Raw genomic sequence first — 278,767 nt, forward strand, 5'->3', positions numbered from 1 at the left:
GAGACTTACTGAGGGCAGAAAGGAAAAAATACAGTAAAGTGTTTGAACGAATTCTGTCTCGGTAGGAACAATGTACTCATCTGTCACAGTAGGTACCATTATAATGCCTCTCCTTGGAGCCTCTTGTGTTTGCTTTTTATGTATAGTATTTTGCTATGTCTCTTGTTGTTTCTTCTTGGTTTTGATGATGAAGACACTGTGTTGTAAAGATGTTTTTTGAGGTTGTCACAGCCAACTGGTAGATTATAATTAAGGGACCCTGTGCTCCTGTTTTGTGTCTCTGAAAAACATTAATTAATTTCTTATTAGAAGATAATCAAGGATAAACCAGGTGTTTATCTTAAATTGAGCACTGATGGGGATAGATCTAACACTTTAATTATTACATAATTAATACAGTTAACATTAGACCTTTGGTGTGTCTTTGCTCTGTTTTATTTAAAATGAAGCAAACACATCACAGTTTAATCGTTACATTAAAAGCGATTATGAGAACAGAGGTAGTAATGCCTACAGCGTTTTTCAGAGTTGGATGATTTACATGGGATTTCATTTTAAAGTTTTAGAAACATTCGGTGGATTCTATCGCATTGCAGATCATGAGCATTTTTTGCTAAGGTGAGACATATTCATTATTAATGACTGGATTGCACAGCTATAATACATCACCCGCACCCTTAAAATGGCTAATCATAGGCCATAAGTAAACACGACAAATGAACCAACCAACCTATTGCTTCATACTAATTACCTCAGTATGTCAGATGCTAATTACCTTTATTAGCATCCAGATGATTAATTTTAATATATAAAACTGGCAAATCTATGACTTGGCATCATGATCTGACTTAATATAATCAGGATACACTATATTCTAAGTATTAGAATTTGTCTTCAGCAGCCTCTGTGGATACAGACATTTAGGCAATTCAATTAAGATGGGGTCACAACAGAGAGAGCTCTCCTGAGTAGTTCCTGAAAGTGCAACCAGACAGTCCCAGGCAGAAATCTCTAAGAGCACACAACCTGCGGAGGCAGAGGTCAGCCATGTTAACGGGATCCTTGGAGAGCAGAACAGATCTATACCCCACAAGCAAGCTGTGAGACCCCAGCTGAGACTGGACCTGAGTGTATCACAGCAGGCACCACAGGAGCGTACAAAACTACAGAGGTCAAGTGGTTTGACAAATTATTCTCGGCATATTTTCCGCAATAGAAGATGTTATCGAGTATATGTGTTGATGTGATTTTTATATTTGGAGGTGAGGAACCGCAGAGTCCAACAACAAGAAGGTGCACAGTGGGCACACACATGAATCTTGCACTGTGGCAATTCATTTTGAGATCATGTTTAATTTGGTCAGGGATGTTGATTGTTATTATTATGTTGATCTTTTGTATTTTGCTGGACTAGGAAAAGCATTTATCAGGAACATATCTTAAAATCAATCATTTGTCTAAGCATGATCATAACCATTAGAAACCATTTATCTAGAAAGATTTTAATAAAATAAATCACACTGGAAGTATTTTTTTCCTGTATTCATATTTATATTCACAGTTGCTCCTCTAGCGTCGGATGAACTACTGTTATACAAATGTTTGAGGTCATTCGGGTTAGCAAGCTGGCATTCATCATGAAAACATTTAGCAGCTAAGACAGACTCTTTCTGAACAACATCACAGCAATAAATAAAACACTTGCCAGGGTCCAGTCATGCAGATTTTAATTCCATACTTTAGTATGTGCACCAACACACTGTAAATAGAAATACTGAAATAAGAAGAAAATGGAAAGAAACACCAAAAAACTGCAGGACACTGGAGCCGAACTATGTAGAGGATCACAAAATTTGGTCCACAGCGTGGCGTTTGGTTCACTATACGATTTTAATATATATTATTAAGGTGGTTTATCTCTATTTTGCAAACTACCAAAATGACCAATATAGTTAAATATAAACCATTTTTATATGTACAGTGCCTCTAGAAAGAAGGTGTCCAATTCACCTTGCAAAGCCAAATTTAAGGGAGAGATTGGTGCAGTAATGTTAGGCCATTCTGGACTTCAGGGCTAAAGCTCAGCACCAAGTGAATAACGGCAAATTAGGCAGTAGATTGCAGAATCAGGATGGCTCTGAGGGCCCCTGGTCCTCTGCTCAGCTTCAATTCCCTGACGGAGTCTCAGCTCTGAACACCAGCACTCTAATTAAACATTATGCAGATTCTTCTATATGCCATGCAGAGAGCTGGGCAGGACAACAGGGATACAAAAGAGTCCCAGTAATTACTATTTTCCAGCATGTAGTCACGAGAAAAAGATAATATGAAAGACCATGTGTGCCAGCCTATATAAAAAAAGACATAAGAAGATTTGGTACTACTTTACTTTAAATGCACACATGCTCCCCAATAGCTGGTTGCTTGATGACAGGCATATTAGTACTCCTTATAATTTGTTATAAAGAAGTAATGGTTTTTTCAGCATAGTAATTTTCTACAGCTAAGAAAAGGAAGTTGTCCTGCAGTAATTATGATCTCAATATCCTTTGCCCAGTATGTACCTTCTAAGGAGGTAGTGCCATGTAACAGTCATATTAATGAAATATGTTGTACTTTCAGTATTGAGGTTTTGCTTATCACCTGTTCACTAGTAGTTTCAGACACATGTTTGTTAAGATAATTGAGATACAGATTCTTTTTACAAATATTCGGTGCCTTTTCATACCTGTACCTGTACTCTCAGTAGCACCATAGTTTTTTCAAGGTTTAACCCATCCTTCAAAAACGATTCTATCAGTTGCAGTAGAAGTATTGTCCCGAAATTGATTTGTTAAATGTGAAAAGACAAGTACAGAATAGCGCACCTGTGTGGAACATTAAATGTCAAAAATGAGTGAGGTAGCGATGAGATCTCTAGAGACAATATTCTTAACAGGAAAGATTAATTTACAGTTACTTGAATGGCATTACCAGTCATTTTGAGTTTTGTTAAATAAAACCATAGTTTTTATTGTGTCTTAGTAGGGGAGAATGACTCCAACCTTGTATGGCTTATGAGAGCAAAGCATGTTAAGATGACTATCCATCTACAGCAATTTGCTCCTTAATGAGGAGTTACTGAGTGAAAAACTAGTTATCAAACATGGCCATGCAGGACAAGGCATTTATAAGTAATAAGGTGATACATAGTTAAAATTACTGGCAGCTGGCAGTAGTTTCCCTCAGCCTCCTTGTAAAAGCACCTATGGTATAAATGTGAAAATTCTAGGGGATTTTTAGAAAAGTTGGCCACTGAAATTTGAACTCCTTCAAGATTTTTCATTTGAATTTCAAAATCCTGTGTCGCACCATTCTCAAGTTATCACACTTACAAACCTGGGTGTACCCTATCAGCCTATTCACAGGTGAAAAGCAACTACTAATTTACGAATCTGAGAACCTTAATTTTAAAAAAGTGTTGCCAGTTAAGTCAAGCTACTTGTAGCAGCTGTGTGGATAAATATATGCCAATAATACACTGTTGTCGTCTGCTGTAAATGTGGTGTAACTTGGAACCCTAGAGATTGACAGACTGGAGCTTTTTAGTATGTTTAATATTGTCATGGTACTGGGCTGTTGACCCACTCTTCTGTGTTTTGGACCATTTGAATCTTGTCAGATTCATTTTTATATTTTGAGAAGTGAACCTATTTTCTGGATTTTATTATGTTGGCTCTTCTTGTTTAGTCTGTGTGTTAGAAATGGTAGCGTTTGATAAAATTAACTTATTATGAAAACCCGTCTGGCACTCTGTAGGCTTGGATAGCTTTTAAAATAAATTATCATTTCAAAAATGCATTTTGTGTGTCCTCAGTTCACCTTTGTCTAATATTAAATTTTGTTTTTATTATCTGAAACATTCTTTTTTCACAAATATGCAAAACAATTAAGAAATCAGAAAGGGGGCATATGGTTTTTCACAGCACTGTACCTCTTCAAAAGTTGTTTGTCCTTTTAACTGTAAATATAGCTACAAGTTGCTGCAGAAACCTTTATATCGGTTGTTTCAGATGGGAGGAAAAATAGTTTCATGATCACCTCTACAGAAGGGTTACTTTCCACCTTTGCAGTTAGGGTAAGATACACCTGGGACCAGGTAAGGTAATTTTGTCATCAGAGGCTGATCTTAAAACTCCATGTGGACGTGTGCCCTCCAATTTGTGGTGACTCTGTAGACTTGTCTTTGAAGACACTAGACTACACTGTAACAACTACACATTCATCCTGCAGGCAGACACCAAGCTGACTTGAAAAACTATAAAATAAGAAAAACTTCCCAGCCGTGGTGGCCACAGCTGTCCATGCCCACAAGAGAATATAATCCCAGCCTTAGTTGGAAGACTTGTTTGAGTGAATGTCACCCACAGTCAAGACTTCTGAAAATCAGTTATCCCGTGAATCTTACTTAGCATAGAAGATACTCAATATGGAAGACTCAAAATCCTGCTGTGTCACCATGACTGTGTATTCATTTTTTTTTCTTCTGTGGCCATAGGAGTGTAAAAGTAGCTGCTTTTCCAGGGTTTACGGTGTCCGTTAATCCCCTGCCTGTGTGGTTATGGAGGTAAAACACATTTCCGTGCTCTTACTCTGTAGCAGGCAGCACTGGTGTGTGGCTTAAGCTCCGAGCAACAGGAAAGGGAAGATTCAGACATTTTTTTCCTTGGTAGAGACTTTTTTCCAGTGTCGTGCTGTTGGACGCGTGTATTTTGGGGATTAGTGGCTTAATCGACCTTGTAATGGGGAGATCAGAGTGCCATGCAGGCATGAAGAGAAGTGCGCACACACATGGTGATACACACGTATACTGTATTCTCTCATGCACACAGTCATATTTAGGCAAACACACTTAAGCACACAGATCTGTGAATCCTTACTTTATTAAAAAAAATACACACCCCCATCATCACAAGCTCTCCTTTATTTCATAGGCTACTGCACCAACTGAAACCAAGTACAACATTTTCCTTTTACAGAGGAATATGTGCCTCATACACACACACACATACACACAAACACACACACTAATAACCTCATACTTCTCCCCAGCAGCCAGAAAATGTACACTCACAACACATTGTATAGCAGAGTACATTGGACACCTTATCACTGCTTCCACCCACTGCTCCCTCTGTAATATGCTGTGGCTGTGCGGGTACATTGCACTGCATACCGAGGGCTCTCCGGGGGTCAGTGTATTGTCTCAGTGAACAATGAGCACTCTGGCTAATGCTTCCATGGACTTGAGAGGTCAGCCATGTGAGTCACCTAGTGTTACTATGAATTTCCTACAGCACATGTCCATCTTTTGCTCTATCTTTACCTGAGGGTTTGTGTGCCCCCTCAGCTGGGGTCACTCCGCTTTCCTACTGGTGTGGTGGTTAGAGTTAGGGGACTGGAGAGTCGGAGGGATGGAAGTAGTGTTATCTCGTATCAGCGGCAGTCGTGGAATCCAGTGCAGTGCAGCTGATAAGATGAACAAACAGTTGGGATCATTAGAGCGAAGACATTGTGTAATCACTGCTCTAATCTCTCTCTAATCCCAACATCTCCAACCAGCCAGAGGCTCCAAAGCACACGGGCCCATGCACCAGTCCAAAAGCCAGGCCTAAACACACAAATACTTTGTACACAAACACACACACAACTCATACACAAGTGCTGCCACTCAGGCAACGTGAACTCTCACACAGAAGAAATATATGCAAACAGCCAGGCACCAATAGCACACACACACACACACACACACACACACACACACACACACACACACACACACACACACACACACACACACACACACAATTCCATTTTTTGTTTCTAAACTAATAACAGGCTGTGCGCACATGGCCAACCCAGAGGAAAAAATCAATACTCTCTCAGACAAAATCAAGATTTCTTTTATCCTTCTATTTTTTTTCTCTTTTGCTTTCTCCCATTGCTTTGTTTCCCCACTCTCTCCCTCTCCCTTTTCTCAATCGACATCAGCAGCTTTTTGATCTTAGTGGAAGTCCTAGGAGCACAAGGCACAAAATACTCCACTGGAAGATGTTCGGTGGTACTCACCCTGTAAAGGCTGATCAATTCAAATAATAAGAGATTTTCCCAGGGTACTTATCTCACTTCTATGACCCACACTTCCGTCCTTGCCAGGTTCAATCCTAGTTCAGCTATGTAAAACAAGGCTGATCCTTGCAACAGCAAGTCAAGCCTCCCAATTTCCAGCCCCTACAAAGGTGACTCGCAGGTCAGCTACAGCTCTCTCGTTGCCTCTGGACAAAGAATCCAACAAGAAATGATGATGAAAAAAAAGAAAAAGAAATGATGAGCTGGGACTAAGGCGGTAAAGTACCTGCTACTGTGCACAAACACAGGCAAAAAACAATAGAGGGCAATTGAAAAAGTGGGGGGAAGAGGTTGAAAGGAAGAAACAAGGAGCGATGTAGAATCCATGGCCTCTGATCCATCCATCTATATTTATATCCATTTTATATTGGCATCTTTTTCATCTCAGGAAGAGCAACTGGAATATCTCTGTTAAGAGACTACTGAGATAGTTTTGTTTTCAACTGGCAGGAAAAGAGTTGGGATACACTAAGGCTGGGAAGTGAGAAAGACATGGAGAGGCACATAATTTTCTTTTTCTTTTTCTAAAGCTTTGGCACCATCACATTGCCTCAGTCATGCCAATAAAGTCTGTTTGAAATTAACTGAATTGACACAGGCAACCAGTGAGACAAAGAAAAGGAAGCAACAAAAGAGTGTCAGAAAGGTGTCAGAACATGGAAAGGGAAATTCATTACAAGTCAGTTTTTTTATAATATATATTTTCCTCATTTTGTCTCTGCTGTTTGTTTTATTTATTTGAAGTTAGTGGCTTAATGAGATCCCAGTGGTACTACAATAGCTAAGAATAAAGCAAATAGAGAGCGCGAAATGGGAGACAATTTCAGGAAAAGAGGAAGAGAAGGATGCAGGCAAGCAAAGAAACATAGAAAAAGAAGAAAAGTTACGGATCAATATATCACAGGAGGTGTAGCATTGAGGATGCACTGGCTCACTGTCTTATGCCTCTTCAGTACAGCTCAACAGTTGCCTTTTGTATTTGTTCTGCGTTCAATCTGACAGATATACATCCAAATTCCAGGCAGAAGACAAGCGCGTGTTGAGCCAGGCCACTGTGAGCTCAAATGAGATGAAGCCTAATGCAGATTGCATACCTCAACACTGGCGGCGAGAGATTGGCTGCAATGGTACGGCAGCCAGCCAACTCTCTGTGCCGAGCAAAGGAATGAAAAACAGATGCCACATAAAATGCCCTGGCATGAGGGCCGTATATTGATTCATTTGCTGTATTTTCTCTCTTTAAACAATGCTGTTTTATTACTTAGCTAAATATGCTGTATGGTTGAATGAGCACACTTTGGAGTGACAGCATGTGTGTATGTGTGCATTTATGCTATGATCTGTATCTAAGCTTCTTTGCGCACAAGCAATAGACCCATTCACTTTTTTTTCTGTAGAGTATATATTGACAAAGTTTTAAAACCAGTAATGTATAAAGTTTTATGCCTCTATTATCAAACTGCACACAGCTCCTTTTTTAAGATCTGCAGGTAGATATTTCCTAGTGTAATCTTATAATAGTGATAATGCTTTTCTGCTACTTGGCAACCTCTTGTTATCTGAAGTACAGGAAACAGGTGACATGCCCTCCAGAGAAATAAAATCAACACTCTCCTGAGCACTAAGTCAGAGTTGGAGTGACTCATCACACAATATGCTCTGTCAGTACTTTTTTTTTTTTTTTTTTTTTTTACTTTTAACACTAATACATACCCATTTTATCCCCAAGTTATTTTCTGGAACTCCTTGACTTTTTTGCTCTTTGTTGGGATCTTGATTGCCTTTCTTTTTTCGGGCATCCTCAATAACTTCCTCCCATTAGCTGTTTGCTGATGTCGCCTTCTATCATCAAGTGATTCTAGTCACAAACTCCAGTCCATCCAAACTGGAGGTTTGTGTTCCCTTCATAGCTGTGGTCAGAAATTGAGATACACTAATCACGGACATGAATGTCATAGTAATTTCAGATTTAATTATTTATTTGAACTGTTCTTGTTCCAGGGTGGAATATAGAAAGTAACCATTAACAATATATATTAAATACATGACAGACTGTAGAGCAAACAAGAATTGGGTGCACAATTTTGAATTTATTTTTGATATTTTTTAATTCACACATGGTCAAAAATATATGCATAAGGGCTAAAATATTTACATATAATAACTACTTTACTTTAATTGGTGCTGAAAGTTCTAGAATGTCTTTTAAGTAAGAACAAGGCCTATTAACATCCTGCTAGTTATTATGATTGAACTGCTCACTTCTCTAGCCAGTATTGAAAGGAAATATTTGGCAAAGCTCCTTAGCTTGACTAATGATCAAAACAATTGCAAAGTCCAAGCTCTAAGAGGTAGAATTGGAGATTAACACAAAAACAGGAAGGTTTCTTGGAGCCACTTCTAAACAAATGCAGATTCCAAGATCATCCTTTCAAACAACTCAACCAAACTACAAGTTTTTCAGATGTGTCACACCAACTGTTATCCCCAGATGAGAAGAAATGGGTTAGGATGTTCAGGAACAACCCAAGAATACCAAGGCTCAAGTTTGTCAAGAACTGGAAACTGCAGGAACACCAATGTTACTGTCCACAGTGAACCAGGTTTTATATAACCATGAAATGTGTGGACGCCAACCAAGAAAGTGTCTTGGAGCCCCTGCTCCAAAATCAATCCCTTCAAGATTGAGGAGAATTTGTAGCCCCCCACATGGACAAGCCAAATGCCTTCCAGAGAAATGTTTTAGCTATTTGGTCACAATGACAAGAGGTATGTTTGGAAGACTAAAGGCGAGACTTTCAAACCTAAAAACACTGCACAGTGGTCCCTCGCTATAACACGGTTCACCTTTCACGGCCCCGCTTTTTCGCAGATTTTTTTGTGCGGTTTGTCATGGGTTTTTGTTTGTTTGTTTGTTTCATTTTTTACAGCACATTGTGTTCTGCGTCGTGATTGGCTGTAGACTATTGTCAATCAATCTCATGCAGTGTCTCCTGTACAGTACAGAATGCGTCCAGCTCCTCAAATGTAGTCCCCGTCAAGTTTTCTCCCCAACAAACACAACACTGTTGACAAAACGTTTTGCACAATCAAAGGCAACCGTGGGTGCTTTTGGTTTCATTCTATAATACTGGATTCATTTTTCTATGAAGGTTTGAACTTTGAGAGAGTTTAAACAAGAGAGAAAAGTGTGAAAAAAGTGTTCATGCCTGTCTGAGAAAAGTGTATAAAGTGTATAGTGAGGGGTTTTGCAGCCTTCAAACATCTATAATAATTGTAAAAAAAAAAAAAAAAAAAAAAGAAAAGTTGGCTACTTGGCAGATTTCACGTATCGCGGGTTATTTTTAGAACGGAACTACCGCGATAAACGAGGGACCACTGGAAGCACGGTCAAGCATTGTGGTGGTAGCGTCATGCTCTGGGGCTGTGGAATAAAGAAGGAGGAGGACTACCTCCAAATTCTTCAACTTCATCTCAAATCAACAGCTAAATGGTTGAAATTTGGACACAACTGGGTGTTCTGACAGGGCAATTTTTAAAATCAGTTTTGGAATAGATAAAGCAGGCTAACATTAAGCTTCTGGAATGTTCTCCTAAAGCACTGACCTCAATGATATTAAAAATTTGTGGACTGTCCTTAAAAAGCAGGTCCGTGCCAGTAAAACAAGCATGTTAAATTAGTTCTACCAATGCTGCCAAGAAGAGTGGTCAAATATCCATGCATAATTTTGCCAGGAGCTTTGTGATGGCTACCAAAAGCATTGGGTTGAAGAGCAACTTGCTAAGAGATCTCTAACCAAATAGTAGTGGGGATATGTGTATGTAGATATTTGAGCCTTTATGTATACATGTTATTAAGTTAAGTTATTAAAGATGTATGCTGTAGAGTAATTTCACCCTGGAAAAAGAACATTCAAAGAAATCATTAAAAGCCTAAAATTACGATGACATTCATGCCCACGACGAGTGCATGTAAACTTTGGACCACAACTGTATCATCTCTGTGGTTCATGGCTGTTTTATTTTGTCAAGCTATTGTGTTTCCATTGAATATAGCTTGATGCCCTCTATCCTTGTTTAACTCCCTGTTATGGGTGGAAGTGGTAGAGGGCCTTTTTCTGTTTTTTGGCAAGGTACAAAGGGGCGGAAAGGGGTAATGAAAAGGTATGTGTGACGAATTGAGGCAAAGGGCAAGGAGGCAAGCTGTGTGTCGATGAAGAGAGGAGAGGAGATGAGGGCACAGCAGAGGAGGGAAAGTCTGTGAAAAAATGCAGAGTTGAAGGGTTTGGAAGAGCAGAATCAGCACTTATGCAAACACTCTGAGGAACTAGCCACACACACACACACGCACACATACATAAACACACACACACCTGTGCACAGCCATCCAGTGAGTTTTGCTGTAGTACTGTTACCTTCCATATCAGGATGTCATACTGGGCAGAGTTGGCTCTTGGAACAGCGACTCCCTGTTGCGCTATGAGGCTATTACATGGTCTAACAGAGCTCGACTAATAACATGGACCGGATCAGCCACTTCCCACTTCCTCCTCAGATCATCACGTATCACAAGAGTTGGGGCATTTTACCACCCACTCATGCCAAAGACATTTCCCAACCCTAATCCTACACTCAGACACACACAAAACTACCAGTCTTCTTTTTCTCCGGCAAAGCTCCCAACCTTCCATATGACGCATCATATAAAACATTAATCAGTTGTTGCCATCGGTCAGTTGGCGACCATCCACTGTCAGTGTTTTATAGTGCTTTGTTTGCCTGTTTGTTGCTGTTAATCTGTTTGAATAGCTGTGGGGGGCTTTCCAAAAGCACTTCCCGCTAAATTTACTGTCTTGGTGGCTGAGCACACATCTGTCTTTTCCTCAAACAGAATTCACACCCAATGCACAGTCCAAATCCTTCGTGCATAAACACCTTCAAACCCCAATCCCCAAGTCGTTGTTTAGTAATTGTGTGAGCATGCATGTCTGTGTGACAAGGAGATGTGAGATGTTTGCTACCATCAGCGTGAATTGTGTTTGCCACTGAATGGGCGATTTCCTTTTTTCAGTTGGTGCTTTTCTACTGTGCTGCTGATTGAATCAATTCTATTGACTGACCTATAGCGATAAAGAGAGATGACACGTAAAAATCATTGTATTAAACAGCAAGGTCTTATCGACTCTTATAATGCCGCAATTGTACCAAGTTGAAATGTCTCCCTGATTAGGTTTTAGATCATGTATCGCTACCATTGGTTTTCAACTGGATATTTAAAAGGTTTGCTTCAGTGCTTCCTGTGGTACAAAATGAACCTACAGCAACAGAGGTGTGCTACAAACACAGTTCTGGTCTTCTTCTAAAGTCAGATAGAGGCAGTGGCATGGCAGTTGTCGCCAAGATAAACATATGATGCAGTATTACTGTTTAATCGGTATGCAACCGTTTTCCATGTGTATACATTAGTGCCAGACTATGCACTTGGCTTCAGGTGACACAGAATTGCATAATAAGACAGTTGAAGCTTACGACAGTCTGTGTGTCTATATACAAAAAGGGGTCCTTTGGGAGATTGTAATGGAATACCATTAGGAGTCACAAGCACCAGACTGTATGGCTTTATTGCAAACAGTGGAGCACTAACTGCCAAACGTGTTTACACCGGAATTGAGCATTTCACACAAGACACCCCCTCTCCCCCCTCGCCCCCGGCACAATGTCGGTCAGTCTGCCTCTCTGTATGTCTTTCTCTCTTGCCCTGTCTTCCATACCAAGATGTCCATGCATGCACATACTCCTGTCAAGCCCCTCCCTAGCCTCACTCCTCCATTTTTTCCCTCCATCAATTCGGTGACACCCAGCAGTGGGCCGTGACATTACAGAAAAACAGAGCAAAGGAAGAAGGGCGGGAATGGGGAGGGGAGGAGAAGGTGGGTCGAATTAAATAGAAGTAGGAACATTGGAGAAAAAGGAATGGAGATTGTGAAAAGCAAAAGGGAAAGATTTAAAGACAGGGTTAGGGGGTGGGAGGCTGTAAAAAGATTGAGAGGGACCAAGTGGCTGAGTGAGTGAAAAGTAAGTGAGGGACATGTGAGTGATTTCCTCAATGTCATGAGGCAACATGGGGGCGGCTGCAGCCTCGGGTGAAGGAGCGGTGAAGCAAACTTGATGGCCTACACATCTGAGGAGAGGAAGTGGTCCCCTTGAAAGAAAGAGCTCAATAATTCAAATGGATGTGGAAAAAGAAAGAGAAGGGGGTGACAGAATGCAAACTGCTGGTTGAAAAGTGTTTAGAATATACTGTATATAGTGTGCTGAGGGCCAGCAGGTGAGAGTTGATTACCCACGAGTTAGAAATTATCAACACCACCAGAGCTTTTCATGTGCACATGGATGTCAGACATGCTAAAAAACACCTTTGGGTTGTCCTGATGCAAGTTTTTCAGAAGCAGAATTTCTGGCACTGTAACAGTGCTATGAAATCTATCGGGCTTTGTTCCCAGGTAAGCTCTTTGTGCAGGACATCACTTTGGAACAATTCATTCACACTGGCAGCGATGCAGTATGGCCACAATCAGAGCTGCCACCAGCCTGCAGTGCAGACACAACCAGAGGAATTATACTCTTACAAAAACCGTGGGGAGTCCATTCAGAGCCGCAATGCTCAGAGCACATCTCCATTCTGTACAGCAAACGGTGTGTCATTTGTCTTAGCCAGCACAGTGCTCAGAATTAAAGTGAAGAAAATTTGCTGCAGCTATAGCGTAGTGAACTTCCATTTGGTTTGTGAGAGGTTAAGACACCCGGCACTTACATAGCATGTAATGAAGGTGACACAGTTAGAAAAAGGAATGAAGGAGCATTAATTTAGAGATTTTGCTCTTAGCTAAATTAATGTTGAGCAGGATGAGAATTAAAAAGGGGTCACAGTGGGTGAGGCTGTGACAAGAGGACACAGATTAGAGTTGTTCATAATGCAGTAGGTTTAAATTTATTTCTGCAGGCCAAATTCTATTCTCACAATGTTGAAAAGTTTAAGAAATCTGGAATTGTTCCTAAGTTGGATGATAATAGCCAAGCTAATTAGAAGCTGGCTTCAATTAAGTATTAAGCAACAAGATAATCTCAGTCATTTCTCCAACCTCTAATTTGAGTGCAGATATTCATTTATGTGAAAAATGGTATTCATTTTCCCACATACATAAATATTCATCTCAGACTCACTGAAATGGTGCTTTTCAGCTTGATAGTTTTCCTGACATTAAAGTTGGTGCCTGATGTGGCTGCAGTGCATCCTGCTGGTTGAGAATAAGCACAACAAGCCTCACACCCTCCGTACCATATGTGGTCGCTTGACCAACTTCTGCTTTATCTACAGTTTTTCATTTACAGCAGGAGCTCTCTACAAACTCAGCCCTGATTGAAGCCAAACTGGAATGCACAGCCTGATTTTGAGCAGCACTGATAAAACTCTGAAGCTCTTTTACCATTTCCCATCTCACACACTGAATACAATCCATTATTTGTAGAGTTTACAGCCAAAACACATCAGCTTAAGTACCACTGCACCTTTTCTTTGCATAAAACACTGACAAGACTAAAAAATGTGCTATTGCTGTTACTGAGACAACTCCAAAAACAATTCTTCTAACAACTTTTGATGTCTAAAAAATGTTTTCGATCAATTGTACAAAAAGAGATATATGCAGTGTTTGCAGAGCATTTGGGGACAATAAAGAGAAATGTACAAAGCACAAGAACATCAACAAATCTTTATTTCTCAGATGTGACTTCAAAGGAATTTTAAAATGCTTACACATACAGCTTCCAAACTGAGGTCTGGGAATTGAGACTGCCACTAGTGTACCTGCAGTAATGTCTGCAAGCACTAATAGCCAAACCTTTGCTATACATTTTGATAATATGTCACGTTTTGTATTATAGCAGATAAGAAAAAGAGATCCACACATAACTTTAAAAGCCTAATGTCTTTTTGCTCGCAGTGATAAAAATAAATAACCTTATATATGGGTTATACATCGTCGGTATTAAGTTCTGGGCAATTCCAGTATTTTTATTTAGAGCTTCCATCTTAAGAGTGTTTCTAGTGTATTTTTTTTTTCCTTTTGTTTTTACAGCATAAACAGAATTTTTTAGTCAGAGCATTCTGGGGGAGCCAAACATTTTTTGCTCTCATGCCTCTTAAAATACCTGTGAGTGCAAATCTGACATTTCTCTTCACACTTGCACAGATGGATACGATGGCACGAAGTTATGAACTTGACTGAAGATAGAGAAATGCAATTACCCTGAGATTATGAAATTATTGCATTGTCCCTTAAGCAGTCCTGCAGCTTTTTGTTTATTCATTCTCATCAAAAAGTGAAAATGCATCACATTCGTATTGTTAACGCTTGCAATCAAATGATGGCATCAAATTCAAATGTGTTTCATGCAATATGAAGTACATCCATCTATGATTATTAACTTAGTGATGGTGAATTGGTCTTGCTGGATGCGCTTTAAAACAAATGGGGTTTCTTAGACTTGGTGCTGACAGCAGTAAATGCTTAAATCAACATTAGCCAAAGACATCAGTGCTCTGAAGTGAGCAACTGCTGAGCTGTTAGTGATGCAGCCTGGCTTTAAATACAGCACTTACTTAGATCCCCATAATAATATAATAATCACCTTAATGTGATTAAGTTTCAATGATTCACACACAGAATCTTGCAACTCGAAACAATAATTTCTTTAAAGGCTTTGCCCTCTGTCGAAAACCACAACTCCACACACACAGCAGTTCTTCAGTTGGCTCTGTAATAACATAAATATCCTTATTATTAACCATTAAAAAGCTTAAAATTACCAGCTCTCAACCATTGTGGATAAAATGGGCCTCATAATGCATGAATTTGTCCCAGCTAAGCTGGCTAATAGCCTCTTACACTTATACTTCAGTAAACAGTATATTTATTAAATTTTCTTAAAAATATAAAGCAATACTGTAAACTGTGCATAACAAACAACTCTGGGGAAGAAAAAAGTTTTGAGTGTTAATGAGGGTATAATTATGTATGAGTAGACTGCCATTATATTGTATTAATCATATAGTCAAACATAACATACAATTTGCATACTTAATGCATTGAGACTGAGGTAGGGGAGAAAAGGTAAAGAATTTTGGGAAAAAAAAATCCTTGTCCCTTACGTACTGTGTTACGAAATTTACGATCATCAAATTTATAATCCATCCATCCATTCGCTACCGCTTATCCTTTTCAGGGTCGCGGGGGGTGCTGGAGCCTATCCCAGCTGTCATAGGGCGAGAGGCGGGGTACACCCTGGACAGGTCGCCAGTCTGTCGCAGGGCTAACACATAGGGACAGACAACCATTCACACTCAGATTCACTCGCACATTCACACCTAGTGGCAATTTGAATTATCCAATTAACCTATCCCCATAAGCTGCATGTCTTTGGACGGTGGGAGGAAGCCAGAGTACCCGGAGAGAACCCACGCAAACACGGGGAGAACATGCAAACTCCACACAGAAAGACCCCGGCCTGATGGTGGAATTGAACTCAGGACCTTCTTGCTGTGCGGCAACAGTGCTAACCACCGTGCCACCGTGCTGCCAAATTTATAATCAACTGTGTATATTAACAAAAGATAAAATAAAAATAAATACAACTGAAGAATTAGTTGATAACTAAAAATGAAGACAACACTGACATATTCTTCCGAGTAAGTGTTGTTCTCATCCTCGGTATTAAGTATAAACCTGTAGTTAGCTGTCTAGTTTTACCAAAAGAATGAATACACTATGGTAAGACTTTCCACACTATCGATAAGTAGTTCCTACATGTCTTCACCTCTATCCAAGCACAGGTGTTTCACTAGAGCCCTAGGTAAACAAGAGTACAGAAAAACCTTTCTCTTTTTACCTACAGAAAGTCTGCGCACCTCAGAGACAGAACATGACCTCTGAGGCCTATGCAGCATGCCTATAATATGAAGTATTTCTCATGGATGAGGTTCACAAAGCTCTAAAGAGGTTGAAGCTCCAGCAACACTTGTAGTATGAAGAACAACTTTTTATGCTTGGCAGACACTTTTCAGCCTGTAGCTTTCACCGGGGTACAGGTGCTTTTGCTTTAGCCTTAACACTGTCAGACATTTGCTCTTCTCTATGCACTTCGAAAGAAGGCGAAGTTGAATCAGAAACCTTGACACTGAACTTTGCAGAGGCCAGGTAGATTTTGCAGCTAGGTGTTTGCACATCTAAATAAAGAACAGACTGTTGTTGGGTGATCAGTCCTGTACTCTCTTTAGTACCCAATTTGCAAATGATTCAGCAGACCTGACGGTTTTTGTGAGTGACAAAAGACAGCCTTCCTCGCCTGCCCTGATAATGACAGCACAGGGCAGAATAATATATGCACCCTGTCTCTAATTTCTGGTGGCACTGAACTGATTATTCAGGCCAGACTGCATTGTAAGATGATTCAAAATTCATCTACTATCCACTTCTGAGGCAGTGGTTCATGGGCCTTGGAGCAAATTAGAGGAGTCCAGTTCAGTCTGTCAGTGGGGAATTAAAAGGGCATCTGCCACTCTCGGCAGCTCTCTATTAGCAGTAAATGACAGTGTTCAATGGTGAATCTTGACATGCAGGAATTCAAGTGAAGAAGACAGCTTAAAAAGTCAAAGACCCTTTTCTAAGATGTATGTAGGTTGTAGAGGTTGTAAAAAGTTACTTCTGTCCTCAAATAAAATCAAAAGATAGTTCAGCTAGAACGTCCTTAAACCCACGTTACAGTGTAAATTTTTAATGTGGAGGTGAAGTCTAGCTCTTGTCAGTGCTCACTATACACTCGCTTAAAAACAGGAATATGCATTAAAGCAACAAAGAAGAAGAAGAAGAAGAAGAAGAAAAGATGCTGCGCAATTAAATGGAATTACATGCTTGGTTACTTGCAACGCAGTGGTTGTTGATGTTCTACTTATTAGGGTTATAACAATGTTTATGTACTCACCACTCTCTGGCGCATTCTTAAACTTGTGCATCACGAAATTCTCCATCTCCAAATTCGACCATCTAACTCTGCTCCTCAGACGTTATAAGTTACAAATGTGACAGAAATTGTAAAAAGACAGATCAAAAATACACGTAATCAGCACGTTGGAAGATTCACCATGGGTATTTTACTGTAACTGATACACCCAGCATGCACCTGTCGAGAGCCATCACATCATCGTGGGTGTGTTTGATGTGGTTAACGTGACAGTGGCTCACCAGGTGGTTCGCTCAATCAGGAACTCTGCCCTCTTGTGTCCGAAGACGCAAAACAACTCATTGATGAATGGCACGACAGAAAGTGAAATGCAGACAAACGCAAATTAAAAGACATTTAACCAAATGAACCATTCTGCATGTGAATGAGTGCATGGGTGAAGTAAATGGTGTATGCAGTTTTGTTTGGTGCAAAAACCCCAACCAAAGCACAACGAAAATCCAAAAAGCAACTGAGCTCCGAGGGCTTTCATAGAGCACTGGCACACTAGGCCCAAGTGTTGCCAGTGTCACTGATGGGAAACGATCCACACCAGTCCTCCAACGCCTGCAAATGAGACGTGCCACACAAACGGGCAGAGAGGAAGGCTGGGTGGAGCGGATCATTCCACAAGAAAGACTCTCAAAAAACAAACAAAAAAAAAAAAACATTACAGCAGCAAGAGTATATGTGATTCATTACCTTCAGTCCTGTTTGCTTTGTTGTTGATATTATAAAAATAAAGGACACGAAATTGCACAATTTCTCAAGATGATGTCAGAAATTGTGCTAAATTACTCCTGAAGATTTCTCCTGAAGGGATCGCACATCCACCCAGGAAAAGAAGAGCGGTAGACCATTTAACAGTTTAAATTGTTTGTTAGATGAATCATTTCCTGAATTTAACACTCAAAGAGTGCTACACCCTGTGCAAAATTAAGCGCTGTAAATATCTGAATATTATTAATATGCTTATCAGTGATCAGGGCCCCAGCCATGTGCTAATATTACTGCTGTGTGATAGATAATGTCATATCTGAAAAAAGAAACATGCTTAAAATGTAGACTTCACCCTGTCTGGTGCATGATTAGATAAATGTTTTGATGCAAGATTGTAAAGGAGGCTGTAAGGTTAGAGTTCTTGAATAGCAACCAGCTTGGGAAATGGTACTACACAATGACATGCAGGGGGAGAATTTCAGTGCACACTATCTAAAAATTCAGTGCAATATCCAAACAACTGTCTGAAAGATTCCCCTTCGGACCTGGTGGTTAGAGAATCTGTTGAGGGGGGTGTTAACATAAAACGTGGTTTTATCATTTGCCCGAAAGCAGCCCTCTGGCTTTACAGCTGCACACGTAAACGAGCACTGTTTTTAAAACACTTAAGTCAGCATATTTAGGAGTTTTCCTTAAACTTGCTGAATATGCTGAGTTAGTGGATCCACCTTAATTTTCAACCCAGTAGCACTAGTTAAATTGTTATTTTCCACATTGCACTTGATAAGACTAATTCTCAACACTGAAAATTATCTTTCGTCTAATACGGTCTCTACTGAGAAATTGACTGGCCTAATCTGCAGCACCAAGAAGAGTTTTTTAAAGCAATCAAACATCTAAATTTCCCCAGGCATAATAGATGCATTATTGCATAAAGCTGCATCCATATATTGTGAGAATAAAAATGCAAGGTGGCACAGAAGTCAGATTTGCACCAAATATTTAAATACAACAGCTGAAATGATGCATGCCACATGTCTCCAACGTTGGCAAGTTAATTTGCCAGCCTAGTGAATCTAGTGTGGGAGGGGGGGATACGAGAGTAAAAGTGTAGTACCTATATTTCTCCACTAGATTATGCAACATCACCATGACAAAATATTCACACCGAGTACGCCATTTTGATTTGGCACTAAGAAAATATTCACATAGTGGATTTGAAACATGTTTGAATAATAAAGTTATTTTCTGCCTGTAAAGTCAAGAGAAAATTTACTTTGATTTGTTCTACAAGTTAAAGTTTTAGATGTAGCTCCTAATTCACTGCCAAACAGTGAGCATTTGGATAAGTGTGCTTTATTAAATGAGTAATTACACGGCAGAGTTCAAATGACTAGGAGAACTAGGTAAATCATTTTACTTGTTTAGTTGCTTACACAACTACCATGCCGTTCGAAACTATTTTGTTCCTCTTTGGTGTTATTCCCTCTTTCATCTCTTTTTTTCATTTTAATCTTTTTTTTATTAGTTTTACCAAAAGGTCAACGAGCACAAAAAGAGAATATGCAACAAAGCGGAACACGAGCAGCAACAAAAATAAAAAAGGTTTCGCACACCCATGATCTCAGCACTTTGTAAAAGCTTAGCTCAGAGGTGTGAAAAGCTGGTGACAGCATGAACACACTTCCTCTACATGCAGGGGAGCTATTTTTTCACAGCTATAAAAGGGAAATGTCTCTTCGCACATATTGTCACAACGATCAGTACAGAGTGTTGAACACTACATTCAACAATGCGGGAATTTTTGAGTCTTTATGAATAGCAGTCAACATCTATTCATTTCAAATTCATCCACGTGTTCTAAGTCAACTGCATATTTGTAATCACTGCTGATACAGAGTAATGTGAGATAAAAGCTGAAAGAAAGCAGGATTAAACTTGTCAGTTAGCACTTCTAATTACTTCTACAGAACTTTCAAACTAGTAGCTTAAGAAATTAAATGAAAAAGCAAGGAAAGATCTTAATGTAAACTTTGACAACATTTTTTGCTATAACGTGTGAGATGAAAGGGGAGAGTCTTTTGGTGTTTCACTGGTTAGCAAGAGGTCTACATTCTCATCCGTTCCTCAGTTGTGGGATGTATTTAGTTGCTAACCTCAACCATATCCTGTATGTCACACTGCTAGGTCAAAAGTAACTGAAAAAAACAGTATCAACACATTAATTTTAGTATTGCTTTTGGGGGGAGGTGTGAATAGTTTTTGATGTTTTTCAGTTAAAATGAGTTTTGTTTTTGTTTTTAAATTCCTAAATGCCAAGAATTTAAAGAAAAACCATAAAACCAAAAAGAAAAAAACATTGCAAAGGACTGATGACAATTTAGATTTCTGAGAATCAAACAGGAGCGTATTTTTTGAGACACTAACACGGGTTATTTAACAAAATGTCCCAGTTTTGTCTCTCTTCTCTAATAGGTAATACATGTAGTCATGTTGCTTAAACAGAATTTTCTTGTAAAAGATGGAAAGCAGAAGAGAAAAGGAGAAGTGGGAATTTAGCAGTACCACTATTTTTTTGTGTTTTTTTCATGTTAACAGTTTCAGACAGTAAGTAGCAAAAAGCAAGAGTGTCCAAGCTAGAACTTCACACTGGCTCAGTGAAAACTGCTTTAAGAGCCGTACCATACCAGCAGTATCAGTTAAAACACACAGTTTGGCTAACTTCAATATTCACTGCTGTACCACAGATTTCTATGACACGAACATATTTTGGACTTACAGTCGTCAGTGTAAGACACAGACACAAACCAAAACATTCAGACTCCATTCTGACCTCTAGGTTCAGGGTATGTCAGGAAGTTGTTGAGACAACTGGGTCACATTCAGGTTCCTCCTCATTGTTTGGGAATCCAGAAAGAAACAAGAAAAACCAAACACAACTGACACAAAATACACAAAACTCTGAAAGTACACTATCTTGTTATAGGCAGGAAGAAGTTTGAAATATAACAGGATAAGCCTTGGACGCTTGCCATGATCATTATTGGTAAAAGTCACTCTGTGAAAAAGAAGTCAAAATGAAACAGTAGGAAGACAGTCGCCCAACTCAAGCGGAACACATGTATCATTTGAATACAGACTATGTGCAAAGGAGTGCCTGAGCTCTGGACTCACACACTGATTTATCATGCTAGGCACAGCTTTGACTGAGGTATGCATAACATCTTCACCCACAAAGCCTGACACTGACCATTATCTGTATTGTATGTGTTGGCCAGATACATCATGTTGCTACTCAGATGTATTCCCTTGTTGCACTGATATGCTTGCTTTTCTATGTAATATCCATCCATCCAGTTCAGCGGGGACGCTGGCGCATGTCTTGGCTGATATAGGGAGAGAGGCAGGGTACATCGTGGACAGGTCACCAGTTTGTTGCAAAGCTAACACAGAGAGAGACAGACAACCATTCACACTCACATTGAATCCTATGGGAAATTTAGAATTAACAACCTAACCCCACTAAATGCATGTCTTTGGACTGTGGGAGGAAGCCGGAATAACAGGAGAGAACCCACACAGACACTGGGAAAACATGCAAACTCCAAACAGAAAGGCCCCGGTGGATTTGAAGGCAGGATCTTATTGCTGTGAGACAACAGTGCTAACCACTGTGCCATTATGTAGCTTTTCTGTTTAATATTAGGTACTTTTTAGTGAAGTTACATTGTGATAGCTTTTATTCATAGATTTTATTTTATATTTATCAGGCAAAAACAGTGCTACCACTTTAGAACTATTTCATATACACCTATGAACACATCACTGTAGGCTACATATAATGACCAACAAAAAAAGCCAAACATTTGTGTCCAGGGCTCTGTAATTTAGAGATCTGAACATACTTGTTATTTGTGAGTTGGGTTATTGAAAAACTTCCAATAATGTAAAGCAAAAAAAAAGAGTAAGAAAAAAGCATTTTTCTGTATTTGTCTGTGACTTTGCATATAGATCGATACCAGTGATACAAGTAGTATCACTGGTCTGATCTGATAACAATACCAGCATTGATATCTATATCTGTTTCTCATGTAAACATGACAAAATGTTGCTCTTACACTTTATATTTTAGGCACTGAATCTTTGTCTACAATAATCATGATATGAAATTAAGACTGCAGCCTGCACAGGCCTGAAAATTACACCATGAATGTCAACTGGAAACAAAACAAGTCACTGAAAAAATTAGCAGTCTGTTTTATTTTATGACACTGCTCTTGCAACATGTTTCCATTCCTTCATATTTTCAGAGCAAAAATCAACCCTCACAGATCTTGATAGGTCATAAATGTATGAGTGTGTGTGTAGCCAAGCACGTCATAGTATAGTTTCAAAAGACTGTTTCCTGTTACACCGTGCAACAGGAAACCTTTAAAAGACGTAAAGTTTTTGGTTTGTAGAAGCATGTGGTGTATTTTTTCCAGTACTGTAGTGCTTAATCTGTCCTTTTATTGAATCAAAGTGCACTAGGCCTCCGCTCTGGGGAATTACATACAGACTATATACTATGTAGAGGAAACAAAATAGTAGAAGCCTTCTTTGTTTAATTCTTTCTAAATACAGCTCAATGCTGTTACCATTGTTACATTGTCTAAAAAACATAAGCAGCCAGAGGCTAAAACCATGAATATGTCATCATCATCATAATCAGCAGACTGTGTGCCTATGGGAGGGTATATCAGCTGGCAGGACACTGTAAAACAATGACTAGCCTCACAATCTAAACTTTTAACCCTCTGTCTGTTCCCACACTACGTCTAAAAGAGGAGAAAGTTCAAGTGACAAGTGAGCTATGGCAAAAAGAGACATAAATTATCAGGGTTGCATAATCTAGTAGCATATTGCTGCAGCTGTGCAGTCGTCAGAAATACTGGATTTCATCTGTCACCACACCGCACCCCTCAAAAAGTTAGTTCCTAAAAAGAAACTTCTGGTTGTACTCCCATAAAAACTTCTGCGTCAGAGGACTGATCTTATTACTGTGTGTGTTAGAGTGAGCGAGAGAGAGAGAGAGAGAGAGAGAGAGAGAGAGAGAGAGAGAGAGAGAGAGACTCCTCCCAACTAAAATTCACAGTCACCACACTATGTCACCCCAGTAGTCAGACAGGCAGAAAGAGAAAGGGGATAGTTCAGTCTGTGAAGGGATGTGTGTTGTTGGGGAGTGCTTCAGTCGCTGAGTTATTGGTTTGCTGCTGTCAGCATAAACATTAGCTACTTTTTCTATATCAGTTCATTTGACTGGTGGATTAATATTTATTATTTTTCAGTTTTTTAAATGACAGAAACAAGTTAAAGAACCTTTGAAAGAGTTGAGAAGAAGAGAAAAGGTTGGGACAACCTAAAAGTAGATAATTCTGCAGTTTTTGTCTGGGTTGGTTAAACTTTCTTGAAACGGGTAAGGACTCTTTTTGCTTCTTCACCATGACGTGCAGATGGAAGCTTCTTATACTGGGTGAGTCACATATGTGGGAGATGGAATGGAAAAAATTATCTTTTAAGATTTTTTTTGTAAGGATCTGAATTTAGGATGAAACTTAGACAAAAACATTTTCAACATTTTCATTGAACTGCTGTCTAGTAATACTTAAGCTGTCTAAAATAATGTCTATGTCTAAACAGCAGTTTTTGCTTTTCGGACATAGAAACTCTTGCTTTTTGTTGCATTTGTTTAGTCACTTTTCTTTGAGATAAAGTCAGCCAGCATATTGTCATTGACAAAATTATAGTAAATGAATAAAAGTTCTCAGAGATTTTCTCAATTTTTTGTCGAATATCTCATTTCATCTAAGCTATAATTCCAATTTTTCATGAGACATTACAACCATGTCACATTCGTGCAAAAGGGGGCAACTCACCCAACAAATTCCATGATATAAAAGCCCAGTTATTACTTTCTTGGCTGACTGCGCATCATGCTACACATTAATTCTCACTTCATTACTGTCATGTGGTAAATATTCTTTTTAAAAAGTGTTTCCTTCTTATTTCTGAATGACACAGTTCTGACGGCTGATAGTTTTTCTAAAAAGACACCAGGGACTGTCGTTTCAGTGCACAGCACTGCTGCCCTTTTGTGAAGAAGCTGAATGACCGCCTTGTACATGTGCAGGTTTCCTTTGAGAGCTTTACTAACCATACACTAAGTCAGGGTTCGAGACTTGTTTAGAAAAGAGATTCTTAAAGGTTTCACTGGTTAAAAAACTAATATTAAGTTGACCTTTATACTTAATGTTTCTTCTCTTCTCCCCATCCTCCACCATCCTGTCAGCTATACAGAAAGTTATATTAAGCAATTGAACAATTTAGCAATGTTTTAACTTCTTCAAATTAAGTCAGGAAACAAATGATTAAGTGTTGCTGCATCTAGCAACCAAACGTTTTAAACTGGCAACAGTTTTCTTTCATGGAAAAAAATAAACTGTAAATACAATGACAGGTGTTTCATTCTCCACCCCCACCCCAAAAACGAAAAAGATGCAGCATATTTCTGAGCCATAACAATAAATTAGTTATTTGTTTCAAAGATTACAGTAAATTTCTTTGTGTTTTTAAATAGCCAACTTTATACGGTGCAGTATAAAGTGCACATCAGGTGTCAGTTAGGAGTTCAAAGTAAATGGTCTGTGCAAACTCGCAGATGTAATAATGGTTTGTTTTTGTGCTCTGTCATGTAATGTTTTCTCACTCATAGGAAGCACAGTTCTCCAGACACCAATGTGCTGTTTATTTTGAATCATATTTCAGACGCAGGAATAATGTGAGGAAATTATGATAGAGAATGAGGGCCTTTGCTTCTTCTTCCCAGACTTTTTACTATCACAACCATTTTTGTGCAATTTATATGATAAACAAAATTCATAATCAGAATAAAACATCAGAATAGATTAATGTTCAAAAGTTACTGAACTATAGTATACAAAGCTGACAGTTCTCTGCTTGTTTTTTAGCTCTGTCTTTCTTCCTCATCATGGTGCTGTCAGTATCAGCAGGCTGCCCTAAAGGATTTTCAGCAAAGAAAAAAGAGTGCATTGGTATGACAAACTTTACAAAACAAAACATCTGACACTTAATCAGTAATGGAAAATGTGCAAGCTGAGCAATGTGTGCATTTTTTTTATTTAATAAATAATCTAATATTATCTATTAAATAATTTTATTAAAAAAGAAATAATTAAGATGTGTTTTAAACTTTTTCTATCAAAAGTTTGAGTTTTGATTTTTCAAGACATTTTTTTTAATCTGTAACAAAATCATATCAAAAAAAATATTTATGCAAATACATCTTTTCTAATGTTTGTGTCTTTACAAAGATATAAACGAATGCAATGATGATGTGAAGCGATGTGGACAACATACAAACTGCACAAACACAAATGGGAGCTACTACTGCCAATGTAAAGATGGTTTCAAAAGTAGGACAGGGGAGGTGAATTTTACAACTGGTGCATGCGAAGGTAAGTCATCTCAAATTTATGGTGATAACAACTCTGTGGTTGATTTGGAGAAAGTTTATGTCATACAGTCATAACTTATGTAAAGATTAAAGGTCTCTTCTTTTTTAAAAGATATCCAAGAATGTTTGGAAAACAAAGCCAAATGTGGATCTAACGCCAAATGTGTGAATACTATCCCCTATTACTCGTGCACCTGTGATGATGGATTCATTTCTACTACTGGGAATAAAAGCTTTCATCACGATCAAAATGCTACATGTGAAGGTAAAATGTTGTTCTCATTGGTGCTTCCATTTTAGAGTGAGCTCTTCAGTTTAAGGTGATGGCAGAGGATTTTTTTTCAGAGGTATTCTTACATGTCTTCTTCCTGCTGCTCTAGATATTAACGAATGTCAAAAAGGAAATCCCTGTGGTCAGAATGGATTATGTAACAACACACAAGGCAGTTATTACTGCATCTGCAACGCAGGGTTCACTAACTATGGCAACAAAACGGCACGGTGCACTGGTGAGAATACTGTCCATCATCCATTATTAAACTGGGGTTCTTCCCAGTAAATGCAACAGAAACAAACAGAACACTTATTGAATACCTCTGGTCATCCGTAAGCAAATTTGTTCATTAAACTTTCTTTCTTCAGAATCGAACTGTGATGTTTTCAAAGCTCTAAACGGGCTGGAAGAGGTAACTCCACATCACAAATACTATAAAGTATCAAAATTCAGCACATATTATGAATAGAGTTGTCTCACATTTTTGTTTTATCCACCACCAATCTCTCTTCTAGAAACTTCCCATTGTGAAGCAGCTCAATAAAAGCTGTCAGGAGCTCACAGGGGACAAAAGTCAGAATCCATCTGATCGGACAAACCAGACTGAAGAGGACTTATTGACGGTACTACTAAATTCAGAACATTTTAACCTTACTGCAAAAAAAAATCATCAAGTTTCTTGAAACCAGGCAGGAAAATAATGCTCTGCCTCTTTCAAACTGTCACATGATGCTCAGATGTCTCATAGACCGTTTACACTGAGGTAGCCTGAAAGTCTGCCTCAGTCTGCCTCTGTTTCTTGTTTCTCATGGTCTCCTCTCTCATTCCTCTCTTTGTCTTTAGAGATTGCAGTCAGAAATAGATCAGCTCTTGTCCAGTAAATTTCTCAAAGACAGAAGAAGAGTCTCCATCTTTCTGGATTTGGTGGAGAATGTTCTGAGGCTAATTGGAGCCATGACGAAGATGCCAGGGAGAAACACAACTTCCACTCACACAGGTTTAATAAAAATTTGCATTTGCAGCAGAATTTAAAAGAAAAACAAACCAACAAACAAATATGTCCAATTCAGGTAGATATGTTCAAATATGATAGGAGCTTTTGCCTAGAGATTGTACATTTATTATTAATTACATTTTCTTCAGCATTATTGAACAAGCAGTGTAAGATAAGAAAAAACAACAACATTTATCTGGTTTCAGAGCTGAAAATGCTGGTACATCATGGGCCTGTTATATCCAAAAGAAACACAACTTTATCAACTAAGCATGCTCAGTTGGACATCCAGATGGAAATGGCGGCTGGAGAACCTGCCTATTACCCTGGTAATGACAACGAATATCAAATTTGTAGCCAATTTTATCACGTTATGACACACTCCAATTATTTTCTCCTTTTATTGTTTCAGGCTTTACAACAGTGTCCTTGATGAGCTACTCAAACCTGGAAGACTCTACAGATACCTTCTTTGATGGGATCAAACCACAAAAGTACCAGAGCTTTAAAATAAACTCCAAAGTGGTGACTGTCACTGTTAGCAACAGAAATACAAGCCACCTCAAAACGCCAGTGAATCTGACTTTGGACCACTTGATACAGGTAAAGAGGAGAGCTTACTACTAATGTTTAGGGACTGTGTTAATCTACGTTGACAAACAGGAACAACAGAACAGTCAGTATCTCTGGTGTACATCTGTTTAACAGAAAAATCAAACGCACATCTGTGTGTTCTGGGATTCCTCGGTGAACGGAGGATCATGGTCTGATCGTGGCTGCGATGTGGTGAAGTCAAACCCGGAATATACTGTGTGTTCCTGTAATCACCTGAGCAGCTTTGCTGTACTGATGGCCCTCTATGAGATGGAGGTTAAAACTAATTATATATACCATAATGCTTTTAGTTCAGAATAAGTTTAAACTTCAACCCATTTTCATACAATAATGTTACCATTCTTTCTCTTCCACAATAGAATAAGTTCGAGTTGCAGCTGATCACCTGGGTGGGCCTGTCCATTTCACTGATTTTCTTATTCATCTCCATCCTGACATTCTCAATGATCCGCTCCATTAAAAGCACAAGAACCACCATCCACCTGCATCTCTGCATCAGCCTCTTCATTGCAAACCTTGTCTTTCTAGCGGGAATCTCTCAGACAGCGAACAAGGTAAACAGAAACTCCACTTGCCATCAGCATGTGTGCATTAGCAGAAGTTTCTGCCACCTTCAAATATAACAGAGAACTGTATACTAAGTTGCAGCAAAGCTACTGTTAAATACCCCAACTCTTTGATCTTTGGGCTGAAGGAATAACAACACTCAGTGTATAAATGCTCAATCAACAATCTCTTTAATCTATACAATTCTCTTTATTCCATACAACACTTTGAGCATTACAAATGTCCGAATGGGAGATGTGCACGGGAGGGTGTCCGGCAAAATCTCAAAGTGTCTGACTGTTTCTCACATTCTTATAGCTTCAGCCCTCCTCCAAACTAAGCATTCACATTCTTTCTCTCTCAGTGAGCCTAAGTTACAACCTTGGCTTCCTGTGCAATATGTTTTGTTCTTTCTACAATCAGAAAAGCAAAGCCACGATTCTCTGCAAACAGTATTCTCTTTATAAATCAACAGTACGAAGTACCATAGGATAGTGTAATTCATTCACAGTAAATCAGCAGTCAAATGTAATACAAACCAGCCTAATCAATCTAATAATTTCACCTTCTAACTATAGTATAATGCAACCGAAAACTATATAATGATTTCATAAGCTTAAATCAGAGGTATAATGTAACATAAGACAGTGTAATAATCTCACACTACTGAATTATTCATAAGAGATATTAATAAGAGATATATAATAGACACATAAACAATTGAGGAATTTCTAGACATTTCTCCCTCTTCATATTCATCCACATTATTCATGTCTGTTACCCTGATCCTCCTCTTTCCTTCACTTTCCCTATTAGGCTGGCTGTGCAGTGGTAGCAGGAATCTTGCATTTCTGCTACCTGGCAGCGTTTTGCTGGATGTGTCTGGAGGGCATTCAGCTGTTCAGGATGGTTGTCCTCGTCTTCAACACCACCTTTAAAACCCTCCACATGATGGCAGTTGGCTATGGTGTTCCAGCTGTTATCGTTACCATCTCTGTCTTAGCTAATTCTGGAGGATATGGCACTAAGAGATAGTAAGTTTTCCCAGTTCCAATTATATTGTTCTATCGTTAATTCAAGTTTGAATTACTTACTTACTTACTAAACTCTTGATGTGCATTTCAGTTGTTGGCTAAATCTGGAAATCATTTGGAGTTTCTTCGGCCCTGTCTGTGTCATCATCATTGTAAGTATTTAAATAATTATTGAGTTTAATGTGATCCAAAATGGTGACTTGTGTTATGTTTAAACCTCATCTCTTTGGTCTTTCAGATAAACATTTTCTTCTTTCTCATAACTGTGTGGAAGTTAGCACAGAAGTTCTCAAGTTTAAACCCTGATCTTGATAATCTGCACAAAATAAAGTAAGTCACAACTCAAGCTGCCCACACTAAACGCCCCATGCAATTGCTGTGTGGAAAGTATAACGTAATCTATTGCCTCACCAAAGTACCTCGCACATGACATGTATGCATCTTTGTTGCCTCCTGCAGGGCATTCACCATTACTGCAGTGGGACAGCTGTGCGTTTTGGGCATCATGTGGATCTTTGGTTGTTTCCAGTTTGAGGAAAGCACTGTAGCCATGTCTTACCTGTTCACCATTTTTGGCAGCCTTCAGGGTGTTATGCTCTTTATCATGCACTGTCTGTTTTCCAAACAGGTTAGTCACATTTGTCTCAAAAGTAAGGGACGAGTTCTGCTGTCTTTAGTGATGCCCATACTAAAGATTTTCTGAATTTAGGTGAGAGAAGAATATGAAAACATCCTGGCCAGATTCTGGCCTCAGAAGAAGAGCTACAAAGAGTTCAATTACTCCAGCAAAGCTCAAGTAAGCAGCTATTTATATTTTATTTTCCTTTTTTGACTTTCTCACTAAGCAATATTAAAGTGAAATGAAACATTTATTACAGAAAATTAATTTTGATTTGATTAATTTCATTTCATTTTGATTCATTTTGAACATTTGATCTGTTATGGAACTACTACTTAAATTTTAAACCCTAACGAAACTCAATTCTTTCCCATTGGTTAAAGAAGAAAATAAAATGTTATACTTAATACTTTTTCATACTTATGCAACTGTTCCTCAACTGTTCCCTATACTTAAGGAACAGTTGAGATGGTTTTCACAGCTGATTGAACTATGCCCCTTTGTCATCTTCAGGCATCCAAGAGCAGCCAGGACACAGGAGAGTCTCATTTTTGAGAAGCTAAAACCTGACTTGAGACAAACTCTGATTTGCTGGAGACTTTCAGTCATTGGGACATATTGACATCGCACTTATAACGCATCTGTTTGCACCTGTTTGCTTTGTTGCAAAATGTTGTAAATATTATCATTCTTTACTATGTGTGGGCCTTTTATTTTAAGTCACTGAGTTATCTATTCAAATCATTGCAACTTACAAAATCCTTACAAAAGAAGCATTTTGTTAAGTTTTTCAAACAGGAAATTATGTAAGTAGTTTTAGAAGCATAAATCTACAAGTATTAAAAATTTCAGATATGAAAAAATGTTTTCAGATTATCATAATTGTGTAAAGACCTGTTGTATCAGGTAAATCTAATAATGCAAATTCTTTAATTCAGGTACTGTATTTAATGAGCAATCTGAAACATATTTGCTGAAAAGCACCTTCTTCAACCACTTCCTCAAGCTTCTGAAAGACCCACAATAAGAGGACAATTATGAGACCGAAACATATATTTAAATGTTTTAAAAGTTTGTGTTTATATTGCTGAGCAATTTTCCTGTGTTTTCATTCTTGACTGCATCCATTCTCTGTGTTTTATCATGAAGCTATTTTAGAAGATTGTAAAAAAATTTTAATGCATTTACGGTTTGCAATTACTTCTTTATTTATGTTTATTGTTAAAAACCTTTTTTAAATTATTTTTTTAATGTTCTCCTAAAGGTTTTGGGGTAAATACATATTCTGATGTATATCATCTTTAGTGATTTTAAAATGTATCGCATTTGATATAGAGAATAAACTAGCAATGAACACCAGAAAGACAACTTTTTGGCCATTATTTCAGAACACAAAGCTTTAATTCAATGTTAAAGCATTTTCATAATACAGACTGCACCTTATGGTGTAATTTCCCCATATTTCGCATATGATTTCAATGTCATCTTTTTGAAATCAGGGTATAATTTTCATAAAGTAAGTCCTTAGTAGACAATAACTTTAAGTTTTATTATATATTATATAATATATTTATTATATTATATATTTTAGAGGAAAAGGACATTTGAAGACATCTTAAGTACTATATAATTTCAGTGTATTTTAGAAAAAAAGAGCAAATAATGTTTCCCCATTTTAGGTTGGAATTAGAAAGTGATTCTTGATGTTTATGCCATAGTTGTAGTAAATAGTCAGTTTTACTCTCATGCACAGTTGACTGTATCTGATGAAGCGTTGATCTGACTTTCCTGCATTATAATTATAAATGCAAAAAAGCACTATCAAATATTACAAGACTTAGGCCGTGTGACTTCCAAGCGATTTAACCAAAACATGTTTATATGTTTTATATATTTATTTATCTTTGTTTTCTGTCATAAACATTCAGGGTCCAACAAGATTTCTTTCAAAGGAAAAGAAAAATATAAAAATAAAATAGATCTTTTGGTGGAGAAGAAGAAATATTGCCACTTCGAGAGTGTTTCAGATTCCTTTTTTAAAAACTTCTTATATCTTGAAAGTTTCTGTAGTCAGGTGAACTATGGAGTTTTAGACTCTTTAAGATAATGTTTATGTTTTCATGTTAAATTAGTCCTGTCAATGTAGTTCCATTCATTTACACTGCACACATTAGGGGCTACTTAGCAGACCAGATGGCTGAGTTTTCTTTGACATCACCAGTTCATACAAGCAGTTCAGTTTCAGTAAACACCCAAGAGACAATCCACATCATTTAAAGTGTACACTGCATAAGTCCATCATGCAGTAGTCCCATTTTTGGTAGTCCAGGCAAGTTGATATGCTAAGAAATAATTTTAAAAAGTAAAATGCATATTTACTGGTGTTGGTTAAACAACACATCCCCCCCCCCCCCCTTTTTTTTTTTAAACTCATTCACTGCCATTGACGTCTATAGCCGTCAATTGCAGTGCATGAGTCAATGGGTTTAACCCATTCACTGCCAATGGCTGGCAGTGAATGAGTTAATATGACTGGTACAAATTTGTACGCTCAATGTTTAATGCCATCAGTTAGAGTGTTTTTGTTTTGTTTTGTACTTTTAGACTCATTTTTTGTCTTGTTTAAGAGTCACCAAGAGTAAATTATGATATAAAAATAATTAGCTTTGAATTATCATATTTGAAATAACGTATTTCCTCATAACATATTATATAACACATACTGAAGCTGAGATTTATTTTATTTTGTAATTTGACATGAAGATTATATTATATTTTTAATACAAATGTAAATTAGTACCAAATATCATTATTGGTTAGTACAGGTGCTGAAAAAGCATGTGACTCAACCGATCCATGCATTAGGTTTTCTTAACATTAAGAGACATTGAGGTCCATTAGCTGGTTATGAACTGTGAAATTGTTAGTGAACATATGTTTCAGTCATATCCAGCAGTCAAAGGGGGACTCAAACGGGGGCTCTGAAGTAAGGGTTCACAGGTTTATTTACAGCAAGTGAGTACAAAGATTCAGCACAATGACTTTCATGCAGTGAGCTCTGTGGCCAGGTCAAACATGGAAGACCACCGATTCCTTCTCTCCACATGACTATTTCTTCCCAATTTTCCACACCACAGTTTCTGCACAAAGAGAGATTGATGACTAAAGGGCACAGCAGGTAAGCACAAGAGTAACACTGTAAAACTTGAGGAGCCACGCTTTGCAGACACAGACCAACAACTCAAGTGAAGGAATCCCTCCATCTTAAGTAGCAGCTGGTGATGGGTGAGAATAGACAGTTGAGTTAATTGCCTTCAGGTGTGTGAAACCAGAGTGCTGGAGCTCAGGAACAGGTCTCACCCCTGAAACACAAGGCAAAGGTCTCTCTCTCACACACACTCTCAACTCGAGGGCCTGCTGGTTTTTCAGTGGGCTCTGTTGTCAGATAAAGGCAGTGTGCCACAGCTGGTCTGTGGGCCTCTCATGTTCATGCTGTGGTTGGTTCGTGAGCCAGCCGCAGAGGAGTGCGAAGTTATAACATATAAAGAGCTGAAGTGAAACCAAGTGTTAAAAATAACAAAAATAAAGTGTCACTGCAGCCCATAGGCAAGTTTAGTTTTGAGCACCTCTAAAAATAATTATATTAATAATAGTAATACTTATCCATTTTAGTAGTATTTTCTGACATTGTCTTCAAATGTTATATTTTCGATATGTTATATTATATAAATCAGTCACATAGATCATGTCCTCCAGCAACGTGCAGTCAACAACTTGGAGAATTGCACGGTACCGTCTCCTGTAGGTGACCCCTCACCCCTCTGCCCGACGGAAAAATGTACACAGACAAACACATCTGTAGCAGCATAAAACCCACTTGGTGGAGTGCTGGAGAGTTCTCCCTCCAGGGGCTCCATTGTTCTGCTGGGGGACTTCAATGCCCATGTGGGAAACAACAATGAGACCTAAAAGGGCATGACTGGGAGGAATGGCATGTCTGATCTTAACCCAACTGGTGTTCTGTTATTGGACTTTCGTGCTAATCACAGCTTTTTCATGATGGACACCACGTTCCAGCATATGGACACCCAAAGTCGCAGATCAGTGATCAACTTTGTTATTATATCTTCAGCCGCCATACTGGACATTTGGGTGAAGAGAGGTGGACAAATATAATGTACCCAAACATATAGTGAGTGTACACTGCTGGCACAGATCATCTCTGGCAGAGATTCAGGAGCATTCAGAAAAAGGGTGAGGAAATAGCCCCTCCATTGCTGAATCTGCTGCAAAGAGCTGCAGCTGCAAGGTTCAATTCAATTCCAATTTATTACAGCGGCAAATGAAAACAACAGTTGCCTCAAGGCGGTTTATACCTTAATGTAAAGACCGTAATACAGTAAAACTAAGAAAACAGACAAAATTCCAACAGTCATATGACCCATTACGAGCAAGAGCTCTGGTGACAGTGGGAAGAAAAAACTCCCTTTTAACAGGAAGAAACTTCCAACAGAACCAGGCACGAGTACATGTGCCTTAGTCTCACTGTTCTTGTCACTTGTTTTACTTTGACAGGCACCTGTCATGTATGCATCATGTTCAGTTTTGCTTCCCCTGTCTCTGCCCTGATTCCCTCTTGTGTATATATCATCTGTGTCTCCCTCCATCCAGTGTCGAGATCTCCCTCATTTCTCTGGCTGTGTCTACTGTCTGTTTGTATTTCCCAGTTTAGGTTCCCTGTTGTTTCCTAGTTTAATGTATTCTGTGAATCCAGGAATAAGGCTTCATTTTGAGTTCAGTTCTGTCTCTGAGAGCTGCATTTTGGGTGCAATCCTGCCTGCCAAACACAGTTTCATGACAGGGGTGTATTCTGAAGTGCTAGCAAATAAAGTGCTGCTATACTGTTCATGTAAAAAAAAAAAAAAGATACATAGTCTTGAAAAAATAGTAAAAAATAGAAGCAGGAAGTGATAAACACGGGGTCTTGTCACCACAGTGACACTTTATGATGATAAGCATCGAACACCCCTGGCGGCATGATGATATGGGCGGATAAGAATTTGACGCGACGAGAAAAGACAGCTAGCCAGAGAGAGAAAAAGACCTGGTCATTCTATGTAATGTTAAGATCTTGGCATTTTTAAATATATATATTTGTTTTACAATATTAGCCTAACTTGTAGCTATTTTTACATTTTCACTGATTTCATCCATAGAGATCTGCACACTGCTTCCAACATAACAGGCACGCGGATCCTGCTGATACTGGGTGAGTCACATCTATCATACATTTGCACAGGAGTAACAGGGGGAAAATACTTAATAAGAAGTTACATACAAACCTTTCATAACTTTTTTCATGCTTTTCATGTTAAATCTAATGTTGGATCACAATTTTCAAAATGTAATTTTATTTTTTGCAATTACTCAACTACAAGTGGACTGATGCCTTGTAATACAGTAATATACAGAATCTATATGCACAGATCTGCATGTTTGCATGTGCAGGAATTTATTTTATATATACTATAAATGAAAATAAAGATCACCTTCCACCATAACACCTTCTAAACCCTCTTTTTCCGCTTCCTTTCTCAACTGCTTCTCTCCATGTTCAAATATGGCAGTGGCTGAACTACGAGTCTCAATAAAGTATGCTTCATTTGTCTCCCTAAAGAAAAATAAACTGCTAAAACAGAGGGAAAAAAGATGCTAATGGATATGTTTTAATCCTGTGTCTTTCTGTTCTCCCACATCTTGGTGAATATAATAACAAAATAATCATGTTCATTATGTATGTTAGTCAATGATTTTCTGTTTTCTTTTGATAGTTTGTCTTCTGTGTCTTATAGCTATTTCCACTTCACCTGTCTTGTGGTCTTGAGTGTTTTGTGTCTTGCTACCTGTGTTTCCCATTTCCCTCATTATCCCTTAGTGTGTCTGTGTGTTCATAAATAGTGTTTTTTCCCCTCCGTCACAGTTTCTATCATGCTCACATTGTATTTCCGTGTGGCATTTCTTTTTCTGGGTTTGTGTTTATGGAGTTCTGGATTTTTATCCATAAACCCGTGTTTTATTTTTAGTGAGTCTTTCTTCATGTGTCTGCGTTTGGGTCCTCATTTTCCAAATCCTGACAGATCGTTTTGCTTCTGTCCAGAACGTAGGGTTAGTGGCTTGAAGCTAGGCTTAAGGACATGATGGATGATGACTTACCTCAAAAGGTTAACATGCAAAAAATAAAGTGAAAACATGAATTAATTCATTTAAGATGACATATTTCATTAACTGACTAACATAAAATATGTTTTTACTTTCTTTTTAAATGTTTTGTTTTACACATGGGAAGCTTTAGTTTATAAAAACAAAGTGGGATGAAGGCTTCACAGGAGAATGTGAGCATCTGCCTAACAAATCTGACACATGTATTCATTTCTGAGACAGGGGAAAATGGTGCTACAGGTGATTAATGTGAGCACTTTTATTTTTGCTTCATAAAACATACTCTTTACAGATACTCTTAGAAAAACCTTCTGATGAGCGGTGCTTTTTGTGTTTGCGTAACAAACTATTTATAAAATCATCTTTCCGTTATAAAAGATAAGCATCAGTTCAAACCTATAGCTCCACTCACTTTGTTATCAGGGCTGTTTCTACAGCCTGTTGCATGTTGTCTCCATGTTGTCCTTCAGGTCTCCCTTTTGTGAGTGCTACATTGTTTAATAGACTTTTTTTTGTGTCATACTGACCGTTTTCCTGTGTATGGCTATTGCTTTTTTTAACTGATTTGAACTGAGGGTTTTACCCTGTCTCTATGTGTTCTGTGTTTTTGACCTCCTCCTGTAGTAATGGTGAATTACAACTTCACCATAATAAAATTTACATAAATGAATAAATAGTGTTTTACCAACCAATCTTTGATTTTTAAATAATATCCAAGCATAATGGATTATTACTGCTATCATTTTGGTAACTTGGGAATCATTCAGTCTGATAGATGCAAATATATAAATGCTGTAATAGATTAAGAGCACTTGAACATGTTGTCCTACTCAAGGACCATTTAAACCTGCATACCAAGTTTGCAGCCGGTAAATAAGAAAATGTATGAGCTTTTGGTCATACATTGTCAGTATATATACTAAATGTAATGTTAGCATATATCAACATGGTTCTACAAAACAAATTACATTCTTTCATAGCAAATACAGTTCAGTTCTTAGAGGAAATACAGTTCACCTCACACCACACTGGTGATTACTGATGGTACTGTTGGCTAAATCTGAACTTTTATTTTTTCCTTTCTCTAGTATACTAGAGAAAGAAAACATAAAAGTTCAGTATCAAGTTTCTATTTGTTACATCCCCACGATGAGGTCGAGGGGTATGAGTGTGGGGACCGGTAGCAAATGGGTCCAGAGCTGAATGAAAGGAAACCAGACAGAGTGCTCAGTATATATTATAGCTTTATTACAAATAATCTTAACTTAAAGAGCCGGCAACACCGTTTTACCAATAATGCCAAAGAAACAAAGGAAGCAGTCGCAGCAACAAAGGAAAAAACTACCAAACAAATAAGGGAGACACTTCCGGAGCCCACAAGCCCATCTACTCACGACTCGAAGGAGCCTGTCCAAAACCTAGGGGGAAACCGTGTAGCGCCACAGGGGGAAGAAAACCAACTCACTCACAGTTCATCCCCAGCTTATATAGCCTCAGAGAGGTGATTGCTAACTGGGCCCAGGTGGTAAATGAGGCTAATCAAAAGCAGCTGTGTCCTGGGGAGAGAGAAGAGTGAGAGAGAGACAGAGGGGTGGAGCAAGAGAGGAGGAGGCGGAGAGAGAACACCACAACCACACAAGGGCAATTTCAAGAAGAGGCCCTGCTAGGCCCCTAACCAGCCATTTTGATTTTTAAATGCATATCAAATTCATTTTGAAGCATATATTTGTGCAACTACATTGTTTCACATTATTTTTTTATAGATAAAAATTACAAGCCATGTAGAGAAATCTCAAATTCATACTGAAGCACATATTTGTACAAATTCATCCCTCAAATTTCTGTTTCCTTAACAAAGATATAAATGAATGTGAAAATTACAAATGGTGTGAAGAAATTACAGTGTGCAACAACACAAATGTAAGTTTCCACTGCCAATGTTCTCTGCTTGTTTTTCAGCTCTGTCTTTCTTCCTCGTCATGGTGCTGTTGGTATCCGCAGGCTGCAATCCAGGATTCAGCATGAAGAAAAAACAATGCATGGGTATGAAAAAGAAAACATCTGACACTTATGTGTGCATTTTCATTTAAAAAATAAAAACATATAACATGTATAATCTGTTAAAATTATTTTTATGAAATATCAATAACAACTATGTATATCAAACTTTTTTGTAGCATCAAAATTCATTTTGAATTTAAAATCTATTTTAAATTCATATTGAAGCACATATTTATACAAACACATCCTTTTGCATTTCTGTGTCCTTAACAGTGAGTCTAACAGTGAGTTACAGTAAGTCAGCAAATAAATGATTAAGTATTGCTGCAGCTAGCAACCAAAAGTTTTAAACTGACAACAGTTTTCTTTCATGGAAAACAATAAACTGTAAACACAACGACAGGTGTTTCAGTCTCCACCCCCTCCAAAAAAAGAAAAATGTGTGGCATATTCCTGAGCATATTCAGCTGACTGGGTAACAATAAATTAGTTATTTGTTTCAAAGATTACACTAAATTTCTTTGTGTTTTTAAATGGCCAACTTTATACTGCACCCATCAGCTGTCAGTTAGGAGTTCAAAGTAAATGGACTGTGCAAACTCCCAGATGTAATAATGGTTTGTTTTTGTGCTCTGGCATGTAATGTTTTCTCACTCATAGGAAGCACAGTTCTCCAGACACCAATGTGCTGTTTATTTAGAATCATATTTAATGTGAGGAAATTAGGATAGAGAATGAGGGCCTTTGCTTCTTCTTCCCAGACCTTTTACTAATCATAAACTTTTTTTTGCAATTTATATGATAAACAAAATTCATAATCAGAATAAAACATCAGGATAGATTAATGTTCAAAAGGTACTGAACCATAGTATACTAGGCTGACAGTTCTCTGCTTGTTTTTTTTTTAGCTCTGTCTTTCTTCCTCATCATGGTGCTGTCAGTATCAGCAGGCTGCCCTCAAGGATTTCTCACAAAGAAAAAAAACTGCATTGGTATGAAAATCTTTACAAAACAAAACATCTGACACTTAATCAGTAATGGAAAACGTGCAAGCTGAGCAATGTGTGCATTTGTATTTAAAACAAAATTAAACATATAACATGTATAATCTCTGAAATTTATTTTAAATAAAAAACAACAAATATGAAATACGACTGCAGATCGCCACTCGACGGACTTTTAATAACTGTTCGTGCATGATTTTCACTGAAACCTGGCTGGACAGCGCCATTCCCGATGCGGCTATCGATCTAGCAGGCCGCACCGCCTATCGAGCCGACAGGTCTGCGGACTCGGGTAAGAAGACTGGCGGGGGGCTGTGCATCTATATTAACAACCTTTGGTGCACGAACGTCACGGTAACGGAAAAACTGTGCAGTACAGAGGTAGAACTGTTGGTGTTAAAGTGCCGTCCATTCTATCTCCCTCGGGAATTTTCTGCCGTTTACATCTGCGCTGTTTACATTCCACCAGATGCTAATGCTAAGCTAGCGTTAGCACAATTGAGCAGCAGCATCAATAACAGCCTGGTAGCACACCCGGACAGTGTCTTTATTGCGGCTGGGGATTTTAACCACGCGGACCTGAAATCTGTACTTCACAATTTCCACCGTAATGTGAAGTGTGCTACCAGAGGAGATAGAACGTTGGACCAGGTGTACACCAACATGGCGAATGCGTACAGAGCCCAGGCTTATCCCCACCTGGGTCTGTCAGACCATCTCTCCCTTCTGCTACACCCAATATACACACAAAAGATCAAGAGCACTGGGATTACAACCAAAACCGTGAGAACATGGCCGCAGGATGCTATTCCGATGCTTCAGGACTGTTTCCACTGCACAGACTGGGATGTATTCAAGGTGCAGGACACTGACAATCGTGTCGCATTGGACAGTTACACCTCCACTGTCTTGGACTACATCTGTTTCTGTGTGGACAATGTAACAACTTGGAAACGATTCCGTGTGTTCCCTAATAATCCACCCTGGATGACACACGGAGTTCAACAACTTATTCGAACAAGGAACAACGCTTTCAAATCCGGGGACCAGGAGGCATACAGTGCTGCCAGGGCCAACCTGAGAAGAGGCATCAAGACTGCCAAGCAGCAGCACAGGAGGCGTATCGAGGCCAGGTTTGAGAACAACACAAACCCAAGGCAGGTCTGGGAGGGCATCAGGGCTATCACGGACTACAAAAGAAGAACACCATCACCCTCAGCCGACAGTTCTACTCTGGCTGAGGATCTAAATCTCTTTTATGCCCGTTTTGACAGGGAGAACACCGACCCTGTCCTGTCCCCTCTCCCCTCAACCGACCCTGCTCCGGTCCTGAGCACTCATGAGCTGAGGCGTGTGTTCCGGAGCATTAACACCAGGAAGGCGGCCGGGCCGGATGGAGTGCTGGGCCGGGTGCTAAAAGACTGTGCTGCGGACCTGGCGGACGTCTTCACCTCTATATATAACACCTCGTTGTCCTGTTCACTGGTACCATCCTGTTTCAAAGCAGCAACCATCGTTCCCATCCCAAAACAGTCAAATGTCACATGTCTGAACGATTTCAGACCTGTGGCACTCACCCCCATTCCCGCCAAATGCCTGGAGAGACTGGTCATTAAACACATCAGAGCTGCTTTTCCACCATCCCTGGACTCGCACCAGTTTGCATACAGGGAGAACCGGTCAACCGAGGATGCGATCGCCACAGTGCTGCACACATTACTGAAGCACTTGGAACACAGGAACACCTATGCACGGCTCCTCTTTGTAGACTACAGCTCGGCTTTTAATACCATCCGGCCATACAAACTACGTCCCAAACTCCACCAACTGGGACTTAACTCCTCTCTGTGCAACTGGATTGTGGACTTCCTCACTAACCGTAGACAGAGTGTCAGAGTGGGTAAGAACACCTCTTCCACCCTTGTGGTCAACACCGGTGCCCCTCAGGGGTGTGTTCTGAGCCCTCTGCTATACACTCTCTTCACCCATGACTGTATTTCCTCCTGCGCGTCCAATCTCATTGTTAAGTTTGCAGATGACACTACAGTGCTCGGACTTATTTCCAACAATGATGAGACAAACTATAGGACAGAGGTGCAACAACTAGAGTCATGGTGCCACGACAATAACTTGGTCTTAAACACCAAAAAGACCAAGGAGATCATTGTAGATTTCCGGAAGAGGGGTCATAACAACCATCTGCCTCTCTTCATTGGCAGTGAGGCGGTGGAGAGGGTGAGCAGTTTTAAATTCTTGGGGGTAACTGTGACCGAGGACCTGTCCTGGGGCAACCATATCACCTCAGTTGTACGGAAGGCCCAACAGCGCCTCTACTACCTGAGGAGACTGCGGAGCGCACACATTCCCAGATCTCTGATGTTGAACTTCTACAACTGTGCCATCAGCAGCGTTCTGACGTATGGATTTCTAGTGTGGTTCCCCAGCTGCACCAAGGCCGATCAGCAAGCACTCCAGCGGGTGGTGAAGGAAGCTGGCAGAATTATTGGAACAAGTCTGCCAGAGATCAGTAATATCTTCCCCACTCGCTGTCTGAGGAGGGTGCACAGTATCCTGCAGGACCAACATCACCCTGCGCGCCACCTTTTCCATCTGCTGCCCTCAGGGAGAAGGTACAGGTCTATACAGGCCAGAACATCCAGACTGGCCAACAGCCTGTATCCACAGGCTGTGAGGCTCCTGAACTCTCTGCCCCCCTCTCACGGACAATAACCATATCCAACTTCTTAATAGCAATGAACTGGTCTGCATTGGTGCATCATATCTTTATTCTCTTCCCCCTCCTGCCCCCCCCTCTTTCTTAAATAGATAACTATCATATCTGATATCATATCTCACAGTACAATAATATTGAATGGGTTGCATTGTTGTATTTTGTCATGTTTCTCAGGTCTTTGTCTGAATTTCTACGAACATTATTGCTAAGGATTGTCTTATTGCATTGGAGTCACACTGGGTTAAATATGTACACTTGGGTTTTAAGGGGTATTTATTATTTTCTTCTTTTTTTTTGGGTTGTATGGAAGCCCCAAACGCAATTTCATTGTTCTTGACAATGACAATAAATAAATAAATACTAATACTAAATACTAAATACTAAATATGTGTTTTAAAAATTTTCTATCAAAAGTTTGAGTTTTTGGATTTTCAAGCTATTTTTATTTTTAAATCTGTAACAAATTCATATTGAAGCACATATTTATGCAAATACATCTTTTCACATTTCTGTGTCCTTACAAAGATATAAACGAATGTAATGATGATGTGAAGCCATGTGGACAAAATACAATCTGCACAAACACAATTGGGAGCTACTTCTGCCTATGTAAAGGTGGTTTCAAAAGGACAGGGGAGGTGATTTTTACAACTGGTGCATGCGAAGGTAAGTCATCTCAAATTTATTGCGACAACAACTCTGTGGTTGGTTTGGAGAAAGTTTATGTCATACAGTCATAATGTATGTAAAGATTAAAGGTCTCTTCTTCTTTTTTTTAAAGATATTAAAGAATGTTTGGAAATCAAAGACATCTGTGGATCTAACGCCAAATGTGTGAATACTATCCCCTATTACTCGTGCACCTGTGATGATGGATTCATTTCTACTACTGGGAATAAAATCTTTCGTCACGATCAAAAGGCTACATGTGAAGGTAAAATGTTGCTCTCATTGGTGCTGCCATTTTAGAGTGAGCTCTTCAGTTTAAGGTGATGGCAGAGGATTTTTTTTCAGAGGTATTCTTACATGTCTTCTTCCTGCTGCTCTAGATATTAACGAATGTCATAAAGGAAATCCCTGTGGTCAGAATGGATTATGTAACAACACACAAGGCAGTTATTACTGCATGTGCAACGCTGGGTTCACTAACTATGGCAACAAAACGGCACGGTGCACTGGTGAGAATACAATAAAAACTGAACTTTGCCAAGATCCATTTTAATCTGATTTTCTTCAAAGTAAATGCATGAACAGAACACTTCAAGAAAACTTTGGTCATCAGTAAAAACTTTTAATACTTTATTTCCTCAGAATTAAACTGTGATGTTTTCAAAGATATAAATGATGTGAAAGAGGTAACTCCACACAAGACACAGTTATATCACGAGTCAAAATATATTTGAAATGCGTATTATCTCATAGATTTATTTTATCATCCTCCAATCCCTCTTCTAGAGATTTCATATTGCAGATGGCTTAGTGAATTACATGGAAAAAACCTGTCAGGAACTCACAAACAACAAAAGACCGGTAGAGCTGAATGGAGAGGAGACTCTAAAGGTACAACTAAAGTAAACTGTAGTCTTTTTTTTTTTTGGGAGGGGGGTGGAAGGGGGGGATATGGTGTTCAGATTTCTTGTAGACTGTTGATGTTGACCCCAGTATCAAAGTCTGCCTCAGTCTAACTCTTTCTTGTTTCACCCTGCAGTTACGATTATGTCCAGAAACATTTGGACAGTAACAGATTTCTAAGAAATATTGTTCTGTACTGCAATAGATTTTAAATGAAACATTTAAATGCAATTAATGCAATTAAAATGTGTGCTTTCAGCTGTAATTCAAGCTAAAGAAAGTATTACATTAACTCCTAAAGAATGATTGCATTGTTCACACATAATCACAAATATCTCTTTTTTTGTCTTAAATGCTGAGTGAAGAGCATTCACAATCTGGCCTTTTCATGTAGTCTTTGTGTTTTTTTTTTTTTCATTGTGCTAGGCTTGGATAATTAATTTGTAAATATGATATGCCAACCTACTAGAGAGTTTTCTTCACTTGCTGGATGTTAAGGTGTTCTTTTACTGGGTGAAAAGTTTTCAGCAATCATCCAACGCTGTTGTCTTCTGCTGCCTTTTTGTGTTGCTTAGCTCATCATTTCATTCTTATTTTTTATTTATGTGAGATAGACTAAAGCCCCCTGTAACCCTGAATGTGTGTCTGCATGTCTGCCCGTGTGTAAATATTGCCTGACTTAAGTGTATTTTACTCCATCTTCCTCTCTTCTCCTGTGCCTGTAGAGATTCCTGAATATGACTGATGAGCTCTTGTCCAGTGCATTTCTTAATTATAAAAGGAAAGTTTCAGACTTTCTTGACTTGGTGGGAAATGCTCTGAGACTCATAGGACCCTTCACTAATTCTTCAAGGATTTATATCTCCTCAACTCAGACAGGTTAAATAGAAATTCGAAGAAAATAAATCAATTCACTTTTAGATGATTTTTTATTGATACAATTTTAGGAAACCAGCAATGCATGTTCAGAAAAGTCTGTCTGGTTTCAGAGCTGGACATGTTTGTACACAAGGGGCCTGTTATACCTAAAGGAAACATAACATTATCAACTAAGCATGCTAACTTGGACATCCAGATGGAGATAGCTACTGGAGATCCTGCCTATTACCCCGGTAATCATATGCCAACAAATACTATATTTCTAACCAATTTCATCAAATTATGAGCCCCTCTAATGATGCTCTCCTTTCATTCTTACAGGCTTTACAACAGTGTCCTTGATGAGTTATTCAAACCTGGAAAACTCTACAGATGGCTTCTTTAATGGAATGAAATCACAAAAGAACCAGAGCTTTAAGATAAACTCCAAAGTGGTGACTGTCACTGTCAGCAACAGAAATACAAGCCACCTCAAAACGCCAGTTAACCTAACTTTAAACCACCTAGAAGAACAGGTAGAGGTTATCTCTCATTTGTTGTTTCAGATTGTGGTGATCACTTTTGCCAAAAACCCCCCCACATATATTTGTTTTATAGGCAAATCAAACATTCCACATCTGTGTGTTCTGGGATTCCTCGGTGAATGGAGGATCATGGTCTGATCGTGGTTGCGGTGTGGCAGAGTCAAACCTGGAATATACTTCGTGTTCCTGTAACCACCTGGGAACCTTTGCTATACTCACGGCTTACAATGAAATTAAGGTTTAAACTAATTAACCGCAACATTTAAACTTCAGACTATTTAGTAGTTAAACCTTTAATCCACTTTCATGTACTTTCATTTACTTTCCCAACAGGAGAAGTTTGAATTTCATCTGATCATATGGGTGTTCCTGTCCATTTCACTGATTTTCTTATTCATCTCCATCTTGACATTCTCAATGATCCGCTCTATTAAAAGTCCAAGAACCACCATCCACCTGCATCTCTGCATCAGCCTCTTCATTGCAAACCTTGCCTTTCTAGCAGGAATCTCTCATTTTGAGAACCAGGTAAATACTAACTGTGTTTGAAGCTCAGATGAATGCAGATCCAGAATTTTTTACTTAACTTGAATTGTGATGTAAAGGGACAAAATGAGGAAAAGAACAGAAGTTTAGTAAGTCTAGTTCGGCAATATCTCATCTCTTCCCCATTAGGATGGCTGCACAGTGGTGACAGGGATCCTGCATTTTTCCTATCTGGCAACATTTTTATGGATGTGTCTGGACAGTGTACAACTGTTCAGGATGATAATGCTTGTTTCGAACACCAACTTTAAAACCCTCCACATGATGGCAGCTGCCTATGGAGTTCCAGCTGTTATTGTTGCCATCTCTGCCTTAGCTAATTCCAGGGGACATGGCACTGAGAGATAGTAAGTTCCCTCTATTCCTAAAATTTTATCATCAATTTATCCTTGAATCTCTATTTATCTTAACTCTTAATGTGCATTTCAGCTGTTGGGTAACCCAGGGATTTATTTGGAATTACTTTGGCCCTGCATGTGTAATCATCATTGTAAGTAAAGTTGAAATCAATTTAGGGAAATGATTATAGAGTAAAATGATGTGTAAAAAAAAAAAAAAAGCTGATGTAAACATAAATGTTGCTTTTGTTGTTCATTTGTTTTTGCTTTTTCAGGTAAACATTTTCTTCTTTTTCATAACTGTATGGAAGTTAGCACAGAAGTTCTCAAGTGTAAACCCTGACCTGGATGACCTGCACAAAATAGAGTAAGTTACCCATAAGCTGCGCATAGAAATCACTATCATGATCCTGTTGAGTTTTGGTTGTGCTGTTTAGATTATTTCTTACGTTGCTTTAGAATTTTTTATCTAGGTTTTGGATTTTTGTTTTGGGATTGGTCCGTAGCCAACAAAGGCTGATTTTTCAATCGGTCATTCATTTTCTTGCCTGCAACATGTTTTCTGCAGGGCATTCACCATTAGTGCAGTGGCTCAGCTATTTGTATTGGGCAACACCTGGATCTTTGGTTCTTTCCAGTTTCAGGAAAACCATACAGCCATGGCTTACCTCACCATCTTTGGCAGCCTGGAAGGAGTTACACTCTTTGCAGTGTATTGTCTGTTTTCCAGGCAGGTTAGTAATATTCATGCTTAACTAAATAAGAAGTTCTTGCCGGTTGGTAAAATTTCATTTATATCCTCATTTTAGGTGAGGGAAGAGTACAAACATGCCTTGACCAGAATGTGTGCTCCTCGGAAGAAGAGTGACAGAAAAGCTCGTGTAAGCAGTTATTTACAGAAATTGATGGCACAGATTAACATTTGATCGGCAGCGGTACTGCTGCAAACTATTCCTGAAGTTTCATTTTGAACACCTTCGAAATTTGACCATTTTGTTTGTTTGATAAGCTGTTCTGAAGGACATCAAGATGTGAAGTGAATAAGATCCTTTGGTTATAATGAAAGACATTTTTGATCATTTTTTGAATATGAATATTCTTCATTTTGTCATCATCAGGTTTCGAAGAGTGCCCAGGATACAAGAGAATGTCAACTTTGAGGAGCTAGAAAGTAATCACCTGCCGGATAAAAACTGCTGACATGTATATTTCAGTTTTTGTACTGGACAAATATCTCTTAAGCAATCTTATAAAAGTGGAGGGATGATGACTTTGTATACTTGCTGATATCTGTAGAATTCCCCTGGTCATTTCTGAAGCGGAAATTTCTGAAGATGTCAAAAGGGTTTTTGTACCAGGCTGTAAATATGCTTTTTAATGCTATAAAATTTGCCTTTTTAACATAGTCTATGCAGACTGACTCCCCTTTTGGAACCAACTTCTTGTGTCATCTAGAGAAACTGCAATAGTTGCAATTTCTGCTTTGACTTCATTTTCAAGCAGCCGAGGTTTACCCTAACCTCAGTCATATTTACCATCACCCTGTTGTTGGTTAAACTAATCATCTTTTTTTTTGCCTGAATTTATATTCAGTTAACTGTTGGTTCTGTAATGTTGTTGTGTTACCTACCACTAGTTGGGGCTCCCACTCCCTTCTCTGTACAGGGAAAATATAAAGGGTGCAGCACTTGAGAAGTTCTATGTATGCTTTCAGAGTAAATTGAAATATAACCACTCAGCAGAAACTACATGCAACATTCGGATGCTAGCTCACCAGAAAGGAAGGCTGATGGTGTTTGCAGATAAGACTACTAACAGTAACTTCACTCAGGACACACATCTGGCATCCTGTGTTTGAAATATTATGAACAGTGAAGGTTGAACAGGTTGACCAGGTTCATTTTTCTTTTGTGTAATACAGTTGCAAAGAGCATTTATAATGTACAAATTAAGAAATATGAATAATTAGGTATCCTTGTTTTGAATGAGAGCTTTTATGATTTGTTTATATTACATTTTGACACCAATATATAATTTATGTAATATCTATCTATATCTATAGATGCAGATATATAGACATGTATAATCTGCAACATGATTTTTTGAAATAACATTGAATAAATGAAATCTGTGTTTGCAACAAACTTTTTCTCTTCTGTGTTCAAGGTGATGGCTTAAGATTTTTTTTCTCAGCTCTTCTTAAATGTCTTCTTTCTGCTCATCTAGACATTAACAAATTTCAAAAAGGAAATCTCTGTGTTCACAATGCATCATGTATCAACACACAAGGCAGTTATTACTGTTTCTGCAATGCTGGCTTCAGACTAAAATCTGGCTGATTTAACTTGTCTGGGAATCTGGAACAATAAGGAGGTGAGGGCTGAGTATGACATAATGCAGCAAAATGTTTATCGTCTCTAGGCATTGTTATATAACAATATAATTAGATTTGTAATATTTAGAAAACTACTATAAGGGTTAAAGTCCAGACGCTTTTCTTTGCAAGCTCCTTTGACTACGATGACCTGGATGACTGAGAACCTTCACAGACATACTATAGGGGTTGATTACATTAAATTGTAGAAGCTTAATTTTCAGACAGCTGTATGCGATCAGAAAGAAAAGCACGCACAAACCTGGAAGAGTTGGCCAGATTTGTAGTGAAATGGCTGGCAATGGACAGATGCAACGGTATTGATGATTACACCCTTGTTCAATAAAGAGGATGTATGTTGTATAACAAAACACAATAAGACAGCTCATCAATTTGTTCATCTACACGGGGCATTTTGTAGAGGGTAGCAGGTGTGCCAGTTTGTCTTGAAACAACAAATGTAATCTCCACATTATGATGTTTTTCTCAAAATAGAATTATTACTTTAATCTCATTTTTTTAACTTTAATCTCAAAACCCATCCATCCATTCTTTCCCACTAAATGATCAATAATATTTTTGTTCTTAATAATGCCCATTTCCACTGCAGAAATGGAACCATTTTGAGCCAGTGAGAATACAAAAAAACTGAACTGCCCTTGTGAATTATCTGAAATAAATCTCTCAGGAGCTCAGAGACAGTAAGAAATCAGTGGACCTGAATGAAGAGGACATTCTTTGTAGGATAGCGTCTGGTGACCCTATGGATGGATGTTGGAAAACTGTTCGTGTTGCGCTTGCTATTTCTTTCTGATTAATTTGTTATGACTCTAATTAATAAATTAATAAATAGACAAAGGGCATTAGTAAAGGTGACTGGGTAGAAAAATAGGAATAATTATAATAATGTTTTAATTTGTTCATTTATTTATTTGTTGAGTCACTTGAATTAAAGCTGAGTTTCATTAGCTTAGCTTTAACTTGTTGCATTCTCATCTACTGAAAAACAGAAATAAATTATTTAAAATTGTGTCATGGGCTAAATATTTTCTGACTTTAACTGTATTTCACTCCATCTCCTTCTCTTCTCCTGTGCCTGTAGAGATTACTGAATTTGACTGATGACCTCTTGCCCAGAGCAGTCAATTCTAAAAGGAAAGTTTCACATGTTCTGGTCTTAGTGGGAAATGCTCTGAGATTCATAGGGCACTTAACTACCACTTCAGAGATATGTTCTACTCACAAACATTAAATAGAGGTAAATCAGTTGAATTTTTGACCATTCGTTAAGTAGAATTCAACCTTTAACTTATATTTTATACAGTATTAGCAAAGAAGCAACGCATGTTCAGAAAAGTCTGTCTGGTTTCAGAGGCGGACCTGCTTGTACAGTGGGGCAAAAAAGTATTTAGTCAGCCACCGATTGTGCAAGTTCCCCCACCTAAAATGATGACAGAGGTCAGTAATTTGCACCAGAGGTACACTTCAACTGTGAGAGACAGAATGTGGAAAAAAAATCCATGAATCCACATGGTAGGATTTGTAAAGAATTTATTCGTAAATTAGGGTGGAAAATAAGTATTTGGTCACCTCAAACAAGGAAAATCTCTGGCTCTCACAGACCTGTAACGTCTTCTGTAAGAAGCTTTTCTGTCCCCCACTCGTTACCTGTATGAATGGCACCTGTTTGAACTCATCATCTGTATAAAAGACACCTGTCCACAGCCTCAAACAGTCAGACTCCAAACTCCGCCATGGCCAAGACCAAAGAGCTTCCGAAGGACACCAGGAAAAGTATTGTAGACCTGCACCAGACTGGGAAGAGTGAATCTACAATAGGCAAGCAGCTTGGTGTGAAAAAAATCAACTGTGGGAGCAATCATCAGAAAATGGAAGACATACAAGACCACTGATAATCTCCCTCGATCTGGGGCTCCACTCAAGATCTCATCCCGTGGGGTCAAAATGATCATGAGAACGGTGAGCAAAGATCCCAGAACCACACGGGGGGACCTGGTGAATGACCTGCAGAGAGCTGGGACCAAAGTGACAAAGGTCACCATCAGTAACACACTACAACGGCAGGGAATCAAATCCCGCAGTGCCAGACGTGTTCCGCTGCTGAAGCCAGTGCATGTCCAGGCCCGTCTGAAGTTTGCCAGAGAGCACATGGATGATACAGCAGAGGATTGGGAGAATGTCATGTGGTCAGATGAAACCAAAGTAGAACTTTTTGGTATAAACTCAACTCGTCGTGTTTGGAGGAAGAAGAATACTGAGTTGCATCCCAAGAACACCATACCTACTGTGAAGCATGGGGGTGGAAACATCATGCTATGGGGCTGTTTTTCCGCCAAGGGGACAGGACGACTGATCCGTGTTAAGGACAGAATGAATGGGGCCATGTATCGTGAGATTTTGAGCCAAAACCTCCTTCCATCAGTGAGAACTTTGAAGATGAAACGAGGCTGGGTCTTTCAACATGACAATGATCCAAAACACACCGCCCGGGCAACAAAGGAGTGGCTCCGTAAGAAGCATTTGAAAGTCCTGGAGTGGCCTAGCCAGTCTCCAGACCTCAACCCCATAGAAAATCTGTGGCGGGAGTTGAAAGTCCGTGTTGCTCGGCGACAGCCCCAAAACATCACTGCTCTCGAGAAGATCTGCATGGAGGAATGGGCCAAAATACCAGCTACTGTGTGTGCAAACCTGGTAAAGACCTATAGTAAACGTTTGACCTCTGTTATTGCCAACAAAGGTTATGTTACAAAGTATTGAGTTGTATTTTTGTTATTGACCAAATACTTATTTTCCACCCTAATTTACGAATAAATTCTTTACAAATCCTACCATGTGGATTCATGGATTTTTTTTTCACATTCTGTCTCTCACAGTTGAAGTGTACCTCTGGTGCAAATTACTGACCTCTGTCATCATTTTAAGTGGGGGAACTTGCACAATCGGTGGCTGACTAAATACTTTTTTGCCCCACTGTACATAAGGGGCCTGTTATATCCAAAGGAAGCACGGCTTTATCAACTAAGCATGCTAATTTGGACATCCAGATGGAGATAGCTGCTGGAGATCCTGCCTTTTGCTCTGGTAATCACATGCCAACATATACTGCATTTCTAACCAATCTTGTCAGATTGTAACCCACTCCAGTCACATTGTGATTTTATTGCTACAGGCTTTACAGCAGTGTCATTGATGAGCTACAGATACTTTCTTTGATGAGATGAAATCACAAAAGAAAAACAGCTTTAAGAAAAACTGCATATACAAGATTTTTTTAGGCCCAAAAAATGATGGTTTCTTCAAAAAGAATGTGGAACAAAAAAAACTGTCAAACTTGATTGCTTGTGAAGAAATAATATCATTTTTAATTTGGTGCCAAGAACACATTGGCACAAAAAATTGTGAGACTAAAAACGTTATATAAATAAACATTATATATATAAAAACTATTACAGCAGTTCTTCCCTTCAGTGTCCTAACACTTACACTTACAGTGCTTTTAAAAGAATCCTTGCTGCAACACAGAGAATATTCAATTTTCAAAACTTTTATTTCACATCGTGTGTGTTTGTGTCTGCGTGTGTTGCGTTTTACACAGCACTCAAACTTTCTTGGTAACATGACTTTACACAAAGCTTGTTACATCAATTTCCTTTCAATTTCATTTCTGTTTATTTATTTTTCAAAAGAAGCTTGAAGAGATTAAACAGATAAAGCAGAGCTCCACACAGGGTAACATAATAATGCTTTTTGTGGCATCCACAATTTTCTCCAGAAGCACCTTCTGACATGTCTTTAAATTAGTCAAAATTGTATTTTAATGTTTTTCTGTTTACATTTTCAGAAGCTTTAAACTGAATACATATTCTCTGTAATATTTTAGGCCTTTGTGTATTGACATTTCCGACTTCATTCATTTTATTTTATCTGGAAAATAAAAACAGTGGAAGGATAAAGAGTTCTATTTTTCTTTAGTCGTTTAGCAGAAATAAAATAAATAATTCCGCTTCCATTCAATGACATTTTCCATCTTTCCCCTTATGTTTCTTAGATCTGAGGGTTCAACTTCAAAGACTGAAATAGTTATACTCAGAGAGGAAATGGGAGACTGTCTCCACTTCCTTCCTGTTTACGTAAGATCACAGATAACAACTCTGAACAACTCTGAAGTCTACACATAGGTTTATGAATAATGCTGTTTAAGTTATCATTGCAAATTCCTTGTTTAGAAAATGTTTAAATACATGTCTAAAATACTTTTTCAATAATATAATTTTTAATATGTGAGATACCTGTTAGGATGTTGTTTAGCATGTGATGGTGCATCTAAGTATCTAATTATCATCTACTCTTTCAAACTCTTTTGATGATTTTTGTCTGGTGTATAAATGCTGGAATTTGAGGAAGAAAATGTTAGTGAGGACTAACATTTTTTTAGCTCTACTCTGTTCCAAATGAGTATCTCTTACGAGTAGATTAGAGGACATGTTCAGACGGGAAAGAATAGTATGCAAAGAAACCTGTCTGCAGATAGAGAAAGAGAAAGGTAGACCAGGCAGGAAGAGGAGCTTTCAGAGGACAAGAAAAAAAATTAGGGGAGGGGAATGAAAGTAAATAACCGTAGGCAACTGTGATCATACTGTGATTTGGTACATGAGGCATCTGTGTTATCAAGAGGCACATTCATCATCCTTCATTCCTTTTGAGTGTTCATCAAAGGAGTCTGAAGGTAAGTTAATGGCAATTTACTACATAGAAATAATACTATATGTTTAGATACATTCCCCTCTACTGAAATAATTTAAGCAAAACGTGATTGTGGGGAGATCTTGGCAAGACATTTCTTACTTACCCCCCCCCCCAAAAAAAAAAGAAATAAACAGATCCAGTCATAGTTAAAGGACAACCTTCTTTGGACACTAGTGACACTTTCTTAGTATTACCCTTGAATTCCTCTGTAATGATTTCAGACTTACTGAAATAACTGATTAGCAGACCAAAGGAGATTATTCATATTCATTAAAGCTCTAGTTGATGTTACTCTATTATCTCAGGCCTATAACATCAAAAGCTCAAGTGCAGTTTAACTCAGCTTTCCCCACTCTCCTTTACAGTGTTGCTTCAGTTCATTTATGCACAGCTCTCTTAGATGAGTTGAGGTCTGAATTTTGACTTGGGCATTGCAGCACTCTGTTTTGTTTTCTTTTTCAGCCGTTCTAGTATAGATTTGCTCCTGTACTTCAATCAAGCCTGTTGCATGACCCTATTTGAGGCATGTTTTAAGCATTATTAGTCTACATCATTCATTAGGAATAAAAGCAGGGTTTTATCTACTGTGTTTCATTCTTGCCAAGGAATAGAGGCTCATCTAAACGCTCTTTAAATCCCATTTGTCAGAAACATACCACTTATTATTACTTTGAGCTGCCCAGTAAAGCATGTATCTACTGAGTTTTTGTTTGTTTGTTTTTAACTTCTCTGATGTGTTGTTGTCTGCAATTTACTTGAGATATCTAGATGGCAAAACAGGTTGAAATTAGCTAAAAAATTGTAGACTTTAACTAATGCATGTTCTTTTAAACTTTTTCATAATTTTTCTTTTTGTAGGTATCAATGGAAATGATGACAACTTGCCATCTGAATCAGACATGTGGCCAGCCGAATAGTAGCGTCCCACCTCCCATGAGCAATTCAGGCTTAGCAATATCCTGCTTCACAATGTTATTCGGCACCATCTCCAACCTTGCTGCACTGAGCATCCTGGCTAAGTCTCGTGGTAGATTCTGCCGCCAGTCCAAAGCACCATTCCTACTTCTAACAGTGGCTTTGCTTTTGGCTGACCTCGGAGGTCATGTGATCCTAGGTTCCTTTGCACTGTATCTCCACATGAATCATCAGTATACTATGAAACTATGTGATGTCTTTGGAACAAATATGGTGTTTTTTGGCCTGTGCCCTTTGCTGTTCGGTTGTGTTATGGCAGTGGAGCGCTGTGTGGCCATCACTAAGCCATTTTGTCGTTTTAATATGATTACTGTGGCTCATGTGGTACGGGTGGTGTTATTCCTTTCCGCTCTTGCACTTGTTCTGGCAATTCTGCCTTTACTCAAAGTAGGGACTTATACTATCCAATATCCATGCACCTGGTGTTTTTTGAGAGTTACTTCTCCACGTTTTGCAGCTGACACTTACCTGGCTTTGATTTTCTCATGTCTGGGCCTCACTGCGCTCACCCTTTCCCTGTTCAGCAACATAATGAGTGTTGCTTCATTGGTGCATGCCAGAATGAAGACCCCCAATGGTCAAACAAACCACACAACCCGCTTTGGTCGTCATCAATCACGTACATCATCTTCTTCGCTGTTTTTTTCATTGGATATAGAGGTAATGGCGCAACTGGTAGTCATCACTGTTGTTTCCTGTGTCTGCTGGAGCCCCTTCCTTGTGAGTGCTGCTTTTGTTATTCTGAAGACTTTTTTTCTACAATAATTTAGATATGATTTATTTTAATATTAGATCTGATTAATAAAAAGGGACAAAGAATAAATAACACATCATAATTGTTTTCTCTCATTTTTCTCCTACATTTTAGATCCAAATTCTTCTGATGCAGCTCAAGCAAAGCCCTGGAACATCAGCTCAAAAGCTCATCTATGTGGCTTTACGTATAGCCTCCTGGAATCAGATCTTAGACCCCTGGGTTTACATCTTACTGAGGAAGACAGTGCTCTTCAGAGTTTGTGGACAGAGATGGACCCTGACAAGAACATAGTTCCACTATTTGCATTAACTATATTACTCATGGACTTTTTGTATAGAGAACATAGATACTTTCTATTTATTAACAAACCAAGAGCTTATTTACACAAGCAGTTAGTGAATAAGAGATGGAGGCGGACTTGAACTACATTTCACAACATTTAGTAGTCTGTACCGGTTCTGTCATCAATAGCAGCTACTTGCAGATTGGCCAATGGGGCGGTATTAGTTTTGACCAATCAAAATTGAGAAAAGCTTGACAAGCAGTGAGTTTAACAAATAGCGGACCTGCAGGAGAAGGTTAACGCCCGTGGTGGGTGGTGCTTCTGTGGCAGCGACTCTGTTCAATATGGAGTACAGAAAATAGCCACATTCAGCTGGAGTTTAACTGTTCTCATTCACATTTGTGCCACTTGGGCACAAATTATAATCGCAGGCTCGTAGAGGACACGTGACTGGACTCGCTAACGTATGTTTGACATATTTATAGATGTACTTTGAATAAACTAATAAATACTTGAGCACAACTGCGCTGTAAGAAGTAAAAGTGTGCTAAGACTTGGAAAAAAAATAATACGGATTTTCCTGAAAACGCTTCATTGGGGACTTTCTCGACGCTCCCAACAAACGGAAGGACGATTTGAAATACCGCTGGTTTTCTAAATAATAAGGCGGGCCGACCTGCGAGGTTATCGGGTGAAAGGTGACAGTGCTTCTGTCTAATTGACCTGTAGGTAAGTTATGCGTTTAAAGTTTGTGAGTAAACAGTGGTTCTTTAAATGCCGCTTGTTCACACACGATGCTTAAATTTGAGCTGAATTCTCTTTAAAAACGTAATCTCCGTTCAGTGGAGTAATGCGTTAGTTACAACCTGCAAAAGTTTCTCGTGTGTACTGACCTGCAACTGTAGTACTTTAAGCCTCCAGAGTGGAACTCATGTAGGCTTTAGCTCAAGCCACTTCTTTCTGCTAAACGCTTCGTCTTTCTCCTTTTATACTGTGACAAGAATGCACAATGCAGCGAGTGTTTCAGCCTCTCTGGGGTCCATGGGACTGTGTCGTCTCTTCGGGGTGTCCTGGCCCTGGAGTCTGGCAGCAGGTCTTGGGGTATATCTAGGCACAAGCAGCTGGAAATACTTCTACATTGCAGCACGCACGGCCAAGAGAGACCTCAAGTAAGTTAACGACATCTACATCAAGTTGTGACTCATTTGCGTGTATATCTGTATACATCTTTGTGCTTAGACCTGATTTTTCTTGTCACACTCCCCAGTGGCTTGTATGTGCTCATGAGAGTGAAGCTGGCCTTATGGCGCTACATGCACCATGGAAGCAATATTCCTTCCATTTTCGCCCAGACAGTGAAACTCCACCCAAATAAACCAGCTCTCATCTATGAGGCCACAGGAGAAATGTGGACCTTCACCCAGCTGGATGAGATATCAAATGGAGTCGCCCATTGGGCGAGAGGTCAAGGATGGGTCTCCGGAGATGTTGTGGCCCTTTTCATGGAAAGTAGGCCATTACAGGTGGCACTTTGGCTGGGTTTGGCCAAAGTTGGAGTGGAAGCTGCACTCATCAACTTTAGTCTCCGCTGTGATCCTCTTCTGCACTGTATCGGGGTATCAGAGTCACGGGCGATTGTGTTCGGAGCTGAGCTGGCGGATGGTAAGAATGTAGAGATGATGTAGAGAGAGCTGATCATAAAATGAGTATTTGTTTTAATTTTGTATAAATGGAGCTGTTTGTATAAATCTGTGATGCAGTATTATACTGTCAGCAAGGGACAGGTGTTATGTTTGCACCCACAATACAGCTAGTCTCAGCTACAGATTCCTTGCTTGATATCTGTAACGGTATAGTAGATGGTCATCTTAGGTGGTGTCGTTGTTCACACTCAATCTGTTTTAGAATATGTTATTAATCCCTAAGGAAATGATGTAGTTACAGTTGCTCCAAGACAATAAGAACAGTAACAGACTGAACTAATCTAAAATATTACAAAGTTACAAAGTATAAGAAATAGCTCAATTATAAATATCCAGAATATTACAGAGATTAAATATATGAGTGACACTGTACTCTAAACTTTAAACTGTAAAACTTTATTTTGTTATTGTCACTGTAGAGCATATGCAAATATTAAGGCTTTAACTATTGCACTGTGTACTGTGCATTAGATGGAGAAATTGTACCGAGAGAGAGCCTCAGGCAGGAATGATTTCCTGTGTGGTTCAGTGGTGCATTTAGGTAATCTCAGTCTCTCACTGAACGTGCTCCTGTGACTGGGCACTCATGGAGTGGGTGGAGGGTATTGTCCAGAATTGTCCTTATCTTGGACAACATCCGCCTCTCTGACAACAAGGGAGTCCAGCACCGTCACAACAATATTGGCAGTATCCACATCTGCGACCCTCAGCCTGCTGTAAAACAAACAACAATAATGACAGGGCCTATGAAATGTAAGACGAGTTGGACCTGTCGTTGGCATCCATGCTGCCAGTGAAATTCTTGGTGAAGCTAGTTAACGCAGTTTAAATACAACTTCTAAAAGCCAGAGACAATACCTGATATGAATTTGGCTGATCTCTCCTTCAATTGTGCGACCTTGAGCTCTTTAGTTAGTTTCCAGTGCTATTTTTAAATCACTTAGTGGAGGTCCTATTCTGATCATTTACAAGTGGCATGGATCCCATGAATCTCAAACTTGCACAGAGAGAAAACATCAGCAACTGTGTCAAACTGGCAAATGCCAGGAATTTTTGGCTGTACATACACAAGTATGTGATTAGATTCCCTGCAACTTTCCCCTTTACCAAAGTGGAATTCAAGTTAAAGGGCGAATGAGAATCCCAGAAGACCAAGTGATCAAAACATAAGTGTTCAGAAGTGATCTAATAATAGCAGATTGTGGTGAATTACTACCCAAGGTTATGACCTTGAAGAGCACTAGCTGAATTAAAATCATCTAATGGTGTTGGACAACTTTATGATCACACACATACAATCTAGAGAGTCTGAACTGAGTTGACTTATATCCCCTTTTTATATCTAACTATGTTTCTTCCTGAATGCCAGCTATGTTGGACATCAGTTCCACCATGAGCCAGTCCATGGTACGATTTTGTACAGGAGACCTCAGTGCAGAACAGTTAGCCTGTCTTGCTGCTCAACCTCTGGACCCTATTTTAGCTGCTGCACCTAAACATTCCCCTTCGCCTTGTGTTCCCCCTAAAGGAATGAATGGTGAGTATCTCACTAAACTCAGCTCTCACTCTGACACTTAATCTGTATGTTTCAAATGCCTTCTTAAACAATTTCCTTACAGTGTGTGTAGCTGTTAACCTTTGGTTCTTGGTTGATTCTGAATTCCCAAAGTGTAACCCTAGTAATTCATTTTTCTCACACTGCTATTTCAAAACTAAAATTACTTTCCAGTAATTATATATCTCAAGCCTGATAAGGAAAATACTTGGCTAATAATGCGAGTCATTTTATGACAGTTGCATTTATTTTTCTTAGACAGCTGTCTGGAGCAGATAAGAGTGACTTGCTTGCACTGTCCAGTCTGGATATTAATAAACCATTTCCTAGCCCAGTGGTAAATCTGTCTTAGATGAATTAACATATAAGCCAGTATTAAAGGTGTGAGCTTCAGATATACCTTACATAACAGTTCAGATGAAATTGCAAAGGGAAATATTAAGCAAAGTAGAAACGATGTCTGCATTTTCAGTTCTTTAATGCATTGGTTTCCAAAATGCCATCCCAGCAGTAAATAAAACACTATGTAAATTTGCAGGGTGCATTTTTATGCTATATTCTATTGTTTTGCAGACCGCCTATTTTATATTTACACCTCGGGGACCACAGGATTGCCCAAGGCTGCCATTGTGGTTCACAGTCGGTATGTTTTCTTGAAGAATCACTACCAAAAGAAAAAAAAAATCACCTTTCTTCAAAGTTAATACATTTAATGTTTATCTGGGAATCTCTGTTTTCTTTGACAGCTATTACAGAATTGCTGCTTTTGGGTATTTTGCCTTTCGCATGCGCTCTGATGACATTGTCTATGACTGCCTGCCTCTCTATCACTCAGCAGGTATGTGGTGCTAGTCTACAGATTTTTAATGACTACAGTTTCACCTTCAAGGTTTGATCAAGTTTTCTTCTCTTTCCAGGAAACATTATTGGAGTTGGCCAGTGTCTGATCCACGGCCTCACTGTTGTAGTGAAGAAAAAATTCTCTGCCAGCCGCTTCTGGGAAGATTGTATTAAGTACAACTGCACTGTAAGCACCTATTGATTTCATTAGTATGGCATTTATAATAGTTTTTTTGAAGTTATTCATAAACCATGATGTTTTGAACAATAAGATTTTTTTTTTCTTCCCTCGGCTTGTAGGTGGTGCAGTATATTGGGGAAATCTGCCGCTACCTCTTGTCTCAGCCCGTGCGGCCAGCTGAGAAGCAACACAAAGTACGGCTTGCTGTGGGAAATGGATTGCGCCCCAGTGTTTGGGAAGCCTTCATGGAGCGTTTTGGGGTGGCGCAGATTGGCGAGTTCTATGGGGCCACCGAGTGCAACTGCAGCATTGCTAACATGGATGGCAAGGTCAGCAACTACCATGTAACTTGACATGCATGTCCTCACTATTACAATGTTAATTGGATCAGAGTTTAGCTAATTCTATCCTGCCAGGTGGGAGCCTGTGGATTCAACAGCCGTATTCTTCCCAATGTGTACCCCATCCGTCTGGTGAGGGTTGATGAAGACACTATGGAACTTGTTCGGGACAGCCGTGGGTTCTGTGTGCCTTGCCGCCCTGGTACTGAACATCTATACAGCAGTTACAACTTGAAGGGTTTTGGGAGTCTTTGACCTATGCTGGTCTTCTTAGAGTGCTAAATTATAGTCCTCCATGCCTTGCAGGGGAACCAGGCCTTCTGGTAGGCCGCATCAACCAACAAGACCCATTAAGGCGTTTTGATGGCTATGCTAACCAGGATGCTACAAAGAAGAAGATCGCTCACAATGTCTTCAAGAAAAATGATTCTGCTTATTTATCAGGTTGGGAATAATTTTTGTTTGATGCACCTATAAAGAAATTATTGTCCCTCATCTTTTCTAAACAAACATTCATGAAGTCTACTGCAGTTCAGTCGGCTTGGCAGGAAATAGATTAAGTTCATTCAGATCATTCAGATCACCTGGAGTCATTTCTCCCTGTTACCTGGCAAAATCAGCAAATTACCATATGATCAAGTTGATAATGATGTCTCGCACAAAGTTTTGTTTTCAGAGTTTATATATAAACTTTTACTGTGACATCCACCTTGCTACAGCTGATTATCGATGTAGTGGGAGCTTCACCCATTTTTCTGCCTGTCATTGTTTATGCTTGCATAGCTTGCACATCACATTTTTAAAATTTGCTACATTAAACTTGTGTTTTTCAAGTGTTCAAGGTAATTGTTATTCAAACAAAACTTGGAAGTTTAAATAACTCATGTCAGTGATTAATAGCTGTAAAAACCGCACAGGTACTTTGCTTTACCTCCACCCCAGGTGACGTGTTAGTGATGGATGAGCTGGGCTACATGTACTTCCGGGATCGCAGTGGGGACACCTTCCGCTGGCGAGGGGAAAACGTCTCCACCACTGAGGTTGAGGGTATACTAAGCAATCTTCTGGGTCAAACTGATGTTGCAGTGTATGGTGTGGCAGTGGCAGGTAATGGTTCATGTACTTAACTGCCTTTAGCATTGCATTGGGACTATGTAGTTCCCCTTTATTGTTTAGTGATTTTAAAAGAACTCAATACTACAACTATTTATTTCTATGCTTAACTCCAGGTGTGGAAGGTAAGGCAGGCATGGCTGCCATTGCAGATGCCACGGGGAGTTTTGACTGCAGCAATTTCTTGCAGGATATCCAACGAGTTCTTCCTCCGTATGCTCGCCCTGTGTTCCTGAGAATCTCCCCACATGTAGACACCACTGGTAAAATGCTCCTTTAGTTTTATGCTACCACTGATGACTACATATGAAAACAAATTATAATCTGTGTGTATCAATATTTCTGTATAGGTACATTTAAAATCCAGAAAACCAGGCTGCAGAGGGAGGGATTCGACCCACGACTCACGAATGACAAGATCTACTTTTTAAACACCAGAGGTGCACGTTACGAGGCCATGAATGAGGAGCTATACAACGCTATAGTCGAGGGAAGAATGTCTTTATGATCTGGAGGCTTTAGCAGGGCAGTCAGGGACCCTTACTTAAACAGCTACTTTTCAGAGAATGAGTAATATACGGATATAGGAGTGTGTGCATCACTCAGCCTTGATGTACCACAGTTGCAGGGAAGAGACTGAGCGGGCTTCCGACATGGAGAGAGTACTGTAACAGATGATGTTTTAACACTGTATAGTAACACACCAGAACATGATGTGTGGGCATTTATTCCCTTTAATAGCATCTTTGTCCATTTTTAAAATCTGAGCATCACCGCACATAGAGTGGAGTAGAAATCTTACATTAATGTGAGTAGGAAAAAAGGGTAGTCAGGTTAAACTTTGTTACATGGTATGTACCTGTTTATAAACTGTGCTGCAAGATTAATTCTGTATAGGTTTAAACAATAGTTTTGTGTTATTGCTGTGTGTATGAATGAGGCTAAGAGACCAGAGTTCAACATGCAGTGTATGTGGCTACTAGCTTGAACACCCACCCTTGACATTTTTATCTTTGACATGTTTATTGCAATGGGAAACTAATCCCACTTGTCAAATCTGAACTTCTGAGGACACTTGTTTACAAATATGCCAGCATTGCTGTTTTATGTGCCTTTTATGAAACTAAGAAACTAAGATCTGTATTTAATGACTTTATTTTTTAATATGAGCTTAACTGTGTGTCGAAATCACAGAAGTGATATTTTCATCATACGATACTAGGTCACATATAGTAACTGTTATTGTGTAAAAAATCTCATTACTGTTGTAAGATGTAGTTGTAAAGCTTGGGAAGATATTCACAATCATGGATCTGTTGGAAATTTTTTAACTCAAATGAAAGATTTTAAACTGTGTCTGTTTAAAGCAATTAAAGGTTACTTTAATATCCTACTGTAACCTGGATCATTATGAAGAGCCTCAGAGTTTACAGAACAATTTCATAATGTCTTCAAGTTGATTTACTGTTCTGTTGATAAGGATATCCGTGAGGGTAGAATTTTCAGTGGATGCTCTTTGCAAGCAGTGCAAAAGTAAGGAAAGGCTCTAGGCGTGACAACATCTGTGAAGGTGTAGAGGGGTGTTCTCTGTCTAGGGTCGTAAAAGGTCACCTTGCCTCTGTCCATGTCTAAAACCACTCTTATCACATCCGGCTTCTTGGTCATGTTGAGCGGCTCCCACGGTGCTGTGCAGGCTTTATGCTCTCCATTGCGAAACCTTATAGTCCAGAATCCCTCTGCTGGTGTTAGAATGTGTTTACCCTTCCTGTTGATTGACTCACTGGCTACCCCGACCACCCAGTAGGTGTTGTCATTCACCTCTACATCCCAACTATGGCGTCCAGAGGAATAGCCCTCAGCGGCCAGCATCTCAGCACTGACGTCAAAACGTTCTGGGTTGTCTGGGAGCTTGAAAATCTGGGTAGAGTTCTGCACAACTGCGAGATCCTCGGAGATGATGAAGCAGCTAGCTGCTGTGTTCGGATCCAGAATCACAGGAGCTTGGGGAAATAAGTAAGAAGTTGGTGCTGTGATTGGCATAAAAGCATGACAGTAAAACTGGTAAACAAATTCTGTGTGTGAAACTCACTGTATTTGACTATCCTCTTCATCTTCTCCCACACTTTATATTTCAGAGAGCCCAAGTGCTTGGCCACATCAATCAGAGCACTAGATACCATTTGTGGATCGGGAGAACTTTGCCAGGTTCTGAAAAGATACTCGAGCAGTTAATTTGTGAATATTGTTAATAAGCTGAAGTGGATGTGGTAGCACTTACCTCCTTATTGTTTCCTTGTATTTCTGAAAGTAAAAATAAAGAGGATCATTAATCAAATGATACTTTCAAATATATAAAAACATTACAGTCAGCTTGCTGTTCTAATTGATCTGGTCTACCTTAAGAAATGGGATATCTTGAGTTGACATCTCCTGTTCAACTAATTTGATGGTGTTGGAAAGAGATGCCATTTCACCATTGATCTCTTCAATCGTCTGGTTAATCATTAAGTTCTTCTGATCCTCCTCAGCCTTTAAATCAGAAAGTCTGGCAGCCTCCTGCTCTTTAAGGAAACGGTGAAGGGCTTCAAATTCCTGTTTGATCTGTGTTTCAGTCTGTTCAGCTTGGTTCTGGAAAGACACATGATTGATGAGTAATCATTGCTTCCGCACCTTGGCTCTTTTTGAAGTCCAAAGCAACATTTGGAACTGATGGAACCGACAGTACCTTGGCATGTTCTGCCATTTCCTCACAGACCATTTTTGTCTTCTTGTACAGCTGTAATTTCTCTTTCAATGGTAAGAGTGCACTCTTTAGTTCCTCCTTTACAAAAAAAAAAAAAAAAAGACAGGCCATCAACTCTTTAAAACAAGGTCACTCTGGCAGGTGGCCAATCTGCCAGCACAAAGCGGGGCTTTCAGCTGCTGCATACCCTTCATGGCAGCATTCCATGTCAGTGCAAAGCTGCACATTACATCAGCATTGGCTTTAAGAGACAAATATCTTTTTATCTGGTGACACAAACAATATCAAGCATCCAAACAGGAGTATAATATAGGCTCCTATAGTTTTATTTTCCAGATAAATATTAAATGTTTACTGGTCTTGAGACCAGGCAGAAGAAGGCATGAGTAGAGTTAATGTGGCGTCAGAGAAACCGTGTGGGAGTCAAGTTTCAGTTCTTTTCGCACAGCAATAGCAACAGTAAACCAAATATATAAATCTATTATTAGAATGTTAATGAACACTGTCAGAAAAAAAGCTTCACACATATTGTATCAGCATATCAGACTATGAGAAATACAAAAGAAGTTCAGAAGAGTAAAGTCAAAAGTAATGAAAAAACTTCTTTTTTTTGACAAGATTTCAATTAAAATACAGTTGAGGTACAACATGATGCATCACCTGTTTATAAAGTGATAAACAGTCTTTGAGGCTGACTTCTGAAATATTTTCATATCCTTAATTACACAGGCTTAACCTTATTGTTAATCTTAGGTTGTAGTCATTGACTTGTTATTTACCTTGCAAACACTGTGGCTGATACATCAACAAACATTTTTTTCATTATCCATTGCGTCATTTGCAGATAGAGATTGTTTTGTGCAAATTTATTTATGTTTAAGATAAGGAAATCTAATTAAACCGTGCAACTTATGTTTGCAAAAAGTAAATGGTCTGAGTATCCCTGTGACCTTAACATGCTTACCTTGCAGTCATGGGCACCTTCCCCGATGGCATAAAGCCGGTGCCCAGAGTGTGCAGCTGCTTTCCCACATAGACCACAAATTGGCTCTAAGTCTTCCACACAGAAGAGTGTGAGCTTTTCTCCATGCTCTTTGCAAGCCTCTGGGTCATTCTTGCTTCTGTCCTTCTTGAAGGATTCACAGGCCTTCTCGAGCACAGTGCTCACGACTATTTGATCCATAGAGGAACGGCGCCAGCAAAGAGGACAGTAGTGTGAATGTGAATCCCCACTGTCTTGTGTGTCCCAGCTGTCTTTCAGACAGGCTTTACAGAATTTGTGTCTGCAAGTGAGCACCACAGGCTGACTTAGAATATGTCCACACACTGGGCAGGAAAGGTCATCCTCAGTATGAGCACGTCTGGTGGCCATTCTTCTACACAGAGCTTTGATGATATGACAGGATCCAAAGCCACTCCCATGTGCTGGACGGCTACTTCTTAGCCTCAGAAATAAGTGTTAATATCTCAGCTCACACAGGCATGCTGTGTTGTGTTGTGCATGCAGATTGTGCTTTCTCAAATAAACACCACCTCTGAGAAAAAAAAACATCGCTTTATCAAAGAGATTTTATCTATTCAGATGTGCACAAATAATATAATCCTAGGGATGACAGAAGGGAGAATAGTGATGATAGAGTAGCTGCACCCTCGGTGATCTTCTCATTACACTTATGTTATTATCGCCTCTAGTTATTTGAGAAGTTTCTGAAGTCTGTGTGTAATAAAAGAGGTGACTAAGAAACAATGTCCAAAATAAGACTCAGGGTGGGAGTATAAATAGAAAGAAGTCATCAACACTGGAACATTTTTTCTCTGTTAAGTTTAGCTTTGGACATGAGGCTTTTAGGAAGTGACACATCGTTTTTCCATATCCCTTATGGTAGTCCTTATATTTCAAAAAAGGTGTGCAAACAGTCACATGGTGGTCATGGCGGTGGATTTGTCCATTTTAAACATCTATAAAAGCAAGCTGGCCTGTTTCTTATTAGAACAATCAACCCACCCCAAATTAGGTTGAGTGTGTTGATGGGAAAAGGGCACAGGGATTTCTGAGGAATTTGTAGTCCAATTATTATATTAGTGATGGAGTGAAAAAGATGTTGCTTCTTTTTTATGTCCACCTTTGCCTAAAAAGCTTCCTAACACATCTAAGCAAACCGTGTGAACTTTGAGATTAATTTGGTCATGAACATTAAATAAAGTGGGTTAATTTTATTTTTAGCCGCCTGCCTTCTTGTTGAGATGCCAAAGTGAAAATTTGATTTGTGCTCATGCCAGAGCCAGGGTAGCAGTTCAGACACTAATAGCAACACAAGAGCCAACAAACTTAAACACACACATACTGCATATATATATATAAACACTACAGTCATGTAAGAGTTTGCTCTGTAATCATGTTTCAGCTGTTTACAGTGATACTCACTTGTAAATGGTTTCTAAATGGATGAGATCAAAATAATTAGGAAAACACATTATTGCTGCTTTGCTCTGTGGATTTATGTGTTCAGTCACATGATGAGGTTTGAAGGTATTACAGTTCACTCCTGATCAGCTACATAGAGTGGGAAAAATCTGTCACCATGTGCTTGCCACTATGGATGTGTGAAGTCGAGAGTCTTTAAAATAGAGAGGACACTTTTAGTCAAGAAGGCTTTTCCACATACATTGCAGCAGCAATCATCCACCATTTGGAAATTTAACTCAGTACCAAAAAGATCTGTATCACTGTGCATGTATTACATACAAATAAGTATCCCCTTGTAGCCAAATAGAGTGGGAGAGAGCCTTTAGTTTCACCACAAATTAACACATATGAAAGGAAGGTTTCAAGCTAGGCTAATGTAAAATTTAAAGAACACAAGTGAAAATATTCCTCTTGTATGTATGTGATGAAAAAAGACAAAGTATGAGCCACGATGATTATAATTGATTAAGTGAAAACTGTTTTTAGGTGCCCCTGCAATAGATTGGTAACCTGTCCAGGGTGTATCCTGTCACTCCCTCTTTCAAGTACAAAGATCAGCACTAAAATACATTTTCTGGTAGAAGAATTAATTAACATTGGGAATAATTAAGGAATTCCTTATGTAAGTAAGATCCTAGAAAAGGTTTGGTATTAACAATACACTTACAGGCCTAAAACAGAATAGAAAAACAGTGAGGAAAGCAATTAACCAAGACTAAAATAATAATTGTAATAGTAATAGCAATAATAATACTTATAATGATAGTAACAAGTATGTAATATATGTAATGTTATGTAATGTAATGTTAACACTAGACTGTTTATAAATTCACATAAATTCTTTGACACAAAACAAAAAAGAAGGATTTTCTGTTTTATATGACAGATTCCAGGAACAACATCTAAGATCTCTGTTAAGAAGAGAGCAGTCCTAGGAACAGCTAAGAGACCCTCAAGCTCCCAGGCCTCTGGTAGAGGACATGATCTTGAAGGACTGACCGCCAGCAGGGGTGAGAGGGGATTTTTGTTGTTGTTGTTGTTGTTTTTTTTTACTATTAACAGCCTATTATGACAGAATAACTCCCAGTCAGTGTCCCAATGTGACCAAAACTGAGAACGCCTTCTCTTCAAACATAATTTAAATACTGAAAATATGGTGCAAAAGTTGGCTTAACTTTCTAAAAGAAAATGTCTGACTATTAACAAAATAGTAATTATTTGTTATTTTAAGACATTTTAAAAACAACACTGAAATGTTTCGAATCACATGGTCCACTTTAATCATTTTCACATTGGAATGACAAATGTGGAAAGACAAAAGAGCATTGATGAGTAAGCAGAACAGACACTGTACAAAAAAAAAGCAAAAGAATTAAATGCTCAAAGTGTGTAAGTAAGTTGTTGTGAAACAAAACAACAGCATAGACCATTCATCAGCTCCTTCAAGTTTGAAGTCTTACTTTAGCGCAGTCAATCTTAAAAAGATTTCTTTTCTGGCTGAAGTGAGGTTAAGGCCAAACTGAACATAAACTCTAGTAGTACTACTAAACAAAGTATACCACAGAAATACAGTGGCTCACGTGGAAATTGAATTACATGGTGAATTACTTGTGCACCATTTAACTCTAGAATAAATGATTAAAGTAAATGATTGTCAGTTTAACACGAAACATAGTGAATGTTTAATTTACCTTTAAAAAGAAAAACAAACTGACAGGGTATAATGGGAACTCAAGATATTGCCTAATATGACCAATATTAGATGAGTTATGAGCAACTATGTACATTTTCCATACTAAATTTACACAGAAGAAATTAACTATTAATTTGCCTTGTAGTGTGCTGTATTAAATACATATTCTGATTATTTGATTTTTTTTTTACCTAGTATTTCATTAGCAAACACTTACAATTTGACTTACTATTGTTATACTATTTGGCTTCAGTAACAGTTCTCATCTTACAACCATATTATTATTTCACTCCTTGATATTTGTTTTTTTAATCTCATCCTACTATGGTATAATAACTTCACATCAGCTTCCTGTCATGGTGATCAGAGGAACGCCCAGAGCGCTGGTGTCGTACCTCAAGGTGTTTGCTCTGGACACGTTCAAAATGCTGGAGCAGCTCACTGTAATCCACCTGAGCGTGAGAGGCACGTCTGGAAGCCACGTGCTGTTTAGAGTCCATATACTTGGATTCATCTACAGTCCTCATGAGCTCTGGATTGGGAACACAACTCAAGCGGTGGGAGAGCAGTTGAAAGGCCTGGCTCTGAGGCAGCAGCATCAGCAGACCGTACAGTGCCTTTATCAGGTATGGGTTGTTCTCCACATCGAGGAGCTGCAGACGCAAGTATGTAAAAATGGGGCTTTCTATAAGCTGTACAAGCTTGTCGACCTCCATCAGGAAGTCAACTGTAACCTCGAGATTTCCAAACTTTTGGATCAAATCATAGGCATGCTTGTAGTTCTGCGTGAGGAAACAAAGTGAGACAGTCGCCACAGGGTTGTGGCACCAGGAACGATACAGGCAGCAAAACAAAGCACAGCTCTCCTGAGTGCGCAGGTCTTTCAGCTGGTTGCGCAACTCAAAGAGCTCAGCTGAGGTGAGCAGGATAGTGTTGAGTGTCTGAACCATGGTGGATGCAAATTTAAGGTCCTCCTCCTTCAACAGGATGTCAGCCATGGAGTGGAAGATGTTCTCTGCATGAAGCAACAGACACAACTGTCTGATGATGAAAGCTCCTCTGTTCTCCAAAAGCTTTCTCTCCAGACTGAAACGCTTGAGCAGGTTGATCATGAACTTGTAAAAATAAGAGTTCATACTGGGAGTGGAGGGGGATGAGTCCACCCCCTTGGATCCTGTGCTGGACTGCTGTGCAGGCTTCACACTCTCTGGTACCTTGAGCACCACTTTATTGTCAGCGTTGTCACAGGACAAATTTTGGTCTGTTTGGCCAGCAGGGGATGATGCTATCTCAGCTAAGACCTCCAGATCTTTCAGTATGACCTCATCGGACTCATCGGACAGAGTTTTCAGGAGCATGGGAAAGAGACTGTCTGTGTGGCGGAACATTTTGCGTGGTGTCTTGATGTAGAGGTGATAAAGCCATTTAAGCACAGCTATGCGGGTCATCATGCCAGTGGAGGAGTCATGAAGGTGGCGGTCCAACACCTGAACAATGCCATCCAGGTCCAGAGTTACCTGAGGCCTATCAGCACTTGCTGGAGTGAAGAAACTGATATTGCTGAAACTAACAGACTCCTGGGATGCATTCAGCATATCATTGCTGTCTGTCTCTGTTTTGGGCTTGTCATTTTCCTTAGATGGTGACCCTGTGCTTTCACGCCTTTCCTCCTCCTCTTCCTCATCATCCTCAGGAGTGACCAGTTTCATTAGACTGTAATTACAAGCACTAGCAGCTTCTTTAGTATTCTTCTTTCTGTCATCATAGGAAAGGCAAGGCAGCACTGCAGTCAGGATGCCAGAAGAGTACGGAAGCATCACTCTGCCCGCAAGCTGGATGAACTCCCTCATCCATGTCATAGCTGTCAGCTGGATCAGATCATTTGTTAATTTGGTCTCATCTGCAGCCTGGCAGTGGATAACCAATATGTTGGCCATCTCAGCAAACTTCACAGTAGAGGGAATCTTCTTAATCTCCTTTAGAAACTCTCCAAGCACCACCTCGCAGGTCTTTCTAATCTCTTTGCTATTGTCCCCCATGATCTGGAAGAGCCCATCCAAGATCTCAGGGAGATAGTCTAACAGGTGGATGTCTGGCACAGACTCCAGAACATGAATCCAAGAAATTATAAACTGCCTGGCATACTGATTGTTGGAGTAGATTCTCTCTCTCAACAGTGGAACAAATGCCACTAAGTCAAAACTGTTGCTTTCGGTGACAATGTCTTTCAGTAGTCTATCAAGGAGTTCAGATCCGCTTTTTACATTTGGGTCAGGATCTGCTGCAAGTTTGCTGAGACCATCAAAAAGCAGGTTGAAGTGGGGCAGCACAGCTCCCCTAGCCACTTTGACTATGTTATAGAGGGCCTCACAGGCGTAGTAGCGCAAGCGGCTGTCTGAGTCATTGAAACACGTGAGTACAGGCTCAATGAGCTCCTTCAGATACAGACCCGACTCTTTTCCGAGGGCGATGGAGCAAGCTGCCAGTCCAATGAGACCCCCTTTCCGGCTGTGCGGGTGTTGAGAGAGGGCAAACTCCGAGGCTAAAATCTGGATCACATGTCTGATTTGAGTGGCGTTGTTCTGAGCCACAAACTCCCGCACCAGCTTCTCGATCTCTAGAGCTGCGACTTTCCTCTTTTCGTACAGTTTATCATTCAGAGCCCTGACGATGTTGGGCGTCAACGGCGAAAAGTCTTTCTCCGTGTTCATTTTCGCAGCTGCGTTGGTCCCGGATGCGGTCTGCTCAAATCTGCGTCGATATGCGAGGAAACGTATTGCATTTAATTAATTTGATGAAGAGACAGTCAGCTGCTTCTGCTTTCATTTGCTAAACCAGGAAGCTTTCTAATACAACGCAGCTGACCGGTTACATCCACCGGAAATACGTCACAGTTGCAACATTTATTTGGGTCCCGCTTTGTGTGTATCGTTACCTCAGATTAGCTTGATTAGTTACGTGTTCAGCCAATGAGCGTTTTCGTTTTCTTTGCTAGCTAACGACATCGCACGTTGGATTTTAAGCATACTTTCTCTGAGCTGTTTGTGTCGTAGCCACAATCAGCAGCCATGGCGAGCCGCCGCTCTTTTCACTCGCAGCTCTCGTCCATCATGGAGACGATGGCCAGGTCTGCTTTGAGCCAGGTCTGCAAACTTGTGGACGAAGACTCGGCTGAGCTGCGGCAGGAGCTGTCTCAGCTCCTGTTTGCAAATTCAGCCCTGGCAGAGAAAGTAAACAGCCTGGAGTGCAAGCTGACTATAGTGAGAAGCGACGCCCCTAGTTTGTGCAAAAGTTATCGCAGTGTGGGTGTGCAAACGATGTGCTTCAGAGACGAGGATGCTGCTGGTAGCTGAATTTATTCGCAAAAGCAAATCTGATTTCGTGATCGCCATCACTTTTGTATTTCGTTGTGTGTTTATTTCATACTTTTATTGTTTGACCTTTCTTTAGTGCCTGGGCCTCCCACCATAGAGGGAATCTTTGGGAAAGATTGGTGCATGAATCTATGGAAAGACAGAGACCCGTACAGTCTGCAGAGATACACAGACTCACCACAGTCCCCTGATAAGGTGAGAACAAGTTAGACTCGGGTATGACGTATTTGCTGTCTTTATGCCTATGAGCAATTTATAACAGAGTTTCCAGACAGGCAACATATATAAATGGTTTAATATAGAATACTGATTACCAGGGTACACACATTCTGCTTATGCACATTGAAAAGCAGACCTTATTTTAAATGTGTTTAATAATAAAATGTAAACAAAGTAATGCTAAACAATTCATTTGGAATAATATGGCGTATTTATGATATTAAAAAATCTAAACACGTGCACATCTTCCACAGCATCTTTTTGTTTTGGTTTTATATCAAAATTTGCTGCTGATCATTTCATCATTAGTTACAACTGACAAAGCGTTACTGTTACAAACATATTGCTGTATTAAACTACAATTTAGGATCGGATGTTTTCTGTTTTGTAGTCTGTGACAGCACTATCTGACCAAATAACTGTGACTGAGATCAAAGAGGAAGACTACGAGGGGGATGCTGTCAGTCGCTGCCAGCAAGAAACGCTCAGCACAGAAGGTAAGTGAGGGAAGAAGAACTTAGCCAGGGGAATATACCCTGCAGATGTAGCAGCTTTAGTAGCTTTTTCAGTGTTTGAATTTTTGCTTTTGTGCAGCAGAACATGAAGACAGCGTGGCTGAGGAATCAGAGCAACTTTCTGTTGGTTACACGTTCGATGGCAGCACTTGCAGTCTGTCTTTTGATCAAGATGGGGAACAGGTTGTATCGGTGGGTGGTATTGAAGAACCATCTGTGCAGGTGGTATCCATCAATGATACAGAAGAAGCTTTCAGCACTCATATCATTCCAATCGAAGAGGATGACAACGATGATGATGATGTTCAGTTTGTTCAGGAAAGTCAGCAGGAGCCAGCAGTGAACACTACTGAAGTTGGGCCCAGCCATGAGGAGCAGCAAACAATGCCAGTAGACAGTACAGAAAAAGACTCTGCTGTGGATAAAGAGTCTCACGATGACTTTAATGTGCGTAACACAGAAACTTCCAGAAATCAAAACAGAGAGAGATTTACTTGTCAAATATGTAACAGGACATTCTTTCACAAGGGCACTCTAACACACCACATGAAGTCACACAAGTCAAACTTTTGCAGCATCTGTAAGCAACACTTCCCACACAGGAACAAGTTAAACTCACACAGCTGCCTGCCTCCAGTGCCATCTCACAGAATCAGTAAGTCGTGCGAGTTGTGCGGGAAGAGCTTTGCCAACCCATCAGCTCTGAGGATTCACTACGTTGTCCACACAGGTGAGAAACCCCACAGGTGCAGCTTATGTGGGAAAGGGTTTACCCAGAAAGGCAATCTGAAGTGTCATCTGCGCATCCATACAGGCGAGAGACCGTTCCGCTGTGTTAAATGTGGGAAAACCTTCACGCAGAAGGTGAACCTCAACCATCATTTAATGGCACATAGAAATCGAGAGGTTGTAGGCGAGAGGCCCATACCTAGGAGACACGTGAAGAACATGATAGCAGCAGTCAGTCAGTAACAAACTGAAGTAACTTATCAACTTTGACGCCTCTTCTACGGTTTTAAAACTTTAGCAAAAGGATAGTTAATGTTACGTCTGTAATAAATTGTAGTCTGTAGTGTTGTGCTTAAAAACTCTTGTATGGAAGAAAAATATTTTAGTAGTTTGGTGTTTTGACTTTACAAATAAAATGCAAATGTTTACATTATGATATAATTTCTTACATTTTCTACTTTTTAAAATTGCTTTTTTTGTTCAAAACTCACAAATTTGTCAGTTTTAGTTACAAGGTTTATAACGATGAACGTGCATGTGAGTACAAAGGGGAGGAGTTTCAGGAACAGATTTTTCTTTGGTAAATATAATTCACTGAGCTGGGTCAGCGTAGACTGTTCAGGGCAATTATTACAGGAACATTTGTTGTAAATCTCCGTTTGGACATTAAGACAGTTCAACACAATATAAATATTTATTTCAAACAGTAACACTACTTAATCTTGAAACTTTTTGGAATTCATTCAAATATTATATGACAAACACAAGCATTTTTTTTTTTAAATATCAATAACATTTTTTTCAAAGAAACAATGTATGTTGCCTAAACATAAGTCTAGGCATATGTGGAATATAAAACATGACACAAACTGATTTAATCTACTTCTATTTTGATGTGAAGAGGTAGTTTGAAGGTTTATGCTACACATGTGCAAATCATGGAGAACCTGCCTAAAGTAATTATTTTGCCACCAGCTTGGGCAAGCCTTTTGTGGTCTGAAACATGAGGTATTTAAACATGTTACACGTGCATGGATGAGAAGCCAGCAAAGCTTTTTTTGTTTTTGTTTTTTCATCATGGATCAGAAGTTCTCTCTCATTTTTGATCATTTCCTTGTTAAGCGTGATGTGAAATGTCTTGGGGACTCCAACCTGTCAAACTGAATCCCATCAGTCTAATGGCTCATTTAAAAAAGGACACATTTTCCATACTGTTGTTGGCTGTTGCTGAATTTGCATTTGTAACAAAGCTAAAAGCGTGCCAAAGAATGAGCAGTAATGATAACCACATGGGCATTAAAGTTGGTTTTGTAATAGAACAAGTATTTCAAATCTTCATAATGTTTTTAAACCACGTTGAGGGTTATATGGACATGTTGGCAGATGATGAGCAACTGTGGGTGATACTGAGAGCACTTCTGTCAAAAGCTTCTGGTTTGACCGACAAATTAAAACACTGGTGGTGATTTAAACCATACTTGTACGCATAACATTTCCCACAATCCACACAGCTATAAGGCTTTACACCCGTGTGTGTCCGGATATGTATATTCAAAGAGCTTTTCTGAGAAAAACTTTTTCCACAGTCTGGACAGCTGTACGGCTTTTCACCCGAGTGCACACGTTGGTGCAGTTTCAGGTACGTCTTCTGTGCAAACCTCTTTCCGCACACTGGGCAGCTGAAGGGCTTCTCGCCCGAGTGTCGCCTAATGTGGACTTTCAGGCTGCTTAAATAGTTGAATATTTTTCCACAAAATAAACACTCAAACTGTTTGGTTGGCTTCACCGGTTTTTCCTGAAGGTTGAGTTCTTTGGTTGCGTTCATGTGAATACTGTTCATATAGTCTGAGTATTCTGTGGCAACTGAAGGAGGATTTGTGTTGTTAATCAGAGCGCCCATCGCCGCATCGTCTATTAATTTGTCCATAATTGTCGGCTGTGTGCGTTGCTGTATTTCACTGTCAGTCGTCATAGAGAAGTTGTTCAATTCCCCCGAGTGAAGTTGGAGATCATCAACAGATCTTTGAAGCATGCTGTCCTCTTCAAACATCCCAACAACTGTTAAAAAGAGAGCCACTGTAAACCAGTACACACACAGGACGGGATTATGACTTGTGTTTGGTGTCTTTTTAATATGCACTTACTTTTTCTGTTGTCTGTGAGCCTCCTCTGCTGTCCAATGGGATAATCATCAAACATCTCCTCCTTGACAAAAATCAGATCAGGTTCTCTTTCCATCATATTGATTGCCTACCAACAAGAAATGACAAGTAGCTATGAACACAGCAATCATTCAGCTAGTTTGCTGCTTGTTACAAATACAAAACTTAAACCCAGACTCCAACTGATTCACCAACCGCAGCTCCCATGCTGGTTGTAGCGGCAGTCTCCACTGGTTCTCTTCTTTGAGAGGGCAGCTTCTCTTCTCTCCACAGGTCCATGCACCAGTCCTTCCCAAAAACTCCATCAATGGCTGGAGCAGGTTGGTGCTGTTCTGGAAGAAGAGAAACATGCAACATTGGGACTTGCTAGAGAATGATGATCACCAGTATGCAGAGTAGAATCTCAGAAGAGATTATATGCAATAAAGCTATTCGGTCCACTGTAATTCTAGCCCCATACTATAAATATCATGCAGGATGTGGAAGCCCCCTGGTATGTACCAGTCTGCACCGATTTCTTACCTGCAGGGTGCCGATCCCGGCGACTGACGCTGTTGTTGACGTGTTCGGGGTACGTCTGTGCCCCCCTCGCTGCTCTCAGCTGGACCTCCAAAGAGTAGCACCTCTTCTTCAGCGCCTCGTTCTCCGTCTTGTGCAAGGATATCTCGGTGTGAAGGACGGAGGAGCACTCATCAGCCAGGTTGCCTATTTCAACCAGAGCCGCCTTTGTTAGCTTATCCAGAATAACGGCCAGCTGCGTCCTAAAACTGCGGTTTGTGGTGTCGCACATCATTTCGTCAGCGAGGCTCAGTATTTGGAAATATTGAAACGATTCTCAGCGTAGGAACGCAGCTCCTTTAATCAAATGTGAAATGTACAGCTGTGCCGCAAGGAATTGTGGGAACACGCTTTCTTCGCCCCCACCCCCAAGCTGCTGAAGACAACACAGTGGAAAATTCAACGCAGCATTAGAATATGTTTTCTGCCTGCACAGATGTTTTATCTCCCTATTATAACAATATATGTGGAAATAAAGACATCTCTTTAAAATCACACCTTATTGCCAACCTCTCCACCACACTGTCCGTGCAATTCACAGCCCTGCGATGGCAAGGAACCACTGTGAATTCACATACAACGAGCAAAGTATAACAAATAAATGTATCTTTTTATTTTATTCTCACAGCGTCTGTACTTATTTAGAATATACACAGTAATGTTGAGCGCCCTCTCTCGGTCACTGTTAAAATCTGCAACACAACTTTGTTGCCAGCATGATAAGTATCGGTGTGACTTTTAGCAAAATGAGTGTCACTATGAAGAACATTCATTCATTCATTTTGTGATTGTTAGTTAATAGTAGAAACTGGCATGATAATAGTTTCATTGATATGGCTTTTTAAATCACTCTATTAGAATCACTTCCCTCTAGTGGTAACAATGAAGCACTTTAAAACACACACACACACACACACACACAGTAAATGCATCCAAAATACAGATCCAAAATATTAAACCATTTGAAAAGCAAGCATCAAAAACTCAATTCTGGAACAAATATAACTTTATTTTCCAGAACAAAAATACAGATGTTACATATGATTGATGTCTTAAGAGGTTCCATTTACAAATGTCCCACTAAACATTGGTGCACTGGAGTCACTACCATATACATTTGAAGTAGGATCAAGGTGTACTGCGAGGTGTTTTTTCAGATTGCAGTTCTTTGTAAAGCCTTTGCCACATTTGATACAAACAAAGGGTTTTTCTCCAGTGTGTGTACGCTGATGCATATCGAGTGTGCATTTCTGAATAAAGCCCTTTCCACAAACAGGACAACGATACGGCTTCTCCCCAGTGTGTGTACGCTGATGTGTATACAGGTGTCCTTTTTGTGCGTATCGCTTTCCGCATAGTGTGCATCTGAACGGCTTCTCCCCAGTATGGCTTCTCTGGTGTATTTCAAGCTGACTAAAGCATCTGAAGCTCTTGCCACACTGCAAGCAGCCAAACCTCTTAGTGGTTGAGTTCCTCAAGTTATGAAGCTTCATATTTCTGAGCACACTTAAGCTTTGGGAGGTTATATTTTGAGCCAAGCTTTTCCCAACTTCTAGGGTTGTGTCGGCAGGTGTAAGCTGTGGGTTCCAGTGCGTTTCCCTCCTCACTGTTTCACTGAAAGATGGCAGGGAGCTTAGAGGCACAAAGCTATCAGTAAACAGTGGCTGCTGGTGGTCTGCAATGTGTTTGGGACGCTGCATCACATTTGGAGCCTTCTGGGCGTCTGTGACTGTTTCTCTTCCTGTTGAAAGTAGACGTACAAGTTAAAATTCAGATTTTCTTTTTGTAGAAATGACCTTGATGATAGAAGGTTATGACAATTTTGTACAACTATGATGAGCAGAAAAGTCAAATCCAGCATGGTTACTGAAAGTCCTCGTGAATTTCACATACAGCTGTGCAATCCGACATAATAAGCAAATTTATAGTCACTGTTTTCAGCTGTCCTGTCTTGTTGAGTGTTTCCATTGTCCACCTCACATGGCTCCTCTTTCACCACTACCAGTTCTGGGTGCTCTTTGGGTTGGTTTGGAAGCTGATAAGACGGGGGGGGGGGGGGGGCATTGATTATAAATATCAGCCACAGAGTAATCAGCTATGATAACAAGAAATAAATGGCTGGTTATTGCAGACTTACTTCTGTTGCAGCATACTCTTCACCTTGATGCAAACTGCCAGTCTCAGAAGAAAAACTTTCCCACGGGATTTCACTAGGATGAAAAACACTGAGATTAAACACACCAAGCAAGAAGAACACAGCAAACAGCTACGTTCCATAATATACACACAAAGCAACATACCTACCTTTTAATTTCAAGTCTTGTCCTTTCAGTCTCCAGTACTCCGTTTTCTAAACCGTCCCTTCCAACTAAGCTCACTTCTGTCGCATCCTGCCTGCCCCCCTGTGCCATATAAAGCAGCTTCTCCATCAGCTGTAGTTTCTCTGTAAGCGAGGCAATTTCGTTGCGCCCGCGAGTTATCTCGATCTTGAGCATCTTTGACTCGATTTCGACCAGTTTGCTTATTTCCATTACAGCTGTTTTGGATAACGCATCCATGATGGAGACGAGCTGCGTCTGGAAAGAGAAGACTGTCGACATGATTTCTGTTTGTTTTGTTTTGGCTTTCCTGTCACGGTCCAGTAGTATCACGCGAACGACCTGACGCTGTCACGGGGGTCTTAATGGCCACAGCAAAAATGTTGTTGAAATGTAATGCAGGAGAAAAGCTGCATGTGCATGCCTTCGAGGTGCGCGTGAGTGTCGCTCCAAAACTCGAGTGGGGCTGAAGTGGGTTCAGTGTTTCCATCTGTCGGCTGGGAGGAAACATCGCAATTACAAACAAAACTTTAAAATTAGCGCTAATGTTGACAAAGAGTCCTGTTTTGACATCAGGGATGATTGTTGATTTGTAAAAGTTACCACAGCTTCCGGGGCGATTTGCTCATTGCAACCTACGTTTACTTTTTAACGCCTTTGACGTCGTGGTTGTTGTTCAGGACTACGCTAACCAGAATGCAGCACGTTATCAATCGGAATGTGATTGGTGGGTGAAAACTCGCTTCAGGAAGCAGTGTGGTGAATTACATTTGCCCATTTGCCAACTGAAAATCCTCACGATAATCTGCCTCAGAGATTCCAACTACAAGGTAAATGAATGTCACTATGAGGGAACTTGTAGAGGTAAAGGTTGCCCTGCGAGGCTGGTTGGTTTAAGATGCGATGCTTTGTTGCTCTTGCGTTAATGGCTTTCTTTTTCTTTTCTTTTTTTGAGTGGTCTAATCACAAGACAAGCCAATTAAGTTTGCTCAAAGTAGTGCAAAAATAACAGCTTCACAACAGTGTAAAATTAAAAATAAATTAAATTAAACGACTGAGTAAATCACATTTACAGAGATAGCATGATGGCTTGCAAAACTGTTTGGTAACTGACTTCCTTATATGTTGTTCACTTTTCTTCTTTCTTACTTTGTCAGTCCTTCTCACAGAGTGTAGTCATGGCTGGAAGGAGAGTCCTGGTCTTCCCCTCATCAGCAGAGCTCGGTCCAGTCCTGGCCCAGCTGGTGACTTCACGGGCTGAGAAGGCCATCGGCTCTCATGGCAGGTTCACTCTGGGACTCTCTGGGGGAAGCCTTGTGTCCATGCTTAGCAAAGAGCTGCTTGCCCTGTCAGAGCTGGACTGCAGCAAGTGGTTGGTCGGTTTCTGCGACGAGCGCCTGGTTTCCTTTGACGATCCAGAGAGCACCTACGGGCTGTACAAGGTTTCTTTGAATTGGTGTTTGTGTTAACATAAATGTATGTTGCTCTGTTACAGTTGGATGAACTGCAGACCTTTTCATCTTGTTGCAGAGTCAGTTATTTTCCAAGATCAACATCCCCGAAAGTGGGATCTTGACGATCGACTGTTCTCTGCCAGTGAACGAGTGCGCTGAGGATTACACGCGTAAACTGAAAGAGGTACACAGCAATCACAGGCTTTTAGATTTTAGTGTCTGCAGAATGTTTACATCATTATTTTCGCTGTTAAAACACACAGGTCTTCCCAGATGATGACTTCCCTGTGTTTGACCTATTGCTGTTGGGAATGGGGCCTGATGGACACACCTGTTCTCTTTTCCCAGACCACCCTCTTCTGGAGGTGAGGGCTCTTATTCTAATGAACAATTGTCTTCTACAATAGATCTATGTTGAATTATTATGAAAAAGAATGAGTGCAGATACAAAATTACAGCTTTTTTAAGAAAGGAATCATTTATAGTTAATTCAAAACATGTGTTTTATTTTGTAACACAATATGTCATCGTGATCCTAAAAACAATGTTTCGTGCTCTTAAAATGCATTTTGGGCGTTCTTCTAAATATTATCTCTCCGTTATTTTGTATAAAAGGCATATCAAGCACATTTGACTGAACTCTGGCACAGCATTTGTGGAAGAATGCCTGAGTTTGCTTTTGGATGTGGTTTCCTAATTAGCTACTCTAAGAAAACAATGTCTTCTCCCTGCAGTTTTCCAGTCACTCTCTCGACAATGCATGGATAATCACTGGGTTTTATGACAGCACAGTTTGGATTTTATGGTCTTCATAGTTATCCTTGTTAGAAGTCTGAAAAAGATCTGTCTCATGTTACATTATCCAGTTTCCCAGACATGTATTAAGCTTCGTGTTCAGCTCCAGTGGAGAAAAAAAAAGCTTTTTAGCTTAATCCATGTCTGAGAAACTGAGCCTTCATATTTGCTAGTTTAAAATTATACGCTTTTGGTTCTCATATTGTCACTTTTGGTGCAATGATTAGTTATTGCCTTTGGGTGCACCCCATATTCAGGAAACCAAGAAGATTGTGGCTCCTATCAGCGACTCTCCCAAACCACCGCCACAGCGTGTAACTATGACTTTCCCAGCGGTGAACTCTGCACGTTGTGTGGCTTTTATATCAACAGGAGGAAGCAAAGCACCCGTTTTGAAGGTAACACTTAGGGGCGTCTGCTGAACATACACATCTCAAATTCTGAATCTTAACACCCTACTATTTCCATAACGCAATAAATAAACTTTGACAGTGATGAGACAAAAATGAGACGCACCAAGAAACAAGGGTAATTTGGTTAGGCCATGTGACTCAATATTTATAGTTGAAAGGAGGACTGGGGCCAGAAGAAACACTGATGGGACTAAATAAGCCAGAGATGTGACTTTGAGCAGAAATCATTGCATTTATTCATTTATTATATTTTTATACAGTAATCTAAAACTAGATGTGAAAACTAGATTTTTCAAAACATCTGAAACAACTTTTGCAAACTTTAAAACTAACAAATTAAATAAAAATATAGAGGCAAGTTTTTAGTATTTGTTTAGTAAAAATGTAATTACAACTTGTTGACGAGGCTCTGATTATCATGTTTATTGAGACTCTGGATGTTTTCAAACAGTTGTGTGTTTTTGTTGACAAACACCCAACAATATACAATCCATAAAATAATAATTTAAAAAGTTAACTTTAAACTAATAAAAACTAAACTAAAATATTTTCAAAGAATAAAAAATGAACAGAAATAGAAAAAATCTGAAAATTAACTGAAACTTAATTTAAAAACAAAGTCAAAATGGAAAAAAAAACTAATTAGAAAACGCTAAACTGTAATAACCTCATGCTTTATAGTTTTGTGTTTGTGCTATTGTAGCACATTAATTTCTCTCTTTTTATTTGCAGGAAGTGTTGGAGGATGGAGAAGCTTCACCGTTTCCAGCAGCACGAGTTGTCCCAACTAAGGGCGAGCTGTTCTGGCTTGTTGATGAACCAGCAGCTGCCTCTTTAACTATCCAGGTAGAGAGGCCAGGCTCAGGAGCCAAGCTGTAGATCTGCCTGACTAATACATGCAAGGAGCTCAATGAAGAGTCTGGAAAATAGTGCAGTTCATTCCTCAATCAGTGAAATGTTTGTTTGCGTGCGCATGTCTGTGTGTGTGTGTGTGTGTGTGTGTGTGTGTGTGTGTGTGTGTGTGTGTGTGTGTGTGTGTGTGTGTGTGTGTGTGTGTGTGTGTGTGTGTGTGTGTGTGTGTTGGGGGGGAGGGGGGGTGACGACTGTGGGGTAGTGTCAAGGTACCTTTATTAAACTTTAAGCTCTGCTTCGTGTTTTTTTTTTTTTTGCTCATGATTCATGTGTGTAACAGTGCATGTTCAGACACTAGAAACTCCATTCAGTTGTTCAGCAGTATATTCAACTGTGGTGTGGTGAACATTGCAACATTGCAATGGGTATACAGAATATAATTTTGATTAAAAGACACACAGGTTAACTTGTGTATTTAAAAATATCTTTTTCTTCTTTTCCTTTTTTAAAGAAAAATCCATTCATTCGAATTGGGCATTTGCCCTCGGTGTTTCCTGTGCTGCAGGGCCTGTATTAGTCCACCCCCTTTACCATCCAAACAGATCCCACCCCTTTAGAGATTAACCTCGCACTGCTTTTACATCAGGGACTGTAGCACAGACTTTCCCTATCTGTGATGACGGCAGAAAGTCAAGAGATATTTCTCTAGCCCCCGACGAGCCACAGTCCACTTATAAATTATCATTATTCTATTCCATAATTTGCTATCGCGATGCCCAGGCTCGCTGGCCTCAACGACGCCCTGCTCCTCCTGCTCCTGTCCTGCTGCAGTCCTGTCCGGGGATATTTTGCGGAGGAGCGCTGGAACCCCGAATCTTCACTCCTCGCACCCCGGGTTCTTCTTGCCCTCATTTGCAGAAACTCCGAGCACTCATTGCCGTATTTCCTGGGTACTATTGAGCGCCTCAACTACCCGAAGGACCGTATGGCACTGTGGTAAGTTGTTACTGGGTAATGTTAGATGTTGCAGACTGTTAGGCAGCAAAAGGTGAAAGTAATTCTTGTTTTTGCCACAAGTTTCTTAAATAAAAAGAAGTACCGAAGGATGCTTTTCTGATTGATTAGATCGATTAGCAGGAAAGGGAAAGAAAAGGGGTGGACCCGCAGAGATTGTCGGGGGTAACAAAATGGCTTTGGAAATAAGCGAAGTGTTGCGCAGAGATCATTCCGTCTTTGAAAAAACAGCAAAAGAAAATGTGAAAAACTCAAGCATAATACAAGAACGAACAAATGCATGAGTACAAACCAAGGATATAAAAAGAAATAGGCAATATTTTGCAGTCAGGGTAGGGGACAAAAGTGAGCACATCTGCTCATCAGGACAGTTGTGCGTCGTATTGATCTGTATACGTGGATGGGAGTGAACGACCGCATTGACCACGAGGGGAGCTGTGTGTTGTGTGTGATCTAAGATACAAGCTCTGACACAGTGCTCCACAAGCATACCGATGCCTGATACATTAACAATAAACGCAAAACAAGTGTCTGCCATGTGCAACTGAGTTTGGATTAGCACCATGAAAATTACCTGACCCATGTAGTCTGTTAGTAAGAGGCACCTTCCGTCGCGAAATGTTACATCTCAGGAGAAAGAAGGCAAGTGAGGTCAAACCAGGACATTATAGCTATCAAATCCCATCACCTCAGGGTTCAAAGTTTCACGTTTTTCTTTTAATTTATAACATATCTTCATCTTTAAGCTTATTCCAGTCTTCATGTACCAAAGCCTACATCTTCTCCACTTCCTGACTGGAAGTTAAACAGAGATATGCATCTGGCAAGACAAGTCCCTGTTTGTGAAGTGTTTTTCTGACATTATTATGTGTTAAATAAATCACCTAATAACGACATTCTAGACAATTTATTGATTACATTACAATGAAGTGCTAAGTAAGAAAAGACGTTATGGTGCAGTTTGATTATTAAGCTTCTCCTAGGTAAAGGCCAACCTTAGATAATGACTCTCCGTGATAAATGATTATGGAGGCTTAAACTCAGTTCTCTCTTGATGGTTCATTAAACATGTTTATGTAGACCACATTTTAGACCTAACATCTTTGCACCCTCTCCAGAAAGTATGACTTCCCAAGCTCCTTAGTCATCTGTCAGTCAAGTAAGTGAAGGAAAGCTATTTTCACCCTATACTTAATCAACATGCTTGAACAGCCCACCTGCACTTGTATCCTCAAGCAGTTTGAATGACTACCTGGTGGGCTCGGACAGGCGTGGTCTTCATTCGCTATCTTGATGAGCAAGTTTCACCTTGTGCAGGAGTAAGAGTGTCTTAAATTCCTTTTTTTGTTTGGTAGTTTGTAAAGTCTTGTGTAAATATGTTGGCGGTAAGGACAGTGTTGTTTGACACACATTAAATTACATCTGGAAAAACCAAACAACTGTGTGATCTTATAAACACTATACACTGCACACATTTTGCAGCTGTAATTGAAATCTTTGGCGTCTTATGCCAGCATTCCTACACCGCTACAGAAATAATAGCTGATGTGGAAGTGGCACACCGCTCCTAAATGTATGTTTACAATGAAAAAGTGACATAGGTCTAAACAGTGTTCTTTAATAAGCACTTATTTTATCTGAGCACAAAAGGGAAATGGGAAAGACCGACAGCTGGAGTGACTGAAAAGTGTTTTAGCAAGGAGCTGCAGTGTTTACACAGATCCATGGGGAATTTCCATGGAAATCTGTTCTAGTGTAAACCCAGGGCCAGAATATAAGCACAGCTGGCTGTAGAGCAGGTGTCTGGGGACAGCAAATCATGTTGGCCTACATGGCCAAGAAATGAATCCTGCGGGTATTGGGTTATTCTGGAGTATCATTTCTAGGCTTTTCATCCTCGTGTAGAATTAGATCAAACATGCAGGCAGTCTAACTTGGGTTCATTTGCCTCACGCATAGCCTAAGTCACTTTAAACAATTTCCTTCTCTGTCTGTTGCAAACAGAGGTTTCACTTCTGTAAAGTAGTTTCCGTACTGTTATCGTTTTTTCACATTTCCTTTATACATAACTTGTCGATGCTGACCTAAAGTTTTTTGTTTTGTTTTTTTATGGGGGATGTTTTTATTGCTGTGTGTTTTTCTGAAGCTGGTGTCCTTTACACTTGTGTCACTTCCCGCAGCTTGTACATAATGCATTTACAAAAAGTGAACACAGGGCTATTGTTATTTGAACCTTGGGTTTGTCTTTCACTCATGCCTCAACTAGAACTCAGTTTGGCACCGCTGCCTACAGTCAACCACTGTTACAAATTTCTTCTCGTTGTTACAGTTTTCCTCCTTTTACCTAGGTTCTTGATGAATGCACTTAATTCTGATAATTTACATTTTTTTCTGCATTGACAGGGTAGCAACTGATCATAATGAGGACAACACCACAGCCATTCTGCATGACTGGCTTGTAAAAGTACAGAAGCTCTACCATTATGTAGAGTGGAGGCCAAAAGAGGAGCCCAGGTTTGTTATTTTAAAGATGGAATTGTATAATGCTCAAATAGCTCACAGGAAATTGAGTCAGACATCACATGAAATGAGTTTAATTAATACTGAAATATTTTGTGTAGAAATTATGAAGATGAGGAAGGTCCAAAAGACTGGACAGATCCTCGTTATGAGCATGTTATGAAGCTTCGGCAAGCAGCGCTGGAGTCTGCTCGTGAGATGTGGGCAGACTATTTTATGGTAGGTAAATAAAACTACTCTTTACAGTTACAAAAGGAAGCAGAATTACACTCAAAATGTTGATTATAAACACTGGGCCTCACTATTTTTAACATTCAGTAATAAAAGCCAAAGAAAAAGTACAGAATTGGGACCAAAATGCCACCACAACTAATTTAAGAGGGAGACAGACTGTTAAAACTTTTCCCAGTTATGTTCTGTTTCTTATGGTTAAAGTTCATCTTTCAGTCTAGTTCATCTGGACACTTAAATCTTAAATGCACATTTCTATTTGTATTCACCAGCCTGGCCCACATTGTCTTGTTTCAGCAGGGTATAATTTTGAAGTGAAGTCTATCCAAAATTGCAATAATTTCGTGCTTTTAATCTTACATCTAAACTTTCTCTCTAAAAAACAGAATTGTAGTATATATACTGCTGGTCAGAGATCACTCAGTTTTAGTTACCCCATTTATCCTTTGGGAGCTGTTCAGCGTTTCTTCTCAAGAGTTTTGTGTACAGTGTGTTATTCATACACTAGCTGTTTTTCTTATGCTCCTTGTGCAGCTGGCAGATTGTGACAACCTCCTCACCAATTCAAATGTGCTCCGGGGGCTGATGAAACAGAACAAGACTATCATCGCGCCGATGCTTGACTCTCGTGCAGCCTACTCAAATTTTTGGTGTGGAATGACTTCCCAGGTACTGTCATGATCACTGAGAAAACCCCTTTGTGTATGTCAGAAAGTTTCAATAATCTCTGTAATAAACAGCCTAACAACTCTCATCCTCCAGGGTTATTATAAGAGGACACCTGCCTACATACCTCTTAGGAAGCAGATACGAAAGGGCTGTTTTGCCGTTCCTATGGTACACTCCACGTTCCTAATAGACCTCAGGAAAGAGGCCTCCAGGCAGCTAGCCTTTCACCCACCACACCCAGAATACAGCTGGGCATTTGATGACATTATTGTGTTTGCTTACTCTGCTAAGATGGCAGGTAATTTGATATTATCCAACTTAAAGTCTACTTATTTTTATCATAAATAATGTAGCTTCAGATTAAGTTTTCCTATTCTGTGTTCGCTACAGAGGTTCAAATGTTTGTATGTAACAAGGAGACCTATGGATACTTCCCTGTGCCACTACGTTCCCACAATACTTTGCAAGATGAAGTGGACAGTTTCTTACACACTGTGTTAGAAGTTAATGGTGAGTGGCTGAGAGCTTTACTTTTGCAACCCCCTCACTCTTAACCACTGGCTTATTTAAGTCTTAATTCTACTCTCTTCTGCTTCATCTAATGGTAACTTTCAGCATGAGTTTCTAAATATCATTTATACCATTTCTGCATCCATCTTCCCTCTGACTGTGTAGTGCGAAATGCCCCAGTGATGCCATCCAAATACATAAGTGTTCCTAGAAAACAACCTGACAAAATGGGCTTTGATGAGGTAAGAAGTGATGTGAAGATGGAATCTGCAAAAATGGCCGACTTTCTGTTTCTGCGCTGAAATTCTCTGCCTGCTGTTGAAATCTATAATTACACTGATTGGTTCCACTGTTTACCTTTGTGTAGGTGTTCATGATAAACTTGCAGAGGCGGACTGACCGCAGAGAACGTATGCTGAGGGCACTGCATGAGCAGGAGATTGCTTGTAAAGTTGTTAATGCCGTGGATGGAAAGTAAGTGATGCTTTCCACTTATATACTAATTAGTAACTACCACTGACTGGCCCATCTTTATTGTCATTTTGTCACATTTCTACTTCTCTCTATTTCAGAGCAATGAATGTCAGTGAAATTCATGCTTTGGGTATCCATATGCTTCCTGGATACAGTGACCCTTATCATGGTCGTCCACTAACAAAGGGAGAGCTGGGATGCTTTCTTTCCCACTATAACATCTGGAAAGAGGTAAACCCCTGAAGCCAAGAATTTGAATATTTCCAAACCAGACGGATGTGTGACTTAAAGATTTCTCTGGCCTTAGATTGTGGAACGAAGTCTCCACACATCTTTAGTGATCGAAGATGACCTGCGCTTTGAGGTGTTCTTCAAACGTCGCTTGATGAACTTAATGAGTGAGGTGGACCGTGAAGGTCTGGATTGGGATCTCATGTATGTTTTTACTTCCTTCATAATATTTTTTGTCATTCCCACAGAGTTTACAAATTCTTATCAACTTGTCTTTCTGTGTTTTGTTGTTTTTTTCTTCTTTTAGTTATATTGGTCGAAAGAGAATGCAAGTGGCTCACCCGGAGAAAGCAGTGCCAAATATACACAACTTGGTGGAGGCAGACTATTCATATTGGACACTAGGATATATGATATCATTACAGGGTGCCCAGAAGCTTTTAAAAGCAGAACCATTAAAGAGGATTTTGCCAGTGGATGAGTTTCTTCCTCTCATGTACAATAAACACCCTGTGTAAGTGTTAACACCAGCAAACACAAGACCACACACACACATAATATATCATGCATTTCAAAGGTTTATAGGTAGTCTTAAGAGTGCAAAAGTTCAACATTTCAGATTTATCTTAAAATGTATTCAGTTTGTATTTCCTCAACGGTCAAAAGTCTCTCAACTTATTCCATTATCAGTGCTGGCTCCTAGATTTGAACCCTGACACAGTTATATTTTGTACATCTGGGCACAATCTGAATTCAATTTATGACACAGAGACTTGAGTCACCCATTAGAGATATTTTAAGGAACAGTCATAGAAGTAAAATACACCAGATCTCATCTGATGAGAACTAAAACTGAATCTGTGTTAAGACATAAAAAAATACTAAGAAAACTAACACTAAACACTAGAAACAACATTTCTAAAGAGTTTTTCAGTGCACTGTGTTTCTATTCAGGAGTCTTATCTTTCTTTCTTGACCTTTCCTACTCTCCAGATCTGATTATATGGAACAGTTTGAAACCAGGGACCTGCTGGCATTTTCCGCAGAGCCTCTCCTTGTGTATCCAACTCACTATACGGGTGACCCAGGATACGTCAGTGACACTGAGACCTCCACTGTGTGGGACAATGAAAAAATCCGCACAGACTGGGACAGAGCACGCTCAGGAAAAAGTCATGAGCAGGCTGAGATCAGCACAGAGGCACAGAACTCAGATGTGCTCCAGTCTCCTTTGGACAGTACAGCACGGGATGAGCTATGAGAGGAAGTCACTAAGAGCCTTGGAAAAATAAAAAAAGGTCCATAAAACGCACCACATTAGTTTTGTAATCATGTTTAACCTTTGATCACTTTGATTTTGCATCAGATCAGATGTGGTATCAAAGAATATAGAGAAGTTTAAATTATCAGAAGTGAAAAGTTAAAAAGGGATCATGCATGTCATGTTTTCTGCTGTCGTCAGCTTGTGGTTTTTACTTTATAAAGGCACTAGACTTGCCATTTGGAATGGCATTTGCAGTTCCCACCTACTCTCTGTCATACAGAAATAATGTATACTGGTAAAGAACAAAACTGGACTGCTGCATTTCAGTGGTGCTAATTTGAGATTAGACTGCGTTTTGTAGCCTTGAGAAATTAATGAATTTGGCTGCAACAACAAATCTGCACCACAGAGCAAAATAAAGACGTCTTAAATCAACCTATGCAAAACCTATGAACTTTTGGCATTTTGAATCGTTTTGTTTGTTTTTGTTAAATTTTATAACAGTGCTTTTTTTAAAAAATTTTTTAGTTGGTCATTGGACGGTACAATAGAACCCTGTAGCAAATTTCTATCAAAGTGACAAAATTCAGAACCAAGTAATTTAATTTACAGAAATACTGAGGCAGATTTACCACCAGTAAATGTTGCTGTTTTGTTTAAATTTTTGTTTTGTTTTGTCCTGTTTTTTGTTTGTTTGTTTGGTTGGTTGGTTGGTTTTTTTACTCTTGTAGTTCCACCAACCACCTCTTCATACAAATAGACGTGAGACAAGCCACCAAACACACTGGTGTTTCAACTTGCCCACATCCAAATGCACATCAGCCACTTTATTACCTCTCTCCCACAGATGCGGTGCTGGTACCCGTGCAAGTTCTGCCTTAGTTTTTGGGTTTTTTTAGAAAGAGCTCACATTTATGTAGCAGACTTTGAAGTATTTTCCATGTCCATAAAGTTATGGCGCAGTGACGCACCACTGTGGGCTGCATCTATAAATTACCTGTGAAATTTTTGTGGTTGTCCTTCTTTTTGCCAATGATTGTTCTGATTTTGGGCCCATTAGTTTTGTGGCGTTGTGAATGCATTTGTCCTTTTTGGCAGAAATTCTATCAAACAGGTTCTGGATTAAGCACCAGCGCTGCATCGGTGGAAAAGAGCTGTATTGCTGTTCCATCTCAGATCAGTTCAGTGTGAATGTTGAGCATTTTGATTGTGGTAGACTTTATGAATTGTCATTACATAAGATAAGTGTAGATCATCATATTTCTCACAGTATATTTATTGTGTCATGGTTTCCCTCATCACATACACAGATCTCTGATGAAGCCAGTTTCTGTTGAGTCCTGATGGGAGTTATTCACTCACGAAGTGTGCACAAAAATGTTAGTGGTGCTTGTACCGACAAAAAATAAAATGTTTTCTTTTTAACAGGTTCGACTTCTGTCATTATATGCTTACTGTTCTGTTGGAGTAACCATTTTTTTAGTTAATGTTGACTGTCCAAATACAAATTATGACGTCTGTATATTGTGACTAATGGAAAATTGTCTGTTACTGTGTAGCCTCTGGCACAGTAACATTTTACTGTGAAGTCATTCACACATTGTAGACTGTGACCTGAATGCAGATTTTGCCTTCACCATTTCATTCATCATTGTCACTGGAAAACACAGAGTACCCAAGCTGCTGATTACAAGTAGAATTGAACTTTTTAGCTGATTATTCTCGGCATGTCACGCAACCGACTTTCTCATTGAGGTTTTTATCACACCTGCAGATGGCTGAATAAGGTAGCTTACATGACAGTGAAATAATGTTTCTTAAATAACTTATTATATATATTAACAACTGTGTTTAGTATATACTAATTTTTAACCAAGTTGGTTTTAACCAAGATATGTTTTCTGAAGTGTAATTGTTACATTACAGTGGTACATGCCAATATTTAAGGAACAATCTTTCTTACTACGACAATACAAATTTATCACAGTGGTACCTTTTCACTATATATGGTTAGACAATGTAGGTGGGGCCTCCAGTGACTGTAAGATACACTTCCTCTTCCCCTTGATGGCGAAAACATTGGCCAACCTTCACTCTACCAGAGGAAGATCATTTTAAGAACTTGCATATCAGCGCGCTTGGGGCTCAGCTTTATATCGCTGTGTTTAAACTACAGTCCTGATTTCCTACCACTTCAAATACAAAGTGTTTTACTGTGTATTGTAGTTTGACCCTGATGCGAGATAATGTGTGAGAGGTGTTGTTAGGGTCTGCCTACTGTGGAAATAGCGCAGAAATGGAAGAAGATTTAGTGGAAAACAAGGATTCTACTCAAGGCACAGGTGAGCACAAATAAGATATATGACATGTGGTCATTTTGAGTAAATTGTATCCTTTACTCTAAATATCAACTTGCCCATGCTTAAATGAAACTTAAATCTGTTTTCTTTCCTTTCAAAATGTTCAAATTTTTTTGCTATTAATACACATTTTTCTTCATTTGAAGAAACCCCAAACTTTTTAATTGCCAAATATTATTTTGGTTTGTGTTACTGGAAATCTACTCAAAGCAGTGTAGCGCCATTATGACATGGGTATTCATGTGGGTGCATGCAGACGCTGCATGCATAAAGTGCCTTTGTTAATGAGTCTGTCAGAAGATTTCTGCTGCTGTGCAGCATCCTCCTTGTTGATGAACTTCCTGAACTCTTTTTTTTAAAGGTTCTTGTTCTGTCTTTTTGTTTAACTTCTGTATTTTTATTCAGCAGAATTAGCCTACTCCTTCCAAAAAGCCAAGACTGTCCACTTCTTTTAAAACTAATGTTTTGGAGACTTTTGTGTCATTTGACACACTAGAAATTAGAAATGTTTCTTTGCTTGAAAGTTTCTATTCAGAAGCTTGTTGCAGTGTAGCCTCAATTCATGCAAGTAGCTTTTGCAAATGTTGCGGGTAAACAGCAAACACAACTGTCAGAGTTAAGTGCAACTACATTGGAAAACTGTGTTCAAATTTTGCTGAAACATCTTACTTTCCTGTCAGCTCTTATTCTTGAGCTGAAACACTGGTGGTGTGAAAAACAAGGACTCTATGTACACGATGGGACGTGACACAAACTGCAAGCAGGATGTGGTTGACCAAAATGGAGGCCTCTCTGAGCGAGTGATTTCTTTTTTACATTTGTTACACCTATTGTGAATTATCAGTTTTTAACTTTTTGCTATGTCAGAGGGTTATAAACGGTCAAAGTGTTGCACAAAAGCACAAAAGTTTAAGCAACAAAATGTGTCAGTTTTATTTCACATTAAGTGCAAATGCTGTCAGATAGGATTTTATGAGAAGCTAAGTTTGATTATTTTTTTGAACTGGATCCTTTTTTCAGTTCATCTATGTGTGTATCTGTGTGTTTGCAAGCTACCAAATGTTGGCATATACTTGATGAACTAGCTTTGATACTGTGGTATAATATGCATTTCTATATAGTTTGTGCTCTTTCGGGGTGGGGGAAGGGTACACATGTCAGGATCACCGTTTACTCTATGTAACATAAATACAATGTAAAGTTTGTGTGTATCTTAGCGTTTACATTTCTCATTTCAGATGTGAAACGAGTGCAGAAATCGGAAACAAAACGATACAGTGAGATCTTCCGAGATTTTGATAACCTTGATTTATCTTTCATCTCTTCGTAAGTATTACCTTGTGCAACCCTTTTCTCCTGCATCACTCGGGTGCTAAGTAAAAACTGTGGTTAGTGAATTGGTATTTCAAATGGTCTAGAGATGGAAAATGATAAGAAGCTCTTGAGGATGGAATTATTAATTTATATTTTATCATTTAATAATCCATCAACATGAACTCAATTATGTATGATCTGTCGGTATATTTATCTAGTGCAAGCTTTTAACTAAAGGTTTAATAACTTTCTATATTAGCATTGCCATGTCTGGTTTAATCTATCCTGATTGTGACTCATATTTTATTAGAAGCACTGACTGGAAACTGTTTATAACATTTCTCTAAAGCAAAGGTGCAGTGGTGAATATAGTTAAGATGATAAAAATACATAAACTGGACCTTGAAAGGTTCTTAAGGGGCTTGTTTATGGTACTAAAAGGCCCAGTAGCATATGCTTGCTGGCATATTCCTTGACAAATATGTTTCTCTCCTTATACATTCTTTCTGTGCTCAGCTCAGGGGATGATCTGCTAGCAGAGATTGACTCCCAGTCCATCTCAGAACCTATCTCTGTAGAAACTGCAGAGACCACAGAGCAACATGACGTGACTGTAAGAAATAAATACCTTTTGAATGTAGTGAATGACCTACTTAATCAAAGGCCTGTCATTTATGCTGTTGTTTATGCTAAAGTTTAGCTCAGGTTCAGTTTTCAAATGATGGTTTGTTTTTAGACGATTAGATGTGCTTTGATAGAGTTGTAGAGTTCCACCAGTTTGAAGATGCACTTTGTCCACAGATATGTGCCGAACCCAATGACGTGGATGGAACTCAGACAGGTATGGTTTGTGTGACAGAAGGGATGAAAAAGCCCAAATGAGTGTGTTATTGTCTGCATGCTCTCTGGTCAGGGTCAGTGAATAACGACAGCTGTTATAAACAGTTGGTCTCAATGCGACATTCCTTTACCTGTTTAACCTAGCACTAACCTTCCTGGGACTGACAGGATACTATCCTTCATCCCATCGGATCATTAGATGTAGCAGGAGCTACTGCCTGTGACACTTTACAAATACTCTTCTTCAACATTTATTTATTGTCTTATAATCAGCTGTGAGTTGTAACGATCCCTCTGTAACAAGATTAGGCTAAAGAGAGAGGATTAAAGCAGGGGACAGCTGCTCTCAGTTTTTACATTAGACTAGTGGAAAAAAGAGAGTCACAGAAATCTCCTGTTACATGGTCTATGGCATAAATACAAGTCAGATGGATAAATGCACCAGACTTACTCATAGTCTACAGTGGGACTTTGGGCTAAGTGCACAAACTTCAGTTTGACTCAAATTATAGGCACATGGTAAGATAAGATATTACAGAGGCACACTGTGTTAAACTTGGATGGTGAGCAATGTCAAATGTATTCTTGGGGCATAGAAGCTCTTCTCAAGAACACCTCCCCCACACCACCTTAGCACGCTTGCTCTCTCACATGCCAGGAGATAAACCTGATTCAACGCTCCTCTAAACCCTGTCACTCTGCATTCTGGACTTGACTTGAATAATCCTTATTCCAAGTGCTTGAACTCCAAAGGATTGATTTCTGAAAGTGCTCAGAGCTCTCCCTAGAGAGGAAAGGCTAAGAGAGGTCACCCATAGCACAAAACCTAACATATCTCTGGAATTGCATGTTCTATTTTGTGGGCTGCGCATGATGGCAGAAGAAAGTCTGGTTTGATTTTTTTTCCTACCACTCTAACTGGATTTGGCAGCTATCTGAAGGGGAAGAGCAGTATAAAATCTGCCTCTCTGTCATAACATGCTTGCATGTTTTAAAGCACTGCACAATGGACCGCTAGAAGAAGTGAAAGTTGCTGAAATGCATCAGCTTTGGTTAAAAGAAAAAAAAAATTGCATTTATTTGCGAAGGTTGTGCTGGAAGTGGAACACATTGAGAAAGTAGTGTAGGGAGCTTTTGTTAGACCATGTGACTGTCACAGATACATCATCCACCCTGCACTAGTGTGACTCACAGAGGAAGAAGAGTGGTTATCGTATTAACGCCCTGCCTTGGTGACCACAGTAGCGCTATAACAACATGCTAGTGTGCTGTTATGTGCTCTCACAACATGGCTTGTGTCAGTAGCTGACTACGAGTGAACAGGTGTGAGAGGGAGGGGCCAGGCAAAAGGGAAGAGAGAGGAGGGAAGTTATTTAGCTAAAGCAGTTTGTTTTGGGGCTGTCCTCTCTCTAGTTACATCCTTTTTCTGTCAACTGTGAGACATAGGACTAATTTAAGAGGGGGTTTTTCTTTGTTTTTTACCGACAAACTAATGTATATTTTAGTATACATGCTAGAGTTTGCTCTCACCTTCTGGAAACTGCAGGACCTTTACTCTGAGGAGCAGCTATGACTTGTCATATCCAGCCATTATTTCCTGTTTTGGGTTTGTGTATATCTTTTTTTTAAACTGGTATTTGATTTTTAAATTTCTTTATGTTGTCAGATATAGTCTGGGACCATTAATATCACTTAAGGACAGACTAAACGTTTTCTTGAGAAAAGGGGATATTAGGTGCTATTACAGTGTAATTCCTGGGTACACCTTGAGCCTACCATTATGATGATGTACTCTCTCACAGTCCAAGAAGCAGACCTGGCCCTATGTCGCTGTGAGGATGGAGTGGAGACGGCGCTGCAGTACGCCAAGTTGTGGTGCCGATATGCCAAAGACCTTCTTGCCTGGATGGAGAAGAGAATCAGCTTGGGTAAATACACAGCTGAGTAAAGGAAATAGTAGTGTAACATGCAAATTTTGTGTCTTATCGTAGATGGCATATTTGAATAGAAACCGCACACAGAAACAAGAATAGGTGGATTTCTTACAAAATGCAAAGCCATAATGTGTACAATATAAATGAAAATAATTTTGATCCACTATGAAGTCAGTAGTCTTAGAGTAGTACCAACATTAATTGGTTTAAAGTGTTAGTAAATGATCATTTCATGCAAGTAGGTTAGGTATAAGTGAATGTGTCCTAGTATTTTCATCTAGAGTTAGAGCAAATGGTTGTTGTTGTTGTTTTTGTTTGCTTTGATATAATAACATTTGAAATAGTGCTGCAGTAGTCACCCTGTAAGGAGAAGAGGTGCACACTGAAGATTGGATTGCTGCTTTGTATTACCCATTAAGAAAGAAAAATCATAATACATGCATTTTTAGTATTAGCTGGAGTACCATCAAGTAATTTTCATCTCCTGCCTGGATTATTTCTGTTAAAGAGGATGTGAGTTTATGCAGTCCTTCCAGAGAACTGCACGCTACACACAAACAGAAAGGATTAAAGAGCAGATTAGCTGAAAAGAGGAGGGCAATAAAAGACACTACTTGCCTTTGGAGTACACAGCGATTCCTCTTCTGTGAGCCTTTTCCGATCCTATGAGTTCAGGTAGTGATGTCAATATACTTTGACATCACTACCTGATACTAGTGTTATCATTCAAAACACAGAGCAACAGTTACCAACCTCAAGTGTGTAAGGAGATCAGTTAGGCAATGATAACACATGAGTAATGCTGGGTGAAGCTCAGCCCCAAACTAGTGATTACACAGTAAAGCAACACATTGAGTTTGCTAACAGTATAGAGCCCATTGCTCAAAGAGAGCAGTCAGATCACAAACTGCTGTTGACTTAGTGTTTGTATCAGTACTTGCACAGTGTGAGTGAGATCATACTGACATCAGCTTGGTTCATTTCCTGTTGCAGTTCTTGAACTGATGCAAAATGCAAACCACAGGTATTTTTAACCAAATTAATTCCTCTTTTAACTTCAAAATAGACACAGGTTAGATTTGACCACACTACAGGTTCTAGTTATTCTGTGGGTGCTGCATAGGTTATTCATCAAATGTCAGACTTGTGAAGAGACACAGAAGATAGGTAATGTCCAAAAATGTTCAGTATAGTGCAAGAATTTCAGTGGATTCTACTTGTGTTTTTTTATCTTCATGTACCATGCCTGTGTTTTTTATTTTTACATAAAAAAGAAAAAAAAAAGTTTGTTTTTTTCTTTGCAGAGCAGGAATTTGCAAAAAGTATAATGAAGACGGCTGAAGGAGCAAAAACCAATGTACTCCAACAGGTATGGTTTACTGGATACTTGACAAAAACTGTACCAATGATTGCTAAAGTACATCACAATGGGTTACTTATAATGGTGCCTAGAACAGAGACTGTGGCATTTCTCTTTCTTAGACTGTGGCGTTTCTCTTTCTTTGCTCTTGTCTATGCAGGAAATGATGCCATTACAGTACATCTACACACTGGCTCTAGAACAAGACATCAAAAATTGTCTGAACGCTAGAAGGACTTCTGATCTGCTGCAAAGTCGCTGTTACCAGGTATAGAAGCCTACAAACACATCATCTAAAACCATCTCTAATGTTTAGATGTAGATGTGTTAAATATCGATTCTCTGTCTCAAAGGCCTTGAGTGCAAAGAGAAATGAGATTGATAAGTGGCGCAGAGAATTTAAAGAGCAGTGGGCAAGAGAACAAAGGAGGATGGTAAGTAAATAATCACTCCTGGTATTGGTTGACGTTAAGCAGAGTTATTTGCACCGTTAGTGAACTTGTTGGTATCTATTAAAGTCATATTAGACTGTACATGAAAATAGTAAAATTGTTGCCAGAATCATTACATATTTTTGTCTCAGTTCATCTAAAATTAGTATCTGTGTATAAATTGTATAAACAGTGGACAGTATACTTGTTTGCATGTCATGTATATGTTGTTTTGTCTGTTATGGATGTAACCAACATGTTTCCTTTCTCGTATGTTGTGCTAAAGTTTGTGCCAGTAATAAACAGTGTTCTCCACTCTGTGTATCTCCCTTCCCTGTTTTCAGAATGAAGCAGTTACAGCTTATAAAAAGGCCAAGCAACAGTACTTCCAGCGCTGTGATGAGCTAGAAAAGGCGAAAGCTGTCTCTGCTAAGGCTGCAGATGACACAGTAGGAAGCAAAACACTAGATAAGAGGAGGAAGTCTAAGGATGAAGCTCAGACTAAGGTGAGTGTCATGTTAATAGACTAAATACTGTATAATCTGTAGAAATAAGGGCCTAAGGTTTCAGCAAACAAAAAGTAAATATTTTTTGGTATCCTTAATAATGGCTTATGAGACGATGCAAAAAGAGGAAAACACAGATTGCATATCCACTTAGATTTTCTTTCTGTCCTCACAGGTGTTAGAGGCAGAGTTGACATATAAACAGTGTGTGACTGATGCAAAGATCCACCAAGATGAGTTAGTGAAGGTGAAAGAAAGAATCATTTCACACATTCGTAAGCTCATCTTTCAAGGAGACACTGTGCTCAAAGAGGTCAGTACTTCATTTTGGTATAAATATAGAATATGTGTTACTATATAGTTGATATTATAAGTTGTCTTGGATAGCTACATATATATTTACAGGATCATTACCTAAGAACAGTCTAATCACTGAAGAGAAGTTAACATGTCTAACTATTAGTAGTTAATCAGCTTGATTAATACAAAAATGTACCTGAAAATAATAATCTACCTAAGCAGTGATTTATGTTTTGCATCATACAGTATAAAGAATTTTAATAAAAAACTACCATGTTTTATAAAATTACAAGATTCCTTTGCATATTTTTTCTTTTTTTCTTTTACTTTTTGCGGGTATGAAAAGTAAATTGTGAGCAAAACACTACTCTTATATTTTATATCACTTTTTTTGATTAAAATTTTTTTCCTTGACTCCACATGATGTCTTCTCTCTGTATTAGGTCACAGTGAACCTGTTCTACTTCCAGCGTCAGCAGGCAGAGCCTGTTCCACTTGGCTATCACAACCTGGAGGTAACATGCAGAGCCCAGGAGTCTGGTGAGCCCTATCTGCAGTATGTTCTCAGTAAGCGTCGCCCTGAGCAGATTCTCCAAAAATTTACCTTCCAGGAGTATGTTCCTCACGGTAAAGGGTGCGTTAAAAGGACTTATTGCTGCTTCTTTTATGTAGCATGTTTTTAAATATAAATGTGAACATATAAACATGTGTCAGTAGGGACAGATGTATTTGAGTGTATATCCTTGTCATAAAATAGGATAGAAAACATGTTTGATATATTCCACCTATTTACTTATTAAAATAATTGTTTCAATAACTTCTTTTCTTTAAAGCAACAAAAGAAAAACCAGCGCTCTGAACACTCTGCCAGACTCGTTCATGGCAGATGATAGTCCTTTGCGACGATCCAGTGATTGCAGTAAGGGCTCCACCTAATTATACTTTTTTATATTAAAAAAAAATCTTTCTCTTTAATAATATTTGTGTGTTGGTTCACCTAAGGGAAAACTGGATATAGTGACAGTGAGAGCATCGGAGGCAGTTCGGAGTCCCTGTCTAGCCCTGGTAGGCACAGGCTTACATTTTGTATCTAACTTTTAATTTACAGTACATGCATCTCGTAACTCGGAACTTTAAAAAAAAAAAATTAACTGTGTTTTTGCTTTATTTGGAATATATAACTGAAGTTAGGAGGCAGGGTAAAACCGCATCCACTTTGACAGTGTCATCAGACGACCTAGATGACCGGGATGAATCAGGTTCTTACCTCCTTTTCTTTTCATGAACAGAATATGTTAATAGAGTATTTTTTTTTTTTTGATCCTTGGCTGGCAAATAAATCTATCTTCTCCACCTTCCTCCAGAGTACAATGATAGTCAGCCAGCCAAAGTGCCACAGGTTTCGCGAGCTGCACTATCACATCGACTCAAGAAAATGAAAAGCAAAATGGCCAAATGCAAGCAGTGTGACAACTATATTGTTGTCAGTGGAGTTGAATGTGAAGAGGTATGATTACACATTTGATGAATATATTGTAACATGGGCAGAAAACTGTCTTTCATGAGATTATTAATGAGATTAGCTCTTTTCTATCTCACATTCAGTGTGGCCTAGCTTTGCACAGGAAGTGTATGGAGGTGTGTCAGCTAGAATGTGAGCATAAGAAGGGATCGGTGTTTGGAGTGGACCTCTCTCTGCTGCCACGTGACAGGCCAGATGAGGTGCCCTTTGTAGTGATTCTCTGCACATCTGAGATTGAGAGCCGTGCTCTCTCTGTCCAGGTATTATTTATCCTCACACTGGTACAAATACATTGGTTGTCAAGTATGAATAGTGATCTAATAATCATTTCTGTTAGGGTGTGTATCGCGTGAGTGGGTCCAAGCCTCGCATTCAGAAGCTCTGCCATGCCTTTGAAACACAAAAAGAGCAAGTGGACCTCTCGGACCTCTCACCACATGACATCACCTCTATCCTTAAGCACTTCTTTAAGGAGGTAAAGGAGATATTAAAATACAAACCTCATTTTTGCACAATTCAAGAGATGTAATTTTTTGTCTGATATCGCACTGAATATTTTCAATATTATCTCTTGCAGCTGCCTGAGCCCTTACTAACTTTTGACCTGTACAATGATTTCGTTGCGGTGGGGAAAGCAATTCAGCACCTGAATGATGGGGAGACATCACCAGAGACTAATGAGATAATGGATATCACTGACAACCTGCAAAAGCTACTACACAGACTTCCTCCATATTGCTACAGCACCTTGCAGCATCTTGTATCTCATCTTCAAAGGTGAGCATGCTCTGGCACCACAGACCTCTCTAGTTTAACTTGGCCTAAACCTGATAGATGACATTTACTTATTTCTATACTGGACCACTGACTTTGACTTCTAAGTCAAATTTAACTTAAGCTGTCCTTGAATTTGTCTCATGTGTTTATTTACAGAGTTTCAGAAAACTACGAGAACAAGATGTCTCCCAGCAATTTAGGCATTGTTTTTGGGCCAACGTTATTGCGCCCTCTAGTGTCGACAGACATGTCAATGATTGCCCTCTTGGAGACCACCTACCAGGCTGTACTTGTTGAGTTCCTCATCACACACCACGACAAAATCTTCGGCCTGGAGCAGGGATCCGATACACCCCCTCCTCCACCCCCTACCGCACCTCTTCCTGACACCCCTCCCAGAGGTTCCTGCCCCTTGGATGGGGTAGCTTATCTCGACTCAGAAAATGAAACCACGTCCAGAGAGCGGCCACGCTCAGTAGAAGTAAGTATTTCAGTGCGCTTTAAACATCTATGGCTAATTTTTAACTGCTCCCTTTTAAGCAGCAGTTGCTTAGCATTCACACCATGTGAGAGTAAACACACTTACCAGTTTTTTAAGAGCCTTAACACTTGCCACCTTAACCTCACGTTTTTTCCATCAGGATTAACAAGATCCTCACGCACACTGCTGCATTTCTCCTGCCCTCTGCACTAAGGCCTGCATGACCGTCTTTCTAGCTTTTACTTTCTGCTTTACACAGCTCTTTCCTGTAAAAAAGATTTTTAAAGTTCACCTAATTGTGGGGTTTTAGCTGGGTTGCATCAAAAGAATTAAAACACAAAAAGGATATCACCTTTCTTTAGGAGAGTAAAAACTTTTTATATTTGTACCTAATAAAAAAAAAAAAAAAAGACTCATCCCAAGTAGTCATTCCCCCGGTAGGAATCCTATAATAATGCAGTGCTGCAGGTTTAGATGTGGTCTGTAATCCACCACTCAACTTGTGTCATTCCAGCAGAATCGAATCAAGAGAGAGTCAAGCGAGGGTTATATATCTGACAAGTCTTCATCCAATGAGGCAGTGGACCAGCTCAGCGCTGAAGCCAGTGAGAGAGCAGGTAGGCGGGGCATAGTGATAGAGAAGTTACTCCTGACTAGAGCAGGTCAGCAAATTAATTTATCCACTGTGTCTATGTCCTGTGAAACCTAAAGATGTTGACATTTTCAGTTGCCAAGTACAATGAATTCTCTCTTGTGTCAGCTTGTAGTTTTGCTACTTGAGGACATGTCTTAAATAATCCTCTTGTAGGTATTACCAAACAGCTCCCAAGTGTTTTGCTTAATTTCTTGCACACAGGGGGTTGGTTCTAATTTACAGTTACAAAGTAGCTTGTGTTTCTAAGGGTGAGATTATGTAGGTGTAGAATACTTAAAATGTCTGTTTTTTTTTTAATTACTTTGCGTACATCATCCAGTTATCTTTAGAAGTAGGACTTCCTTATATGTTGCTATTCAGTAAAAGTGGCTGAATTTGGTTGAGTACGTTTTGTCGGGGATAGTCTTTGTGGAATTGAGGAATTAATTCGTGTGATTTTAATTATAATATGATCATTTCTTTTGGAATTTGCAGTTTGACATTTGAGTTTTTGTATGAATTTGGACAACACAAAGTTAGATTTTGGAGTTTGGGGATTTGGAAAGTCTGAGGCTCAAACCATTCTTTGCTTTCTGTACTTTCGCTGTGTTTCTGAGGGGCTCTCTTCTCTGTTGCTAAAACAGCAGCTTCAAAAGTCCTCGATTTCAAGTCAAGTTGCACTATATATCATATAGAATGATTTTGGTGTTGGAAATGCTTAACTTTGTGAATCACATGCTTATCCTTCTACTGCTCCAGTCCTGGCTATGAGAGATGTATCAAGTGATCCTCAGGGTGAGATGGTAGGAGAAGCTATCTCTGATTTAGGAGTCCAGCCATACTACCGTTTCACCAGACAGCCTGTGAAGTATCACCGACATCATAATACAGGAACCCGAGTCTCGAACCCAGCATGTGCAGCCAGACAGGCTGCACCTCAACCGAGGGGCCACACAGGAAGTGCAGACAGCAGTCGCAGCTCTTCTCCAGAGCCAGGGGCACAAAGACTTTCTCGAGACATAGATATCCATTATGAGGGCATTCTTGAGCCCCAGCATGTGACTACTGACACAGAGAATAAAATGGATGCCCCACTAAGCCCCCGTGAGGTTGTGCAGTACATGCTGGGCTTGGACTCTACGTATGCACCACTTTCACCTTCTACAGCATCCAGTGCAACGCAGGCTGCTGAAGAGGTGGCAGGAGGATGTCGAGCAAATCACAACATAAATCAGAGCAATAACAAGCAGAGTACTGGACATTATCACCATCTGTGTTCGTCACCAAAGACAATTCCCGTTGAGAAAAATGTTACCTCACCAGCCCAGAAGATCCTGTCTGGTCTAAGGCTGAGACGCAGCCACTCAGGGAAGGATGAGCAGCTCTTTGTCTGAGGGAAGATACAAATCTGCAGATGGTTCACTGGAATGATTTCACATACAGCAAAGGACATCATTAATATGACCATTATTGTATGTAACAACAAATGCTTCTGTCAATATTACCATTATTATGCCTTTATTATGAATAGAATACATCCACATTTTAGGTGCAAATGTCACCACAGGAACACAAAGTCTTTAGTCATCAAACCTACTGAACTAACATATGAAACACATGGAAAAGTTCAATCCTGGTGCCTGCTTGGATTAACACTTAATCTTCTTTAGATTTTGGTCTGTTGATAATCCAGCAGTTCACTAAACAGACCACACATGAGAAGTTTATATATTATTTTTTTAATTAGCTCTTGTGTTTTGACTTAATTAGTAGGCGAGGTGAAAAGATACAAACTAGCACCTGAGTATAACGGTTTTGACCCGAACAAACTGTAATGAATATTTGTAAAATGCAGTGTCATCGATATAATGCTGTTTTACATTTGTTGTGCTTTCCCAATGTATTATTGCCTATAAATGAAAAATGTTATAGTCTGTAAACAAATATATGCCTTTACTGGTGTCCTTGACCCTAACACTGATCATTTTTAGCTTAATGCACCTTTCTTGTTTTAACACAAGGGGGCGGTCCTCTCTCAATATGCGGGAAAAGCATGTCAGACAAAATAGTGAAAAGGCAATAAACCTTTTATCTTTAATTTCAGTGCTCTGCGTTTGGACATGACACTTTTTTTTACTTCCATGTCAGCATTTTAGTGCCTGCACCTGTTTGATTTTACAGCCTGGTGTAAGTAAATGGAATGAAGCAACATTTCCTGATGTCTAGAAGGAGTAAAGTGATATCATCTTCATTCGGCTTTGTTCTTTTGATATTTTTGCATCAAACTCAGACAGTTTTGGTGTATAATACAACAAAAACTTAAATATGTTTTCCTGTGTGAAAGGGGCTGATATGTCATCACAAGTTGTTTCACCTTAGCTGTGCCCTTTTAAGTTTCCGTGTAACCGTGAGCACAAATGCAAAAGATCCTCCCCATCTGAGTTATCAATAGGCTGTATTATCACTCATCTTCCCTCATCATTTTCCGCACCTTCTCCCTCCCTCCTTTTCTGTCCATCTCCTCCCTCTGCGCCTTTTTACGCACAAAACAAGTCAGAGCGCACACACGGCTGCCGGAGAAAACAGGAGAGACAATAGGCAGTACTTCGGGTCATCATGGTATTTGGATTTTTACCGTAGGCAACATGCTCGGCGCTTTGTGAGGTACAGGTGGATAATCTGCGATCGCGTCTGTTCATTTACTAGTCTAAAGTTTCCCCAGGTTTTAATGTTGCCAACCGAGATTTCAGGAGGAGTGTGTTTCACCTCAAGGTAGGTCTCCGCAACTCAAGAACAGGTTGTCACTGAAGGCAGCCTCGTGATTTCCAAATAACCGTGTTGCTTGAATTGATGTGCATTTCGTGTTCCAGCAGCAGCGCGTGCTTAGATCCAACATTATTAGGGGTCTTTTGACAAATACACGGGATAAAGTATTAAATCCTGATGACCTTGCTGTCTGTTATGTTTTATGATCTTCGATCTTTAATGTATTGGCACAAGCATGTGAAATAGTCCTAAAAATATGATGCTAAAGGGAACCAGCTGCTTTACAGACTGCAAGCCGCTTTTAGAGTATTATAATAATAATCATTATTATTATTATGTTCGTTTACAGTAGTTTTTAACGTGACTTGAATTCAGCAATCACATCTACAACTCAACTTTGTCTTTTACTTTTGATGGCACGAGGGAAGGTCTGACTTTTCATAGTTTCCAGCTATTTATTACAAACAGCTTGTAAACAAATCTCTCAAAATAGAAAGACTGTTTGTTGCATTAAACAGAGATTGGCTTCTTAGCATTAATTTGAATGCAGTTAACATTCAGCTTTAAAGAAAACATTGTTCATCCTCATAAATATGACAGTTTTGCTTTCTTTAATTGTAGCTCCAGGTGACTTGCGGGAAATCCAGAAATCGTTATTACTTCGATATTGATGATCACAGCACCGGCTTTTAGCGTCGACGTGTAATTATTGGTGCTTTACACAAGTGTGTCATGAATGTATTCAACCCGCAATTAGGAAAAGTGCCAAATCAGATTAGTTGTATTTACATAAGTCATTTGGTGTTATCTAATTACTTCACTTTCTAAGGCAACAATCCATTTTATATTCCCTGTATTTTACAGGTTCACCCCACAGGCCCCTCAAATGTAGAAATCAATAGGGTTCCTTACAATTATCGCAATAATAAGAACATACACAAATCTAGTGTGTTATTCATTTAAAATATAGACTATCATTATATTATTATACTTTACACAAAACACTAGAATCTGGTGACACCAGTGCTGAGAAACTCCAGCCTGCAGAAAAACATCAAAGAAAGTTTTCGTCAGTGTTTCCACAACTAATTTATTTTTATTTGAATCTTTCGCCATTTTTGCTTGTTTTTTCTGTCCTCTTTCATTTTTGTTTGTTTGAGCAGGTAAATTAGTAGAATACAAAATGCCGTCCGAAAAGTTTCTCTTTTCGTTATCCGTTTTGATTAAACGGGTCAATTTAAAAAAAAAAAATTCTGTAAAGAATAAAATGGAAACATTGCACATTTTACAATTAACCTGATCATATATATATATATATGTTTAAAATAATTTCAACACAAAAATTTTAAATTTAAACCAATATAAATCTAAATATGTATTTTTTGCTTGTCTTACATTTTTTGCATTAGAACTGTTAATTTGTTATCATTTCTTAAAAGAAACCATAAAATGCACGATACATACAAATTGCCTTGCACCATTAGAAGTAGAATATATAATGCAGAAGTTATAGCTTATTGCAAAGTTTGAAATACAATTTGATGCTCGTAAAAAATCCCTTTCAATTAGAATTTTTGTTGGAAGAGAAACATTCTCAAATTCTCTTTTTTATCGTGTTTTTTTCTCCTGCAATTAATAAGCTTGTGCAATCCAGTCTGTAGGTGTGTATTTTTGATTCAGTCTGATTTTAAATAATGGTGGCATAGACAGTCCTATTATAAAATAATGAAATAAAAAATAAAAACGTCTCTCTTACCAATCCCCTTATTTTTAGGTTGATTTACTATAGCATGGTTCCACTGATATTTTAGATAGAAATGGTTCATTTTTGTCTCTAGCGATCACACTGAGGGGAGGAGAGAAGGGATGAAAACAGAGGAGAGCCAGCAGTCCTGTCTGCAGCAGCCTCCATCCTCCACGCCTTTCGGTAAGTCCGACAACCGATACACTATACAGTGAGTATAATAATCACAGGATGAGCTTTTTGGATTAATTTATCATCTATGAAAATCATGAAGACCACAAATAAGAATATCAAAGCATTTGATCCTGTCCATTTTGTCCGCGTTTTTAGGATCCTATAGACATTCAGGCCTAAGATTATAATAGAAAAAAATATTATTTAAAAATAAATAAATAAATAAAATATAATATTGATTCAGTTTTTTAACAACCAACACAACATTAGACTATTATCGTAATACTGGGCTTACCCTATGAGGAACAAAATGCAACAAAGCCAAGGTTATCATATGTTGTAACATATGACTTATGTTACCCTAACGTAAGAATTAAAATAATAATATAATAAAAGCAAGATCGACTGTTTTTAAATGTAAATAATTCAAGATGATCGTTCACATAAAGTCGAAATAGGAATGAAATAAACAAATATCCAGATGTTAAATATCCAGATTTTTGATTGAAAAAATTAATATCCAACACCGAGGTTGCCATAAACTTTTGTGCGAAGTATGCGCCTGTCATTTTCCATCCATGCGAAAGAGAACATCGGTTTTTCTATGCCAGATTACATATACAAACGATTGCATATACACACAGTAGTACACACGCGTTGGTCGATTGAATAAAACGTGTTTTATTGCATTATCGATGACCATGATGCAGGGAAATTTAGAAGCATGCTACTTTATACGGCTGGAGTTACACTGTGGAAACTTGGCCAGTATCTTGGCTTTTACCTTCTCTCAATCTCTCTGTTCATGCTTTGATATGTTCCCTTCAGGTCCAGAGTACAGAGGAGGAGAGGTGTGTGCGGGCTGCGAGTCTCCCATCGCCGACCGCTTCCTGCTGCGCGTGAATGAGCGTTCCTGGCACGAGACCTGTGTCAAGTGCGCCGTGTGTTTAAGCGCGCTCACTGGGACTTGTTACAGCCGGGACCGCCTGCTGTACTGCAAGCACGACTATGAAAAGTAAAAACACACACTCACAAACACACATGCTCACACACAGACATACACACACTGTCAGTTCAAGGATAACACAGCCTACAAATTTAGGTTGGGAAATTCCCTGTGACTAAAACAAGCTGCTGAAAATAATTTACATAATCTGCAAAGAAATACAGTTGCATAATAATGGAAAGAATAAAGTTAATTGTACGTTGAAATGTAATTATAATTCTCAATTTGGTCAGAGTAAGTTTACTTATGGAGACTATTTTAAACATTTTAGTTTTGCCTACTCAATCAAACTGAACTGATGTTAGCCAGTCTCCTGTTTCCAAGCTAAACAGGTTTTGAGACTTCAAATTGAGAGGTAATTGTTATATAAGTATAGTGACATACTAATCTTGTAACATTTGCTGATGTGATATTATTGTGTTACTGACACACACACACACACACACACACACACACACACACACACACACACACACACACACACACACACACACACGCAAGGAGAGAGTGAGAGAGAGAACAGTGAAGTTGAACTTCTGTTTAAAACAGATGAGGAACACGTCTTTCATATTTTACATCTACTGGAAGTCTTTTGTTAGACTTAACAGCATCTATCAATGTGCCAACAAAAGATGTAGTAAAATGTTAATCACTGCAAGAGCACGTGTGATTTTAATTCTGAAAAATTAATGTAGGTGTCAAGAAAGGAGATTATTTAGACTGTACAAATGACCTGCACATAAATCAATCCTCACACTGAACAAATCTGGTTAAATAATATTAATGAAACTTTAATGACTTAGTTTAGAGATGAGGAAGACTTATGAAGTTGAGAAATGAGAGTAGCAAATACAGGCTACATGTTGTACTAATGTTTGGAAAAAAAACTTTGCAAATTTCTATAACAGAAATTTGTGTAAAAATACATGGGCCTTTAAATTGAAAATCCACATTCAATCCGAAACATCTATCATTATAGACAATGCTGGATTTGTGTGTCAAACCTATGTGGCTTTACTTAAATTCAAGATACCCAGAGGGTCAGTGTGCTTACAATTTCACATTTTTGGAATTGAGCCACAACCAATATAAGATATGAAAACTGACTGAATGTATGCAGTAGCAGTTTTTATAGCTTATTTTTGCTTATTGATCTAGTCGTTTCACAAAGGCAAAGTCTATTTCCCTTGTTTTTAAATTTACAATCTTAACTGAACCAACAGCCCTTGCCACTGCTATTCAGTACCTTGTAGTACAGCATCTGGACACACTACAATATATTGCAATGTAAAAGTTCAGAGATTTTTTTTCTTTAATGGCTCACTCCACTGTACATTTTTGTGGCCATTCTACATTTTAACTTTGGCTGCTTTGTGTGTGCTGTGGTCACTGGGTGTGCCTGCAAAGGAAGCTCCAGGGATGGACAGCTTAAGGACGAGTCTGCAGCTTGTTATCATTGTTATGAAAAGTGTCAGACGGCATCCAGCAGCACAGACTCTCCCACTGTACCTGACATCTGGAGGAGAGTGAGGGAGAGAGAAAGAGAGGGAGGGGGGGGGGGGGGGGGGGGGAGAGGGGGGGGGGGGGACTGTGATGAAAGTCCATTGTGTGACGTTTATCTGGAAAAATGAGTGGGAAACTTGGAGGCAGTAGTACCATAACTGAAGAACTGGGCTCATTTTCAGTGATGGAATGAAAAAGTATATTTGCTCTCACTGTGTAATGACTGTAATTGCAGATCCAAATTAATAGTCAGAGGCTCATTCACTATGTTGTTGATTTAGTACCCTATACATTGCATATGCCTTGTTGCCTTGTTGTGTGAGTCGGTGCCAGACTTGGCACATAGTTATGCCCGTGACCTTCAGTGGATAGGCAACAATGTCTCCTTGTTTTCCCAGCAGTCTGTCCATCAGCGCCTTACTCTACACCCCCACCACCTCCATCTAGAGCAGGTGTGTGATAACCATGTCCAAGAATTTGGAATGTGCATAAGAATTTTAGGGGAATTTGTACAATTATTAGTGGATACCAGGATATGGATTTGAGTATCCATATCCATATCCTGGTATGGATACTCAAATCCTGCTTCAGACAGGAAAATGCACATCATTTCAGTGCTGTCACTGCATGCTGATGAGTTTACTTTGTCAGGAATTGTAAGGAGTTAAAAAAAAACTGAATTCACTGAAAAATATGTGAATGTAATGCATTAATTGAAAAATGGCATTTTGCAAGCAGGCTTGGGTTTTTAATATTGGGATGTCTTCCTTGTGCACTATCTCCGGCTAGTCCAAATATATGTTTTTTAGTCACAAACAGACCAGACCAAACAGTGCATGGTGCATGTGCTTTTTTAATCATAGCTTTCTTTTAATATATGAAAAAGAAACAAATACAAAATGTATTTGTGGGTAGGCATATGTTTTTAATTAATCTATCTGGTCTTCACGAAAAAGAAAACACACGCAGATTCAAATGAGAAAGGAAATCAAATTTTCAAATGTTACCCATCCTCCACCCTGATTCGTGTGGCGTTAACTGCCTCCAAGGCAAAGGTTTGTTCAACATTTGCATGTTTAATGCTTTTGAAGGATACATTGCTTCTGTATTACTGTACACTGATTATCAAAAAGTCAATATAAGGTTTCAAAATATCTGATGATTTTTTAAACATCTTATTTATTTATTTATGTATTTGGGGTTGCGGGGCAGGTGAACCATAATCATAGTCTGCTCGGTTCTGAGAATGCCTCAGAACACCCTCACTGAATCTTAAGTATGTCACTCTCATTCACATTAAGTATGTGAACATAAATAAGCACATCATTACTATTTATTTAATAAAACAAAAATAAAATAAAATAAAACTGGAGGTATGCCTTTTTAGTAGTGCCAGTTTTAAGTTTCCCTGGTCTCAATCTGTTATGGAAATGAAGGGATTTAGACACAACTCAAGTGCATCTTGTGGATTTTTCTTGTGGATTTATTTTTGTTTTGAAACCTTGAGAAATTCTCTGGAACTCCATCCTGTTATGGACCAGATGTTCAACATGAGGCACTAGAATAAGACTTAGCTGCACACAAATTCCCTTAAGGTTGTTTTTATGCACAGGCGCAATACATTCCATTTACTGGCACAATGGACAGTTATACAAATCTGGCTAGAAAAAGTTAGGAAGTGATAATTTTATAAAACTTTAAATAGAATTTTTCAATGATGTTACTTTTCTGACAAAATTATTAATAGTACAGCACTCTAGTTGTACTGTATGTTAATATAATTACAATTAAACTAAAAACAGACTTTTTTTTAAAGCTGTTTAGGCATAATCCTAAAACTGGTTATTATGATTCCTTGTCAAAGTGACAATTATAAAACAAGTGTTCTCTTCTCAATAGTACTGAACCCAAACAGCGCTGAGGGTAGTCTGGCTGTGAGAAGCCTCCAAACTCCCTTGAAAGCCACATAAAGGCAGCTCCAGCTCTGTGAAAAACAGGTCACAAGAGTGGATATTCACTAAACCTTGAGTTTAATGCCTCACGCTGTGGGGTGGAGGGCACAGAGACTACATCTAAGTTTACAAACCCTCTCACCACAGACATAGAGAGGGAGGCCTAGCGGCCACAGCTATAGAATCATCCTCTGCTGACCGAGTAGTTAGACGTGAGTCTAACACTAACGACCTGAAAGAGTATCCTCTCAGTGCATTTATGCGAGTGAACGTCTAAGTCTGAGGTTAGAAATCACATCTTTTACCCATTCTCCCTTCTATACCTCCACCCCACCAACCGTTTCGCTCCCTATCTCACCATCGTTCATCACTGTCTGCTTTGTAATAATATTTCTCTATTCCAAACCTCATTTCCTTCTTGTTGAGATTGATAGCAGCGATGACACCAAACAGTTTATCTCCCCGTTTATCCCTTGTTTTCTCTTAATCGCCCCCCCCCCCCCCCCCCCCCTCCAGTGCTCCTTTGTCTCTCAGGAGGGGAATAGGAGGAGGTGGCAGGGTGGCTGATTGGGTACAGTGCTAATTGCCCAGCTCTGGCTGTCCTGGGTTGACAGGTCTGATACTGGGCTGCAGGGAAATACTATTACAGATAATTATGCAATGATATGTCAGTGGAAATACAAACCCTTATTCCTATAAGCCTAAAATGAGTCACTATTGACGTAAAAAAAAAAAAAAAAACATTGACCATTTTAAAACATGTCAACCACAACAGAGTTTGATATTTTGGACTTATTTGGCTATAATTATGAAATCCCTTTGACAAAGGAGAAGACAAAATAATTTGTCTTTGTAGAAACCAAACCATGACAGTGTGAGGGTGGAGGCAGAAATCTGAGCAATTTTAGGTTAAATAACTGGAAATTTCAGCTCAGAGAGAGTAAGGTTTATAGCTCATTGTTGGTGAAGGCAAATGTAGCTTTTCTGCTCTGGCTGTACATCATATACACATGCAATGCTCAAAAGTTGAAGTACTTCTCTCTCACCTAAGAGTCTTATATTAGCTACACCTGCAGCTCAATAGATGATGGTTGGAGGTTTGCCAGATGAGAATAAAGTGCGGATGGATGGGTTTTTGAGCTTTGATGGTGTGCTGTTGAAAAACAGTCTGATTTGATGGCATAAATGAAAGAGCATCAGGGAGAACTGTCACTGATGGAGAAAGGGTTCAAAATGGGTTAAAGAAGGAAAGGACAAGGTGTGGGAGAGTTTTAAGGACAGAACGGCTTCAGACCATGGCAAATTTTTGTCTGTGTATGTGTGTAGATGGTGATGGTGGTGGTGGTGAGGGGGTGATATTGCCACTGTTTTTGCATAATGTGAGATGAGACCCCATCATCTTTCCTCCCCCTCAACAATTTTATAACAGACAGCTAATAAATGTTTCATGGCAGAACAAGCTGCTCGCCTCAGCTTTATTAAATCTGAGATAATAAAAGCAGAGAGGGAGAGGAAAAAAGAGAGTGCGAATAGGGGGTCGCACCAGAGAGGGAGAGATAGGGAGATCGGCGTAGACTTCTCGCAAATCGACCGGCTGTATCTCCTGTTTCTGGGGCAACGGGTCCCGCTGTCCCCCGCCACCCCCTCCCCGCTGCTTCCCGCTCCGCCAGAGACAGACAGGAAATGAGAAACGGGCAGACAGGATATTGCGTTCTGGTGGCCTGGGGATTAACTGTTTTATCTAAACTAACACACACCCACTCACTCACACACAAACACACATCTATATCCTGACACATAGCATTCATTCTTGGTAGCATCAGGTGTAACTCACAGCCACACACCCAGAGACACATATCATGCATGCAGAGACCATGCACATCGTGCAGGTATTTGGTTGTTACTTTACACAGGAAAAGTCTTGAATATTATATACATCAGTGCTGCTCTCATGTAGAGCTGGTCATTACCAAGGTTTACTGCAAGAGTCACAACATGTAACTTTATAACTGTGGGACTGCCTCAGTGTGCACAAATACCTCTAAAGATCTATTCTATGTACTGTTGGCCCTTGTGTCCGTTGGATAGCAAGTATTATATACATGTTGCACATTTTTAGAGCATGCATTGACCTTGTTACTGCACTGATGCATGGATGGACGTGGTGCACAGATGCAGCATCTGTCACCGTTTTATTGATGTTTGTACCCAGGCACCTTATCTATGTTTACACTAACTGTGCATATTTGTGTTTATGTGTGCATGCGGCTGTATATATCCGTGTGTTTGTATGCATGACTTTACTATATATATCTATATCTATATCTATATCTATATCTATAGATATATATATATCTTTAAACCTGTGTATTTCTCTATGAGAGTGTGAGTGAGTGGTGGCAGGGTAGCAAGTATCGTGGGGAATGCTGGGAGATTTTAATAACACAGAAGCAGTGCAGGGAGATTTAATAAAAGGAGATGATGTGATTACTGAACCCTGGCTCTGAGCCATTTTGCTTCACAGAGCAATATCCGCCAAAAGTGCACACACACAATTCCACACACACAGACACACACACACAACCGCACACACTCCACACACATCTAAGAAATTGATACTAAACAGAATACAACTTAAAACTAAGATTGATGCATATCATTTGTACTTTTTGCATCTGTAACGTGAATCTTCTATTATACCTTCATTGTCGCACACTACGGTCACATATGTGGGAATCACAAGCTAGGACATCTAAACCTCTGCTTATCACACCTTGTGAGAAAGAGATCCATCTTAAACTATAGGTCAAAAATCAAAATGAGTGACAATGGTGGTGGATCCTTGGTGGTGAAAGTTAAATTTATCTAAGTTAGGTTCTTTTGGTCTTGGTGACCAAAAGACCAAAGCTTAGTGCAATAAGAGAAACTCCTTAAAAAGAGAGTTAGTATAACCAAACCTATACCTGTATAAATATTCATCAGTTATGAAAGCAAGTGCAACAACTGCAGTTGCTCTGAGACACATACATATTTATGGAATGATTGTATTGCAGACCAGACAATGTCATGCTTGTCACAGCTCTCAGGCAAAACAATGCCACATGACACAGCTTAGGGAGGTGATGAAGATTGTGTTGTGATGTTTGTATGCCTAGGCTCTGCAATAAACAAAAGGGAAAGACCTGATTATACCAATACTTACAATACAGCACCTTTTTCTGCCTCTCTACACTTGATCTCGTAATTAGTGAGCTTGTAATTAGCCATGCCCCGTAACCCCTCCAAAATCCATGGCATTGAGCATAAAGTTGCCTAGAGCCAGTCTTTATAATGTTTTGTACATCACACGCTCTAAAGGTTGATCATTACCTTCAGCCTCCTGTGAGCACTTGCAACTCTATTCTACGCATTCGCGCATATATCATATTATTACTTCATTAAAGTAAAGCTGTCTAAATCCAAAGCAAAGAGGGTTTTTTTTAACTATCTATTCGCTTAGCTTTCAGCACAGCTGTTCCTTAATATACATCAGCTGTCTGACTTCTAGTTTTCACTTTTTTGAATTGTACACATTAAAAAGTTAAAACAAAATTAAGAACATAAATAACTATGTAACACCCACCATACCAGAAAAAATACAGATATTAACCCATACCATAGAGACTTATTATTTTTAATGATTTAAAATAAAGAACTCAAGATGAATTTGACAAATTTACTCAAGCACTGGAACCTGGGCTGCATGTGTGGCCATGTTTGACTAGAATGTATAAATCCTGTAAAGTTAAATTCACCTTAATCGTATGATTGCTCTTTATCCGTCATGCCCGTAGTGATTTTTTGGAAGCTGCACCCTGGTCAGGCCCATGTGTGAATGATACTTCTATTAGAGGGATTATGCTGATCTACTTACAGACCCCCCTCTGTGGCAGTTGCCCCAAGTTTCCTTTATTTGCCATGTTGAGTAAATTCCTACCGTGCTGTGTACACCCCTGATTAGGGAGTGTGGGACTTAACCACCAACCTCATCAATCTTGTGTCAAGCAACCCTGACGATTCTGTTTTGTTGTTTTTTGTTCCCAATGAAAGGACGTATTTGAAATACTGAGAGTGAGGCTGTGCAGAGCGGTGTGATGATTGCGCCCTTTTGTAGCATGCATGTTCTGTACCACATGTTATGATTGACATGTGCGTTATTGCAGGAATTTTACAGTGGAAGCATCTTTCTAAAATGCAATGTAATGTTACTGTGACTAAGTAATTTAAGCAACATTTAGTCAAACACAAGGTCCTATCATAATAGTCTTTGTATGGTTGCTTATAGGAGTATTGTGTTTGCTTTATGATGTTAAGTTAGCGACACTGTCATTTGGGGATATTTGGGGAGCGTTTGGCAGATGGATTGAGAAAGATTAGCTGTAGCAGCTGCGTTTGGGACAGAATCACAGATTAGGAGCTCTAATGTGCAGACCTGGCTCCTTCTTTACTCTCCAGATTTGGGCAGCAACACCTTCCTATCACTCAGTCAGGGAGCGTCAACACTTCAGGCTTCATCCCTTCTTCCCCCCATTCCCTCCCTTCCCATCCTCCCTCCTTTCTTAACAGGGTTTGTGTTCCATTGTGCTGCTATTTCTGTATACATCAACCTTTATCTGTTTCACACCCATGTTCAGGCTTCCTCGTAACTTTTCCCACTGAAGAACTGTAATGACGATCAAGAATATTTCCTAATCATAGATGTGTTGCACCACTGCTTTGATGATATGGTGAATGTGAGTAACTATCCAAATATATATATACTGATACTCGGTGGGTGAGTGTGTGCAAATGTGGTGATGGTGTGTGTGTGTGTGCGTGCATATGTGCATGTGTGTGTGTGCGTGTGTGTGTGTGTGCGCGCGCGTGCGTGTGCGTGCATAAGTGAGAGGAGAGAGATTAACCCCATGCTATCCCCAATCCCTGGTTATGAGTTTACAGCGTCTGTCTGGCCATCTCACTGTTTAAACAACAATCTAATTAATCCTGTCTTTATTAGTTTCAGTGAACTGGGGAGGCAGGCTGGGAGGGCATGAGGGAGAACTGGGAATGCTGGCAGAAAGTACTGAATACTGAGGAGGGAAGGGGAGGAAACCAAGTGCAAGAGCAGGGATTTGAGAGGAATTTAATGGCATAGATTTGGGCCCTGTGAATAGAAATAGGGATGTGCAAAAGATTGTCATGTGGGAGAGAAAGTTAGGGGTTGTAACATAGCACAGGAGGAGAGATGGGGGGACAAAAGAAGGAAAGTGGTCATGGGGAAAAGTAATAGACCTGAGAAAGACTGTTTTAAGCTTTATTCACTGAGTTAAATACATAAATTATGGGCAATATATGGACAGAGTGGAGTTCACTTCACCAAGGAAATCTTAACATTTAAGGATTTAAATGGGGAAAAACTCTCCACAGACATCTTTTTAAGAAGCTAACTACTGCCCCCTACTGTGAGAATGTTAAAAATAAAAAACAATGTAATAATACAGACTACTGTAACCCATCTAACAGATGTTCACCTTGTTGCACTGTGAATTGGGTAATGCTTATAGGACCTTTAATTAAGAGACTATGCTAATCTCCAGAATCATTGGCGCTAAGGGTAAATGTGTCAGAGCTTCTTGTTTGTGCTGCCATCTTTAATTAATTTACTTCTTATTCTAAGCTGCTAGACTGTTATCATGCCATGTTTCACAGTTTATGGATGTATCCATGAAAATATAAGCCCACGTGTGTATGTTTCTGTGCCCCTCCAGGCTTTTTGTAAGAAAGTGCAGTGCCTGCTTGCAAGTCATTGGACGTTCTGAGCTGATAATGCGTGTGCTAGGCCAGGTATACCACCTGGGCTGCTTCAGCTGCTGTGAGTGTGAACGTCGGCTGCAGAGAGGTGATGAGTTTGTGCTGAAAGAAGGCCAGCTGCTCTGCCGCATGGACTATGAAAAGGAGAGGGAAATGCTGGCTGCCATCAGCCCTACACCAACTGAATCAGGTAAAGCAGGTTTCTTCGGAGGATACATAATAAAGGTCAAAATTACTTTTCTTGGGGAAATAATCTTTCTTTTTACACTCATGCCTTTAGTCAAAATCAATCATTTTCATCCCCTTTAAATGAGTAAACAGTATTTGAAAGAAAAACCTTAATATTTAAGACAAAAGCAGTTTCAAGAAAAAACAAAAAAGAAAAAAGTTTCAAGCTTCTTCCTTTTTAAAAATTTTAAATGAAGGCGCAATTATTGAATTTCAAATAGTGAGAATAGTTTTCAGCAGTATGTTGAAAGTAATTTAAGCAGTACCATTTTCTTCCATGAGAACGAACAAACTGTTACTGTAAACTACATGGAAAATATTTGTTTCAAATGTCACTGTTTGCAGAGCATTGTTCTGATTGTGCTATTGTTTACTTAACTTGCTCAGTAAAAAGTGAGGATGAGGATGGTGGAGGAGGCTCCGGAGGAGGGAAAGGCGGTGATGAAGGCAAGGAGCACAAGCGTTCAAAACGTCCACGCACTATCTTGACCACACAGCAGCGGCGTGCTTTCAAGGCCTCCTTTGAAGTGTCAGCCAAACCATGCCGTAAGGTGGGTTGTTGGTCTTGTCAGTATGCCACAAGATACTCCTGGTCATGCTTTCCAAACTTTAGTTTTCAAGGGTATGGCTGCTGTGTTTGGCACTGTGAAGTTAAGATTTTTAAAACAATTAAAAACTCTATCCTCTAGGTGAGAGAGACACTGGCTGCAGAGACTGGGCTGACAGTGCGTGTTGTTCAGGTGTGGTTTCAAAACCAGAGAGCCAAGGTAAGACTTTATAGTTTTCCTAAAGGCATGCTCACAAAAGCACAAAGAGAAAATTTGTACACCGTGTGCTTTTGTGCGTCAGATGAAAAAGTTAGCTCGCCGACAGCAACAGCAGCAGCAGCAACAGCAGGAACAAGAGCAGCTGGGAGGCACCAGGAGGGGACCGAGCAGAGGGGGCCGCCAAAGCAATGATGACAGCGAGGGTAAGAGCTTTGAGTACCAGTACAAGATCAAGAAGGAAAGAAAAAAAGATGGAAAGAAAGACTGGTATGGTTAAAGTTTTGGGCGTTTTGAATCTTTATATAGATGGATCTAGTACCCATGGCATGGATGGGATGCTGGGATATCCATCTCTGCCACGTCAGCAGCTCCTTGCTCTGGACCCCAACATTTATGGTGGAGAGCCATTTCGACATGGGCTTACACCACCTCAACTGAATAGCGAGCAGCTCCACTCCTATGGTATGACAGAAAGACAAAGATAAAAGTTACAAAAAAAATAACTTGCTTTTACTTTTTTTTTTCTTGCTCTCACTAAAAACTCTTTCACTTCAGCTGTCCACACTCTCCTTCCTTTTGACTGCAGACTCAGAAACAGTGTTCCATGACCTGGACAGCGATGGAAGCCTTGGTCACCTTGGCGACTGCCTCTTAGCAACAGGGGAGGGCGGTCTCCTGGCAGGGCGAGTGGGAAATCCCATCGACCGTCTGTACTCCATGCAGAACTCTTATTTCACCTCCTGACCCTTATAAACTGTCACTCTTTCCCCTCCTGTTTCACCTTTCACCTCAGAGATGCAGCTAATGGAGTCTGTCCATCAACATGCCTGTGGGACCATTCTCCATGAAACACCCTACAGCCAAACACACTTACGAGCTTTTATCACAGGCTAACATCAATTAGACATAGTTAGTCATAATATCAATTTGCAGCAGATTAACATAGTGATCCCACATCTTTCCCAGATAAGAATCACATGCTGGAAATACAGACACTGTAAATGTCCAAGATAAAGGACCTCAGTTTACTCTGTTGTATTTATGTAATGTTTAATGAAAAATGCTTCATGGCACTTTCCAACAAAAAAAAATTAAGACACTTATACCTATCAATATGTATATCACGAATTACAGATGATAATTGGTTGCTGAAAGTGAATTCATCAATCAAATCACATATAATTAGCAGTCTTGGCAGCTGAGGGTTTAAATTAAATTAGTATATTGCATTACTTTTTGTTTTGTTTTGCCAGGACTAGAGTAGTTATTGTGTGAATGACTGCAGCGTATACAGCACTGTATATGGATTGGAGTACACTTTTGCTCTCAGGTTAGTGTGTATGTTTGTGGAACCTGAGCCACAACTCAGGATATTGTGCTGGATAGGATGACAATTTAACTTGCCCAATGACTTGAAGGACAGAGATTGCAAAGAAATTCTGTGAAAAATTATTTCAAACTATATCCTTGGTTTTTCATACTGCATGACTGATAAAATATGGACCAAAAAAAGTGGGTTTTTTTGGCATTTAGCTATAAACTCTACAGGGTCATTTGAGGAGCCTTATGCGGAAACAGGGTTGTTTAAGTGGTTATCGTCTTAGTTTTCCTTTCTCTTTTATAATGTGATCACTCAAAAACAGTGCAGTAAATTTCAACTCTTTGGTATATAATTTCCCAAATGAAGGATACTGGGTACATGAAGGTACTCCAAATGTAAATGTGTGTATGACTGTGTTATAATTAACTGTTGTAGTCACAAACTGTAATAATTTCCTTCTCAGAAAGTCACATTAGGTAGGTATTTCGTATCTTCTTATGTGATAATCAGCAAATATTTAAACTGTAGCATGATATTTATGTGCCACAAGTAGGTATGAAGAAATAGCCTCCAAATTCAAGTGTTGCAGAAGGCATCAGGATCAGAATCATGAAGTGGTGCAGAATAAAATAGGATTAGGGTGAAACTCTTTTCATTTAGAAGCCAGTAATTGGCTACAGCCTGTGACATTCCTTCCTGACATTATGTTTGACTCTGATAACTGACTCATGGTGTTTTTAAAGTGATAATATTGTGAATGTAACTTATTTGTGCAGTAGATGAGTTCTTATCTTACTTTTTTGATCAGTGACTGCCAGGTGATGTGCTTTGAATGTAATGTTGCCGTATCTTCAATACAATCTGCGGTTTCGTCTTTGAACAACACTTGGCTTCTTTGTCCTAAATACAATAAATGATGACGCATTTATCACTTGCTCAAATGGTATGAAACAAAGATGCACTTTAAAAGCAAGGAATCAGTTTCCTCTCAGTCTTTCCACTCAAAACTTTAATAACTCAACCAGAAAATGTCTGTTCTGCTTAGTGGTCACAGGGTTCATAACTCAACATCCTCCCTCTGTCTCTTTCAGTAGTCCCACTGATTAGAGCTGGACAGCCCTCTCCTTTCTTCCCAGACTCCCTATTGCTCAGTCACTGAGTAGCCAGGATAGTTTGTGTGGGAGCAATACATTCCAGTTTAATATTTGACTCTGACTCAGACCTGAAGAGGGCACGGGTGGGAGGAATAGGCACAAGAAACAGAAACAATAAGAGGATGACAACATCAGAAGAGTATTAGAAGTCTAAGGTCATTTTTTAAATGAAACTGTTCAATAAATCAGTACACACCCGACTTTCTCACATTCAGAGACATAAATCTTATTTTTAAATCATAAAACTTACATGAGAAATTAGGGAATGACACAGCAATTAAATACTTCATGCAATCATGTAACCCACAGTACTAACGCAAATTTAAATAAATACAGTGTTGTTAAAAAGTATTTGCCCACTTCCTGATGTTGTCTTTTTTTTTTTTTTTGCATAATTGTCACAATTACATGTTTCAGACTATCAAACAAATTTAAGACAATAATCCAATAAAGAATAAAATACACTTTGTAAATTATTTAAATTATTTAAGGGGGAAAAAGCTATCCAAACTCATGAAAAAGAAACACGAAAAAGTAATTCCTAACATCATAAAATCAACACACTATTTCAGAAGTAGAACATCCTACCAACAGTCATCCATGGTGGTGGTAGTGTGATGTTTTGGGGCTGCTTTGCTGCTTCAACACCTGAACGACTTGACTGATGGAAGCGTCATCAAGTGCACATCAAATTTGTCTGACTCCATTACCCAAGAACCTAATCAAGCACATTTGGTTTATGCATGAGGACAGTGACCCCAAGCACACAAGCAAGTGTGACCTTGCAAAAAAAACCCAAAAAAACCCAAAATGAAGACTTGGAGTGGCCTAGTCAATAAGGTGCTTTGGCATGACCTTAAAGCAGGTCATTCATCCTTGAAAACCCTGCAGCTCAGCTGAATTAAAATGAAAGACTTATTGCCAGTCATTGCAAACCCTTGATTGCAATTCTTGCTGCCAAAGGTAGCACAATCAGTTATTACATTTAGGCTTTTCAGCTAGGGTTAGGTAGGTTTAAATCAGGGGTAGGCGACTCCAGGCCTCGAGTGCCAGTGTCCTGCAGGTTTTAGATCGCACCCTGGGTTAACACACCTGAATCAAATGATTAGTTCATTACCAGGCCTCTGGAGAACTTCAAGAAATGCTGAGGAGTCATTTAGCTCTTTAAATCAGCTGTGATGGATCATGGACACATCTAAAACCTCCAGGACACCGGCACTCGAGGCCTGGAGTTGCCTACCCCTGGTTTAAATGATGATTTAACAAAATAAATGATCATTTAAAAACTGCATTTTGTATTTACTCAGGTTATCTTTGTCTAATATTAAAATGATGATGATGGTCTGAAACATGTAAATGTGATAAATATGCAAAATAAAATTAGGAAGTAGGAATTGGGAAGTATTGTATTCTATCAGCCACTGTACATACATGTCTGGAATACATTTGAAACCAGCCCACCTGGTGGCAGTGGTGTAGATACAGGTTTTTTCTGGTAATGGAGGACATCCTGTGCTAAGATGGTTGAGATACTGGATTTGTAGCTGGAAAAGATAAAAATAATCGTTTGGTATGTTGGCAACTAAAGCTTATGCAATATTATTATTATTTTTGCAAACATTAGTGTCTTCAAAATTTGTTTTATATTATGATGCATGAAAAACCAGCATGCACAACCTGTTTCCATAAAAAACACACTGAAAAACGTACCCACTCCACTGAGGTCGACTGTCTCTGCACAGCCCAGAAAGCGAGCCACATGTGGCGAGCAGGAGACAGGTTGTCCCTGATGTTCTCTCAGGCAGCGCTCAAACTCCACAAACTCATTGGAACACTCCTGCCTGATCTTCTGGATGACTGGGCTTAACATAGTTAGAGGTTAGATTAAAATACGCCTGGAAAATATTTACAGCAGGATGCCAGAATCACTCGAGTAGGAATGACAGAACAAATAAATGGACTTACTGTGATGATGTACATTGTGCAACATTCATCTTCAGCTCGTGACACTTCTGCTGCCATGTTGATGGATTGGAGGCTACACATAACCCATACGCTTCCATTTCTTTACGGCAGTACTTTGCAGTTATATCCATAGCAGCCTGCCTGAAAGGTGACAGATTTATTTAAACCAGTGCGTGAGAACAGATAAGAACTATCACTCCTGTGTGCAGTAAATTCAACACGATAAAGTACTTTTCTGGAGGATGCAACAAATACTTGTAATTAGTTACATTAGATTCTTTATCTAGGAAACGTGTACGTTGTGTAACTGATTATTTAAAATTCTTACATGTTGCTTCTTTTATGGTGTTTGAAACGAGGACGCTAATCAGCCAAGGTTACACCACCACTACTTCTGCATGTGGAACCATGCCTGGACAGGAAAGCCAATGTTTCTATAATCTTATTGGTTCAGGATTGCATCAGTCACACACTCTGGCTACGCCCCTACAGTGACGTCACTTTCCTTAAAGGGGAAAGCCACTTGCTCGATTAACATGCAAATAAAGTCTACATTTTGCCAGATACACCCCTATATTTAGAAGTGTTAATGTTTTTAATGTTTACTTTAAACAGTAAATTTTACAAGTATTTCGAGGTAAAAACAAAAAAAACAACGTTGTTTTTCCCGGTTCAATCGCGTTGTGCCAGCTAGAACATTACGTGTCTTTACGTCGTTACGTATGCGGAAGACACGGCCGTGGGAGCGAGCGATTCAGTAAACGGGCTCTGAGGGCAAAACCGCTCACCGTTCCGTGTGTAGATTCGTATTTTTACAGGCTACAGCACGACGGGTGGTGGTGGATGATAGAGGGGGCCAGAGGGGCGAGCACAGTACGATGAATGACACCAAGAAAGACGGGAGAATAGCTGCAGACGGAATCCGGGGACCGGGTGAGCTGCAAATGGCCCCCTCTGTGAACCATAACCAGCATGACAGCGGCACCGGCGATGAGCTGGTGAGCTCGGTGACGCTGTACAGGCGAAGGCCCCGACTGCTGCACGGCACTGTGCTCCCGTTTCTGGCTTTTCTCTACCCGGGCTGGCTGTACGTATGGCTAGGAGTGTACGGAGCCCCAGATTATCCAGAGGCAGGCCTCCTGGCGTTAGCTGCTATCGGGATCGCGCACGTCCTCACAGCACTTTCCGGTTATTGGTCTGTGCACGCGCATTGTTGGCTCACTTGTTCAAAGGTAAACATAATTAATAAATATCTTATTAAGCCTGCTGATATCCAAATAGATCCCACTGGTTTGCCCTTCTGTGTTTGTCTATGTCAAAGGTCAGGAACATCATGAGCTCAAGTGCAGGTACAGGTATCTGAAACCAGTGGAGCAGAACAGGTTTTCTGGTTATAATCACTGCACTAATTTCATGGACACAAATGACCAAACTTTCACCGTACATCTCCACATTTCCCTTATAAAATCGTATTTTAAATCTTCGCTACAACATTTAGTACCTTCATTTAAAGTCATCAGTATACTTTTGGACATTATTTCCAAATTCACTGTGTTCTAAAACGGGGCAGATGTGAATCAAAAAAGGCGTAAAAACCTACGTGACTTTAATCCTCCCAATGGGAGATTGACTTATTGCTGAAAGTTTATATAGGAACATTTCTTGACTAGGATGGAAGCCTCCACACCAATAACTGGTGGGCGTATTATGTATCTAAACACAAGTGGTCTGTGTACAGAAAAGCAATGAGTATGTGAAATATTTGCATAATCTTATTTGTTTGTTTGTTTGTTTTTTATGTCCAACTAAGTAAAGCAAACCTAATTTGGGGGGAAGAAAACCCTGGTGCTCAGCATTTCTGTGTTTACTTAGCAAGCAGCTGCATAAGAATAGTTTCCCCTTCACAAAATCAAAGTTATATTTGCATCAATCAAGCTCAATTTTACAGTCAGACATAAAAGTTAAGTATAGTTTTATATTGAGGTCCCAGTATAGTTTAGCAGGTTAAATCTGCCCTGAGGCTACTTACTGTGCTTTCTTGTCTTCTCTTTACTTTCTTAATACAATAAAGACTAAAAGCCCACAAAATATAATAGACAAGTGCATTTTCACATTCTGCCTGAAATGCATGTTTGCTGTACATCAGGGAATGCTTTATTTTAGAGGAACAAAATTCATGAGGCACACGACTATGCCAAAAATAAGTGTGACTGTTGTGTGTGAATTTGTCACCTGTCTTTTTTGACGTCTGCAGGAGCCAGACCCAGAAAAGGCTACGCTGGCAAAGGTCATACCCACCCCCAACAATGGCTCCGCGGAGCTAGTAGCACTACAGAGGGACCAGGTCAGTGCACATAATTTACTCCTGGCATCCTCTGAAATGATGTGGATTTTGTTGTTGATCTGGAGCATGCTTCCTGTTGACAAATCCCAAGGTTTTGAAGCAACACTGTCTCCTTTGTCACTTTCTTATGAATGCTGCTTATGTGTGAACCTTCTGGGAAGGTTTTTGGTTTTACTTTAGGCAAGGAAAATAATTTTAATAGCTTACAGTCTGCAGCATTGATAGTCCCATGTATCATGCTTGAGTAGTAACAGAAGTTAAATGGGAAAGTGTTGTCTTGCTGTCTCTGCAGTCTTGACAAAGTGCTCAGTGTTAGGTTCGCTTTCATAGCAGATACACTGGTATACTGGAGATAAACCATTTTCAGTTTACCCACTGAAAAGGCCACAACTTTGTTGGATCTTTTTCTAAAATATTCCCCTACTTGAGAGTACATATAATTTGCTATAATTAGACATGATGTGAAAATTGTAAGGAGTATCAAGTGCCTTTCAGCCTTTTGTGAATGCTTCAGTATACAATTTCTTATTTTGTCCAACAGGATGAAAACGGGGAAAGAACTCTGTCTTTCGAGTTTCAAAAGATCCGCTACACCTTTGACTACAAAGAAAAGAAATGTTTCCTTCCAATAGCATTTCCCATAAGTAACCCACTGGGATACTTTCAATCCTGGCGTGGCTACCAGGAGGAGACTGAGCTCAAAGCTGCAGAGAAGCGTTATGGCACCAATCGTGCTGAAATGATTGTTCCAGATTTTCTGGAGCTCTTCAAAGAAAGGGCCACAGCTCCCTTTTTTGTTTTCCAGGTATGTGTGGAAGTATTTGACAGGTTTTATATTTCAAAAATATATGTAAATATTCTTGCATTCATGTATTGTTACGCACCTTCGTCCATATATCAGGTGTTTTGTGTGGGACTGTGGTGCCTGGATGAGTATTGGTACTACAGTGTTTTCACGCTGTTCATGCTGGTGGCATTTGAGGCCTCTCTGGTCCAGCAGCAAATGAGAAATATGTCAGAGATTCGGCGCATGGGAAACAAGCCCTATATGATTCAGGTAGGGTTGATGTATTTTATTGTTTTGTATGATATGTTTTGAAAGTATAAAGCAAAAAACATTATTGTCAATATTGCAGACAAGCCAAAGAAATCCTGCAATTACATTAATTATCATAACACATCAACATCTAAAATATATTAGATGTTAAGTGAAGAGTTGGTTCTTATAGTGAATATACTTGTTGTGGGATAAATGCGTAGTTCTAAAAACCTAATTTTAATAATGGCCACATAATCAGTGGTTAGCAGGTAGTGACACTGGTCTGAGAAGGGACCAATGAACCAGGGTCAGAGTGTTGGAACAAATCTGATTCATGCTTGCTTTAACACAGGACCATGGCTAATACAAAGCTATGCTGAAAGCATCACTGAGCGTTGTGATTTGTAGTTCTCTTGCCTTAATTGATTTGAGATTTGGTAGCAAGCTCATCAAGGATTCTTGCAATGTTTTGTTTAATCAGTGCAAGTATTTAAAGCAGCCCATATTAAATACATGTATTTTTTGACAGGTATATCGCAACAGGAAGTGGAGACATATTTCTAGTGACGAACTTGTCCCTGGAGACATTGTCTCAATTGGTGAGTCTCCAGTCAATGTTTTCGTGATTTCTCAACACAAAAATCAACTTAACTCTGTTTAGCTGTGGCTAAATGTATATTCTCTACTTCTCTACCTAATAGGGCGCTCACCACAGGACAACTTGGTCCCATGTGATGTGTTGCTGCTTAGGGGCCGTTGCATTGTGGATGAGGCCATGCTAACTGGAGAATCTGTGCCCCAGATGAAGGTTAGAAACATATAGGTGATTACAATGTCTAATTATTCAAAATGGCATTAGTCTTTGTGTAGCTCAGCTAATTGCTAAAAATATGTGGTGATCAGGAGCCAATTGAGGACTTGGACCCAGAAAGAATCCTGGATCTTCAGACAGACTCTCGCCTCCATGTCATCTCTGGTGGGACTAAAGTAGTTCAGCATAGCCCGCCTTTAAAAGCCAGTGCTGGACTCAAGCGTAAGTCCTAATTCCATTTTCTGTAAATGATTCCTGATAATGATTATGTATTATATATCTTTTTAAGATTAGGTGCATGCTTTAAAGTCTTCTTCTTTATGTGCAGCGGTAGACAATGGTTGTGTAGCCTACGTACTGAGAACAGGATTCTACACCTCTCAGGTCAGGAATTTGCTTACTGCATTTATATTCTAGTTTTGATAGCAATCTATAGTCTGTGTTATGTCATACCCGAAAGTGTATTAAATGTGTGTTGTCAAACTTGCCTCTAGGGTAAACTGTTAAGGACAATTCTCTTTGGTGTGAAGAGAGTGACAGCGAACAACCTGGAGACCTTCATCTTCATTCTTTTCCTTCTTGTGTTTGCCATTGCTGCTGCTGTTTATGTGTGGGTTGAAGGTGAGAGGCCAAGAATGAGCTTACTGAGATGTAATTCATAACTAACACGTCATGTGTCTAGAATAAATTGTATCTAAATAATGTACTTGTGCTTTCATCCTGTTAGGGACCAAGGACCTAAGCAGAAACCGATACAAGCTCTTTCTGGAGTGCACGCTTATCCTCACCTCAGTGGTTCCACCAGAACTTCCCATAGAGCTTTCTCTAGCAGTTAACACATCTCTTATTGCCCTAGCTAAACTTTGTAAGTCTGTGTGCATGACTTGTGTTTGTTTGTTGAATATAAGATGTGCACTATAGCCTTAAACTTTCCTAGATATCAGCGCTGAATGTGAAAAGGAAAATGGCCACATTAGTTTGATCAGATATTAAACCAGTTTTACCCTGCCAGCTCCGTAGCACAAAGTCTGTGTCAAGCCTGAATGCACCCACAGTATTTCCATGTGACACGGACAGTCTCTTGCTATCTGCTACATATGAGAGAGAAAAATGGCAAAACAAAAAGCTGAACAAATTCCTATGATTTTGTTTAGATGGTCAGTTTCAAACATTTAGGCATTTAGATTAGATTTAGATGTAAAAACTTGTGAAGACTTGGAAAGGCAGCTTATAAAACAAAACTTGTAACAGCAATGTTTCATTCTTCTTTTTCTACTCCTCAGATGTATTTTGCACAGAGCCTTTCAGGATACCATTTGCTGGGAAAGTGGAGATTTGCTGTTTTGACAAAACAGGAACACTCACCAGTGATAGTCTGGTAGTACGAGGAGTAGCCGGTCTTAGGTAAACACTTTCAGCACCGATATTACTGTTTTGCCATAACAGCAAAAATTGTGAAGCACAATGACAAAGCATACTACACTGTACTTTAGGTTGGTTAATATTTACATACATTTACGTTACGTGGAACTTATTTTTTATGACAGAGAGGGGAAGGAGGTGATGCCTGTATCTGAGATTCCAGTTGAGACACACAGGGTGGTGGCTACCTGTCACTCACTGGTCACTATGGATGATGGACAACTAGTTGGAGATCCACTAGAGAAGGCCATGCTGACTGCTGCTGACTGGACCCTTACAAAAGGTACCAGAAAGTAATCCCTTCAGATACACAGTGCAGGGAAATGGCTTGTGTGTGACAGAACATGTGCAGTATAGACTCGTGTTTTTGTTAAATAATGTTTCCTTTTCAAATTTTCTCATGCTTGCATTACCATACCCGTTGTGTTGAGCTTGTAGTTTATCTTAAAGCAATGCTTATTTTTAAATACAATTGTACTTTTACAGCAAATATTAGTATTTGGGTACATCTGTCTTTTACACAATGCTAACTTTTGTCTCTTTGACCAGATGAAAAGGTATTTCCACGAGGCATTAAAACCCAGGGACTTAAGATCCACCAGCGTTTCCATTTTGCCAGCGCTCTAAAGAGGATGTCTGTCCTGGCCTCCTACGAGAAACTTGGCTCCACTGAACTCTGCTACATATCAACTGTTAAGGGCGCTCCAGAGACACTCAGAGGAATGGTATAGGCTGACATCCTGAAAAAAATGCTCATGTCTTACAGCATAATCAAGTATATCCTAACATGTCTGTCATTGTAGTTTGCAGAATGTCCTGCAAGTTATGACCAAGTGCACAAGGAAATGTCACGGGAGGGAGCTAGAGTGCTGGCCTTGGGCTACAAAGAGATGGGACACCTTAGTCATCAGCAGGTTCTTGTTTCATTTTACTCAGAATGTTCAGATATTGTCTTATCTGAAAATAAATTTGTTTGAAACTGACCTGATTGTTTCTGGGTGATCACAAAGGTTCGGGAGATGAGTCGCGATGCTCTGGAGTGTGACCTTCATTTTGCTGGGTTCATGGTCGTGTCTTGTCCGCTTAAGAATGACAGCAAAGCTGTCATCAGAGAGATCCAAGAAGCATCTCATCATGTAAATAAGCAGATGTTGCAAAATTACACAAATGTACTGAGTAATGTTTTAAGATGCTTAATACATCTGTCTTCTTTCAGGTTGTCATGATCACAGGTGATAACCCTTTAACGGCATGTCATGTAGCAAGAGAACTCCACTTCATCCAGAAAGAACACACCCTTATATTACAGCCAAGCTCTAATCAAGGTAAGAGGAGTATCGCATTATAGAACTACGTGTGTTACTCAAATAACGGCCTAGGTGTTTAGATCAAGAACAAAACATGTTATGTATTAAAATTATGTTTTTTTTCCAGGTACATGGCAGTGGGAATCCATTGATGGCACTGTGTGTGCACCACTGCCCCCGCCATCCATTTCTTCATTTGTGCGCGAGTTTGACTTATGTGTAACAGGGGAAGGGCTGGCCAGATTGAGCTGTGATCCCCGGCTACTCCACACCCTGTTGCCTCACATTCAAGTGTTTGCTCGTGTCAGTCCAAAACAGAAGGTAGGGCCCTAAGCACCATTGGATCCCTTAATAGTGTTATGATTCATACTTTTGAAACATTTCAAAAGATCAACTCATAGAAATTTATCCCTGGGTTACATTTAGTGTGCCTCTATATGCAGCCATGGGAAAGTAGCTTAACAGGTTTTAAAAAAGGGGGGGGGGGGGGACCTCAGTGGAGTGTGGCAATCATTTGTTGTTGTCTATGTCAAGCACTAGTTATCAATTTGTTGGTGTCAAATTTTAAAATCTTAATTGTTTCTTAATAGTAATGAGAATATTACAGTGGGACCTATCACAGAGTACAGACAGGTAGTAGTTTCAGAAGTCTGTTTGTAGTGCATTCAAAACAGAGGCATTTTATACCTGTAAAAAAACAGGTAGTAACTGGAACACATTTGGTTAGACTTCTCTGGGGTTTGTTGAAATGTATTTTAGGAAATACTGGCAGTGTTTGTAACAATACTTTACTCATCCATTGTGTTTCAGGAATTTGTGATCACCAGTCTGAAGGGGCTGGGTTATGTGACACTGATGTGCGGTGATGGTACAAATGATGTGGGAGCTCTGAAACATGCTCACATAGGTAAGATTTATCAGCTATAATTGAGTTAGCATTTATGACACCAGCAGATTGCAATGATTACTTTTTTTCCTCCTCCCTCAGGTGTTGCACTATTAGCCAATGCCCCTGAGCGCATGCCTGAAAAAAAGAAGCGTGGAAGAGAAAAGGAGCCATCCACATCAGAAACCAGACCTTTACCGCCTGTCACTTCAGGAGGCAAACTGAGCTCAAGGGCCGCTAGACAACGGGTGATGGCCCAGAGAGAAGAGCAGCTTGCAGCACAAAAGGTGTGTAACTGTAATTTGCTTAAACTCCAATGACTCTTCTTGAAACCAATTTATATTCATTAGTCTACTGAATGTAGCACGCTAGTCTGTCCTGCTAGTCTATTCTGCTCTGTAATTACCTATCTATCTAGGGGTAATTTAAAAAAATGTTATTCCTAGAAAAGGTCATTAACTTGGCTTTTACTTGAGTAATAAGAGTTGTAGTACACTGGTGTTAATATCAGGGTTTTTCTGGAACAGGAGAGGATCAGTCAAGTCCTGCGTGAACTTGAAGAGGATCAGGTACAAGTAGTGAAGCTAGGTGATGCCTCCATTGCTGCTCCCTTCACCTCAAAACTCTCTTCCATACAGTGCAGTAAGTTACACAACCTTTTGATTTTATCTCTTTTCATAATCTACACCGATCAAACCATCTGTGTTTAACCATTTCTAAAACTTGTTATTTTGTGTTTGCCCCCAGTCTGCCATGTAATAAAGCAAGGTCGTTGCACTCTGGTAACAACACTCCAGATGTTCAAGATCCTTGCTCTCAATGCTCTAGTGCTAGCCTACAGTCAGTCTGTCCTCTACCTCGAGGGAGTGAAGTTCAGTGATTTCCAAGCAACTCTGCAAGGTCTCCTTTTGGCTGGATGCTTCCTTTTCATCTCTAGGTCAAAGGTGAGAATATTTACCTAATGTTTTTCTTCTACCATGACATCTGTTCACCATGTTCAATTACAGTCAAACTAAGAACCTCTTTTCCTCTTTGTCTAGCCACTGAAAACACTGTCTCGAGAGCGGCCCTTACCAAACATCTTCAATCTATATACAGTTTTGACTGTGCTCCTGCAGTTTGCTGTTCACTTCTGCAGTCTTGTTTACCTTTACAAAGAGGCACAAAGTAGAAGTCCGCCCAGGTAAATCAAATTTGGACAGAAAGGGACAACAGGACAAAAAATTAATGAACAAATAAATAAAATCACTTCTGCTTTTATGGTTAATTGTTTACATTGTTAGTATTGTTCAGATATGGTTTGAACTTTCATTCTTTCACAGATAAATTCCAGATGTAATGGACTAGATTAGAGATGTTTTTCTCTCTCCAAAATCAGCCAAGACTGGGTGTCCTATCAGTAGTCAGCAGCAGTTTATGTAAATAAAATAATTTGAAGTTGATTTAAAAATAAAATATGAATGGCATTTCAACATCAAATATTCATTAAGTACTAACATTTTCTAAGGCTCTTCAGATATTGAAGTTTTTTACTTAAACTGGGAAAATCATTCGAGTTACTTTACTTTTTGCTTTCCTATCTGCATGTTATACAACTGGATATAAAATGTTTTTAATTTATCTTTAAATGTCTTATTGCATAGGTCTCCTAAAGAGCTTCCAAATTTTAGTAACTTGTTGCTTTATATGTGTTCTTTGTACAATTCCAAAGGCATAAAATGTGCTTGCTGTAAGGGCCACAGGCCTCTTAAATGACTTGACTGAGGATCTCTTTTGCCTTTTAAATGCAAAGGCAAAAGAAGAATTAAACCAGGAATTTACCATCCTGGTTTAACCTGCTTCTAATTTGTTTCTAATTTTTACCTGATTACATTACCTAATTTATTTAATGTTATAGTTTTGTATAGTTGTTTAATTTTTTAGATTTTAATTGTGTCCTCTCATTTGCAGAGCGGAGCAGTTTGTAGATCTGTATAAAGAGTTTGAACCAAGTCTAATTAACAGCACCGTGTACATCATGTCAATGGCCATGCAGATGGCCACCTTTGCCATTAACTACAAGGTATTTATCCTTAGTATTAATATTTGTTATTGCTGCATCTTTAAAGCGTTTATATAGAAGACTCAAAGCATTTGTCTTTGTGCGTGTTAGGGTCACCCCTTCATGGAGTCTCTTAGCGAGAATCGACCTCTACTGTGGAGTATCGCTTTGTCAGGTTTAGCAATTGTTGGACTTCTTACTGGATCCTCACCAGAATTCAATGAACAGTTTGCTCTTGTAGATATTCCAACTGAGGTGAGCTGACATTGTTTTACTATGCATTGTTTTGTTTTAATATCCTCATAATAATTATATACCTCCTGATTGACCTGTCTTCTTCTTCTTGCAGTTCAAATTCATCATTGCCCAGGTTCTGGTGGTGGACTTTGTTGCTGCTCTGCTGGTGGACCGTGTCTTGCAGTTCCTGCTGGGCAAAGGAACTCTCAGGCTGCCTTCTTAAACTTGGTGCCAACAGCAACCACTGCCTTTACCAACCAAACTGTAAAGGGAGAGATGATGTTGGAAGAGGAAGAGAATGAAAAGCTGTTGTGAAAAATACGGGACAGCTGAGACAGTCATGGCGTACAATACTGCACACTGTGTATCGCTTCCTATGTCCTGCTCTGCCCTCCTCCTTAACCATCTGTGTTTCTGTATTTTCATCAAGTCTATGTTTGAATTGTTTTCATTCTTTTCCTCATGACTCATTTTTTTCCACATTTCTCTCTTTCCTTATCTGTTGCTCACCACTGTTACAAAACGCCATGAAGACAGCAGTATTGAGTGGAGTGTGAGATTGTGCCAGCCAGAGTGAAACATACAGGCACAAAAAGGGGCATTCTCCAAGAGAATTGGGAAAGTGTTTTGGATTTTTTTGATTCCCCTCCTTGATTTTGTAAAAAGTGGAAACATCTTTAACAGACTTATAAAGACTTAATACAAATTATGAAGTCTGCCACGTGTTTTGTCAAGGTTGACCATGTCCAACTGGTCATGAAAAACCCTGTTCCTTAAGATAGGTAAGTAAAGCGTGGTCAGGGACTTGTAGTACAATGTAAATGTACAAAGAAGGTTATTATTGAAAGCGTTTATCTCATGGGACTTGTGACACTGGCCAAAACAAATGTGCCATTTCACCTAGCTTCAGGTTATCAGAGATGCCTGTGAGCTCTTGAACTTTTTGTTTACTTGCTGACTGATCTAACAAACATGTCGGTCATAGAAGCACACCATATATAATCTTTGAGCAAAGTAAAGCATCTTAAACAAACCACCATTCTCAAAAAGATTAGGGAGAATTTGGATTTCAGTGTGGATCAAGAAGTGTACCAATTACTCAATTACTTTCCCCTTTACTGGGCCATAAAATCTAAAATGTGCTTATATACTCAGACAGTGTCAAGAATAGACAATGGGAAAGGTGTCAATTATTTTCTGAGAAGTTGGCTTTAGCTTTTCATTAGCTGCCAGGGCTAATTTTCTGCTTTACTAATGAAAAGACAGATGGAGTGACAGATTTAAACACAGTTAGTGGTAATTTTCCTCATTGTCAAAGTTTCACAGTTAACATGTATATTAAGTCCTAAATAACCGTATTTGTGTTTCTTAAACTTGCTGATCGGGGGAACATTTTAGCCCTTTGAAATGTAACAAATAGTTCCACTATTTTTTGAAAAGGTCATTTAAAAAAAAGTGAAAAAAATCTTTTGAAATGGTTGAACTTGATTATCACTTGAATTTTTAACATTTCACACTGTTTTGTATATGGATGGTGCATCCAATTTTATATATTTTTGATACATATGTACACTTGACATGAAGGTGACTTGGCAGCTATGAACACATTCCAACCAGGGGCCAGTGAACCTTAAACTCTGCTGTAAACAAATGAAGAGAAAAAAAATGCTTTCACTGCAACTCTCTAATTTTGACACTATGATAGAGATAGAGATCTAGAAAGATTACTAGGATGTGAATATGCAGATTTGAGTGACCAGTAGGGGAATGCTGGATCCATTATGGTAAAAATTAATTGCAATGAAAAGAGTAAGCACAGAAACTGAAACCTTAACAGGAAAATCTAAAAGTGACATGCAATGTATCATCATAGGTTAGTGGTCTGCTAAAAAGCTTGGGTAAGTGTTTGTGCATGATTGGACAAAGGGAGCACATGAATGACAAGATCTGTGCAATAGAGGTGGTTGCAATATTAATCACTTATACTCCAGTTTAAGTAGGTGGCTTCTGAAATAGAGGAGAATTTTTGGCGTAAATGTCCCAGCAAGAGCTGATTGTCATCCATAGTTATTACTTAACAAAATGAAATGTACTACAGAGTGCTTTTGACAAATAACAAGGGTTTAACTTAAAACTAAAATTGCCAGCAGTCAGGAAATGCCATAAAGGAGATTAAGCAAAAGGCCTAAAATTCAGAGGTCACAAAACACCAGAAAATCATCAGATAATCCAAAAGAAATTCAACCAGGTTTTACAAAAAAGACCAGGTATGGAGCTGATCATTTACATTGGGCAACCCCAGTAGGTCGAGCTTGATCCAAGGAGGTGTCAGAACTTGTATCCTGAATTTCTACATGTCATTACAATATAGGCATATTGTGGAGCCACATATTTTACTTCACTGTGATATTCAATATGTAAAATAAAAAAGAAAGAAAAAGTGACACAACTCTTTGGGAATATGCAAACTACATGTCCTGTGTCTTGTGTTCTACACACAGCCTTTGTACATACCGTGCACCACACGGCTCCTAATAACCTTACAAAGTTAAACACTTTTCCCGAAAACCATCATATCTCTATTCAAAAGTCAATGTCTGTAACTACACTGAAAGTAAAGGTGGACTGCTTTGTCAACTATGTTTAAATGCTTCGAGGGCATTCGCTATGTTGGCCGCGATCTCGTTTGTATATGTTAATGCCAAACTACATTTCCCATGCTGCTTAGTTCCCTGGAGGGGTGTGGTTTTTTGGGCGCGCTGGGTGAACAACTATTTGAAAGAAAAATGGCGGAAAAGGATTTGGAAGTTGGTCAAGACGGGTACGTATCTTGGTTTATAAAGCCAAACGCAAGCAGTTTATTATAAACAGGAGTTGATGAATTAAGTATTTTTTCTTAAAGGCTTATGGCTGACAGAGGTTTGTTGAACGAAAATCACTGTAGTTTGCCGTTGCTTAGCAAAGTAAAGTTTTCAGCGATACGTAATAGTATTTTTTTTATCCAAATGTATATTATTAATCTTTTTGCATATGTGTCGTTGTCTTTTAAATTCGCAAAATATTCTTACAGTTGCGGAAGTGTCACCTTAGCTGACAGCCAGAGTGAGGTAAGGCATTTTAACTTACATTTAAGCTAACAACGTCACTCGTGCTAAATATAATGTTTTTCAACCTGTGTTTACCAAGGCCAACCCAGGGAAACAGTCTTCGAAAAGATGCTCTCCCACAAGTCCCGGTACATCTCCCCCACCCAAGTCTCCCCGTACCGACATGATATCACCCACAACAGAGACGCCAGATGTGGCAAAAGGGCAACCAGACATAGACGTCCAAGAGGTTCAGCCAGAAAATAGTGATGAGCATACAGGGTCCTCTGTGAGCCCCACTGCACACAGGAAATCCTGGAGGAGGTCTACTATAAGCCGAAGATCTCTCCCTGCCCTTCCCAATCCATATCAGGGTGAGATGTGAGGCTTTATGCCCATTGTAAAGTATGGTCATGGAGTGTTTTTTTTCTTCTTCTTCTTCCTCTTCATTTTTTCCCCCTGCAATATAAACATTTATCTATGTGTTTACGACAGCTTTGTGTGGAAACATAAGCACATCCTTATCACACCATGAGAGGATCGTGAAATTAATGGAGGCTTCGATGAAGGTATGATCTTAAGAACATTAGCTATAACAAACTGAAAATTTAAATAACTAGGGGCAATGTTATACTGTTCATCTCACTGCTAAAGCTTGTGTGTGTGCTTTTAAACGTACCGCACATTTAGAAAATTGACTGAATAAATGGAGAAATAAAGCCATTTGTGTAAAATCATTCAGCTACAATCACAGTTAACTGGAAAGATCTTGGTTGCATTACTTTAGTGGAGCACATGTAGTGAATTGTCAAGATTCCTCAAGGTTATCCACCTAATCATCTGTTTTATCCCTAGTTGGCAATAGGAAGAACTCAAAATCAGCTTCAGTCAGTGCCAAATGCCTCATTGGAGACTTTTCAAAAACAAGGTTGGTGTTCATTTGATATACATTGGATTTGAGGCTCTTTATTGTATGATACAGAAATATTCTGTTTATTTTCCTGGCCTTTCTTTGCATAGTTGAGCACATCCAGAAAGAGTGGGGTTGCCTGGCCGATACATTACATAATGAAACACATCAACAACCTTCTAGTGCAGCCAGGTATTGTAGTTGTAATTTACGTATCCAGTAATTCACATGGATTATATTTTTTTTATTTTTTCCATACTTACTGATTATTTTCTAGTGTTTTTTTTTTTTTTGCTTCTGTTTGCTTTTAGATCTAGTAACCCCGCAGTGCAAAAAGCCATGGAAAAATACCAAAGAGCCATTAACAGGCATGTTGTTCTTTATGCCCTTATAGCCATTTAAAGAAATTACCAGTCAGCCACATGGTATTCATTAAAGCAACATAAATTTTTTTCAACTAACTCTTGTGTTTTAGGCTTCAGGCTGAAAGCGAATCTTGGGAGACACTGCTGAACAAACACAGAAACAAAGCAAAGGAACTGGAAATGTGAATATATTTGTTCTTATTGAAGAATTACTATATCACTGACTCATTAATGTTCCATTATTGTCTTCTCAAAACTTTCTTGGTAATCTGCTCCTTTATTCATTTCAGGAAGGTGGAGAATGGCCAGGAGACGGGTGTATCGCTAGAGTCTACATCAGTGGCCCAGTCCTCACAGCACCTTTTCATACAGAGTAAACCTGACTACCAGGCTGTCCTGTGTAAACAACAACCCCTACTTCACACCATGTCCATGATTGTATGTTGGATTATTTTTATTTTTTTTATTTTTTTTTAAATCATCATCACTAGAAAACTTGAAAGCAATGTGAGCTACACATCCTTGATTAACCAGAGTACATGTGCTGGCTTTTGGGCACTTAACATCTAAGTTACAAACTTTAACTCTTATTGCTGCTTATATTTTAGTGTGAGTTTAGTGTGATTATTTGTGATTATTTTAAGAGCATATACATGAACAGTCAAATAGGAAGAGGATCAAATCAAATAAAAACGCCTTAACTTCAGAACTATATTCATCTGTTTTGCAAATGCTATGCAATGAGGTTTTGTTTTTTTCTTCTTCTTCTTTGCCTTTAGATGGACACACAATGTAAGATGGTTAGAGAGCTTCTGTCTATCAAAACACACTCTCAGTTATTGGTGAAAGAAACTAGTGGCCGGCTGGGTAATAGTTTTGTCTTTTTTTTTTTTTTTTTTTTAGCATGCAACTGTTTAGGCATATTAGACAAGGGTTTAATGAACTGACTGACCAATATGATTTCTTTTTCTACCAGCGGCAAAGGCTGGATTTCAGGATCTTTCATCTGACGTGCTCAGGAATCTTATGACAGCACCTTTATCCTCTGCAACTTCATAAGGAAGGAAATCATTAGCAGTCTGGCTTCTGGTGGACCATGGCTTTGTTTGGCTTATATAGTATGCTTGTATGTGTCTCTGTTAATTTGACCAGTATGTGATTTTTCTTGATTTGATGTCTTGTTTCATGACAAAGTCAACTCTAATGTTTTCCAAGTCAAATAAGGCTGTTTCAGTCAGAAGTAGAAATGGTGATGGGCGTTGTTCAGGTAATGCTTGTGCTTGACCAGCAGATGGCAGTAGCTGGCTATATAAAGTTGTGATAAGCTTGGTAAATCGCCAGCGCGGTTTTTACGTCAAGGTTTAATTAAGTACTTCTCACCTGTAAAAACCGGTGACTGCTAAGACTGGCAGATAATAAAAAGTTGTTTGTGAAAGATTGTCACAATCCTGCAAAATAAAGGTTACTGCTTGTTCATCAATTTTTTTAAAAAAAACTGCAAGAAATCCCCACATCCAGGAGCTGATGACCTGTCTGAGGTGATTTGTATCAAAGTCAAAAACTAATATTGTATTTATTGAGTGAAGAGTAATGGCGTGCATTTGATGTGACAGCTTTTGAAGTGGTTTGACTATTACTATACTATAATTATTCTCACCAATGATAACCGAAAGAATTTGGTAAGTACACATGGTCAGTATAGTATAAATGATGTCAGTAAACTATGCAGAAATGAAATACGTTAGCAGCTTGAATTGACTTGTACTACTGGAAAACCGCAAGCGATTGAATACAGGTGGATTTTCATTTGGGATTATTCAGGGTTCATATGCTCATCCTCAGTCACATTTGCTCTCCTTTCGGTGCCGCATCTATTTCACTTCATCAGTGTCCCCTGACCATTCAGGAGGAGGCCCCTCCCCCACAGTGACTCACCCCCATCTCTTGCGTTTGGCTTGGTCACTGATGCAGAACGAAGCTTTGACATTGTACCAGTCAGTCAAAGCTTTGTTCGCTGTCTCTCCGATGTCTTGGACTCATTTACTCATTAATGTTCATGCTTAATTTGCTTCTCTGATGACTACAGCAAGAAATCCCACCGCCCCCCTTTTGCCAGCATTAAATAAGAGTAAATTACTTCCTCTGCTTTGCAGTTGTGATCTCAAACATGGAGTATGGCGAATTTTCCATCTAAATGTATTCAGGAGAGTGATGCTTGTCCCTGTGCTCTCTAGCATAGGAACAAGCAAAGAGAAGACAAGTGGGGTTGTGACCGTGAGAGCTGTGAGTAAGGGAGGACGGTGCACAGCAGGAGAGATCGATTCTTATTTAGATGAAAATGAGGCTTGATGCTTGTGGGGTGAGAGGAGGGCAGCTTTAGCATCCAAATGAATAGAAGTTTCACAGAAATGATCCTTAAATGAATCACCAACAATAAAACAACCAAAGTTTACAGAGCCAATGACAGCCTTTTTACTGTCAAGGGAGGTCTCTTGACAGTGACGGAAAATGACTTTAGGGGCCAGTTACTTAAAATTGTATGATACACTGCTGCTTTAAAAAACAAAAGAAACTTCAATAACTGGCATGTTAGAAGCGTTTGATTTTGGTGCAATGTCTATTTAAATAATAGGTACTTTAGAGTGTCTTCTTCTACAGGCTTCCTTCTTGTTCTTAGACTATTATTAGAAGCGACAAGAAAAAGTTCATTAACCCGTTTTATATTTGTTATGTAGTTTAAACCCAAATGTTTATATGGTTAGAGGTGTGGTTGTATCAAAAAGAAAAAGACAACTTTGTAAGAACTGCACTGTGTACAGCCACTGTGTATAACACCTGAACCATGACTTGTACCGCCTGCACATGCAAAGACCAATTACTGTGTAGGTTTACTGTATATTCTATTCTTGTTGTCTCTAACTTTAGATTGATTAGCTACAGATTGTAGTGGATGGATGGTTGGAGAGTCAGCATAAACCACTGCCAGTTTGCTCTATACTCCCTCATGTACACCCATCATCTCTTCTCAGTATAGCAAGGCTGGGTGCAACTCTCCTCCACATCCATTCAGTCAGCCATTCGTCTTGGAAAGCTGTCTCTCTGATCTGAGTGATAAACTACAGCAGAATTGCCCAGTTTGCAAAAAACAAGGACACTTGTTTTCAATCTGCTGTCAACATTTTCATACTGAAAACTGATGGGTTGTTTCATTCATAGGGGGTTCGGGACAGGCGATATTTTAAGCCTGGGCTGTTCTGCTTTGGGATTTAATATTGCAAGTGAAATTGGCATATATATGCGTACATAAAGTTAATTGACTTTTAGGTACACCTTAATACAGTGTGTGACACCACACACGAGGAACAAATCATTCCTTTAATACACTTAACTTACTCATGGGCAAGAATAGACTGTGGCTTTTTAGTAGCATGCACCAGCATACTTTGCACTTAGTCCAACAAATATAACATGGCACAGTCACTGAGGCGGTAACACCTTATTTATTTGTTTTATTTACAGTGTTTGTTTTACATATATATATATATATATATATATATATATATATATATATATATATATATATATATATATATATATATACACATCACTATCCCCATCCCTGACATTTAAATGTGCATGATTTTACCCGATATCAGTGAGGGAGAAAAAAAAAGCTTTAACCAATTACAATAGAACAAGCAGTTCTGGTGACGTAAGGGGCTATCAATTTGTAAAGGTCGTGCACGAGATGAGCTTGGTCACCTGAAGGAATAATCCAGTTCTAGTATCTGGAAGCATGTGCTTTAAATGTAATGTGGCAGTGTAGTGAGGTTATCTATATCATTAGCTTTCGTTCCTGTTGTACTATATGGGCTGCTAATGGACCCACCCGCTAGCTCGCACTCTGTGGTGCTATGAGTTTAATGGTCAAGGCGACTCACACCACTCGCGCAGATAAGAACATCCCACGTACTCGCGCGACATCAACAACAATGGCAAACCGTAGTCTGTTTTGATAGGAGATTTCGGATTGGAGCTACATGATCTGAAACTCTATTAATCCTGTTTTGTTTTTTCTTGAATTGGTGGATTTTATTTTTAATACCCGCGTGTCCGTCCGTGCTTTTATTTTTTCGCTTTACATTTTTTCCGACAATGTGCGAGACGCTGTTGGCAAGCTCACACAGTCTGTGCATGTGTGTCCCTGCTGCTGCTTTTCTGCTGGGCTACAGCTACTAACCTAGCTGCTTTTCAGTCGGTGGTTAGCTAACTTTAGCCTGGCCGCGTTTATTGACTGGAGGGGGGGAAAGACAAACGAATGTAAAGCGTATTTGTATAGTCTGTTTTATGACAACAGTCCCCAATTATTTGCTGATCGTCACTGTCGGTACCGTAAGCGGTGTTGTATGATTTGTCGTAGAAAATACTTTGCTGGCTAGCTAATAGGCTAGCTATTTGTGTGTATTCTTCGACGGAGGAAAACGGCGAGTTTCCTTTGAAAGTATGGATGACCAGACCAGGATGATGACGGGTCTCACCGGACTAGGTGGACTAGCACAAGCCGATGTTGGTGACCCAGACTCGGTCAGAAAACAACAGTCCCTCGGTCAGCCTCAACAAGACATAGGGGATATCCTACAGCAAATAATGGCCATCACTGACGAAAGCCTGGACGAAGCACAGGCCAGGTAAGACAACCGAAGAGCCATTTTCCACACATGATAGCTAAGCTAAAGTGAGTTGTATGTCTTCGTTTTTAGGTTCATTTGTTTGTGTGAAACATTCACGTAAGGTAATGCGTAATTGCAACATTAATGCAACTTCACGTTACAGTGTATTTTGCAGCTAAAGCAGTAACGTTAAAGTACATTTAGAATATCTCTCGAATAGTCTCATTACAGTGTTGTAGTTTGTTAGAAGCTCTTTGTTACTTCAGATTGGCTTTTTTGTTTTGTTTTTTCAAACTGTAGTTTGTATACATGCCCATATGGTTAAAATAACGTTAGGGGGCTATCGTTAATCTTAACTGGGTAATCAATGAAGTATCAGATTTAAGAACTACCCCATTTCTGGGTCAGTCGTTGCCGTTTAAAACGCACACATAGACACTTTGGTGCAGCCTTACCTGTACTTTCGTTGTATGGAAAAATTGTTTTAAAATAACTTGAAATATACTTTGTAATAACTTTATATGTTTATATATAAAAACCCTCTGCCCACTGCATCTTAGGAAAATTTATGAATCGATGGCGCAGAATTATCAAAAGTAAAAATGGTTTTTAAGATGGTGGATTTTTTGCAAGTTGCCATAGTTAAGTGTAATTATGTCTTCTGGTTATGATGCCAAATCTTTTGTGCATTTTAAACATTACTATTCTAAATTAGGTTAGAATAATTATCAGTATGTATCTGAAATGTTGTTTACATCAAATTAGTGTCAGTAAAATTGGGTATTGAAGTGCAAATGAGTGGATAAATTAAGGTAAAGGATTAGTCAATTTTACAGACTAGCCAAGTGCCGTCTGTGACAGCAATTACTCATTGAAATGATGCATCAAATGATGTTTGTGTTAGAGGTATCTTTTTAAGCATGATTCCTATAGAAATGGTGCGTTGCACTGAGTGACTGACCCACACTCATTTGCCATGTGGCTTGAGGAGCACAAGGTCAGTTTCAAAAGAAGCGTCAGTATTTCAACAATAGGCAATCGTCCACTGCAACACTGTGGCCACAGTGTGATGTGTCATTAGCTAGTGATTTTCCACCCAACATTTGACCACCTGGTTCTCTTAATTAATTCACTCCTCTTTCACTCCCTCCCTCCCTGGTGTTCATCCTTTTCATTGTGTGCTGGGTGCAATCAATTCTCCTATAATGTGTACGCGAGTGCAGCTGTCCGCAAATCGAGTTTCTATTAATGAGATGGTGGTGAGGGGGAGGGATGATGCTGTACTGGCAGCCTATGATCATTGGGATATTACCTTTCTTCACTAAAAGTTTGAAGACTTAATTGGGCTTCACTTCATTAATTCAAACATTTTTACATTCGTTTTTCCTTTTTAAGGTTAAATTTTTTTCCCTTCCTACTTTGTTTCTTCAACTTAGAATTTTTGTTGAAATTTTAAAAAGGTTGAGTCGTTTTCTGTAAGATAATGTCTAAAATGAGTATTTGTATTTAAAAAGCCAAATATAGTTTTGGAAATCATGTAACACAATTATTTTGAGGTGTTAACAGGGTTTTCTGAAAAATAAATTAAAGGTGTGGCTGCTTGCGGAAGTGCCAGAGGTGTCCCTGCCTGTGTGCTTGTATTGATCTAAACTCCTGCTAATAACAGTCTGGCGTTTCTGAGGATAAAACACCTTCAGAACCGTATGCTCAACATTAACTGACAGTCTTGCTTGCAGTTAGTCTGTATTTGTTTGGCTGTTTTCTATTTTACATCTCACGTAACAGACTAAATCATAATCAGATTCAGGCTAATACAGACCATGTTGATACACATAGATTTGTTAATACAGAGCAGATGCCATGGCTGTTATCAACATAATTCTTAACTTTGAAAAAGTTTGCCGCCCACACATCTATCATTCCTTCAGTTATGATCCACTAATTACTGAGGGGGCTCGCATGTGATCATGACGTCCCTGTCATGCAGGGTGGCAGTGTGTTGGGATGGGGAGTGGCCAGGGCAGTGCAAGAACTCGGTGTTGCAGAGTACACTTCCTGCGCACCATCCACCCTCATCCTCTCACCCTGTCGCCATATGTTCAGATACTGGCCAGAGGAATCGCCGGCGCATTGGGGTGGATCAGACGACCCCACAGAGGGAGGGAGAGCAGGGGGGGGCATGGCAGGGGGTGGCCTGCCACTCAACTTCCAGCACAGGTCAGTACAGGACCGCATGAGCACCCCCTTCTCCCCCTCGTGCTCATACCCACCATGCTGAAGGCAGCCCTCCCCCCAACTCAAATCCAGCAGTGACTGAATTGGTGGATAAAATTACACATTTAGTGCTAGACACATACCTTACACATATAACAGCTTGCACAGTGGGTGCACTATTTTCTAGTCCCCTCATTAATACTGCAGTGAAGATTCACAACTGGAATTGGTGTTGAGGTCAGGTGTAGCCAAATCATATTCATATGTGGTTGTTTTGAATGTGTCATCAGTGATGTTGTATGGAAAGAAATGCTTTATTTCTTTATTATAAGGAGGATCATAATTCATTCTCATTATTAACAGACTTCATGTTGACTTTGCTGTTTATCACCTAAATTAACTGTATATTGCTCATGTAATTGCATATCAACATTGTTGCTATTTAAACCCATTTTTACTATAAATGGTAACTGTGGTGATTTGTGGAACTCCCCATTGAGCACATCCAAATGGATTTATTAATTTATAGGTCAAATCTTTAAAAATACACAGGGTGCACAAATTTACAGCCATTATTCCAAGATAATTAAATATTGCAAGAGCACTGAGGGGGGCATTAAGAACACCTCCATGACCATCTCAACTTGATTAACAGGGCACAGTAGTCTATTGCATGCTTACTGTAATTAACATGTTTTTGTTAATTACAGATGCGTGGGGAAAAGAATACAAACTTTTGAACTATAGCTCCATATTCGCTCAGCAACTAACAGACTCACTCTTTCTGTACACTAATTGTACACTGCCAGTAAAAGAGTTTAGATATGAAACAATGGTGTAAAGTCATTTAGGGTCGTAGTAGGATCAGGGCTTTTCTCCATCCTTGCAGTTTTTAATGAGCTGTATGGGTGTGTGTGTGGGTGCATGGATGTTTTTTGGCAGGAAATTCTGTTGCTGAGGTGTTTTGATTATTTGATTACATTGAAGTGTAGAAGTTTTGCCTTATCTCATTTAATTGCCGTTAGCCTGTCTGGCAATAAAGAGAATGCCTTTGATTAAATTAAAATTGCATTTTAATCCTAGTCATCTCTATCAACTCACTGTCTACTATCATGGAACAAGTATTTCTCTAAGAGGAAGAAATTAGATTAGTGTGTATTAACTCTGAAATCTGGTGCTCAGTAATGATGACCTTGAGGTTTGGCATCATTACCTGCCCCATAGTGCAAAGCATTCAAATGACAACATTACTCTTGCTAGTTCGGATTGATGCATCAGGAATGTTTTTTGCACCGACAAATGCATTTGGCTACTGAAAATGCCTTTAAACAATATGACTCTGTCCCACTGAGTTGCATGGCATTCTTGAAATGCTCTATTCATAATACATACAGCTCCTCTACCTGTTTTATAGAGGAGGACATGGAATGACTTGAGATGGAGGTCTGTTTATTGTAATCCTCCTCGCTCTCTCCCCCTCTTATTCCCTCTTCTCTTTTACAGGAAGCATGCCCTGAACTGTCACAGAATGAAGCCAGCCCTCTTCAGTGTTCTCTGTGAGATCAAAGAGAAGACGGGTAAGTTTCTACTTCACTCCTTACTGTGTTCTCCACTCTGCACAAATTGTAGCAGTGTTGAGATGTAGTGCATCTTTTCCAGATTCCCCAGCACCAAGTTATTGTTATAATGGTGCCATACACAACTGTATTGATAGTATTTATTGTCAGGTATTAAACACACATTGTGTGTGTGTTATGTGTGCTTTAGTGTTGTATGTTCCGGCCTTGTATTTACAGTTTCTTCAACCTATTTTTGGCTACCGTCCAGACTTTGCTCTGACCAGCTGAAACTATTCTTAGTGGATTAGTGCCTTTGAAACTTGAGTCCTGCAGAACCTTTTGCAGAACATGCTAACAACTGTTATCTTACTTATTGGACTGTAACTTGGTTACCACGTTTCATCTGTGGCAACACAGTCACAGTTTTACATTTTGGTAAGTTCCCAGATGATAAACATTTGGGACAAAAAATGGTCTCAGTTGATTTGATGTCAACAATGTTTGTTATATTAAGGCATGGAAAACACCTACAAGTACTACTAGTACAAACCACTATATTGCGTTTAAATAATCAAACCTGTTCCAGATAGAAAGCTTATGCACAGCTGTTCAGAAGCCGGCAGATATGAAAAACTTCACAGGGGTTATTGCTTTACAGTCAAATTGTTATGCCGTTTCAGTACAAAGATTTTCTTCTCTACACCACTATATAAAAACTGCTACACCACACAGTGTAGGGTAATTGTATATTTGGAATAAATTGCTATGCATATAAATGCAGTACTCTTACCCAAACACAACATTAAAAAGCTACTACTGTGACACCATCTTAACAAATAATGCTGACTTTAAAATACACATAATCTGATGCAAATTATTACCTACGTATATGTGTATTCAAAGTAAACACGCTGCTTATTCTCATCTTGTTAGCTATTCCAGTCAGCTATCTGACAGATTTTAGTGTCGTTCAAAGGAGGAGGCCAGGGATGGATGGCAGATTGATGGTTATGTTAGTTTGAATGGTGTGGGTTTTCGAATCTTCTCCCCTTGACTCTCTCTGTCAGTTTCTCTCCCTTCGTGTGTTCTGTATGCTTTTCTCTCTGTCTTTGTGTATCTTTTAACTGTAAGCCTCTGTTGTTCAAATACAATTTGAAAATGCTGCACTGCTGCCTGTTGTGGCCCTCTGTCAATAATGTATTATTGCTCTCCAGCGATTGGAGAAAAGTAAAGGCTAGGCTTGAGTGAGTGGGGCAGGGTACACTGTTTCCCAGGCAACCAGTGGTCTTATTTACCCTAATGCCATTCACTTTGATTTTCACATTTAGTCTCCCTGCAAACTACAGAGAGGGTCTATGAGTACTTGTACAGTAAACTGAGCAGAAAAACAGACCAAGGAATAAGGGTAGGTTAACAATAGATTAATGCTTGAGGTGAATATGGCACCAAAGAGAAATAGAGATCTGTGGCTTTGCCTGTACTCTGCTGGCCATCTGCCACAAAGTGCCCTCCTAACTGCACTGTGTACCTGCTTTGGCATTTCACTGCTACTCAGACCCCCTGTAGGCCCCATTGTCTGCCTCTGGAATGTGAATTGACTTCTCTTCATTGCAGCTTGTGAAAGACTCAGTCAGTAGTCCTTTAGTATCTCCACTGATTTTTCTACAGTGTTTTCTTGCTAACAAACATAGACTTGAGCTGGCACACCCGCATACACACTCTGTCTCCCTTGCACATATACTCGCACACCAAAGAGGGATAAAAGCGAACTCAGTCTTGGGTCTACTCCTACTGCCTCGGTCTTGTCCTCTCCCCCTCCCGCTCTCTGCCTCGCTCCCATTCTTGAAAGAGAAGACTTGCTCTGAACTCGGGGCTTTGATATGGTAATGTAATGGTGGTGGTGGAGGAGGGGAGGTGGGGCATGGGGGATGGGAGGTGAATTCCTTTGAGTGCTGCAGTTGGTTAGATTGTTTTCATTGTAAAGGAAATGTTCTGCGCAAATGCCAGTATCCCCCACCCTCCCACCGCCACCACCCCAAAACACCCCTTATTTTCAACAGTGCATGCGTTGTCCTGAGCTCTCACATTAAACATGACCTCCGTCTGTGTGAAATTTGATTCTTGTTAATACTTTTTTAAAGATACACTTAAAAAAAAGATATTAAAGCACTTGGAAAGAGACTAGAAATTATCAAAGTTGAGAACCAGTGGCTTTGCTTCAACTCAGTTCTGTTCCCCCTTGCTCTCATGGGTATTTGCTGTAAAAATAGCTCTTGGTGCAATGGGACAGCTTATGCCAAAATCTCTCACAAGCTACTGCAGTTCACTCTCAGAAGTTTTTTTTTTTTTTTTTTTTTTTTTTTTTTTTTTTTTTTTAAATTCAGTTCGGGCATGTTTCAGGCATTTCTCCTCACTTTTATGCATTCCTTGTGCTTTACACATGACAACAGTGAATCTGTCACTCACTCTGTTTTGATAACCTTCTTAAGTCCCTGTTTTTCAAGCATGAACATTCACGTTGTTTATTTTTGGAAATGTTTTAAATGAAAACAAAAATAGAGTTTCAAGTGAAATTTGAGCTGTATAGTTTTTAGGCTTGGAGACAACACAGCGGTATAATGAGCCTCTCCCTCCTCCCACTCACTTGGACAAGTTCACACTCCAACACTTGCCACTCTTGTTGATAAGCTGTCTGATAAACAACTCTGTGGCATAGTGCCATGAGTTAGTTTGCCACCATTTATAAGAAGCTAACTACCATCCTACCTGGCTAAGACTGAAATTGCTGGCCCCTAATTGTTGGCCCTAATGGATGTGAATCATATGCAAGTATCTATTATCAAATCTTATGGGCCATCAATCCTTTCAGCAACAACAAAAAGGATTTAACATCAAGTTTATTAGCCAGTGTGATGCTAACCTGAGCCGGTTACTCTGGTACGTGCCCAGTTGTGCCAGTATTCAAACAATGCGTTATGGGAACCGGTTAAGTGGTGCTTGGCTCTGCCACATTTCCAATCCATTTTCCTGCACATTTAAAAAAACAACAACTTTTTAGTCACTCCATTTTTAGAATAGAGTCTTAATTTTCAGGCATTTTATAACTCATGCCCATGTTTATAATTATTGTTGTTCTTTCCAGAGCTCTTAAGGTATTTAATAAACTGTTAAAGTTGTTCATGCCTTATCTTTTACCTATAACTTATGACACACCAGTGCAGTGTTTGTGCCTCAGTCAGTCATCGGGCGAGAGTCCTTTAATTCATTAATTAAATTATTACCTTCAATTTATTTGCATTATTCAAGGTACTTCTTTGCATTACAATGTCATTTCACAATCCAAATGGACCCACTGACATATTAAGTGAATTATGACCTGTTTGTTGTTGTTGTAAAAACACTGAAACAACACAAGTAAATGTCGCACATAGTTGTTACACGTTTATTTGCCACCGGGCTAAACACCTTATAAACTTGAGAAATCTAACTTTAATTTTAAAAACTTTTTGTTTTGGACCTGGACATGCATAAAATCTAACAACAGAATGTCACACAGTGGTGTAATCAAGTTGGTAATATTCCCATTATTGTAAAGGAAAATCCCTTTTAGAACCACATGAATGATTTATATGTTTGTATTCTACAGACTGAGTACAGTTCTTCAAAGTCTAGTGAATACCATGCCTCATTAAAGAGACTTAATTATTATTAGTTTTCAGAGAGCCCATTTTTGAACAGCCATAACATTTTATGTGTTGTTAGAAACCTGAGGGAAGCATTTCATTATTTTTTATGAGGAGAAGCATGCATCTTTTAAACTCAAAAGCATTAAGAAGATAAGAAATTGATTGTGACTAAAATGTAATGTAGGTGAAACTACCAAATTTACATTTTCAGTTCTATCATCTGTCCAATCTGAAAAGAGAATAGGTGAACTTCTTTCTCACTTGATCAAAAAAAATCAGTGATTTCTCTTTTAAAAAGTCTGTTTCATAGTTACCTTCACTATGCATTAGTACAGGACTATTAGATGGGCTTTTCAGGAATCTGCTTTGATTTGTGTTGTCCTGCCACTCAATTGTTTTGTTTTTTTTCTTTGCCTGGCTCATTTGCAGAAAAGGATGAAAAAAGATAAGGGTGTGTGTTGAGGGGGTGCAGGAGCGATACAGGGAGATTGATGAGGCAGTAAGAGAAGGAGTAATTACTTTGGTGTCCATTCCCCAAGCCAGATTGGCAGACGGCTAATATCACACAGACCCCTGGCCCTGACAGACACCCCCACCCCACACGCACATAGCCTAACTCTAACTGGGGAGTCAGAGCTCTCCAACCTTCAGCAGAGGCCTAATGGTGTGCGGGCCAATGGACTTCTCAGTGTATGTTTTCTTTTCTTTTTCACCCCCTCTGAAGGCCCTTCTGACAGAGTTGTCACCAGTGGGAGTGGTTTCTCTTTGGTGGAAATGAGAATTTTCTCTAGTGGATGTACCCCTTTTTTCTGGGTTGAGTGTGCTTTGTTGTTTTGTTTTAATAACACAATTTACACATTATGGCCAGAACAGTGGGTTTATTGGAAAAGTTGAGACCATTGGACAACACAGATCAAGCATTTCGCCAAATGCTTTGCTGTTAAGACTACTATGTTTAGTTTGTTTTTGTTTGAAGCGAGATAACCGGTAGAACTGCTGCTGAAACGAAACACTTGTAATTACTTCAATATTGGTAACAGGCCATGCTAGTTCCCAGAATCAGTTTTATGCCAAACAAGGTAACCCATCAGTGTTTGTTGAGGATCATTAACAGGGAAGTCTCCTACCTCTCATCTGCCCTCCCTCTCAGCATGCCTGCGCCTTACTTTTCTTTTAGGGTTTGCTCTTAAAGGAAGCTGGCATCTCTTTAATTAAAGATATGTAAATGTGGTCTCAGCTGGATTGCACTAGTTTGGTGGTGGTGGGGTGGGAGAGTGTCAGAGCCCAGTTCCTAATCCTGACTAATTAACAATTAATTACAATTGATGGGTGCCTTCCACCCCTCTGCAGCAGTGCTCATTGCTGTCCCAGACAGTATGTTTGTATATTTCACACCATGTCATAAATGCAGAGGAGAAATAGAAACATCAGGGCTGGTAGAGGGAGGGGCTATGCGTTCCACCCTAGATTAGCAATATGCATTGGGATGCTGCCTTCATTAGTGTAGCTAGTTATTGTACCACTGTTGGTTAATGTATATTAAAGCCATATTCTGGGAACATGATTGGTATGCGCTTCAGTATCAGGTTGTAATGTAGACTAATCTTTGTGCGTGCAGGTTAACAGACTCAATCCATAGTGCTGTAAAACCCATTGCTATATTCTTATCGTGACCAGCCAAACATATTATAGGTACAGTGGTTTTGTTCCTCACAAGGGTGGAACTTTGAACCTGTTCAGACTAACCATGTAGCCTCACTTCGCTCTAGCACCATCTGACTGTGTCATAATGCTTGTTCACTTGTTATAAATGGGCACTGCTCTTCTGATCTATCGCTTAATTGCCACCTAATTTGCATAACAGTGCAAATTAACGACCTCTCAAATGAGCGTTCATTTTTCACAAAGTCTTTAGGAGCTCCTTAAGAGTCTGTGCTAATGAGCACAGGAGGCAGCTGGCCTGATGAGAGTTGACTGGGGAAAGATCCTAGCAGTGCTATAACAAGCCTCCTGCTTAGGTGCTCTTCGTCATCCTCCTCTTCCTCCTGTGACATTTAGAAAATTTTTCTTCCATGTCTGTCTTTTGTTATGTGCAGAAATGCATTGGACTCAGGATATATTAGAGATGTAATTACAGCTGCTCGCTTGTGCTTAATATGCACTTTAAACATTACAGATTTTAGGTATTGTACCTTATTGCCAATAAAATGTTGTCTAGAAAAACATCTTGTATTATTCATTCCTATAACAGCTCAGTTTGGTTACAAACTGTGCTGGAAGTTTAATTCACGCTTTGTCAGATGACTAGCTGTGAGAAAATACCAGTATACCTACTGCATCTCACAGTCTGCTTGTTTAATGTCTGTGTTATCGGCATAAGCTTAAAGCAGAGATGGAACGCACATCCCTCCCCCTGAAATCATAAATATGTACAATAAACAATGTTTTGTGGTGATAGTTGGGTAACAAACCAGACTGACCTCAAAAATTTCGATTATTTCAGCTGTTCAGCATGCAAACATTTGAAGGACTGAAAATTTATCTCTGGATCTCTAAGCATGACTGCTCTGTTATGCCAAAAGTTGGTGAATAGTTGTAATCTTAGTTAGTTTACATGATTATCGATTGTTTTAACAAAGGGATTCCTTGACCTTTATGCTGGTAGGGAGATGGCCAATTAATAACTCATTTGGACAGAGTTGAAATTGGAGTAAAACATGGAAATCTGGAGGCCAAAGCAATTACAGACAACTGTTAATGATTCACAGATTCATCTGTAGAAACCTTGTAGATTTTTTTTTCTTCTTCTAAATAGATCTTTTTGATCTCTTCATAATCATTGGGTTTTTGGGTAGGAACTAAAATGTACCAGGAAATGCTTGTGCTTGATTAATAACTCAAAACAAAATGAGTGCATTGTGTTGAAAAGCCAAAAAAGCAATAGTTAGTCCCAATTTTCTTGTCTTCATAGTCGTTGGAAGCCATAACATTGATTACATTCAAATTTGTTACATTGTCCAGCTCTGACAGTTGATATTTCAGATTAAGATATATACAATATAAAAAAAAATTTTTACGTTTGTAATTGTTGTCACGGAAATTAATTTCATTATTTACCTAAAATACAAATATAGATTTTAGAGAAAGAAAAGCTTTGTTGATCTTTCATTAAGGGACAACACAATTGATATCCTTCAGTGTTTGTGTTGCATTTGTTGTTGTCCTTGTCCAAGCCTCTCTGTTTAGTTAATTAAGGGCTGATTGATGATGTGTTGGACTGAAGTGTTGTTTGCTAAAGGTGTGAATTCTCCAATTCACACCTTCGTAAAACCACAGTGTTTACTTTAAATGCTTACCTCTCAGTGTGTTTGTGTCAGTGTGGGGGGCTGTGTGCTACAGGACTCTTGTAAACTACCCAAACAGATGCTGATTAGTGTGAGCTGCTTAAAGTATAAATGGACATATGGATTGGGCTCATTAAAGCGCCATTCAGACATGCACTCCTTTCTATTAATCTGATGGCATCTGAACGTGTCAGTTTCATGTCCGAAGGAGCACCCTGGTCAGTCTGTAAAAGTTGCAATCACAGTTTAGCTAGGGGCTTCTTGCAGAAAGCTTTTTCTTTTTTTTACTTCTTTTAAAATCTAAAAAGATTTTTAAAAATAGATTTTTCATTCCATAAAAACTTAAACTTTGTGCCAGCTGTTAGAGTAACAGAAGAAAACCTGCCATTCATTATTGAAGAAAACCTCATATTATTCTGTATTATATTTCTCACTTCAATGGTTTTAAAATGTAGTTTGTATATCTCTCTCTTTTTTCTTTTTTTTTTCTTTTCTCTTTTCTTATCACCCACACAGAAACATATCTGCGGGTTGCATACACTTAGTTGATTGAACAAACTTAAATCACCATCTCTCTCATTTAAATCTCTTAGTTAAAAAAAAAAAAAACAATCAGAGTTCAGGTTTAATGTTTGGAAAGCCAGGCCGTACCTGCTAGCATTTACTTATTTTTAATAGCTAAACTTTGGGTTTGAATGGGTGAGGTAAAGAGAGGATTTATACTCCTGTGTAAAATGTGTAGAAAAGTGTAGGTATGTCGCAACTGTAACCTGACTTCACTTCCCTGGAAATGTAACTATACTCACCACGTCCACAGTTTGCACAGGTACAAATACTGGCAATGGCATTGGCCATTTGCCGAGGCTACGCCATAGGCTCTACGTAGCCATCACACCAGGATAAATTAAGTGTAGCAAAACATATTTATGCATTGCTGGCAGCACAACAGGTTGTTGTATGCACAGCCTATGTTTTTAAGTTGTTCAGCTTCCTAAAAAACCTGATTGTTTTGGAGACGAATGGTTTTTATTAACATTTTAATGTTTTCACAACTTATATCTAGCTCTTTGTATTAGCTTCAAATGTAGTTAATTCCTTTTACTTAATCAATAATTTGATTTAAATCCAAACAATTCACAATTTGTCAAAGAAGCCAATGGTGTGATGAATTTTGTTAATATGATCAAAAAGCCAAGTGTAAACTTTCAAACAAACTGGTAAGTTCAACTTCAGTATAAAATGCCAAGACTGAAATATTAATTGTAATAATATTGTTGTAAATAAATCAGGTAGAGCACACTTAATTGAGGAGTAGGTTCAGTTTTGGTCAAGTCTGGTTTTCTTTGGTCAAATATAGCTCTAGTTGCATTAAGCATATCCATGTCTTGTCAAAGGCTGTTGTGGGTTTACTTGAATTTAGTTGTGAAGAAATTTGAGGTAAGTGTAACATATGACCTAATGGAAAAAATGCCATCACTCACTCGATTACAGGATTAATCCTGTATCTGAAAAAACTTAAAATTACTGAATAGTACAAAACGTTTCCTTTTTAGAAGAATAACTGAATATTTTTGTGTAAAACTACACTTTTCACTTTTGTTTTTTTATACATCGCCCATTTAGCATAAAACTCAGCAGGGAAGTGATTCATTTTTAATGCTAGTTTTACAGTTTGAGTGCCATATTTTTCAACCTGCCTAAGGCACAGTTTTGTTCACACAGGTCTTCTTTTTTCCTTTTTGAGCAACCCATATTTTTACCAAAATTGCATGGTAAATCAAAATGGTTCACACAGAGAAGAGGTTAGGTGTGAATATTGACATTAATCATTATAACCTATGGTTTTGTAATGAAATTGCTTTTGGCATCCAGGTAACTATTTGTCATATTGCATATATGGATCTAGATTTAATTAATAGAAAGTTTGCATTTCATTCCATGGTTTGAAAACTGGTCTCTTAAATAGTACATTTCACTCTTTTTCTGCAGAATGAAAGTCAAACTCATCCAACAAAAGATAATTAGGAGTCTGTTCCAGTTTCATCAAACTTGCATTTACCGTACTGTTGTTTTTTTTTTTTTTAATAAATAATTTGTGGAAATCAAATCAGTCAACCTGGAGGGTTTTCAGCTGCCGTTTGGTGTCATGCGTAGTTCAAGAAGAAGTTTATTTTTCCCAGAGGTTTTGTTTATTTTTCATCTGATAAAATAGTGAAAGAGTAGTTTAATAGATAGATTGGCCCCACTTCTTATTTCCCTTCACTGTATTTCTATTACGCAGGTGCTATTTTATCACTTGCAGTCAGTTTTAGTCTTTTATACATGGGTTTACCTATCATAACACCAGAGCTGGTGCTGAGATTTGTTTCTGCATTTTTATAAGTCAAATTAGCATATTTATGTAGCAATTTTTTTTTTCATTGTAAAAAAAAAAAAAAGTCTTTCTATCGGCCATTCTCTTTATCTGAATTCCGTATAATGAAAGGAAAAACTGATGTTTTCACAGTCCTATCTTTTTTTTCCCTTTCTGGCTCCCTCGCTCTCTAGCACCTCTGTACTCTGGATTCTGTATATTTGTGGCCCCTGTCTCTTTCTCTCCCGCACACATATCTTCTCCTGTGACTCCTTTTTTCAATTCTCCTTGGTTCTCCTTCTACCCTCTCTCCTTACCTTTTTTCCCCCTTTTTTTCCCTTCTCTATCCTCCTCTCTCTCCCGCTCCCTTGCTCTCTCCCAGTGAAAGGCTGAGAATACCCAAGGGAGCTGATGCAATTAAAATGCTAATCCTGTCTGTCTACAGAGAGAGGGAGAAGGAGGGGGGGGGCTGACAGCATGAGGGATTGCGGCTCACATGGAGAACTCGACTGAAATGGAGAACAGGGGGGTGGGGGGCACTGGGGGAGGTGTGTGTGGGGAGGGGGGTGCGCTGAAAGGGAGGGGGGAGGGGACGTGTGTTGGGGAGACGGAGTGAAAAAGGGGATGCTAGCGAGGGAAAAGACAGACAAGGATAAAGCTTGTGCTGTGAGCTGAGCAATGATATACTGATTACGTTTAAGCCTTATCTATGCCTATGTGTGGAAGGCATTACAGTTAATGTACAGCACTATACTACTGGTTAGGTTGTTCACCCTTACCTGCAGCACTTCATATATTGTGTTGTCTGCACAGCACACCATTTCCACATTGGCTGTGCAGAAATGAGAATGATTATGTATGCAGTGAAAGCCCAGCTGGATACCCTGAATATTTCATAGTATGTGTTGCTCGCTTCGTCTCTCAATACCACACCGCCCAGCTTGGCTGGTAACGTGTGCATAATAGTGTGATTTCTAAGATCTTTGAATGCAGCGTATGGGCCTTAAGCAGTCGTACTATTTTTTATTTTTTATTTTTTAAAGGTGAATTTAAGTATTATTACTTATAGCACTGCTGAGTTTTAGCTTCTCGGTAATAGACCCAGTCGGGTATTGGGATACATTTGATCAAATGGAAACACTGTTTAGGTTCTAATATGCAGCCAGCTTTCAGACCTGAAGACTCTTTGTTGTTTCTAGTTTTCACGAGTTGTATTGGTGGCTTCAGAGTCAAGGACTTTTTAAATTATTCTTTAAAAAGTCTTTATATGTGTCTGTGTCATATGGTGTTCTCTTCTGCGTGGTATCTTAACTCATCTTAACAGATGCTATAATACCACTAGACCACTAGACTGTGCATGAGTGTGATTCTGGATAATCACAGCTTAATTGGAGTAATTAGGGGAATGTAGGGGCATTAGGCTACAGCTGGGGGGCCATAATGAGTGGGGGCAAAAGGGAGGGGGAAAGAGGTGAGAAGCTTCAAGAGCCACAGTTGCCCTCTTAACTGTAGGTCAGTTGTACATCTCTGTAAATGGGCTGTAAAGAACAAAGCATAACTACACATAGTTATGTAGTTATAATCGGCATACATAAAACTTAGGCAACACTAATAATTGCGTAACCATTAATATATTGGATACAAAAAAGATCTTGCCATTGATATGCAATTTGGATATACTTCACATAGCTAAAAATTGTACAGTTCTTTTGTGAATTACAGAAAAGAAAGGAAAAAGAGGAGGGAAAGAGATGGGCGAATCAGGGTCATTAGTTCAGGCGGCTGGGTCTGCTGCATTCCTGAGCCCTGAGATGGGGGAGCAGCAGAGCAGGAATGTGCCTTGGAGAGAGAAGAGACCTAAGCAGAGGGAAAAGAAAAAGGCAAGAAGGAACAAGAAATAAAAAAGTGAAGGGTAGGAAATGGGGAAAGTTGGACACTTGACTACTTACGGCCTTGTAAAATGGTGGAACAGACTCATTTATCAAAAAGAAGTTATGAAAAAGAAAAAAACTCATTTGCTCCATTGCACTTGGAAAATTTAAGCAAAACTGTTTTTGTCCTCATTTCTTCACATCTGTTACCCTACACTACAGCTCCAGTCATTTGTTAGCTTTGACTTCTCCACAGCTGCGGAAAACTTGTTTTTCATTGCGGCCCTTAAGGACTCCAAGTAAAGACTCACAGGTCTCATAAGAACTGAACTTTGATACGCTGACAAACTAGAGTAATCCTTAAGGAAGACAAGTGCCTAATGCCACTCAGTTTCCACAGGGATTAATCTCATCATCCATACTCGTAGAATCTGTCTCCCTTAAAATCCCTGTTAACTTTGTCTGTTTTCAATTTTTTCTTTTTCTTATTTCCTTTAGTCTCAAGTTACAAAGATCAACATAAATGTGGTTACAGTACTGGTTTTATATGTGACTATGAATCAATATTTCCAATCATAATGTAAATATGACCTTAAATGTATTTATTTTACTATTGTGCAAAAGCTTAGGTGTGTTAGATTATTAGTAGTAGGGAGGGGGGGGGGGGGGGCATCATAATTCCTTAGTTTGTTTTTTTTTTTGTTTTTTTTTTGATGTCCTTAAATGGCTTGATTTCTGTGACCAACAGTCAGAATATTCACTTTAAAGTGATGGGAAACAGAAAATGTATTTTTATTTATTTATTTATTTTTAAATCATTTATGGTCAAAAGATTAAAAGAGAAAAAATTGCTGTCAGAATTTTTTTTCTTTCCTTTTAAAGTCAAATAGGCATTCATAGCTATTTTTTAAATTCAGTCTTTTAATCACAGCAATAAAAAACGATTCTTTAATTCATGCATTGTTATTAATATAATGTATAAGATTTCCCAAAAAATGTAACAGTTTGTAAACGTTCAGCTCGAGACCAGAGGTGGGACCAAGTCATTGTTTTGCAAGTCTCAAGTAAGTCTCAAGTCTTTATCCTCAAGTCTCAAGTAATGTCAGGCAAGTCAGAGTCGAGTCTCAAGTCACTGGTGTAAAAGTCCGAGTCAAGTCACAAGTCTGAAACTTTGAATTTCAAGTCCTTTCGAGTCTTTAAAAAAACAAACGAAAAAATAATGTTGCAGTTATATGCTAAATGTAAATATTAGACCATGTAATTTTTAAATCTGTGTTTTTCTCAACACATGACAAAATAGTGAACTTAGAAAATATACACAAATTGTGAAATTGCACCTCTTTAAAATGCAGCTCAATTAAACCTAGCTCCAAGAATAATTTTCACCGACAGTTCTGTGATAAGCTGCATGTTATTCTTGGATGCGGTTGTAGGACCAGCTTTAAAATCGCATGACAAAAATATCATACACATTAAAAAAAACTGTATCACCAACGTAGCCTGGACAACATTTGCTAGTTAGATGAAGTCAGCTATCTCATCTTAGCATATTTATATGCATATTTATAATCATACGGTTCTTGGAGTGAGTGCATACACTCATGAAGTTTAGTAACTTCAGGTCACTGCAACAAGCCCAGGTACAGTTTACCGACGGATGGGTACAGGACCTTGAAATGCACCGTGTAGAACGAAAGACCATCGTACGTATCATAAGTTTACCAGTCTCACAAATTGTCGTCATAAATACACATTCCTTAACCGTTTATTAATAGGACCTTTGAGCTCAACGGTAATTAATTAGTAGTGGAAATAATTTCTGGTACCCATCACAGAAATGTAGCAGTGACAACAATATTGTATGCTGTAATCGTACTGGGCAATTAGTGATACAAAAACCCTGTTTTATCCTGTGAATAAAAGTATATGTTTTTGTCAATGTACCATAATAACAGAAGCGAAACGCAATATTGTGTCAGGACAATTCACTATTTATGCACAATAAACAAAGGAGCATAGCGCGACAATTTCTGTTCTTGCTTGTAACCTATATCACCAATTATGTTATGAAAATGACGTATTAACTACTAAAAAACACTGACCTTCGTGTAAATGCTTGGAGCAGACTAACCTGTGAGCTGGAGTGTTCTGGGACGTTATATTTGGTCTTTGAATGGCTGCAATCCAGGCCATCCGTCGCGTCTTTGTTACTTCGGAAACATGGCTCGAACAATTTCTCTTCAACGACGTAATCCGATAACAACCGATCTCTTTACCCGTCGGCTTCCCGTGGCTGTCATGCGACCGGCTATTGCAGTTAATAATACAACAGCTTCTTGACATTTTTGTGTTTCTTTTTATCGCTGTATAACTGATTTTAATTGAAAGCCTGCGTGCGCTAGTACCGCTTGCCACGAGTTCCCAGAATCCTTTGCGGTTCTACCCGTGAATGACGTCACATTTTCAATCTCTATATAATATGCATGTTAAATTTTATATTTGGGGTAAAATATCAAGTCTTTTCAAGTAAACCGGTTCAAGTCCAATTCAAGTCCCAAGTCATTGGTGTAAAAGTCCAAGTCAAGTCACAAGTCTTAGAACATTTTTTCAAGTCAAGTCTAAAGTCATAAAATTAATGACTCGAGTCTGACTCGAGTCCAAGTCATGTGACTCGAGTCCACACCTCTGCTCGAGACACTAAATTGTGGTGCCAAGTTTCTACTCTTACTTTTTGAAGTTGAATGATTGAGAGGCAAAAAAAAAAAGGGGGGCAAGTGAAATTGAATTTAGTTAAGTGTTAAAAGCTCCAGGCTCTGAAGAAAAGATGGTTGTCTGGAGTTAAAACTTTTCTGTAACAAAGGTGTCTTTAAGGGAGTATGTGTTTGTGCACATGTGTGAGGGGGAGAGAGAGAGATGAGAGCATGGCTGCAGGCTGACAGAGGTCCTGGTATAATACAGTGGTGGAGAGCAGCGACTGATAACTATACTTATGGCCACTGGGGCTCATAGTGACAGCACATGCACTCCTATTACTGGTCCCATGCCTCATGCCCTTATCTCTGGCAGTGTGCCACTGAGGGACCACACTGCCCTCTGCTGTTGGTTTAGAGGAAGTTCAGGCTTATTGAGAATTCAGTCAGGCATTCATAGCAATGACTCAGGGGAGAAACTTGTGACTGGGTTTTGACAGTACTCCACTTCTTTGAATTTTAGCAGTGATTTATTGTCTTTCTGTGCATTCCTATAAGCCACAGCAGTATACCTTCGCTTGGAAAATTGTATGGTCTGTCTTTTTCTCTGCGTGTGTGTGTATGTTTTGGTTTTTTGTTTTTGTTGTTTGTTTTTTAACCAACAGGTTTTCTTAGATCTAGATGAGTAGTTTAGCAGGTGTTTTCTCAGACAGGTAAATGCTAACCTTATCTGCCTAAATCACATTGTCTCTCTCTTTTTTTCCAGTTCTGAGTATACGAGGTGTGCAGGAGGAGGACCCCCCAGATCCTCAGATCATGCGGCTGGACAATATGTTGCTAGCGGAGGGTGTGTCAGGACCAGAAAAGGGCGGCGGATCGGCTGCAGCGGCTGCAGCTGCAGCGGCAGCCGGAGGCTCCCCCACCGACAGCAGCATCGAACACTCTGACTACAGAGCCAAGCTTGCCCAGATCCGCCAGATATATCATTCCGAGCTGGAGAAGTATGAGCAGGTTTGTGCTGAATGCACATCGGGGACATGCATATGTGACACATTCCTTGCTTGTACAAAAAAACATTTTGGCAACCCTTGACCGTAAGATGAAAAGTGACTTTGTTTGTTGTTTGGTCAAACACAAGATAACTGGAAAAACAAGATACATTTGTGAAACTGCTCAACAGGGCTAGTGATGTGTAATAGACAAAAAGTACAATGGACAAAAGAAGTGTCCAGTTTATTTTCTAGTGCACTGGGAAATTATATATTTTAGGTCCACATGGAAAAAAATGTACAGGAATTAAAACGGGAACAAAGTATCTAATATTTGTTTAATAATTTCTATTATCAGATGCTATATTGTTATTCAGAGTAGTCTGAAAGCAGATGCTTCAAAACGATCCCACTGGCACTGGGCAGAATTTGTGCTTTGTCCTTCTTTTGACAATAGTATTCAACTGCTCTCTCTCCCCCTTCCTCTCTCTTTGTTCCAGGCCTGTAGTGAGTTCACCAACCATGTAATGAACCTGCTGAGAGAGCAGTCTCGCACACGGCCCATCTCTCCCAAGGAGATTGAGCGCATGGTGGCCATAATCCACCGCAAGTTCAGCTCCATTCAGATGCAGCTCAAACAGAGCACCTGTGAGGCTGTGATGATTTTGCGCTCACGCTTCCTTGATGCCAGGTCTGTCTGTGTGGGTCTACATGATATGTTTATCATCTGTGTGTTGACTGGCTGGTTACCTTCCTGTGGGCAGAAATGATCTGAGCACTTAGAAATGATTGTTTTATCAGATGCACATTCCAAAGATACTGGTCATTATCTTGCTGTCTCTCTTTCTCTGTCTCTCAGACGTAAGAGGCGTAACTTTAACAAGCAAGCTACGGAGGTGCTGAACGAGTATTTCTACTCCCACCTTTCTAATCCTTATCCAAGTGAGGAAGCCAAGGAGGAACTTGCCAAGAAGTGTGGGATCACTGTGTCTCAGGTGAGTTGCCAACATAACTGTCATCCGGTATAGAGTAGAGATTATATAGTTGTTGAATCCAGGATTTTAGCCAGTTCATTTTTTTTTTTTTTATATAAGTAAAATAAGACTGAATAACTAAACAATTGTGGGGTGGGGGTGCCAACAGATGAGATGCACGGCAGATAAAATAAATGCAAATGACATCTGTCTGGTCCTCAGGTCTCTAATTGGTTTGGCAACAAGAGAATACGCTACAAGAAGAATATTGGTAAGTTTCAGGAGGAAGCGAACCTCTACGCAGTTAAAACAGCGGTGGATGCGGCCAATGTGTCGGCGCAGGCCAGCCAGGCTAATTCTCCGGCAACGCCCAACTCAGGTACCGCATGCTCCATTTCTTCTACCCACATAGGCTTCACCTTTCTTGTTAACAAGCTTCTCTTCCTTTGTATAAGCTTTTGTCCTTGCATAACTGGACCACAGGATGAGTGTATAGTGGACTGACATAATGGTTCACAGGAAAATTCACAATGCAAACTGCAAATAAGCTCTCACTCAGCTACCACGCTAAGTGTTTGTAGTTCTCTGAAATGATCTCATAGAAAGAAGGATGTATGCTGGTACATATTACATTAGTTATAATAATCAGTATTGAGGCAGTAACATAGTATGCACTTTTACATTCTGAAACAGAAAATTGCATGTACCATTTGGAAAATTTGGGCACATACCTTCAGCTTGTTTATTTTTTTAAAGAACCTTGCTTATCCAAATATTTTACAAGAAACTATATGCTTATATTTTCTGAGCAGTTCCTTCACCAATCTGTTTAAGTAATTATATTTTGTCATTCAAACATAAATTACCTTTTAATGGAATGAGCCACAGTACTTACAGGATATTATGCTCTGTAAGCAATATTGAAATGACATAATGCATTATGTTATGCATTATGTCATAATGCATTATTACCCCAGTTGCTGTATTTTTTTATAGTTTTGTATTTTTTAATGATATGTTCTATATGTAGATATGGGACTGCATCCATACACACATGTAAAATGTAGATGGTACATTTCGTAACTCTAGTAGTGACAGCACTAAACTGTAGCTTATAAAATGCGGCTCTGAGCGCTCACCTGTCTGAAGTGTTGTACAAAATTTTATGTGCAAGATTCTCAATTAATATCTACAGTCTGTCATTGTGACTTTGTGTATTCAGACCTGTGCTATGTTGAATGTTTTACTTTCATAGTTAATGTACGTACAGAGATCCTGACATGATAATACTTACATTGCGACTTTAAAGTTACAGGGATGTAGAGCATATTAGAAAGGATACTTGATGTTGTTGATACACTGACACAAATGGTCCCCCATAATTAATTCGTTTTTTTTCTTGAACTGTTTTTGGAGTGGTCTACAAAAATCTTTAAACTTATATATGCAAGCAGCTTAAGTGGACCTTTTTAGGTAGAGGCTCTGGTTCATTTAATCGCTTCCCTTCTTGGGGCTTCTGTGTACTGAAACATACATTTTCCTTTTGAATTTTAGCTTTTTGGCTTAATTTCGTCTTAATTTCATCTAATAAGACACAGGATAAATGCAGCTGTCTGTGCCATCATTTCCAGAGCTTTAAATTTCAGGCCATCTGGACTAAAACGCAATCCTGGAGTTTTCACATTGAAACTGAGTCAGCTACATTTTCAAAAGGCCCCGTTGTAGTGGTGTGGAAATACCGGTTTAGTGCAGGCATTACACATGGAGATAACAAAACCGACTTATTTCAAAACAAAAAGGTATTTGTGTTGATGTTTTGCTGTTTCACCAGTTAGTGGACACTGAAGCATATTCTGCGCAGAATCTTCCTTTAGGTTTTATAAATATGAGAAAATAGTAACAATGACCCTGATTTTCAAAGCGTTGTCCCTGAGCAATGGTAACCTTTTGAGTCCATTACAACGTGGTGAGGCTGATTGGCTATTGGATATACATTGCCTGCAGGGTCACCAGGGTCATTCAGCTTATCTCACACAAGCGACACCTACCTTGGCCTACGTTCCCTCAACGGGGAGGGTCTCAACATCGCCCCCTCTCTACAGGTATGCACTGAGGACAGCTGTGGAGTTGGCAGTTGCCCTCAATGCTGTTAACCTAGCCACCCCACTTCCCCAGATATCTTCCCTTAGGCTAGCTCCTTTTGACCTCTCCTCATTTCCTCCCCTTGGCTTTGTCTTTATCACCACTGACTCCTGCTCCACACAGACCTATGTAGAGGAAACCTTGAGGAGCATTTGCCTTTACTCATGAGAATGTAGGCAATGTAGTTTGTGTCATATGTTCAGCAAGCATAGGACCCGGTTCAATATGGAAACGTCTGTGTGGGGTCATCGGGGTTCTTCACAAAGTTGTCTTCATGCAGCTGGTATATTCCTACAAACCAGGTCTGGGGATTGATCCTGTAGTCCCTCTGGTTAATCATCTGTTTCTCTATGTCTAGGTTGTCCTATATTTCCAAGTGTGTCACAGTATCCTGCCTTTTTCAGTCCTTGTTTTCCCCCAAGTGTTCCAAAAATCCCGTGTCTTTATATAAAACCCATTTCCAAAAACACTGGGTCACTATGTAAAATGTAAACAAAACAGAATGCAGATATCAGCAGACAATTTAAGCCTTATATTTAATTGAGAATTGTACAAAACCAGCAAGCCAGATGCTGAAACGGAGACACAGGGCATGTTTGTGACTATTGCATCACCTCTTCTCCAGTTACTGTAATTTTGAAAAGGAATTGTTTACCCATTTTTGCTTGCTTTAGTATTTCAGTTGCTCAACATTTCAGGGTGTTCTTTATTTTACTTTTTTGTTTGTTCTCTGCCAGATATTTTCAATGGGTAACAGATCTGGATTGCGGGCAGGGCAGGTCAGCATCTGGACTCTTTTATTATGGAGCCAAGCTGTAGTAATTCATGCACAATGTAGCTTGGCACCGTCTTTCCAAAATAAGCAAGGCTTTCCTTGAAAAGGATGTTGCTTAGATCGAAGCACATGTTGCTCCAAACATGCACATATCCTGTTAAGGGACCTGTTGCCAATTAAATTTATTGGTTTGTGGTTTTCTTGTCATTTTACTGCATTTTGTTACCACGTGTCAATAAAAATCCAAATTATAGTATGTGATATGTAATCTTCATTCAACTTTCACTTGTATAGAATTTTAGTTATTGCAAATCATTGCATTCTGTTTTATTTGCATTTTATACAGAATCCTAGCATTTGGAAAAGGTGTTGAATTCATAGGAGTAATGTGCACCATACTCACGTAGATGCAGAAGAGATTTTATTAAAGTGAATTGTTCTTGTTACTTGTCTGTGAAAAGAATTGTCATTTTGTTGTTTTGGATGGATCCACAGATTTCTTCTGTTAAGCACCAGTATAAGAGGAGGTAAAGCACTGCATTTTGGCTTCAGCTGCAGTCTTTCATTCAGACCATAAGTGGTTTAATGGAGAGTCATGAAGCTGATTGGTGAGCTGCAAATTTTAGTGCTCGCACTGAAACAGGGTAGTAGATGAGCTGTATTTTTGAGTAGTGCAGTCTGGCTCTGATGCCTACAGGAGAGGTTTGTGGATGCTGTAACTTCACTGGTCAGTCTGTGGAAAAAATATTTGTCTAATTGTGCTAAACTGTGTGTGTGTGTGTGTTTTAAATGTTTTGTCTCTGACAGGTGGATACCCTGCACCCTGCTACACACCTGACGGGCGGCTATGAGGAGTTGTCAGGTAGTGGCCTCTACACCCCTCATCGCCTGGATGTGAGTACCAACTTAAACTCATGTGGTGTAGCTGATCAATAAGTATTTGGGATGCCTGAATACTGCTCTGTACAGTGCTCTTAAAGTATAGAACATTTTAATTGTGTTGAAATTGTCAACTTTTTAAAGGTCGATGAAATCCAAGCACTTTCGCGGAGTTTCAGTTCATTTAGCTTTTGACTTGGTTACTTAAGAAAATGACTAAATATATGAATGTAAGAAGAAAAATAAACTTTGCTTCATGCAGGAAAAGTAACAGCAGAGAAAGAGAGAAATTTTGCTTTGCCCTCCAGTTTAAATTAAATGTGGGGTTGTATGTGCCAGGATTTATTGATTTCTGCAAATGTGTGTGTGGAGAGTTCTTTTCAGTTTTGAACTTGTACATAAACTAAATGTTTTACAAATCAGTGTGTTCTGTTTTGATGTTGTGCACCTATTGTTTTTTTTTTTTTTTAGAAACAGGTTGGTAACTTTACTTCTATTACTTCAGTAATACCCACTGCAAGTTAAAACATGCTAAAACATGAGTTACTGTAAACCTTCACTTAGTACATTCAGAAAACCAGGAAGAAGCAGTACTGTGTTTTAACAAAGTGGTTCCCTATTATTTGAACCATTTTGTCTTGCGGATGCATCCTTTGATTACTAAGCACAAATGTAGCTGATTAAGACTGTTATTTATTAAAACCTCCCTTCTCATGTAGAATCCTTCCTCTGTTGCTTTTTGCAGGCTAACAGCTGGCAGGACACCACCAACCTCCCCTCGGTTACCTCCCCTCCCGGTCCTCCTGGCAGTGTCCACTCCGACACCTCCAACTGATCTGTTGGCTCTTCCTGCCATCACTTCAGTCCCACCGCAGTTTGCTCTGACTACCATCTTCAGTCCCTCTTTTATTTTTTTTATTTTTTTCTCTTCACTACTTTCTTGTCTCTCTACTCAACTAGATGGCCACACAAGGCTTTATTTGCATTTCATAAACACACTGTGCTGGAACACAGGACAGCCGAACAGTAGCTAGGAGGACTTCTCCATCCAGCTCTTCTGAATTCAGCTCTACCCTAATGCTCAACGCTTCGTAACTCAGATTTGAAAGGGGGTTGGAGTTTACTGAGGCTGAGAAAACATGTTCTGTTAAGGACATTTCTGAAGACCACTCACCCAGCTGTGTAGATGATCATGATGTCTGTACATTATGTGTATATGCACGTTAACTTCACACAGTACTTACAGTTTGTTCACGTGCTGTTGACCTCTGCACTTAACCCTTTGCTTTGGAAAACTGTGTGTGATTGCCTGTATCTCGTGAAGCCTTGGCATTTGACAGCCAAACTGTTGATACGGATCACCAGGGAGCTCTGCTCACCTTGCTCGTACCAAAGTGCTGCCCCAGTAGTCGTCAACACATCTCTTCCTCAAAGATCACCTTCTGCCAACTCAATACAAGAGACTACTGTATCTTCTGGTCCTTATAGCTCGATGTTTCATTCTGTTGGAGATTTCAAAGACCCTTCCACAACATACACTTTGCAACTTTACAGTCGTTTTCATAGTGAGCTGACATAAAAGATGTGTCAAGCACAAAAGTTAGCATCCTTGTTATGGGTGTCTCTACCTGTAAAAGGGTAGTTAAGGGGATCACTGTTCTAAACCAGGCAGGACAAGTGATAATAGGGCTGATGAGAAGAGGAGGAAAGGGCAGAGCAAGGACAACATCTTTGGTTGAGTGGATGTAACTAATAGCCCTTTTTGTTGCTAACCAATAGAGGGTGTTGGTAGATGGCTTGTAGACTTTACTTCTTGCTTTCTGTCCACTAGTTTATTTGATTGTAGGCTATTTTCTAATGCTGTTTCACCAAGAATGCACCAGCCACCACCAAAAATTTGCTCAATAAAGCATCTAAATGACGATAAAAGAAGGGTGGAAAGATTTTGGGGCATTGATGTGTTATTGGGACAAAACGTGTCATGAATTTAGAAACGTGACTGTCTTCCATGCATGTAGGACTTCTAGGCGTGATATTGTTTTCATTTAACCTTCCGAGTTTTTAGCTTCATTTTTATTAACAAAAAATAAAGGGTATAATTATTACAGTCAGACCAAAAAGGAAAAAAGTGCATCATGTATTGCTATGATGTGTGTGTCTCTGTGGGCGTGTGTACAGTGTTCTTGGGATGTCTTAGTCAAAATGGCTGGTGCCCTCTGACCTTTGTAAACATAGAGACTGGGTGCTTCCACCAGCCGATCACACACCAGATGGGGTTCAGCTGAGATCTCCCCCCAATCTTGAAACATTTAAGCTTGTGAGCCCGAGGCAACACACTACAACCTTCTGTTGTACCAAAACCAAAAATATCAAGTTCAGTAATGTAATAATGCTACTCTGTGTCTCTAAAGTTGGTGCACAGCCACCTTCTCAGTTTGAGGAGAGGAGGGAATTATATTTGTATCTGTGTCTCTCTGTGTGGTGTTGTCATGCCTCAGTTGATTTGATTTTTGGGGCTTTTCGTTGTGGGGCGAGTAGTGTCGTATCACACTTGTAATTTGATTGTGAGCATAGAAGGAATGCTCTCCTTTTTACCCATCTTTTAATACCTTCTGGTAAAACTACAATTATTTTATCTTTAGTTCTATGGCCAATTGGGCAAGGGCTTCTCTCTCTCCTCTGTTACCAAAAAAGAGGCAGTCCTGGGTGTAGCAAAACTCTTAACCCACATTTCAGACAACCCCGCAACATTTTGGGTGATTTCATTGTTTGGAACTATTTTATACATTAGCTATTATGTGAATAACAAAGCATTTTTGATAGTAAGGTAAAGCCTTATGAAGATTTAAGTGTCAGTCAAGACTTTGAAGCATATGTTACAGAACAAAACTTGAGCTTGAACGCTGATCACATGTGATAACCCTGAGTACTCGTTTTGTTACTCATTGCAGTTCATATGACTGTATCTTATAATGTTATTGCCACACCAAATTATCACGCCCCCGCCTTTTTCTACCTGTTGTAATGGATGTCACTGTACAGTTTGTGTAATGTTTCAGTAATTTTTCTTTTTTTCGTATATAAGTTTTGATGTTTGGTTGAAATGCCTGTTTATTTTTGGCCTTTGTATCACAGGATTCACAATAACTATCAGTTTAAAATATTATTTAGGTCTTTTGTTACATACTTGGGTTGAAATGTATGCTATACAAATGTAATTGTATTTGGTGCTGTGGAAAGATAACTGTATGAATTGAGGTTATAAACATTTTATTTCATGTATTGATTTATGGATCCACTTCCTTTCTTAATCTCCTCCAAGTTTCCTCAGTTATACAGTCACTTTTCCAAATATTCCCCAATTCTGGTGAAATTTTTTACCTTCTCAAAACATTCCAAGAAACAGAAAATTGCAGTTTAAATACAAAATTGGTTCTTTTGAGCTGTAATAAGCCTCTCAGTTATATCTAAAATGTAGATACCTGTAATTTCAAAAAATACAGACAGCAAATTTGCAAACAGGAGTCAATGCTTTTCAGGTTTTTTGTTAGAAAAAAATTGTTTTACATTTAATCTGAAGATCTGTTTTTGTGTGCCACACCATAAACAGTGAATATAGCCTAAATACAGTTGTCCAAATCCCGTAATGTTGATACATACACTGTATGTCTCCTTGACACATTTCAGCCTTATGATTGTTTGGATTCTGTAAGTGACTAAATGACTTCCACAGCACCAAATGGCTTCTTAACCCTTTGATTTCTTTGATTTTTATTAGTCAATTTGTATCTCCCTTCTTTCCCTTGTATTTACCCCTCTCTCTACCTCTGTCTTTCCATTTCTCTTGTATATAACCCCCACTGTTTTCAGACTTGTGAGTCTGTATGAACTCCTTTTATACCTCAACTTTAGAATTGTTCTAGAAAGAGTAAAACAAAAAGGAAGAATATGACAAATTGTAGTGTTCTTATTAGAAAATTAATAAAATGATTTAGTGTGATTTTTTTCCCCCCTTCAGTATTTGATTTCAGATTTTAGAAGTGTTTCATTTTATAATTTGTCACAAATGCTCTTGTGATAGTCAAACGTAATAAAAGGAGAGATTGCACCATCTGATGATTATGTGACTCTGTTAGTCTCGTGGAGACTTAAAAAAAAAAAAGTCTTGTTCAGCCTTTAATTCAGTATCAAAAAGCAAACATGGAAAAGTGAGCTTTGCAGAATTTGGCTGATATCTAGAAGAATTAACTGATCTATACATCTTACTTATATTATTTTTGATCTGCCGTTTATAACCTAGTCACTGACCAGGCGTTGTCTTTCTTGATGTCGTCCTAACACAAGGCCTCGGCTTCTGACTTCAGGCCAGAGCCAAGTGTTTCCTGTAGGAAAGAAAATAATTTGAAGGTAACATGACACAGAAGAAATATCTTATGAATTTCAAGGTAGAGTTATAATATTTTATAGTGAAAATGGACTCAATTTACATTTAGCAGTTTAATTCAGTGTTTCCTTTAACCACTTTTACCCAGTGGTGTTTAAAGATTCAAAACAATTATTCTGTATCTAATTGGGGCCTTTTCCAGGAAGCAGGTTTAGTGAAAACTCTTGTTTGTTAATACTTGTATGAGACAAACACTTGGTCTTCTGTTTTGGGAAGAGTACCAGTTTTGAGTAAATGACTGAAATTAACCTGCTCACTGGCAGGCTCTCTCTGAATCCCATCCCCAATCTGCATGAAGCTTTTGAGGCAAAATACTGTTCAGTGAAGACTCGTATGTTGTGTTGGAGATGTGTGAACTAAAGACAGTCTTGTACTTTAGTTTTTTTAAAATCCAGGTTACAGAAAGGAAATAGTATCTTTGTAGATTTAAATACAGTTAAATTCACAGAAATGTAAACGTCATCAACATTTACACAAAGAAATCCTAAAATTAAAAAACCTAAAGGAAATAAGAAATCAATGAAAAAAAATCTTATTGGGTCTGTCCTATATCATAAAACTGCATCTTATGTGTTTGAGCCACATCTTTATCTCAAGTTTCTACAGGTTACAGCTAAATAATTAGATTTCAAAATAAAATGTAAATCTTATGTAAATGAGGACTGAGCAGATGACTCTTGATCCCTTTTTTGTTTTTCGGCAATGTCACACAAAGAGTTGGTGGACTGATCCCCGACTCCTCCAGTCTATATATCCTTGGGCAAGATACTGAACCTCAAGCCGTCCCTGATATTGAAATAAAAATGGAGGCTCATCTTCTACCCATTCCCATGGTGAATCTTGGCATCAGAAAGTGGTTGTCATATGAACATACAATGAATTGAACCAACTATGATCAAACCTCTTAGCTCAATGTTACACTCTGATTTTGCTGAACCTGCTTTGTGGAACAAGGCCCAGGACAGGAAACAATACTTTTATGCATCATATTGTTCACTTACATATAGAGCAGATATGGAAAGTGAAAGCTCTCATGACTCATTGTGAAGAAATGTGAGAAACACAAATGAAACCTGAATCAATGAAGAATAATCTCAAGTTTGAAAAAGATGCCCCAAAGACTATTTTGGGGTACCTTTTTTAAAGTGCTTTGAAGGTCTAAGGCAGGCAACTCCAGGCCTCGAGAGCCAGTGTCCTGCAGGTTTTAGATGTCACCCTGGGTCAAAACACCTAAATCATTACCAGGCCTCTGGAGAACGTCAAGACATGTTGAGGAGGTAATTTAGCCATTATATCAGCTGTGATGGATATAGGACACATCTAAAACCTGCAGGACACCGGCTCTCAAGGCCTGGAGTTGGCCACCCCTGGTCTAAGGTTTACATTTCACAGGTTGTATTCTGCACCACTGGGTCAACACCCTAATAAGTGAGGGTACCTCTCGCAGAGATGTGCCCCTCTTGACAAGTGAAAGTTGCCTCTGCTGATGAACACCTCTCCGACACAGAGAGCACAGGATCCACTTGAACGTCGTCCGCATCTCGTCGTCCCGTAGGGAATAGATGATAGGATTGACCAGAGAGTTGCACTCAGCTATGAACAAACAGTATTTCTCATAGCGGTTGGCATGACTCTCTTTACCCAACAGTCCATCCAGTAAGAGAGTCACGAGGCCAGGCGTCCAGCAAATTACAAAGGCACCTGCAGAGATGCAAACTGTTGATAAGAACTGGAAGTAAACTTTATTTAAAGATGGGACATAATGACACAGCAGAGTCTCTTGGGTCATACTGGTAGCTTGCTTGCTTAATTTCAAGGCTAGTTGCCAGAGAGAACACATTTATGCTCAGGAGATGAGTCACCTAAAGAAAAAGTTGTATTATGACGATAACCCCATGTCAGTTTTACTCGGAAATCCTAACAATCTATCAGCTTAAAAGATCAGCAGTAATCGGGTATGATCTGACAAACAAGAGCTGCAAAACTGGTTGATAAATGACTGGGTGTACACACGCCAAGCATTATAACTAAGATCAGTGAGATAAAGCACATCAACAATAGTCAGCTTTACTACAGAAAACAATACTGAAAGTTCATATGAAGTGAAATTCAATAAAAGTCACTACGCTTTCCTGCAAAAATCTGAAAATAATGCCGCCAACGACTATCAGTATGTTGAAGTTTTGTACCATGTACGTTAGTAATTTAAGAGTGCTAAAATTTTCAAGCTTATTAGAAATGAAACTATTCTAACTTCCCCTTTGACTGAAAAGTAAACAGCTCCTCACCCAGGACCATGGATATCGTCTTCATCAGGTTGACAACAGTCTGCTGTCGGATCTCTGTGACTTGTTGAGACGTGTTCTTACTTTGGTTCTTCACGTAGATAAAGATTCGAGTATACACGGCCACCATAACGAAGAACGTGAGCAGGTTGAGGACTGCCCAGAAGATAAGGAAGCGGCGGCTGTAGAGCGGCGCAAGGGTGGAGCAGTCCTTAAGATCACACTCGCAGTTCCAAAATGTCGGCACCAGGCCCATGATGATACCTGTGGCCCAGATGCATACTATCAGCAGCACCACACGCCGCTTTGGCATAGTGCTGTGAAGCTGCATGGTGATGATGGTCTGGTGTCGCTCCACAGCAACAGCAAGGAGGTTGGCCACAGAGGCTGTCAAGCTGATGTCAATCAAAGCGCCGCGGATATACCACTGCTCCTTGGTAAGTGTTCTAGTCCACGGGCCTGTGTGCAACATCAGGTTGGTATAAGCAATACCTGCAAACAGGTCTGCTGCAGCCATGTTCCCCAGGAGATAGTAGATAGGAAAGTGAAAGCGGCGGTTCATAAAAATGGCTATCATCACCAGCAAGTTGGCCAGGAGTACAATAACACATACTGTCAAGCCCAGTCCAATGACAACATAGTCCCGTGTATTCCATCCTGTACTGATCGTCTTATTCACCACTTTGTAGAAGAAGGTGACATTCTCGTTGTAGTAACAGGTATTCTCCACAATGCTCTCTGTGGCCATATCTGCAGACACAAAGTACATGTTCAAGATGTTAACCTGCTGTCTACAAGTAGTGAGTCAACAAGGAAATTTTTCATCCTTGAGCCACATCCCATTTGCTTATATTTTGTTTGGAAAGTGTGCAAACATGCATAAAAATTTCGTATATGAAACAAAAGAGTTTAAGCAATTCTAACAAGCTTTGAAGTCAACGTTTGGAATGAAAACCTTTGTTCTTCAGCACAGCTGGAACGCTCTTAGGCAAGCTCTCAAGTACACTTCAGGAATACTTCTCCAAGCTGCTTGAAGGACAAAGCTCTTTGGATGTTGGTTGCCTTTTGTTCCGTGCTCTGTCTAGATGATCCCACACTGTTTCAATAATGTTTGAGGTCCAGGCTCTGGGGAGGCCAATCCATGTCTGCTAGTGTTCCAATGGGGAGCTTTTTCCTATCCAAATATGCTTTTACTGCATTGCCACTGTTTTTTGGATTGCTGCAACGCTGAAAAAATGGAGACATCACTTTCCAGAGTATTCCACGGTGGATCAAAATTTGACTGTACTGTCTGTGTTCATAATTACATCAATTTTGACAATCTCCCCAGCACCACAGACTAAAATGCAGAAAGGAAATGGCTTTAGAATTTTAGAAAGTGCTGAAGACACCCACTGTTGTACTTCTGTCTTGACCTCATGTGTACACGCTGACAAGGATTTAAACCAAAAATGCAAAATTTGGATTCATCACTTCATAAGGCCTGTTGCCACTGATTTTCGGTTTAGTTCTTGTGTAATTTGGCAGACCTCATCCTGCTCTCCCCGTTTCCACCGAAAGCATTTCTGATGAGACTTTAGTGAACAGTTGATGGATCAACTGAAACACCAGCGGCCCTCCTGTGTCAGGTCTTTCCCATTTCTTAAGGACATTACTTTCAGATACTGTTCATTTTATGTTTCGTTTTGACCCCTTCTTTTTTGGTCCTACACTTATCTAGTTTCCTCATTTTTTGAAGGACACACGGAAGAATCACCTTATTGGTGTAAGAATATACTACTTTTCTGCCTGTCCAATTCTGTTGTCATCGACTAAAGAAACGAGAACAAATTATGCGTTTTCACCACAGGCTGTTAATAACAAATGGCTACAGATCAAACTTAGAATTTGCTCAATTTTGCTATTTTTTTTCTGTTGACTCAACACTGGTTCATCTCACAAGTTGGAGACCTTTTTATGCTTGAATATTTCATGTTAAGTGACTTCTGAGGTAAAGACATTCTTCTACAAAGACTGAACTGAAAGTGATTCTTTGCACCCATATCACTTGTTGTAAAAACACCTGACACGATTGTACAAATAATTCCCGTATCTGAGTCATGGTACACCCAGCAGTGACTTTAGACTCAAGTGTTAAAACATGGACGTCTCTGCATTGATTTAGGGCTGGATTGGATTGTTAATTGGCCTCGTCCAAGTGCAATGATCCAAAACAACATTAATAGTAAAAAGTATTACAAAAGCAGTAAGACCGTGCGTACGTGCGGCTTTAGAAATCTGAAGAAAGAAAATGCGCAAGAAATTCTGGTTTTGTGAGCACACGCAAGGCTTTCGTTGTGAATTTAGAGTTTCAGGTGTGCGCTTAGAGTCTAAAACAGTGCTCTTTCTGAGACCGCTGGGGTTAAAGGAGATAAAAGTCGGAAAGTAAGACATTTCCGTTAATACAGCCTGTTCAGACCTGAAGTGAAGTGACCTATGTGTCACTAATACCCGCTCGTGCAACTTAATCTCATGTAGACTTTTAACATGTAAAATATATAATAATTGTAGTAAATTACGACATGAACCCTACCGTCCGTCTTAGCGTGTCCTCCATCAAGACAGGTCCGACATGAAACAGGGGGTGTTGGGTGCCATTTGAAAGGAAAACAGAAGACCCTCTGGTTATTCTCACTGTTAAGTGTTCAGGCGACCGCACGTTTTCAAGCCGACGCCTTTTTGAATGAGGATCAGCTGGACCTGACAGACAGGTATCGGTGCTGCCTCCACGTACAGCTTGAAAAATCAGACAACAGAAACTCTGTTTAAGGCTAAACATGAACTAAATTTGAAATAGCTTTGGGACCTGCTGGAGGAGTTTTATCAGTGAGGAATACAAAAGAAAATGCACCTCGAATTAGAAACAGTAATGCAGAAGAAACACACGCAGACCCCCCCCCCCCCTCATCTTTCTGAGTTCAAATTCTTAATTTGGACTGACTATAGAAAGACATTTACACTGAGGGAAAAATCACTATAGTGATAACAACAGAATTTTAATAACGTGGACTAAATTACCAGAGTACTGCACATTTGTTGAGAGTATTTGTATTTAATGGTTATTTAATTTTTGCAGTATTAGAACAGTGTGAATGTTGAATCGCGAAGGTTTATTGCCCTCCAGTGGCCGCGATCACGCATTGCAGTCGGAGTGATTTTTCCTGTACTCCACACAATGTTGCTCCAGGTCAAGAAATGAAAGTGACTCATCACTGTTGTAAATTCTAATAGCTTTGGGACTTAAAATCATTAGGAAGAAAAAAAAAAGGCTGGAAAACAGTGACTACCTGATATAAATCTAACGTTTAAAATAGTGCAAAACTAGTATCAAAGATGCAGATTTGCGTAAGTGGGTGGCTTTGTGCTATCCCGTGAGTTAACAGATGTGTGAGAAGTTTGTTTTCTGATAAAAAAAAAATATATATTTCTAAGACACGTTTGATATATGTTAAAAATGTTTATAAACAGTCTTTTCATTGTTTAAATCTAACCATGTTACATATACAGACTGATGATACTGAAAATAACACCAGCAAATCAACGATGCTGCTCTTTAAATCACCAAAACCAGATTTCTGACAGCATTTCTCTCCCACGACCTAATGTTTTCACCAAGTTGCAAAAAAGTATGACATTTCTGATACAGCCATAAACACACACTGCCCTAAAAATACAAAATTCTCGGTCACATTGAGTTATAGCTTTTGATCACACCAATGATACTATGTGGAGAGAGATGCAACTAAATATCAAGGCATGTATACACCTTTGAGCACCCTGAAACTCTGTGGAAGGTTAATCTTTAGATGCATGAATGGCTGGACCCTGCACGTTTCCATCACTGGGTCAAAAATGTCTAGAATCAGTGTGTTTTTGTTTTCATTTGGTGTCATTTTTGGTTAAGAAGAATCATTTGTATTATATGTTGGTCTACACAAGAATCAATCATTGTTTTAATTTTGTATTTTTCACTATTTTTACATTTTTAAAACATTTTGTAAATTGGGACAAAAAGAGACAAACCAACAGCATCCACTTGTGTGTGTGTGTCACTGTCCATACAGTTTCTCTCTCTTTTCACTTGTGAGGCACTGTCTGTTTCTGACTGTAATTACTTCACACAGGTACATGGCATTTGGTTAGTCCTGTCTGCTTTTTTCCTGTGGCTGAGTTGTGGCTTTTGTCACCCCACAACTTACCATTTCGCTGATCAGGGTTTGCAGTTGGGTGCAACCTTACAGTCGACTTCTCATGTTTGTTGTGACAAGCTCTTTTGAGAGCGCAGTGAGGAAGACCTATCTTGCATTGGTGATACCATTCTTGAATTCAGGGTGCTGACCCATGAAAAAGGTGTAAGCATTCAGGCTGGTGATGTCCAGTTGTACCACAGCACCATGGGCAGCCTCTATTGTGACATTTGCAAGTGTAGATGCCAACATATTTGGTCTATGGGGTCTACACCTCCTTTGGCCTTGTTGTAGAATGTGATCAGTTCTGTTTATTTCTTTCTGGTATTTTTATCCACCATTGATATTAATCATCACAACAACCTTTCCTTTCTTTCTGATATAGCTGACCACAGTAAGGTGGACACTGAAGCCAAACTCTGTGCTGTAAACCTCCCTGAACCTAGAAGCCTGGCAAAATGGCATGATATCAAAAACATGTTTTTTGAGGAATAGCTGGAACATGAAGTGATAGAAAGTTTTCATTAAGAAAACAGCCTGACTGGTTGATTTTATGCATCTTATGCACCTTATGCACATCAGAGTTAAGAGAGCATCTCACATAGCAGAAAACAGATGATCAGGAGGAGGAAAATGCAATGCTGTGGAAGACTAAGCATGAGATGTATCAACAGCAGATAAGACGAGGTGGTTGACATAAAGAGGGGGTATAGCAATGCCGACAGGACCCGGGTTGCAAGCCGTGCAAACCCTATGGAACATAATTGAAGCAGGTTGATAATACCACCGGTTGGACTTCAATCAGCTGCTGCAAGGCACAGTGGTCTCTTTTCTATTGACTACAAGAAAAGGGCAGTTGCAATACATGTGATAATCCCAATACCAAGAGCTGAACGAACAGCTGAAAGAAATGTGGAAAGCGACGTCCAAGTCAGATCCTGTGATAAATCCCGAGATCTGTATAGATGAGTGTAGTGAGATACTCTTGATCTGTAATAAATACACAGTAAATTTCCTGTTCTAGTTGTGTAGAGTAATATTAATAAGTAAGTAAAGCTATTTATTAAATGAATGATACACCAGTAATAAATACATGCTATCTCACTTAATATCTGAAACAGCAAACACGGTGGTAGAAGTTTATTTCTGTTATTGACAGAGGTGATCAAATAGCATTACTTAATATTTGGTCCCTCTTGCGGTCATTTGTGGAACTACACTATATTAAAAAAGCATACTGTGGCGTATTTCGTTCATTAACCTCTGAAGGCTGTAACGTGACCATAATTATTTTAATTTTCTATCTTTATACTTTTAAGTATTGTAATAAAAGAATAATAATAACAGTAAACCAATGTGTTGTGTGAGGTGAGTTTTTCAGTCGCAAGTAGAGCTCTGTATTGCTTGATTTGGATGGGAAAACGGCAGCTCTGCTACAGTAAACTGGTCAACTGTTACTATTTCATGTAATAATCGCACTGACAATTTAAAGCACAGCGATGTATAGACTGAAACGAAGGGTAATATTTACTTAATTTTAAATGTACTACTTTATTTTGAAATTAATTAGCGGAAGTGATGGCACGTTTCCCTTTTATAATGTGACCGCAAGAGGAGAGTTTTCACTTAGCCCAAACTGGAAATCACTGATGATAATTTTATACAGAAGTGTGACACTATTTTTGATTGATTTAGAAGTAACAAATATAACTTGATAAATAACAGTTAAATTGATACAACTAATAATTAGCCAAATTTTTTTTTACCTTACGTTTTTACTGTTATTTTTTTTAAACACGTCAGTTTGTTTGCTACAGTTATTTTGAAATTACGTACAGGAAATATACGTTTTAAATTGTTATTTGCGGCAACTTGACGCAACTTGTGCAGTAGTTCCGCATTTTGACCGCAAGAGGGCAGTAAACGTTCACTTTAGTAAAGGACTATTTATTAACCCAAAGAAAAACAAACTGTTATTAGCTGCGCGTGTGAGCAACGTCCATTAATGTAGCTGGATATATCTTCGGGAATCTGTGTTTTAAATTAATATTGTATAATAACTAATAAAGTCACGGGGTCACAATCTTGTGCACTTCTATTGTAGTGCCTGTCCAAAGCATGCATAAATGAGAGGGCTAAAAGAGAATGCCCAAAGGTACTCAGCAATATAAATAAATATAACCTGATAAGTTAAAAATCACATTTAATAAAGACTGAAGTTAATAAGGTCACGTCAGATGTTTACTAGAGGGGCATTACAAATAATTAACTGCGGGCTTGGCCCACATGCGCCGTTATAACTGCTTTTAGGTTAGTCAAGATAGGAAAGGTCAATATCTATAATAATAATAATAATAATAATAATAATAAAGTTCACTGCCCTCTGGCGGTCAAAGGCAGGAACTACATTTCAACACGTCTTTTCGCCGTCAATACAAACTTATAAGGGACTAACATTTCTGAACCTAATTTAATGAAAAAGTATTAAGCATACTCATATGAAAGCGCCTAAATTAACAATTCTTATACACGTATTCAATCTGACTTGTTACACAATGCGCTCGCTCTAAATTTTCCAATGTGACCACCAGAGGGCGTTTGGCATTGTGCCCAGTTTGATGTCAAGTCAGACATAATACAATAACATCACTTCCGACAAGTACCTTCAAAATAAGACATCCTAAATTTCTATATTTTCCTACTTGACAACATTAGTAAACAGCTTGAAATAATACATTATCAGTCTGAAGAATGTATTATTACAGCAAGAACCGTAAGAAAACCGCTTAGCCAATGTTTTCTGACTGATTAGCTGTGCCCCATGTACAAAGTGCTAATTTTGACTTTGATACGTGCTTTCTGCAGGTATGTTACAAAAGCTGTCTCTTTGACTTTTGACTTTTTGTTCATACCTGTGAAGTATGATGCAGAACTCAATATAAAAATGCAATTTTTAAAATTTCATAAATACAGGAGATTGCATTATTTTTTAAACTGGGGCTTTCTTGAGACTAAATAAGCAGAGCCACGTGCTCATTTAGTCTGTGTTTAGGGAAAATTTAAGCAACACATTTGTCATTCTTCATAGTAATCCCAACTATCTGCTCCCAGTTGAGACTGTGCTGCACACAAGCTCCATTAGATTTCAAACAGAAAGAGACTGGAAAGGGAAAATCTTTGTTTATTTTTTTATTTTCTATAAAAAAAAATTTTTAAAAAAAAAGAGAGAGATGAGTTTATTTAATGATCATAACAGACTTAATCAGAGACCTCGATAGACCACTCACATACGATAATCGAGGAAAATGTCTGAACAAAACCCCCAAAACAGAACAAATGTAACACAAAATAAGATACCTGAATAAAGCAAACTCTGGGCTGAGCTGCAGGTCAGCACATTCTCCGTAAAACTCATGGCACGTTATGTCCAACAGTTATTATGACAAGGGAAAAAAAGGCTAAAAAGGAATGACATTTTGTTTTTTACCCTTTCAAAACCAATCTAATAATAAAATTATATAGTTATATATCGTGGACTTCATAGAAATTAAAAGATGTGACTCAAGCACAGAAACGAGTTCTCCTGAAGTACTCACCCATCTTTTTATTCTCCTCATTAACAGACTGCTTATCTACATCGGGAAACAGACCTCCCGCACCACACACTGAGAAAAGAATGAAAACACACACACACACACACACACACACACACACACACTCATACAGCCATCCAAATTTACAATCACACTCACAGACCAGACTCAAACGCTAGTGTGGTGACACTGAAACAGATCTATCTAAAATGTGCTGATTGAACAAACTGAGAAAGTAGTTGTCAGGTGTGTACACTCATAGAAGTCCAGCTAAAACTAACTTTAAAACCCGAATATTGGTAACGGGTAAAGTATAAAACGCTGTCTTTTCCTTTTTTATTACTTTTTTCTTTTTTCCCTTTCTTTCTTTTTTTCTTGTTGTGTGTTTTTTGTTTTGTTTGTTTTTTATACACAAACTCCTTCAAAAAAAATCTCCCACCCCACTTAAATATTACACCGCCCACTGCTGACTCGCCCCTTTCTAAACCCGGTCAAAGTGTAATATAAGCCAACGAGAACTGCAATACAATACAGGCACTGGAGAAAAAACACCATAAGAGACAAGTAGAGAGGACGAGATGTGTTCGGATTTCAGTCAATCCCCGCTCAAACAAATGTCTCCAAGAACATAATTAGAAGAGTCACATCCACAATTTTATCAAACAAGAACAAAGATAGAAATCAAAACTGTTTTTTCAGCATTTTCCGTTTCTTGACTTGTGTACCGGTAACTGTTTCTTTTTAGTTTATACCGTCGACACTGTGCCCTCGGTGAACTAGAAGACGATTCGATGTGAAAAATCTAACAGGGAGCTCTCTCCAGTCTACTACTTTACTAACCTGATTGAAGTAACAGCTACAGAAAGATGTTTGTCTAATTCCCCTGATAGTCCCAGCTTCATCAGAGGGAACAAAAGGGGGCTTGACTGACCCAGTAGTTACTGTTGTGAACCGGCCACTCAGAAAAACTTCTCCAACAGTGTATCTAAAAGTGTAATGCAAACGATGGTGCGACATTTGTAGTGAAAACTCAGAACTAAAGCTTAGAAACGACCAGACTCTCTCCCTCTTCTGCTACCGATTTCCTACTGTAGCTTTAAATTAAAAAATAAAAGGCAAGATGGAAAAAACTTGACTGACTCTGTCTTTGATAAATACTTGCTGAAACTATGATAATGCATATATTGAGGGTATTTTTTTTAAAGTTTTTTTTTTTTTTTTAACTAGCTACCAAATGTTTTAGGACAAGTAATTTAGCATAAAAGATATCAGGGGTTGTTTGGCATAGAAGTAGCTGGCGGAGTGTGTTGGTGAGAAGATTCAAAGAGGAAGGAAAAAAGAAAGAAAAGAGATTCAAAATAAACAGTTATTGTAGTATAAGAAAATACTTCTTTACAGTAGATACTAGATAATGAAAAAAGGTCTGCACTGCTCCTCGCCTCGTCTGCAAATGTTTGTTTGTCCGTTTGTGCAGGCCACAGAAGATAATGGTCAGTTTAGGAAAAAGAGGTGTAAGGCAAACTGTACCTTCTCTGCTGAGAAATATACATGATTTACAGTATGGAAGTAGCACCCCCCCCCCCGAAAAAAAAAAAACCCCAAAACAAAACAAAAATGTAATCTTTTCACTTACAAGAAACAAAACAGAACACATAAAGATCAGTCTTCTTCACCAACTCAGACATCTGGCAGTTCTCTCAGTGTCTCTGCAGTCTGTCTGAACGTTATCAGTGGGATGTCTTCACGCTTGTGGTTACCGTTGTACCCACAGACACACACGCACACACTGTAAAAACCAAGTGTGAAAAAGGCAGCGCTGCCATCAGGGGTCCGCTTTTTTCCTGTTACGCGATATCAGCCAGGTAATGCTAAATATCCAGGAAAACGACATCCAAAACTAAGCGACTCGTCCCCGTGTGATGTTTGTGTGTTCAGTCCACGTGGGCAAACCAAGCTGTGACCGCCCGTCCAGTGTTTGTACTCAGTCTCAACAGGGCCCGTCACATATACGTACAGTCCGTGTCCCTCTCTGCTGCATGATCTCCACATTCTTACTTTAGAGGAGGTTTACATCTTTTTTCTCCCTTTCTTTCTTTTTTCTTTCTTTTTTGCAGTTTTGTTTCAGTTGCTCTTCTTCTCAAAACAGGTTCTCCTCAAAGATAGCCATTAAGTCACTTTGGAAATTCATGTCAATAGTCGCTGCCATCTGTAGAGAGAGAAGAGAACAGCCATTATTGTTTATGTTCAAACAGTTCACTACCTTTTGTTTTACATAGCTCAAGACCCCCACAGATCCCAGAAGGGTTAAACCTAGAAAAATCATCTCACCGCTTCCCGCCTCCTTCTCTCTTGCTCTCGGAGGCGGGCCCTCTCTCTCTCTTGGTCTAACTGGTTCTGTGTGGTGAGCTGAGGCGGTGTGGGAGGTTGAGGAGGCTGCTGAATGGCGGGAGGCTGGGACTCCTGCTGCACCGACTGCTGCTGCTGCTGCTGCTGTTGCTGATGTTGTTGTTGTGACGGGGCTTGAATGTGTGGCTGCTCAAGACGTCTGCGAGGCTCATCGTGCATCCTTCTGCTTTGCTCCATGACCTCCTCTTCATCCCGACCTCTGGAAAGCAGAGCAACAGCCATCAGTCAAACGCTCAGCATGTTGCTGAAGGGGGTTCATGGCTGCATAAGCGATGTCCTCACATATACATGTGGTGCCCTGCTGGACACTTAAAGCCCACAAAAACAGGATCATCACAAAGATTACTACAAAAATGTATTTATTTTTAAAAAGAGGGTGTTAGGACCCTTATTATTTACTGGACTATTCCTAATTCATGAGCAGTTCAACATCTACAATAGATGAAAAATTAAAAGCTCGTTCAGTGGCCTCTTGCATGAAAAACATCAGACAGAAGTGGAGGGTCGACAGGCTCATGATTAATGATATTCCATGATAACCTTGTCAGATCTGATCATTTTTAAATCAATTTCCTCTGCTACTGTGCCCTTTCAGTACACTTTAATCTCTGTGGCTGGTGCAGTCACAGAATATGACCACAAGAGGGCATACGATATCTTTAAATCCAGGAATTCACACTGTGTATTAAACATCAAGCAGCTCAAACAGATATTTGCAGTCATTCAAATTCATTGAATGACTGCACATTGGTATACACAGTTAACTATAATATACTTTATATTATTCTGTCATGACTTTTTCAAGCAGATATACAATAAATACGGGACACGAATCTCCTCAATCACTGCTGCTTTTTGCCCCTTTTGTATTTGTTACTGACGATCTCACCGTAGTTTGTCTTGCTCTCTGCGTAGCCTGTCTTTTTCTGCCTGCTCAGCTTGGGCCTTCAGGGCCTTCTCCCTCTCCTCTTTCTCCCGAGCAGCACGACGGAATTGTTCAAAACTGTCACTCGAGGATTTCACTGCCGATAAGGGCGTAGACGTGGATTTTTGTGCCAAACTGGCCCACGAGCCCATATTCTTCAGTTTCACATCCTGAGGAACAGACACAGAGAGATCAAATCAAAAATTCTGGTAGGTGGAATCCTTTTGGGCTACAATCAGATGTATATAGAGGTATGAGTTACTTTTATAAACTGACTCTTGCACCCACCTGTACCTTTTTGGGGGCAGAAGGAGCCTTGGACTCCTGCTTGAACTTCTCCTTATCTTGCAAAGAGGTGGGTGGCCCACTGGGCTCAGCGGAGCGGATAACAGGTCGCGAGCCTTCCATGGACTTCACATCTGCTCAACACAAGAAGAATCAATATCCTGCACAGTTTCTTAATTCTTAATTTCATTTCGGGGGGAAAACATTAAGGAGAAGTAGTTAGGGAGCTCTTACTCTGTTGGCTGTGGCTTGGTTGACAAGGCTTGCTCTCAGGATGTTTATGATGATCTGGTCTCATTGCAGGATTAAATGACTCCCCTCTCATCACTGGTGATGGAGGAAGTTTCTCCTCTTTTAACACACCTTGGGTCCCAGGGGCCCTTTGCTGCATGGCAATCAAATTGAATCAAAGTCAGACCTTATTCGAGCCTCGAACTCTGCCTCAGTTAAAAACAGTTGCCAACCTGACAGAAATGTTCTCACCTTTTTAGGCTGCATGTTGTGAGGTGGAGACTGGTGCGACACAGGTGGATACTGGGGAAGTTGGGGAGAATTCATCATGAGAGGGGATGGGTTGTCTCTCATATGACCTGTAAACAGTAGAAAGGGAAATAAGATGTCTGCAAACATGATTCATTTGGGAAAAAAAAAAATCCAGGTAACAAAATATATTTCTGTCCTATTTCATTCGACCAACCTGTGTTATAAGGGTCAGGCTTGGTCGGGCGAGGGGAGGGCTGCTCTTGCTGCTGCTGCTGGATAATCTGTTGTGTTTTATTGGTGGGCATGGACGCTTTGTGTTGTGTTCCCTGGGACTGAGGAGGGAGTATGGGACAATGTTGGTAGTTCACTTGCTGCTGTTGTGGTTGCTGTTGTTGCTGCTGAGTATGTTGCATGTGGCGGGCCTGGTGTAAGGGCATCTGTTGGGACAGCGTCTGATGTGACGGGGCTGACTGAGCCTGGGACTGAACAGGGTGCTGGGCAGGAGCCAAGGTAGTCTGAGACGAAAGCTGAGATTGTGTCTGAACAGACTGCAGGAGTGAAGTCTGTACTGGTTGTTGCTGCTGCTGACGAGCCTGCTGGGTCTGACGCGGTTGCTGAAACTGCGGTAGGAATAACTGGTTAATTGGCGTTGTAGACACTGGCTCTTCATCATCCTCCAGCAGCATCTGGGGTGGCTGAGAAGACAACAAGCCTTGGGGTGTGAGTGTTGGGGGGGATATAGGCCGCTGGTGCAGAGGCTGAGTAGAGTGAAGAATCTGTGAGGGGAGTTGGTGCTGTTGTGGCAGTGGTGGTGGTGCTGTTGGCTGGGGCTGAGGCAGAGGCTGAGGCTGGAGCTGCTGCAGAGGTGGCTGTTGCTGCAGAGGTGGCTGCTGCTGTTGCTGCGGCTGCTGAGGTGGCGCTGGTTGCTGAGGGGGTTTGGGATGAAGAGGGGCTGCCTTGTGACTGGGCCGAGAAGGCTGCTGAGGCATGGAACTGTGTAAGGCTAAGGGTAGAAGACGCAAAACTTTATTAGCGTGAATTTGTTGGCAAAAATACAATTTTTAGTATATGTGCTCTATTAGAACATAGGTTTAATAGGAAAAAAGTGAACTAGTGGTCATTTTGTAACCTGCATTACAACTGTAGGATTCCGTAGAGGAGAAATGCAGTTGTAGCTTCAAAAGCAATAGCAACCTAGGTAGTTATCAGGACTAGAGTCATCAAACAATTGGCCTCTGCATAAAACCTTACCTGGAGATGGGAGGACGGAATGCTGGTTGAGGAAAGGATGTGTCTCAGGGGACACTGGCCCAGCAGAATGAGTGTTGAGGTGAGAAGGTGCAGGTGACGAGGATGCGTTGCCTGTGTGGTGGGACATGTGCATGATGGGCTGACCAAAAGGTGGCAGGGAGTCAAAGCTCGTCTCCAGTAACTGAGAAGACTCGAGAGGAGCAACAGAGGGCGCCATGAAGCCTGCAGGAGATGGCTGGTGGTGGTGATGGTGCTGCTGTTGCTTCATCTGACTGCTGGACTGAAGGCCTGCAGCTTGAGACTGATGTGTAGCCTGAGCGGGTAGAGTCTGAATATGAGAATGTGTCTTCCCCTTCCCCTCCTTTACAGCATGGTTCTTCTTTTTCGGCTGTTTTATCGTTCCTGGGAAAATAAACATGTACAAACATAAACATTTCATACTTTTCTCTTTTTTTGGGGGGGGGGGGGATTATGTAAATCTGAATGCTCATATCTGGAGTAACTCACCTGGCACCTCCACTTCACTGTCTGAGCTGGAGCCACTGCTGTCTGAAGAAGATCCAGTCTTTTTAGAGGTAGCCATGGGCTCCATAGTCTTATCAACTACAAAACAATGCACATGTTCATACATTTCCTGATTTCATAGTGATGGTAAATGGCAGAATTCTGAATGTTTTCTGTCAAGACTAAGTATTTTTTTTTTAAAATAGATTTGGAGTTGGTTCCGATGTTTGTTTTTACTATAATTCATACACTGGCTTACCTGAAACCCTTTTCTTCTTGCGGAGGCAGGAAGACACATATCTCTCTAGTTCACGCAGAGTGGAAGGCTTTAGCGTCTCAAAGTCAATCTCAATCTCATCAGGGTTTGAATTTTTGAGTGAGGGCTCTCTGGACTGGATAATGTGTACTACACGGCCAAGCTTGTCACCAGGAAGCTTGTTGATGTCCAGGCTTAGCTGCCTCTTCTCCTCATAGGTCATAGGTTTGCACTTTTCCCCTGTAACTGATGACAGAGTGGCTCCCAGGTCATCTTCCAGACTAGGAACAGGCTGCAAGCTGGCAGGTTTCATCGTCTCCTTTTTGCTACAGAGGCAAAACACAAAAATTTACCAATGCTGACTAAGCTCTAGTAAATCAGTCACCTTTTCGAAATGGTAAAAACAGAAAATACATACCTACAGCTAATCAGTTACAGCTGGAGACTAAAACTCTTAACATGAATAAAACTGTCCACTCAAAGTTACCTAATAAACTGGATTACAACAATCAACAATTAAGACTCATAATTTATAAGAAGATAAACTATGTAATAAATGTCATAGGATAACCAAGCCTCTTGGCATTTATTGAAAACATAACAATAAGCTGTATATAAAATGAAGAAAGGGTAATTAACAGATTGTGAAATGTCAGGCTGACTGCTTTATAAAGGTTTTGTTCAAGCTTTAGGAGACCGCTTAATACCCACCTGGGTTTCTTCTTGGGAACAATCTCTTTGTTGTTATTGTTACTGGTCTTAATCTTCTTAGACGGCTGCGAAAGAGGTGTAGCATCCTGGATCTCATCGACAGGCATGCTTCCTTTCCTTTTATGCTTATCCTTTTTCTTCTCTTTCTTTTCCTTTTCTTTTCTCTTTGGTTTGCTGGCTTGTGGTTGGGAGAGGGCAGCCAGCTGCTCGTGGACAGCCTTCAACTGCATACAGAAATTAGATCAGTTGTCAACAAAAGTTTTCAGGGTGTGGACAACAACTCAACTGAATTTTCTTAGACAACCGACCTGTTCCTGTAACTCTGCCAACCTCTGGGCTCTTTCCTCTTCAGAGTCATCAGTGGAAGACTCAGACTCAGAGGATGAGTCACTGGAGCTGTCCGAAGATGAGGCGACGTGGGCCAGAGGAGGCTGAGGCTTAACAGGGGCAGGGTGATGAAGTGCAGGAGCTGGGGCAGAAACTAAAGGCTTGCTCTCTGGTTCATCTGGCATCTTGGCAAAGCGCATTTCAAAGACATCCTACAAATGAAAAGAAGCAAGCATACTATCAAAATTGGTGTTTTACACACACATACATTAGTTGGGCAGGATACTAACATATTAATGACTTCTGCTCCCTGTTCAACTGCAGCATGTGAGACTTGATGATTTATTGCAGTGTTATTTTTTATTTGCTTTTTTTTTTTTTGCAGAGGAGCCCTGTATAAACTAGCAAATAAATCAAATAATTCCAAAACAAAAAATTAAATTCAGTAGAATGCAATCAGAGATCAGAACGGCAGCAAAACAGCCTCCCCTTATATTGGATACTTTAAGGCTAGTAAAACTCTACATAGATCAACTTTTTGCCTTGCATCTTTTTTAAAAATGTAACAATAGCATGTACGTACCTGTAGTTTGCGAGCCATGGCTACCACCTCATGGTCTGGAGGATTATATTTGTAGCAGTTGGAAAACATTAATCGCACATCAGCAGCAAACTCCTGGGGATCCCGGTATTGCCTGTTCTCCAGCTTGGCCTATTAAATACATCAAGGGTATTAATTACTTGCCATCAAAAAATGCCCCCTGTTTAGTTTCTCTGAAAATATGTGTTTTCTGCACACCTTAATGGTGCTGAGGTCCATTGGATGTTTGATGATATCATGATAATCATGTAGTCCCAGTGCATCCACATCAACTGGTTTGTAGAATGGCCAGGCATAAGCAGCATGTTTCTTGGACAGCATCTCTCTAACCAGACTGGCGCAATACCCCAGCTGGTCCTGTGGTTTGGGGCTATGACCTCCACTCGGTCCGCTTAGTCCCATCCCCAAGCCTATGTGATGCTGAGAGTCTGGAGCGTCCTTTTTAATCTTCGTAGGCCGTGCGCTCTCTCGCCTGGGTAGTGTCTTCCCAGACTTAGATTCTGCTGGCGATGACTCACTCAGCTGGTCATTTGCAGTAGGCGTTGTAGTGTCTGCTTTCCTTTTTTGGCTCTTTCTTGGCTGGATAGCAGTAAAACAAGAAAGGGAATTAAGCAGTTATTATATCTTATCTACATATGTCTGATCCAAGCATGGTCAAAGATGAGTCTTCATGCCCAAACATTCATCCATTTGTCAAGTACACTCACTTTGGTCATGGTCATGGAGGTCTGCAGCATGGGGGCAGTGCTCTGGATTGTTGCTGGGGGAAGAGAGGTCTGGGAAGGGGGAGGCACAGAAGTCATTACAGGAACTTGAGGTGGGCAGTCTGACTGACCCAGGGAGAATGGCGCTCCGAGCTGTGGTGCATGGCTGGATAACGCTGGGGGCACATGGCCTGCCAGGGCCTGCATCAAAGGCTGGGGAGGTAGTGAAGGCGGACCCTGCACTGGTCCTCGAGTTTGGAGCCCTGTTGGGAGGGCTGATAGGCCACGTGTTTGAGGAGTTGTTGACAAAGGATCCATAATGGCCCCGGGTTTCAAGTTTAGACCTGGATGTGAAAGAACAAAACGGTTGTTTTCTCATGAAAGTTTTAGATTAAAAACTCTTCTTGCATATAGAATCAGAAACAAATATCAGAGTTTTGCACACTCTCTCTGGTCTTTATAATAATGTAGACCAAAGAAATGCCTATCCATGTGCACACCGAAATGTGCAGCCACACTGAAGTCAAATAGGGGTAACATGATTACTCGGAGGAAAGAAAAATGTTGATTCATTGAGTGCCTTTTTAAAAGGTGCATTTTCTCAATCCTTTAATATAACTCAACTGAAATAAATAAATAAAGAACCCTAAATATACAATCTTAAAGAGGAAAAACTAGGAATACATGCTAACTGGTAGAAATTAATTTTAGAGACCCATACCTCCCTCTCTCCGGCCTCGGCCACGTCCCTTTCCTGTCATGACAACAATCTCAGTTTCTTCCTGTGGCATTTCTGAGACTTTCTGGAGGAAAACCTTCTCTAGAGCCTCAGCCATTAACACTATATCATCGCCAGGCTGCAAAGGGAGAAAAACAGTCTTAGTTCAAGTGGAACAACTTCAGAATTATTGCAACGTTATATTGATAAGGCTCTGTTGTACAACTATGTACCTTGTTGTATATGTAGCAATTGGTAAACATCGTGTTGAAGTCTTGGATACATTCTTGGGCATTCCAGTAGTAACTGTTCTCAAGCCTTTTCTTGATTGTTCCCATGTCCATAGGGGTTTTGATTATTGTGTAGTAGTCCTGAAATGGTTACAAATAAGTTGGTCAGAAAAAACTCAAGTGGAAACTCTTCAATGCAATCTGGTTCTTTACTAAAGTGAACCCCTTAACACCTCCTGTATTATATTTGGCACTTTTATATCATCATTGTCAGCCCCATCACGAAAAACCAAAATAAATTGCACAAACAAAAATTTTTTATTTAACTAATTTTAAAAAATGTCAGAAGGTTCAATAAATGTTCAATTTCTGGCAAACATTTCATTATTGTGGCTTGAGAGATGACTGATAATTAATGATAATAATAATAATAATAATAATGGATTGGATTTTATATAGCGAGATGCATATCATTAAACATGATTACTCAGGGCTTGGAAAAAATGTGGATTCATTAAACTTAAAAAAAGAAATGGCTTTTCAATTGGATGATAAATGTAATTAGATTGAAAAACAAAATAAATAAATCAACATAAATGAGTCTGCCACAGTTTTCTGGGGACTAAATTTAGATCTTTATAGAGGTGCAAAAGGAGAGTGGTGTGCTGAAAGGCAAAGCAAAAGAATAGCATACAACACAGTAACTGTTTAATCCCAGTTATCTTGCTCTGATTGTTTTGTGGAAGCCAAAATTGTAAATTAAATTTAAATTCCATTAACTACAGATTATAACAGCTGAGGATGATATAATGTGCGTGTGTCTAATATGACTTCATACTGTGCAATGACAAATGCAACAATCTAAATGATAAAATAGAAAAAAAGAGCCCTGCTATTCTCAATCTTGCATATACATGCAGAGAACAGCTCTAGTCAGTTTGCCTGCATTTATAAATCATAAAAAAGTACAAATAAGTAAATACAGGACATTAGATTGTGTAGAAGCTGGGCTGATCTATGAGACATCTACTCAGTCCATGAAATCTTGGAGAAATCAAGCATTTTATGTTAAAACAAAGCTTACAGGCAGGTTGAGTTTCAATGCATCCACTGGTGCATGAAAAGGCCAGGCAAACTGGTGCTTCCACAGGGTTTTCACAACCACTTTCAGCAGGTACTGTAGCTGATTGGTCTGGCGCTTTGGCCTGTTGGGATTGATGTATTCTGGGGGTGGGGGGTTACACTGTTGCTGAACCTGCCCCTGGCTGCTGCTGCTGCCCGACATCTGCGCTGTGTCCAGGCCGTCACCCATTCTGATAAGGCAGGACCTGGGCTCGGGCCCTGGAGCTGAAGCAGGGGCAGGGGTAGAGGTAGTGGTGTTGGCAGGACACCAGTTTAATCTTGGCCCCGGCACAGACTCCACTGACAGAGCACTGCTGATCCCATTGCACTCCTCACTGGACTCTCTAAAAACAGAAGAGTAATTAGCAAAACTATAAACAAAGTCTTTGCTAAACTAATGATTTTTGTTACACAGCCAATAACATTTTACATTTCAACGCAAAGTTTAGTTAGACCCCTTATACCATGTTTACAATCAAATAAATAAAATAGCTGCAAGGCTAGTGGTATACCGGCCATTTAATCACAACACAATGAGTTAGTTTCTTCTATCAGTTGAAAAAATGTCCACTTTGTCAGCTCTGATTGTGAGTAGAGGATGAAACATGCACTGTAATGTTTACACAGTCATATTAAAAATAAGACAAAGTTCCCAGTGATGATTTCATTCAGAAAATCTGGCCTTGAACCAGAACACACTGTTGGCGGGGTGAATTTTTTAAAGATCCTTCATAACTGAATATGTTAAATACTTTATCTACTTTGGTATAATAGGGAAGAATTAGTATTAACTGTAATTAAATGCTATGACAGACTTGGTAACATGGAAAAAAGCAAAAGTAGTAACTGGTGTTGCAGATGTACATTAAACTGAAGCTCTCCCTGGCTTCCAGTCTTTGTTATATAGATACTTTTGGCTAGTTTAAATGTACAAATGATTACAGAATTATAAAAGCCTTCAAAGTAAGACTACACAATCCTCATATTTAAATAGACTGTGAAACGCGCAGTTCAACCCTGAAATGCAGAAGGTTTGCCTTCAAAGTATTGCAACAATGTTTCAAAACGTCTAACTTTTACTTTAATTTCTGGTTCGTGTCACAATTTTTCACAAGTTGTGCTACCACTCAGCAAGCAGTTAGCAAGTATTTACAGACAAAAATTAATAACAACAGCCAACTGTGGAAGTCTTCTGGCTACCAAAGCAATTATTCAGTTTTCTTTGCATTCTTTGCAACCCAGCAACAATTAGAAAACTCCAAGAAGCATTGCCAGCAATGCATGTTTTTCCTTAGCAAAGAGTGGTTGTATCGTGTCCAATATGGCAGACATTCTTAAGCCATCTTCTAATGTTGTCAGGATATATAAATCTCATATGAACTAACGTGGTTAAAAAGTAATAAACAAATGTTAGAAGTACCCTTCCTTTAACTTAATGGTATCATCTTAATAAGCTACACCATATGATTGTTACAAATGCATATACAGTTTAATATGGATTTGCACCCTTCCTTATCCCGTACCACCATCAGAATCAGAATACTTTATTGATCCCTGGGGGAAATTATTTAAAAATACAAGTCACCATCCACACATGGTGAGGGGACGGGTTGTGACTAGAGTTTTGTCCAATGTGAGAGTTACTGTGATATTATACTCTGATCTAGGGGTACTGTTCACAGTAATACCGGAATAATGTTAGGCAATGATAAGAAAATGAAATATCGCGATAGAATATGGGTAAACGCGCATGTGCAGTGCCTTTGTTTTAATACGCGCATGGTGGAAAAAGCATGGCGGCAACGGAGAATGAGAAGGGCGAAAGCGGATTGTTGAATGAAACAGATGAACCAAAAATGGTGCAACTTCAGTGGTATGGAACTGGTTTGGCTTTCGTCCATCAGATACACACCAAAGCACATTTTTTGGTAGAGCATGCAAGCAGGCCGTTTTTATTACCAAACTGTTTTTATGTGGTACATGCTGCTCAAAAATCTGTCAAAAAATGTTTTAGTACGACTTTGCTAAGCTACGAAGCCGCACCGCTTGATGGATTGTTGGAGCATTATGGCTACCGTAGTCAGGAACCTCGCGGAGTGATACGTACTGTGCTTCAACATAATATTACCGTATTGTGTGTGGATAACCTCTTTTTAAATTTTGTGGATATCCTGAGCATAACCAGGTATAATATGTCGGCCAGTTTCCACTGGAAATGCCTTTTGGTTAAACTGTCAGCAAGAAATTTGCATTTGCACTGTTAAATTTGTATATAGCTTTAATGCACATAAAAAACAGCTGCTTGTTTAAGTGAAAATACATTGATGGGGGGTTTTTTGCACTAATAAAGTTGCGGAGTTGTAAAGTATTTTGTCTTGCGTCAATTATATCGTCAGTGATATCGTTATTGCAAATTTTCAAATGTATATCGTGATAAATATTTTTGGCCATATTGCCCTGCCCTACTCTGAACTACCCAGACACAGAAAATTGCACCTTTTTAACCTGGCACAGTTCTTGCCTTTTCTTTTGCTCTATTATTTTCTCACTTTTCTTTGTATCTATTTTTGAGGTAGATAAGTAAATTGTCCCTGACTATATGTAACCATGGCAGCAACAGACGTAATGTAAAATACACCTAGATCTGCAAATCATTGACTAATCTACTGGGGATTTTGTCAGCATAAGAATTGACCACATGATTTAATTTCCTTTATGGTTTCAAACTGTTAGTTCAGTGAGTATTATGACATAGTTCCACCAACTCACAAATTTTCCTCTCAACCGAAAGAAGAAACACTACTCAAATGAAAACCAAAAACGAACTGTCTGAATTTTACCATAACAGTTTCTCTATCTGTTAATAGAAATGTTATTTCCAAAAAGATATCACAATCAGATGCATTAACTCATGATTGATCATAGAAAGTGTATATTATGGCGTACTATATAAAATAAGAACCGTCTACTGATGTGAATTCAATAAAAATCATAAACTGTTTCAGTTTTGTTTTTGTGTGTGTGTGTTGTTGTTGTTGTTGTAGTAGATCTTTTGTTCCCACTCTGTCTCAAGACCTGGGAGTGCTTTTGGATGTGAGTGGGCAGGGGGTGGAGAGTAGAGGAGAATTAGCGTCATCTGGCAGCCGAGGGACTGTGTGTTCCACCGCACGCTCAGTCCTACATAATGTACTCTCTCCCAGGCAGTCAGGGACATTACATTCAAATTACACACAAAGGCTGTTAAGACAACAGTCCAACTAAAAACCAATCTAGACTAACAGAGTAAAAATACAACAGCAGCAGTATTCTGGGGGAAAAATACTGATCATCAGATTGTGTATTCAAGCTTTCCAGTCTGATACTCTGAAATCCGCCTTCAAAGATAAACACATGCACACACACAACTATATGGATCTGTGACTAATCTCATTCTTGGTGAGTCACTTTCTGAGAAGGAGGAAGCAGTTTGCACACCACATGATCACTGTGTTGCCCCCCCCCCCCGAGGCACTAAAGCACAGTGGAGAATCTGAATAACTGCCAATATGTTGAATGACCACAACCAATAACACATAAAAAAGAAGCAGTACTGGTCCAGGTGATATGGTACATTTGTAGCTGGAGGCAAAAGTACCATACCCTGTGAATAAGACCAAATAAAAACAAATTTAAAATAAACAAAGCCACAGAACTTGTCTAGACTCAGCACACCGATGTGCAAATCAAGCCAAGCAGGGATTAATTTACTAAACACTAAAATACAATTTGTTTGTCAAATGATCAAAAATAATATGAAAGGTTGTGGTAGACAATACACGATAAAACATTATATCACAATATTCAAGGTCATCTCCAAAAATGACACCTGTGATGATGCAGATACAACTTGTGCACCGCACAACTTGCAGAACACATTTTTGTGTTCTGCTTTAGTGATTGTTGGACAAATCATCCTTTTTGTGCATGATTTCAGTCTACTGACTATCAGATGCCATTCCTGACTAATGATGGAAACCAGAACGAAAATCAAACTTATTGTCATGGATATTTTGTACACCAAAAGCACATGCAAGCTTTTTTTCTGCACTTTCTACACTGTGCTCAGAGAAAATAATGTTGCAATGATGCTGAAAACCTTTGGAGACCTCTCTCGCCTCTCTTCCCCCAAGAAAATTATATGTAAAAGTTTGCAGTTATTACAGCATTATAAATACTGGCATAGTTGTAAAGACTATTATGTTGCTTTTTTCAGAATCAGTATTATCTTCAGCTACAGTACACTTTTATGTTTGCATCAGCCTTCATACAATCTCAATCAAAAGTTTAAGACCACTTGAAAAATTGCAAAAAAAAAAAAAAAAAAAAAAAAAATCATACTTGATGCAAGAGTTTCCATGAGATGAGTGGGAATATTTCTCTAAGTGGTGAAGATGGCCGCACAAAAGGCATCTACTGTCTGGAACTGTTGTTCATTTTTGTAAACTTCCCCTGTCATCCATACCCGAAGGTTCTCAATTAGATTTAGATCAGGGGAACATGCAGAGTGGTCCAAAAGACTGATTTTATTCTCCTTGAAAAAGTCCCTTGTCCTGCAGGCACTGTGTACTGTAGCACTGTTAAAAAAACCCAGGTGTTATCATACAGACGAGGGCCCTCAGTCATGAGAGATGCTCTCTACATCATTTAGAAATAACCAGCAGCTGTTTGACGGCCCTGCACCACCTGAAGTGCCGTTGTTCCACTGAAGGAAAAAGCACCCCAGACCATGGCGCCCCCTGAAGTGTAGGGCGTAGAAAACATCTCAGGTGGAATCTGCTTTTCATGCCAGTAACGTTAGAAATCATCAGGACCATTCAAACGGTCAGTTCTGTGGCGTTCAAGAAGACACGGCCTTTGAAGATATTTTTTGTTTTTGAAGCCCTTCAGTTTCAGGTGCCGTCTGATGGTTATGGGGCTGCAGTCTTTACGGACAGCCAATTAGATCCTCTGGCTCAGTGCTGGCAAAATTTTGGGGGGTCTTCCACTTGACGTTTTTGTTCCATAACCCTTAGGGTCATTTAAGAAATTCCAGTAGACTGTGTTACTGCATCCCAGCTCAGCAGTAATGGCACATTGCGGGAGACCTGGTTTATATAGCTCAAAAACCCGACCACGTTCGAAAAGGGAACATTTTTTTGCTTTTGCCATCAGAACGTCATGACAGTGTGACTACATGACACAAAATGACAATGAAGCCTCATTTTTGCACAGATTTGGCCTTTTAAAAGGCATGTGGTCTTAAACTTTTGATCAGCTGTAAAACAGCCTCTCTCAATGTTGTTTTTAATAAATTGCATGCTCAGAAAAATGTTTTGTCTCACTCCCATTTCTTAATGTTGCATGTTGAAACTCTGCTTGGAACCTTGTTAAGATCCAATCAAGCAAAATATGAATGTTTGCCATTTTTCAAGTGGACTTAAACATTTGACTGTATATGTCTAACTGACCTCCCTATCAGGGCTGAACATAAGCTATGATCACATGAACTCCACTCAATCTGAATTCGCTAGATGATCACTTGTTCTGTTGTCACGTTAAATCAGAACGATCTGACATCACACAGGTCAGAAGACAGTAAGCAGGTTAACAAAGGTTAATGCCCAATTTGACTGCATCCAGCATTTGCATGCATTCCTGTGAAATAGTGTCTTTGAAACCTAAAGGCTGCAGTGAAATTGGCTGAAATGTTTTGCCATCTTCATTTGCAGAACCATCTAGCTCAACAACATAAATGAAACACCATTTTAAAACATTGGCTGTAGTCTTAAATTTTTCTCAACAACACCTGGGAAAGTTTAAATCAGAATCAGAATACTTTATTAATCCCGAAGGAAATTAGTGCTGTCTACGACTATTTTTCTTTCCCTGTCTGGCTTTAAAAAACACAACAGTATCACTAGATGTGTAGAAAATCGCAAACATTAAAAGAAATATTTAAATCCGAAGACTGAAGATGCCTGGCAGACTAAATGTCACAGGAAAACAATTAGCCTAGTAAAACCAGAATAACAACATGTGGGTAAGTTATCTGGACATCAGAAAGATCATCTTAGATATCCTGTTCTGACTGTCATCATGACACATTTACAATCACTACTGTAAACAGGTGGGTGTTATGTATTTGACAATTTGCCAAAATATCTTCTCCTCTACATGCTAATAAATGAACATTAGTCTTATATTGTCTCATGACCTTTTTTGGATACTGTCAAGAACAATCAGTACAAATGTGTCTACTGAGAACAATATCATTCATGTTTATGTCAAACAGGTAAGTATGTTGATTTCTAGTTATTGCATTTTTTCCAGGCCTGAGCTTTTTGTCTACATCCTTACTTATTACTACAAGCGCATTATAATACAATGTTTCCAGGAGATGTTCTGAAAGCATAAATGTCATGTAGATCTCTTCACTCAAACATTGCAGAGAGCAACAAGCCTCATCTCTAGTGTTTTTAAAAGCTCCTTCATTTCACCTTTCTTGGCATCTCCAATTCACCTATATTGGTCAATTTACCTAATATTGAGCATTTTGTTACTTAATAACCGTGCAGTGATTTGGTTTTTGGCCTGCTGATCATTTGCACTAACAGAAACACAACATGGACAAGGTTTGCGGTCTTTGCAATTTAGAACACCATAAATGCTGTTGACAAAATACTTAGGAAGGAAACCTGTTAAACCTGTTCTGTCTGGTTCCCTTCATGTTTTAGGAAGTAACCAGTAAAAGTGAACCGAGTAAAATGAAACTTTGGTTTAATACATGTAAAAAAAAAAACTTTTCCAACTACATAACCGTCTTTAAAACATAAACAACATTAAACAGTTAAATAGTGTTTCCCATAGATTTATATTCAATTTATGGAGGTGAGTATTTGCATATGTGACCAGTGCAAACGGAGGTGCAGTCGCTCTCTTAAGTGAATTATCACTTCCGTTTACAAGTTTCTACGCCAAAAATAGGTGTAAAGTTATTCGTGAAAACTATGTAACTGAACAACATTACAGGCTATATATTCAGTGAGCCCCATCCTGTAGGTGAACTCCAGCTCCACAGTCTTGGACTGTAGTAGTGGTCATTCTGCTCTGCAGCCTCAGTGAGTTTGGTGTTGCAGCACTTGAATCAGTTTTCTACCTGTTACAGGTCCTTGTTAGACTGGGGTCTAGCTCATAACAGATCTCAAGAGCTGAACATGAACTGTAGTCCATGACAATTGAGTTGGAATCAGTCTAACTACAGGATGAGACTGCCACAACAGTGTCAAGCAAACCTGCCACTAGGATAAGAGGAAAGTGCTGAGAGTACCTGGTTATCAGCAACTTAACATTTAAAATATGAGCAAAGGAGATTCTCTACTAGTAAACTGATGAGTTGAGTGACTGTTCAATGTATTTGCAGAGTAAATATTTATTTAAAAATATGCTACATCAATTTCCCCCCATCCTTACTGTATATAAAGCCAATGACAGCACTCGCACAATATCTTCATGATGAGTGCCAAGTTTATCATATAAAAATGTAAATAAATACATCACTTTTATCAGTGACTATTTTTTATTGATATCTCTGTGCAGAGGGATTCCACTATTTCACACAATTATTTGCGAAAGTTGTGGATCAGTCAGTTATGCTTTTCACATGCTGTGATGACACTTTTGTGTTATGCTGTAGACTGGCCAGAGGACACCATGACTTGAGGAACCCTCCGATCAGTACTCTCATTTGTATACATAAACATTCTAGCTTGAAAGTGGGTGACTAGAGTGCAGCATTTGAGGCTGATTCACAAATTTTTAGACTGACTGCGGCTTAAAGGGAACATTAGCCAATTCTCCATTAGTCTTCTCAAGGTTTCAGGGTTTTCCATTAGGTCATGGAACCTGGTTAGCGGGGTTCCAAGCGATCCAAAATGAAGTGACTGAAGATGTCAAATGCCACCGATTGGCTGGTCAGTGGTGTCACTCCATGAGTCATGAGAGTGTCTCGTTCACAAAAAGCAAAACCGCCATTTTTGAAACCTGGCAATGAGGGAAATGGCTCCAAAAAACAGCGCCATGGTCCCAGAGTCTGACGAAAAGCCACAGACAGAGCGGTAGGTATACAGCTGCCTCGACATCCACCTTTTTTGTAGCATTCGTATCAGATATTAGAAAGTCACAAGTTGATCAGCAGCATTTATATGATTGACGATTATACACATTAGGTGGTATTCAATTGGGATGGAAAACCAGTCGATCCAAGTAGGTAAATGGAAAAGGGGCTATTGTGCGCAGGTGTACATATGCCTTGTTTTTGTGAGTGCCTTTTCCAGCAATTTCTTTTTGCCCTCACATGTTTTAATTTGGATGCTGCGCACTTCAAATAAATTACATGCAAGACAAAGTTGCTTGCTCAGATTTTCTTAATATTAAACTGCACAAATATTAGCAAGCACCAATTCACATTCAGTTTGTCTCTAAGAGAAACTTATATAACAAGTTTGAATGACCTGCTGTGATAATTTAACAGTAATATTTGCATCTAAGATCAAGGTTCCAAAAGTCCCCAACACAGGTCAAGAGGCTTGCTTCCTGTGGCTGCATGGTTTAGGCCTGGAATAATAGTTGACTTTTGACCTGGACCACAGACTGCTGTGGAATTTTTTTTTTCTTGAGAGGAAGTGGTTCTGGTTACTGGGGTGGGGGTTACAAATCTCAAGTGAGGATATCTAGTCCTACATATAGCATCACCGACTGTCCTACATAGAAGCAAAACACAATATAGCAAGACATCAGTGCTCCCTGTAAAAGTAAGCTATTAATCATTCATGTATAAGGTTAAGGGGGGGGGGGGGGCCTGCCCCAGGAGTTCGAATGATGGCTTATGTTGTCTGAAAGCATGAAAATAAATAATTAATTGAACCACACTGACAAAGCCAACAGCACAATTTCCCTGCTTACACACCAGCCTTTTCAGCTCCTCTTCAGGGAGGAGCTCCACCCTAATGCTACTGTCTTGACAGTCAATTTTCAAGTTTGTACTGATTCCACCTATGTTTTTATTTCTCGGGTCGTTAACACTCTTGTTGCATATGTCCTTTTATTCCCCCTCTCCTTTCGACTGGTAAGACAAGAAATGTAAGTGTACTTTTGTTTTTGAAACTCAACATGGGTTTAGTCAGTTTCAATTTTAGCCCTTTCCACTAGTGCTTGCTTGGCTTGCCTTGAGTTGACTCAGTTTTTAGGGTTTTTCATTAGGTAGTAGTACTTGATACCTGGCCGGGGTTCCAAGCGCTCTGAGACAAAATGTGACATCAGCCTGAATGCCACCAACTGGCCAGTTAGTGGCGTCACTGATGAGTCATTAGAGCGACCCCTTCACAAAAATCAAAACTGATAAGTTTTTAAACCTGGCAATGAGGGAAATGGCTCCAAAAAACAGCGCCATGGTCCCAGAGTCTGACGAAAAGCCACAGACAGAGCGGTAGGTATACAGCTGCCTCGACATCCACCTTTTTTGTAGCATTCGTATCAGATATTAGAAAGTCACAAGTTGATCAGCAGCATTTATATGATTGACGATTATACACATTAGGTGGTATTCAATTGGGATGGAAAACCAGTCGATCCAAGTAGGTAAATGGAAAAGGGGCTATTGTGCGCAGGTGTACATATGCCTTGTTTTTGTGAGTGCCTTTTCCAGCAATTTCTTTTTGCCCTCACATGTTTTAATTTGGATGCTGCGCACTTCAAATAAATTACATGCAAGACAAAGTTGCTTGCTCAGATTTTCTTAATATTAAACTGCACAAATATTAGCAAGCACCAATTCACATTCAGTTTGTCTCTAAGAGAAACTTATATAACAAGTTTGAATGACCTGCTGTGATAATTTAACAGTAATATTTGCATCTAAGATCAAGGTTCCAAAAGTCCCCAACACAGGTCAAGAGGCTTGCTTCCTGTGGCTGCATGGTTTAGGCCTGGAATAATAGTTGACTTTTGACCTGGACCACAGACTGCTGTGGAATTTTTTTTTTCTTGAGAGGAAGTGGTTCTGGTTACTGGGGTGGGGGTTACAAATCTCAAGTGAGGATATCTAGTCCTACATATAGCATCACCGACTGTCCTACATAGAAGCAAAACACAATATAGCAAGACATCAGTGCTCCCTGTAAAAGTAAGCTATTAATCATTCATGTATAAGGTTAAGGGGGGGGGGGGGGGGGGGGGCTGCCCCAGGAGTTCGAATGATGGCTTATGTTGTCTGAAAGCATGAAAATAAATAATTAATTGAACCACACTGACAAAGCCAACAGCACAATTTCCCTGCTTACACACCAGCCTTTTCAGCTCCTCTTCAGGGAGGAGCTCCACCCTAATGCTACTGTCTTGACAGTCAAATTTCAAGTTTGTACTGATTCCACCTATGTTTTTATTTCTCGGGTCGTTAACACTCTTGTTGCATATGTCCTTTTATTCCCCCTCTCCTTTCGACTGGTAAGACAAGAAATGTAAGTGTACTTTTGTTTTTGAAACTCAACTGGACTGGACTCATAACTCAGACGCCCTCTACAGGAAAGGGCAGAGCAGGCTGTACCTGCTGCGGAGACTCAGGTCGTTTGGGGTGGAGGGCCCACTCCTGAAGACCTTCTATGACTCTGTGGTGGCTTCTGCTATCTTTTATGGTGTGGTCTGCTGGGGCGGCAGCATCTCTGCTGGGGACAGGAAGAGACTGAACAGGGTGATCCGAAGGGCCAGCTCTGTTCTAGGATGCCCTCTGGACCCAGTGGAGGTGGTGAGTGACAGGAGAATGGCGGCTAAGCTGTCATCCCTGTTGGACAACGTCTTCCACCCCATGCAGCAGACTGTGACAGCACTGAGCAGCTCCTTCAGTGGGAGACTGCGGCACCCACGGTGTGGGACGGAGAGATTTCGCAGGTCTTTCCTCCCCACTGCTGTCAGACTCCACAACAAAGACTTTAACTGAACAAACACACACATCCACACATGTGCAATAACACTAAGTGCAATAATCTTTTCTGGCATCGTTGTATTTTTACTCAGTTGTATATAGCATTCGTATTCTATTTTTATCTTATTGTATATTTTTATTCTATTTTATTCTACTGTATATAGTATATTATTTTATTCTATTCTGTACAGTTGTGTACTGTATTTATTCTTATTGTATTCTAATTTTTGCGTCATAACTTTTGCACTGTCCACTTCCTGCTGTGACAAAACAAATTTCCCACGTGTGGGACTAATAAAGGTTATCTTATCTTATCTTATCTTAACATGGGTTTAGTCAGTTTCAATTTTAGCCCTTTCCACTAGTGCTTGCTTGGCTTGCCTTGAGTTGACTCAGTTTTTAGGGTTTTTCATTAGGTAGTAGTACTTGATACCTGGCCGGGGTTCCAAGCGCTCTGAGACAAAATGTGACATCAGCCTGAATGCCACCAACTGGCCAGTTAGTGGCGTCACTGATGAGTCATTAGAGCGACCCCTTCACAAAAATCAAAACTGATAAGTTTTTAAACCTGGCAATGACAGAAATGGGTCTACACAAACCAGCATACTGGTCCACTGGCTGTGTTGCTATAAGGACACCAAGCATAAAAAGGTGGTACTTGACTGTAATGTAAAACAACCAAAACCAAGAAGAGTAGAGTCAAGCTCAGTACGTACATGTGGAAAAGAGGCACAAATATAGTTGTTATTATTTTGAAAGCACTGATGTGAAAAACTTTTATAAGGTAACGAGTCATCCATGAATTAAGGGTGTTTCTGATTGTAAATCCCATCTTGCAAGGGCAAATACTTGTCCCAGTGGGCGTGCGATCACCACGTGAAATTTACAGGTGCAAACAGGGCTCAGATGGCACCAGACATGCACGCATCAGGCTGTGTACAGCAGCCTCATAGTGAGCAACAAAAAGCCAACTATCAAGAAAAGCACTAGAAGAACTTACAGTAAAATTATGCTTGATTAATAATAGTTAAGAATAAGATTGATTATAAAAATGTATGTATTAATCCTCATGGTACACCAGTGGAACAAGAAACATACCAAAATAAACTTGAAACGCTACAGCATATGACAGGAATTTCAATTTCAAGGTGTTGAAGCAAAGAAAAAACAAATTTTGCCAATGTTTCTATGGGAACAATTCAAGACTTCTTGGCCAATGCACTGTATTTTTACTCTTGATACCTCCAAATCCTAGTTTTCGATGACTATCAGTAACCACCCATAACCTGTGCTACTTCAGTTTCATCACATATGAAAGTCAAACAAAATTTGTCTTTGTTTACATTTGTTCTATGGAAATTTGAAACAAAAGTAATGACTTTTCAATAATTCAGTGAAAGGTCACACATATAAAAAAAATTCCCCCTGTGCTGATTATAACCGCTTACTACATGAGTCATACAGACTGACTCGAATAGACTAACCATGAGTCAGACACATAACAGGAAAAGGCAAGAATCATGTAGTCTCTTTTAAGTTAAACTTCCAGCTGGTTAGGATAAGCAAGCCAAACCCTGCCAGGAATCAGGAGACACACACGCGCGCACACACACACAAAACCCTACAGTCTTCCTCTGTACTCCCCCTTCCTCTCTCTCTCTCACGCCAGGAGGTAGGCTTCTGGCTGAAATCTAGATACCAAATACAATTCAGAATAAAACTGAAGACATATTTCTAAACAGGATTGAATTGCTGGGTCCCGTAAAACTCGTCTTTCTAACCACATGATAGTCCCAAGAACCATGACTCCAGGCTGTCCTTAGTGTTTTCTATTATACTTTTTAACCATGTACACAAATTTATAACATTTTGTAAATATAAGACTATAAAGACCTTCAGTGACTCAACAGAGTTTCTGAAGAAAAATGTAACATACTCTAAGTAACCAGATAACATTACCTTTTAACAGAGACTGAATGCGCAATTTTTTCCAGAAGTGTATCCAGTATTTGGAAATCCAGTAAATCGTTTGATTTGGCATGCATCTTGTAATCCATTTACGAACTCCTCTAAACAGAAAGAGAAAGCAAAAACCAAAACAGGGCACGGAAGAATTACAGAGAAGTTAGTTTTTCCCTTTGTTCAATCCAAAAAACATAATAGATTTATTCTTCAGGCTCCAGTATGTATTATAAAATCCCACAGAACACGGTGAGTAATCCGTAGTGTAGTCCAAGTGTAGTTTGAGGGTGGCTGTTCCAGGAAAAAGAGGCCCCAGCCGGGAAAGAGTAGGTCCAGGCGGGAGGACAGGCTGCTGGAAACCTACAGCCGGCAGGCTGTGTTAGCTGTGTGAACCGGTCCTCTCTCTACACCATCCCCCTCTCAACAGTACAACAGCCCAGTTGCCAGAGGCTCTTCGCTCCATTGTGTGTCCTCTCCAGGGCCTCCCCAACTTAAATAGTCACAAACAGCAATCAAGATGTATACGAAACTGAGAGGGGAAGGTGAAAGAGAGGACTGAGCTCTGATAAGATCCAGAAGAAACACTTTTTCGTCCAGGTCCCGCTCTCACCCTCTCTAACACAGGCAGGCCAGCATGCAGTTACTCAACAGTAAAAAAAAAAATGGCTCAACTGCTTCCTCATTCAGCAAGCCTCAGCCCACACACTCCTCCCTCCCTCTCTCTCCCCCTCCCTCTCTCTCTTACTCCTACGTGTTTTTTTCTTTTCACCCCTCCCCACTTCTCCATCAATGGCTTGAGGTCCATGCTCTCTCTCTCTGCCCCCTTCCATTACACCTTTAAGACCCCACCCCCTTCCTGTCTTTTTCTCAGTCCATTTCATCACGCTCCACCCCCATACAATCAGTCTCTTTAGAGTAATCTTGTATATGCCTTCCCCCACCAATCTAAGGGCTCACTTATCTGTAGTCCATCATCTCCTCGTCTAGCACACAGACTGATATCATGATGGGACTTTTTTTAGAGGAAAAATAACTATATTCGGCCAGATCTATGAGGCAGATTCAAGTTCCAACTGACTGCTTAAAACAGGAGATAAACTCATGACTAAGTCAAGGCTTGAACTTAAGTGCAGGATTGCAATCATTGCGTGGAAAACTTAAACTGCAAATATTGAGAGTATTACGTAATAATGTTTAGCATTCAAACATTGCATCATTGCAAAAAGTGGGCTGGCTCGCTGAAAAAGCTGTAAGGGTGGAAGTATTGGTGCATTCCATCTTAAGTCAGAAGTCGTATTTCTGGCACCCCACTCAAAAATTTCAACCGGAACACCTCAGACTTCTAACTGGGAGATTTAGAGTGGTGATTGTTAAATCACAGCCCCAACTTTACAATCCAATATGGCGGCAGTGCACAAAACATCTGTAAAACAGTGAAACATTTCAACTGTGTGGCTGTGCAATTGTGACTCATTAAATGAACCATATGCAGGACACTGCCCAGGCTCTAAATGGGATTTTATCACAATATTTAAAGAAAATTGGAAATAATAAAGTAGAAAAAAAATTAAGCTATGTTTTATGGATTGTAAGCAGCAGGATTTATACGTTGATGGATGAAGGGCAGCTAGCTTTTTCCCAGTAAAGGTTTGAATGGTACAGCGCTGTTGTTTTAGACACTAGAACAGGGATAGGCAACTCCAGGCCTCGAGTGCCGGTGTCCTGCAGGTTTTAGATCCCACCCTGGGTTAACACACCTGAATCAAATGATTAGTTCATTACCAGACCTCTGGAGAACTTCAAGAAATGCTGAGGAGTCATTTAGCCCTTTAAATCAGCTGTGATGGATCATGGACACATCTAAAACCTCCAGGACACCGGCACTCGAGGCCTGGAGTTGCCTACCCCTGCACTAGAAACACATTTTCTTTTACTCAACCTGAGCTCAACATCTCACTAACATTTCCACCTCTTTGCTCTTCATGGTGTGTAAACAGACTCCGACTCCAAGTTAAACTACGGCACCGTCATCATGTCTCCTGCTGTTGGGTTATCAGTGTCAGTGAGCTTAATGTTATCAAATGTTTTACTCATACGCTGCTCCTAAATACGCTTCTATTGCAGTCTGTTTTTAGTCGCCAATGTGGATCGCATTTCCAACTCTGGTGCGGTATGGAGCCGTGTGTTAAATGAAGCAGCAAAGCAAAGAATTTGTGTCAAGAATTTTTTAATAATCAAATTATTAAAATTACTCGATGAATCGTTTGAGCCCTAAACACAGCCCTATCTATGAACATGCTGTAATGGTGTTTTTAAGCACAAAAAATAAATAAATACAAGAAAACAAGCACTGTGCTATGCTGCAAGTGATGCACGAGAGCGAACAGCTCTACCTTGCTAAGGACTAAAATAAGGCATTTTTCCTTCTCTTCTGACTTTACTACTAGAACGTGTGTAAGCTGAGAGTGACATCACTGCCAGGTTTTAAAGATGTACAGTTGAACATGTGGATTTACAACTGACCTTGCTAAGGTAACCACTAATGAAGTGTAATGCTAACAACATCTATCCTTGGGATCCTTAGTATCATTACTGTTACCTGTCTAAGGTAAAGTAACATTCCCAAAGATGCATTTTTGGGCATCTGTCTCAAAATAAGTTTGAACCACAGATGTAACCTATATTGAAATAAGATGCTTGATTTGCAAAATATACAGTGCTGAGGTGCTAATGCTGACCAAACAAGAAAAGAACAAAGAATGTTGTGGAGGAAAGAGAAAAGAAAGCTTAGGTAAATCTCTCTGAGGTAAGAATAGGATACAGGATATTATAAGACCTTTAGTTAGTGCGGCAAGAAGTATCTCCGGTAAAGTGAACGTGTGAGCATTTAAGAGGTTAAAACCCTAGACATGCACTTTTTTCCTAATTAATCTGATGGCATCTTAAAGTATCAGCTTAGTGTCTGAATCTGTGTTCTAGTCACTTTCCATTAGAAGCTGTAAATCTTCCTAACTGATCTGACCTAATATCATTTCACAAGCCTGAACGCATACAGTTATATTAAAAGATAAGCGGACACAATTATTGTGCACGTGCATGAACTGTTCAGCTTAGTAAAGCATGCATCACACAGCAAAAATGTGTGTCTAACACAATGACACTTTATCACACTAATTTTGTTTTTAATTTGCACTAAGATTATATGCTCATCTACACATTTTTATAATTCACAATCAAGAAGAGAACCTTAGTTTTCTAAAACTGGACTAGGTGCTGTAAACAACTCTTTCAGTATTGCTGAAGCAAATGCATATTCACACTATTGATATTTGATATTAGTGACAACAGTTAAACTTCACTAGTTCATATTGACAATGGCTGTCACAGATGCAAGTGTGACTAATATTGCAAACATACTGTGGCACTCTTAAATCAGTGACCTGGGTATGTCTGATTTCAGCTGTTAGGAGGACTGGCGTTATGTGGTCTATGTCTAATTGACAGTGTCGTGTGACCTTAACAGACTGGTGTAGCAAACAATGTTAGGCATCCAATGTCTGTTACACTGTGTGATCATGGGATCACCTATCAGTGTAACAGTGAGTGTACAATAGTGAGTTTGAAAAAGCAGTGCAAAAAGTTGACTTTCCAGAGCTGTATAGTGCACATGCGATGAAAATAAACTCTGTGCAATAAATTATTTTGCATACATAGCACTCGTGTGACAGCTTTGCAAGCCGCTTTTTTTTGTTGTTGTTAAGGAATGGCTTGCTGTAATGCCGCAGAGTAGTTGTAGTCTGTTGTGATAACAAATTGTTAGCATATCAACGTAATTAGCCTTAAATTCCACAACAATTCCCACAGTTCCTTTGTGTTTGCTGCCAGTCCACTGGTAGACGTATGTGGAAATGGCTCAGAGAATCTAATGGAATTTGGAAGCTGTACTTTCATACTGAAAAAAATGGAGTGATATTTTAAACACTTAAATGAGAACGTAAGAAAACAAGGCCATCGGGATAAAAGACACATAAAACCTGCACCAACTGTCTGACTAGAAAGGAAAAGTTTATATAAGTACAGTGCGGCACATCTTTTATTTTGTTAATATTGCTCAGAAGCAGCGAAAAAGGGCAAATCAAGCAATTCTTATGTCGGGGGAAACAAGATATTTAAAAGAGATAATGTTAACAAACACCCAGGGATGCAATCATCTTTAAACAACAACCAGAGCATGCTGGCACTATCGCCCACTCACTTAAGACCGTAGTGCCAGAGTTTTCTTCCTTCCTTTTTTCCTTCTGTTACTCTATTAACAAAGTGGTGGATATCAGCTAGAGCGGGTCCTTCGAGAATGGCAGCTGCTGAAAATGCTCGTCAGGACCACCTTTAAGGACAAGTCCTAACTAAGGCTGTGGTAGGCAACCCTCACCAAAGAGCCATACTGTTGGGAGTTTGAGGTGTGTGGACAGAATTTGACATTCTTCAATATTTACAAAGCCATGTCTGTGCTATGTAAAAATAATTGCCTTCTTATATTTCAGAACATCCCACAATTGGTTGAAATACTGCTTGTACTGAAAATCTCCTTTGCTCAGTGTGAGTGAGGATTTTCTGCACAAAAACATATTAAGAACACCACTCACAGCAGCCTTCATGTGTCTACTACAGAAGATATGGTCAGAATCAATAGGGAAGGCTGCCCATTTGAATAATCCAGGCCAAACAGCAGAAACAAAGGTTGTCCCCTTCTGAGAGGACATGGAAGCCTCGATTAAAGCAGTGGGCAGCAGATGTGCTGGTGGTGTAACTTTCCACACACACATACGGACACACAGAATTATGGATGTGTTGTATACAGACACATACATCTCTCTAAAACACATATACATACATGCAGTATGACACAAACTTCTCAACACATACCTATGTATTACACATACACACTAATACAAGTTATTCTGTTTAAATTTTCACTAACAAATAAAAATGTTTGTCTGAAAATATTTTTGTTATTGTGTGTTCATTGTATGCATGTCGTTTGTCAGTGTGTTTAAGTAATGAACTGCACTGTTTTTGGTTTTTAGAGATTCTAACAGACATTTCATTTTTGGGCTGCAACTTTTTGGTCTGTGCTACATGGAACTCGCAACACTAGTAACCTCTGTAACACCAGTGTTATAAGCTAACAAAGTTAAGCTAAAGCCCTGCTTCCCAGCATATCACTTAAGCAGTTTGCTGGTTTTAGTGTTCAGGCTTGTCAATTTGCTGCTGTGGTAGCTGTCAATCAATTGTCCATCAGCTTTCTCAAGTCTCTCTTCAAGCAGTCAGACAAGCTCTGACTCTACCATCCACTACAGAACTACAGCTGATGACTACAATTCTTCTGTTTCTGAGAGCTGTAGGCCGCTCCAAGAACCTGGAGCAGGTGGCAAACTTTAAAACGTGCTGGGAAGCAACTCTTCACATGCATGGAATGCATTGAGAACGCATTCTCAACATTTCATGGCTTTATGTTTTTCCTTAAAGCATTAAAAAAAGGCATCCTAGAATTTCAGTCTCCAATTCACCATATACCACCACATTATATAATTTTGTACCAATACATAATATAATACAATATATTATATAATTTTAAGCAAGTTGACATCTCTCTTAAAATATCATGTTCATGAAAAGGTAGGCACTTTAAAAACGGTCAGATGTCAAAACACAAAAACAAGAGCCACACTGTGCAAAGTATACTTGTCAAGTGACTTGTGAGTGCAACGCACAATGTTTATTTTTGCTAAATAAAACAAGCAGCATCACTTTCGTGCAACAGCCAAACAATGATGCTGTTCTCACAGACTCACTTCCCAGTCCATGTGCCATATGCACCATTCCCAGTTACAATACAGCAGCTGCTAGAGTGACAAAGCTCCAATCTACACCAAATACAGAGAAGGCCAAACCAACGGCTATGACATTGGAAGGGTGGGGGAGATCATATTCAGTCACAGCAAAGAAGGAAGGAAGGGAGGGGGATGATAGCAGAGAGAAGGGGGATGCAAAAGAATTGCATTTAGACTGGGGGGCTGGGTCAGAAGAAGAGGTTGTAGCACACAGAGATTCTGCATGAACGTCTGAGAGTGCTTCCATTAATCATCAGAGTATTGGAGTAGCCAAAATCTACGGGGTGCAAAATAAGAGAACACATGGAACAGGCAATTTGCCAACTTTTACACTGAGTTGTGTGTGTGTGTGTGTGTGTGTGGGGGGGGGGGGGGTAATTACAATTTCAAGAACAAAAAACTTAAAAAGATAGTGAAATGGGTACCTGGTAGTAACAATTAATTGGGAGTTAATTAATCTAACAAATATTTCATCTGTAGTAAAATGTTGCATTTTATACCAAAATGTCATCTTCAGACATCATCATTTAACAGTCCAGTTACAACAATATTTCTGGCATAGTATATATATTTAACTGTACTATATATGCTTGCATATTGTTTAGAATATTGTGAAGACTATTGACATGAGATGCACTAGGGCTGTATATATAACAATATATATTGGATGACGATATTAAAAACATCTGTCGTTTCATTTTACGCTATCGTTTGTGTCGTGGTGTCGCAAAATAAACTGTTTACGGCAAGATTTTTTTCATCGTTTTGATGGTCACTGTAGTGGCTCTATTAATTTCTTAAAGTTCTCTCTTTCTCTTATATTTAATATAACCACATAAAAAACGGGCAAGCGCCTGTTTTTAATCAGAATCAGAATCAGAATACTTTATTGATCCCTGGGGGAAATTATTTTTTGTTACAGTGCTCCATTTTAAACCAACATTAAGACAAGACAGACAATACGCTAACTAAGAATAGTACAATATATACATATATATACATACATACATACATAAGTCACTTATAAATAAATATTTGGAAAAGAAACATGTGTAGTTGTAGCAGCAAACAGTGTGTTAAGTGGATGCGTTGTACAGGGAGATGGCCACAGGCAGGAATGATTTCCTGTGTCGTTCAGTGGTGCTTTTCGGTAATCTCAGTCTCTCACTGAACGAGCTCCTGTGACTGACCAACATGTCATGGAGTGGGTGGGAGGTGTTATCCAACATTGTCTTTATCTTGGACAGCATCCGCCTCTCCGACACCACCTTGAGGGAGTCCAGCTCCATCCCCACAACATTGCTGGCCTTACGGATCAGTTTATTAAGTCTGTTGGCATCTGCGACCCTCAGCCTGCTCCCCCAGCATTTTATGCGTTGTCGTTAGCAAGAACGACAGTAAAACCATCGCGAGTCCGCTTATGTATTTTCCACATAAACCTTTCACAATAAAGCTCAAGATCCTGTTGAGACTTTTCAAAATAAACTGAATCACGTGAAAGAGTATGCAGAGTATTTACGGATGAGAAGCAAAAAAAGAGCCCTCAGGTGCTAAAAAAATACACCTTAGACTCAAACGTTAGAACAGGCTTTTCCCTGCAGCACGCTGTGTGATAAATACTCACAAAGAAAACGGCAGCCGTTACAACTTATGTCTAAAAATGTATAATTTCATGCATCGGTTAAAACACTCAACTCCAGGTAGGTACATGACGCTCAGCTGGAAACACTTCACGCAAGTTGAGCTGCCCGAGATTCACAGAATTTACAGAAAATGTAAAATTTTTGTGATTTATATCATTATCAGGACGATACATGTCTTATATCGGGATATAAGATTTTGGTCATATCGCACAGCCCTAAGATGTACCAATTTATAGTGGGTGGGTGGGGTAAGAATAAATAAATAAAATTAAATAAAATCAGTATCAATTCAGAATTTCATTGCATGTCATCCCAGCTAGCTGATCATCTATAATTTTTGGCAAGAATAGGTAATTCCAATATAAAGCTACTTTATATATCATATTTCATCTGTTATTTTGTACTGCTACTCAGTTTCATAAGCAAATTTATCCCTGACCTTAAACAAAGTATGTAAGCGATCACTCAAAGGACAAACCATACTGTTCACACTTAAGAAATATGCAAAATTGAATCTGCCTTATTATATTTTCATCTCATTTCATCTTCATTTCATTACCAACACTTGTGACATAAATGTTTCAGGGTACACGCACAGACTCGCACCTCTGTCCTCTCTGAAAAGCATTTATGTGTATCTTTTTATCTTGTGTATATTTACCAATTGAGGTGATATCCATCTATGTAAAGGCACTGATGTTTTCATATGAACAACACACAGACTCTGATATGAGTAACTACATTCCGTTACTGTTACCGTTTAAAAAGGTGGTATTCAGAATACAGTTACTTTGTTGAAATAAATGGATTACACAGCGGTCTTTTCCTGTTTCATATGTTAGGCTATGTCCTCTCTATCTTTGGTAAGTCCACGCCAGTGGAAACAAAACATACAAAACACACATTAAGAGGCTCTAATGCCTGTGTCTCAATCTCGCGGGCCATGTCACCTCTACTTGCAGATCGCATAATAACATGATGAAATATTTTTTCAAAATGATTGTTCTAAAAATTATTTAATATGAAGGCAATAGGCAGAGCGTAACAGGCATAGCCTTAAAGAATGTAGTCTCATGGGCAGTTTAGCCCAGTTTTAAGTAAGCTATTAAGACTGAACAGTAGAGCAGGGCGATATGACCAAAAATATTTATCACGATATACATTTGAAAATTGGCGATAACGATATAAGTGATGATATAATTGACACTAGACAAAATACTGTACAACTCCTCAACTTTATTAGTGCAAAAAAAAAAACAACACATCAATGTATTTTCACTTAAACAAGCAGCTTTTTTAAAGTGCATTACAGTTATATGAAAAAATTTACAGTGCAAATTCCTTGCTGACAGTTTAACCAAAAGGCATTTCCAGTGGAAATTGGCCGACATATCCTCAGCATAACCATGTATAATATCCACAAAACTAAAAAAGAGGTTATACACACACAATACGGTAATATTATGTTGAAGCACAGCACATATCACTCCGCGAGGCGCCTTCCTACAATAGCCGTAATGCTCCGACAATCCATCAAGCGGTGCGGCTTCGTAGCTTAGCAAAGTCGTACTGAAACATTTGACAGATTTTCGAGCGCCGTGTACCACATAAAATCGTTTCCAGGTCAGTAAACACAACCAGAATTCATACATAAGGCACACGGGATTATAAGGGGAACTGTCGATTTTCAGAAAATCAAAGGATTGATTTTAAGTGTGCCATATTTTCCAAAAAAAAAAAACACGGCTATAACGACGGCCCACTAGCATGCACTACCAAAAATAGTGCTTTGTTGAATATCTGACGGACGAAAGCCAAACCAGTTCCACACCACTGACATTGCAGCATTTTTACAAACCAATTCTGTTTCATCCGTTTCATTCAACGATCCACTTTCGCTCTTCTCATTCTGCGTCACTGCCATGTGCGTATGTAAACATAGGCACTTCTCATGCGCGTTTTACCAATATTCTATCGCGATATTTCATTTTCTTATCGTTGCCCAACATTACACCGGTATTACCGTGAGCGGTATGATATAGCCCAGCCCTACTGAACTGTACACTGTGTTCGCGTTTTCCTCTGAAACAATAAGTTCCGTTGGAGCAGCCTTTCAACGCCTCTCTCTGCCTCTCACTAGCAAAGTTGACCCAGACAATAAAGTAAAGCTAGTTTTCGTTTGCGAGCCCAACACAGAACCCGAAGTATTAGCCAGAGGTCACCTTTAATACGTTTTATATACGCGTGGAATAGTTTTCTATACGAGACTGCTGCAAAAAGTGCAGCCTTATGTAATGTCCACCCTACTGTTACTCATTTATATTAAGATTTAAAAATGTAGTTGGTATTGGTATGGCGAGTATTCTTCAGTAATAGTAATAAATCACACATCAATAGTAGATTCATGTAGTTGTAAAAAGCTTGATAATATATTAATTAATCCAAAGTATTCAGAATACGTTACTCTCATTGAGTAATGTAACGGAATCTATTACAAAATACATTTTGGGGCATGTATTCTGTAATCTGTAGTGGAATACATTTTAAAAGTAACCTTCCCAACACTGGTTGTGATGCAGCACTTTCATTCTACTTTGTTTCCCTCTATGGTAGAACCTTATTTCCAAGTTGAAAGAAACTGTTAAAAAACAACAACAACAACAACAACATACACTTATGCCTTGATTGACTACACCCATGTCACTCTAAGTTACCTTCATGCTGGCAAATTAGATAGTTCAAAATAGGAGTGTTAAAATACACTGAAATATATGTCCTAAAAACTACAATGTCTCTATTTCACTGTCTTATTTTTTTTTAACATGAAAATGTTCCTTAGGTCCTCGAAGCCCAAAGTGTCAATGGTAGGCATAACTACTGTTCTGTTATTAATTTACACCAGGAATTGAAAAAAAAAAACATCAACAGACTTATGGAAAAGTATAGGTATTGATAAATAATTTCAGCATTGAAATCCCGACAATACCCATTCTTGGCTGCAGTGAAATACTTGATGACATTCTGCCAGAGAACAATGCAATATATACTATAAAGTTCCTAATATCTTCTGTAGCAAAAAAAAACTTTCTCAACTATGAAATAAAGAATCCAGAATAAATAATCTAATAACCTCACTATCATCAGACATATATCAACTTAGCCTTGACATGCAAGTTTTATCAAAAAGACTGCATTTGAAAAAAAGGAGGGCACTTAAAGAAGGTCTAAAAATAGAAAGCCTGACTGATTCTAGAGACTACTACTTTCTGTTTCAATTTTGACAACTTTCAATTTGTTTCAATTAATGTTTTGTTTTTACTGTCTCTGCATATCATGCCCCTATCCAAGCAAAATGTTATTTCAGCCAGGTAAACATACACCCCTTGCAATAATACATTTTTACCCCAAAGTAAGATCATGTTTTTCTTATCTCTACCCTACACAGATTATAGATTTTTACAGTTAATAGAAAATAATTAAAAATGTTTTGATAGATATCATGCCAACACTTTCTTCTTCAACTTTAGGTTTCAATCTTACAGCATAGAGAATAACGCAATGGAAAACTTTCAAGAAAAAATGTAATACTGGTTGGTCTGAATAAAGCAGCGTTAACAACAATGTATCAAATACCTTCATAGTAAAAGGTGGAGCATAGCAGGAATTATCACTACAATCTGCCACGGCCAACAGTTGTGCATTGATGTAAGCTTATGTTTAGCTACCACGCTCTCATAGTGTTGATAGCTACATAACAGTAGACTGTTATTTTCCCCAAACAAGCCAACACTACTAAACCACAAGGGCAGACATGATGCAGTCAGGTTCTGGCATAATAAAAATGACAATACATAATAAAAAAAACCCGAAAATAATAAAAACTAAAGAAAGGATATATTAAGGCAACAGATAGAGATACTCCCTAAAACTTTAACCAAATAAAAATTGCTCTGACCCCAGAAAGTTGACTCTGTTCATCTGGAAGTAGCACTTTCAGCAGGAGAAATGTCTCGTCACACCTCCAAGTGACTTCTTCAGTATCAGGTGTCGGTGGAATTCTCAACCTTTTAAACTGTACATCTGCATAATGCCCGAAACTACCACCGTTGCCTAACAATGGGCCGTGAGCTCAGTTTCATGATCGTTAATATGCAAATTGTCATGGCCACAATCACAGCATTGTAAGACAGTGAAAGTTGCCCCCTCCTCAGTTCAGAGACACTCTTCTCTTTTTTTCACATAAATGGCATCCTTGACTCCTCACTCAAATTAGGATTCCTCACTGTCCAGGATGTGCACATCAATCATTGGATGGATCAACATCAATATTGAAAAAGTGACCACTGGAGTGCAGATGTAAACAGACTAGAGATGGACCGATCCGATATTACGTATCGGTATCGGTCCGATACTGACCTAAATGACTGGATCGGATATCGGAGAAAAATAAAAAATGTAATCCGATCCATTAAATATCACGAAAGCACCTCACAAAACTTGCAACACGCCGTAACTCACCTCAGAACGTTAGCATGTCGGAGCAGTATGCATCACGTGATAGAGCGGCTGTGGCATGCGGGACCTGTGGTCTGGATAGCATTTGGAGCTTCGCTAGCAACCTGGCATTTCATCTCCGACAAAGTTATCCCCGAGAGAAGTAAAGCAAGTGTGTAAGTCCATCTCGCGTTAAGCTTAACGAGCGACTGCCTCTCGCTCTCCGGCTGCTACTTCAATCGTGAAACTGCTTAAATGATCAGCTGATCGGCTTTTCTGTCGCGAGTCCGTCTTTGTTTTTGGCCCACTTTGCACCAGAAAGAGGAAACCAGCGGCTGAACAACAGCAGCACGTTTAAGCTTGATAAGCTGTTGTTAGAATTTATTTAATATTACTTTCTACACCAGGATCTTTTTCTACGTAGCTGACGCTGGTAACTGTGCAGGGGCGGATCTAGCAAAGTTTAGCCAGGGGGGCCGATAGGGCATTAACTGGGAAAAGGGGGCACAAAGACATACTTTTCTTTCTTATTCTCATTTAAAATGTCTAGCTTTTAATAAATAATTATCTGACACACAAAGTTTTAATTTGATGTAAAATGAATAGAAGTCAATTACTGTATATAGTGACTATTAAGTCTAATATATATACCCTAGTAAGCTATAGTACTTTTTCCTTTGGGAAGGTACCATCTGTGCAGTCTGCAATTTTGTTGAAGAAAGATGTTGAATCTATTTAATATTTCTTGAAAAATAATTGATTTCTGTGCATTTTTTTTCACACTGCATCAAATTAAGGTTGATTACGTCGATTAAGCATCATGAGGTGGCGCGTGAGGGGTGGTTCCCTATTTTTTATTTATTTATTTTTGTTGTTGCTGGGAGTTGGAACCCTATTAGTTAGGTTGCTTAATATTTCTGCTAAGTACTCTTTAAAATACCAGAATAGGGAGGATGGTGTAGGTCTAAGTTTATTAGATTGATCAGTATTGCTGAACTATGAAATTTTTTTTTGTATACAGGTATAACAGAATAGCTTTAGTGTAGTTGTTGTTTTAAACTTGAGTATGAACTTGCAGACTTGCAAAATGCAGCAAGATATTTAAAAAAACAGTTTTGTTGATTAAAAAACACTATATCGGATTCATATCGGTATCGGCAGATATCCAAATTTATGATATCGGTATCGGTATCGGACATTAAAAAGTGGTATCGTGCCATCTCTAAAACAGACTGCAGAGTCCTGGCCTGATGAGGTAGTTCTGTGTTGTGCTTAGCCAGAGGGTGATTGGTTTCTCTGATAAATAACTCATTGTAATGTCCATGGCACTTAACAACATAGATTATATTACTCTTTGTTGGGGGAACTAAATCTTGGGGTCTACCAATTTTCAGTGTAGCACAATTTGGTGTTTGAAAACAACAGTGACAGTGTTTTGAGAAAATGTGTCTCACCTGTTCTGATATTAAGGGATTAGTGAAGGTTTTCATTTAGGAATTGGTTGTCCTTTTCTCTGGTATCACTTTGACCATATTTAAGGTACTTTCCAACTTTTGACAAATATCCAGCTAGGGTAACCACATTTACTCAGGGCTTTTCGTTATGATGTTCTTCTGTGGCATGTCTGTGTCTGTGGGGATGATGTTAGCTCTGTGTTGTAGTGCCCTAGTGATATCTAGTTTTTGCTCCAGTGGATGATTAGAGTCAAACCTTAGTGATCCCTATGCAGTGGTTTACTGTTGACTATAAAACTGAAGAAAGCTAACCTATTATTTTTCATATCCTCCTGGGTGAACTTGCTGTGTTTGTCCACCAAGTTGTGATCACTGAGATTTGATTTTCACCCAGGTGTCCTAAGAGTACGTCGTTCACAATCACAGAATCCAGTGATTGCAGCCAACTCTCTGTGAATGGTACTCATGGCCACTAATCAACAGTCATGACAATTTGCATTTTAAAGATCATGAAACTGAGCTCACAGCCCATTGTTAGGCAATAGTGCTAGTTCTGGTTATAATGTAAATGTACTGTTTAAAATGTTGGGGAAACCTGCAGTGACTGAGACTGAAGAATTTACTTGGACCAGAGACAAAACATTTCTCCTATTCCAAACGCTACATTCAGATGACCATATTCAACTTTGGGATTCTTTATATAAATGATTAACCGTGCACAAAGGCAAATTGCTCTGACATGCAATAAAACAATGAATAAACATCTCAAAATTGAATGGGTAACACAAAGGTAAACCTCAAAAGCAAAAAACAACATAAATTATTAATACTGTGTATTTCACCCCAAGATGTCACAATGTAATAAACTGATTAAACCAAAAAGATCATGTTGTAAGCTATTAAGACTCCTGTCAGTGATTCAAACTTAATAAATAAAGGAAATACATTCACAACCAGTAGGATACATTTTGTTTGCTTGTTCATTTGTTCTCAGACTACACGGTTTTTGATCTAGGGGTCACTCACAACTAGGCCAAGGATGTTGTTACCATGGCAACTAAACCAGAAAGAACAGGACCAAAAAAGGTGCAAGAAAAGTATGTTCAGCTCTAGGAATCCCTCAGATATACTGCCTACCCGATTACTCAAAGGACTTTGACCCAGTCTTTCTTTGCTAATTTATGGTGCAGATGATAAGTTTAGACAAGGAAAACAAATTAGGAGTAATGTGATCAATAGTTCAGCCCCGTGAGCTTGTTTGACTTGCTCATTGCTCAGTAACTAGCCTTTGACCCAGCTGGTCCTATTTATTTACACACACAGTGTACACACATGAGAACATCCCTTAGATTCAGGTGAATAATTTATCTCCTCAGTGGTGATAAGTTAATCACAAAAATCCAAATCCAACCATGGCTTTTAAAGTATATACATAAAACAACAGCCTAAAAGATACTGCTCAAAGAAAATTAAAAGAAAGTCCATAGGTAATAACCAGTAAATGTTATGCTAAAGCTTTAAAATGCTGTATGACTTCATGATTACTCGCCTCTAGGGAAAGAAGCTTGTACAAATAGTAATTTTTAGATTACTACCCTGTGCATGGTCACACACTTGCACCCCAAAATACTACAAAGATTGAAAGACTGAAAAATAAACTCCCAAGTTTCGTATCTGCAAAGCCTTAGAATGATTAGCTAAGTAACGGGCCTCAGCATGAGCAATCTCTAGAAGAACCCAGTCGGATGAATGCCCGTGCTCTGTGTCTATAATGCTCAAACACATCTGTCTGGAATGGCAACAATTACCAGATGTGGTGAATAAAAAGAAAAACTGCACAGTAATGACTGCTGGCGAGCAACAATCGTCGAGGAGCCAAGATCTTAAAGTTAGGCCACAGGGCATAGATTACTGCCTGGGTTTCGTAATGGACGTCGGTACCATGCACAGCAGAACAGAAAACAAGACGAAGATGAAGGCGTTTGATTTCCGAAATTATGACAGCACCGCTTTGGAAAATGCACATAAGGATTGTGTTTTTTTGTTACACGCTCAACTGACTGCATTCCCAGCAAAAAAAAAAAGCTCCAGTGTGCGCCATCATCACCGTGACGGCGTCACCGTCTCCCACAACACAAGACAGTCGACGAGCAAACTGGCAATAGATGCCAAACATGATGATCGCATCATCACTTATTTAACTATTTTAGCGTAGTTGTGGCTAACATTGAGTGAGACAGACAATGAGTGTCATGTACACACACATTGTAGGTGCGGTTATTGTGTCTTTTGATCCACAACCACCAACTAGCTTTAGCAGCAAGCTAGCTACCAAAAACAGGCCGCCGTGCAAGAGAATGGTCTCAGTGGGCGCCGGTCATCAGTGCGCTCCCTTAGGCCTTTCCGCCGCTGTTACCGTTTCTTTTGCAGGTTATTCATTCGGTTTACACAGACAACATGACTGGCACAACAACGTTTTAAACAAGAGCCTTTACCTGTGTTTCTCAGGTTGCTAGGGCGCGCGGGATCTTTCTTTCCGAGGAACCTGAACACCTCTCGTTGTTGATGACGTCACGCGTAGGTCTTTGGATGAGGACGTAGAGAGCGCGTCACAAATGTCGCGGACTGCAACTTCAGCGTCAAATGAGGAGCTCTCGTCTGTTGTCTTCTTACCCTGTGCAGATGGCATTCATAACGTTTGTTTTTCCGGCAAGTAAGTTGCCGGAAAACTTGTTGCCCAATACAGCAACAGTCTGTTATTATATTGATTTAAACAAACGAAAAGATCTTTCTAACAAAGTTAGAAAGTTAATTCAAAGTCTCATTTAAGCGGATCCATAGATTCTGTCCAGTTAACAATTTCTTTCAAAAATTAAAGAATGAAAATCTCGTGAAACGTGTTCCTTGGTCTTGTTATTTTTACATAAGGGTTCTGGAAAGGTGTATAATGTTATAATTTTTTTTTTAATGTTTCATATGGTATTCTCTTTTCTATAGTAATTTTATATTTGCCCGCTATGATTATTGAGACAAACATGTTGCTGACCTCTTGATTTGTTCCACACTGACAAAAGAAGATTTTCTTTTTTTAAAATTACTATTATTGATATTTTATTATCTTGATCTAACTCAGTTATTTGTTTGTATTTTTTATTTTTATTTTTGCATCACCTTTCTTGGTTACTTAAAAGTTTAAAAAGCGGCAACTTTGCATTCAAGTGAAGGGATGAAACTGCAATTAAATGTTACTGAAATATTTCTTCTATTTTTTTCTCCTCCTTCTGTAACTGTGATCGATTTGTATGTATTTACAACACATAGCTATTCTGTTACCTTTCTCAGTTTCTTCAAGATTCGAAATAAAGCTTTGGGGAAAAGAAGGCATCAACTGAGTTTTTGCATTTGAAGGAATATATTGGTGAGTTTAGACACTTTTTAGGGGTGCTCAAGCATTTAAAAGGACCTCTGTCCCTTTTCTCATACAAAATGAGGGAGAGCAAAAAATAAACAGGTAAGAGTATAAGTGCACGGTGGCGCAGTGATTAGCGCTGTTGCCTGACAAGGAGGTACTGAGTTTGATTGTATCATCAGGCCAGGGCCTTTCTGTATGGAGTTTGCATGTTTTCCCTGTGTTTGCGTGGGTTCTCTCCGGGCACTCAGGCTCCCCACATTCCAAAGACATGCAGTTAGTGGGGTTAGGTTAATTGGTAATTCTAAATTGTCCATAGAATGGTTGTCTGTGTTATCCCTGTGGCAGACTGGCGACCTGTCCGGGGTGTACCGTCCCCCTCCCCCTATGGTAGCTGGGACAGGTGATGAAGGAATACATCACGTTAAGGACTGAAGCTATAATAAACATAACTATACCAAAGTATGGTGCTTAGCGTGCACTCGTTGGTTCTGAAATTACTTAAAAGATTATATCAAAGTTACAGAATTGCAGTCACCATTCAGGTCGGACCAAATAAAGTTATCTGAAATATCCGCTTGCAAATATTACTCAGAAAGGACCGATCAACTACATTTGGACAGAATCGGTGGTTTTGGAGCCCCTCTGTGGACAACCTCGGTTTATAATGCCATAATCCAAACATTAGTGCGATGTAAAAGTGTTTGTCTGAAACAAATTTGATTTGATCGAGGAGCCAAAATGTGTACTGTGTAGTATATTGCAGCAGATTTAGTGACACATTCAATTTTTATCTATTAAAAATCTTTTCTCACAACCACCAACGCATGCGCCATAGTTTTCTTGCGCTAGACGTAACCCGGAAGTAGTTTGAAGGTCTTTGCTTATAGTAGGAGTTTGGATAAGGTTGCTTGTTCACTGTGAAAATGGGTGTTAAAATAGAGGTATTTCGAGTAAGTATTTATTTTATACTAAGGCCGTGGACATGTATATTTTCCCTACATTCTGAGACCTTTCGACTTTCTAGGGTTTAGTTTTCGCTCTAGTTAGCCATTTTCATTATGCTAGCAGAGGTACAGTTTTCTACTCTATGTTAAAAACCGATGCGTGTAATTTGTTTTGCACAGATGATGCTGTATCTCTCCTTTCCTGTGACCATGTTTTGGATCTCAAATCAAGCAGAGTACTTTGAAGAGTATATAGTGAAGAGAAAGGTTAGAAATTTATTTTATGTATCGGTCTTCTCTAGATAATTATTCTTGTAGTAACAATTTTTGCATCTTTCTCTGTGCCATGTTGTCTATTTTTGTGGTATACAGAGGGAAATCTTCCCCCCCGACGAGGAATCGCAGGTAAGAAAAATGCACACAAGTTAGTTGCGATCAACACAAATCAAGGGTTGTATTTTTCTTATCTGCATTGAGTACCTTTAGGAATCACTCACAGTGCAGGCTGGAAAAAACGACGTTAATTGTTGAATTTAGTAACTTGTAGAACCTCAGTGGCGAAAAAACCCCATCTTGTATTGATGTCCGTGCGTATTTTGCTGTGCCTCTGTGGGTTTTTTCACTTCTATCAGGTTTGTATGTTGTGATCTTTGACCAAGACCCACTGTTAGAATGAACTGGAATCCAGAATTTGTATGGAGTGTGTATTGGCTGGCAAATACCCTCTTCTTAAGGAATGCTTTGTAGTCTTTCCCAGCTTTGTGTATCTGTAAAGGTTTTTCTAGGACCCTGTGAAAGGTTTTATCATCAAGTCACACCAACCAGTCCTTCTCGAGAAGGGAAAGGCTTTGTCAGTAATTAGACTTTGTGCTTTTATTTATAAGGAGGAGTATCTCAATAATGCCATAAACACATGTACTCTAGCGCAGACATTCAAATATTTTATTTCCAGCATGGACTAATGATGACTCGGTGTGTTTAATAAAGACATGAAATGTGTTTCTCTTCCTAGTCAAATCTGTATTCATCAATAGTTGTGACTTAGATGAAGAGCAAACAAAATAACTTTGGGCATTGTTTAAAATCTAAATAAAATTGAATAGAATAATTTGCAGATTTCAAAACCATATTTTATTTACAGTAGAACATAGAAAACTGTCAAATATTTAAACTGAAATGTTTTACTGTTTCATGAAAAATATTAGCTTATTTTGAATTTAATGGCAGCAACATGCCATTAAATTCAAAAGGTAAGTGGTAATAAAAAGAAGCAGGTGGAGGAACATTTTGCAACCAGTTTGGTAAATTGGCAAAAGGTGAATAACATGATGTGTGTGTGTGCTGTGTGTAAACATAAAAAAAGACATTTTAAAAAGGGAGGTAAAGATGGGCAGAGTTTCACTAATCTTCAAAAAACTGCATTTAAAATTTGTGGATCAATAATGTTGAAATAATCGTCCTTAATTTAGAATTGAAAAGACTTTGTCATATTTAGTACATAATATCACCAAAAGTGTCAAAGAATCTGGAGAAATCTCTGTGAACAAGGGACATTGGCAGAAATCAGTCTTGGATGCTCATGATCTCCAGGCCATGAGGTGGGACTGTGTTAAAAATAGGGAGGATTCTGACATGAAAATTGCTGCAAAGGCTCATGAATACAGTTCACCACACCATTCATAATTGCATGTTAAAGTGCTATATTGCAAAGAAGAAGCAACTTGATCCAGAAACACTGCTGTCTTCTCTGAGTCAATCCTTATTTAAAATGAACTTGAGCAAAGTGGAAAACTGTTATGTGGTGGAACAAATTGAAATTTGAAATTCTTTTTTGGAAAACATGGACACAATGTTCTTTGTTATTAGGAGGAGAGGAGCTATCCAGCTTTTTATCACTGCTCAGTTCAAAAACCTTTATCTCTAATGGTTCAGGGGTGCATTAATGAAAACATTTGGCACGACATCAACCAAAAACATATGACAGACAGGACTGTTCAGCAGCTAGAATCTTATATCATCCCATAACATAGCAGTCTTCTAAAAAATTTGAATACCTATTGTCCTCAGTTCCCAGATGTTTATGGACTGTTCATAAAAGAATAGGGGAGTTGTAAATTTTGACTTGTCTGTCAATAGCTCAATGTCTTTGACCTGTTCAAAAAGAACAGTATTTTCATAAAGACTGCTGAGTTACTGCTAAACAGCACATTATTTGATTATGGTTGTTCTATATATCTGTTTTCAGAGAAAAGAGTTGGAGGACTTCAAAGAGCGAATGCGTGTTCGTAAGGAGCAGCGGCTATTAAAAAATATTCCTCTAGAATCTGAGAACTGAAAATTACATGTTGAAGAAAATGATTTTCCACCCTTTACCAATGATACCAACTGTCTGGCAGTGATTTTGAGGCCCAAGGAAAAAAGTTGGACTGGAGTCTGCCCATTTCATGTTGGAAATTTCTGCTAGATTAACTCTTCCCAAAGATGCGCTGGGTAATAATTATTTATGCCTAATAAGTTTATTGTGCTTTCATTTGTGTGCAACTTTTTTTTTCCCCACATGGTTTTTCAAATGGTACAATTGTTTTCTTAGCTGTTGTTTTTACATTGCCTTAAAATAAATACTGAGCTGCACATCAGATTGAATCTAGTTTATTATTATCTATTTGCAAGGTGCAGTGCCTAAATTGTTTTTACCTTGTCCTATTACTTATATTGTAGTGTATTGCAGCATTGTATTCTAGATAATGGTGCTTCAGATTAACAGAAATAAAAACTAACTATTAATCAGTTCTCCACAAACTCCTCTAAAATAATTAACAGAATAAACCAATTGTTTTCCAGTTAGCACAACTTGATGTGCTTTCTGTTTGAATGAATGATGCTAGTTGGGTATTTTTAATAATGATGATTAACTTATGTCATATTTTGTAAGTGCATTTTCCATGTATCACTGTGGGGAAGAATTTGCTTGATTATTTGATTATTCATATACTTAGCAAACCATATAATTATGTTTTTTTTAAATGTTTTATTTATTAAAGCAAAAGCTTTTATTTACTGAATGAACGACAGTGATGTTATATGAAAGTGCATCTCATATTATGCAAAACGTAGGACATGTTTTAAACAAAATTACACTAATAATGGCTAATAACTGCTTCATTTGCAACACTTAGAGTTTGTACACCTTCAGTAAAGGCTTGATACTCTACTAAACCATATCTCCTTGAATGAATGTGCTGCCCAACTTTTCATACTACTTGTTTTAAGAGGTGAGACTTGTTCCCACATCCTGAAGATTTGAAATCATTAATCATTTTGAAGGAGTCGTACCAAATGGAAATATAATCTTCTAAGTATAAATATTTACATCTGAGAGAGCCAACAGCTAAACTTTTTATCAATGGTGTTGAAGTGCTGACAGATTTTCCCCTTGGCTTGTCAGCTCATATCCTCAAATATATTTGGCAGTACAATACAGCCAGCTGGATCCCTCATGGCTGTCTCCTGGGCCACTGGTGAGAGAGAGTGTGAATTTCTTTCTTACTACTGTTTATCTTTTACAACTGTCATTCACTTCTGAAGCCATATTTAAGCTCTCTGTTTTATGATGTAACAAGCAGGTAAGTGCTATTCATTTTATGATAATAGATGTAAATGACAGAAGCCAAGCGGTGATATATGGATGTAGCCTACACTTGAACCAATCAAAACGACCATAGAAAGGCTTACTAATTTCATTGTGTCCAGTTGTTTAAGGCGAAAATAACTCATTAATGCAGTCTAGGATACTTCTACATGTTTGTTATTTAAATCAAAAACTTAAATAATAATAATAATAATAAACTTTATTTATAAAGCACACTAAAAAACCAAGGGTATACCAAGGTGCTTGACAAAAATAAAATAGGAAAAGGGAGATGGGAGGGAAAAGAGAAAGGACCTGGCACGTATCAATTATAAAAACCTTGACAATCATAAGATATAAAAGTAGTTCACAAGCATAACGGATAAAAATGTACCAACGCACACCAAGCGTTAACTAGGTGGAAAGGCAAGATTAAACAAATAAGTCTTCAGCCGTAATTTAAACAGTGGCATAGAGTCAGACGCCCGAATAGCAACAGGAAGGTTGTTCCATAAGACCGGGGCAAATAAAAAGTCCAAAGCACGAGACTCTTGTAATGGTGATATATTTGACAGTAGGGGGCAGTATTTAGCTTTCAAATGCTTCGAAGCTTTGCTTAGACCACAAGGAAGTGACCAACTCTCTAGAACACTGCTGTCAAGATGGCACCGATTGGGCTGAAAGCTGTAGTCGGAGAAAGTAAGTGACGTATTTATTGTATCTAATCTCACTGTAGCAGTTTATTACAGTTAAAAAAAAAGTACTTTATTGTAACCTTTATCGCTGTAACTTGATGAACTGACGTTCAATTTATTAAAAAAAATCGTGTTGTGGATGACGGTTCACCAACTCTTCCTGCTTCACTCCTAATGCTAACGTTGCCGAAGGAACCGATGTCATCATTTAAAAAGTCATATATATATAAAATAATAGTGTTACACGTAGTGATAGCAGTATTTGCTTAATTTGCTGAAGTTTCATGTGTTTTGTGACATTAGCCACACTTGAAAGTTAAAAGTCGCGACGTTAGGGATTGAAAATGTTGTGACAGTCCAAGTTATAGGCTAACCCAGGCTAGCTAATCTGAAAGGGAAGTCTAGTAACTTCGCTTGTGATCTGTTAAATCATCCTGGACATTTAGGCTGTAAAACGTCAGGAAGTCACAACTTTTGTTACACAATAACTTGTAGTACATTGCGTTGAAAGTAAAAAAAAACAAAAAAACAAAACAAAAACGCATGCCGGGGTTAAAACATTACGTATTCACAAGGCTCATCTAGTAATGCTTATTTGTAATTATATGCTAATTGCTTCTGCTAGACTTTAGAAGCATTAAATTTGGGCTTATGTTCCTTCATCTCACATTTTCACTTCTTTTAAGAAGTCTGAAAAATAAAAAACAAACATACCATTACAAAGCGGTATGATTTGTAATTTACTATCTGCTATTATTAGCTGAAAACGTTGTCCATACAAGATGACTTAACCTATTTGGAGTATGCCAAAAATATCAAATAAAATCTCATATTCAATATTGTATTTAGAGCAGTGAGACAATAAATCCCAATAAGGAAGTTTCCTTGCAAACTGGTTTTTTTTTTTTATTTTTTATTTTTTTTTTAGATTTAACAAAACTCTTCGAAAGTATAATCTTTTCCAGTTCCCTGTATGAGCGACCTGGAAAATCATTAGTTAGTGATGAAGGTCACACTTGGTGCAAAAAAAGAAATTTTTTTTTTTTCCCCCCATTTCTTTCTCTCAAAAGCCCTGAACCATAATACACATATATTCAGTAGCCACCATAATACCAGGAACCTTACCAGGATTTATACAGCAATCATAAAATAGTGATTACAGTGATGGCTAACTCGGAATAAAGAACACATTTTTTTTTATGAACTCCCATAACAACCTATTTATGTCAGCTATTACTGTGAAAACAGTGAGTCATATGTCTTAGGGAGCAGAATCTATGTTTTTAATCAGGTTCAAATCGTGGTTTAACAAGGAAGTGAAGACATCATATTGGTGCAGTTCAACTTTTGATGTTTCCTACCACACTGCTTTCTTCTGTACCCTAGTTAATTATTGTGTGATTCAATGAAAACTTCTTTTGGGAACAGTGGCCCACTGCAGGAGACTATTTGGCTGTTTGTTTTAACACACGTACCACACCTTAGCTGTTGTGCTTAGGACGTCATTGGAACAATTGTGCTTCTGTCTATATAAGACCAGGAAGTTGCACCCAAGCAAGTTTGTTACTGCAAGTGTTAAATATGTTTAAAAAGGGTTCCTGTTTTTTTAAATTTTTGACAGTAGAGCTGACCTTTGACTTTTGTTGTTGTTTTATAAGTCACACAAATTCTTTGGAAACTATTCAGTAAGCTACATTTCATGAAAAGCTCAAATTACTAATGAATGCTGCAACAACAATCTAGAGCATTTTGACTATATGAATGTTTCATAAAGTATTTTTTTATTATTATTGTTGCTAAATTTACTCCACTTGTGACCCGTTTTAGCTTGTTTTTGTTATGAGGTTATGGGTTCTTGCATCACAAAATTATCTTTTCATCTACAGAAATCATCAGTGGTGTGATCAAGAGTGTGAAAAAGGATGGAGAATGGAAGGTAACGGTAGATACAAAAGAAGAAATTCTTTTGATTTTTGTTGCACTGAATTTATTACCACTGTGTGGCCTTTGTTTAGGTTCTTATTGTGGATCACATGACCACAAGAATTCTGTCCTCTTGTTGCAAGATGTCTGACATTTTGGCGGAGGGGGTGACCAGTAAGTATGGATATAATTCATAGTTTTTAGTTTAGTTTTTTAAATAAATGAGAGATCAAACCTTTAGCTGTTGAAGAGTAAAATGTGCCAACTTAATTCATTTTCTGCGTTTAAATGACATTAAATTATCATATTGTCTTTTCTGTTTTTCAGTTGTGGAGGACATCAATAAACGCAGAGAACCCATCTCCAGTTTGGAGGCCATTTATTTAATCACCCCATCTGCAAAGGTTCAAAAGAGTTCCGTCTTTTAATGTTGCCATATCTTCAAGATTGTTCTCATGTGCATAATATTTTAAAGATAACTATGTGCATAATATTTTAAAGATAACTATGTGCATAATATTTTAAAGATGAATATGTTTTCAATTACAGTCGGTTCATGGTCTCATTGATGATTTCAAAGATGCAGCCTTTACATACAAGGCAGCACACATCTTCTTCACTGACAGTAAGAGTGGAACTATAAATATGAGAAATGTATTTTTTTTCCAGACTTCAGTGTAAAACGCTAAAACTGACATTAATTCTTTTTTTTTTTTTTTTTTTTGCCTTGTTTAGCTTGTCCAGATCCTCTCTTTGCTGATATTGGAAGAGCCAAAGTTTCAAAATTTATCAAGACTTTAAAAGAGATCAATGTTGCTTTTCTTCCATATGAGTCGCAGGTGGGTAAAATTCTTATATTTCATTGAGTCCAAATTGTCTTTGGACATTTCATTAGAAATGTTTTTGGTTTTGGACAAAACTTATTTGACAGTTAATCATTTAATTGTATGGCAAAAAGACAAACGTTTTCCCGAGCTGCAATCAGTTATAGTAATATTGTCTGTCGGTTTATTGTGACAGGCAATACCTTTCACAGTTTCTCTTGTCCCCGTAGGTTTTCTCACTGGATGACCCAAAATCCTTGTACTCCTTCTACAGTTCAAAGGCAAATGAAACAAGAGATAAAATGATGGAAAATGTGGCAGAGCAGATTGCGACCCTGTGTGACACTCTCAAAGAGTACCCTGCAGTTCGTTATCGCAAGTATGGGCCCCTTCATGAGAAGAGAGATAGATTTAAACAAATAAATCTTTTCCCACTGAATGTATTATGCTGATTTTAAAGTTGTATTCTACTTTGTTTTTAGGGGACCTGAGGAAAATGCTAGACTGGCTGAAGAGGTCTATCAGCGCCTCATTGCTCACAAAGCTGAAAACCCAACCATGGGAGAGGTAGGAAATACTTTGGTCTTCAACCACTCGATTTCTCACATTCTCTGCTGTGTAATTTCAAATCTTAAAAAAATGGTGAACAAAATGTTTACACTGCTTTTCTTTCCTGCTAAATCATCTTTCTCATGTAAGAGAATAAACCTCTGTTGGGATTCTGCAGCTCTTCAGCTTAACAGGTTGTGAATATTTCTTTGGTTTCTGGGATTTATTTCCTGATGATTATTTTCTCATCCTTTGCTGGACCTGTCCTTTTTTCCCTTCTTTTCTGTTTTTCTTAGCTGACATTTCCTTGCTCCTGAGATGAGTCTTAAAAGGCATGTATTACTGTTCCCTTTTTGCGTCTATGCATGTCAGGTGCTTTATCATACTATGCTGTACGTATTTCTTTTTTTTCTTTTTTCTACATCTAGCTGTGATGCTAAATTATAATAATTGATAATTAATTGATTTCATTGCATGGCATTACAACAGTTAATGTGTACTTTCAGCCAGTCTCTTTTAATGAATCTTTAAATTAAATCATATATTTCAAAAGTACTGGATGATATCCTTAATTTGTATTATTTTTAGGGTCCAGATAAGGCGCGATCACAGCTAATCATTGTTGACCGTGGGTTTGATCCCGTCTCACCTGTTCTTCATGAGTTGACCTTCCAAGCAATGGCTTATGATTTGCTAGACATCAAACAGGACATCTATACGTAAGGGACTACCTTTATATTTTTATATTGCTCTGTCTGTTTGGTGTGGTGTCTTTGGTATACCAGTCCCTCCATTTGTGGACTTTTAAACATTTTTTTTAATTTATTTTTGGATATTAAAGTTATCAGACAACCGGCATTGGGAACTCAAAAGAGAAAGACGTCTTACTGGATGAAGATGATGAACTCTGGGTTCAGCTCAGACACATGCACATCGCTGATGTCACCAAGTATGTTTGTCACAGTAACATTTCTACGACTGCTACAACTTGATTGTGGAGTCATTGTAATTCAGTCAAAGTTTTCCTGCGTTAGGTGTCTACTAATTTTCTCATTTGATTCTTGTAGGAAGGTGACAGAGCTTCTTCGCACATTTTGTGAGAGCAAGAGGATGTGCACTGACAATGTGAGTGTTATGTGCATTATCTTTTCAGGTGTTTGAAAAGTCCACGGTAGACCATGAGTATTGTTTTTGTGTTATGATGGAACTTTGGGGAAAATGTTTCTCTTTTCAGGCCAATATCAAAGATCTGTCTCAGATGTTAAAGAAGATGCCACAGTATCAGAAGGAGCTGAGCATGGTGAGTTACATTAACAAACAAACAAACAAACAAACCCTTATGTAACTTCTTATCATTATTTGTTTGTTTTAATTTATCTAATCCAAAAGCGCTGTCTGTTCAGTTTATTTAGACCTTTACTTAAAAATAGGGAAATGTTTTTGAAGCATATTAGGATACATTTGTGATGATAAATTAGATACAATTTAGACCATGGTTGTTTTGCCTAATTAAGCATTAGCTGGGCCAGCTAAAGTTTAGTTGGCCCAAATTCTAGTTATAATCTGACCATTATGACAAGACTTTCTAGAAAACGTTTTTTTCTTATATCAGAGTTGTCAGTCTTAATTATGTTTAATTTTTTTTTAATAAAAATATGATGCCATATGTTAAAGTAATTAGTAATGTATTTTAATGTAATTTTTTTTACAGTACTCCACTCACTTACACCTAGCTGAAGCTTGTATGAAGAAATTCAAGGCCTCACTTGATAAACTTTGTGAAGTGGAGCAGGTTAGTAGCCTTGTGCACAACATAATTTTTTGTAATAAAATGTTTGACTTGCAGCAGTCACCATAGTGGTTTTTTTTTTTTTTTTTTTTTTTTGTTGGTAAATTACACTTTGAAAGTCCAGTTCAGTTTTTGGCTTTTGTTATCATGTATGTCTACTTAAAAAATGTAATCAAAATTATTATCTTTGAGGACTATTGAACCTAATAGTTTTCAAATATTAATTATAATGCAATAAAAGTCTATTAGGTTGTCACATTTCTGCCACATATGGTCAAATAGCACAATGCAATACACTGACACAGACTGTCTAAACAAAATGCCTGACATGGAATAACTACATTGACTCATCACATTCAGTGACCTGAAATGTATCTTTGTAATTCCTGTGCTTCTTTGCTTCTGGTCTGTTGATATTTTTATTTGTTAACTAAAAAATAATAATATTTCATAAAACGCTTTAAACTACACATCAGCAGCGTAAATCATCGTAGATCTGTGAGCTTACTGTAAGCTTAAAGGCATGTAATAACACAGATGTACCACTTGGTACAGTAGAAGTTCTTCCACCAGCAAGACCTGGGAAAAAAGCCACAATCCAAACTGGAGCCAAACCCCAGTGTTTTAGTTATATGTGCCAGACATGCCTTGTGTTCCTGAGGGGAAATGTTTGGCCATATCTAGTCCAGTATCAGATGAGTGACAAGCACATGAGAAATGATAAGCTATGCATGGCTGTGGCATTATGAGGTGCAAGTGTTAATGGGGCCTTTTTTATGAGTAAATCGCTCAACTGCCCTAATGGATTGTCAGCATGTCTGAAAGCTGTCTCTTTAATCCATTGGGCATGCTTTGGCTCTTAAGATGTGCAGTATGATCCAAATGGCAACAGCTCTCTGTCAGCTGTCATTTGTTCTACATTGTTTGGAAGCCCATTACAAATGTGTGTGTAATGTTGCAAATAAAATAATCTTTCAGTTGCTCGCAAAGTTTTGCTGCTGGCTTTAATGAAGTTTAGTCCAAATTCATGTAAGGTTAGCAAAATTATTTAAGGCAGTTACACAGTTCCAAGTGACCATTTATTGGAGGATTGCAAAAAAGGGGAAATCTCAAAGCTACATATAGCTAGTGTACCCAATATTTAGCTTTATGTTGACATAACGTACCTGATTACAAATGCAAATCTGGAGATTTACTTTGCAATCTGAGATTTTCTTGTTGCAATAGTCTTATGGCAATATCATGGCTCTGAAAGAGAACGTGTGTTGGGGGAAAGGGGAATAAAGTGGTTTCATTCACCTCTCTTAACTGCCTGTCTTAAGTTGATGATATTCAGTAAAGGTTGATCGTAAACTAGGGCTTTCTTCCACAGGACCTTGCAATGGGAGCAAATGCAGAAGGGGAACCACTGAAAGATGCCATGAAGAGCATTGTTCCTGTGCTCTTAGATAGTGACATTGATGCCTTTGACAAAATCCGCATCATACTGCTGTTCATATTTCACAAGAAGAAGGGTAAGAAGATCTCAAAACATTTTAAATCTTTTTAAGTCCTAATCTTGTTACATTGAAGAGAAGCTTTATTTGTCGTTACTTATTTATAGCAAACAGTGTTTTCATTGCCTGGTTGTCTATTCAGGCATTGGGGAGGAGAACCTTGCCAAGCTCATCCAGCATGCAAATATTCAGGCCGACAGCAACATTATTTACAACCTGCAGAACCTAGGCTGTAATATTATAGCTGGGGTAAGTTTGGCTACAGTCTCATGCTGTGGAACTGAGAATTTTATAAAACCTAAAAAAAAACCCTGAATATTTGACATACATTGTTTTTCAGGGTCGCAATTCTGGGAAAACACTGCCAGATCGTAAGCAGCGTACAGAAAGCACATACCAGCTTTCCAGGTGGACACCCACTGTCAAGGACATCATGGAGGTATTAAGCCCTAAGTGAGGTTTCAGATGTCACTGGCAGACCTGCTCACCTTTGCTCACAACACAGCTTTTATAACATCTGTTTCTGGATCACAGAATGCCATAGAAGACAAACTGGACAAAAAGCTGTGGCCATTCATCGCTGAACCAGCACCCATCAACACAACTCAGACTGCAGTCAGGTCGGGCGGTGCTCTCCCTCTATCTGAGAAATAAATAAATAAATATAGATAGATGGGTAGATCTCTTTCCAAAACAGTTTGTATTTAGCAACAAGTGGGGTAAATGACAGATAATCTTATAAAATAAAACCTTTTATCCCCTTAAAACCTTTTAAATGAATCAGAGCCGAGCTTTTGACAAAGTGAAGTAGAGTTTAAAGGGTAAATTTCAGTCATTTTTGAATACTCTATAATCCCTAGGGAATTCCCATCATAATGATGGTGCTAATACTGACCACGCTTGTAGATCTAGATTTACTCATAATCTGTGGAGTGTTCCGGTACTTTTCTACTTTTTAAGCAAAATGCAGAATTAAAATGGAGAAGTTGATAATAATATAGACTGGCTATAAACCCCCCCCCCCCCCCCCCCCACCCCCCCAAAAAAAAAAAAAAAAACCCCAACAAAACAAAAAAAACCCAACCAACCAAACAAAAAAACTCAGGAGTTTCTGTTAGTATTTTCACATTCATACTTATTCATCAGGGTCAATTTCCTGACAACACGGTATGAAAATGAGCCATTGTATGACAATTGTATTAATTATTGTTTGAAATAATAAATGTCAGAAAATCAATAAATAGCTGAAAGGGAGCTGTAGTTTTAGTAATAGTTTTATGTTTCTCAATCATTTTCGAAATTCTTTTACAGCAGTGCACGTTTTGGACACTGGCACAAAAATAAGTCTCCAACGGAGTATCGGTCTGGCCCTCGTCTCATTGTTTTTGTGATTGGTGGGGTGTCATACTCTGAGATGCGTTGTGCTTATGAAGTGACTCGAGCCACAGATGGGAAATGGGAAGTCCTGATTGGTAAGCAATTGCTAATTAAGAAGTTATGACTGATGAACCTGACTGTTGAACTGCTATTTAAATATTGTTGTTTTTTGTTGTTGTTTTTTTCCTTGACAGGATCATCTCACATCCTAACTCCAACCAGCTTCCTCAATGACTTGAAGACTCTGGACAAAGATACTAATCCTGATCCGTAATCCCCAAGTCGGGACAGCAATACTGCAGTAGGAGTCTGGTTGTTCCTTTAAACTGATGTCTTTCTGTTGTCCTGTTTAGCTTCTCTAACATCTCTGATGTGAAATCTTAGATGTAGTCATGTAAGAAAGCAGTTGTGACTATTCTATTATAGTGTGCTCTTTTGTTGTTAGTTGGGTTCTGTATACTGCTGTGATTGAAATTGTATTTAAGTAATAAATGAAACAATATTAATATTTTCATTATTCTATTCATATTTAAATTCTTAATTTTGTTGTAATTGACTTGCTTAGTTATTTAGTCAGAAATTCCAAAAATTGTCACAAAGAAAGAGCAGCTCTCACCTCATAGAAATCTCTTAATTCAAGTATATTGTAGTTGCACACAATTGAAGGACATATTGTATATAGATTTAAAAGTAGATTAAAATTATTTTTTTGGTAACTCTCTCCCTCAACCCTCTTCTTGAAATATTCATCTCAGTAATAATGTCAGAACTGCTGTGTTATGACCGTTGCACATTTACTAGATACTTTAATATATTGCTGGGCGCTAGAGCAGTGGGTGCTTGTTTATTTGTTGATGGAAATGAGCAATAAAATAAAAAAATATATATTGAATTTAATTTGTCTTTTTTCTTTTCTATAGGACCTTTTAGTATGCTTCAATATGCATAATATTTTCATTTTGTTAAAAAAATTATAGTTTGTTCATATTATGCTAAAAAGTTTGCTAGTATTCTCCATATAGGCAAATTTTAACTTTATTTTTTCAAAAACTGCTGCTGTTCTGTATAGGCCTCAACCCCCTAAGCCAGCTCATCACTAAGAGCGGATACATGATTAAGGTGTGGAGTGATCATTAACAACATGTACATGGGTGACATTAATCTGTATGCTAGGAATAAGTGAGACATCAATTTACTGATCCAACTCACCAGATCCACAGCAAGGATATCAGGATGTCATTTTGACTATATAAGTGTGATCGAAGGGTCACAAAGAGAGGAAAGGTGATCCACACTGGAAGGGGTGGAATTTCCAGAAGACAGAGTAGCAGAGTAGTCCTTACCGGTCATTAGATACCCAGGTGGAATAATAAGCAGGCTTCAGGATGAGATAGATGTCACTGATGTCACCTCATAAAAACTCCTCATAATGAGAGGTCCCCACCCAAAGTCCAGCACCCTTGGGGTCTGTGGCCAACAGGAAGTAGGAGAGTGAGGTTAGTGAGTGTTGGAATGGCATTCCAGGATGAAACAAAGAACAGTTTGCACTGACAGAGTGCTTTGGATATATATTCTGGTAAACAGTTCGACGTCATCCATGTGGAAGAGATGGTAGATGATTGCTCCATTCCGTAGTCTGTATCCATATCCATGTTAATGATCTGCCTGAGGGGGTTCAGACCTATGCAGAACAGAAATTCCACACTTGATGGTGACTTGTAGAATTGGCTGCAAGTGTTGTTCTCTAGTGTTGATTGCTAATTCCCCATCAAATTCATGATGAAGGCTCTTGGGGTCCTGATGATCTGATATTTTAGACATTCTAAGATTCATCTATGGGGCATTGAGTCATAGGCTTCCTTGTACTTAATCTGGACAGTGCACAGGTTGGTCAGTATGGTTTTATGGTCTCGAAATACTGCTCTAGGTAGCAGTAGCTGGTGTTTTGACACTGGTGTTTTCTGGGATTTCATGTATTGGGCCATGTTCCTCTTCATTTTAGCTGTTATGATGACTGACTGGAGCTTCCATGTTGTACTGAGGCAGGTTACTGGTCTGCAGGTAGACTGGGGACTAGTCCCTTCTGGGGATCGTACACCTTTGATGGTATACATTTTTTTTTTTTTAACCAAAGCTGCGAGTCTTTTCTTGGCAGTTTCTGAGGCCTAAAGGTATGGGCAGCTTACAGTATTTCTGAGGAGGGTGGAGATGATGACACTTCCCACTGACCTGAAGTCCTGGCTCCCCCTTCCTGTATCAATTGTGTTATACCACATAAATCTCTAGTTCTGATAGCAGTTGCTTCTTTCGCGTGTTGGAAATCTGAGCTACTAGTTGTTTCATTGTCAGGTCCCACATGCTCCTCATGTAACCCCTTGCCTTGGGATTACAGTCATAGTACCATTCTAGGATTCCCGTTTGTCTATCTGCTGCCTGCCTGCTTGCTTGCTCTATGTGAAGTGAAAGTGGGGCCTTTAAAATGTAAACATGAACCTTAAGTAAAGTGTTAGGTCAGAAAGGAGAGCATGCGCACCTACCACGAAAAAAAGATCATCCCTCTGAGGATTATGTTTTCATCTGGGATTACAGATGGCAATATGAAGAACAGGGCAGACGCTGAGGTCTTAATGGCAATCGGTTTATACTAAGGACTAAACTATTAAAACCCTTCTTCCACTTCATATCCAGTACACACTGAGAGAAGCATCATTCGGTATCATTTCATTTATGCATAGTTCATCTTTTATAGAAGTTTTTTGTAACACTTTGCTTGCATCTAGTTTTCATTTGGGGTTTATATATATTTTTTCAGTTATTTTTTTGATGGCAGCTGCTGGGATGGATTCAAAATCTAAACCCTCTGATGCTGTGCTGGTAAGATGTCAGTGCAAAACTGATTTCTATGTTCTTGTTCTAATTATATAGGGAGGACTATATTCTTTAGATTTTAGAAATATATTAATTCTTCTAATTAGTTAAAAAAATGTGTGTTATCATTTTTAGTTCTTCATAATAGATACATGTATTGATGTAATACACTATAATTAATTTGTTTTTAATGTTCAATGTTAGCTTTACAGAACCTTTATTGTGATATTGGAAAAAGATTAGCCATTAGGATGAATTATCTTTACATTAAGATTCACATTTGACCTTGAGTCAAGATGGTCTGAAAAAACTATTCATATTGAGAAACTATAATGTTGACAGTTCAAACAATTTTAACAATCTCTATACTGAATAGGAATCCCCAGAACTAGAGCAGATTCTGGACATAATGAGTTACTCACAGCGTGGACGAATGGACGGACAGTGTTGCACTCTAAGTCCTGCTAAAATAGAGACGACATCTGCAGGTTGGAATAGTGAAAATACCACAGTACAGTATACATCTCCCTTTTTTGGCCTGATTATTGATTGTTTCATTCTTGCTTCCCACAGGGTCAAAAGATGAGAGATCATCCCATACTTCAGATAATAAACAGGGACAATATGTCAACTCGCATTTATCGTTGCCTGGATTTAATTACCAAGTACTAGACTTATGACTATAATATGATGAGGGATACACTGTACAAGTAAAACTGATGATTAAATTACATCAGCTCTCAATTATTACCTGTTTTCTCAGGAAAGTGGACGTAATGATCATCATGTCTCTGCACCTCATATCTCAGTGACTGAGAGTACTCCAGATAGAAACAGGAAGCATCTGTCAGTTCCAGTTGACCAATTACAGATTCCTTCTCAACGCGAACGCTCAAATTCTATAAAGGTCTGTTAATGTGTTAACAAGTTATAACAGTGTTATTCTGATAGCTGTAACAATTAGATTTGTTGATGTTGACTTGTTTAATAATTGTTATCACATATACATCACCCCATTCATTGAAGCTTTATCATGCTGTTTTAACCCAAAAAGTCAGAATCATCTGCTGAACAGCAAAAGTTCATGGAGATGATTGCCTATGGACAGCGTGGACGCATGGAGGACCAGTGCTGCTCATTGGATCCAAGCAAGAGTGCTCCTTGCACACCCAGATACACAGAGAAAACAACTGTTGCAAGTATGTTAAACATGGCTGAAAATTCAATAATTTCTTGCCATTTTAATAAATTGCATTCATCATTTTAAACTTCCTTTATGAATCTGACTGTTTCAGGTTCTGACAGATTAAATATTTATATTGAAAATTTGCTGTATTTGACCAGTGACAGATCCTGAAATGTTCTTCAATCTGTTGGCCGACACTCAGAGCCGACGGCTCGATGACCAGCGAGTGTCGCTTCCATCATTACCAGGCTTACAAAATGAAAAGGACACTGCTATGGGAGATTCAAGCTACTTGTGTTACATGGTCTCTAAAGTTCAAGTAAGGAATTTTCTTTGTTCTCTTTTAATACAAAGTATCAAAATGCTGCATGGAACTTGACTGCTTGAAATTATGATATTAACTGCTTTGAGTCTGTTTTAACAGGAATGCCACATTAAAACATTTGAGGCAGATTTTCCACAGCTGTCAACTACAAGTGTAGCTTTTTAGTTAAGAGTTTAATAACCATATTATTTTATGTATTTATAGTCAACGTATTGATCAAAAATGCTGACCTAATCTATTTTCAGGGCTCCAGAATGGATGATCAAAGGTGTTCATTACCTCAAATCCTACCCCCAGAGACACCGTGTTCATCAAACAAGGATCAGTCTGAATCCGGTTTAAACCCATTACGCTCAGCCTCCTTCAGCTCCAGTTCAGACATAAAGCAACTAAAAAGTGAGGATAAAAATCCTCAAAAACAGGTATATCCGCGCTTTCAGTTTTAGCCCCCCAAAAGAAATTGTAAACGGCATCGACACTATACAATGAGGTTTTAGATCACCCCATTTCTTTTTGCATGTGTTATATTTTTGTATTATTCATTCACTTAACAAAATTCACATTATCCCATCTAGTTCTTGACTCCAGCTGAACAGGAAGATCTTTTTACCTTAATTAGTAATTCCCACCATGGCCGGATGGATGAACAGCGATGTGTCCTAAATGCTACACCCCAGTCCACACCTAAGCACCATTTCAGTCAAAGTGAAATCCCCCAAGGTCAGAAAACAGGAAATTTTCCCTTTGTTTCTTTTTTTGCATTTGATATTTTTTCTAAATTGTTTTGTACGTTGATATATAACAGCGCATACATTTCTCAATGAAGCTAACAAGTATTTTATTTTTCTCTAACATCCAATGCCCAGATTCTGATAATTTCTTCAGCTTACTGGCCAACTCACAGGGCCGACGGCTGGACGACCAGAGAGTGTCCCTTCCTTCACTACCTGGAATACAGAATGGAGGTACCACATTAACACCCACTGCTGCTGAGACGGATGCAAGCTACTTGTGTTATCTGGTTTCCAAAGTCCAGGTTGGCCCTATATGTAACATTGCGAAAAGTTATTCACAGCTTTTGTTTCTTTGTTAAGTATCCACGAAGTTTTTGCACATATAGATTTATCAGTTTTTCTTTAATCAAACTTTTTACCCACAGGGCTCAAGGATGGATGAACAGAGATGTTCTGCACCCCACATCTTCCAGAATCTGGGTACCCCATCAGCTCAGCACACATCTGGTAAACCTCCTTGGAGGTCTGCCTCATTAAACCGTGACAAAACTGAACAGCGTGGGCAGGTCAATGTTCATACCACATATCACTCAACATTGTTTTACCTATACTTTTTCTGCCCTGTAATTTTATATTTCTTAAGCAAGCCACAAAAACTATATAGTGATTGACTAGAACTTTTATTATCTAGTCTTTTAAAGAAATAACATAGCTGTATTGATTGCTTAATGGCAGCCTCTGTTTGCTATGTCTTTTTGAGAGTTGTCCCATTTCTTATGACATATCTTTCTGTAAAAAAATTTAGGGAATATCCGCAGCTGAGGAGGAGCAGTTCCTTAAAATGATAAGTCGAATACAAAGTGGACGCATGGAAGAGCAACGCTGCTTTTTACAACCCAGCAGAAGCACACCTTCCTCACCTACACACAATGGCAGTGCTTTGAATAAAGTACCCATAGGTCAGAAAAATGCACAGTGCACTTGAATATGAGTATTTTGTCTCTGAAATGTCAAGAATAATTATTTCTCCATTATAGGTGCAGAGGCGTTCTTCAAAATCATCACCTCCAGTCAGTCGCGACGACTAGATGATCAGCGCGTTGCACTTCCTACCTTGCCAGGGATAAGTGGAAATTCTGAAGGAAAAGTAGACATACAACGACATACAACAGCTGAAATCCCAGTAAGTTACACAACATCTAAATTATTGGTACTGTGAAAATTAAGAAAAGTGTAATAAATGTGGTTATATATATATATATATATATATATATATATATATATATATATATATATATATATATATATATATATATATATATATATATTTTTTTTAACTCTATGCACTCCCACAGAAGTTAAGTGCATGCAGGACACCATGTCTCTCTCTCTCAGTTTATCATACTTAGAGACCCATCATATCCAACCATTAAATTTAACTGTAAATGACCATTATGTAGACCTTAGGCTATCTCTCGTAACCTTTGGCTTGTCTACAGTACTGTAACTAGATAATCATGACCAAAATTTCTTTCATGGCTCTAAATTTAGTTACCACTCTGTCAAAAACCTCAATTAAGAGTGTTTTTCCACCATTCTACTGCTGATTATATTTTAATAAATTGCAACTGATCATTTGTTTTTCTGCAATACACTTGCCAGTTTAACGGTCTCTCATCATTTCTGTTCTGTAAGGTCTCTCCACTACCACAGATCACAGTGGCTAAATGTACACCTACAACTTCAAAAAAGTGTCCTACACCTGCCTCACAACCTCAAATGGCATATGGAAAGCCTGGTTCCACTGAGGCCTTACCCAAATCTGCTTCACTTATTCCCAAGGGAGAATTTAAGAAGAAGTCTAATTTCCCAGCTAAGGTAAATTCTTCACTTTTCCATTTTTTCAGTACATTCAAGTTTGTAGACAAATATATAACAAGTAATGTAAACACACATTAGTAGAGTATAACAATTTACCAGTATTTTTATTCTCTAAAATATTATATGTTTCTGTATGGGACAAACGGATTCTCCTTTTTGAAAGCCTCCTGAATTAGAAACACAAAGGCTGATATCCTAGTAAATGAAAAAACAGAACAAAACAAAAAAAGCTGATAAGAGATTCTGTAACACTGTTTGAGTTCAGTGACTTGTGACATGTTACAGGTAACAGTGAGTGTATCTGTGAGCTTCACACCTCAGGAGGTAAGTTGTAAGATAACTTATTACCCAAAGGTACTGCCATAATAAAAGAAGTGCCTTCAGTACTACTCTTTTCTTCTCTGGAAAATGAACAGAAGAATGCCAATGAGCCAGATGCATTTCCAGATGTCTATCTAACTCTTGGAGCCCCAGGGGACAACCTTGTGATACCTCTGAGTCCAGTATGTGGCAGGCCCTTGTCCTTTGACTTAAACCTTGTTATGAAGGAAGATGTTAAGTTCAGGCATCGCTCTCCAAGCCATTCCAGTCCCAGAAAAAACAACTCCAGGCCACCATCTCCCAACAAAGGTGCGACTGGTAAAGCACATCCTACATGCTCACATGAACAGGGGAAGCTTGTGACCAGCCACATCAGTGCAGATGTAAACTCCTTCTCCCCAACTGAAAAGACTCACCTGGAGAAAGGAATTGCTCAAGAAGGACAAAAGGGGAAAGGAGAACTTGGAAAGGTGAGGGAAAAGGCACAGCATGGAAAAGGAAAGGGCGCTGTAAAGAAAGACATGAAGAAGAATGGCAAATAATGTACTTGTAAATTATGGGATTTAAATGTAAAAAAAATAAGTAGCAAAAAAATTGTATTTGTATTGCTAAAAGCTCTTATTAGAAATTATGTTGATTCTGCTTTATAGGGTCATTTGAAGGATAGTCCTTTGCTAGCTAAATTTACAGTACATATTGTGTCTATTGTTTTCAGTTTTGCAAATTTTCTAAATGTAAATACACTGTAAGGAATTCTATTCTTTCTGTCAATTATAATTGTAATCTTGAATTAAAACCTTTGGTCTGTTAAACTCTGTGAAGATGTGACAAAAACCAAACCAAAACAAACATGAAAAAAAAAACCCAACAGCAATAAATGGGGAATCATTTCCTTTGGTCTGAATTCTGAACTTTGACATCTGCATTTAGCATTGGAGCATATGGGTCGTCTACTCCACCTACAGAGCTGAAAACATGACCATATGAAGTAGAACATGCTAAGCAATAAAAAGAAAACATAATACTTTGGAAATTTTCACCATTTATTGAGGATTTACAGAGTAAGTTGTTCATATTGTATGAACTCTTAAATGCTGCAACTAGATTGCATTTCCTATTCAGCCGAGTCACTTCCCTGAAAGCAAGAGAGAGATACAGACCATAGAGTTAATGCTTATAGGGATATACTGCAGTAGAAATAAAATAACAAAAAGTATTGCAAATGAAATACCACCTTTCCGACATCACGGCTCTTGGCTCTCAACTTGTTGACCTGGGACTCAGCAATGTCAGCACGCTCCTGAGCTTCCTCCAGCTCATGCTGGACCTTCCTGAGCCTGGACATGTGAGTGTTTGCCTGCTCCTCCTGTAAAGGATTTACAAAAATACTGACTTAGTTATAGGGGAGTCAATGAACCAAGCTGAAGCAGATTTGGCATATAATTGTAGTTGACTTACAGCCTCCTCAGACTGTCTCTTGTAAGCCTTGACTTTGAGCTGCAGCTTGTCCACCAGACCCTGAAGTCTGGTCACATTCTTCTTGTCTTCCTCAGTCTACACAAAATACAGCTGTTACTTTAGAGGTATTTGAGAAGAGACAAAGGGCACGTTTGCTTGTTGTTGGCAAAAGAAGACTTACCTGATAAGTGAGCTCTTTCACTCTCCTCTCATATTTACGGACTCCTTTAACAGCATCAACACCACGTCTCTGCTCAGCTTCAAGTTCAGCTTCCAGTTCACGGACCTTTAATGCCATGATAAAGAATTAACTTTGCTTCAAATATAAAGAAAAACTTAAATTCATATAATTTAATCAAAATATATTTTATTTTCAATTTCAATTTCAATTTATGTATATAAGCATGCAATATACACTTCATACCCTGGACTCCAGTTTCTGGAGCTGCTTCTTGCCACCCTTCATGGCGAGGCTCTCTGCCTCATCCAGACGGTGCTGCAGGTCCTTGACTGTGACCTCCAGGTTCTTCTTCATCCTCTCCAGGTGAGCACTGGTGTCCTGCTCCTTCTTCAGCTCCTCAGCCATCATGGCAGCCTAAAATAATTTTCTCCATTTAATTAATCTATTTAAAAATCTATGGTAAGCTTTTATTATCACTGAAAGAATGTGAAGTGTTTAATAGAACAGATTACTTAGAGAGTTAAACTCACGTCAGTGATGGCTTTTTTTGCTTTCTCCTCAGCATTTCTTGCTTCCTGCACAGCATCATCCACCTCACTCTGGATCTGCACAAAATCGGCTTCGAGCTTCTTTTTCGTGTTCAGAAGACTGGTGTTCTAAAGGTTTAGGAAAGATTATATGATATAAATATGTTGTAAGTTCACATACTAGATATTTACAGTAAATTTACAATGTATTTCCTAATTAAAATTACATTAGGTTAAATGTTTCTTAACATTATAAACAAACCTGAGAGTGAAGCAGTCCGACACGCTCGCTAGCATCAACCAACTCCTGCTCAGCTACTTTGCGTCCTCTCTCTGTCTGCTCCAGAGCGGCTCTCAGCTCCTCAATCTCAGCCACCATCAGACCATTTCTGCGCTCCACCATGGCGACCTGCTCCTTCATGTCTTCCTGTCCTCTGAGAGCTTCATCAAGGTGCAGTTGGGCATCCTGATGAAATAAATCAATCAATAAATAAGTACCTATTCTGTTTCTTTAACAAATGATCAGGAAAAAAGGTCACCTTGAGCTGTCCTTGGACATTCCTCAGTTGTTTCTGGGCCTCAGCAGCCTGTCTGTTGGCATGGCTCAGCTGAATCTCCATCTCATTCAGGTCTCCCTCCATCTTCTTCTTGACTCTCAGGGCATCATTCCTGCTCCTGACCTCAGCATCAAGAGTGCTCTGCATGGAGTCAATCACCCTCTGGCTGTTCCTCTTGATCTGCTCCATCTCCTCATCCTTCTCTGCCAGCTTCCTGTCAATCTCACTTTTGACTTGGTTCAGCTCAAGCTGAATACGAAGAATCTTGGATTCTTCGTGTTCCAGAGTGCCCTGCGAGATAAGTCAGATAAGTAACAAATACCAAGTAGAATCATCAAAATAAATAATATTGACATAAAAAATATTAAACCTCTGCTTCTTCAAGGGCAGTCTGAATCTCAGCCTTTTCACTTTCTACAGTCTTCTTGGCTTTTTCCAGCTCATGGATGCTCTTTCCAGTCTCACCAATCTGCTCAGTCAGATCTGAGATCTCCTCTAAAGTAGAAAAATTAACCAAACTGTTGTTATTATCTTAGATCCAGATCTATATTCTTTGACATTTTTTGTCAAGTTATGGGTGCATACGCTGCAGGTTCTTGTTCTCTCTCTTCATGGTCTCAAGATGATCCAGAGCCTCTTCATATGAGTTCTTCATCTTGAACAACTCAGTGCTGAGAGAACGAGCCTCCTTTTGGGCTCCTTCCAGCTCTGCCTGGCTCTCCTCATACTTCTGCTTCCATTCTGCCAGGACCTAGGTTTATATAGGTTATTCAGTTAGTTGTCATTATGGGTGTATTCCTCTTGTTAGTATATTGGTTATGTTTAAACTTTACTTTATCAAAGTTCCTCTGCTTCTTGTCAAGGTTGGCAGCCAGAGCATTAGCTCTCTCCACATCAATCATGAGGTCCTCCACCTCACCCTGCAGCCTCTGCTTGGTCTTCTCCAGTGAGGCACACTTGGAGTTCACAGCCTCAATGGATTCCTCAGCCTCCTGCAGGCGCTGGGCAAGCTTTTTCCTGCAATTTGCAAAAATTTGCTTGTATTAATTCCATTATGTATTAAAAGTAATACAGTATTACATTTTTATTCACAAAAGAGAAGAAAGCATTTATGTACTTGGCCTCCTCCAGCTCCTCAGTGCGCTGGATGGCATCAGTCTCATATTTGGATCGCCACTGAGCCACCTCACTGTTGGCCTTGGACATTCCTCGCTGCAGCTCAGCCTTGGCCTCCTGCTCCTCCTCAAACTGCTCTCTGAGCAGATCACAGTCATGACGTGCTGACTGAACAGCATGAGCCAGGGCGTTCTTGGCCTGGATTTTAATAATAATACATTTTAAATAATAATAAATAATAATAAATGTCTTTGCTTTTCTTTTATCTCTCAGAGAGCATGTTGACAAAGTAATGTAAAGTTATTCTAAATCTGAGATATAGGTTGTGAGATATAGTTAATGTGAGATAAGTTGACATTAAGTAACTTGCATTTATTCTTGTTTTCACTTGCAGATCCATGGTTCATCAATGTTCTTTTACAATGTATGTAATGCTGAATATAATACTTCTTTAATATGACATCTGGTACCTTCACTTCCTCCTCAGTATGTCGCTTAAGCTCTTCAATCTGTTGAGTGTAAGCCTGTTTGCCTCTGGTAAGCTGGGAAATAAGAGCTTCCTTTTCCTCAAGCTGACGAGAAAATTCACCTGGGCAAAACAGATTAAAGAAAAATACTTTTCATAACTGAAAAATCACCATGTATTTTAAACACAAACAATATCATCTGTTTGAAACTTAAATTGTTTCTGAACTTAAAACGGCTACTAAATAAAATACAGTTACATACTTCATATCTTTGGATACACACCATTCTCAGTTTGGAGTCTTGCCCTCTGTGCACTCATGTCGTTCAGCTGGCGAACATTCTCATCATTTTTGGACTTGAGCTCACTTAACTGGTCTTCAAGAGTTCGGCACATTTTCTCCAGATTGCCCTATAAATTGCACATAATTGTCATGACTCAAATCCAGGAAAGATATAACTGTTGCGCTCTTTCATTGTTTAGATAGCCGCTTTTTCTCAAAATTGCATACCTTTGCTTTGGCAACAGCCTCCATATTGCTGGAGAGATCATCAATCTCCATCTTGTACTCGCTCTTCTCTTTCTCCAGCTTCTGTTTGACACGCTGGAGGTTGTCGATCTGCTCTCCGAGCTCTGCTACAGTGTCAGCCTGCTTCTTACGGAGAGCTGCTGCAGTAGCTTCATGCTGCAGAGTTGATTCCTCAAGATCACGACGCAGTTTCTGGAACTCAGCCTCTCGCTTCTTGTTCATCTCAATCTGAGCAGCTGTTGCTCCACCAGCTTCCTCGAGCCTCTCACTGATCTCTTCAAGCTCCCTGGAGAGGTCGGCTCTCTGCTTCTCTACCTTAGCCCGAGCTGCCCTCTCAGCCTCAATCTCCTCTTCTAGCTCTTCAATACGAGCCTTTAGGGTAATAACACCACAAAGACTTACTGAGTTGACATGTTTTAGTTTTACTGAACATAATATTCACCTAAAATAATGGTACCTGGAGTTCTTTGATCTTCTTCTGGAGCTGAGTACCAAGAGACTGCTCATCCTCAATCTTGCCAAGAAGCTGACTGATTTCAAAGTCCTTCCTGTAAGTGGAGAAGACAAAGAAATGACTCTGACAGCTCTGTGGCTCTTCTGAATGCACGTGTAGGAACTTTATCAGTGACTGTTTTTTACTTTTTGATTTTCTCATCAGACTGCTGCTTGTCATTCTCCAGATCCATTATGGATTCCTGGGCCAGTTTCAAATCTCCCTCCAGCTTCCTCTTGGCTCTCTCCAGGTCCATGCGGAGCTTCTTCTCTTGCTCCAGGGACCCCTCAAGCTATTAAAAAATGTTACATATTTTTTTTACAACTGAATAATTCATAATAATATAAAAATAAGAAATCTCCTTTTTTTAAAAAGATGATGTTTTCTTACATCATCAACTTGCTGTTCCAGTTTTGTCTTGGCTTTGGTCAGAGTGTTGACTTTGTCTTCCTCTGCCTGGAGATCATCCAGTGTTTGTTGATGGGCCTCTTGTAAGGCTTTCTTCTCCTTGGTTAACTTGGCAATTGACTCATCTTGAGATGCCATCTCCTCTGTCAGGTTTTTCACCTGACATAAATAATAATTGGGAATTTCATGGGAATTTCCCATGAAAGTTAATAAATTAACATGGCAAAATAAGACATTACAGCATATAAACATATTATGTGTATGTATTTTGGTGAAAACTACAATCACTATGAACTGAACCTTGTTTTCTGTGGCATGTTTCTCCTTCTCCACTTTGGCCAAGGTGAGCTCCAAGTCATCAATGTCCTTCTTCAGCTCAGAGCATTCATCCTCCAGCTTCCTCTTCTTAGCAGTCAGCTCAGCATTGATTTCCTCTTCATCCTCCAGTCTCTCACTTGTCTCTTTGAGTTTGGCCTCGAGCTGGATCTTGCTCTTAATGAGCCCCTCACACCTTTCTTCAGCATCAGAAAGATTCTCATTTTCCTGTGACAAGGCAAGAAATATGGGAATTATATTATTATAATATAGTATAAGAAGAATAATTATTATCATACTTTTATAAATAAAGAATATTATCATGTTTTTAATTACAGCAATTGAGCACAGTTCTCAGTTACAGCACATCTCACAGCCAAACACCAGCCAAAAAGTCATACTGATAAATAGACTAATATGTGGTTATTTTTCAGCTAATTGAGCATTATTATAATAGAACATGCATTTTCTCCTCCCCCTTGTTACTCACAGCTGCTACTTGAAGTTGCAGGTCATTCTTCTCCTGCAGCAGGCCGACCATCTTCTCTTCCAGTTCTTTTTTCTTAGCCAGAGCAGTAGCCAGGTCTGTCTGCATCTTCTCATAGTTCTCCTTCATGTTCTGCAACTCCTTCTCAGTCTCAGCACTCTTCAGAAGAGGCTTGATCTTGAAGTACAGATGCATCCATGGCCAGTTCTTGACATTCATGAATGAACGGATGTTGTACTGGATGCTGAAGATAGCATCTCTACAAAAACAACGCAAATTACCATGCTTTGATATACTGCTTTTGCGTAACATCACATGATATTTAAATAGTAATTTGACATATTATTTCTGAATTATACCTCCTCTCCATCATCTTCACAAACTCTTTCCTCATGAGGTATCCTCTGCAGAGAGCCTGAGTCATGGTCACCAGCTCAGCCAGTTTCTCATCTCTCATCTCCTCAAGAGTGCCCAGCAGACCAGCTTTGAAGAACACCTGTGTTGAAGTGAAACAAATTAGTTCACATGAATTAGTTCTGTTTAATACAACTGGAGGTTGTAAAGGTCATCATAAAGTGTACCTTTGTGTGCCCAAACATGTACTGTGTGTGATCCACATCAATGGAGCCAAGCAGCTTCTCTGAAGCTTTCTTGTTGTCGATGAACTGTCCCTCAGGGATGACGCTGGCATTCAACACTTTGTATCTGTAAGAAAATATAGTGATGTTACTTGGATTTTGCACCCATTGTCCTTGTGTTTTCCCTTTTCCAGTACCTTTGAAGTTATTTTAACTTTCTTATAAAGAAAACAGAAGTCACCTCTGCTTGAAGTCACCATAGAGGATTCTGCTGGGGAAACCCTTTCTGCAGATTCTGATGCCCTCCAGTACACCGTTACACCTCAGCTGATGGATGACCAAATGATTTTCCATAAGACCTGAAAGTTAAAAATTCATATAGTTTAAATCATTTCAATATGTCACTTTTAACATTTTTTTAAAATCAGTATGACTGTGTGCTTTATACCTGGGGTCTTTGACTCATTGGGAATCAGGCAACGAACAAAGTGAGGATGAGTGCTCCTTAAGTTGGTCATCAGTTTGCCCAGGTTTTCCTGGGGGGGGGGGGGGGACGGACATATTTAAACAAATGATAGCTGCTTAAAATAAACCAATACATTTGAATATATTTTTTTGTGGCGGTTCAAAATACCCTGAAAAGAGCAGACACTGTCTGGAAAGAACCACCCTTCTTCTTTCCACCACCCTTCTTGCCGCCACCAGCAGCATCTGTTGTTCAATACACTTAATTAAGAGAACTGAATAACTAATGCTATAGTGAGTGTTTTACAATAATTTAATTTTAAACCATATTTTCAATGAAAACAATAACTGTGTGATCACTGATTCAACTTCATTTCCTAGAGGAAACATATTTAATGAGTATTCACAAATGGTCATAATAATAATAATAATAATAATAATAATAATAATGGATTGGATTTATATAGCGCTTTTCAAGGCACCCAAAGCTCTTTTACAATGCCACTATTCATTCACTCTCACATTCACACACAGGTGGAGGCAAGCTACAGTTGTAGCCACAGCTGCCCTGTATTTTTTTTACATTATTTATTTCCTACCATCAGCTCCAGCATGGGCTGCATACAGGAAGCACAGCAGTTTGTTTGATGACTTCTGGTAGAGCTGCACAACTGAATCATTCAGTGGGTCCTTGTTCTTGTCCAGCCAGCCAGTGATATTGTAGTCCACTGTACCAGCATAGTGAACCAGGGCGAAGTGTGCTTCTGCTTTACCCTTTGCAGGCTTTGGCTTCTCAAATGCCTTGCTCTTGCCAAGATGCTGATCATACAGCTTGTTCTTGAAAGAAGTGTCTGTAGCCTTGGGGAACATGCACTCCTCTTCAAGAATGGAGAAGATGCCCATTGGCTGAAAAGAGAAGTTGTATTCAGGAAAAATCTGTATTTTAGTACCTAGTCAGAAACTGCCATTTTAGTCCTGAACGGCACATCTGAATGGTCTTACCTTCTCAATAAGCTCAATGCAGGCAGCCAAGTCCATACCAAAGTCAATGAACTCCCATTGAATGCCTTCTTTCTTGTACTCCTCTTGCTCCAGGACAAACATGTGGTGGTTGAAAAACTGTTGCAGTTTCTCATTGGTGAAGTTGATACAGAGTTGCTCCAAGCTGTTGAACTGTAGTAACAGAAAGCTAATTCATATCATGAAAAAAAATCATATTTATCTTTAAATCCAGTCTCACATTTTTGAAATGCTCACATCAAAGATCTCAAACCCAGCGATATCCAGCACTCCAATGAAGAACTGTCTGGGCTGCTTTGTGTCCAGCATCTCATTGATACGGATAACCATCCACAAGAACATTTTCTCATATACGGATTTGCACAGAGCCGAGACAGCATTGTTGACCTGGAAGAAGAGAATTCAACATTCTCCTAAATTCCTGGATAACACTGTAAAAAGTATTTTAAAATGAAACTTTTTTTTTTTTAATCCTTTCAATTTTTAAAAAAATTACCTGTGGGACGGTCTGACCTTTGGTCACAAACTCATTCCCAACCTTGACTCTTGGGTAGCACAGAGCTTTCAACATGTCAGCTGAATTCAGGCCCATGAGGTAGGCGATTTTATCAGCCACTGATTGGAAAAACAAACATGTTTCATTATGTAACAAAGAAATGTTAACACTATGGAATGAGCTAAAACACAACTAAAATCCACATTGATAGCAGTGCTAAAGATTTATTTTACATTTTATGAACAATTGCAGGCAGTCACTCTGCTCAGTCATTATATTAGTATGATATTTATCTGTCTAAATGGGAATGGTTAATGCTATGGATGTCACTGTAGTTCTAAGAGTTAATGTGAATTATTACTTCATGAGGATGTAATATTACAAAATCAATTTGATTACCCTCAGTGCCATCAGGTTCAGCCTGCTCCTCACGCTGCTTCTGCTTGAATTTCATGTTTCCATGATGCATCACAGCGCCAGTCAGCTTGTAGATGCCCGCCTTCTCGTCAGCACTGAAGCCCAAGATGTCAATAGCAGTCTGTAATCCAAGCACAGCATTAATTTTTAAACAAGTTATTGTGACAGTTTGCCTTTATTCTACACATTACCATCAACTTACATCTGTTGCAATGAACTCCTCCACATCATTGATACTTTTGACTGTGATTTCACCCTGACTGATCATTGGATAGTCATAAGGGTTAGTGGAGATTAGAAGAGACTCTAGAAGAAAGTAGAAGAAATGCTTGAGTGGAACATGGTTATTTCCTTATTGTTTTTTAATTGTGCAAGATTAGTGATTGACATAAGGATTTATATAACACAGAGAAGAAAGTGACTAGGTTAGGAAAACTGGGGGAAGAAAACAGTAAAACCAACAGTAACTTCAAGATTATTATATGTTAAAAACACAACTTTACACTATGAAATTATGTGAAATTATATGTTTGGGTGGGTGTAAGGATATAGTGGGTTGAGAAACAGAAAGAGAGAGAGAGAGGAGAGGTAGCACCTTAAAAAGTTATTTAATTAATAATGTTTTTTTTTTTTTCCCCAAACAACAAAAGAAGTAGCTTAATTGGAGTGGTTCCCAGATAAAGACTATTCTTTTGTTTAAAACAACTGGGGGTATGGAAAGTAATTTACAGTATGTCTTGTTCAGTTCATCACATACCCAGGAGCTCAGGCTTATGGCCTGTCATCAGCTGATAGAAGATATGGTAGCTTCTCTCAGCAGACAACTGGAAGGTGACACGGGACTTCTCCAGCAGATCTGTGAACAATTGTTGAATAGGAAGTGTGATGATCAAACAGTACAGGCATTTCATTTGTATACTACTAACTACAAAAGGAAAATAAGGCTAACTTACATGTTTCAATATCAGCTGAGGCTAGCTTTCCAGTGGAGCCAAAGTGAATTCTGATGAATTTACCCTGAACATTTACCACAAAATGTCAGTTTGGCTCTGGATAACAGTAGGTGTAAGAAAATAATTTTAGAGTCCAGAACACGAATACTTACAAAACGAGAGGAGTTGTCATTCCTCACAGTCTTGGCATTTCCATATGCCTCCAGCAGAGGGTTAGCTGCAATGATTTGATCTTCCAGTGAACCCTACACAGAGACATCAAACAGCTGTTTAAAAACAGCAGCAGCAATCACCTGTGACAAACACATTTGATTTGAACACAATTTTACCTGTATTTTTCCTGAGGATGTTTCAGCTTTCTTAGCTCCAGCTACTGCAATTGTTGCAAAATACTGGATAACACGCTTGGTGTTTACAGTCTTTCCTGCACCAGATTCTCCACTGGGGAATTAAAGCATGATTTTTACTTTGCAATACAATTATGATTTTTACTAAAGAAGTGTTCTTGTAATGTTTATATTATACTTACGTAATGAGGATAGACTGATTCTCACGATCTGAAATATAAGAGCACACGCATATTAAACCTACAGTTGACAATCCTCATTGTCCCATGCACCTGAATCTTTAATCAACTTTGATTTTACCAGTGAGCATGAACTGATAGGCATTATCAGAGATGGAGAAGATGTGGGGTGGAGCCTCAATCCTCTTCTTGCCTCTGTATGCCACAACAACCTGAGCATCGTACACAGGAAGCCACTTGTAGGGATTCACCACGACGCAGAAGAGGCCGGAATAAGTCTGTAATAACAAAGACACAGAAACATATATATAGTTGTTACTCAGAGAAAATACAAGCAAAGTATATTATGAGATTAAAGCTTACATAGATCATCCATGATGAAAAACGCTCTTTGAGGTTAAACAGCACGGCAGGCTCATTGAGGTGGGTCATCATTGCCATGTCCTCAATTTTATCAAACTTTGGAGGATTCATGGGGTGGATGTCATCCTCTTTTACAGTGACTGTCTGCATTTGAAAAAGAATAAAATTAAACAAAACCTTTTTTAACATAGTAAGGCAAGGCAAGGCAAGGCAAGTTTATTTGTATAGCACAATTCAACAACAAGGTGATTCAAAGTGCTTTACAGAGACATTAGAAACAAGAACAAATAAAAAGCATGATTTAAAATTGAATAAAACAAGCAAATAAACTAACTAACTAATTAACAAACAAACAAACAACAGTATATAAAATCAAAACAGATAAAATCAGAACAGTAGATAAAATCAGTAGTTAAATGTAAGTTTTGAAATTTAAGCTTAAAGTGTGGATTTGGTGCTTTATTCAAATGCAGCTGAGAACAGGTGAGTCTTCAACCTGGATTTAAATAAACTGAGTGTTTCAGCTGATCTGAGGCTTTCTGGGAGTTTGTTCCAGATATAAGGAGCATAAAAGCTGAATGCAGCTTCTCCGTGTCTGGTTCTGACTCTGGGAACTGATAAAAGACCGGATCCAGATGACCTGAGGGATCTGGATGGTTCATACTGGGTCAGGAGGTCATTGATGTATTTTGGTCCTAAACCATTCAGAGCTTTATAGGCCAGCATCAGAACATTGCATAATCCATAAAGTTGAGTCTAATCTTTTCTAAGAAAGTTGAAGAATTAATTGTTTTACTTACCTTTCCTGTAAGTGTCTCAACAGTTGCCTTGCCACCCTCTCTTTTGACGAGTTTACCCTTCACGTACATGTCATCAGCATCAGTTACAAAGTAGGCACTTTTGGCATCAAAAGGAGTGTTCTGAGCCTCTAATCTCTCTTTCTCAGGTTTTCGGAGGTAAATGGCTGCAGGGCCATAGGCCTGCATCTCTGCATCTGTGCTCATGATGGAACTTTAGGGGGCTGAAATTGAGAGGTTGAGAGGTTTTGTTTTCTTTGTTGTCTTTGTTTTCATAAACATCCCCATGCTAATGTGTGTGTTTGGAAATTGTTCAGATATCACAGAAAATACACTATAATGTACCTTCCTTAGTCCCAGCAGAAAACTGTAAACTCTTGATTCTGTTGCTTGAATCCTAATAACAAACCATCAACTGTTAGAGTTTGTATTGTTGATTGTCATTTATGCTTAGAAATATTTAACCATATATGCTTAGAGGTGTATAATCACTTGTGTAGTGATAGGATGTGTGATCTTTAGCAGGCCCCAAAGGCTTGGTGTGCATTCCAGGAATTGTCCGGTTCTCTCCCGTGCACGAGTAACATGAAGAAGCTTGCCTACTTGAGTCTTGCTTTGCAGTGTAATTATATTGTCTTCAACGTTCCAGCGAATAGGTTTATGCTCTAAAACCTATCATCAACTATAATAAATATGGGTGTCCATTAATTTCAAAATATACTACTACTACTACTGCTAAAATTATTATTATTAGTTGTAGTAGTAGTAACCGTAAACAATTCTAAAAGCATTAAAACGTGCAGTGTTAAATATCCCAAAGCTATGATAAAATTGTGTTTCACAATGCAAAATAGCTGAAGTTAATGTTCTTACCTGAGTTGGAAGCCTATCAGTTGCTGACTCAGACTGAAGCACCCTCTTTTATAGAGGGAGAACTTTTTCCTCAGTAGGTGTGCCTTGCTCAGTTTGGTCATGTATTCTTGCCATGTTGCCGTTAATCCCGTGACAGTGACAGTTGCTGTGATTAAACTGCTTTGCAAGAACATTTATAACAGAAGGTGGCCAAACTGAGCAGTCATAAGACACAGTGCTGATTGAAGATGAAAGAAAATTACTGCAAGATCGATTACTTTGAACGATAACACAGCAGATATTTTACATTTGATAATTTATATAACTTACAAGGCATGTAACAAGGCTTTTCTTAATTTAGATGTGTAAAATGCTGTTCATATAAAAGATGAACTCGATTTATGAGCATCAATGTTTTTATTAATAATACATTTCTATTATTACTTCTATCAATAATAATAATAATAATAATAATAATAATAATAATAATAATAATAATAATAATAATAATTATTATTATTATTATTATTATTATCATCATAGCAGTAGGAGCAGAAGGTATATTAGAAGTACTTTTTACTTTGGAGAAGCACCAAATGTCACTGGTGTACAGTTGCTCTTCACACATGTCAGATTTGGTGGTCCAATAAAAAAAGGGGGCAGCAAGTGAACAACTGTTCCATAAAGCAAGGTCAAAACATTCAATATAGATCGACTGATTTAAACACATTTTAGTATCAACAGATTAATGAGTCTTTTTCTCCTAATGCTCACTCATTGTATCATCTGATTTAGCTCTGTAATGTGTAGAACAGTTGTTGCGCACGTATCAAAGATTCTAACCATTTGTAGAAAATATATTCTTATAATATTTAATTAACATACAAGCCTGTCTGGTTCTTGCTTCTCTACAATGTTATTATTAATCATCCTAGTGGAACATGTCATGACACAGGCTGTGATTTTGGAGAAGCATATAAATGTCACTGGTGTACAGTTGCAGGACAAGCATACATCTCAGATGTCTGAACTGATATTGAGCGCCATTCCATAAAAGCTTAGAAGAGATTACATATCGTCTTGGAATGGAGTGGATGAACAGTTGCCATCTAGAATGGGATAAGACCCAAAATAAGACCTGTGGCAATAAACAAGATTTTAGAGATGCCAGGACTGTAATAGTAAAGTGAATGAAAACTATATCCGGGATTATTTTTACATTTAAGGCTTAGCTTAATAATAAATTCATAAAGGTAAAAAGGAAAACAAAGCTGTATTTTGTTTGTTTTTTTCTTTTTGCCTTTTTGAATTTAGCAATCCTTCATTCTTCAAAAGAGATGACCTTGAGGTATGTAATCCATATAACCTCTGTGCACAGGTGGGTTTTCAGAGCAAATATGCAGAACACGTGCTTCCCAAGTAAAGTCAAATGTCTTCAGTTTTTTTCAGTCACCCTTAATAGCATTTGCCATAGATGTTTTAAGATCTAACAGGGTCAACTTGCTTGTTAAAAACTTTGTATGCATGATCTTGATATAGTTATGGTTACACACTATTTCATACATATCATACAAATATAAATCTGTGATTCCATCCATGTTAATTTAGCAGCATTTTTTTTTTATTTCCTAAAACACAAAAACAAAAACAAAACAAATAAAGCTGTGCTGGGCTACCCTGAATACACGCTGTTTTTCATCTCTGGTGACAAAATGTAACAACAGTTCCAAATACACACAATTGACAAATTAAAGGAAAAGCACAAATGCATGACCCCCACAGTGAGGGGATCCGGTGGCTTTGTTTTGCTTTGGGAGGTATTTTGTTGACAATGTTTGGGCCCCCTTTAGAGGAAAGCCTTGTACTGTAAATCACTTAAGAGTTGTTCTGATTGATCACCTTTGTCCTGTGATGAAACTGTTATATTCTGATGGGACAGAATGGGAAGTTGGTTCTTCCAGCATGACAATTCCTTCATCCACATGGTGTGAGGGGTCAGCTAATGGTTTGATGCATTTGAAAATGGTATGAATCCGATCTCAGCTCAATGAAATACCTATGGGAGGTGATAAGCAGATATGTTAGACTGTATTCTCCTCTGCCATCAATAAAACAACAAATAAATGAATCCCTGCAGTAGAATTACAAAGACTTTCAAATACCAGTGTGATTAACCCCAGAGCAGAAAGACTCTAACCTGCTTCAAGTTGCAGAATTAGTTTTAAACTGACCTTTGATAGTTTTAAGTACGGTTTGAAGTTTGCATATGTATACAAATGTAAAGTTTTTAATGATTTCTTGCTTAAACTTTTTTATTACTGTGAATCCAAACATCATACAATTTACACTTAATCTGCTGGGATACAGTGAATAAAACAAGCCTTTTTTTAGAAGGTGCCAATGGGTACATGGGCAGAGATTGATTGTCCTGACTAATGTTCTCCTTTGAATGTCCTTGGGTGTGTAGATGCTTATAGATGGCCCTCTGCACTAAGCCCTAAACTGAGTAAAAACATGCCAACCATGTCTGGCAAGGAGGAGCCTAAGAAGCTTTAAAAGAGTGTGAGATTATTCCATGACGGGGTAGTAGCACTGGGAGAATGATGGGTAGTGTCTTTGGCTTTCGTTCTTTGACTTTAATCTTTGTTTTATGTTTTCAGAAAAAGGGTACAGACAGAGAAGGGGAACATTCTAGAGTGCCCCCTTTATAAGATAACTTATTAGTTTAATATGAAATGTAGTAACTTATAAAGTGACATAAAAATACAAGAAGGAAAAAGAAAGCTTGAAGAGGTGAGACTAACTATAAAACTCTCTATGTGTGCTTAACAATATTTTTGCATCAGATCATTAATAAGCTAATACTAATTAGCATGCTGGAACTGGAGCTATTATATGTTATATATGATCATATAAATAAAAAGTACAGAACACAGTTTTAACTGTTTGAGAATATTGTGAACTAAACAGTGCTTGCCTTCTTGCATACTTGTAGAATGTTTCCTATGAAATGAGAAAAAAATGCCTAACACTTCAGTAGTTTGAGTGAGAAAATAAATAACATTAAATTGTAGTAGTTTCACTCCTTGTTCAAGCAGACAATTGCTGCTTGCCTAATTGGTCAGTTATTCATTAGAGACATGCTAACAGCTTTGTTTAAAGGAACATAGTTTGTGTCAGTCATATGAGACTATATCTTTCAGCTGCTGGGTATGTGCACTACAATGCTCAAGCTAACCCCGAAAAATGTACTGGCTCACAAATTCACATCCTGCTAGTGTAATATGATCTCATAAATACAATCTGTCCGGGGGCTTGGAACACCTGTGCCTCCTCTGGTGCCAAGCACAAAAGCTCCTTTAACTGCATCTAATTAATACTTCCTTCATGCCTCCTGTAGCCTGCTGTGTACAATATTGAGTTATAGCCATGTCCTTCACATTGTAGTTTTCCATTGTAGCAGACACCCCAGCTGTACCACAAATAAAAATAAAGAAATAAGAAAACAACTGTCTTACATTATACTCCTCAAAGATAATATAATGTTGAGTAATACTATATTAATTATCAATCATTTTACAAACATTCATAAAGTTCTTTGTCTTGTTCTGATTCGTCTTTTTCTTCTTCTTCTTACCAACACTCACAGGAGCACTTCAATTACTATTGGCCTGTGTGACCTTTGATGAAAGCTGGGTTCATTTAAAATAGGTCACTCAGCAGTCAGCACTGTGTTTACAAGCAGGCTAAGTTGGCAACAAATACTGGTCCTGGTCATAAATTTAGAGCACTATTAGGATTCCTATTAATTTGCTGTCATACTGCTGAGCTTTCATAGCATTGACAATACTGGCCAACAAGAAGCCACAAGAGAGTACTTGGATTCTTGCAATGGTTTTCAGCTTATACTAAGCTAATTGTCATTCCAGAACAGCAAGTGCCTCACTGTTACAAGTGCCGTTGAGTCCCCGTTAAGTCCTAACATCTTCTTAAACACTGGCCTGACAGTGGTTGCTGTTGGGAAAGTTTTAATTACAGAACTTTATTATTTTCTGTTTACTTAGTTCTTCTAAGAATAGTAAATTGGAAAACAACAATAAACACTTCTTGGAAGCTTGCTAGGAAATTGCGAAATGCTTAAAATTTGTTTCACTATATTAAATAATAAAATGATTAATCCATGGTGGTGTTAGTCAGACTCAAATCTTTTAGTCATTTTTTTTAGCTTTTAACCAGCAAAGTATGTGTGAACAATTCTAATGCAATTATTAGCTATCACCTGAATAAAAAGCTCCCTTTCCAGCTCTCAGCCTGTGAACCGGGTACTCAAAACTGGAACATTAAGAGACATTAAGAAACATAGAGCCAAATTGCACTTAAACTGTTTTATGGATCAGTAGAGTACACTTTTCAACAAACATAAGTGTCATTAAATTGTAACTTTACTCATAAATCAGGTTTTTGACTTGGAAATGGAATGACAAAGAACAACAGTACAGTACAAAGAACAAGATACAGTACTGCAGTTTGACGGCAAGATCCTGAAGCTTGGTCACATTCTTCTTCTCCTCCTCAGTCTATACAGATTACTAACTGTAATTAAAAGAGAACTGACTCAGCTCCACATCTCAGCTTAGTTTCGACTTCTAGTTCCCTCAGCTGTGAGATACAACACACACGAACAATGAAAAACTCTAATTATTCCCAAACCCTACCATGCATTCATGTCCAGTTTATACAGATCATCATATCACACCTCAGGCTGACAAGTAAGCCATCAGCTTTTTCTTAGGGTTAAAAAACTAAAGTTCTGAAAGTTTAGAAAAATATGTTCACAATAAAATATTGTAAATAAAAAAATACAACTTTTAACTGTTTTCTTTTTTTTATTCTGTCTTATGCTATTGCTCTGACTGACTGTGAAGCACAACTTAATTGTATTATTATGTGCTATAGAAATTAATTTTGATTTGATTGGATTGGGGTTTATATCTAGATTATACTGTTTTTGTCTCTTGTCACTGGTTACCAGGTGGTTTCAGAATTTAACTGATTTTCCTGTTCAGATTTAAAACATTGCAACAACAGAGGGTTGGTTGAAATGGTTTGGTCCTTAATGAAACCTTGAAAGAGAGGATTTGAAATATACTAGTGGTACATTCATGTAAACTTTTCCTCCTCCTTCTTAACCAGCTATGTGCCTTTTCCATTGCGTGCCTTTGACATGTTTACTGAACGTTGAAGGGTTTTATGGTTAAATTCCCTCTGTCACAGTGACCACCTGTTACAGGAAAAATGATTCTATGTTTCTTTACCTTCTTTTAAATGTTCTATGATGCCTTTTGTCTGCCCTTTGCCTATGGTTAGATTAGTTTAGAATTATCTTTTTAGACTTTCCCAGCAAACACATCTTGTTTCTGGGACATATTGTTTTAGATTGTTTTATCTTCCCTAGCTCTCTGCTGACGAGACTAGCACCATATATGGAGTTGTTTTATTTTATCTGTTTATTATTTGTTATCCTGTTCTCACTGTCTCTGTGCTCTGTGCCTATAAAAATTACCAAGCCACTGTGCATGGTGTGAGTTGTTCTTAGCAGCTCACCCGTGTACACGTTTGATAAAGAAAGTAACTTTGTCTCATTGTGTCTTTATTTCTCCTGGGTTTTTTACAGAGTTTTCCCCCAACATTTCTTGGTCCTTCGGAGCCGGAGCGCCTCCATCGTGTCCCATCTCCGTGACCAGTCCACGTTGTTCGTCTGTCGACAGCCCACACACTAGGTGTGTGGTCAAAGACCAAGGGCGTTAAATTCGAGTCTTGGCCAACGTTCTAGAAAGCGACCCACGGTGGTGGGGCCCGATCGAGGTGGACCAGACCCGGCGACACTGACCAGGTAGATACAGACACACTGACACAATCTTGCGTAAAAGCGTATTTTAAATTCAGGGAATTTAAAATAGCGAAAGTAGCTCGTCGCGACTGGAAGCTCCCCACCTCTGTGGGTTTAAAGTAGCTCGTCGGCTGGTAGCTTGGAGCTCGTCGACTGGAAGCTCCCCACTTCTGTGGGTTAGGTTTGGAGCTCTGGGTAGCTCCCCCAGCTGGGTCTAGGGAATAAGTAGCTCGTCTACAGAAAGACTGGCAGCTCCCCTTATGATAAGGGTTCCGATCGCGCGAATAAGTGTGAATGTGAATGTATGTGTGTGTATTGTTTTAATTAACGGAGCAAGCTGAATTTTCACGGTCCAATAAGAGACTGAGCTGCTCCTCCTGTGTTTTTTCTTTTACTGCTGTTCACTGACGTGCTGGTGAGTTGAGAGAACGGTCGAGTTCCGTCTCGTAAAGTTCACACCGCTTTTGGAAATAGTCCGAAAGTAGAAGGGCGTGTGAGCAACCACTCTCGTCTCTAATACCAGCGAAGGTGATAGCAGCTGTATTGTGTATATATTACTTAAACAAAAATAAGTAAATACATAAATAAGATGGGTAATCAAGCAAGTGAAATTAAAACTCACTCCTGACGAGCAGTGGTGAGAAAAGAAAAGTCCAGACGCCGGACAAAAACAGTGTCTGTAAACTGAGAGATTTAAGAAAACAAAATATAAACAGTCAGAAGAATAGAACTCAACTGCCAGTTTAGTAAAACCAGAAGACGAGACACTGTGCAGTGCCCACAACCCTTTTAGAAAGCCATCACTCATTCCTGCAGCCGCATCTGCAGCACCACCCATATCAGGAAGAACTTAATAATCCCTTATTAAGTGAAAACTAGAGATCAAAGTAGTTTGAAGTAGTTTAAAAGGGTTGAAAACAGACCCCACTGAGTAGATATAAATATAAAAAGTACGAAATAAAGCTAAACAAAGGGAAAATTACAGTAGAAATTATCTTTAGAGTATTTGAAATTAATAATAGCAAGGATAACAACCTGTAAAGTGATATTAACAATGAAACACAGTTGGCATGATGACCATGCCCAGCATGTATAAAATGAATATAAAGCAAATAATTCACACGAAAATATTTTAATAACATAAATAAGGTATATTAAGGCTGTGTCACTGTTCAGCCAAGGACAGTGTGTGAAAAGGTAACTGTCTCCACCTTGGGAAAAGGATGATTCTGCAGGTCATCTGAAGCCCTTGATGGATACAAAATAAAATATAAATAATATATTATAATAGAACTGCCTGGTCCGCCATGCAACAGAGAGAACAAATGTGACCGCAGATTGGATGAATTCTAAATTATCTGTTTGCTGAATAAGACGATCCTAACTAACAAATTGGCTCAGGAGTAGTATAGTGGTACACACTGATAAAATATTATAATATGCTATTGCTGTTATATAAGACAAAGAGGATAATATTAACAATGACATAATATTAATATGAAGAGGCACCTTAATCGGTTATGATGTGAGGTGGATAATTGTTAAGCAGTAGTCTACATCAAGCTTAAGGTTTGCTGAAACTCAGTGTAATGACATGTGAGATGAAGACAATACAGAGAATAACTAAACTAATGAAGTGCATAGAGGCACTTGACCAGCTTGAAACGTATCATTCTAGAATGACACATTGCTGAGATATAGAGCACACCTATAATAACAACCAATAAGCAAAACCCTGTAGACAACAGCTAAAACTACAGGATTGAGAAGCTGAATTAAATATGTAGACACTGCTAAGCTGATGAGCATGTTCCACATTTTCTTTTCTTTTTATTTATTTGTTTCTTTTAGAGCAGAAGCTGCTATTCTGCCCAAAGAAAGACTCTAGGTCTGACCAACCGTTTCAGTCATGGGCAAAAAGATGTCAGTCAATAAAATTCTAAAAGATAATTTATTGACGAAAAATATATCAAGAGATAAAAGATAAAACAGTCCAGTGTCCCACTTATGAATTGTATAAAAACACACAGTCCCAAGGCCAGAGCCAGCTATGCCACACGGCCAAGTTGCACCCCACATGTTGCCTTTAACAGGGTTAGAAGTTGTCCTTGGAGACCCACCACCCTGCAAGCATATAGTCAGTGGTCACTCAAGCCTCTGGAACTCTGCTGCCTTTAGGCTGTGGCATATAATAGGCCCTGGACTGCACAGAGAGACAAAACAACACAGCAGTGTTTGTAGTGTGGGCTAGATGTAGACCAGTGTATCAGTGCAATCAAGTACACCTGCCTCTAATTAGTCCAACCCCATTCCAGCCATTGGCTCACCAAAAATGTGACAACCACAAAACCACTCCCAACCCAGTGCAACTTCACACAATAATATGGAGCTGAATTAACACAGGCACATTAGTCTACCATGTTACAAGCTGCATGCTATTACAAGCCAACATATGCAGACTTCTGCCTTGTTCGGGTGGCAGCATTTTTCTTTTTCTTTTGTGTCCTGACACGTTTATGTTTTTTGTTTTTGTTTGATTATTTTGTTGGTTTTGGAAACGAATTTAAACGAACTTGTGACCATACTTGAGAATCACAGTGACACATAGTGATTAGGCATATGATTGAAAAATGCCTAGGTTTAGAGCTGTGAGCTATGAGCTGTGAGCAATGCAAAGTTAAATATATATATATTTGTATAAATGGGAAACAACCCTAACTTGAAAGTTTGAAATGTGTGAGATCCATGACTTGTTTGAAGAACTAGAAATTATCTAAAAATGCCTTAAGTGAAAATGTAGAGTTGCATCTATTCTCCCAAACCAAAAAAAAAAAAAAAAAAAAAAAAGGAGAAGAAGCATTCTGTAACTTAGAAATAAGGCTGACGTGTTGACAACAGACTAAAACACTAATTCGCAGGTGGCTATCAGGAACAGAGAGGCGAGCAAAGTCACAAACACCAAGGCTGCAGACAGCCACGCAGCAACAGCAGATAACATAGAGACAACGCCTGCTAGAACCGTTTTGAAACCTCAGCAAAACAATTTGTCAGAACGTGCATGACGTGTCAAAAATATAATGCTCAGGGAAACCTGAGACCACACAATCCATATGGACTTTATTGAGCTAAATGAATGCCAAGGGTAAAAATACACCCTAGTGGTTATAGATGTATTCTCAAAGTGGCCAGAAATCTACCCAGTGAAAAAGGCAGATACAATTTCAGTAGCAAAATGTATGTCTAAGTTGTAGGAAAATAAAGAGATGATTGTAAATGACGAAGAATGTAATGATGTCTATCAAGTGTCTTGCAGATCACAGCCCGGTGACTGGGTTCTGATCAAAGTGCTCCAAAGGAAAAACTGGAGCTTGCAAAATTGCGGAACGACCATCCTGGATCCATCAGAGTCACTGCAGGCGAGTCAGTGAAGCCATCTAAACACAGCTGACGGCAGGCTTGCCCACTTGTTGTGATCTCGCCCGGTGGAGGGGTCAGCTTTCCTGGCCGGGGGGTCTACTCGCGACAGGAGGGTGTGTCCCGTCGTCATGAGGTGGTGGCTCTTAATAACTGCAGTGGCCCTGACCATGGCCGGGCTCCTCATCTTTGCTTCCGTGAGGGACAATAAGTCACGCTACATGGAGAAAAGGCAGACACTGTATGACAAAGGAAAGTACACCAAGTTTCCCCATGGCTATGCCACTAATTTCTGGTGGCAGTTTATGAACACTACAGCTTACTTGAATAATAAAACTGACTGCTATGCAAATACATATACACTTTCTGCCCACCAAGGAACGAGAGGAAGTGTATGGACTGTTCACTCAACGAAACCTGTGCCAGTAACGCGACACTGATGAGCCTCAACTGTCGCTCCAACTACAGCTACTGAATGATACTACAAACAAAGACTCATTACCAGACAGGATGTGCACGGACGGCACCAAGCAGTAAAGGAACCAGAGTTTCGCATCTGAGGAGGAGTGAAATTCTTACAGAGCTTGATCCCTGGCATTGGAGTTGCCGAGGTGCGGGATCACGTGGAAATCAACCGATATGCTCTGCTACGACACATCAACTTGACTAAGACCCTGGGAACCGCCTTAGCAGGAGAACAGCAGGCCATCAGAACGATGGTGCTGCAGAACAGACTGACTCTAGACCTGCTAACAGCATCACAAGGAGGAGTTTGTAAGCGGAGACATTTATGAAGCTTTGCAGAATTTGACCATTCTGCAGAAATATGTCACTGACCACACATCTGGAGCAGCTACACCGCCATGTCTAAGAGTAATGATTTCAAAGATGATAACAACTACAATGACTGCTTATGTTGCCATGCCTCAAGAAGAACAGCATCCCGTTGCAATTCTGTTAGAGGAGAACTTGTAATAACTGCTAATGAATGACGTGGTGATTAAAAATGACTTGTCAAGTGATCACGCACTGATTAAAACATTAGTAGGTTATGCAGGTTTTCATCCTTTTATTTTTTGAAGTTTTCATCCTTGTATTTTTTGAAGTTTTCATTTTACATATTTGGTTTTCATCATTTTTAAATACAAAGTTTTCATTTTAGTTTTCATCCTTTTATTTTTTGTAGTTTTCGTTTTAAAATATAAGGTTTTTATCCTTTATTTTTTGTAGTTTTAGTTTTATTATTTTTTCTTGTTTATTCCACTTGTTATTTCATTTACTATGATTTTCATTTGCTATGTTTTTCTTTTTATTATTTTCTTTTGTTTTATTCTTTAGACCAAATGACTTCCATTTCTGCTATGCTGACATTTTGAAAATTAAAAAATTGCTTAAGATACTTAATAAATAACCTTCACAGACAATTGTTGTATACATTTAAAATAAGTTAAAACAGGAGGGAATGTTACAGGAAAAATGATTCTATGTTTCTTTACCTTCTTTTAAATGTTCTATGATGCCTTTTGTCTGCCCTTTGCCTATGGTTAGATTAGTTTAGAATTATCTTTTTAGACTTTCCCAGCAAACACATCTTGTTTCTGGGACATATTGTTTTAGATTGTTTTATCTTCCCTAGCTCTCTGCTGACGAGACTAGCACCATATATGGAGTTGTTTTATTTTATCTGTTTATTATTTGTTATCCTGTTCTCACTGTCTCTGTGCTCTGTGCCTATAAAAATTACCAAGCCACTGTGCATGGTGTGAGTTGTTCTTAGCAGCTCACCCGTGTACACGTTTGATAAAGAAAGTAACTTTGTCTCATTGTGTCTTTATTTCTCCTGGGTTTTTTACAGAGTTTTCCCCCAACACCACCCGAATAGAAATTGTGTTTTTAAATATTCAACAGTATCTTTTTTGTGTACCAATATACCATCTTTTCACTGTGACTTTGCCACCCTTTCTCTTAATCAGTTTATATTAGACATACAGCTCATCGGGATCAGTTATAAAGAAAGTTGTTTTGGCCTCAAATGGTACGTTCTGAGTCAGACTTCTCCTTACCTGCTAGATGTGCACTGTAGTAAGAGCTAGTTACTAACAGTAACTAGCTCTTACTACTGTTTATTGTTTGTACACTAGACTTCTCCTTTTGTTGCCCTGTGGAAATAGATGGCCTGTGAGCTTCATCACTGTGCCTAGCTCATATTTAGTGAAGCCTGACCAACACATATATAATATATGTCAGATATATATATATATCTGACTGCACTCCTTAAAACTGGAAAACAATTAAATAACACTGACAGGTTAAGGTGCTGACCATGAACAGTCCCTTAGTTATCAGCCCTATTCTCTTGTTATTTAGTCAATTCATAAAATGAAAAGCTGTCAAATGAAAATAAATAACTTCCTTATACGTACAATAAATACAATAAATTTGACCAGTTCTTAGCAAATGGTTTCTGTCTAAATATGTCACTATTAATAAGCCACCTAGCTCACTAGATCTATATAAAACCAAGACACTATCAGAACTTTTACTGAGAATCTTTTAGTAACAGAAACTCATTTAATTAACAAACATTAAATTCATTTTCAAATTCATTGATTTCTTTAATTTATGTATACTTATGTATTTATTATTTGATTTATCATGACAAATACACTCTAAAAACCTTTGGTAAATCCACAGGTAAGTTTGGCCTTTTACATGTCTTTCACATAAAATACTGGTTGCAGGAGCTATTACTTCTTAGATATTTTCTGCATTATATGGCTATCTGTAGAGCTAATAAATATTCCTTCTGAATACTCCTTTTCAAAAGTGGCTACTAAGCAATTCAGTATGGCTTTTTATTTATTACTTTTAATAGCTCCCTCTTAATTGATTACATTTACATTCTAAACATTATTTTACGAAAGCAAAGAAACATTAAAATGAATGAGTCATTTTCAAAACATTGATTGATATTTTGCAATATGCATTAAAAGCATCCAACAGATGATTCATATTTTATGAAATCTGTTGAACAGCTTCATTCAAGTGTGTCTTATTCAGCAGACTCACTCTGAAAAAACAAACAAACAGAAAAAAAGAGTTATTTAAAGGTTTTAAGTTATTTGAATCCTCTGAAGACTTTTTCTGTTTTAACATATCTTGTTTTAATAATTTTTGCTTAACTGCACAAAGCATTACAATGTGTCTCACTTATAATGATGTGCACAATTGTTTTTTTTTTTTTTTTTTTTGATATTTGGACAGAAGTTGCTACCTTTCCAGTGTCACAGCTCTTGGCTCTCAACTTGTTGACCTGGGACTCAGCAATGTCAGCACGCTCCTGAGCTTCCTCCAGCTCATGCTGAACCTTCCTGAGCCTGGACATGTGAGTGTTTGCCTGCTCCTCCTGTAAAGGATTTACAAAATTCTGACTTAGTTATAGGGGAGTCAATGGGCGTGCGATGAACCAAGCTGAAGGAAATTTGTCATATAATTGTAGTTGACTCACAGCCTACTCAGCCTGTTTCTTGTAAGCCTTAACTGCAGCTTGCTGACCAGATCCTGAAGTCTTGTGATGTTCTTTTTGTCCTCCTCAGTCTAAACAATTAGGGTTGTAAGTGAAAGGGAATGGGCACAATAAATTAGATCATTTTTAGTTAGATAATTAATTACCTCGTAAGTGAGCTCTTTCACTCTCCTCTCATATTTCCGGACTCCTTTAATGGCATCAGCTCCACGTCACTGCTCAGCTTCAAGTTCAACTTCCAGTTCACGCACCTGGAATTTGATAAAAGAATATAATATAATAAAACAATGTAGCTACATTATTATTGCCATGGTAAAGCATAGAAATAAGTGTCTTAATTCTACCTCATCATCATCATCATCTTTACTTAAAAAGCACTTTAAAATAACCATAGTTGACGCAAAGTGCTGTACACCAAAACTAAATAATAAAGATACATATATAAATATATATAGATATAAATAAATAACGAATAAAAGAAAACAAGTAAATTAATTAAAGCATAATTAATTTAATTACAAGAAAAACTAAGTCTCGCTGAGGGCAAAAGAACATGTCTACAGAAAGGTAGACTTCGATTGTGAAACTAGTTTTAGTACTGTGTATAGTTTGTACCCTGGACTCCAGTTTCTGGAGCTGCTTCTTGCCACCCTTCATGGCGAGGTTCTCTGCCTCATCTAGACGGTGCTGCAGGTCCTTGACTGTGACCTCCAGGTTCTTCTTCATCCTCTCCAGGTGAGCACTGGTGTCCTGCTCCTTCTTCAGCTCCTCAGCCATCATGGCAGCCTGAAGTGATGAAATATTTCCAAAATTTAAAATCTGTTCTACATTAAAATCGAACTTAACATGAACTGCAAATTAGAGATTTCAGAACCCTGTAATAGTGAAAAACAAAATAGAAGAAAAAAAAAATCTCACATCAGTGATAGCCTTTTTGGCCTTCTCCTCAGCATTTCTTGCTTCCTGAACTGCATCATCCACCTCACCCTGAACCTGGACAAGGTCAGCCTCCAGCTTCTTCTTGGTATTCAAAAGACTGGTGTTCTGAATGAAACAAGAAAAATATATTTTGGTTTAAATATTGGATGCTATATCAAGAATCTACATATATAGAATATATCAGAATCGATACACTAATCATCATCATAATATCAACAACAGTATTTATGTTTTTTTATGGTTAGGCATTTATTTAATTATTGGTTTATTTATTTATTAACCTGCAGTTTAATTCTGTATTATATTATGTTTTTGTTCCCTAATCCTTAAGTGTGTTAATTCTGGTTCAGACATGCAAATAATGTATAATGCAAATAATAATAATGTATATATGTATATGTCCAACACGCTCGCTAGCATCAACCAACTCCTGCTCAGCTACTTTGCGTCCTCTCTCTGTCTGCTCCAGAGCGGCTCTCAGCTCCTCAATCTCAGCCACCATCAGACCATTTCTGCGCTCCACCATGGCGACCTGCTCCTTCATGTCTTCCTGTCCTCTGAGAGCTTCATCAAGGTGCAGTTGGGCATCCTGATGAAATAAATCAATCAATAAATAAGTACCTATTCTGTTTCTTTAACAAATGATCAGGAAAAAAGGTCACCTTGAGCTGTCCTTGGACATTCCTCAGTTGTTTCTGGGCCTCAGCAGCCTGTCTGTTGGCATGGCTCAGCTGAATCTCCATCTCATTCAGGTCTCCCTCCATCTTCTTCTTGACTCTCAGGGCATCATTCCTGCTCCTGACCTCAGCATCCAGAGTGCTCTGCATGGAGTCAATTACCCGCTGGCTGTTCCTCTTGATCTGCTCCATCTCCTCATCCTTCTCTGACAGCTTCCTGTCAATCTCACTTTTAACCTGGTTTAGCTCAAGCTGAACACGAAGGATCTTGGCCTCCTCGTGCTCCAGAGTTCCCTTTAAATGATTAAAAGAGTTATGTAAAAAAATTTTTTTATTGCAACATAAACTGGAGAAGGGATACTTTTTAAAATTTGAATACAAACAGTACATTTTTATAAAATACATTACCTCAGCTTCCTCCACAGCTGTCTGAATTTCAGACTTCTCTGTCTCAACAGTCTTCTTGGCATTTTCCAGCTCATGGATGGTCTTTCCTGTCTCACCAATCTGCTCAGTCAGATCTGAGATCTCCTCTACAGAGCAAACACAGCCAAGAGTACTTGGAGCTGATATATGCAAATGTTTTTGCCACAACAAAAGCTGTAAATGACATTAGAACATTAGAATCGTACTTAAACTCAACCCACACATGGGTCTATCATAAATAACCAATATTACCTGCATCTTGCCAGGTGATGATTCCTTCTTAGCTCATGCAATTGTTGCGAAGTACTGGATGACACGTTTGGTGTTGACAGTCTTTCCTGCACCAGATTCTCCACTGGAGACAGTATAAGAGACATATTTTCAAGATTCATCCTCTGTATCAAGTTTTAGAGATAATCATGTGTGCAATACTCTCGTAATCAGAACAGATTGGTTTTCCCGATCTGGAATACAAACATTAAAGAATTTTATCTAACTGCAGCAATAACCTCACATTTAAGGCATCTTTTAGTTTGTATTCACAAACTTTAACAGTAACTACTACTTACCAGTGAGCATGAACTGATAGGCATTGTCAGAGATGGAGAAGATGTGGGGTGGAGCCTCAATCCTCTTCTTTCCTCTGTATGCTGCTACACATGTAGCATCATACACAGGAAGCCACTTGTAGGGATTTTCGACGACGCAGAACAACCCAGAGTAGGTCTGTATCATAGCAGAGAGCATAAGGGTTGCTTACATTTCTCATTTTTCATTTTTCATTTGCATTTTATTTCTTTTAGATAAACCTTCAAATAAAACTTACGTAGATCATCCATGATGCAAAACGCTCTTTGAGGTTAAACAGCACAGATGGCTCGTTAAGGTGTGTCATCATTGCCATATCCTCCATCTTATCGAACTTTGGAGGGTTCCTGGGGTGGATGTCTTCCTCTTTCACAGTGACTGTCTGAATAGAAAGCAATTTTTAAATAATCAACAGGGTGTTTGTTGTGATATAGCAGACAAATGTTTACATAGACAGGATGACAAATATATAGACGTAAAATGGAAAGAATTTTTACCTACCTTTCCTCCCTCTGTCTCAACAGTGGCTTTACCACCCTCCCTCTTGATAAGTTTACACTTGACATATACTTCATCAGGATCAGTCACAATGAAGGCCGTCTTGGCATCAAATGGGGTGTTTTGAGCTTCAATCCTCTCCTTTTCTGGCTTCCGGAGGCAAATGGCTGCCGGGCCATACTGCTCCATCTCCGCGTCTGTGCTCATGTTGGCACTTTACTGGAGACTGAAAATATGACATAAATTGAAACAATGTGACCATTTATGAGTTCTTGAAATTTTCTTAAGCAGATATCTTCTATCATGAAAATGTCATTTACATCGAACCACTTACCTCACTGGACCCCAACTGAAAACTAATAGTATCCTGTGTAAAGATGCTGCAATCTAAAGAAATGCCAAAATTAAGTTGCTTTGCTCCTTTGTGTCTAATATTTCAACCATCATATTTCAGTAAAAATATTTATTCATTCAGTTGACTGACCAAAGTGCCACTACACTCAAACAGCAGCAACATATTTAACAGGAATGTCTAAACCGTTAAAATATGGTAACCAGTGAATACTTGACCACACTCACCTGTGTCACATGCCTGTCAGCTGGATTGGGTTTCCAGAGTTGCTGCTCGAGTGTGTCTGCTCAGCACAGCTTTTCACTTTATTAATCCTTTATTTATCCAGGTAAAAAATCTCATTGAGATTAAAAATCTCATTTCCAAGAGAGACCTGGCATCATAGCAACAAAAGTCACATACCACATAGGTATATAACATTTAAAACAAATACAATATCGCATACAAACATGTGTAAAATATACAATAACAGATCAAATACAAAAAGAGTACATTAAAAACAATCACACTGAGTAAAAGAGCTGTTCTCTCGTTCCTTTAAGACAGACTTAAACTCTCCCAAGGTAACCAATTCTGATAATTTCAGTTCCTTCTGCAGATTATTCCAGGAAGCAGGGGCAGCGTATTTAAAAGCCCCTTTCCCCCATTCTGTTCTGATTTTTGGGACAATCAAGTGTATGATTTTGTTCGAACGAAGGTTGTATTGGTTGTGGTTTTTACACATATAAACACATAAATAAGATGGAACCAGCCCAAGGAGAGATTTATAGATAAAAATCAACCAATGGGAGAGTCTACGAATATGCAAAGATGGACATTTAGCAGCAGCATACAGAGAACAATGATGTACACGACTTCCATAGCCAGTAATAAAACGTAAAGCACAATGGTACACAGTATCCAACCTCTTTAGGTAGTGGGCAGGTGCATTCATAAAAAGCAGGTCACCATAATCCAATAAAGGTAAAAAGGTTGAACGAATCAAATGTTTTCTCACTTGGAGGGAGAAACAGGATTGGTTTCTAAAAAGTAACCTAGTTTTAGTTTTAACTTCGACACAAGCCTTTGAATGTGAGTCTTAAATGACAAATTCTGATCTATAATGATCCCTAGATACTTGTAAGATGTGACCATTTCAATTTCAGATCCTTGAATTGTTTCAATCTTAGGAGACGTAGCTAACAACTCTTTGCCATTTGAGAATAACATAAACTTGGATTTCTCTGGATTTAACACCAACTTAAGTTGAGTTAAATGGGACTGAACGACATCAAAGGCAGACTGCAGAAATTGCAGGGTTTGTGCTACTGAAGGGGATGAACAATAAATAATTGTATCATCTGCATAAAGATGAAATGCTGCATTTGACAAATTATCACAAAGGTTGTTTATGTAAAGAGAAAATAGCAATGGTCCTAATATGGAGCCCTGCAGAACTCCTTTGGATACTGGGAGAAAAGAGGAAGAAGACCCAGCAGCACGGACACACTGTTTTCTTGCTGACAAGTAATTTGAAAACCAACTTACAGCATTTACAGATAGACCAATATTGTTTAGTCTATTTAATAAAATAGCATGGTCAACTGTATCAAAAGCCTTTGACAAGTCAAGAAAAAGAGCCGCACAGTATTTTTTGCAGTCCATTGAATCAACAATGTCATTAACCACTTTAATAGCAGCAGTTATTGTGCTGTGTTGTTTTCTGAATCCTGACTGATGTTGGGAAAGAACTGAATTTTTGTCCAAAAAATCTTTCAGTTGTTCACTAATGAACTTTTCTAGAACTTTTGCTAGAACACACAATTTAGATATGGGCCTGTAATTATTAACATCTGAAGGATCACCTCCTTTCAGCAAAGGGAGAACATAGGCAGATTTCTATATTACAGGGATCTCACTGTTCGAGAGGCTAAGATTAAAAATGTAAGTTATTGGTTCTGCTATAAAATCTGCAGCCAACTTAAGAAAATAGGGATCAAGTTGATCTGTTCCTCTGGACCTCAAAAACATTTAGCGGAGAAAAACTGAAGGGTTGGACCACAGATTCAGTTTGAGCGGTTGCAGAGAGAGCCTCTTGTTGATTAAACTGTTTTAAATCTGGATATAAAGATTCAAATAGAGATCCTGAAGAAACAAAATGCTCATTAAAGCAGTTTAGAATGTCGCATTTCTCTGTTAAAGTACAGGAGTCTTTTACAACAAAAGTTGGCATCTCATTTGTAATTATGTCCCCATAAGAAGATTTTATTATTTTCCAGAATTTTTTAGGATCGTTCAAATGTTTAGTAGTATTTGAAAGATAGAATTCTGATTTGGCCTTTTTAATTAAGGAAGTTGAACGGTTTCTAAGCTGTCTAAAAATCAGCCAATCCGCTTCGGATTTAGTTTTTCTGGCCTTAGCCCAGGCAGCATCCCTTTTTTTGAGTAGACTAGAGAGCTGAAGAGAAAATCAAGGGTTGTTTCTGCATTTTACTCTAAATTTGCGGATAGGGGCATGTTTATTTATAATTTTGATAAAAGTATCATAAAAATAATTCCATGCCAGCTCAAGATCAGTTATCAGGTAGATTCTACTCCAGTTATAGTCCCATAAATCATGAAAGAAAGCTTGCTCACAGAAATGCTTAAAATCTCGTTTAAAAGCTATCTGTGGCCTTGATTTTGGGAGCTTCGATTGCCTGACTACAGCTACCACACAGTGGTCACTGATATCATTTGCGAAAACCCCAGTGTGAGAATATTTATACGGCATATTAGTTAAAAAGAAATCAATAAGTGATGACTTTTCTGGGCATTTAAGATTTGGACGAGTTGTGCTGTAAATTAGTTGTGTGAGATTATATGAATCACACATGGATTTAAAACTGTCTGAGGCAGAGGACAACCAGTCCCAGTTGAAATCTCCGGCCAGCACAATTTCATTAAAATCTAAAGTAGATCGTTTTTCACTAAGTGAAACTAAAGCCTCACTACTAGCTGAGGGGGGTCTATAACAGCCCACAATGGTAATAAAATAGCCCTTGAAAAGTTGGAGTTTGAGGGCAAGAAGTTCAAACTGCTTACAAACAGATACCGATGAATCGACAGTAACATGGAATTTGCTTTTTACATAAATTGCAACACCGCCACCCTTTCTGGGGCGGTCGCAACGGAAAAGATTATAGCCCGTTATTGCAATGTCTTTGTCAGTAATTGATTTAGTAAGCCAGGTTTCTGATAATATAAGAATATCAGTATCTAACTCTTTCATCCAAATTTTCACAAAATCAAGTTTGGGAAGAAGACTTCTGACATTTAAATGAGTGATACCAAGACCTGTTCAAGTTTTGAAATCACAAGGAGTACTTAAGCATTTGCAGTCTGGACCGGGATTAGGTTGCACATTTCCAGATAAAAGAAGCAGAAGAACAATAAAACATTTTCTTTTCATAGATTTTTCTTGTAGGATTACAGACTGATTTCTCTTAGTGCCCGATCTCTTTGGGGGGTGAGAAGATTGGGAAATAAACCAGTAATATGGAATGAATAAATCAGTTAAATCAGTTGAAATGAGATCTCTGCTGATAATCACGTTTGAGAAACTTCTAAAAGATGTAAAATCCCACCTTGTTCCCTTTGAGAGGAGTAAGAAGTATGGTGTCTCTTGCTCCACAGACTGTTCCTGCACCTCATGTAGACAAAAAGCGGTCTTCATTACAGGGTGGTTCTGGGACTTTGTTACTTGACAGTTATCGACTCATTGCTGACACCATGAGTACTTATTAAAATACCTCTATGTTACTTTATGATTGACAGAATAGTTGTGATTTTTGATTATGTTCTGTTAAACATGAGACAAAAAAAAAATGCCAAAAATATTTTTTAAACATAATTTTATAGTCAATTTCTCTATAATAAAGAAGATAAAATACTGTTGGATCTAAAAAACAAATATTAATTAAAAATTTCTCAACTTTACATATTCTAATTAAGTACTGGTAAGTCAATCTGTATAGAACTGTATTCGACTATATTATACATTCAGATATATATTATTAATGCATTTTCTTATAATGTTATTTTACTTTTAACACATCATTTTTAACTGATTTGTAAATACAGTATTTACTACTCTTATTATGTTCACAGTTTATTCAATACTACATAGCAAGAGTGCACAGCATGGTTTGTGAAGTGTCTGCTCCAATAAATCCAGAGAAGTACTTGGGGATCAGATTTCAGTTGACACATTTTATGATAGGCAGTTGCATCAATTTAATTTTGATATGACAGCCAGGACTGAGTGCTAATGTTGGGGAAGCGTCAGAATGTCACTGGTGTATAGTTGCACAGTATACATGTCTCTGGTATCTGATACTAATTTCATACTGCTGTACTTTCCATAAAAGTTAAAAGAGCAACACATGATTCCTGGAAACGTAATACAAGAAAAGTTGACACCTCAGGTAAGGCCTTAAATAACAGCTGCACAAATAAGATTTAAAATGAGTGTTTTTCACTTATGATTGTTGAAAAATGACAATTTTGGTACAAGAACATAGTATTAGTTTCTATTTAAAATGTTTATATTCAACTTTTACTGAATGAGCAGAGATGAAAAAGTATCTTGACGTTTGGAATAATTTCCAGTGTCCTCTCAGATTACGTGCTGAAACTGTTGACAGGTGTGGTTTATCATTTACCATCTTAACAGAGGATTACAAGTCATTGCTGTAGTCAAAAATAACAACAGCTAAGGGACAGAGTTAGGATACCACTCTTGCACTGAGAGGACATTTGTCCGACATATCCAGAGAAGCAGGTGAATTTTGTGTTTTTATGTTATTTAATTTCCATAGTTTGATAGAAAATCTGTCAACTTATTTGTTTTGAATTCCCCTATGAAGTTTCACACAAAAGTAGGGCATTTTAGTCACAAAAACTGACTGTTGCTTGACATTTTCAGAAGTGGAAATCAAAATGAAACCTTGACTAAAGTTGAAAAATTAAAACTTTAATTCTCCAACTGTACAATATTACAAAAGTTCAACAAATTTCTGATATCGCTTATTATTGGCTATTATTTTACATAATGTAAAGCATACATAAAACAAGATAAAGTCTTTTATGCTCTTCCTGTCTATTTAGTTTACTTTAAGGTGTGATTCACACTTAAATAGCTTGAATATACTGAATGCAATGTTTGATGGAGGGCATAGAATTTTCAGTTGTTTAGGATATTATGTTTTGGCACTGGAAGTTGCCTCAAAGGCTACTTTGCTCTCTTAAAGTGATTAAAATCTCCTTTGGATTAGAATATCAGTTTTGCAAGTATAATATATTGCCCTACACAGTTTGGATTGAGTTAAACAAATCATGGAAATTACCCAATTTTTGGGGTATTTTTGGTGGTTTATTTTTAAAAGACATTTTTGAACTAATTCCTACTGGTCGCTCTATATCAATTTACTTCTCAGGCTTGAAATATATTCCAGTATGCAGTGAAGGAAGAGGATAATTTCTTTCAATGCAAAGGATGTACATGGTCTGCAGCAGTTCTTAGGTATATGTCAAAGTAAAATCCGCAGATGTTACATGGCATGATCAAACTCTTGGCTCTTAGCTTATTGACCTGGGACTCAGCAATGTCATTGCACTCTTGAGCTTCTTCCAGCTCATGCTGAACCTTTCTCAGCCTGGGTAGGTAGATGTTGGCATGTTCCTCTTGTAGTTGATGGGAATTAAAATGAGGGCACCCTCATTTATATATTAGTTAATTTAACTTCAGTTTAATTTAATATTTACTTTTCATATTTCTGCATTCTCTCTCAGGTAGTTGTACAGAATAGTATACAGTAGCTTTGTTTTGAGGAGCACTGTAAAAAGGATTTTAATATATTATTGTAAGTGTTAAAAACAATCAAACCTGAGGGAAGCAGTCTGACACGGTCACTAGCACCAACCAACTCCTGTCCAGCAACTCCTAATCCTCTCTCTGTCTGCTCCAGAGCGGCTCTCAGCTCCTCAATTTCAGCCATCATGAGACCATTTCTGCGCTCCACCATGGTGACCTGCTCCTTCATGTCTTCCTGTCCTCTGAAAGGATCATCCAGGTGTAGCTGGGAATACTGATAAAGTATTTCAGACTTCTCAGTCTCAACAGTCTTCTTGGCCTTTTCCAGCTCATGGACGCTCTGTCCAGTCTCACCAATCTGCTAAGTCAGATCTGAGATCTTCTCTAAAGAGCAAACACAGCCAAGAGTTAGAGTACTTGGAGCTGACATATGCAAATGTTTTTGCTACAACAAAAGCAAGATAAGCATACGCTGCAAGTTCTTGTTCTCTCTCTTCATGGTCTCAAGATGATCCAGAGCCTCTTCATATGAGTTCTTCATCTTGAACAACTCAGTGCAGAGAGAACGAGCCTCCTTTTGGGCTCCTTCCAGCTCTGCCTGGCTCTCCTCATACTTCTGCTTCCATTCTGCCAGGACCTAGGTTTATATAGGTTAATTAGTTAGTTGTTATTATTGGTGTATGCCTATTCTGATGATATTGGTTATGTTTAAATCTTTACTTTATCAAAGTTCCTTTGCTTCTTGTCAAGGTTGGCAGCCAGGGCTTTAGCTCTCTTCACATCAATCATGAGGTCCTCCACCTCACCCTGCAGCCTCTGCTTGGTCTTCTCCAGTGAGGCACACTTGGAGTTCACAGCCTCAATGGATTCCTCAGCCTCCTGCAGGCGCTGGGCAATCTGCAACACTGTCAGCCTGCTTCTTGCGGAGAGCAATTTCTGAAACTCAGCTTCTCGCTTTGTGTTAAACTCAATCTGAGCAGCTGTTGCTCCACCAGCTTCATTGAGCCTCTTGCTGATCTCTTCAAGCTCCCTGGAGAGGTCGGCTCTCTGCTTCTCTATCTTAGCCTGAGCCGCCCTCTCAGCCTCAATCTCCTCTTCAATATGAGCCTAGTTTGAAGTTTTATATTAACAGAGCTTGTCAATGGGAACTTATATTGTAATTGTTTTTCATAAGAATGAATAATATTCATTATGAACGCTGTTCATTAGTTTTACCTTAAGTTACCTAAAGAATCTTGCTGAGAAGCTGGCTTAATTCCTTAAGCCAGCTTCTCCATCAAGTTTTTCCTTGATGGAGAAACCAATAGAGATTTTATAAGGTAAGTGTCCTCATAAATAGTGAGTACATCAGTAATGTCTACAGTATACCCAGTGGTAAATTATAATAGTGCACTACATGGTTTGTGAATTATTTATTGCAATCAATCTTGATATTAACTTGACAGTGATATTAAGTTGAAAGAGTTTATACTAAACTCTAAGCTCAAGTCATTTTGACATTATAGCCAGTACTGAGTTTTAAATTCGGAGAAGTCTTGAAATGCCACTGGTGTACTATTACAGGACATAAACACCTCAGCTATCTGAAATAAAATTCAGAGCAAGACTTTGTATTAATGCCAGACAAGTGTTATATATCTCTACTAGGAATAGAGTTTAAGAAGGACTGCCAGCTCAGATAATTCAATACTAGAAAATTGTTTGTTATAAAAAAAATGTTAATGTCTTTCTGCAAGGAAAAAATAATCATACAGTTTTTAAATTTTAATTTAGATGTACTGAGTAAGTGATAAATGATGAATGGAAGGAAAAGTCTGGGATCATAGCCAGAATTACCTTTCATTGCCAAGTTTTGCACAGACTTGTCTTAATGTCTGCTATCTTACCAGCAGGTCACGAGGTGCTACCATGGTCAAAAATAAATCCAGCAAAGAGAAGAAGCTGTGACTTGTCTTTTGCATAAGTGAAGGATATATTATAGGACAATATTCAGATATGTTGTTAAGACCATGTCCTAACCTGTAAGAGATTTGTCATCTTAAATAGTCTGTTTAATTTCCAAATGTATTTTCCTAAAAAAGCACATGTTTAAAAGTAAGATAAGTTCATTGTAAAATGTTGAGTAAAATAACATATTGTGCATGTTCACTGTGATCCAAGAGTTTGCTAGAATAGCAAGAAAAATGCAGAGTAGACACAAAGACAACAAAACAACCAAAACAGGGAAATTACTTATTTCCTCTGCTTCTTTTAGCTGTGGTATTTTAGAGGAACACATTACAGACAATGCAGTCTAATGTTTTAGTGTCTTGCTAGGTGTACAGTAGCAAGTGTTTAACCTTACTGAATTTTTGAAATTCTACGATACTGTTACTGTAGTACTGTTTTAATGAGCACAGATGAGTCACTTTGGCCTGCACTTCTGGAGAGACACAGTGACATTTCTCTAGAAAGATCTAGCCACTTAAGCTTCCTTAGGAAACACAGTATAAATGGCTACTCATTTGCCTCTATGCTCACAATTTACTTTTGACTATATTCCATTTTTTTTTCTTTAGAAAATTTCTGTATTTGCAAATCCAGACATTAGGTGTCTCTGATACCTTCAACATTCACAAAGCCTTAAACTCTATGGAGAAAAAGCGAAGAGTGACATAAATAGGAGGTTATTGTCATCAAGTACTCTGCCAAAATAAAAGGTCTGAGGACAAGTAATGACCTGTATGAGAATGACTATTGGTATTTTGGAGACATGCAACCACTCCCCACGTAACGTTAACCTGTATGCCATTTTAGATATATAACAATTATGGTGAAAGTGTAGGATTGAGTGAATAATACCTTGGTCATACAGCCCTAGAGGCTAGTGGTAACCACCTGTCACTTAAGTAGTTGGTCTATTCCCCAACCAGTTGGCAAAAACCTTGTGTTTGCTTTGGCCACTAGCATATTTCTGCTGTAGCAATTTGAATCGAAGTGATGGATGTATCCAAAAACACTGTCTACTCTCCGAGTTGTACTGAACCTGCCAAAAGTGTAACATAAACTAGAAATGGAGGCAGTTGGCTTCAGAGTTATAGTGGCACTTTATGAAAAATTTTGGCTGAGGTGCAGCTTTTACTTTGAAGGCAAACCTTCTCCATTTCCAGTTTCCATCACTCTTTCTAGTATTTCTACTGCTGGGCCAGTAGTTAGGAAGTATTCAAAGCATTTTTATCTGAAGAAGTACAGCTAACTGTGGAAATCTGCTAGCAACCAGTGCAATAACTGGGAGGTTTTTGGTACAGAATCTTCTTTGATAATTTCACCTAGTTAAGCAACAACCTCACAAAGTGGCTAGAGAAGAAATAATTTATGAACCTTTTTAAAATAAATAAATAAATTTTAGATAAATGTGTGATTGAGTAAAGTGTGTGTCATGTCATGTGAGAAACCTCTGTAAATGTTAGACATAATTTAATGAAAGCTGTTGTTGAGTGCAAGGTAAGAGACAGGTATTTTCAGATCAGCAGGTTGGCACGCTAGAAAAAGATCACACCATATAGCTAAGGATACAGCAACAAGTGAAGCACTGCAGTTTTATACTACAGGCAAGTGTAAATGGGAACAAGGCAAGCAAGCGACCTCAAAAGTAACCTCTATTCCCTGTAGTTTAAATGTCAGTGCTTTTCTATAATTATGCCTTTGAGACATTCTTATTTACAAAATCCAATGCTGCCCATTTTATCATTATGGGGAGCAATCCTGTTGTACATCCCACCATTGCTGGGACACTATTCTGTTATGTTGCTGAAGTGAAGTTTAATCTCCAAACACTTTATTAAAGTTTATGGATTTGGTTTGTTGTAAAACTGTGTGTTTCAATAAAATATGCTGTTCTTTCTCTTTCTCCACTGTAATAACCTAGAGTAATATTAAAAATGCATGTTAGTTGCATCCAATCTTCATTAGCATTTTTATTGAATATAACTATAGACTTTGGTCTAACTTGACAAGGTGTCAAAAAACAAATATATACCCATTTCAATTATTTATTTTTACCAGTGAAACCAATATAACATCTCCACATTCACAAATATACATTTCTGACATTCAAAAACAAAACAAAAACAAATCAGCGACCAATATAGCCACCTTTCTTTGCAAGGACACTCAAAAGCCTGCCATCCATGGATTCTGTCAGTGTTTTGATCTGTTCACCATCAACATTGCGTGCAGCAGCAACCACAGCCTCCCAGACACTGTTCAGAGAGGTGTACTGTTTTCCCTCCTTGTAAATCTCACATTTGATGATGGACCACAGGTTCTCAATGGGGTTCAGATCAGGTGAACAAGGAGGCCATGTCATTAGTTTTTCTTCTTTTATACCCTTTCTTGCCAGCCACGCTGTGGAGTACTTGGACGCGTGTGATGGAGCATTGTCCTGCATGAAAATCATGTTTTTCTTGAAGGATGCAGACTTCTTCCTGTACCACTGCTTGAAGAAGGTGTCTTCCAGAAACTGGCAGTAGGACTGGAAGTTGAGCTTGACTCCATCCTCAACCCGAAAAGGCCCCACAAGCTCATCTTTGATGATACCAGCCCAAACCAGTACTCCACCTCCACCTTGCTGGCGTCTGAGTCGGACTGGAGCTCTCTGCCCTTTACCAATCCAGCCACGGGCCCATCCATCTGGCCCATCAAGACTCACTCTCATTTCATCAGTCCATAAAACTTTAGAAAAACCAGTCTTGAGATATTTCTTGGCCCAGTCTTGACGTTTCAGCTTGTGTGTCTTGTTCAGTGGTGGTCGTCTTTCAGCCTTTCTTACCTTGGCCATGTCTCTGAGTATTGCACACCTTGTGCTTTTGGGCACTCCAGTGATGTTGCAGCTCTGAAATATGGCCAAACTGGTGGCAAGTGGCATCTTGGCAGCTGCACGCTTGACTTTTCTCAGTTCATGGGCAGTTATTTTGCGCCTTGGTTTTTCCACACGCTTCTTGCAACCCTGTTGACTATTTTGAATGAAACGCTTGATTGTTCGGTGATCATGCTTCAGAGGTTTTGCAATTTTGAGACTGCTGCATCCCTCTGCAAGATATCTCACTATTTTTGACTTTTCTGAGCCTGTCAATTCCTTCTTTTGACCCATTTTGCCAAAGGAAAGGACGTTGCCTAATAATTATGCACACCTGATATAGGGTGTTGATGTCATTAGACCACACCCCTTCTCATTACAGAGATGCACATCACCTAATATGCTTAAT

The 278,767-nt window shown here is 38.9% G+C and overlaps 25 protein-coding genes and 1 pseudogene across 41 annotated transcripts in view; 15 read left to right on the forward strand and 11 right to left on the reverse strand.

The window, feature by feature from the left end:
• adgrl1a (adhesion G protein-coupled receptor L1a) overlaps nt 1-17,361 on the reverse strand; it is a 163,350-nt gene extending 145,989 nt beyond the window's left edge. For both annotated transcript variants that reach the window (XM_085404183.1, XM_085404180.1), the window contains exon 1: nt 17,209-17,361. The gene's annotated coding sequence lies outside the window, so the exon portion shown is untranslated. The remainder of the gene's footprint in view (nt 1-17,208) is intronic.
• A 5,757-nt stretch (nt 17,362-23,118) lies between these two features.
• Nucleotides 23,119-30,916, forward strand: LOC146671811 (adhesion G protein-coupled receptor E5-like). Its single transcript, XM_085404184.1, has 18 exons — nt 23,119-23,458; nt 24,954-25,037; nt 25,317-25,460; nt 25,572-25,724; nt 25,840-25,968; nt 26,102-26,145; nt 26,249-26,356; nt 26,577-26,730; nt 26,934-27,056; nt 27,140-27,330; nt 27,436-27,597; nt 27,702-27,896; nt 28,705-28,922; nt 29,014-29,074; nt 29,161-29,252; nt 29,382-29,550; nt 29,632-29,718; nt 30,055-30,916. The coding sequence occupies exons 1-18, from the start codon at nt 23,428-23,430 to the stop codon at nt 30,094-30,096; spliced, it is 2,187 nt and encodes a 728-aa protein (XP_085260310.1). The 5' UTR covers nt 23,119-23,427; the 3' UTR covers nt 30,097-30,916.
• Nucleotides 30,917-42,987: 12,071 nt separating this feature from the next.
• Nucleotides 42,988-47,280, forward strand: adgre5a (adhesion G protein-coupled receptor E5a). The gene is made up of 12 exons (XM_085405359.1): nt 42,988-43,059; nt 43,797-43,950; nt 44,061-44,183; nt 44,272-44,465; nt 44,548-44,712; nt 44,808-45,002; nt 45,150-45,367; nt 45,450-45,510; nt 45,634-45,725; nt 45,927-46,092; nt 46,168-46,239; nt 46,477-47,280. Exons 1-12 carry the CDS (start codon nt 42,988-42,990, stop codon nt 46,516-46,518), a joined length of 1,554 nt encoding a protein of 517 aa, XP_085261485.1. The 3' UTR covers nt 46,519-47,280.
• Nucleotides 47,281-52,172: 4,892 nt separating this feature from the next.
• ptger1c (prostaglandin E receptor 1c (subtype EP1)) lies at nt 52,173-54,693 on the forward strand. Its single transcript, XM_085404188.1, has 3 exons — nt 52,173-52,479; nt 53,358-54,194; nt 54,343-54,693. The coding sequence occupies exons 2-3, from the start codon at nt 53,364-53,366 to the stop codon at nt 54,520-54,522; spliced, it is 1,011 nt and encodes a 336-aa protein (XP_085260314.1). The 5' UTR covers nt 52,173-52,479; nt 53,358-53,363; the 3' UTR covers nt 54,523-54,693.
• A 158-nt stretch (nt 54,694-54,851) lies between these two features.
• slc27a1a (solute carrier family 27 member 1a) lies at nt 54,852-61,560 on the forward strand. Its single transcript, XM_085404185.1, has 13 exons — nt 54,852-55,243; nt 55,516-55,683; nt 55,782-56,176; nt 57,587-57,754; nt 58,346-58,415; nt 58,519-58,610; nt 58,690-58,799; nt 58,913-59,122; nt 59,210-59,336; nt 59,441-59,578; nt 60,077-60,241; nt 60,364-60,510; nt 60,598-61,560. The coding sequence occupies exons 2-13, from the start codon at nt 55,517-55,519 to the stop codon at nt 60,753-60,755; spliced, it is 1,947 nt and encodes a 648-aa protein (XP_085260311.1). The 5' UTR covers nt 54,852-55,243; nt 55,516; the 3' UTR covers nt 60,756-61,560.
• Nucleotides 61,561-61,610: 50 nt separating this feature from the next.
• trim35-13 (tripartite motif containing 35-13) lies at nt 61,611-64,397 on the reverse strand. 2 transcript variants are annotated; one of them, XM_085404186.1, is made up of 6 exons: nt 63,955-64,396; nt 62,973-63,068; nt 62,645-62,875; nt 62,526-62,548; nt 62,337-62,455; nt 61,611-62,247 (listed from the first exon to the last, which is right to left on the reverse strand). In XM_085404186.1, exons 1-6 carry the CDS (start codon nt 64,360-64,362, stop codon nt 61,709-61,711), a joined length of 1,416 nt encoding a protein of 471 aa, XP_085260312.1. In that variant the 5' UTR covers nt 64,363-64,396; the 3' UTR covers nt 61,611-61,708. The 2 variants fall into 2 exon arrangements, with proteins under 2 accessions (XP_085260312.1, XP_085260313.1); XM_085404187.1 differs by lacking the exon at nt 62,973-63,068 and having other exon boundaries at nt 63,955-64,397.
• A 2,318-nt stretch (nt 64,398-66,715) lies between these two features.
• vac14 (vac14 homolog (S. cerevisiae)) lies at nt 66,716-70,013 on the reverse strand. Its single transcript, XM_085404189.1, has one exon. It carries the CDS (start codon nt 69,859-69,861, stop codon nt 67,489-67,491), a length of 2,373 nt encoding a protein of 790 aa, XP_085260315.1. The 5' UTR covers nt 69,862-70,013; the 3' UTR covers nt 66,716-67,488.
• A 36-nt stretch (nt 70,014-70,049) lies between these two features.
• Nucleotides 70,050-72,414, forward strand: LOC146671817 (uncharacterized). Of its 2 annotated transcripts, none has more exons than XM_085404191.1 (4): nt 70,050-70,495; nt 70,601-70,719; nt 71,135-71,240; nt 71,338-72,414. In XM_085404191.1, exons 1-4 carry the CDS (start codon nt 70,219-70,221, stop codon nt 72,228-72,230), a joined length of 1,395 nt encoding a protein of 464 aa, XP_085260317.1. In that variant the 5' UTR covers nt 70,050-70,218; the 3' UTR covers nt 72,231-72,414. The 2 variants fall into 2 exon arrangements, with proteins under 2 accessions (XP_085260317.1, XP_085260318.1); XM_085404192.1 differs by having other exon boundaries at nt 70,053-70,495; nt 71,341-72,414.
• A 156-nt stretch (nt 72,415-72,570) lies between these two features.
• On the reverse strand, nt 72,571-75,026 carry LOC146671818 (uncharacterized). Its single transcript, XM_085404193.1, has 4 exons — nt 74,672-75,026; nt 74,345-74,481; nt 74,132-74,237; nt 72,571-74,045 (listed from the first exon to the last, which is right to left on the reverse strand). The coding sequence occupies exons 1-4, from the start codon at nt 74,940-74,942 to the stop codon at nt 73,351-73,353; spliced, it is 1,209 nt and encodes a 402-aa protein (XP_085260319.1). The 5' UTR covers nt 74,943-75,026; the 3' UTR covers nt 72,571-73,350.
• Nucleotides 75,027-75,690: 664 nt separating this feature from the next.
• Nucleotides 75,691-77,494, reverse strand: LOC146671819 (uncharacterized). The gene is made up of 4 exons (XM_085404195.1): nt 77,012-77,494; nt 76,845-76,917; nt 76,640-76,742; nt 75,691-76,448 (listed from the first exon to the last, which is right to left on the reverse strand). Exons 1-4 carry the CDS (start codon nt 77,305-77,307, stop codon nt 75,760-75,762), a joined length of 1,161 nt encoding a protein of 386 aa, XP_085260321.1. The 5' UTR covers nt 77,308-77,494; the 3' UTR covers nt 75,691-75,759.
• A 214-nt stretch (nt 77,495-77,708) lies between these two features.
• pgls (6-phosphogluconolactonase) lies at nt 77,709-81,002 on the forward strand. Its single transcript, XM_085404196.1, has 6 exons — nt 77,709-77,855; nt 78,183-78,467; nt 78,556-78,663; nt 78,743-78,844; nt 79,532-79,672; nt 80,420-81,002. The coding sequence occupies exons 2-6, from the start codon at nt 78,204-78,206 to the stop codon at nt 80,564-80,566; spliced, it is 762 nt and encodes a 253-aa protein (XP_085260322.1). The 5' UTR covers nt 77,709-77,855; nt 78,183-78,203; the 3' UTR covers nt 80,567-81,002.
• Nucleotides 81,003-81,138: 136 nt separating this feature from the next.
• colgalt1a (collagen beta(1-O)galactosyltransferase 1a) lies at nt 81,139-88,875 on the forward strand. Its single transcript, XM_085404190.1, has 12 exons — nt 81,139-81,535; nt 83,957-84,067; nt 84,175-84,292; nt 84,839-84,973; nt 85,067-85,271; nt 85,364-85,483; nt 85,649-85,725; nt 85,851-85,957; nt 86,056-86,188; nt 86,265-86,392; nt 86,496-86,702; nt 87,182-88,875. The coding sequence occupies exons 1-12, from the start codon at nt 81,312-81,314 to the stop codon at nt 87,447-87,449; spliced, it is 1,833 nt and encodes a 610-aa protein (XP_085260316.1). The 5' UTR covers nt 81,139-81,311; the 3' UTR covers nt 87,450-88,875.
• Nucleotides 88,876-89,545: 670 nt separating this feature from the next.
• gmip (GEM interacting protein) lies at nt 89,546-102,155 on the forward strand. 3 transcript variants are annotated; one of them, XM_085404197.1, is made up of 21 exons: nt 89,546-89,794; nt 91,051-91,138; nt 91,643-91,739; nt 91,928-91,967; nt 93,769-93,894; nt 95,205-95,269; nt 95,421-95,528; nt 95,614-95,694; nt 96,036-96,197; nt 96,373-96,510; nt 96,941-97,131; nt 97,331-97,416; nt 97,500-97,562; nt 97,685-97,756; nt 97,862-98,004; nt 98,103-98,279; nt 98,357-98,494; nt 98,597-98,796; nt 98,953-99,277; nt 99,792-99,894; nt 100,671-102,155. In XM_085404197.1, exons 1-21 carry the CDS (start codon nt 89,749-89,751, stop codon nt 101,303-101,305), a joined length of 3,084 nt encoding a protein of 1,027 aa, XP_085260323.1. In that variant the 5' UTR covers nt 89,546-89,748; the 3' UTR covers nt 101,306-102,155. The 3 variants fall into 3 exon arrangements, with proteins under 3 accessions (XP_085260323.1, XP_085260324.1, XP_085260325.1); XM_085404198.1 differs by having other exon boundaries at nt 99,795-99,894; XM_085404199.1 differs by lacking the exons at nt 89,546-89,794; nt 91,051-91,138; nt 91,643-91,739; nt 91,928-91,967 and adding an exon at nt 92,131-93,572.
• A 302-nt stretch (nt 102,156-102,457) lies between these two features.
• lmx1al (LIM homeobox transcription factor 1, alpha-like) lies at nt 102,458-118,070 on the forward strand. 2 transcript variants are annotated; one of them, XM_085404200.1, is made up of 9 exons: nt 102,458-102,683; nt 104,516-104,604; nt 105,424-105,610; nt 114,843-115,075; nt 115,501-115,664; nt 115,803-115,880; nt 115,963-116,083; nt 116,160-116,342; nt 116,467-118,070. In XM_085404200.1, exons 1-9 carry the CDS (start codon nt 102,640-102,642, stop codon nt 116,622-116,624), a joined length of 1,257 nt encoding a protein of 418 aa, XP_085260326.1. In that variant the 5' UTR covers nt 102,458-102,639; the 3' UTR covers nt 116,625-118,070. The 2 variants fall into 2 exon arrangements, with proteins under 2 accessions (XP_085260326.1, XP_085260327.1); XM_085404201.1 differs by having other exon boundaries at nt 116,187-116,342.
• Nucleotides 116,199-120,738, reverse strand: chchd5 (coiled-coil-helix-coiled-coil-helix domain containing 5). 3 transcript variants are annotated; one of them, XR_014911506.1, is made up of 5 exons: nt 120,649-120,738; nt 120,321-120,461; nt 120,066-120,217; nt 119,817-119,899; nt 116,199-116,337 (listed from the first exon to the last, which is right to left on the reverse strand). XR_014911506.1 is itself a non-coding variant. In XM_085404202.1 (4 exons), coding segments are annotated over exons 1-4 (324 nt in total). In that variant the 5' UTR covers nt 120,651-120,738; the 3' UTR covers nt 118,725-119,870. The 3 variants fall into 3 exon arrangements, 1 of the variants encoding a protein (XP_085260328.1); XR_014911505.1 differs by lacking the exon at nt 116,199-116,337 and adding an exon at nt 118,259-118,423; XM_085404202.1 differs by lacking the exon at nt 116,199-116,337 and having other exon boundaries at nt 118,725-119,899.
• A 294-nt stretch (nt 120,739-121,032) lies between these two features.
• On the forward strand, nt 121,033-132,753 carry atp13a1 (ATPase 13A1). The gene is made up of 25 exons (XM_085404203.1): nt 121,033-121,552; nt 122,575-122,664; nt 123,206-123,469; nt 123,566-123,721; nt 124,233-124,302; nt 124,405-124,511; nt 124,607-124,736; nt 124,843-124,898; nt 125,009-125,135; nt 125,242-125,379; nt 125,798-125,918; nt 126,062-126,219; nt 126,486-126,661; nt 126,740-126,850; nt 126,947-127,072; nt 127,153-127,261; nt 127,371-127,564; nt 128,054-128,150; nt 128,232-128,416; nt 128,657-128,771; nt 128,877-129,073; nt 129,170-129,312; nt 130,080-130,191; nt 130,282-130,425; nt 130,520-132,753. Exons 1-25 carry the CDS (start codon nt 121,199-121,201, stop codon nt 130,628-130,630), a joined length of 3,591 nt encoding a protein of 1,196 aa, XP_085260329.1. The 5' UTR covers nt 121,033-121,198; the 3' UTR covers nt 130,631-132,753.
• Nucleotides 132,754-133,124: 371 nt separating this feature from the next.
• Nucleotides 133,125-136,242, forward strand: dsn1 (DSN1 component of MIS12 kinetochore complex). Its single transcript, XM_085404204.1, has 11 exons — nt 133,125-133,228; nt 133,478-133,514; nt 133,594-133,867; nt 133,989-134,062; nt 134,349-134,421; nt 134,514-134,595; nt 134,715-134,771; nt 134,879-134,950; nt 135,059-135,206; nt 135,548-135,635; nt 135,745-136,242. Exons 1-11 carry the CDS (start codon nt 133,125-133,127, stop codon nt 135,825-135,827), a joined length of 1,092 nt encoding a protein of 363 aa, XP_085260330.1. The 3' UTR covers nt 135,828-136,242.
• A 2,285-nt stretch (nt 136,243-138,527) lies between these two features.
• Nucleotides 138,528-164,513, forward strand: pbx4 (pre-B-cell leukemia transcription factor 4). 4 transcript variants are annotated; one of them, XM_085404208.1, is made up of 10 exons: nt 138,528-139,456; nt 141,542-141,655; nt 143,156-143,229; nt 157,922-158,166; nt 158,645-158,835; nt 159,004-159,139; nt 159,341-159,497; nt 161,123-161,220; nt 162,843-162,929; nt 163,660-164,513. In XM_085404208.1, exons 1-10 carry the CDS (start codon nt 139,272-139,274, stop codon nt 163,747-163,749), a joined length of 1,377 nt encoding a protein of 458 aa, XP_085260334.1. In that variant the 5' UTR covers nt 138,528-139,271; the 3' UTR covers nt 163,750-164,513. The 4 variants fall into 4 exon arrangements, with proteins under 4 accessions (XP_085260334.1, XP_085260335.1, XP_085260332.1 ...); XM_085404209.1 differs by lacking the exon at nt 141,542-141,655 and having other exon boundaries at nt 138,533-139,456; nt 161,132-161,220; XM_085404206.1 differs by lacking the exon at nt 161,123-161,220 and having other exon boundaries at nt 138,535-139,456.
• Nucleotides 164,514-166,870: 2,357 nt separating this feature from the next.
• lpar2a (lysophosphatidic acid receptor 2a) lies at nt 166,871-172,355 on the reverse strand. 2 transcript variants are annotated; one of them, XM_085404211.1, is made up of 5 exons: nt 172,216-172,353; nt 170,599-170,870; nt 169,647-170,393; nt 168,797-169,059; nt 166,871-167,296 (listed from the first exon to the last, which is right to left on the reverse strand). In XM_085404211.1, exons 3-5 carry the CDS (start codon nt 170,389-170,391, stop codon nt 167,249-167,251), a joined length of 1,056 nt encoding a protein of 351 aa, XP_085260337.1. In that variant the 5' UTR covers nt 170,392-170,393; nt 170,599-170,870; nt 172,216-172,353; the 3' UTR covers nt 166,871-167,248. The 2 variants fall into 2 exon arrangements, with proteins under 2 accessions (XP_085260337.1, XP_085260336.1); XM_085404210.1 differs by lacking the exon at nt 170,599-170,870 and having other exon boundaries at nt 172,216-172,355.
• A 6,049-nt stretch (nt 172,356-178,404) lies between these two features.
• brd4 (bromodomain containing 4) lies at nt 178,405-217,072 on the reverse strand. Of its 3 annotated transcripts, none has more exons than XM_085404214.1 (19): nt 216,918-217,072; nt 187,948-188,329; nt 186,867-187,004; nt 186,637-186,772; nt 185,919-186,259; nt 185,410-185,790; nt 185,194-185,322; nt 184,592-184,822; nt 184,284-184,507; nt 183,576-183,898; nt 183,320-183,415; nt 182,813-183,214; nt 181,776-182,564; nt 181,562-181,668; nt 181,313-181,463; nt 181,082-181,212; nt 180,758-180,963; nt 179,791-180,067; nt 178,405-179,668 (listed from the first exon to the last, which is right to left on the reverse strand). In XM_085404214.1, exons 2-19 carry the CDS (start codon nt 188,173-188,175, stop codon nt 179,600-179,602), a joined length of 4,359 nt encoding a protein of 1,452 aa, XP_085260340.1. In that variant the 5' UTR covers nt 188,176-188,329; nt 216,918-217,072; the 3' UTR covers nt 178,405-179,599. The 3 variants fall into 3 exon arrangements, with proteins under 3 accessions (XP_085260340.1, XP_085260339.1, XP_085260338.1); XM_085404213.1 differs by lacking the exon at nt 216,918-217,072 and adding an exon at nt 200,938-201,604 and having other exon boundaries at nt 181,088-181,212; XM_085404212.1 differs by lacking the exon at nt 216,918-217,072 and adding an exon at nt 200,938-201,604.
• A 1,613-nt stretch (nt 217,073-218,685) lies between these two features.
• Nucleotides 218,686-221,414, forward strand: pet100 (PET100 cytochrome c oxidase chaperone). The gene is made up of 4 exons (XM_085404216.1): nt 218,686-218,784; nt 218,959-219,045; nt 219,151-219,183; nt 221,024-221,414. Exons 1-4 carry the CDS (start codon nt 218,758-218,760, stop codon nt 221,111-221,113), a joined length of 237 nt encoding a protein of 78 aa, XP_085260342.1. The 5' UTR covers nt 218,686-218,757; the 3' UTR covers nt 221,114-221,414.
• A 1,608-nt stretch (nt 221,415-223,022) lies between these two features.
• Nucleotides 223,023-231,951, forward strand: stxbp2 (syntaxin binding protein 2). 2 transcript variants are annotated; one of them, XM_085404217.1, is made up of 19 exons: nt 223,023-223,105; nt 224,988-225,037; nt 225,117-225,198; nt 225,352-225,428; nt 225,574-225,649; nt 225,760-225,863; nt 226,079-226,227; nt 226,331-226,415; nt 226,986-227,116; nt 227,239-227,346; nt 227,465-227,522; nt 227,632-227,697; nt 228,109-228,189; nt 229,559-229,700; nt 229,825-229,931; nt 230,023-230,121; nt 230,217-230,302; nt 230,994-231,154; nt 231,254-231,951. In XM_085404217.1, exons 1-19 carry the CDS (start codon nt 223,069-223,071, stop codon nt 231,331-231,333), a joined length of 1,779 nt encoding a protein of 592 aa, XP_085260343.1. In that variant the 5' UTR covers nt 223,023-223,068; the 3' UTR covers nt 231,334-231,951. The 2 variants fall into 2 exon arrangements, with proteins under 2 accessions (XP_085260343.1, XP_085260344.1); XM_085404218.1 differs by having other exon boundaries at nt 230,997-231,154.
• Nucleotides 231,952-232,075: 124 nt separating this feature from the next.
• LOC146671832 (uncharacterized) lies at nt 232,076-239,285 on the forward strand. The gene is made up of 15 exons (XM_085404219.1): nt 232,076-233,933; nt 234,304-234,415; nt 234,501-234,592; nt 234,691-234,834; nt 234,982-235,126; nt 235,272-235,432; nt 235,684-235,860; nt 236,014-236,158; nt 236,305-236,474; nt 236,598-236,738; nt 236,978-237,131; nt 237,210-237,355; nt 237,868-238,050; nt 238,339-238,377; nt 238,470-239,285. The coding sequence occupies exons 1-15, from the start codon at nt 233,787-233,789 to the stop codon at nt 238,914-238,916; spliced, it is 2,403 nt and encodes an 800-aa protein (XP_085260345.1). The 5' UTR covers nt 232,076-233,786; the 3' UTR covers nt 238,917-239,285.
• Nucleotides 239,286-239,403: 118 nt separating this feature from the next.
• Nucleotides 239,404-250,994, reverse strand: LOC146671833 (myosin heavy chain, fast skeletal muscle-like). Its single transcript, XM_085404220.1, has 40 exons — nt 250,872-250,994; nt 250,530-250,750; nt 249,730-249,873; nt 249,488-249,644; nt 249,370-249,397; nt 249,170-249,281; nt 248,993-249,085; nt 248,841-248,904; nt 248,645-248,743; nt 248,090-248,193; nt 247,870-248,008; nt 247,471-247,589; nt 247,212-247,361; nt 246,957-247,127; nt 246,554-246,860; nt 246,124-246,200; nt 245,938-246,025; nt 245,731-245,848; nt 245,493-245,616; nt 245,271-245,407; nt 244,915-245,170; nt 244,410-244,652; nt 244,092-244,268; nt 243,848-243,993; nt 243,666-243,756; nt 243,191-243,580; nt 242,964-243,090; nt 242,684-242,802; nt 242,215-242,411; nt 241,931-242,114; nt 241,683-241,848; nt 241,468-241,592; nt 241,080-241,388; nt 240,803-241,006; nt 240,544-240,669; nt 240,257-240,427; nt 240,014-240,118; nt 239,833-239,928; nt 239,609-239,740; nt 239,404-239,509 (listed from the first exon to the last, which is right to left on the reverse strand). Exons 2-40 carry the CDS (start codon nt 250,731-250,733, stop codon nt 239,489-239,491), a joined length of 5,820 nt encoding a protein of 1,939 aa, XP_085260346.1. The 5' UTR covers nt 250,734-250,750; nt 250,872-250,994; the 3' UTR covers nt 239,404-239,488.
• Nucleotides 250,995-263,734: 12,740 nt separating this feature from the next.
• The window catches only part of LOC146671834 (myosin heavy chain, fast skeletal muscle-like), a 38,187-nt pseudogene continuing 23,154 nt past the window's right edge, over nt 263,735-278,767 (reverse strand). Inside the window, exons 29-38 of the transcript XR_014911629.1 lie at nt 274,242-274,322; nt 273,993-274,158; nt 266,233-266,357; nt 265,810-266,118; nt 265,540-265,736; nt 265,127-265,259; nt 264,824-264,994; nt 264,355-264,459; nt 263,957-264,279; nt 263,735-263,752 (exon numbers count right to left, since the gene is read on the reverse strand). The product of XR_014911629.1 is annotated as a myosin heavy chain, fast skeletal muscle-like (transcript). The remainder of the gene's footprint in view (nt 263,753-263,956; nt 264,280-264,354; nt 264,460-264,823; nt 264,995-265,126; nt 265,260-265,539; nt 265,737-265,809; nt 266,119-266,232; nt 266,358-273,992; nt 274,159-274,241; nt 274,323-278,767) is intronic.
• On the reverse strand, nt 266,536-267,543 carry LOC146671835 (myosin heavy chain, fast skeletal muscle-like). Its single transcript, XM_085404221.1, has 5 exons — nt 267,340-267,543; nt 267,077-267,220; nt 266,820-266,976; nt 266,678-266,714; nt 266,536-266,605 (listed from the first exon to the last, which is right to left on the reverse strand). The coding sequence occupies exons 1-5, from the start codon at nt 267,541-267,543 to the stop codon at nt 266,536-266,538; spliced, it is 612 nt and encodes a 203-aa protein (XP_085260347.1).

The sequence above is a fragment of the Rhamphochromis longiceps genome, linkage group LG4, assembly GCF_057381845.1.
Source record: "Rhamphochromis longiceps isolate RC_006_pf linkage group LG4, R_longiceps_female_GT1.1, whole genome shotgun sequence".
Lineage (NCBI taxonomy): Eukaryota > Metazoa > Chordata > Actinopteri > Cichliformes > Cichlidae > Rhamphochromis > Rhamphochromis longiceps.

Bases quoted from the DNA above. Each gene is read 5' to 3' on its own strand.
- LOC146671811 (XM_085404184.1), top strand. From the start codon at position 23,428: ATGACGTGCAGATGGAAGCTTCTTATACTGG. The intron at 29,253-29,381 runs GTAAGTCACAAC...TGCCTCCTGCAG, and splicing joins GATAATCTGCACAAAATAAA to GGCATTCACCATTACTGCAG. The intron at 29,719-30,054 runs GTAAGCAGCTAT...TGTCATCTTCAG, and splicing joins ATTACTCCAGCAAAGCTCAA to GCATCCAAGAGCAGCCAGGA.
- adgre5a (XM_085405359.1), top strand. From the start codon at position 42,988: ATGGAAAAAACCTGTCAGGAACTCACAAACAACAAAAGACCGGTAGAG. The intron at 43,060-43,796 runs GTACAACTAAAG...CTGTGCCTGTAG, and splicing joins ATGGAGAGGAGACTCTAAAG to AGATTCCTGAATATGACTGA. The intron at 45,726-45,926 runs GTAAGTTACCCA...TGTTTTCTGCAG, and splicing joins GATGACCTGCACAAAATAGA to GGCATTCACCATTAGTGCAG.
- ptger1c (XM_085404188.1), top strand. From the start codon at position 53,364: ATGGAAATGATGACAACTTGCCATCTGAATCAGACATGTGGCCAGCCG. The intron at 54,195-54,342 runs GTGAGTGCTGCT...CCTACATTTTAG, and splicing joins TCTGCTGGAGCCCCTTCCTT to ATCCAAATTCTTCTGATGCA.
- slc27a1a (XM_085404185.1), top strand. From the start codon at position 55,517: ATGCACAATGCAGCGAGTGTTTCAGCCTCTCTGGGGTCCATGGGACTG. The intron at 59,579-60,076 runs GTTGGGAATAAT...CCTCCACCCCAG, and splicing joins TGATTCTGCTTATTTATCAG to GTGACGTGTTAGTGATGGAT. The intron at 60,242-60,363 runs GTAATGGTTCAT...GCTTAACTCCAG, and splicing joins GTATGGTGTGGCAGTGGCAG to GTGTGGAAGGTAAGGCAGGC.
- trim35-13 (XM_085404186.1), bottom strand. From the start codon at position 64,362: ATGGCCACCAGACGTGCTCATACTGAGGATGACCTTTCCTGCCCAGTG. The intron at 63,069-63,954 runs GTAAGCATGTTA...TTTTTTGTAAAG, and splicing joins AAGGTGCCCATGACTGCAAG to GAGGAACTAAAGAGTGCACT. The intron at 62,876-62,972 runs GTACTGTCGGTT...GTGTCTTTCCAG, and splicing joins AAATGGCAGAACATGCCAAG to AACCAAGCTGAACAGACTGA.
- vac14 (XM_085404189.1), bottom strand. From the start codon at position 69,861: ATGAACACGGAGAAAGACTTTTCGCCGTTGACGCCCAACATCGTCAGG.
- LOC146671817 (XM_085404191.1), top strand. From the start codon at position 70,219: ATGGCGAGCCGCCGCTCTTTTCACTCGCAGCTCTCGTCCATCATGGAG. The intron at 70,496-70,600 runs GTAGCTGAATTT...ACCTTTCTTTAG, and splicing joins CAGAGACGAGGATGCTGCTG to TGCCTGGGCCTCCCACCATA. The intron at 70,720-71,134 runs GTGAGAACAAGT...TCTGTTTTGTAG, and splicing joins CACCACAGTCCCCTGATAAG to TCTGTGACAGCACTATCTGA.
- LOC146671818 (XM_085404193.1), bottom strand. From the start codon at position 74,942: ATGATGTGCGACACCACAAACCGCAGTTTTAGGACGCAGCTGGCCGTT. The intron at 74,482-74,671 runs GTAAGAAATCGG...CTCTTCTTCCAG, and splicing joins CCGGGATCGGCACCCTGCAG to AACAGCACCAACCTGCTCCA. The intron at 74,046-74,131 runs GTAAGTGCATAT...TCTTTTTAACAG, and splicing joins GCTCACAGACAACAGAAAAA to TTGTTGGGATGTTTGAAGAG.
- LOC146671819 (XM_085404195.1), bottom strand. From the start codon at position 77,307: ATGTCGACAGTCTTCTCTTTCCAGACGCAGCTCGTCTCCATCATGGAT. The intron at 76,918-77,011 runs GTAGGTATGTTG...TTTTCATCCTAG, and splicing joins ACAAGACTTGAAATTAAAAG to TGAAATCCCGTGGGAAAGTT. The intron at 76,449-76,639 runs GTGACTATAAAT...TACTTTCAACAG, and splicing joins AGACAGGACAGCTGAAAACA to GAAGAGAAACAGTCACAGAC.
- pgls (XM_085404196.1), top strand. From the start codon at position 78,204: ATGGCTGGAAGGAGAGTCCTGGTCTTCCCCTCATCAGCAGAGCTCGGT. The intron at 78,664-78,742 runs GTACACAGCAAT...TAAAACACACAG, and splicing joins ACACGCGTAAACTGAAAGAG to GTCTTCCCAGATGATGACTT. The intron at 78,845-79,531 runs GTGAGGGCTCTT...CCCCATATTCAG, and splicing joins CAGACCACCCTCTTCTGGAG to GAAACCAAGAAGATTGTGGC.
- colgalt1a (XM_085404190.1), top strand. From the start codon at position 81,312: ATGCCCAGGCTCGCTGGCCTCAACGACGCCCTGCTCCTCCTGCTCCTG. The intron at 85,484-85,648 runs GTGAGTGGCTGA...CTGACTGTGTAG, and splicing joins CACTGTGTTAGAAGTTAATG to TGCGAAATGCCCCAGTGATG. The intron at 86,703-87,181 runs GTAAGTGTTAAC...CCTACTCTCCAG, and splicing joins ATGTACAATAAACACCCTGT to ATCTGATTATATGGAACAGT.
- gmip (XM_085404197.1), top strand. From the start codon at position 89,749: ATGGAAGAAGATTTAGTGGAAAACAAGGATTCTACTCAAGGCACAG. The intron at 97,563-97,684 runs GTAGGCACAGGC...ATATAACTGAAG, and splicing joins GGAGTCCCTGTCTAGCCCTG to TTAGGAGGCAGGGTAAAACC. The intron at 98,005-98,102 runs GTATGATTACAC...TCTCACATTCAG, and splicing joins GTGGAGTTGAATGTGAAGAG to TGTGGCCTAGCTTTGCACAG.
- lmx1al (XM_085404200.1), top strand. From the start codon at position 102,640: ATGTTGCCAACCGAGATTTCAGGAGGAGTGTGTTTCACCTCAAG. The intron at 102,684-104,515 runs GTAGGTCTCCGC...TTTTGTCTCTAG, and splicing joins GGAGTGTGTTTCACCTCAAG to CGATCACACTGAGGGGAGGA. The intron at 115,076-115,500 runs GTAAAGCAGGTT...TAACTTGCTCAG, and splicing joins CCCTACACCAACTGAATCAG to TAAAAAGTGAGGATGAGGAT.
- chchd5 (XM_085404202.1), bottom strand. The intron at 120,218-120,320 runs GTAAGTCCATTT...AACTATGTTAAG, and splicing joins GCACAATGTACATCATCACA to CCCAGTCATCCAGAAGATCA. The intron at 119,900-120,065 runs GTACGTTTTTCA...TATCTTTTCCAG, and splicing joins AGTCGACCTCAGTGGAGTGG to CTACAAATCCAGTATCTCAA.
- atp13a1 (XM_085404203.1), top strand. From the start codon at position 121,199: ATGAATGACACCAAGAAAGACGGGAGAATAGCTGCAGACGGAATCCGG. The intron at 124,512-124,606 runs GTTAGAAACATA...TGTGGTGATCAG, and splicing joins AATCTGTGCCCCAGATGAAG to GAGCCAATTGAGGACTTGGA. The intron at 127,565-128,053 runs GTAGGGCCCTAA...ATTGTGTTTCAG, and splicing joins GTGTCAGTCCAAAACAGAAG to GAATTTGTGATCACCAGTCT.
- dsn1 (XM_085404204.1), top strand. From the start codon at position 133,125: ATGCTGCTTAGTTCCCTGGAGGGGTGTGGTTTTTTGGGCGCGCTGGGT. The intron at 133,515-133,593 runs GTAAGGCATTTT...GTGTTTACCAAG, and splicing joins TAGCTGACAGCCAGAGTGAG to GCCAACCCAGGGAAACAGTC. The intron at 134,951-135,058 runs GTGAATATATTT...TATTCATTTCAG, and splicing joins AAAGCAAAGGAACTGGAAAT to GAAGGTGGAGAATGGCCAGG.
- pbx4 (XM_085404208.1), top strand. From the start codon at position 139,272: ATGGATGACCAGACCAGGATGATGACGGGTCTCACCGGACTAGGTGGA. The intron at 139,457-141,541 runs GTAAGACAACCG...CCATATGTTCAG, and splicing joins CTGGACGAAGCACAGGCCAG to ATACTGGCCAGAGGAATCGC. The intron at 161,221-162,842 runs GTATGCACTGAG...TGTCTCTGACAG, and splicing joins ACATCGCCCCCTCTCTACAG to GTGGATACCCTGCACCCTGC.
- lpar2a (XM_085404210.1), bottom strand. From the start codon at position 170,391: ATGGCCACAGAGAGCATTGTGGAGAATACCTGTTACTACAACGAGAAT. The intron at 169,060-169,646 runs GTGAGGAGCTGT...GCATCTCTGCAG, and splicing joins GACGATATCCATGGTCCTGG to GTGCCTTTGTAATTTGCTGG. The intron at 167,297-168,796 runs GTACCCTCACTT...TCTTTCCTACAG, and splicing joins GGGGCACATCTCTGCGAGAG to GAAACACTTGGCTCTGGCCT.
- brd4 (XM_085404212.1), bottom strand. From the start codon at position 201,035: ATGGATTACAAGATGCATGCCAAATCAAACGATTTACTGGATTTCCAA. The intron at 184,508-184,591 runs GTCGGTTGTCTA...TTCTGTATGCAG, and splicing joins TGGCAGAGTTACAGGAACAG to TTGAAGGCTGTCCACGAGCA. The intron at 182,565-182,812 runs GTAAGGTTTTAT...TTCTACCCTTAG, and splicing joins TTCCGTCCTCCCATCTCCAG to CCTTACACAGTTCCATGCCT.
- pet100 (XM_085404216.1), top strand. From the start codon at position 218,758: ATGGGTGTTAAAATAGAGGTATTTCGA. The intron at 218,785-218,958 runs GTAAGTATTTAT...TGTTTTGCACAG, and splicing joins TTAAAATAGAGGTATTTCGA to ATGATGCTGTATCTCTCCTT. The intron at 219,046-219,150 runs GTTAGAAATTTA...TGTGGTATACAG, and splicing joins AGTATATAGTGAAGAGAAAG to AGGGAAATCTTCCCCCCCGA.
- stxbp2 (XM_085404217.1), top strand. From the start codon at position 223,069: ATGGCACCGATTGGGCTGAAAGCTGTAGTCGGAGAAA. The intron at 225,429-225,573 runs GTTCAAAAGAGT...TTTCAATTACAG, and splicing joins TAATCACCCCATCTGCAAAG to TCGGTTCATGGTCTCATTGA. The intron at 229,701-229,824 runs GTAAGAAGATCT...TTGTCTATTCAG, and splicing joins CATATTTCACAAGAAGAAGG to GCATTGGGGAGGAGAACCTT.
- LOC146671832 (XM_085404219.1), top strand. From the start codon at position 233,787: ATGCATAGTTCATCTTTTATAGAAGTTTTTTGTAACACTTTGCTTGCA. The intron at 236,159-236,304 runs GTCAGAAAACAG...TCCAATGCCCAG, and splicing joins TCAAAGTGAAATCCCCCAAG to ATTCTGATAATTTCTTCAGC. The intron at 237,356-237,867 runs GTAAGTTACACA...CTGTTCTGTAAG, and splicing joins ATACAACAGCTGAAATCCCA to GTCTCTCCACTACCACAGAT.
- LOC146671833 (XM_085404220.1), bottom strand. From the start codon at position 250,733: ATGAGCACAGATGCAGAGATGCAGGCCTATGGCCCTGCAGCCATTTAC. The intron at 242,803-242,963 runs GTGTGTATCCAA...TGTTTTGCCCAG, and splicing joins AAGACTCCAAACTGAGAATG to GTGAATTTTCTCGTCAGCTT. The intron at 242,412-242,683 runs GTACCAGATGTC...ATTAAAATCCAG, and splicing joins ATACTGAGGAGGAAGTGAAG to GCCAAGAACGCCCTGGCTCA.
- LOC146671835 (XM_085404221.1), bottom strand. From the start codon at position 267,543: ATGAGCACAGACGCGGAGATGGAGCAGTATGGCCCGGCAGCCATTTGC. The intron at 266,715-266,819 runs GTAAGTAGTAGT...TTTGTATTCCAG, and splicing joins CTATCAGTTCATGCTCACTG to ATCGGGAAAACCAATCTGTT. The intron at 266,606-266,677 runs GCACACATGATT...TACTGTCTCCAG, and splicing joins GTTCTGATTACGAGAGTATT to TGGAGAATCTGGTGCAGGAA.